Source organism: Dreissena polymorpha, chromosome 1 (genome assembly GCF_020536995.1).
Source record: "Dreissena polymorpha isolate Duluth1 chromosome 1, UMN_Dpol_1.0, whole genome shotgun sequence".
Classification (NCBI taxonomy): Eukaryota; Metazoa; Mollusca; class Bivalvia; order Myida; family Dreissenidae; genus Dreissena; species Dreissena polymorpha.
In genome coordinates this window covers 41474358-41729565 of record NC_068355.1, presented here as the reverse complement: position 1 = coordinate 41729565, position 255208 = coordinate 41474358, and the positions used below count along the sequence as shown (strand labels likewise).

The 255208-nt window shown below is 34.8% G+C and overlaps 4 protein-coding genes and 2 long non-coding RNA genes across 15 annotated transcripts; 2 read left to right on the top strand and 4 right to left on the bottom strand.

Annotated features, from left to right (window-relative positions):
- Nucleotides 1-8822: 8822 nt before the first annotated feature.
- On the top strand, nucleotides 8823-12380 carry LOC127831542 (E3 ubiquitin-protein ligase RNF135-like). 2 transcript variants are annotated; one of them, XM_052356882.1, is made up of 3 exons: nucleotides 8823-9111; nucleotides 10406-10589; nucleotides 11744-12380. In XM_052356882.1, exons 1-3 carry the CDS (start codon nucleotides 8972-8974, stop codon nucleotides 12362-12364), a joined length of 945 nt encoding a protein of 314 aa, XP_052212842.1. In that variant the 5' UTR covers nucleotides 8823-8971; the 3' UTR covers nucleotides 12365-12380. The 2 variants fall into 2 exon arrangements, with proteins under 2 accessions (XP_052212842.1, XP_052213547.1); XM_052357587.1 differs by having other exon boundaries at nucleotides 8895-9111; nucleotides 10398-10589.
- Nucleotides 12381-15581: 3201 nt separating this feature from the next.
- Nucleotides 15582-59070, bottom strand: LOC127877987 (regulator of MON1-CCZ1 complex-like). Of its 4 annotated transcripts, none has more exons than XM_052424337.1 (23): nucleotides 58922-59070; nucleotides 56750-56826; nucleotides 48848-48932; nucleotides 46833-46895; nucleotides 44797-44883; nucleotides 42353-42424; nucleotides 40575-40649; nucleotides 39890-39993; nucleotides 39173-39265; nucleotides 38199-38213; nucleotides 36606-36711; nucleotides 31960-32071; nucleotides 31032-31082; nucleotides 29880-29933; nucleotides 29015-29073; nucleotides 28341-28523; nucleotides 27236-27334; nucleotides 21483-21560; nucleotides 21061-21165; nucleotides 20097-20165; nucleotides 19911-19981; nucleotides 17149-17303; nucleotides 15582-16660 (listed from the first exon to the last, which is right to left on the bottom strand). In XM_052424337.1, exons 1-23 carry the CDS (start codon nucleotides 59027-59029, stop codon nucleotides 16578-16580), a joined length of 2004 nt encoding a protein of 667 aa, XP_052280297.1. In that variant the 5' UTR covers nucleotides 59030-59070; the 3' UTR covers nucleotides 15582-16577. The 4 variants fall into 4 exon arrangements, 3 of the variants coding, with proteins under 3 accessions (XP_052280297.1, XP_052280303.1, XP_052280308.1); XM_052424343.1 differs by having other exon boundaries at nucleotides 28350-28523; XM_052424348.1 differs by lacking the exon at nucleotides 38199-38213.
- Nucleotides 42762-43486, bottom strand: LOC127878004 (uncharacterized). The gene is made up of 2 exons (XR_008048709.1): nucleotides 43361-43486; nucleotides 42762-43204 (listed from the first exon to the last, which is right to left on the bottom strand). It is a non-coding gene; the product is annotated as an uncharacterized LOC127878004 (long non-coding RNA).
- A 7182-nt stretch (nucleotides 59071-66252) lies between the features above and the next one.
- Nucleotides 66253-247287, top strand: LOC127877608 (FERM domain-containing protein 4A-like). 6 transcript variants are annotated; one of them, XM_052423693.1, is made up of 25 exons: nucleotides 66253-66322; nucleotides 82414-82501; nucleotides 145203-145268; nucleotides 148580-148674; nucleotides 150393-150488; nucleotides 153147-153231; nucleotides 165991-166070; nucleotides 171572-171655; nucleotides 174837-174902; nucleotides 177244-177301; nucleotides 180090-180176; nucleotides 184581-184657; nucleotides 195639-195743; nucleotides 199026-199167; nucleotides 199886-200033; nucleotides 222328-222461; nucleotides 222838-222963; nucleotides 223579-223725; nucleotides 224336-224417; nucleotides 230320-230355; nucleotides 232129-232196; nucleotides 233596-233705; nucleotides 236481-238148; nucleotides 243768-243961; nucleotides 245429-247287. In XM_052423693.1, exons 2-24 carry the CDS (start codon nucleotides 82481-82483, stop codon nucleotides 243952-243954), a joined length of 3768 nt encoding a protein of 1255 aa, XP_052279653.1. In that variant the 5' UTR covers nucleotides 66253-66322; nucleotides 82414-82480; the 3' UTR covers nucleotides 243955-243961; nucleotides 245429-247287. The 6 variants fall into 6 exon arrangements, with proteins under 6 accessions (XP_052279653.1, XP_052279618.1, XP_052279609.1 ...); XM_052423658.1 differs by lacking the exons at nucleotides 66253-66322; nucleotides 82414-82501 and adding an exon at nucleotides 112196-112732 and having other exon boundaries at nucleotides 245422-247287; XM_052423649.1 differs by lacking the exons at nucleotides 66253-66322; nucleotides 82414-82501 and adding an exon at nucleotides 112197-112732.
- Nucleotides 141246-142794, bottom strand: LOC127877938 (uncharacterized). The gene is made up of 3 exons (XR_008048673.1): nucleotides 142559-142794; nucleotides 142062-142242; nucleotides 141246-141704 (listed from the first exon to the last, which is right to left on the bottom strand). It is a non-coding gene; the product is annotated as an uncharacterized LOC127877938 (long non-coding RNA).
- A 1711-nt stretch (nucleotides 247288-248998) lies between the features above and the next one.
- On the bottom strand, nucleotides 248999-254252 carry LOC127877903 (transmembrane reductase CYB561D2-like). Its single transcript, XM_052424223.1, has 3 exons — nucleotides 254087-254252; nucleotides 252246-252283; nucleotides 248999-249972 (listed from the first exon to the last, which is right to left on the bottom strand). The coding sequence occupies exons 1-3, from the start codon at nucleotides 254151-254153 to the stop codon at nucleotides 249403-249405; spliced, it is 675 nt and encodes a 224-aa protein (XP_052280183.1). The 5' UTR covers nucleotides 254154-254252; the 3' UTR covers nucleotides 248999-249402.
- Between the last annotated feature and the right edge of the window lie 956 nt (nucleotides 254253-255208).

The following is a 255208-nucleotide window of genomic DNA, read 5'->3' as shown; positions in this document are numbered from 1 at the left end:
GAATATGAAAGTCAGTACGAAAATGAGAACATAGCCTTTAAGTAAAAACGCTGTTGCCTCTGAAAATAAAAGGTGGACGCACAAACTGTATTGATGTCGAGATTGAGTGTAAAATCTATTAAGCCTTTTCATTAAAGATAAAATTGTTTCATGCTGAACACGCAGTAAAACAGTGTTACAAAGACGTGGACATGTTTCCAATGTTCTGATGGTATGCTCATATCAGCCTATGGGATAACTGAAGTGTATTCATTCTGAACTAGCCGCGGGAAATTTTATTTGAATTTTATTGGACAGTTACAAAGGTCAGGTAAGGTGAAAAGCTGGCGTATACAGCTAACGCCGAAAAATATCTATAGCATGTATCCAGATACACTAACTTTACCTTGATATCCAAGTGCAAAAAGGGCACGCTAAATTGAACGGCAGAGTTAAAGGGACCTTTTCACAGATTTTGGCATGTATAGAAGTTTGTCATTAAATGCTTTTTATTGGTAAATGTAAACACCGGATCTAAAAAGCTGCAGTAAAAAAAAGAAAGAAAGAAAAAAGTAACCCTCAACCGGACTCTTACCACTGACCCCTGGAGTAAAAGTCTGTCGCTTTGACCACTCGGCCATCCGTGATCATACATATATACATATAAAAGCAATCCTCGTAGTATCACAAAATATAACGACAACAACAGAACTCTCCAAATATTTCAATCGTTTCGCGTTGCAACGCTTTATAATTTTCAAGTTTTTAAAGATGAATGTTATGCCTATATTAAAGCATGGTAAATTTTCAGTATTACTGTTTCCTCACAAGTATAATAATTACAATACAAATTTGCGAATCTGAAACATTTTTTTATTTTGTCAATTTATCAAAACGTGAAAAGTCCCCTTTAAAGGTTAAGTCAGTGGCCTCACACAATTAGCGCGAACACGTGAGGGAAGTTTCAAATAAATACCCGTTTTAGAAACATTTATATGTATTTTTTATTATTAGTAAACCTTAATCACATAAAGTATTACGCCCTAGCCGATAAATGAGTGAGAAGATGTAATTAATCGATGAGCACTCGAGCTAAAAATCTATATCCCTACCACATAGAGTCATCGGTCTGATGGTTACCTGGAGCATCTTCATTACATCTTATTATGTTTTCATAAGCACAAATCGTGTGGGATTTTTTTATTAAAAGAGATAATGCAGCTCCATTCTTTTGATAATGAAAATTAAACTTTTTCATCGAAAATTCAAAACAATTATGGAAACAAAAGCATCAAGAAACACTTCTGAATCGTGTAAATATCGATCTAATTGGCATTTATATTGTGCATATTTAGTTTGGTATGAAACTCACCTTGTATAAATGGCGCTCTTGCAATTAAAAAGAATAAAATAAAACACGTTATTCTCCGAACAGTGTTATTTAAGATAGTTAAATCCTGCATCTTATTCCAGCACTATTAAAACTTTATCGGATAAATCACGAAGTAGAAAAAAAGATGTGTATTTAACACAATTGTTAAAAGAATTAAAAGCGTGTTACTTTCTTTACAAACACTCTGGCCATATAAATTGTTTGTCTCTAACAAATGTCCACTATTTTACAAAATTACGCAATTTATGTCCTTATCGCCCGATGCATAACTAATCTCCTTGCACATTTTAGCATATTGTTTGGTTTTAATACCCCCTTGTAATATTATAAGATCTGCTAAAAGATTATACAATTTGTGTATTTTTTATTGTCGAAAATATTTCATTTAAGGTAAAAGTACGGATTGTACATTCACGACATTGGTGTGATAATGTTCCCGAATACTTAATTGAAATTTTATAATAATTTTTAATTATGTTTACTTATTAAATTGATTTGTCCATGGTTTTCAGCGTTTCACAAAATTGTAATTTTTAATCTATTTATTTAGATTTAAATATTTATCGCAATTGTTAAATCAAAGAATATTTTAAAAGTTTCAATCACAACGTTCTTCTGAAGCCATTAACACTAAGTAAACTTCGTGTAACTTCATTAGATATTTAAGTTATTGTAAAACCTTTAAAGGGTAATGTTCAATATTTATTTCGCCAGCATTTTGGAATCCTTCAATATATAGTGATAGCGGTTCGTTATTGTAAAAAAAAAAAACATCAACGCGCACTTAACAACATGTGGATCTTTTTAAAGAACAACATGTAACTGTATGCCAAATTATTTAGAATAAACGCTAACCTCATTGCGTTTACCAATTTTACAACCGTTGTATTTTGTACATCTATATTTAAGCCGTTTGCGATACATTTTAAGTTTAGCTTTTATAAGCTGCATGGAAGATGGAAGCTGTCTTCATCAAATGCAGTCGTCTGTTTCGTGGTTTTCATCAATCACGTTAAAAAATGTACGTCATCTTAAGCAGAATGAGATATAAAGGGTTTCTTTTCAGTTTGTGAATCTCAGGTTTAGTTTGATTCTAATATATATGTCACTTTTAACTGGCTGTAATAATTTCATTTAATTGAAACAAATTAACATATTTGAAACTATTTAACTTGTACTATTTTATACGGCTAGCAATAGAGATACAAAACCATGGTTTGCAACTGGGTTTTTACAACATTTTTATCCGGCTCCTCCCTGAATTTCATGACGAAGATCTGAATATTTTATAAAGCTTTATCTTGAAATCCTTTCAATAAAGACCAGGTGTAGTTGATACTAGTTTTGATTTCATTTTACCATGTCTTTGAAATTTAAGGTTCTCGTGTTCTGGTCTGTATACAACCATTGAGAAGCTAAAAGATAATTCCATTTAAATATATTATCTTTTAGTACTGTTTGATGATCAGATGTTATTTTTAAATGTACACTTAAATGTTTAATAAATAATTATGTGCGAATTGTTGGCTTGGATCTCCTTGAAACCGGTTTAAATCCGAGCGCCTCTAATCGATAGACTTTTACTCCAGAGGTCAGTGGTTCGAGCCCAGTTTAGGGTTACTTTCTTTAATCTTTTTACTGGAGAGTTTTAGATCCAATGTACAGTTATCAATAAAGCATTTAATGGAATTTAATGTCAAACTTCAATACATAAAAAATATGTGAAAAGGTTCCTTTAAAAAATGTCTGCAGTAATACTTCTATATATCAAACCTTGTAAATGTTTGAACTATTAATGCGTGTAACAGAATTCAGATTTGGATTTTTACATTTGAGGCTTGCTCTTTGAAAAGGGGGTTTAATGCATGTGCGTAAAGTGTCGTCCCAGATTAGCCTGTGCAGTCGGAACAGGCTTATCAGGGACGCCACTTTCCGCCTTAACTGGATTTTTGCTAAGAAGAGACTTTTTGCAAATAAACTATACCATAAAAGTCGAAAGTACCGTCCCTGATTAGCTTGTGCTAACTGCACAGGCTAATCTAGGACGGCACTTTACGCGCATGCCTTAAACCCCCTTTTCACAGACCACATCCCATTTGTATTCTACATGTATATCCTTTATTGGAAATGACGTCTCTCTGATAGTATAAAAGTATGTAATGTCGATGCTAAAAAATATTTTACAAAGTAAATTGGATGACTGTATTTTGTTTTGTTCTTCACGTCGACATGGTATTCCATGTAATCGTCGTTTGGTATACCACGAAGACATGACATGTCGTTTATTTATTTTACATTTTTTAAATCAAGCTCATTTGATTTGTATTGCTTCCGATTCAAACTACATTATTAGCACTTATCATTAATGCCCCAAGGTTTTGATTGCACATTAAAGTAATATCACCGCGCTCTAATTGACAGAAGCGAAAGACATTAAAAGCAAATATTTGTTATAAATCAGTGAATAACAGATATAATTAAGTACATACTCCCATATTTGATGTAAATTAGAAATCAAACACAGCTATTAGTTACACTCGATTAGTAAATAGTTTAAATACACGATGGTCTTCTTGTTTTCCGTATGTGCCTATTGTAAAAACTTTTTAAAAAATCCTTTTATGTAATCTAATAGCCGCATGATAACTAGTGTAGTTATCGAGTAATATAGCAATCACATTTTGTTTAATCATCTTCTCTGAAACCACACGTGAATTAGATAGCGATGCTCTACAAAGAAAATGCCCTTGGGGTCAAAACTTGCAAGACCCGTTTGGTCAAATGATTTATGCAGACTAACCTTTATATATAGTAAAGTGGTATGTAATATCATATAGTGACCTTGTTTTGTTCAAATCTTACCTATAGAATAAAATAGCCACGACCCCAAGTTCACAATTTTCATATAGATGTTATTAACTTACAAAATCTTTCATATTTGGCATTAAACATAAGATAGTAGTCCTGTTCAAAATGTGTCTATACCAAGTTCCTCCCTACGGCCAATACCGGCCGACCCCCAGGGAGAACACTTTTCATACACAGTTTAATAGTTAAGTACTCTAACCATAGTCTTTCTCCGAAACAGCAATACCAAGAGGAGTAGTATTTGGATTGTAACATCAGATAGCGGTCCTCTACTACGTGTGTTGTAATTGTTTCAGTGGGTTAAAATAATCCCTGCCATGGCTTAGCATCGTTTAATATTGAATTAAATAGTATAGTATAGGAGAAAACCACTATGTGAAACATAAAGCACACACATTTTATAGTTGTTATGAAACATCACAGTGTGATCCTTTGCAAAGATTATGAAATCATAAATCTCGGTTCGAAACTGGATCTAAACTGGTCACGACATTGCACGGGTGATTGATTTACGGTCATCGTGTTCTTCATGTGTAAGTAAATTAAAAAAGCGCGCTATTTAAACTTTACTATCTTTAATTTCGTGAAATAATATTTATTTTACGACATAAACGATAGTTTAGTTAAAATAATAATGCAGTTTCAATTGAATGAAATATACTTCAGTTCGTAAATGGGCGGTATACACTACATATACAAGATCGACAGTGTTTACGTTGGATACTAATCCCAATGCACACAAAATGTCTGAACCATGGTTCGGACACGTATCCGAAATGAATTGTCAATCAATCTTAATCAAGATATGTACGCCACTAAGCACTGATTGTCCGTGTGATATAGGTCTATGGTTTGATAACAATCTTGGACGATAACAAATTAAACAATTACTTAGGTTTATCAAGATATCACTGCCAATTTATTGAAATGTCACACTGTGTATATTAATACAACACTTGTTTTAAATTGATTTCTATGTTTTTGCATTTGACATTCATATTTGCTCACGCGATATCAGCACTACCAAATGCATTAACAAATATTTGCAAAGAAACAATAAGCAACTAAAGTAGATTGTATTACATGATGTAGTATATTCTGATTACACAAATAAGCTCGTTCCATTAAGAGGAATTCGTCATTGAAGAGGTCCCTTAGTTTCTTAAAATCGCTTTGTTGCATATGGGTTGTTAAAACGGCTTGTACAATACAAAATTATGGTTCGTTCGGGAATCGTTGTTTATCGGAATATAAACAAACGATTTGGAATGTTTATGAGTAGAATAAAACCACGAGGGCGGTAGCCACACGCAAGAACGTCAAACAAATTGTTGTTAATTGAACGATTATTAATGATAATTCGAAAATAACTTCCATTCTAATACGCTTTTAATAAAAGTTGTTCTATTGAAAATATAGACTAGATTGTATGATTCTTGACTACTGTCCAATGTCATGAGCTTACTTTCCTATGCCCTGTGCAATTTCGGGACTACTCTCCTATGTCCTGCGTAGGTTCTGAACTACTTGACTATTCCCTTTGCAATTTCGGGACTACTTTCTTATGACCTGCGCAGGTTCAGAACTACTTGACAATGCCTTGCGTAGGTTCGGGACTACTTTCCTATGCCATGCGCAGGTTCAGAACTACTTGACTATGCCATGCGTAGGTTTGGGACTACTTCCCTAGGCCATGCGCAGGTTCAGGCTTACTTTAATATGCCCTGTGCAATTTCGGGACTTCTTTCCTATGCCCTGCGCAGGTTCAGACCTACTTGACTATGCCCTTCGAATGTTCGGGACTACTTTCTTAGGTCATGCGTAGGTTCACAACTACTTGACTATGCCCTGCGTAGGTTCGGGACTACTTCCCTAGGCTATGCGCAGGTTCAGACTTACTTTACGATGCCCTGTGCAATTTCGGGACTACTTACTATGCCACGCACAGGTTCAGAACTACATAACTATGCCCAGCGCAGGCTCGGGCATACTTTCCTAGGCCATGCGCAGGTTCAGACTTACTTTACTATGCACTGTGCAATGTCGAGACTACTTTCCTACGCCATGCGCAGGTTCAGACTTACTTTACTATGCCCTGTGCAATTTCGGGACTACTTTCCTAGGCCATGCGTAGGTTCATAACTACTTGACTATGTCCTGTGCAGGTTTGGGACTACTTTTCTAGGCCATGCGCAGGGTAAGAACTACTTGACTATGCCCTGCGTAGGTTTGGGACAACGTGTGTTCTTTTCCTACATGAAGATCATGTTTCCTGTATCATGCTATAATTAAAAATCGACTATGATTTGTTCCTATATCAAAAACAGCGATGTTAACCTCTCTCGAGTTGTTCACATCGATTCAAACCAAATCTGACAAAAAAAGTGCTATTTCTGAATGCAGCAATGCAAATGTTCAGTTTTGGAAATAAAACATCTAGTTCTCAATTTAACGATTTTGCGCGGCGCTTACCGTTACATTATATTTAATGATTTTTAATGTTTGGATTTGGAAAGCATGATTTGTTTTAATACTGAGTAGGAGGATTTTGGAGACCATGTTTCGCCTTTTTTCGATAAATGTACTGATTTTTCATGTATTAGTAATATGTATTTTAGGTTGAATATACATTTTTGACAACAATTTGTGGGTTTTAAATTCTTATATTAATCTTAAGCAATGCATGTTTTCTGCATCACACGCAAAACATACATCATACAAACTAAATGTTAAAAGTCAGGTAAGAAAACGTTATTCGATTCCAATAACATCGTCAATACAATAAGAGTACTTAGTTCAACTTATACTTGCGTCGTTGACTTACGTTTTAGTTATTGTGTTACTTGACATTTATTTTAGCAAATACGATCAAAATTAACCAAAAAATATCGAAATCTTCATACACAAGTTATTGACTATGACTGATTTTAGCAAAACTGGTATGAAACTCAAACTTTAATACAAGGCTTAAGATTGGAACAAAAATATGTTCGGTCGGGTTTGTGAAAATAAACAACGTTTGTATGATTTAATAACGACATTCATATACACGTCGATGCACGATGAACGCGAGCAAACGCTTGCATGCAAAATACTTTTTAGGATCGGACACTTGGACACATTAACGCGCATCTTTTGCCATGATCCTGTGAATGCGTTGACGCGTGTACTTTGGTGTTCATTCGGAGTAGTAAAACACATGTATAATTACGATTTAATAATGCTAACCACAACCGTAAACTATCAGGCCAATCGGCGTAAGGCCGTTTCCACAACGCTTACGGAGAAATATTCAACCAAAGACAAACTTAACATTGGTTACATGACATACTTAAATTTAGGTTTGCACGATATAAGATAATGTTTTAAACTTCATATTTGGCACTCAAAAAACATCCATTCTTGACCCGAGTCAATTCACACATAGACTGACACACTTTTTAAATTCATTGGCCACATTTTTCTTGTAAGAATTTTGCCTCAAATAGTCACGAATAAGATGTCGTAAATGAAGCAATCTCGGTTCTCACGATATCAAATACATGCACAATTAAATGACTTGACTATGGCTGCATGGGAATGTAATGGTAATCCATTAACAAAAAACGCGGTGAAAGAACGTAACTCTGTGGGAAAAATGCAAAGCTCGACTTTAACAGAGCCGTTGATCCTGTACACCTATTTACCCTCGTTTTTAATTGAATTTAATAAATTGGAATTATGAAACTTTTTATAACACTTTGTTGTTACAAGTTATGGCGCAAATCAATGCACCTATTCACAAGGTTAATACGTTCGAATGTTAACGTTAAGTATAAATGCTTGTCGTTGAATGACGTATAATATTTAAAAACATCTGATCGAAAAACTAATCGACATCTAAATCTACCGAATACCGTTCAATAAAATGAATATGTTTGTCTGTTATAGTTTCATAATTTTATCAATGTATCTTTTTGCATTTGTATTGACTCCTAATTTAAATGCACCATTCATGATATCTGTCTTTATCAACCGAAGTCCTACCCTTTTGGACACAATGATGAGAGTTCATAAGGGCGTTGATTAAACGGATGAATAACCAGTCGGTGTGATCTCATTATCGTGCAGAACATTGTAATCACGTTTTGTTGAACTCTGCAAAATGGTAAAATTAAAATTGAGTAAAAGGCCACTCACATTTAATAATTTAAATAGTTTTTTTAAGGTGATATCGTCGTGACATAAATTGCTTTATTTTAGTGTTAGTAATTACATGTGCAGTTTCGGTTGAAAGGCATTCATTATAACCGCACTATTATTAGGTATAATTCTATAGACCATAACCTTATTCGGAATTTCCATGAGTATGCCATGAAACTTAATTATCGATATCTATAATTCGATATATATTGCGTATTTGCGTAATAAAACGTAATGGACATGGCAATCCTACATTTTATTCCTATTGGTTGCTACTCTTAAAATATGACATCTGTGCAGTGGCATTGTTAGTGTTTAAAATTAAATTATAATAAGTTTTGCTTCAACGAATAACGTGTGAGATATACAATTAAAAACATGACGTCAGTGACGACGACGTCATTAACGTCTAGTTTCCAGAAGCAACGACGACACGTTAATATCTTTACTTTTCTCAGCAAACACAACTTGTATCCTTTTTTTCGATTTCATTATCCATATATTTCCATATCAAAGTTTAGATTAGAACAATCCATTTCGGGTGTGCGGATGTTGCAGCCGGCCCGTAAGGAGAGCGAATGGCAGCCGGTTAAGCCCCAGACGCTCATTCAGGGCCTCAAATGCCCCGTGTGCTGGGACTACTTCGTGAGGCCCCACACTCTGCCGTGTGGACATACGTTCTGCCTGAGGTAGCGACTTTCTTTTCGCAGCAATACATGTATCCGTAGCTTGGGATAAGAAATGGCAATCGGGTATAGGTTAGGGTGGAGGGGTGGTGTGTAATTCAACAGGGCACATGTTTATGTCCCTGAATATAGACATTTAGAAAGTATGTAGACCGCCAATCAGTTCGCACTTGCATTGTATGGAGACTAACTATTGAACGGCCTCAAATTGAACTATTGTTTAGTTTGCATTGTTTATGCTACACTTTTGTATTTCGTTTAATCTAAATGAAATACAGGCGACTCATAATAACCAATTGAAAATCGTATTTTATCTACATTTTAATACGCAACCGATTAATGGTGATACGAAAATCAGTACTGCACTGAATTAACCCTAAAAATCAGTTTTTAACTGCACTAGTATGTAAGAATGTCAAGTAGATGAAGTGATGGAGTTTGTCTATTTACATCTGAGCTTTGAAAATTAAAGCAAACGTATGTATCGTTCATCTCTTAAAGTTCAAGTAGTAAATGTAAATATATATACACAGAAACATACGTCAACTTAAACGTTTCTTTTGTTCCAACTTCAGCTAAGCTTATATCTGACATCTGAACTTTTACGTGAATCGTTATTCAAAAGGCTCAGACCACCAATTATCTATCGAGTAGCCAATTAAATGGCGATTTTCAAATAATCTATAAAAGTACTTTTCAATTAAAAAAGTATCTGGATGAAAGCGAGTTTGGCAAATATTGTTGGCAGGGATTTATCTTGATCAAATAATCAGACGCCACGGCCGACAATAACCCGCACGTCATCGTAATGTTAGTCTGACACTAAAACGTATATGATTGATTGGTAGATTCCATTAGCACTTTTTAAATTGAACCCAAATAGAAAAATATATATGAATTTTTGAATGAGATATTTAGAATTTAATTTGAACGAGTCTGTAGTCCAGGTGGACATATTGTAAAGTTACACACGAGGTGTCAAAATAAATATAATGTATTTTTTATCTTAACCATAAGTTATCTTATCGAAAATAATGCATTTCTTAAAATATATTTAAGATTATGTTTCTTAATTTCACAAGAAAGAAAACGCAAATCACAAGCATTTAAATTTCATGGGCAAGTCCAGTTATAATTGTCAATAGAACAATTCAATTTTGGGGACTAGAAACACTATAGTTCTACTTAATATTTTACTACCTAAAGTTTTTTGTTGAGAACGTCACCGAATATATTTTTCCTTTTCGCCTAAAATGTACCTTCCGGTAATATGAAATAAAACCAGATAGCTCTTCAGATGCCTGCAGCAGTTGGCGCGGCTGACGCGGTCCTCGAAAACGCGCATGCCACTAGACCGACTGCGGATCCGCTGCCCCTCGTGTCGGAAGAACGCGCTGGCGCGGCCGATACTGCGGCGGAGGGCGCCGGTTAACTACGCCATCAAAGAGCTGGTAGAAGAGTGGTTCAACTCCGCCTACTCGGTAAGAGTGATGTTAAAGATCTTATTGGGTCACGTTTTGGGAAAACTGGACTTAATGCATGTGCGTAAAGTGTCGTCCCAGATTAGCCTTTGCTGTCCGCTTATAAGGGACGACACTTTTTCGCTTTTAGGGATTTTTGTGTGTAAAAGAATTCGATTTTTCTCGAAAATCTAGTTTAGGCGGAAAGTGTCGACCCTGATGAGCCTGTATAGATTGCACAAGCTTATCTGGGACGACACTTGTTTGTAGCCCGGTTTTCCCATACCGTTGCTTCATTATATGCCCACTCATTATTTACGGGTTTGTGTATCCAAGTTTGAACACATATTTATGAACTCTTTAATGGTTGTTGTATTTGTTCATACAGTAGTAGAGTAAATATCAATATGCATCAAAGGAGAAGGGTGGGTCGAATAACTGAGCACTAGTTATTGGATCAAACTAGAATTTACTTCGTGCCGGACAAACACTTGCATGGCCTTGCGTTCATAACACGGGAACGAACATCATGTTCATGTCTTAAAGGGGCCTTTTCACAGATTTTTGCATGTTTTGAAGCTAGTCATTAAATGCTTTATTTTGATAAATGTAAACTTTGGATCTTAAAATCTTCAGTGAAAAATCAAGAATACAATTAAAAAAAGGGAAAAAATGTAGCTCGAACCGGGGCTCGAACCAGTGACCCCCGGAGTCTTGGAGTAAAAATGCATTAGCCCTCTCGGCTATTCTGCCGAGTTTTAATTTATCACGTATTTTATACGTTATATAATATGATAAATCAAACAAGTGTCGTCCAAGATTTTTTATACGTTATATAAGCAATCTTCGTAGTTTCGTAAATTTAAACGACAACAGAACTCTCCATATTATTCAATCGTTTCTCGTTGCAACGCTTCATAATTTTTAGGTTTTTAAATCGTCAAAAGATGCATATAATGTACATATTAGACTATGGTAAATGTTCAAAATTACTATTTCCTCACAAGTATCATAACTAAAACGAAAATTTGCGAATCTGAAACAACTTTTTTCAATTTGTTCAATTTACCAAACCGTGAAAAGATCCCTTTAAAGAGGTAACTGTATACTGACAATCATTAAACTGTTACACATTAGAGTATAGTTAAGTGCAAACAACTTTTCCCTCATTTTAGTCCGGAAGTGTCGACGTCATAACTTTACGATCGGTTAGCACCCAGACAGACACAAACGAACCCGACAGTAGCACCGGAAGTTGGTCATCTACAACTGAGAGCGGCTCGTTACTGGATAGTTTCAATGAGTCTTCCATATCCGACACTGAGTTTCGAGAGGTTCTCTTTCATCGCATCGACTGCAGAAACACCTTCAAGACGGCGTATAAAGAACACACCGACAACGACGAACCAGTAGCAACTGAAAACGCTGAGCATTTAGCAACAGACGACACCCCAGCTACATCCAGCGAGGAGTCCGAATCGGAAAATGAAATTGGCGCGCTTTTTGGAGACATTCAAGTTGTCAATGATAACGGTCCGGTTCCACGCATGCGCTTTACAAGGTTTCGCATTGCCACCCTTACGAGCGTACTTACGATATTGTTTGCAGAGATGCGATACGTATTTGAGGCGATACGAAGTTCTAGAAGTAGAACGATTTTGACTATTTTCTGGTTTTTGTACGGTGTTGCCATTGTTTGTATTTCACAAGCTTTTTTACCATGGATGCTTTTCTACACGATCATTTACTTCGTAATTATCTACGCCGAGCTTGCACCGCGCATTGTTTTGCATTAAATTTCTGAAAAAAATATCGGACATGCTTTTGTTTGTTGCATCACATCTTATCGTATTAAACGAACCAAGCGTTTTATTATTATTATTAAGCGTATACTTCGAATATTGTCATTCAATGACCAAAACATCATCCGCATCTTTCGTCTCAAAGCATGGCGCTGGTCCAATAGTATCTCATAAGAACGAAGTAAGCAGATACATTTCGCAATAAAGTTATATATAGCAACTCACACGCTCCAAATCCCCTATGTCCGCAAATATAGCCTGAGGAACATCACGGATAGGTCGAATTAGTATGTGGTAATGTACGCTAACATTGGAAAACACGTATAATTCTTATATATCAAATAAGGTTAGGGTATCGATTTAAAAGCCCACATCTTGATGTTAAAATAAAGCATCAACTCGCGTGCATAGAATGCATTCATCTATGGCGAGTGGTCACCTATGGGGGAAAATGCTGATACATCCTTTCATCTTGCCCATGGAGTAAGCGGTTCGTTGATCTTTTGCCTTGTACTTAGTATTCCATTCCCTGGACAGAAACATAAAAAAAAACATGGAAACGGCATATTTGTATACTTTTGGCTCTGAATTTGAGTAAAAAGACCGAATTGTCCAAAAAAGGTAACAGCCTTCGCCTTCTGTAATTGTACACGAGCCAATTCATAACGTTCTGCGCGTGTATGACGGCAGATCACAAGATCGGTAACCACAGCGTGCTTTGACGTCAACAGGTCCCGGCTTCATCTCGACAATTCTTACATCTGTTTTAAGATGAACTGATGCTCACTTTTTCATAAGGCAATAAAACGTACAGGATTTAAGTTTTACAGACAACTTACATTTTTACTGAGTAATGAGTCAGAGTATTGTCTTATTAATATTTTTGCTTACTGTAATTGTTAAATGAATTTAAAATGCTGGTTCCTACTGGTGAAATCAGAATTTGCGAGCCATCCTCAATTAAGTAGCTATGAACATGTGAAAGTTAATATTATTTACAACCGAGCATCAGAGCGAAAAGTTGGCCTTTGAGAAATCACTTCCGGCAACCCTGCATAACCTTGTTCGGGAATGGATTAACGTTCCATACGCATTAAACAGGAACTAAGCTCTCTCAGAGCCATTCATTGGCATGTACATGTTTAGTTCAAACGCTCAATTTCTTAAAATAATATTTCTTGTTAGATGCTGACCTGTTTTATCATAGTGTTGATTAGTGGAAAAAAAATTGCACGACAACCGTTAATAAATAATACAGTATCGTGGCTATATTAGCGTCAGAAAAAAGATAAAAATGAGAGTAGCGTTAGAAACGCGAATAATTTAAGACGGTAAAGCAGCCGCTTTTAAATGTTACCACTGTTCAATGCAATATCATAAGCTATGATATGCATTTGCTACGCTTCAATGAACGTTAAGTTTATTTAGTATTAACCCATTTATGCCTAGCGTCCTGAAAAAGGACATTGCAAACAGCGTAGACCCAGATGAGACGCCGCATCATGCGGCGTCTCATCTGGGTCTACGCTGTTTGCTTAAAGGAATTTCTGTAAGAAATGTTCTAAATATAGAAATAAATATACTAGACATTCCTAATTTTGGAAATAAATTGATCCAACTTAGAAGGATGGGAGAGTACACTCGGCATAAAGGGTTAAACGCCCACGACATATCTGTACCTGTTAATGTAGGGTAACTCGCAGGATTAGAATCGCTTATTTATGTTTATGAAACAATTTGAAAGTGTCACTATAAAAATCATTAAATTTTTCAACAGCTCATTTCTCTCGAGGAAACGACTATAAATGGGACATAACCTTATAGAACTAAAGCCTGCTACACCGATACTGAAAAGCGACGCTAATCCAGCCATCAATAAATGAATTAAGGCACTATATCTAGTCTGAATGCAAAACGAACATCATCTTAACCTTAATTGATGAATGAACAGTTACACTCATCTGACATGCTTCAATGTCAATGAGTCTCGGTGAAAAGCATAACTAAATTAAATCAGTTCAGTGCATTTACATGTTTAGATCATGGGTGCATGTCAAAGATGTAAGTTTTCGTAAATTGATTCACTTAGTTTTAGTCTCTAAAGTATAAACAACTTAAGGTCGACAAAAGAATCTCACAAACTCGCGTTCGGAGAGTTGGTTATAATTGCGCGATGTCATTCAGCGTCAGAAAATTGCACCATCGTAGATGCGCCACTGAGGCTCGTGCCAATAAAAGGCTGCAGAACAAAAAAAAACTTTGTCAATATGTGTCACGAGCAAGGACAATTCGTGAACTGATTTTGATAGAACACATGAGCGGCGATCTCCCTGCATTATCCGCGGTCATTCGCAGCATCGCGTTCAGATCTCGCGTTCACGTGTGCGTCATTAACGCAAGTCAGGAGCGCACCGCGTTTAATGTATCTTTCTAACAAGCTCCTCTTATAATATGTCGAATTAGCCTTTCAGTAGCCTCCATTCGGTCCTTTGGCGCCCTTGGATACAGGTATCATGTTAATGCCGGCGTAAATCAATCACTATTGCTAATATACCAAATACGCGCGTTTTTTTAAGTATTGGTAGTCTTGAAAAAGAATCAATGCGGAATTAAAACTTGCACTGTGGCATTACTAAAAGAACATGTGAAAAGAAGACGCGACACACGCTCGTCTACCGCAATGTCCTTGTGGTAACCGCTCCAGACGAACAACTAACAGAAATCAGTAGCACGTGACCGCAAAAGCGTCGTACGTCGTCCGCATAGACACTATTCGTCTATAGGTTGGCAAAGTCCGAATAATTCAGTGAAACAAAACGAGTTAGACGTTGTTTCGACGCACTGCGACTTAACGACTGAACTCACGACCAACGATGCAACTTCTTCGCTTGCGCAGGGACGCCAATGCACGTTTTCTACAAATATCTTGATACATCCCGGTTGTGACCGCGGCCCTATGTAAGCGTAGCGTTTAATCTAGCGTTATTTTTTGAGGACGTCGATCATGAAACTATGCGAATGTAAGCAGATTAAAACGAAAACATCAGACTACTGTAGTATTATGAAAACATAATTTGGCTCGGAGTAAAAAAAGTGTTCATTACTTAAGGTCCGTCTCAGTATTGAAAGCACATGATATAATTCTGAATCAGATATCTTTACCAAAACATGTGTTTGCTTACATGAACTTGTCGATTAAACGAAGCAAACATCCGATTTATAATATATTTCATGTAATATACATTAATTTAATGTTTCAGATTTCAAATAAATACTGCCTTACAATTAACGGTAATACAAATAAGTCTCATAATTAACAACATGCAACAATAAAAAACCATTTGCATACTGGACTTTTAAACCACTAGTACGTTTCTTAATTTTTATCCGATAAAATATACCTTTTTATGCAGACTTAATACGCAAACCTCTTAAATTGCATAATTATACCTTCTATCCAATACTGTGCATGAGCAGGAAAGTCTTTTTGACATATCGAAAAACGTTACATTCTTATCGTTTTTTCTAAGATTATACGAATAGCATGTGGCAGGTCGCCAGAGCAAAATAACAAAATAATAGCATAATAAATTAACGGTTACATATGACGATCCAGGGACCTATACAAACAAAGTCCCTGGACGATCATATAAATATTTATGTCACTCAGCTGTAAAAAATCGAGTGAAATCGGATCTTCAACCCAGCAGATACAGAAAAATTGAGAATACAACATTTCCAGATAATCCTACGGACGTGCAGACGATTGCACTGATTTGTGCTTCCCACTTTGCGAAATAACACATTAATTTAATCCATTCATATAGAATTTGACATTTTAAATCCATTCATACAGAATTTGACATTAAATCTAAATACTAAAATTTATTAATGACAACATACATTTAAGAAATTACTTCATTCCAACAAATTGTCAAGAACTGACCATCTGAAAGCTTATGAGCATTGTTGAGAAAGAGATGGAAAACAAGCCCCATTCACTCACATGTGCGTTGCATCTGTGAGCAAAGCCCCAGCCAGATTTGCATTACCTGACAGTCATGATCATTATTGCACAAAACCCACATTGTTACTCCAATCTACAGAGAACGAGTCACACAACCTCATTACATCAAACTCAAAACAGAAATGTAATAACTGTCACAGCAGAATGTACATTGATTTGAGCAGCGGCAGTGGACTCTTCTTAAGAAACAGCCACCGACTGTGGGATGGCATCCGTTCCAAAGAGCTCCTCAAAGTGTTTTACATAAATCTCACAGTGCTCACCTGAAACAAATAAACAACTATTTTATTTCAAGGTATCCCTTTGTTTTCTGTGTACAACAGTATTTATGAATCTGATCAATTTGAAATGTTTCTATGTTTTTTATCAAGTCTGTTGTTAAAATAGTTTTACACCTTGAGGTATAAAGTATGCTGCATTTTCACCTTGTTGAAAACATCGAACCCCTAATAAAGTGACTGCATTTTGTTTATTTAAATTACATCATTTGATGTTTCTCCGTCGTTTTCTTTCGTTCATATTAAAAATAAAGACAGAAACATATGAAAATGATGGGATAAATAGAATACCATGTTAGAGTTAAATACGTTTATAAGTTTTTTCATTTGCTTGACACAAAAACTGAACCACTAAACAAGGCTAGTGGTTAAGATTACTTCACAACTGAGGTAGCAAGCCCACTATAGTTAACATAAAAGAGTGTGGTAAGAAATCTCATATACCAACAGTATAAAGTTCTGGTAGTGGTTACCTGGGTGAAAGACTGGGCTGCCACGGAGACGAATGTTTCTCTGCTGGAAGAACTTGAAGACGGTGAAAAAGAGCTGCTTGTCCAGGGTGTTCATGGCGGCCTCCAGAAACTTCCTGGATGATACTGTGTCCGTAATACCAGCCTTACGTATAAACCTGGCCAACATAACAGTGGTACACAATGTATTCAAAGACTTTCCCTAACCTCTAGACATGATTTCATAATGTATTTGGGCCATGCTCTGTGAAAAGGGGGTTTAATGCATGTGTGTAAAGTGTAGTCCCTGATTAGCCTGTGCAGTCCAAAACTGCTAAGAAGAGACTTTCTTTAACCAGAAAATACCATAAAAGCGGAAAGTGTCGTCCCTTATTAGCCTGCAGACTGCACAGGCTTATCTGGGACGACACTTTACGCGCATGCATTAAACCCCCTTTCCACAGAGCACGGCCCATTTCCATTACTTTGACTATGATATTAGACTTTAGAACATGGGTAAACAAGGATATCAGTGAAACCCATGATGCGCTTTGTCAATATATGTGTTCCTTGTGTGGAAACTAATTATTTTTCAAGGGGCCATAACTCTTTAAAAACTCACTGGAGTGGAACAATATGACAGATATGCCCTCCATGAAGGATTCTGCATGGTTTCATAAACTTCGGATAAAAAATTCCTGTGATCACAAAAACATCAATTCTTTAGATTGTCATATTACTTATCGAAGGGCACTTACCACCTTAATAAAATCTATTACTTTGTGACCTTAACATTGACCCCATTGAACTCAAACCTCATGAAAAGGTAGAGGTCCATGCAAGGTACCTACATGCCAAATATGTAAGAGATGGGTAAAATATTGAAGGCGCTTTGAGAAACTGTAACAAAAGTGTGACGGAAAAATCAATTATTAGCCTCGGTGACCTTGACCCCAGTGACCCCAAACCTCATCAAAAGGTAGAGGTCCATGCAAGGTACCTACATGCCAAATATGTAAGAGATCAGTAAAATATTGAAGGCGCTATGAGAAACTGTAACAAAAGTGCATGTGACGGAAGGAAGGAGGTATGGAAGGAAGGAAGGAAGGAAGGAAGGAAGGAAGGAAGGAAGGAAGGAAGGAAGGAAGGAAGGAAGGAAGGAAGGAAGGAAGGAAGGAAGGAAGGAAGGAAGGAAGGAAGGAAGGAAGGAAGGAAGGAAGGAAGGAAGGAAGGAAGGACAAACCGGCAACTATATGCTCCCTGAAAATTTTTGGGGAGCATAAAAACAATCGTACACTATTAATATAGATTACAGAGATATATTTTATTCTCTAAAAGCCAATAACAAATAACTGTGAAACAAGTATTACACATCTGACACTAATTTTTGTGGATCAAATTGAATATATGCAGGGCTCGCACTGTCGTTCGCCACTTGAGCCATTTGCGAAAATATTGAGAATTTGGCTCAAGAAAAATCGGATTTGCTTAAATGCTAAAATCTCGTAAAATTTCATTAAAAACAGCCGCCATTTTAACCCGAAACTGGTTTTCTATATTTTTCTCTTTGTTTCAATGAAAGTATTCGCAATTTTGACAATGAACGAAAACCGGTCTGCACCTGTATCGAGACATCGCTTGACCTTATTGTTATTGAAGTGCACATGGTAGCTGGCCATCAAAACTGAGCTCGCTTACACATGAAATGACGTTGTTGAATGAAACGTAAAAATGGGTGGAGCTTTGAATACACAGTTAATATTGTTGTCTGCAAACAAAATAGCGGCCGGTCGCAAATGTCGTATTATAAGATTAAAAATGAAAATAAGCGTGACAATAAATTAATTATTTCCAAGCTGACTATCGATCTAAATTAAAGAGTGATAATTAAATAATTAGTTCTATGTCAGTGATGTTACAACTTTCTGCCAATTTTCGATTGAAATGAAAGGTGATAATTAATTAATTTGATCATTTTACTCATACACTATGCTAACTAACAGCGGCGTATTTTAATCAAAGGAAAACGTGAAAAACACGCGCGGTTAAATTGCAATAATTAAAGTTTAATTAAAGTTACGAATTTGTAACACATTGGAAGAGTAATTCATATCGTCTACAATATAAATGGAAGTAACCACTTTGTCCGTGCAGTCGCTAACATGTCTTCTTTAACCTTAAGGCGTCCTTTGGACGAAAATGAGTCTGAACAAAAAAATAAATAAAAATAAAATAGAGCATTCCAAGATTCATGGAAAGTTGATAATAATTGGTTTTGCTTTGAGAATGAATCAAAATCAATGTACTGTGACCTATGCATTAAGATGCAGAATTCCAACACGTTCACTGTAGGTTGCAATATCCTGAAAAAAGACTCGGTGATGAAACATGCAAAGTCTAAAGGTAAGATTTTGAAGATGAGAGGAATTTTAATTTGAAATTACTTTGAAATGCTAAAGTCTAACTATATGTATATATGCAGATGAAACAAACGAAAACTGGTTGGCAATAGGCCCAAAACGCAGCACAGACAATCTAATTTCCAAATTTTTTTTCGGGGGGGGGGGGGGGGGGGGGGGGGGGGGTGGCTCAAAGATATTTTGGGCCAGCGCTTGTCTTTAAACTGGTAAAAGATATAATCAATTAAATTGTATAGCCAATAAAACTGGCTTAAGGTTATGTCAATTAAAATGTATGGGCCATAAAACTACTATTTCAAAACTAAACAAACCCTCAATAGACAATTAACACAAACACTCAACAGATAAATTACACAAACTATTCACCTTACAGCTGGCAGTAACTGGTTTTTGGACAGCAGCACTTCAATTATTTCTTCATTAGCAGTTGCTAATCTCTGGAAAAAGATCAGGACAACAATTGAACTGGCGTATTTTTGCTGTACTTTGATATTGATTTAAATATGGAGAAGAGTGGAGATGATCATATAGGTTCCATGTGTTGTTTTTTACCGTTAGCATGTCCAAGGCCAGCTGGTGGGCAGGAGGGTATTCAGTCTCCAGGGAGAGCATCAAGCAGGCCTGAAACATGAAAATTAATTTTATTTTACGACCTTACTGCAATTAAAACAAGCAAATATGTTGAATTGATATCCCCGCCAAATAAATTTTGTTTATAGATTGGTGCAAATAACTTGATACACAGTATAATCCTAACAAAATAATTAAGTGTAAGGTAATTGTTAAAAACATTTAAATTCTCCTATTTCTATACACCCATGAAGTTTCATGATGATATTTTGTATTGAATCTGAGATAGAGCAATGAAAAGTAACATCATACAAGAACAACAAAGGACAATAACTCTTATTTAGGGAAGTGTAGGGTTTAGGTTCTTGTGCAAGGTAATTCTCCTCAGTGACACTTCCCCATATTGATATCAATACACCCATGAAGTTTCATGTTAAAATCTTGTATGGTATCTGAGATATAGCCCTGTAAATTAACATCATACAAAAAACAAAGGGAAAAAACTCAAATTTAAGAAATTGAAGGGTTATGATTCTTGAGCATGACACTTCTCCTCATTGATAAATATACACCCATGAAGTGTCATGTTGATTTCTTATTTTATCTCTGAGATGTAGCCATGAAAAAGTTTGTGACAGATAGATGGACATACTAACTGACGGACAAACTGACAGAAGGACAACACCAATTCTATTGTCCTCTGTCTTTGGCGGGGGATAACAATACACTAATACTTGCAGAATGTTTTGGAAATGTAGTTTTTGTTGACATTGATTTAAATACTCACTTTATGTATATAGATAAGCAAACATTCTAGCAACAAACTCAAGACACAAAAATATCTCAAAATCTAAGAATTGTATGTAAGTTCATAAATCTGTATAAGGCAGTAAGAGAGAAATTCTAGGGACCAGTTTCCCATAACCCTCCCCCAGTGTCCACGTACCAGGGGCTTGGAGTCACTGAGGACATGGTACTGTAGGAACTGATGCAGCTGGTAGAAGCAGTTGTTATGCACCAGGGTGTTGATGAGCAGCTCATACACATAGTGCTGAAACACAGAGAAACTGACTTCAGACATTGCTTGTTGATGAGCAGCTCATACACATAGTGCTGGAACACGGAGAAACTGACTTCAGACATTGCTTTGTCTTTGGAGCTTAGAGGATACAGCATGGATTCAGACAGAGGCTTATTTCAATAAACCAAGGGCCATAACTATTCACTTTGGTTGATCATAAATCTTGGCTAAACAGTGATAATTTAGTTTTAACATCAGCATTTCTATCAAGTTTAATGAAAAAAAGATAAAACTTTGACGTTTAAAACAAAACTCATAGTTAGGAAGGTATAAACTGGAGTGCCCACCTGTACGGGAATGTCGCGTTGACTCAGAGAACGGATGTACTCAATCAGAACTGCCACCTTGAACTTGTATGGGATTTTCTAATTTTAAACAAAAAATCACATTATCACAAGTTACCAATGAACAATTTCATTTACTAGCTTAAGTCCTTCAAATGTATGGACGGTGTCACATTTTAGTTATTTCTGCTACCACAATTTTTGTCATATGAGAAAACTATAATACATGTAATCAGAATATTTCCTAATAGGCCCTTTAGCCACATACCCTGTTTAATCAACCTAGGTACTTTTTGGACATGCAAACTGACACAGTGATGTACCAGGTGTAAACCTATGGTCACCTCTAGTTCCACCATATTGACCATTTTTCTATATTAAACCTTTCCCCATTCGAAGCACAGTGGAAATGGCTATGTGCAAACAGCATAAAACCACAACAGCCTGCGAGTAACTCGCAGTCTGTTCAGGTTTTATGCGGTTTGCTGCTCATCAGTATCTAAGGTTTGGAGTTGGAGCCTTAAAAACTTGAATCTAGTAAGAAAGGTCTAAAATTCAATTTAACTTTCTGAGGGACTACAAATGCGTGAAAATAGGTATCTAAGTGGTAAAGGCTTAAATACTGTTGACATAAAACTTACACTCCCCATACGCAATCTAAACTTGTATATAAATGTATGAAGTAGAATACTATAAGCTCACTTTGTTATCAAGCACAAAACCTTTGCCTATATTTAGTACTAATAACAATGGCCAGATCTATGAAATCCCTAAAACCATATCTAAGAAACTAGCTTACCACAAAATTAACCTGCCAATAACATATTTGTGCAAAATTACAAGTGAAAAAATGCCCAAGATTTTTTCAAGAGAGTAATAAACAGTCATGGTCCATTGCTTGTTTTTCATATGGGGAATAAATGTTTTCAGCTGGAAACATATTCTGCAAGAAAAAAATCTGAAAAACTTAAACCTTGACTGGGCAACCAAATTGTCAAGTTTCAAATGGCATTTAAACATACTTCAAACCTAAGAAGTGACCCTGAGCAATTTTCATCCGTAAATTAGCAGACAAATCTATCAATATAAGCCACACAATGCCTAACTCTTTAATGCCATACTGCTGCCAAATTGCCAAAGCAATCAGTTTTTACCACCCTGTAACCATTTTTCCACTTGTATGAAATCATGACCTATGAAAAGTGTTCAATATAATTATATATGGCAAACTACCTTACTAGTTACTAGGTATGTTTTTATAAATATGAAGTGCAACTCCATATTTTTTTTTACAAATAATATTTTATATCATAGTGTTTTGTAAATTTTAACACATGCCAAATTTCATATAAACAAGGAAGAAAATCGTCTATGGGTTATTCAGCAATAATTATGGGCGGAGCTTATACACTGAAAGCACACGCTGTAACTAAACAAAACATGCCGATACATTTTCCACCAGCATACCGGTAATAATCCGGTATTTTATGAATGAAAGTCGGAGATCTGATCAACAGAACAGTCGAAAGTTATTTTTATAGGCGGAACTTCACATAAAATAGTACACAAGAAAAATAAGATACACTGTATAAATCTTGAGTAAAAACCGTGTTAGAATCAAAATTATTCGTGTACGTTATAGTTTGTTATAGAATAACCCAGAGCCGGAAGTTTAGATGCCTGGTTTCAAATCACTCGTGCTTCGCACTCATATTTAATCCCTATGCATCTAAACTTCCGGCCATGGGTTATTCGACAACAAACTATTACGTACACAAATTATTTCTTAAATAACCAACAGTTAGGAGTATAGATCAGAAGGAATAAAATCAAGCAAGCCCAAAATTATAGCATGCCTGTGTAGTTACAAGATCGCCTTCCATTTATCTTTATGAATCAATGCAATTCCATATTTAATTACGCAAAATATAATTCTTTCATAGTTCATTGTCAAATAACCCACGGTCAAGAGTATAGATCAACAGTGTGTCTCTTTGCAAAAATTAATACACACAACCAGGGCTTTTTTTTCCTTCTTTTAGACTAGCCGTGGACGGACATTTTGACATGGACAATTCACAGACACGGACAATTCAATCTAATACGGCCGCGATTTTTAACAAAAAACGGACATTTTGTGCTCAAAACTGTCAAAAACAGACATTTAACAATTAAAAATTAAGTTTCGTTTCACTGTTTTTCATTTCGATTTCGCAATTTTTGTTTACTTATCATTAAATGACGTCGTTGTTTCGATCGATTACACACGTAAATAGATTCAAAATTTTGAAACCGGTGCATATTAGTTAACGCCCGGCCGATCAACCTCACCATTATCCAAACAAAATAGCGTCGTAGTAGATATTGTCCAGACAAACATCATGGTCAAGTTTCATCATTATTGAAATAAAACTCTGGCGTATGGAGTGTTTTTGTTTTTGTAAGATTTGACATGGTTACCTATATTTTGAGTTGACCACACTTACCAAACATTAAAACTTGCTACAAAAATAAATATTATGACCAAGATTCATAAAATCTGAAACAAAATTGTGACCTCTAGAGTGTTAACAAGGATTTTGTATAATATAAAGAAAATTTGAACAATCTAAGGGCAATAATTATGGCATTAATTATGTGATTTTGCTCATTATCAAACTTGACGGAGATCTTTCAGCAACTTTGATAAAGAATGCTTGAGAAATGTGAATGCTAGAGTGTTTGCAAACCAAATGTGGACGGACAGACGGCTGACAAAGACCATTCCTAAAACCACACTTGAGCATCAGGTGAGCTAAAAAGTGTGTTACACCAATCTGAGCCATTTTCCAACTTGTCCAAGAAATCAATAAAACCAATGTATTGACTAAGTTTCATGATGATTAGGCAAAAAATGTAACTTCTAAAGTGTTCGATCACAAGGTTTCTCTCGAGTCACATAAGGAAAACTGCCCCTTCCCCTGGCAGCCATGTTTTTTGACCGATCGGGACCATTTGCGAACTCATCTGAGATATATATAAAACCAATCATTTCACCAAGATTCATGATGATTTGGCAAATAATGTGACTTCTAGAAATCTCACAAGCTTTTTTTACTATATAAATATACTTCCCCCCCCCGGCAGCCGTGTTATTCAACTGACCGGAACCATTTTCAAACTCAACTCTCGTATCAAGGAAACAAATGTTCTGACCAAATTTCATTTACATTGATCCCAAAATGTGACTTCTAGAGTGTTCGCATGTTTTCACAATATACATATAGAGAAAAATACCCCGCCCACTGGCGGCCATGTTTTTTCACTGATCTGGACCATTTTCAAACTCGTCCGAGATATCAATAAAACCAATGTTTTGACCTAATTTTATGATGATTGGGCAAAAATTGTGACTTCTAGTGTGTTTAAAGGGTTTCTCTATAGCCAAATAAGGAAAACTGCCCCACCCACTGGCGGCCATGTTTTTCAACCGACTGAAACCACTTTTGAACTCAACCAACATATCATTAAGGCAAATATTTTGACTAAATTTAATAAAAATTGGGCCAAAACGGTGACTTCTAGAGCTCTCACATGTTTTCAATATATACATATAGAGAAAAATGCCCCGCCCACTGGCAGCCATGTTTTTCACCAATCTGGACCATTTTCGAACTCGTCGAGATATCAATAAAACCAATTCTTTGACCAACTTTCATGATGATTGGGCAACAATTGTGACATCTAGAGTGTTTACAAGGTTTCTCTATAGCCATATAAGGAAAACTGCCCCACCCACTGGCGGCCATGTTTCTCAACAGACTGAAACCACTTTTTAACTTAACCAACATATCATTAAGGCAAACATTTTGACCAAATTTCATGAAAATTGGGCAAAAAAAGGTGACTTCTAGAGCGTTCACATGTTTTCACTAGATATATATATATAGAAAAATGCCCCGCCCACTGGCCGCCATGTTTTTTCACCGATCTGGACCATTTCCGAACTCGTCCGACATATTAATAAAACCAATGTGTTGACCAACTTTCATGATGATTGGGCAAAAATTGTGACTTCTAAAGTGTTTACAACGTTTCTCTATAGCCAAATAAGAAAAACTGCCCCGCCCACTGGCGGCCATGTTTTTCAACTGAGCGGAACCACTTTTGAACTCAACCAACATATCAATAAGGCAAACACTTTGACAAAGTTACATGAATATTGTGCATAAAATGTGACTTCTACAGTGTTTACAAGTTTTTTTTTACCTAGTGACCTTGTTTTAGACCCTGCATGACCCAGTTTCGAACTCGATCGAGATATCATTGGGACAAATCTTTTGACCAAGTTTCATGAAGATCGGACAATAATGTGGCCTCTAGAGTGTTTACGAACAAATGTGGACGGATGACGGACAAATACCGGTCACAAAAGCTCACCTGAGTAATCAAGTGAGCTAAAAAGCCGAATCTTCTACAGAAGGGTAAGTGTTTTTACAATGCACAATTAAAACAGAAATGGATTCAATTATGAGGAAAGTAATCTGATTTTTTTATGCAAATGAAAGCATTGGTAACCGAGAACGAGACTTGTTATTCTATATCTTATCCGTTTGCAATTATTGTAAATACTGGTTCAAATGAAGTATAACTGTGATCCATTCACATGAACATGTTTAACAGTTTCAGTATTGTAATGTTCTGGGAACGATATATATTAATTAAGATACCAACTATTTCTGACATCAAAAGTAGTTCTTTCACTTGTTGTACTTTATTTCGGATATGTTAAAATTCGGACATCTAAAAATAGTGATATTTATGTGTTGATTTGTTTTTGATAGTTTGTAAAAATATGTTTTTGTGTTATTTCAGACAACAAGAATGAATGGTTGCAATTATCCTGTGCCTTTTAGTCAAGAAATAGATGTGAAAAATGTTCATTTAATTGGACCTGGAAATAAACCACCACAGATAACAGAACCCTTTAAACAACAGGTGTTGTTTTAGAATTTGTAAAATTTCATAATAAACAGAAGTTGATTTATAACATGTCCAAATGACCAAATGTAACTGTTTAACAATTTAAATTAAGATACTTTATTTTCTGATTTTTGATTCATTTTTCCTTTCAGATGATATACATTTGTGTGATTCTAGGTTTCAATAAATAATTCTGATACATTTATGCAGGATACTGTTACATTATTGTTAACATTATTATATTTTGTTGGTTATCTGGTTTATTAAGTGAAAAAGTGATTTATATAAAAATAAAGCTTATTAAGACTTATTAAGGTACTTGTTGTTATTTATGTATTAACTAATATACATACTTCTAAAAGTAATAAAAAAATACAGTCAATGCCATCTTTCATTAATGTAGTAAGGTTCTTTAAATGATTGTTCTTATCAATAAAGTCGGAATAACTGGTGGTTTTCACACTGCGATAAAGTTGCACAACTTTTTTGGGGCCAGTAAAACCCCTGAATAAACTATTCATACATGGAAGATATGCTTTTATTACATTATTTTCATAATATTTAAGTGTTAAACATGCTTTTACTATACTTATGCATTGATTTCTGAATTTCACAATATGTACAAGTTCGCGACTCGTTTTTCACAATTTTCAGTAGTTCGCGACTCATTTTTTCACAATTTCAAAAAGTTCGCGACTCATTTTTCACAAAATGAGGGGCCAGGGCCACTTCACAAAATCAGGAAAAAAAGCCCTGACATAACACTCTTTGTTGTTATATGACTGCCAACATACCGAGTTATCCTCAAACACTGCAAACACATTGGTGTACATGTCAGATTGGTCTATGATCACCCTGTCTCTCGGGTCCTGTTGGGAGGATGGCTCAATCGCCTACAAGTCAGATAAAGACACACTATAGCTAATGTAACTGCATTTCTATGGGCTGTTTTGCTGTTTAAATACTCAACATATGGAATTTTCATTACCTTTTTGTAGCTAAACAACAATTTGTCAAACTTGTGATGAAGAAATCCAGCCAATGAATCATGTGATAGGTAGCATGATGTTATAGAAAGGAGATTTTTAAATTATATCTATAATTTTACTTGTATTGTCTTGCACTTTAAAGGTGTTTATCAGGAAAATGTGACTGAAAAAAGCAAATAGATGACAGTGCTTTAATCACTATTTACATCCCATTCATTACATCAGCTTTGATTCACTGACCCCTAGAAACGAACAAAATTAACAGCAGTAAATAAAAAATTTTGTTTATATACTGATATTTCCATGAAACTTAACCGCAAGCAATACCAGAATTAACAAGCAAAGTCGTTGAATTGATATCCCCCGCCAATATGCTTCTTGACAATTTTTTTTTTATATTTGACACTCAAAAAAGAAGTTTTTCAAGATACAAAGGGCCATAACTTCGTTATTTACAGATGGTGTACAATGCCATTTAGTGTGCAACATCCCCTTATCCATATATATATACTCATGCCAAGTTTCAATGAAATCTGCCAAAGCACTTCCAAGACATGGCTCCGGACGAACGGAAAGATGGACGGAAAGTCGAAAGGAAAGACGAAAAGACGGAAGGACGGACAACGATAAAACAATATCCCTCCGCCGATGACGGGGGATACAAAAGTATAGAATGAGCCTAATTCTGGGAAAACAGGGCTTAATGCATGTGTTTAAAGTGGCATCCCAGATTAGACTGTGCAGTCCCCACAAGCTAATCTGGGACAACACTTTTGGCCTAAGTGGATTTTTGCTAAGAAGAAACTTCCTTTAAGCAGACATTAACATAAAAGCGAATAGTGTCATTGATAATTAGTGTCTCAAGTAATATTCAGTTTCTTAATTAAGCTCCCCAGCCAAGCCCAGTTACCACGGTTACCAAGGCCTGTATCTCCTGGTCAAGGTACTGCATATAGCCGTCATTGAGCATGTCCAGTATACGGGAAATCACCGGCAGACCGACCTGCATCCCCGGCATCAGCATCTGGCGGAACACGTCCAAGATCACCACCTTGCTCTTCTGTCTCTGCAGCAGGAACTTGACCAGGCGGCACTGACATACCAGAAGGAATTATTACACTTAACTTCATTCTTTAAGTTTAAGTTGTATTTAATTGAAGACCTTTCTGACTGGATTCAAGTTTTAAAAGCTTCATTTCCAACCCTTAGAAACTGATGAGCAGGAAGCATCATAAAACCTAAACAGACTGCAAGTTACTTGCAGGCTGTCCTGGTTTTATGGTGTTTGCACATAGACATTTTCACTTTGCTTCTGAGTGAGACAGGCTTAAAGAAACCAAAGGTTTTCAAGTTTTAAGCATAGATGAGTATGATAACTTTTAGACCTAGTATTGGAGCTTTGGAGTCATTTAATAGCCACCAGCCTTATACCAATTGGGTGCGTTATTGATTATTATATCTGTCTGATCATTATTCTGATATGAATACATTTTTAGAGTTTGAGCAATGGAAATGAACATTTATACAATCACCATTTTACTGCATTCTTTAATCAGTACCACAATATCAATGAACATGCATAACCTTGTCTGGAATCATAGTGACTAGGGGCTCTAACTTCAGTTCCACACTCCACAGGCAACCTGAAATTGTCACGTAACTATCTCAAATCATCTGAACAGACGGTGTGTCTGAAATAATCAACACAATTCAGTCTATGGATACTTTAACGCTGTTCTAAATGGATGCAGAAACATAAATGAAATATCTTTTAACAAAAGGGTCATAATGGTACAATGCACTCATCGGTGTGTGAATTAAGCATAATTATGTTCTTTTCAAGTTAATACAGTATTAAGACTATTTCTGAAGGTAAAATTCGTCCTTTACCCAAAATTGTAAAGTTTTGTCTAACACCAATACCGCTTGCTACAAAGCTTTGATACTTGGATGGTTGATGCCTTTGAACACTATAAACACACCTGACCTCATTTTGAACTTGAAACTGACCTACTTTTTTGAATCAGAAGGTCATAATCCAAAATGACACGTTTCATCTTACATCAACAACACTTCTACAAACTTGACACTTAAAAAGAGGTTATCTATAAACACTCTTAACACCCTGCCCCCATCATTTTGACCTTGTAATTTTCCTACTTTAAGACTTTAATGTATTCAAATGGGCCAAATTAATTGATTCTGGCAAGGCATCCATTGTGAAAATATGCGTTTATTGAACACATCATCTTCTCCATCTTAAATCTGAACATGATGCTGTATATAAACCTGTAAATAGCTGTTTCGGACAGGCAGGCTTACTGACAGACAGAGACTTACCCTACTACGCACTTATAAATTATTTCGTGAAAATGAAAAGTAGTCGCTTTTTAAATCGTATAAATTTCAAATACACATTTAACCATGGTGGCTATTGTCTATTACTGACCAAGCTTTGCATCTATTACAATGTTGGGCTGGAACACAATCCAATTGGCTGAATCTATCATGGTGTCAAAGATTTTTTTTTCTAATTGAACACTTTTAAACTATAATATGTGTTAACTTCTAGAATTAACGGTACTATGCAATAACACGAGACGTAATCTGTAATACAACACATCAGTCTATGCTATAACACGAGACGTAATCTGTAATACAACACATCAGTCTATGCAATAACACGAGACGTAATCTGTAATACAACACATCAGTTTATGCTATAATCAAGTTCATCTCCGCCAAGTAACAGATACAGTATTGACGCTTCTGTGGGTGTGAATGTCAGAGTTTATTTACAGGTCATCGCTGCGTCTGCACGACTACCTTATGTGCTGACCTGCATATCGACGCTTCCACATATGGATCATGTTTATATAAAATCAGCAATATTGCCAAATCATCACATTTAGTTTATGCAAAAGACCATGGGCATTTTGTTTGTAATTTGGGGAAGAGCAAGTGGAAATGTAAATCATTGTGCAAATAACAAGTGGTAAGTTTTGTAATCAAGCAAAGCACATGTGGCAACGTCTGTGATTTTGCAAAGAAAATGTGACAATGTTTGCTATTTTGCAAAGAAAATGTGACAATGTTTGTTATTTTGCCAAAAAAATGTGAAAATGTTTGTTATTTTTCAAAGATAATGTGGCGATGTTTGTGATTTTGCAAACAAAATGTAGTAATGTTTGGGAGTTTGCAAAGAGCATATGGCGATGTTTGAAATTTTGCAAAAAGCATGTGTCAATGTTTGTGATTTTGTTAAGAGCATACGGCAATGTTTGGTATTTGTAAAAGCATGTGGCAATTTTCATACTTTTGCAAAGATCATGTGACAATGCTTGTTATTTGTTTGAGCAAGTGCCAATATTTATGATTTGTAAAGAGCTTAAGGGAATATTTGTGATTTTGCAAAGAGCAAGTGGACATGTTTGTGATTTGCGAAGAGCATGTGTCAATTTTTGAGATTTTAGGAAATGATGGTTATTAATAATGAAACAAAAGAAGCAGAGAAGTTTAACCATTTTATGGTAAAAGACTGAATTCATCTATAATGGCCAAGTTCATGTAGATATTTTTTTCTAACTTTTCTCAAGGATACATAATTCACAGTTGTATTCCATCTTGTCTTGACCTTGCTGTATGTTCAGTGCTGAAATAAGAAGTTACAAATTGTAAACCGTGTTGATACAAGAAACAAAAGAGAAAACTGCATAAAAGCCCTTTACAGGAGCAGCAGGAAGAAACAAGAAACCATCGGAGACGGATGATGCTCCCCAAAGATTTTTTTTGCCACAATATTGCACTATATATTCAGATAAAAGGAAACGTCTTGAGGGCACAGAAGTTGGGGGGACAGTAAATGGAAAATTTCAAAGGGCCATAACTCTGTGAAAAATCATCCGACCAGAACCCGCTGATAATATGCACATCTCCTCTTGGTAGTGAAGCTTCCCATAAAGTTTCATTGAATTCCGGTCATAAGTTGATGAGAAATAGCCCGGACAAGATTTGCACTATATGTACAGTTACAGGAAAATTTCAAAGGGCCATAACTCTGTAAAAAATCATCCGACCAGAACCCGCTGATTATATGCACATTTCCTCTTGGTAGTAAAGCTTCCCATGAAGTTTCATTGAATTCCAGACAGACGAAGTGGCGACTATATGCTCCCCTCAACATTTTTGGGGGCAGCATAAAAATATTAGATACATTAGAAAGGTCTGTTTTTAGCTCTGATAGCCATCTTATGTTGGGGAGCAGTACCATGTTCACATGTTTGGTAAAAGACTTTCCAAGTAACTTAATTTTATAATCCAACAAGATCAACTAAGTACTTTTGAAAATATTACCTGAATAAACAATTCAAATTGTAAACCACAGCAGAGTGCCCACCTAAAAAACAAGCAGTTTCTTGCTTACCTATAAACCAAGATTTTCGTTTAAAAATACTAACTAATAAAGGAATACAATTATATCAAATTTCAATTAATGTAAAGTCATTAATTAGAGTGAGCCCTAGACTTACTAGGCAGGTACATTTTGAAGGGTTTGATAGGCAGGGGAGACACCACAGGGAAGTGATTGGTCACGAACCCATCTGAGTCGCCGTCCAGTTGAATGTCAAATATCACAGATGTCTGAAACACCAACATACAAACAGTAAGAGCCCCTTTCTGAGAAAAGTGGGCTTAATGCACATGCATAACGTGTCATCCCAGATAGCCAGTGCAATCCGCACAGGATTTGTGGTTAGAACAAACTTCCTTTAAATAAATAATTACTTCAGAGCTGAAAATGTTATCCCTGATAAGCCTGTGCAGACCTCACAGGCTAACCTGGGATGAGATTTAAAGCCCATGCAATAAGCCCAGTTTTCTCCGAACAACTTATATGCATCTTCACATGGCAGGAATGCCCTTGAGGAAACCTGGCTCTAGGAAGTTAAAAAATGTTTGTTTCCACAATCATAATCACTTATATCATTTCCCACATTATTTAAATATATATATTTATTTATTTTATGCTTTCCGGTGGTATATAAATTGTAGAGAAATATCAGTGAAGTAAAACTGGTATTCCACTGTTTTAAACAGTGATAAATAACAGTAAAAAATATCGATATTTTTCACTGTTTTACTGTGAAATGAAGTCATGTTTTCGATGAAATGACATCATAAATCCAGCAATATTATCAAGTTAAACTCTTTTACAATGCAAATAAACAGTAACAAAATGCATAAAATAACAAGAGGGCCAAGATGGCCCTAGTTCGCTCACCTGAGAGGAGTCGGTTCATTCAATCAATACCAATGTTAAATTTGACCTAGATATTGTCCAGACAAACATCCTGGTCAAGTTTTATCATTATTTCATCTTCGAGTCATGATCAATATACCTATGAAGTTTCATGATCCTAGGCATAAGCATTCTTGAGTTATCATCCAGAAACCATTTTTCTAAGTTGAGTCACCGTGACATTGACATCCATTGTGTCAATACGTTATTTGGCACTGTGACCTTGACCTTTGACCTAGTGACCTGATAATCAATATGGGTAATATGCGAGTCATGGTCATATACCTATGAAGTTTCATGAACCTAGGCATAAGCATTCTCGAGTTATCATCCAGAAACCATTTTACTATTTCAGGTCACCGTGACCTTGACCTTTGACCTAGTGACCTGAAAATCAATAGGGGTCATCTGCGAGTCATGATCATTGTACCTATGAATTTTCATGATCCTAGACATTAGCGTTTTTGAGTTATCATCCAGAAACCATTTTACTTTTTCAGGTCATCCCAACCTTGACCTTTAACCTAGTGACTTGAAAATCAATAGGGGTCATCTTCGAGTCATGATCAATGTACCTATGAAGTTTCATGATCCTAGGCATAAGCGCTCTTGAGTTATCATCTGGAAACCATTTTACTATTTTTTTTCAGGTCACCGTGACCTTGACCTTTGACCTAGTGACCTGAAAATCAATAGGAGTCATCTACAAGTCATGATCAATGTACCTATGAAGTTTCATGATCCTAGGCCTAAGCATTCTTGAGTTATCATCCGGAAACCATTCTACTATTTTGGGTCATCGTGACCTTGACCTTTGACCTATGGACCTGAAAATCAATAGGGGTCATCCGCTAGTCATGATCAATGTAGCTATGATGTTTCATGATCCTTAGCATAAGCGTTCTTGAGGTATCATCCGGAAACCATTTTACTGCTTTGGGTCTCCGTGACCTTGACCTTTGACCTAGAGACCTGAAAATCAATAGGGGTCATCTGCGAGTCATGATCAATGTATCTATGAAGTTTCATGATCCTAGGCATAAGTGTTCTTGAGTTATCATCCGGAAATCGTTTTACTATTTCGGGTCATCATGACCTTGACCTTTGACCTAGTGACCTAAAAATCAATATGAGTCATCTGCAAGTCATGATCAATGAACCTATGAAGTTTCATGATCCTTGGCAAAAGCACTCTTGAGTTATCATCCGGAAACCATCTGGTGGACGGACGGACCAACATGAGCAAAACAATATACCCCTCGTCTTCGAAGGGGGGGGGGGCATAATGAGAAAAATGCCCCCCTCCCAGCAGCCATGTTATTCAACTGACAGGAACCATTTTTGAACTCAACTCTCGTATCAAGGAAAAAAATGTTCTGATCAAATTTCATGAAAATTGGGCCAAAAATGATACTTCTACTGTGTTCACATGTCTTCACAATGTACATATAGAGAAAAACGCCCTGCCCACTGGCAGCCATGTTTTTTCACCAATCCCGACCATCTTCGAACTCATTCGAGATATCAATAAAACCAATGTTTTGACCAACTTTCATGATGATTGGGCAAAAATTGTGACTTCTAGAGTGTTTACAAGGTTTCTCTATAGCCAAATAGGGAAAACTGCCACTAAATAAATATAGAAAAAAATGCCCCGCCCACTGGCGGCAATGTTTTTTCACCGATCTCTACCATTTTCGAACTTGTCCGATACATCAATTTAACCAATGTTTTGACCATTTTTCATGATGATTGGGCAAAAATTGTGACTTCTAGAGTGTTTACAAGGTTTCTCTATAGCCAAATAAGGAAAACTGCCCCGCCCACTGGCGGCCATGTTTTTCAACAGATTGGAACCACTTTTCAACTCAACCAAGATATCATTAAGACAAACATTTTGACAAAGTTACATGAAGATTGAACATAAAATGTGACTTTTACAGTGATTACAAGGGTTTTCTTTTTTTTTACCTAGAGACCCTGTTTTTGACCCGGCACAACCCAGTTTCGAACTCGGCCGAGATTTTATTGGGGCAAAGCTTTTGAACAAGTTTCATGAAGATGGGACATGAAATGTGGCCTCTAGAATGTTTACGAGCAAATGTTAACGGACGGACGGACAGACAGACGGACATACGACGGACAAAGACCGGTCAGAAAAGCTCACCTGAGCAATCAGGTGAGCTAAAAAGAAAATTTGTTGGAATCGATGATAAATCGATTTGAATTCACTCGTGATCATAAAAAATACATACATTATATGATCACTCCTGAAATAAAATCAATATTCCATCGATTCCAACAAATATCCTCTCTCTCTCTCTCTCTCTCTCTATATATATATATATAAACATAAAAAATTAAAAGAAATTATACCAGCTGATACAAGTCAGGTATAAACTTAACATTATGCCCTTCCCAGTCTTATTATAGTTTTTTTTCTCTTCATTTCATTCTGAACTGTTAAGGTTATGATGAGAAATAAATAATTAAATGCCAACATTTAGGAGTTATATTCTGAAACATTTCTACACTGATGATATGACAAAAATTGCTGTTCAACTCTTTCGTTTAAACAATACACTTCACTACCATGAAATATGTTTGCATTTAAAGGGGCCTTTTCACAGATTTTGGCATTTTTTTAACTTATTCATTAAATGCTTTATTTTGATAAATGTAAACATTGGATCGTAAAAGCTCCAGTACAAAATCAAGAAAAAAATTAAAAAAGGAAAAGAACATTGCCCGGAGCAGGTTTCGAACCAATGACCCCTGGAGTCCTGCCAGAGTCCTGAAGTAAAAAAGCTTTAGCCTACTGAGCTATTCCGCCGAGTACACATTCTTGACGTATTTTATACCTTATATAAGCAATCTTCGTAGTTGCACAAAATTTAACGACAAAAACAGAACTCTCCAAATTATTCAATCGTTTCGCGTTGCAACGCTTTATAATTTTTAGGTTTTAAACTCGTCAAAAGATGCATATAATGGCTATATTAGAGCATGGTTAATGTTCAGTATTACTGTTTCCTCACAAATATCATAACTAAAACGAAAACTTACGAATCTGAAACAACTTTTTTCAATTTTGTCAATTTACCAAAGCGTGAAAAGATCCCTTTAATATCTTATTCATTGTAATTTCCTATCACTGTAAGTACATTATAGTCAGTCCATACACAATGAATCCATTATCATTCTGACACAATATGAGTTTAAAATAAAGATTATCAAGATTTCCATAGACTATGTTAGTGTTTCTGAACGTCAAAATCACCCACTACGATGGAATCTTTCAGCTGGCGATTTTCATTCAAAATGTACACGAATTTGGCAATGGTCAAGAATATCAATATGAGTGAATCAAGACATTTTAGAAAACCTCTAGGACTAATTAAAAAGATGACAATTACCTCAATCGTAATCTAACCGGATAAGATGAGCAGCACCAAATTACTTTGAGATAATGATGAAAACAAGAGATGTGCTTGTCAGAAACACAATGCCCCCTATTGCGCCGCTTTTAAATAAAATTTCAATATATCATTTGGCAGGTTTAGAAATTATCTCCCTTTTAAAGCTTATTACTTCCCTTGGATTGTTTATTTTAACTTTTGACCTTGAAGGATGACTTTGACATTTCACCACTCCCAATGTGCAGCTTCATGAGATACACATGCATGCCAAATATCAAGTTGCTATATTAAATATGCAAAAGATATGGCCTATATTTAAGTTTTCAGACAAACAGACAGACCAGACCAGACCAGACGGACGGACAGACAGACAGACAGACAGACAGAGGAGTGCATTCAATCCCATTATTCAAGATTCTGGCTGATATCATTTCCATTACCAGTAGTCTTGTTTTACCTTGGAAGCCTGATGATGCACCACCACTAGACTGTCCACCACATTGATGGCAAATCTCCCGCTCATCTCCAGCTTCAACACATTGGTCTTCTTAGCAGGGCTCTCCCTAACAAAACACTGTGCCTTTGTTCAAAAGTTTACACAGAACTAACCAAATTACAACAGGGTACAGGAATATCGAGCAAAAATGAAAATGGAGGCTCAAAATGTATAGCCTTGTGTGACCTTGACCTTGAGCCTGCATGACTGATTCATGCCTTCCGCAATAATTCTGATCTTTTACATGGACATAACTAAAATGTTTTAGGAGACATGGAGTGCATACAAAAATGTAGGCTTTGACTATATACCCTTAAGTATGACCTTGAACTTGAGTAGCCATTACCAACTCCTGCCATCTAGAGTGTACGTCTTAGTGATCTTAGCATTTGAGTAAAGTTTCTATAAAAGCCACAAAGGGAACAGGAAATATGTAACAGATGTGAAAGTGTTGCAGACATTATGACTTCCAGACTGTCGGACAAAGACAAAAGGGAATCTAATATTCCCCTTTCCACTTCACATTAGAATAATAACATTAATATTTTAATAACAATCATGACCATTAATGGATTGCTGTGAAGTGTATTAATGGATTGCTGTGAAGTGTTATATGCATCCATATGCAGTGTATTGCAATTTTTATCTAAGTCAGATAAATAAAATAAAGGAGGTAAATCCATTTGGCAGTATTATATCAGAAATTAATAAGACGGGAAAATAACTTTGGTGTTCCTATTCCTATCTGGCCCATAATCAAAAGGGTGAACAAAATTAAAATCATACACAAACAGTCATAGTTTTGTCAAGAAGACAAGAAAAGTGAATCTCTATAGCCTCATCTCTATCAAATGTTTATGTTAGACAGATCTGATTAGAAATTGAAGTTCAGAGTAATAATACTTTTAGCTCTTGGTTTGGGGCTAATTTTGACTACTGGGGCATAACCACTATACGATGTTACCAACTAATATCGACACCTCAGGACCATGTCATAATAAAAATATATTTTAAAGTTATTTTGCAGAACCAGTCTATATAAAGCATTTAAATCCTGGGGCGTGGCCAATTTTTACCCTATAAGAGGCATAATTTAAAGCTTGTAGAGGACCACAATCTGATGCCACATATTAAATCAATATAAAAAGTCTGAGCCTTGAATTTTCCGAGATTATAACATTTCTTTTGCCATGGGGTGCAGTCATGATTTAAATCAACTGTAGTGACCCCAGGGGTTCAACTGGCCCCGCCGCCCAAAAGGTTTCCGCATTCTTTTTTAGACATAACAAAAATTGAATATACCAGTTTATCCACTCCTTATCATTCAAATAATAATAATTTATTTAACTGTATCATTCATGTCATTGACTCTATTATTTATGTATACAAGTCTTAATTATATAATGTATAATTTATTTGTATATCATAAATTACATTTTTGAACATGAAAAACAACACAAAGAACAATAATAAAGAAATTTCATGCAAATATGAAAACTGCTTGCATGAAACAATATGGTTTTTAAATGTTTCAAAACTAATGAAACATTATACCACACAAATGAACATCTGAAAAAGAAATATCAAGCATCTGAATAACAATTACTTCAATTCCAATTAAAACTATCATATTTGAACAGTGTCGATTGTCATACCGTAGTCTTATTTTGGACTTTCAATACCTTAAAAATCTTCTGTTTTCATGGGCTGTAATAATTGTATTTGTATGTGGTCTTTGCGAATGTTTGTCCAATTACTTTGTTATTTATTGTTCAACATAATTGATGGTGAACGTTAATCTGATAAATACTTCCAACAGACTTTGTTTGAAGTAAATGAAGTACAAAAATCTCTATAAAGTTTCACACTAACGGGGTTTCTATTTTGCAATCTAACCTGTTGGTCACTTACGTTCATAAGTCAACATTTATTACTGACAGAATTTTTTAATTTTCAATTTGTGTTTGGCCTTTATGTATAACATGCAAAAGTTTTTTTATAGGATTTAGGAGACAATTATTAGTTTGATTGCCATTCTTCAAACTTGTAACAACGTTCGTTAAATTGTCACTGGCAACAATGGAAATTAACAGCAAAACCTGAAACCTCTAGATGATACTACATTAAAAATATGATTAGTAGATTAAGTCAATATATAAATCAATGAAAAAACTGGTGATCATACTTTGTAGATGAACTCTAAATATGACAAAACATGACAAACATGAAAGTCATGGGGTTTGTGATTTCAAATAAGACATTTTTGAAGGAAAAACCATTATTAGTCTATGTAAAACTGATAAAGCCAGGACAAAAACCAATTTTGATCCCAGAATCATACTTTGAACAACTGTATAGAGGATTTCTAGATGATGCTATAAAACAAATATGAAAGACTTAGGTTTTGCCATTTCAGACGAGAAGATTCTGTAAGGTTTTTATCTCAGGTGAGCTAAAAATCCAATGTATATCCTGCTAAAACATATCATGATTATGTAAACTTTACTGCATTCTGGAGTTTGCCATACTTCTGTTGTGGCACCATGTACAGTACAACTTCAGCTCCTACTGCCCCAGGTCTGGGCTGATGTCGCAATACAATGATGTATAGCTGGCCATAGCTGAAACACACATGGGAGATCAGTGTACATGATTTAGCACAGAACAAAAGTCATAAATTAGTACACTTTTCAGATAATAATCGGCATGCAAATGGATTCATACATGAACCACGGTAAATTAGAACACCTGCTTAAGATAGACAGTCGCAGAATAAAAGAGGTCATAAATTTAAGACATTTGTTTAGAAATTGCATTTGGAGGAATTGAATATGGTAGTTTTACTATGGGTGTCTCTTAATGCAGGTTGTTGAGACCACAGCTTAGACTGTTACCTAACAAAATACAGGTACTGACAATCTATGTCGCCATTTTGTTTTGATTATGTTCCCATATTGAGGTAAAACTTTTCATAGGTTTACATTATTTGTTCATCAAAAATTGCTCACCAATATCCCATAAATAATCTTTGAAGTGAAATAACTTGTCCAAAGAGTTCACCATTCTACAATTTTAAACATATTGAAAAATATAACAGCTTCTTCATAACCTGAATGTATGACATGGCAACATTTCTCTCCAGTTATGACTGCAAACAATATTTCGGTCTTTATACCTATAATACTGTGCCAGAACATACAAAAAAGTACACATATGAACCAAATACCAGCCCTGTCAATACCTACATGTATGCCATGGTAACATCTCTCTCCAGTAACGACTGCTTTGGTTGCTTGGGTAATGCTGGGAGATCCACCTCAAACTTGGGCAACTTAAGCATGGACCCTTGCTGCAAACATGTACATTATACTTCATCTACTGCATTTAACCCTTTACCACTTAGATACATATTTTTAGGCATTTGTAGTCGCTTTGAAGGTTTTATTTAATTTAAGACCTTTCTTACTAGTTTCACAGTTTAAAGGCTTTATTGCCACCCTTACATACTGATGAGCAGTGAACAGCATAAAACCTGAACAGACTGCAAGTTACACGCCAGCTGTTCTGGTTTTATGCTGTTTGCACATAGCCATTTTCACTTTGCTTTTGAGTGAGAAAGGGTGAAACCTTTGGCTAAAGCATTAACATGTGGAAAGAAAATTATTAATTATGTTCTTTAGGAGGCAAAAATTATGTTACACTTTATGTAAGATGTCTTATTTATTAAACAAAAACTTTTTAAGAATAGTACAACATGTTGTTTTCAATCAAATGACGCAATACACACAAATGTATTTATTTAATTATATAAACAATATATTAATTGTCATATAGGTTACTCCTATCCTAGGATACTCCTATGATTTGTGTAGTTTTTATTTTTAATAATACAAAGAGTTAGGAAAGAAGTTCACATCCATTTACTCTTACAATAAAATACACGGGTTGTAAGGCATTTGCCAGCTGGCCAGAGGACAACAGCAGCATACCTCCATCTGGGCGACTCTGAAAAACAATTCAGATTGTAGTATTTTACATTTAATTGTTTATATTGGCAAACTACTGAAAAAGAGACGTGCGAAAAATTTCTCATGCCACAATTTACTAACATACTGCATCAATCAGCAGAATCATTAATGTTTTTGTTTCTTATGAAATGTCTATCTTTAATAGAATAATACACTCAAAAGCAGGGTCACAATATATAAGGAATCAATTTATTAGATGTCATTAAAATACCTCTGTTTGCTATCAACTTATGAAACCTTTTTTTTCTGAACATTTTTCTCGATTCCCACGAACATAATTATAGTATCAGTGAACTTTGCTTCAACCATACTGCATGCAATATTTTGGTGTAAGGTATAAACATTTGAGGTTGTGTCCCAATAACACATTTTATTCTTCAGATAATTGAGCATAAAAAAAATAAGTTAACAAGTTCCATCACCTTACAAGTGACACACAAGCCAATCTAAGGTTCTTTAATAAAATGCAAAATTATCGCAAAACTTAATCTTTGTAAATAATGGGAACAAAAATGTCATGTGATGCTTTGTTTGTCTGAATTATAGAAGGGGAAAACAAGATCTGTGTTATTGTAACACAATGCCCCATACTGGGCTTTGAAAAGCACAGCAGCTATTTTAGTAAAATAGTCCAAGGCCCATTACATAGACAACAAGAGCACCACATAACGGATGCCAGGCTCAGCTACTGGTGCAGGTTTGAATGAATGAAAGCTTGTCTGATTTTTTATTTTTTTTAAAGGTCACAGTGACCTTGACCTTTGATCTAGTGACCCAAAAATGGGTGTGGCGTGTAGAACTCATCAAGGTGGATCTACATATGAAGTTTCAAAGTTGTAGGTGGAAGCAATTTGATTTTAGAGCCTATGTTCAAAGCCTTAACAAAATGTTGAGGTTTTGAGCACGATGCGGATAGCATCGATGAGCTGGCTATGACAATACCTCGGGTTTTCTCAAAAACGTCTTTCTCAAAATCTATGGACTGCAACTCAGACTTCATCTGTAAGTCGTGTAGGTAGACTAACACACCAAAAATCAGCTGAATATCTTAAAGCATTTCATAATATTTTTAGAAAACAGTTCTAGATCCTAGGCCAATAACTTGGCCAAAAAACAATGGAACCAAATAAAAAGTTACACTTCATCTGTAAGTCATGTAGATAGACTTGCATAACAAACATCAGCTGACTATCTGAAAGCATTTCGTAAGAAATCTAAAAAAAAAACGGTTATGATCGAGAAAATTTCTGATGGACCTACAGTGCTACATGCCACCCTACCAGGGGCATACAAATCAAGTAAATATCTGAAAGCATTTTGCCAACAACAAAATAGACAAATAGATGCCGGATGGAAAAGAAACAGACTGCTATATGCAACCCTACTGGGGGCATTAACCCTTTCAGTGCGGGACCCTAATTTTAAAGGCCTTTGCAAACAGTTTAGATCCAGATGAGACGCCACAGAACGTGGCGTCTCATCAGGATCCAAACTGTTTGCTCTTCTGATAGTATTCTTTGAAAAAAAATTCGAAGAAAATGCTAATTTATGAAATTCAGCAGAAGACATTTTAGCAGACAACAAATTTCCCAGCATGCAAAGTTTAACAGATGGATGCATGGACAGACTATAAACCATGGTATTTTCTTAAATATAAACTGCAAAAGCTAAAACACATACCATCCAAACATACCAAACCACACTGAGGTTCAGGGACTTCAGGTTCTTAAGTGATCTTTTGTCAGGATTTATCTGTAATGCACATAAACGCATGACCACAATGTTGTACTCAACCATCTATAAAGTTCTGATAGGCATGTTTTCAGAAATGATATGTATTATATAACAAAACAAGAGTGCCAAACTGTCACAAGATACGCCCGTTTTAAGGCTTTGGACAACTTGATAACTTTAAAATGACCCATTTTTGAACTTGACCTACATATCATCTAGACACAACTTCTGACCAAAGTTGATGAAGATCTGATGAAAACTACTTCAATTAGAGAGCGGACACCATGCTAAATGATTGAAATGCACTAAGTGACCTCGTGACCTAGTTTTTAACCTTGCATGACCCATATTTGAACTTGACCTACATGTAGATATTGTCTAGACACAACTTCTGACCAAATTTGGTGAAGATCGGATGATAACTACTTCAATTAGAGAGCGGACACCATGCTAAATGCTTGAAATGGTTTAAGTGACCCTGTGACCTAGTTTTTGACCCGGCATGACCCATATTTGAACTTGACCTAAACATTGTCTAGATACAACTTCTGACCAAGTTTGGTGAAGATCGGATGAAAACTACTTCAATTAGAGAGCGGACACCATGCTAAATGCTTGAAATACACTAAGTGACCCTGTGACCTAGTTTTTGACCCGGCATGACCCATATTCGAACTTGACCTAGATATTGTCTAGATACAACTTCTGACCAAGTTTGGTGAAGATCGGATGAATACAATTTGAATTAGAGTCCGGACAAAGTGGCGCCATTGAAAATGCACTAATTGACCCTATGACCTAGTTTTTGACCCGGCATGACCCATATTCGAACTTGGCCTATATATCAACTAGATGCAACTGCTGACCAAGTTTGGTGAAGATCGGATGAATACAATTTGAAATAGAGTCCGGACAAAGTGGCCCCTTTGAAAATGCACTTATTGACCCTATGACCTAGTTTTTGACCCGGCATGACCCATATTCGAACTTGGCCTAGATATCAACTAGATGCAACTGCTGACCAAGTTTGGTGAAGATCGGATGAATACAATTTGAATTAGAGTCCGGACAAAGTGATGCCTTCCGCCCGCCGCCCGCCGCCCGCCGCCCGCCGCCAAGGGGTTTCACATAATACGTCCCGTATTTTATACGGGCGTATAAAAACAAACAAAAAAACAACTAATTATTTAAGCTCAAATGTTTTAGGTAAAGCAATGAGAGCTTTGTCACAGACATGACGAATACCCCCACATGCCGCATTGACACATAATATTTTGCATGTCGTCTTCACAAAAGACAGCAGACACCATGCTCAATTTTTAAAACGCACTAAGTGACCCCTTGACCTAGTTTTTGACCCAGAAAGGCTTATGTTCTAACTTGGCATTAAGATCATCTCCATAAAACTTCTGACCAAGTTTGGTGAAGATCGGATGTAAACTACTTGAATTAGAGAGCGGACACCATGCTGAATGTTACAAAACGCACTAAGTGACCCCGTGACCTAGTTTTAGGCCTGGAATGGCCCATGTTCAAACTTGTTCTATAGATCATTTAGATAAAACTTGTGACCAAGTTTGGTGAGGATTGGATGAAAACTACTTGAATAAGAGAGTGGACAACATGGTGAGCTTTAAAACGCACTAAGATACCCCGTGACCTAGTTTTTGACCCAGCATGACCCATATTCAAACTTGACCTAGACATCATCTAGATACAACTTCTGACCCATTTTATTGAAGATTGGATAAAAACTACTTGAATTAGAGAGCAGACAACATGGTGAGGTTTAAAACACACAAAGTGACCCCGTGAGCTAGTTTTTGACCCGGCAAGGCCCATGTTCGAACTTGGCCTTAAGATCATCTAGATACAACTTCTGACCAAGTTTGGTGAAGATTGTATGAAAACTTCTTGAATTAGAGAGCGGACACTTAATACGGACCGACAGACAGACCGACAGACAAGTTCACTCCTATATACCCCCCTAAACTTTGTTTGTGGGGGTATAATATTAATAATACGTTTATATACAAATGCTACTATTTGTGTTTGCTTAATAAACTTGATTTAGCTTACTTTTACCATTCATTTTTTGCACACTTATACCAATTGTTGTACCTTGAATCTCCAAAATTTGGAAAAATACATTTGACCTTAGGTATTTACCTTAGATAGAAACAGGGCTGACTGTGTTTATGTATCAAAAGTAAAATCATTCAGATCAATCAAGTACAATTAGTATTGACTTTGGAAAGATTAGAAAAAGTTATATTGCTTTGAATACCCCATGATTAGCATGCTTTTTCCTACAAATATAGAAATAAACTGGGTGAGTTAATCAATTGCAAGTAGCTATGAAATGCACTGCATAGGACACGCCAATCAACCTGATAGAATTCTGCACCGTTCCCTGTTATGAAGACTATTTCATTCACGTTTGTCCACACAAAGCCCTTGATTTCAGTCGATCGACCCTGGAATAAGTTATTTGATTTATCGCACATGCTGTATGAATATCAACTTGCAACATCAGCAGTGTTGTTCAGTTTGTTTGAACAAAATCTTTTTTAATTGTGATCCAATAAATGATTATAAGAAAGAAATACAGAAAACTGTAAGAGTAAATCTGTAATTTTGGCGAGAATTAATAGTGTAACTATGTAACACATAACAATGTGTAACAAACTATGTAACAAATGCATGTCACAAATACTATTAGACATTGGACATTGTTGGTACAAAATGGTGATACATTTGTACGAGAAAACACCATATTAAAAAACCCATGGGCGAGTCAAATGAGAGTTTGCCAGATGCTTACAACAGCATGTAGATTCCATCAATTTTTCACTAAAGAAATTTTCAGAGAGGATCCATTGAACTCAATTTTGGACATTAAGTATTGGATAGTAATTTGGTATCAATGACAACAGCTGATTTGGATCAGGGACTACCCTACGGGCTACTATGGGCGATAATTTCGCTCTAACGCCCGTGATATCGCCCTACGAGCCCAGAAAAGCGAAGATCATGTCGCCCGATTTTTTTAGTAAACAAGACCGGAAAAGCGAAAATCAAGCCGCCCGATTATTATTGCCAATGCGTGCTACCGCCCGCAGGCGATTAGCAAGTTTATTGTTTGTTGTTTATCTAACGGTTACACAATTTACCCCCCGCACGGATCGTTAATTGACCGTGACAAAGCAGTCCCTTAATATTGGTTCCTATAACAACACACTCGTGCCTCTTCGCGCGTGCCGCAAGTTGTCTAATAATAACGTGATAATTGTTTGACCATCCGATAATTGCATTTTTTTCGCAGACGGCATGGTTAAAAAAAGTCGGCAAAAATAATTAAAGAAAAACAAAATTGATCAAAGGTCTATTAATTACGTAGATCCACGATTAAGTCCAGCGAGTTTTGTCAGTTTGTTAATCCACCGATAATTAAGAGTATTAAACACCCGTCTGATATAAACTGCAATCACATTCATTTTTTATATTAACAAGTCATAATACTACACATAAACATTGAGAGAAAAATTCCTCCATTAGATATAAATTTTCCGAGTATGAATAAAATTGCTACGTTATGACCTTCGACATTGCAAATGGCGGACATTGTAACATTCAACCCGCGTTCAATTCATAGCTGGCAATTCAAATTACAAGTAATGGTGATTAAGTAATGGATGAAGCATTAACTGGTTTTAACAAACATTTGATAAGGTTTGTTAAACCAGATAACAACAAGGAAAAATTGGATTATTAAAGTTAAACAGGTAAGGCATTCTTAAGTGTACATATTTCGGACGTGTATAGTATTCAGATAAACAGTAATAGATATACTAGATGTTCTATGCATTATGATTGTGTTTTGTTACAAAAGCAGTCATAGGAATGATGGTAATATAATGACGATAAATGTGATGAAAAGGGGCTACCGGTACATATCTTAAATTACTTAAATAGATAGTAGATTTCAATGAGAATTTATTGTTTTTTACAAATACGCATAGTATAATGATAGAAATAATAAAAGTTGTGAAATGAACATGTTTTGTTTTTGATATTGTTCGCACAAACGTCTCCCTGATTTCCCAAACTTCTCCCTGTTTCGGAAAAAAGGAGAAGTCACTTCTCCCTATTTTTAAGGCCTAGGGTAGTCCCTGTGGATGATGTAAATAGGCATATAATAATTAAAAATAAAGAGAAAATGTGCAAGCATGCATGTTTGCAATAGAAATGTTGAGGCTCTTAACAAAAATTTGTTGAAATGCATTTCATGGACATGCACTTTTTAAGGTCCCACATATTCCCAAACTGACAGATTCCGTGTTCCAGACATTGTGTTTATAGCACAGGCACTAAACTTATGTCAATCTGTTTCCAAATTAAATATGAATTGTACCCATTACCCTACCTTACAAGTCTGTGAGTATTCACTGGTATCTGTAGTCTGGTCCTCATGAAAATTGATGAATTCCTGTAAAAAAAATCTGAATATGGCGAGAAGTTCAAACTCAGTATGTAAATCAAGATTAATGTGGCAAAATATGGATGCAATAAAATATTTATCATGATGTCTGTCCGTCTGAACATCTGCCCAACAGAAAAAGCTGGATCCTTTAATAACTAAAAATTTACTTGACGAAAGCTTGTTTGCTGAAATAGAGTATGTGGATAGAGGGTCATATGTGGACTATGCTGTTTACAGTAAAAACTCTAAACAGCCACCTCATCATTTCAACCAACTCGCTACGACAACCACTATTTTTTCAGACCCAAATGTTTCCTTCTATATTTCAATGGTTGTTACACTCACTCATTTGACTAACCAGCTAACAGCTATTACGACCACTTTAATCAGTACTAATCAATAAAATGTCTCTAATTTTACACCCACCAAACGACTAGTAACGTTCACACCTTATTTGATTGGAGGTTGTGGTTCAATCGGGGTTGTGTAGGAAGTAACTGTGACCCAATTAATGACAACGGTATTTGCATAAACTGCACAGTTTTAGATGTCCAGCGTGTTTTCTTTTTCAACCCTTTAATTTTGATTGAAAATTAGCTAATATGATTGAGTTTTTGATGGGTAAATTGGTTATGGCTTGGTACATTTGTTTACTCACTTTAAAGGTTAATAAAGCAAGATTTAATATTTATTAAGAATAAAATTAATTAACCTAACTAGATAAGCTTTCTGTGCTTTATATCTTTCATAATTTTTGTTTATACAAAGAATAATTATTTTTTTTACATAGTGTTATATTTACAGGAATAGCAACCTCATTTTTTTGTCTCCTAAAAATGAAATAATGTGCATATTCCACACATGGTTCTCAATCTAAGATTTTCTAGATGATATCAAATATCACAAAATTTGGGTGATCTACAACGTTTTTCTTAGTTTTAAAGAAAATGGCATTTTTCTCTAATCACTGCAAAAGGCTTTTAAGCTATTTATAACTTGTTGGTTATTGTTTCGAAATTACCAGGTGAGTAAATCTTACCTCAGTCACTTGGGGAGTCCAATTGTTAATGAATAGCAAATTCAAAATCAAATACTGTTTGATCTTTGTCTTAATTATAAAAAGCATCTTTCCCTCACAAAAAGATCCAGGTAAGGTTCAGTTCCTATCAGCCCCCATATTTTTTCAATGATATAGTCATATACAATAATTTTTCTGTCAAAACAGGTACCAAAATGCTATAGTCAAAATTGAAAGCTTTAAAAAAGACTTTGAGTCAGATATTATTTGTATGAATATTAAAATATAATAAATTGACTTGGCGGAGTATTTCATCCTTACATTGAAAACAAGCTGTTCAGCTTCATTTATATTTAGCTCACAATCTATAATGTAGCGGCTTTGATAAACAAAACGTTATAAATATGTTAAACAAATATAACAAATAAACCAAAAAGAATCAATTAAATAAAAAAAAAAAAATTCTGATCTTGACCCATGGCATGGGTGGAGAAACAAACAAGAGATGTGTTTGTCAGAAACACAATGCCCCCTATTGCGCCGCTTTGAAATAAAATTTTAAAATATCATTTGGCAGGTTTAGAATCTCCTTTTAAAGCTTATTATTACCCTTGGATTGTATTTTTTGACTTTTGACCTTGAAGGATGACCTTGACCTTTCACCACTTAAAATGTGAAGCTTCATGAGATACACATGCATGCCAAATATCAAGTTGCTATCTTCAATATTGCAAAGTTATGGCCAATGTTAAAGTGTTCGGACAGACTGACTGACGGACAGTTCAACTGCTATATGCCACCCTACCGGAGGCATAAAAATACTTTAATTTCAGCCCTATCTTATTATAATCTAAATGATTAAGTTAATGTAAATTGCATACTTACATTTAAATAGGCTGGTGGCAATATAAATAAAGGTAAACATGAAAACTTTACATACAACTGATTTTGGGGATCTCTGAATTGCCAGTATCCTTCTGTCAGGTGAAAATTTCATTGAATTGACATTCCCCCTGTCCTCCATTCTGTAAAATATTTGGCAGGCATAATACACGTTTGTGACTCAAAGTATTAATAATTTTTTATAGATGAAACATTTATCTACATGCAAGCTGCAAATTCAAAATATGTGTTGAGCTTAAAAATTGATTCCTCTTGTTATGGGTCTAAATTTACTGAAATGTTTGCTTGCACATCATAGTTTGATGGAGGTACAACAATCCAGATGACACTGGTTTTATTTAAAAATGATACAAAATATCAAAAATTGAACCTTAGACAAATAGAGATATATTCTACATTGTGAAATAACAGAATTATAAGTAAATTGACGCTTGCGGTACATTCCAAATGTCAAGGATACAGGTCATATTCCAACAAGAGCTGTCAGAGGACACAGCACTCGACTATTTGAGTGCTTGACAGTATAACGTAAGCCATCATGGAGGGGGGGGGGGGGTATAATGTGGGTGTGTGATCATTTAATATATGATCTTTCAAAAATAAGAATTTTTTATTTTATTTTGGGGGGTGGGGGTGGGGGGTTATGGGGGTGAGGGCGTGGGGGATGGCTTGGGTGGAGTGCATTGTGGTATGTCAGGTAAGTGTTGTTTTGTCAAACTTTAACATAGATTTATAAATAATATGCATATTCTAAGTATAAAAGGGGCCATAAATCTGTCAAAATGCTTGATACAGTTGTCTGCTTTTGTTTATAGGTTGGGGTCATGTTTGTTAACAAGTATGCAAAATATGAAAGCAATATGTCAAGGGACACAGGAAATATTTGGGGCAGTACGCAAACTTTAACATAGATTTATCAATAATATGCATATTCTATGCAGGGACTACCCTACAGGCGACTAAAGCGATAATTTCGCTCTAACGCCCGTGATGTTGCCCTACGAGCCCAGAAAAGCGAAGATCAAGTCGCCCGATTTTTTTTTTAGTAAATAAGACCGGAAAAGCAAAAATTAAGTAGCCCGATTATTTTTACTAAAGCGTGCTACCTCCCGCAGGCGATTAGCAAGTTCATTGTTTGTTGTTTATTTAACGGTTACACAATTTACCACCCGCACAGATCGTTTATTGACCGTGACAAAGCAGTCCCTTAATATTGGTTGCTATAACAACACACTTGTGCCTCTTCGCGCGTTCCGTAAGTTGTATAATGATAGCGTGATAATTGATTGCCCATCCGATAATTGCAAGTTTTTTGGCAGACGGCACGGTTAAAGAAAGTCTGAAAAATAATTAAAGAAAAAAAAAATGATCAAAGGTCTGTTAATTACGTAGATCCACTATTAAGTCCAGATAGTTTTGTCAGTTTGTTAATCGGACGATAATTACGAGTATTAAACACCGATCTTATATAAACTTGAATAACATTTTATTCTAACAAGTCATAATACTACTTATAAACATTGAGAAAACACATTTCCTGGATTAGATATAATTCTCCGAGTAGAATTAAATTGCTACGTCATTACCTTCGACATTGCAAATGGCGGACATATTGTAACATTCAACCCGCGTTCAATTCAAAGCTGGCGATTCAAATTACAAGTAATGGTGATTCAATAATCGAGAAAGCATTAATTGGATTTAACAAACATTTGATGTTTGTTAAACCAGATAACAACAAGGTAAAATTGGATTATTAAAGTTAAACAGGTAAGGCATTCTTAAGTGTACATATTTCGGACATGTATAGTATTCGGATAAACAGTAATAGATATACTAGATGTTCTATGCATTAAGTAATGAAAAGGTGCTCAGGTACATATCTTAAATTACTTAAATGTGTTAAATGACTTAAATGTGTTATGATGAAAAAGATTTTAATGAGAATTGATTGTTTTTACAAATAAACATAGTATAATGATAGAAATAATAAAAGTTGTGAAATGAACATGTTATGTTTTTGATATTGTTCGCACAAACATCTCCCTGATTTTCCAAACTTCTCCCGATAAAGAAAAAGGGAGAAGTCACTTCTCCCTATTTTTAAGGCCTAGGGTAGTCCCTGCTAAGTATAAAAGGAGCAATAATTCTGTCAAAATGCTTGATACAGTTGTCTGCTCTTGTTTATAGGTTGGGGTCATGATGCAGGGCTCGCGCTGTCGTTCGCCACTTGAGCCATTTGCGAAAATATTGAGAATTTGGCTCAAGAAAAATCCGATTTGCGAAAATGCTTAAATCTCGTAAAATTTCATTGAAAACAGCCGCCATTTTAACCCGAAACTGGTTTTCTATATTTTTCTCTTTGTTTCAATGAAAGTATTCGCAATTTGAACAGTGAACGAATACCGGTCTGCACCTGTATCGAGACATCGCTTGACCTTATTATAATTGAAGTGCACATGGTAGCTGGCCAATCAAAACTGAGCGCGCTTACACATGAAATGACGTTGAATGAAACGTAAAAATGGGTGGAGCTTTGAATACACAGTTAATATTGTCGTCTGCAAACAAAATAGCGGCCGGTCGCAATTGTCGTATAATAAGATTAAAAATGAAAATAAGCGTGACAATAAATTAATTATTTCCAAGCTGACTATCGATCTAAATTGAAGAGTGATAATTAAATAATTAGTTCTATGTCCTTGATGTTACAACTTTCTGCCGAGTTTCGATTGAAATGAATAGGTGATAATTAATTTATTTGAGCGTTTTATTCACACACTACTGTATGCAAACTAACAGCGGCGTATTTTAATCAAATGAAAACGTGAAAAACACGTGCGGTTTAATTGCAATTAAAGTTTAATTAAAGGTTGTTAGTATCCCCAGTGTCTACAGTTGATTGTGAACGAGGGTTCAGTAGGCAGAATGTAATCAAAACTGATCTAAAAAATTGTTTGACTGTAAAAAAAATTGGAACATCTCATGAAAATCTCAATTGAAGGAAAAGACTGCAAAGATGTTGACTTTAAAGTGATCTACAAACTGTGGGCTGGTAAAAAACAGCGCAGAATAATAATGAAATAATAATGATACATGTCATGACTTTGTTCTCTGTATATAGCAGGATTGGTTTGCAATGCATTTTGTGAATGAAATGTATGCTTATATTTTACATGCCATTCATCATGTTGTTAAAAAATGTGTTGTATGAAAATATCTCTATTACTATAAAAATTGTGATGTGAAGTATATTATGATATGTGACATGTGCTTGTTGTCATAAAAAGAAATATGAACAATCTATAGTATACTGTATATATTGTTATTTGAAACAAACGAAAACTGGTTGGCAATAGGCCCAAAAAGCACCACAGACAATCTAGGATCCAAATTTTTTTCGGGGGGGGGGGGGGGGGGGGGGGGGGAGGGGGGCATGCCCCCGGTCTCCCTTAGATCTGGGTGGCTCAAAGATATTTTGGGCCAGCGCTAGCCCTGTGATGGTTAACAAGTATTCAAAATATGAAAGCAATATGTCAAGGGACACAGGAAATATTTGGGGTAGTATGCAAAATTTAACATAGATTTATCAATAATATGCATATTCAAAGTATAAAAGGGGCCATAATTCTGTCAAAATGCTTGATACAGTTGTCTGCTCTTGTTTATAGGTTGGGGTCATGATGGTAAACAAGTATGCAAAATATGAAAACAATATGTCAAGGGACATTGATGAAAATATTTGGGTGGTATGCAAACTTTAACATTTGCACGCAAACGCCGACGGAACAGAAGGCAACTCCGACGCCGGGGTGAGTAGGATAGCTCTTCTATATATATTTCATATAAAAATGAAGGGAAAAAGACCTAATGTGTAAATGATGAAAAATAAATTGACAACTGAATGAAAACAGATATCACAGCTTATGCACACAAAGTATAGTCAAACTTGTTTGAAGAGACCACAAAAAGGAGTAACCAAAACCGGTCTCTTAAAAAAAATGGTCTGAAAATAAACAAGAGGGCCACGATGGCCCTGAATCCCTCACCTGACTAACCTTGCTACATCAACTAAAAATCAGACCCATATACAATCCCAAGCCAGATTGCAACAATTAATACATTCTGACAAAATTTACATTAATACATTCTGACAAGATGTGATGAAAACTGTGACCTCTTTCATCTACACAAGGTTTTACTAGAATTGGCCCGTTGACCTAATTTTTGACCCCAGATGACCCATATACAATCCAAAATCAGATATTATCAAGATATAAATTCTGACCATATTTCATTAAGATGAGATGAAAATGATGACCTCTATTGTCTACACAAGTTTTTTCTATTATTTGACCTAGTGACCTAGGTTTTGACCCCAGATGACCCAAATACAATCCCAACCCAGATTTCATCAAGATTAACATTCTGGCCAAATTTTATTAAGTTAAGTTGAAAACTGTGAGATCTACTGTCTACACAAGTTTTTTAAACTTTGACCTAGTTTTTGACCCTAGATGACTGAAATTCAATCCCAACCCAGATCTTAACAAGACAAACATTCTGACCATATTTCATTAAGATCAGATGAAAACTGTGACCTTTATTGTCTACACAAGGTTTTTCTATGATTTGACCTAGTGACCTAGTTTCTGACCCCAGATGACCCAAATACAATCCCAATCCAGATTTTATCAAGATACACATTCTGACCAAATTTCATAAAGATTGGATGAACACTGTGACCTCTATTGTCTACACAAGGTTTTTCTATTATTTGACCAAGTGACCTAGTTTTTTTACCTCACATGACCCAAATACAATCCCAACCCAGATTTTATCAAGATAAACATTCTGACCAAATTTCATAAAGATTGGATGAAAACTGTGACCTCTATTGTCTACACAAGGTTTTTCTATTATTTGACCAAGTGACCTAGTTTTTTTACCTCACATGACCCAAATACAATCCCAACCCATATTTCATCAAGATAAACATTCTGACCAAATTTCATAAAGATTGGATGAAAACTGTGACATCTACTGTCTACACAAACAAATTGTTGACGGACACACGAACGCACAGCGGATGCCGGACATCACACGGTCACATAAGCTCACCATTTCACTTCGTGACAGGTGAGCTAAAAAGACCATTCTGTTAAAAAAGTAAAATCATTGTCAGTATCAAATTCATAGACCAATTCTGTACACAACCATAGTGTTCAATGTTTTAATTATATAAAATAGTCAAGATATTAGTTATATACCATTATCTCGCTCTTATATCAATGTCAATAATCCAACAAAAAAACCTGTTGCACTTTTTGACGATAAATGTGTTTAAAGAATTTCATAAACACAAACATCGGCCATTTTTTGTACGGGAAGTTGGTATATCTGAACTTCTAGACCTTTCGCGGATTGCCAATACAAATGTGTTAATTGTTTCAAAGCTCAGATCTAATAATTACGATTGCAAATGATTGGAACTGATCATGCATGAATCATGTGTTCAAAATCTGAATCCTGTGTTTAATATCAATGCATCGTTTAGAGCTCTTAACCCTTAACTCCACCTTCGTTCTCAGTAAACGATTCAAAAGGCGGAGCTATGCACATGCTATTACACGGTTGGTTTATCATGTAGAGTAAGACAAAGATAGCCAATTTTATCAATGAGAAAGTGTTGCTTTATGGCTTCTTGACAGGAAGCGGCTTTCCTTTGATTATGTTACACCGACAATAAATCGGCAATCAAGTTGGTCCCTTAATGATCAACAGGTTTTCAAATTGTATCAGCACATGGTCGCTTAATAAAATATTAAGACATTAAAATACTCCAAAATCAGCGGTCGCAGGTCGTGCAAGAGGGGGGGGGGGGTTGATATTGACTGTATGATAAACAGTGGACTTAGCAAATGTACCAATTTCTAATCATTTAAAAGTGGTATATAATTGTAACAAAGCAAATCCAAAATGATATTTATATCATGTGAAAGGTAACTTCATAAACTACCGTACATCTTCGCTTATAAGACGTTTTTTTTTCTTGAAATTTTAAGGGATAAAGTGAGGGGGTCGTCTTATAAGAGCGTCCTCAGCTAAAACTGATTCTTTTTTTACCAATTTTTGCGACTTGATAACCGTATTTCTGGTGACGATAAGAAACTACTATCATTTTGACAGCAGATACGCCGCTTAAATCATTATGTTTTAATCTATCTGTTTGGAATACTCGCGAGTTTATTATCGAATACAAATTAAAAATATAGATTACTTTAAACATATGTGTATAAATAAGTAAAAACTGTTATCAGTGTTCTATTATTTTTTCTATTTGCAGCAATGTACTGCGGATCGTGTTTACTGTGGCGGTGAAGAATAAGTGTAAGGTCGCTTATGTCATTAATTTGATTAGTTTGGAAGCGTTTGTTGTAAAAATCCAAAATAAACGTTTATTTATTTAAATGTATCACTTTCATTTTGATGAATAATGTTTTGCAAATTTTGTTCTATTTTCAGGGAATGCAGGGTAACCGAACGTCATTCTTCAAAATTTGTACCTGTTATTTAAAAAAAATAAAGCACCTATTTGTTTCAGTGTTTACAGAAAACAGGGCATCTAATTACCAGTTTACCACAATAATAACACCACCGTAATAATTGTGGCAAAAAAACACTTGTCAAATTCCCGTAAAACTCCAATTGTTGTGCAAACACTATTGTCAAAGATGACAGTTTGTTTATTGCCAACTGACTATCAACATGAGTACCCGTTATCTAGCCGTTAAATCGCGATTTTATTGATACATCGTACAGATAGTACTGACCCCTTACTAGCTTACACATGGCTTGGTGCTGTAAATAGCCAACGACTAACTGACAGACAAAACTTGTGTTTATTAAGCCGTTAATTGGGAGATAAATTGACGCAGATGGCATTATACCTCCAACACTAATTAACATAAAGTGACTTACCTTGTATTTGAAAGGTCAATATGATGCATACATTAATTGTTTAGTAATTTGATTGGTTGCAAATTTACAGAACGCAATCATACAATCTGAGATATATAATGCACCGATGTTCATAATCATAATTTCCAAACTATTATATTGCACTCGATTGATCATTACGATAAAAGATGTCCATGAAGAGAAAGAGAGCGTATTTAATACGTAAACAAATAATAATAAAATAGAATCATTAAACAAATGAAGAATTTAATTATTTGTCATACTACAATTAATGAAGATCCCATTGCATACAATGTATTTATATCATGGATAAAATTGAAAATCTTATTGCGCGCAAAATTATAGGAAAACAAATGACAGATGCATTGTCAGCGTGCGACACTGAATAATACAATGATTATATTGTAAGTATAAATAAATAAGTGTTATATATAGCCATATACGTCGAGTACCGGTACCTGAAAAACAAAAATAAAAAATATTCATATACATATAAACTCGGCATTAAAATAGGACGACGTAAATCAGGGAACGAATCCGATAACGAGCTTACTTGGTGTATTGTACTTACTAACAAAATGGCCGACCATCAAATTTTGACTCTTGAAATTTTACCGATTTTCGTCCTTAAAAAATTGCCCCGTCTTATTAGCGAGGCCAAGCAAAATACAGCCGATCTGGGACCTAAAGTAGGGGTCTCGTATTATAGTCAAACCGTCTTATAAGCGAAGATGTACGGTAGATTAATAATATTACTGATAAAATATCTTTACAAACACATTTGTGCAATCCCATTAAATCCAAGTTGAGTATCAAAGAATTTGTTTGTGTTTTTTTATCAGCGGGTAAGCCACCAATTTGCTACTCATAAAATATACATGACAGAAATATATCTTGATCCAAGGTTGTTATATGCTTATACAAGTTCAAGAGTGAAATCAATGTGTTCTTTCCATACCTGAATGTAATGCTGCCTCTGTCATTTGGTCCCTTGACAACAACGCCCATTGATCCACCTGATCGCACTGTGAACACCTACAAGTAAAAAAGTCACAATCTGGTATAATGCAACACCAATGATAAGATCATGTTATAGAAGGTATACAAATGGTAAAAGGGTCCACACAAAAAAGACTACTGTTCTTCTTGAATGCTCTGAGCTTTTATGGGTACATACGTACAGCTCATCGTTCTTCCTGATTAAACCAAATTCAATGTCAAAATAATAAGTCTCAAGTTTGTCTATGAATTCTAATTCAATCAACCTAAAACAGCGTAACAAACACAATACCTGTTACCATCGATATCAATTTGCATGTTGTTTGTGGATAAATAATAAAAACAAAAAGTTAAATAAACCGTTATCAAACCCAAAGTCGACGTTTTAAATTGATGATTTGATCTTTCTTACATCGGTGAATTACGATTGGTTGATTAGACACGAGATCTATCTCATAGGTGATTCTGGAGATAATCCATAATTTCAAATTTGGAATTTAGGGAATACTGGGCTTTTACCATTGCAAAAACTTACACATTTTAATGAACTGTTGACGTGTTTAAAATTTTGGATTAACATCATTATTATGCAAGCACACCACATCATGTAAGCTGTTTTTAAGTAAGTTGTTTTAAAGGGGCCTTTTCACAGACTTTGGCATGTATTAAAGTTTGTCATTAAATGCTTTATATTAATTAATGTAAATGGATCTAAAAAGATCGAGTAAAAAAAACAAACAAGAATACAATTAAAAAAGATAAAAAAGTAACCCTCAACAGTGCTCGGACCACTGACCCCTGGAGTCTTGGAGTAAAAGTTTACCATTTAGACCACTTGGCCAACCGTGCTCATACGATGACGGATGTATTTTATAGTTTATTTAAACAATACTTGTAGTTTCACAAAATATAACAACAACAACAACAACAGAACTCTCCAAATTATTAAATCGTTTCGCGTTGCAACGTCTTATAATTTCAGGCTTTTAAATCGTCAAAAGATGCATATCAGGGGACAAAAATATTTCTAAACTGCACTTGTCCTGCAGGATGAGTGCCTTAAACTTTTCACTTGTCCTGCAAACACATGCACTCGTCCTTAAAAAATGTGTGAAATAAAGATTGCAAAGGGCTGATATGACTAATAAAGTTTCCTATATCACTGCTAAAATGCTGCTTACTCAGTTATTCATGCCAGCTCATCACAAAAAAAATGTGTAAATTCTGCAAGCTTAGTGAATGCAGTCAGATGGTTCCCTGTCAACATGGACGAGCAAAGTTTACACCAAAAAGCCAATGTTTACTCGTGACACAGTCTCACATAACAATGCACACCTGCTGTATGAAATTTACAATTACGGTTTCCGGTTCATAAACGTTCTACTTTCCTAATAGATATGCTTTAAGAAAATGATTTTATTTAATGAAAGAGTCTTACTGGTCAGAAAAAAACATATGTTTACATCAGCTTTTTTTCACTTGTCCTGTAGGACAAGAGCTTTAAGGAAATTCACTTGTCCTTTCAAGATTTCACTATTCAATACGAGCGGACGAGTGAAATTTTTGTCCCCTGTATATAATAGCTATTTTAGAGCATGGTAAATGTCCAGTATTACTGTTTTCTCACAAATATCATAACTAAAACGACCATTTGCGAATCTGAAACAACTTTTGTCAATTTACTAAACAGTGAAAAGGCTTCTTTAATTGCGCAATAGTGATATAAAGAAACCCTGATATATATATATATATATATATATATATATATATATATATATATATATATATATATATGCAGGGGACTTGACAGAGGATATGCTGTAACCATTGCAACTATTAATGCAACTAACAGAAAGACATTATTTGTTTTAAAATTGTCATGCAATACTGTTATTCAAATACATGCATTTAAAAAAAGGTGACGGTCCTAAAAATATCATTTAAGAGTAATAACATGATATGTTTTTCACGAAGTAGACATAGACGTGATTTGACATTGTTTTAATATGTCGTTAAATTGTTTCATTTTCGGATGAAATTCATATCCGAATCACACTTCTATAATAAATATTTAACATTTGCAATGATTGTTGCGACAACACAAAATACATACAATGACTATAAAACATACTTGCTGATTAGCATCATCATAGAATACATTGTTTTGTTTACTAATTGGTTCGAATTTTATAGGAGAATTACAAAGTTCAATATAGTGCGACCCTTCGTCAGAAGCCATTTTGACAGGCTATGACTAAACTGTCAAACAGGCTAAAAACCACCTTTTTTCAAACTAAAAGTTAAGACACAGTGTCGAACTCTCCCAACATTTTTATAGGTTGTTCACGATTATGTATTTTCAAAAGCATATATTAAGTCTGAGGTAATATTTAGAAAACTATAATTAAAAACAGATAATCTTTGCATATATTTTGATAGGAAGAAAAAATCATGTTTTTTTCTTTTCTTTTTTTTTATTTTGCTCGTTTTCCAAATCAAGAGGGTTAAATAAAATAATCAAAGCGCTGAAGGCACTGAAGTTGTTCGCTATTGCATAATTTAAGACGCAATTTATTTTTCAAAATTAATCGCAAGTTTGAAATGAACACAAGCCATTCAAAATTATAAAGAGTGTATCAAAACGAACGGGTCGAGCTTTGTGTGCACTTTATATCATCCCATTTATTTCATAGAGATAACTTAGACAAAATAACAACAACATGGCCCTTTTTGGACGTTCTGAAAGCATACAAAGTATGATGTAAATGGTAATGAGAACTGAATATAAAGACAATTTACATAACGCCAGCAGACATGCATGAATATTTTTGAATATTTCATAGGCTGATTAGAGATAAAGCCTCCGAACATTGGCTACATCACTGTGTCTGTGCTCAGCGGAAAGGATGTAGCACTGTTCAGTGTAAGGAATTCCGGACTACTCTCTGTATGTTCAAACGGAACAAATTGTGGCCAAGTTACAATTACGCGTTAAAATCTATCTTGCAGAATTTAAATTTTGCTTTCAAGATGAAGCAATCATTACCGAAATAGTATAGTGTCACAATAAGAGGGAAATCGTTTAATTATCCAACCACAATGTTTGCCGTACTGGGTCAGCACGTCTGGAAATAGTTCCTGAACGCCTGGATAGGCTGCCCTTATTTACAAATTTGCTATTTCGAATTCAATTTCGTATCGAAAAGCATTGTGCTAAAATTTGCCATTTACAATTCGCAGTGAGACTTCAATGACCCTCGTTATGCGAAAATGGGTCTTATTTCATATGCAACCATCATATATACAGCCCACTCAGCCTGCGCATCTCTCAGTCTGGTCAGGAGATACATAATGAGATCATACCATATTGAGTGATGTTAAAGCAAACAGCATTGCATCTGACCTGACTTCGCAAATGCACATGTTGGATTTAAGAAACGCTGGCTGAAATGCATAAGATCCATTTTCGCATGACGCGGCTATGAAAGTGTGAGTTAAATGTTTCGAAAGAAAACTGCATTGAAATCAAATATTAACATACGATATATTTCGATAGTGAAGAAATATACTCATAATAAGGCATGTGAGGACACATGATGTGCACTCCCGTAGTATATTTTTTTATCTACTTACACTAATGTGTGGTTTGACAATGATAACACACATTTCATGCTGTTAATTTGCAACTTACAAGTAAAAAAAATCCCACAATAGTTAACCTTTGCTTTCATTTTATTTATTTATTTACAAAGGTTTATTGCAAACTTTATTTCGTTTACGCGGACTACATTTAAAAAAGATATTGCTTGTTATATATAGTGGTTTTTTCGGTTTTAGCGATTATAAAGCATTTTTGAGGTTGTCTCTAGTATATCTGTAGACATTGGTGAACTCATGTCCAACGTTTTATAAATTGACAACTGTGAACAATCAAAGCACTGAAAGTACTGGTGGATTATTGACATGAAATCTCACAACGTGGCCCTGATTCAAAAGGAAACTAAGTTCATTTAGAAAAACATTCAAGTTTCTGAACCCTGTCTTCGCCACTGCGATGTTTAGTGTGTTACTAGTCTCGGACCAGCTGGTGAAAAATTCGCGGGAAAGATTCATGCGCATTCGTTGCATTTATCCCTAGAGAGGAACAAATGTTAGATAGACTGAACGTTAAAAAATAATTGGGTTTGTCATTTTGTTACTACATATCCTGAAAAAGAAAAGCTTAGCAATACATTGTGTACATGTTAACCCCGCACTATTTGACAACCTATTCACCGTTAAATAACGGAAATAGCCGATATGATCGGCTATTTCCGTGCATTTTCATATCGGCTATTTCCGTGCATTTTCAATGCGCATGTACTAACATTTTCACAACACCCAATCAAATTGCGTTAACAGAGAGTTAAGTTCTGCGGCGTAGACAGAAGTGCTCCGAAGTTTGCAGTAATATGCAAATTAGGCTGAAGATTGGCTACTGTGTATTATTGCCGCTTTGCGTCAATAATCCAAAAACAAGCTTAAGTTTCTACTACTGCGTTGTTAGCACCCGTAAATACAAAAGATCGCCGCTATCTGTTGAGAACAAAAGAACGTTTCCCAGAAATCCCCGCTGTAGAAGCATGAACGAGGTTACAAAACAGATCATTTGTGTTATATATATAATAGTTTATATATTCGGTCTTAGCGAGTATGAAGCAATTTTTGATGTTGTCTATTGTATCCCTGTAGTATTTGTTGAACTCATGTTGAACGTTTTATAAATTGATAACTGTGAATGTAAACAGGCGAAACCTTATACTATTGCGTTGTAATCACCCGTGCAATTGGACTCTCCCTTGTTTATCGGCAGCCAAATCTATTAATAGCCTCAGATTACGAATGAGCTGAGCTAAAATACTACGTCACGAAGATGCAGCAGAAAGTGGACTATTTTAATCATTCATAAATAATCTCTTCCGCGACAGGTATAATACAATCATTGTTTATTGATTCTTTTCTATATAAGCTCCGTTCGAAACTATTACATTTAGCACGATATTCATACAATATTTCCATTTGTGAATGAATATGGTTGGAGAACTCAAACCTCTTGCATAAATTATACAATCTTGGATACGGCATGTGTGTCGGGTAGTAGGCTTTCCGTAGATAAGCCGAACCGACTTGAAATTTCCAGTAACAACATTAGTGAACGACTAAAAACACCCGGTTTGGTATAAAACACTCTCGGTTTACTGTGAACATGTATTAAACTAAACATGTTAATTTTAAATATCTAAAATCCTCTGGAATACCAGGGATTGTCAGTCGTCAGACCTTGAACCAGCATCCGTATTGATCAGTCTGTTTTTGCTGGAGGCAAGGAGGTTAGGGACGACGACACATAGAATCTCCGCCAGCCAGGTCTGCTGTGGGCTACTTTAAGTAATTTGTCCATGGGGAGGAAGTCCATTTATTCACATTTTACATGTTGATTTTCTTCTGACAGCCTCGGCCCTGATGACGTGTCAAGGCCAAGTAAGGTTTGTCGTTTGACAGCTGCCAGGAGTCGGTCAACAAGTATGGCAGTCATGGTGCGGACGAACTCTTTGGTCTATGTAGAAAATGCTAAGCAGTTTTCAGAGAACCCTTTGTTTAAAGCCCTGTATTTTGCGTTATGTGACTTTGAGGGACTTGAAGCGCCTTACTTGGTGGGGAAGCTGATGGAGCTGCTTGTCAACAACCTGATTAGTCCAGCCATCACTGCGGTTCCCACGGCAATAATGCTACCATTTGTTGACTGGGTTGCTCCCAAGCACTTAAAGAAGGTCACCTCTTCCAGCTTTTAGCCATTCATGGTTGTATCTGTACTGGTGTTGGTCGTGCTGTTCACAATGATTTTCGACTTCAACTTGCGGAACTTCATTCCGTAAGCTCCTGCTCTTTCATGGAGTCTGTTGGTGAGGTCTTGAAGTTCACTGCTGGGGAAAGCTATGAGGTAAATCAGGGCCCTCGTTTGGCCGTTTTTGGGGCCGAAATTGAGGTCAATCAGGGCCCTCGTTTGGCCGTTTTTGGGGCCGAAATTCGGACCCTAAAATAGTATACTTTTTTCCCCTATTTCAACTAAAAATTCCCCCCTCCAATTTTTTATATATTTTTTAAAAACTTTTATACCTATTTTGCCAGCTGGTATCGTGCTATGAACCTTTGATTACATGTAAAACTATATTTATGTAAATTACATTAAAATATAGCAATTTAAAGTGTTGAATGGTTGGTGATAAGATCTTCTAAAATTCCCCATTTTTGCCCAAAATGAAGCGAAATTCCCCCCTCTAAGGGCCCCAGCCCCAATCCCCCAAAGTGTAGCAAGGGCCCTGTAAATGTCATCAGTGAATTCCAACTTGAGTTTTCCACCGATGGAGATAGAGGTGTCTTTGAGAGTCTCCTGTATATCTTCTAATGGAAAAGATTAAACAGGACGGAGAAGAGCAGATATCCCTGACAGACGCCCACAGATGTCCCGAAGAAGCCACCTTTCTGTCCATTGTGAAACATGTTAAATACCGGTAATTCTCTGCTGAGGTTTCCATGGAGTTATTGTTTGATTTGCCAATACTGAATCCTCCAATTTTTTTAATGATGACTCTGTCATTGAAGATCTGTTCCACTGTACGCAGCCCTGCTCTGAAATAAGCCTGCTCTTGAGCAAGTACCCTATCAGCCTTACTTTTCTATCGATTGAGGAGTATGACTTTGCTGGGTTGATAGCTGAGGCTGATTGTGCGTTACTTCTTGCACAGTTTGAGGTTGTTCTTTTTTAGGTAGGATGATTAACAGAGAATGGGCCCACTTTTTGAGCCACTAAGTCTCCTCCTTTTGGCATAGTGCTGTAATTGCTACTATCACTGCCTCTTCTCCGTGCTTAATCAGCTCGGATGGGAGGTTTTCCACTCCTGGAGATTCTCAGAGAACCCTTAGTGCACAGCTTAAGGTTGTTCTTTTTAGGTAGGATGATAACAGAGAATGGGTCCACTTCTTGAGCCACTTAAGTCTCCTCCTTTTGGCATAGTGCTGTAATTGCTGCTATCATTGCCTCACCATCATCATCATCATCATCATCATCATCATCATCATCATCATCATCATCATCATCATCATCATCATCATCATCATCGTCATCATCATCATCATCGTCATCATCATCATAATCATCATCACCACCATCATAATCATCACCACCACCATCATCATCATCATCATCATCATCATCATCATCATCAGGGCCGTACCCAGGATTTTTTTACTGGGGGGGCCCAACAGGGGAAGGGTCCCCCCTCCCTATATATATACTTTTTTTAATTTGGCACTTTGCAAGGTGAATTTTAATGCTTATAAAAAAACGTATTTTGTGATATGAATTAATGGAATATAACAAGTAAATCAGCACATTTCGGAAGTCTTAAGCTTTAAACATTGGTGTGAATTCACAACAATATTAAAAGCTTTAGATTTCCGAAACTTACAGGTTTAAAATGACGATTATCCACATCAACTCTCGTATTGCTTCCACCATTTTTTTCACAAATCAATAACGTCACAGGTTTTTTTTAAATCTGATATTTCGGGAAAGACCTTGCCATTTTTGAGGAAAAAAAAAGCGCGAAACGCCTAATTTTTTGGGGAAATAATGAAAGTCTTAAATCATCAATTTAACATATTTTACTGTTTTCAAACAAATTCAAGGAAAGATATTATTTAATAATACAATATTTTCCTACACTGGATCAGATTAATTTATATAATGAGATTGATTTGTTGTTTCAATTTTCATTTTTTTACCAATGAGCCATTAATAGGTTGATATTACTCAATTCTCGGTACTCAATTATTTTAAATACTGAATTCTGCCAAATTCTTATCTGTTGCTCGGCATATTTATGAATCTGTTTTTCTTTTAAACAAACATGTTAATTATCTCATCGTAGTCTTTTTCAGTGATTTCCTTTCAAAAATTATAATTACTCAGTTTTAATAATTTTGTCAGTGTTTTTGTTCCGGTTCAAATTTAGGGCCCTATTCTCAATGTAAAAAGTATATATTGGGACCTAAAAATTCCCAATAAAAGGTTTCAAAAAAAAAAAAAAACTTTTAGAAGGGAAAATTATGTCTAGGGCCTTCTCAAAGAAGGAAAAAAACTTGTGTAGGCAATAATCAGACCATAGTCTACGAACTCCTGTAGCAGTTGCTTCCATTCGCTGCACGTATCAAAATACATGTTACATCAACCATTGATAGATTAAGCATTCATGATCACAATGGGGGACTGATCGGGGATGTGTGTACAAGGCGATAACAAAACATTGCCTAGAGGCTTATCTCGATTGGCGAGCGTTAATCCCCTTGTTTATCAGGGACAATAAAACATAGCTGCTCTTTTGTTTTGAGCAAACGTGTACTGTGGGCCCTTGCACGAGAAAAAAAATGCAGTGGACTGATTATTAAAAAAAATCATAGTTTGACAGCCAGCTGGGGGGGGGGGGGGCCCGGGCCCCTGGCCTGGGTACGGGCCTGATCATCATCATCATCATCATCATCACATAATCATCAGCATCATCAAAATCATCATCATAGTTGCAGGAAATTTCAAAGCAAATATGCATAGGATGTTTATTAATTGAACGCAGAATAAAAGCCTGAACCCCAAAAGGCACATTTGCATAGGGGAAATGACTGTGTAAATGTGGTGTGGTCATATTATGGAGAAAATCGCATTCTATACATAGATGGTGACGTCACTACTGTAGTAAAAAGTAAGGTCACTTCCAACAGCCTTGCTATTGGGCTAGCTCTTTAGCGACGTGGTTAAAGTGTCTGACTACTTCTCTGGAGGTCGTGGGTTCAATCCCCGGCCTGAGTTCAGTATTTGCACATTAATGGCGACGCGGTTAAAAGGTACTGTGAATGCGGGAGTCGGTCTGGGCTGTTTAATGGTTTCTGGTAGGCCCATGCGGTAGCAAGACATGCTGTAGCGGGCGTGTCTGGGCCTTGAATCATTAAAAAGGGGAGGAGTGTAGTAAAAAGTAAGGTCACTTCCAACAGCCTTGCTGTTGGGCTAGCTCTTTAGCGACGTGGTTAAAGTGTCTGACTACTTCTCTGGGTGTAGTGGGTTAATTCCCCGGCCTGAGCTCAGTATTTGCACATTACTACGTTATTATCACTAAGACCGGTGTGTACACAATGGAGAAAATCGAATATGATGTCCGCATATTTTGTCCGCTTTAAGGTCATCTCAACCTGATTGTGATGGAGTCTTAGTTTGCATATGAAATAGAAAATCTGCATTATTTGAAGACCATTAATGCAATCATGCAACTAATTATTGGGTTCAGAAATACGACATTTGCCAATATATGTCTATGATAATATCGTCTGCTCCCCTTTCTCTTCTTTTCTCTTTGGGTTCCATGTTTGCATCCGGGCTATTAAAACCGGAAGTTTTGAATTGTTTTTGAAGAGCAAACAACGCTATTATTCACTCACGATTGTGGTAAGATTGATAATCATTTACTCACTCCATGATGTCAACTAATGGAAGAACAGATATATTTATATCCTTGTTATCGAACATGATCGATAAGAAACACTGTCATTTAAAGAGAACCGTTTTAACAACCTCCAAAATGCATAACTCTAAACTCTATTTCTCAAAATTAGATTGACAACTATTTCACAGTTGTGAAATTATATGACAACTCAAAATGATACTACAAATGTCAATAAACTGGTCACAAAAATATATAAGTCAACGAAAATGCACTATTTAGCGAAAATTTGATCTGGAACAAACTGTTAATACCATGAGTACAACGATTTGAGTTGCAGAATGTGTTTTTGTTTACCTATAAAAGCTAATGACATATTTACTCGGAAGTGTTCCATACACATGCAAATGAACTTTTTATGAATGTTAACAAGAATAAAGGGTAAATTTTACTGCTCATTTTTCTTTTAAGATCACTTTTATTTTTCAGATTTTAATTCTAGGAAATAAATAAACTTGTACTCTTTTATTATTTGCCAGACATTCAGACCGGCAACACAGCATTTTCAAGCAGGCATGTCATAAAAATGTCGGTCAGGTCTGATAGTCCTGTATTTTGGGAATGTCTGACTGTTGTAATGTTTCCAACTAAAAGTGTAGCTATTGGTAACGTCCCAGTACACCAGTCTTTTGCACATCGTGAAATTTGATGTAACCTAAGTCAATAAAGATGTCGAACAGATTTCAAATATTTACACTGTCCCAAATTTCAAAATGAACATGTTAGCCAGTATAGTGTGTTGAATCATGGTCGTGTTTGTATAAGGTGGCATGCAAATGATAATGTCCATAGGCTGCCATTTAGGTAAATTTAATGTCGTGTTGAAGCCTATTCATCGCTTTTTTTAATTGGTAACGAACGACGTCTGTTTGGTGATGCGCACAAAATCTGTGGATAGAACTGCAATTTTGTTTATGAGGGGGAACATATTTTCTTCCAGAGCCGCCATAGCAAAAATTATCAAAGGCTCCGGGAATATGTTTTTATTGACTACCCAAATTCTCTATAATCTGAAATGACCAATAGTAGCTGTGGTGCTACTGCTGCTACCAGACACCTTAGTCACATCTGGTTTGTAACTTTTTTTCTGCATTTGTCTGAGTCTGCTTTACAATGCACAGTTGACTTTCTTGTTAGGGTTTGTTCCTTAACAGATAAACAATACTTGAAAATTAGTACATGATACATAATGTGCAATAAACTTATACCAGCCAATCAGCAATCGGATGTTCAGGATCCAGGCCTTTTCCTTTCATAAAACTTTCCCATCCTTAGAGCGAATTAGTAAAAAAAATGCATTTGATTTTTATCCTCAATTTCCAAGAAAAGAAGATTGCATCTAACAAAGTATATAACTATTATTCATATGATTGAGTTCTTCTAATTTGAATTATTATAAAGAGTAATTGTAAATTAGTTTTTTTAAAAATCAGTGCACATTCGCTAGAAAAATGCCTTATTCCAAAATTGCCAAGAAAAGGCTTTGGCTCAAATTCATCATAACTTGGAGACATCAAAACGAAGCCAATGTCCATTATTTTTCGATGATGGTTGGATCTTTCAATTCATTTACTGTTCATATTTTTTGTTGCTACAGTAATCCTTCCTTTGGCGGTTTATGTACAGTACAGGCAACGTGTACTTTGACAAAAACGCGTGTCCGCGGTGTTCAATTTTCCCGATGGGTGACATTTCGCGGGGGCGGACACGCTACTGACCGCAGTGTTCGGCGAACACCCGAAATCGCCGCGATTGCACGTCATCATTAACTGGAACACCCGTGATCACCGCAATGCCGCGCGGCCATTGATACATGTAATACCTGTCTGCGATGGTCATTCAAGAGTTTTAAATTTACATGTACATGTACAATGAACAAATGAACATAATAAACTACATGTATGTGCAAATGTATGCGTACTTAAAGTGATATTATGGGCAACTAATAGTATTTACAATATACAATGTAGGTGTATATCGTAACCGTTGTTTATTTTTTGTGTTTTCGCTCGATATACACTTGCATTTGTTAATGCAGCATCAACATAATTAAACAATATCCCGAAAAGAAAAATAATCCATTTGAATATCAACCGAACTTTCGTTTTGACAACTTACGACAGAAATGAATCGATGTACGATGCGAGTCTAAATGTAGTTTTCATGCAGATTCTTTCATACGACACAATGACACAATTTGGTTTTACGGATCATTTCAGCTTAGAGGGATGGGTGAGTCATGTAACATATCGAAAATAATAAATATTTTTTATAAACAACCGGTAACAAGATGAGTTGTAGATAATTTCAGATACCACATTCATTATAACTTATTGTTTTCACCCGTTTCTTTTCAGCTCAATTCAACAGTAACACAATGCCCATCACTTTAAATTCGGACAGCACGTAAAGTCGGAAACGTAATTAAAGCGCTTAGATCATCAAGTCTATTAACTGGTATGGTGTTAAGAAATTCAATCGCCGTTTTTTAACAACACATATCGAGTTATAAAGAAAGTGAGTATTAAATAATTTATTTGCGTCCGCCTGTACTGTCTGAAATAACGTAATGCATCAGTATGCTACGAAATTTAGAAATTGTCAACTGTCGATTGCAACGACTGCAATCGTAAACTGTTGGGTTTTTCTATTCATATACATGTATTTTAACAGATTATATTTTGTGTCTTTCAGGTTTCTTCCATTTCAGCACTGGACTCGTTTGTTGAAATAAAGTTCTTTAAGATCTTTGAAAGAAGTTCAAAATTAGTAAATATAGCATGTATATAGAGAATGATATTCCGGATCATTCTCTTTCATGCGGTATTTTTGTTAGAGTTTGTTTTGTTCGTTTGTAACTTTTTGTGCTTCTTCCCGACTTTTTCTGCTGACATTTCCGCTTGTTCTCAATGCTTTGCATGGCGAGTTGTGAACAATATCTGATGTAAGATATTTTATATTGATCTAATCAATATTTACTTTCTAACGTAGCCCATGTCATCCTTCGTTTTCAAGTTAGTTATTATTTATAAAGATTTGTTACCGGTTATAAATTTACATATCAGGTTATGAATATTTGATAACAACTCGTGATATTCGTTCATGTTGAATTAATTGTTTGTTTTTGTTTTTCCTGCGTCTTCCCCTTAGCATATAACATTGCATTATTTAATAGATAGAATCCTGTATATAACAACAACATTATAAAGTCGGTATTTATTCGAAAATAAACAGTAAATATCAAATTTATACAGTATTTACATAATTTACATTCAGTAGAAGTATTCACATGTTGTTGTTCAGAAGCGACAGAAAAATATATACAGTATTTACATAATTTACATTCAGTAGAAGTATTCACATGCTGTTGTTCAGAAGCGACAGAAGCGAAGTGTCGCATGAGGTGTTTATCTCGGGAAGCATGCCGTGCAGGTCCTCCATGTACCCGTTGATGTCGGCAGATGTGCCCGCATCTCTCCTCATTCGTCTCTCCTCTCTACCCTGGCGGCGAAGAAGTTCATTAACCTTAGGCACAACACTGTCACGCCATACATTTTCCGCCAGGGCTTCTGGATAGAACACACCGCATTTTGTTGTCGCCAATATGTTTTAGATTGATATTATGCGCATTTTCGACTGTTGAATTGAGCTGAAAAAGGGAAACTGGTCAAAATATTTAGTTAAAATATGGTAACTGACCAATTATCTACAACTCGTCTTGCTTCCAGTGGTTAATAAAAAAAAATATAATATTCGATATTTTTCATGACAGTTCAGTCCTCTAAGCCGAAATGATCCGTAAAACAAATTTGTGTCTTTGTGTCGTATGAATGAATCTGCACTAAAATGAAATTTAGGTTCACATCGTACCCCGAATCATAACGCAAGTACAATTGATATTCAAATGATTTTTTGATTTTTCCGGGATATCGTTTTAGAATGTTGATGCTGCATTCATAGATATAAGTTTATGTAAAGTGACAACACCAAAAAATAACCGACGGTTGCGATAGACACCTATAAACATTGCATATATTGTTAGATGCGCATAATATTACGTTAAATACTTAAAATATCCTTCGACCATCATGTACATAAAAATAGACTATATTTACTTGTATTCATTATCGCTTTAAAGCGGGTATATATGATTTTTATATGTGTTTAATTGTAATTGTAATACATTGATACAATATGTTACAATAACACAAAATAGGCAAGAAAAATTACACATTAAAGCCGAATTTCATAAAATGCAGCAAAGAAAATTAGCGCCCCGAGTCGATTGTGACGTACATATATTCCTACAATAACCGAAGCATTCGTCTTTGCATTAGGATCGGAGTTAGTGTTCGTGTGTCGTATGAATAGATATCGTTGCAGGAATTCAAATAAACCGTTAAACTAAGTTTAGATTCACATCGTACATGTATGGTTTACATGCTAGCGAATTCGGCTGTACAGCCGTTTTAAATTTCAGAATTAAATATCTGGCTTATTTCGCATTTTTCGACACGTTCTTCTTAACTTTTATTTTAATTTATATTTAAATATATATATAATAAGTTTATTACACATTTTATATAAATTCATAAATATTTGACAACAACGTTTATACCCGCTTTAAATGAAAGGGATCAATAATTTACGTTTATATTTAATTATTTTATTTTTAGCGAACACGATGAACACCGCGGTAGATATAATGGGTCCGCGGTGATTCGCGGTGTCCACCTTATTGAAAACAGCCCCCGCGAATATTTGATCTGAACACACATCGCGGGGGTCGTTTGGTAAGCGAACACCGTAAAATGAACACCGCGACGAGTGGCGTTTGTCAAAGTACACGTTGCCTGTACTGTATAGACACAAGTTCTCCAGCCAGTAATCATAATAAGCATCTGTCAAGATCCACCTGCATTACTGTTCGATAACTGTTAACTCCATGAGTGTTAATAGAAGATGAGTCTTTACAGCTTTGATAAAGCATCTATGTATAGCTATTTTGGACACATGGATTAGTTCAGAAACGAAAAAACACTCAACGGATCGGGCAACCAGCTTCCAATGTTCACTTAACCAACACAAACATAAATGGAATCTGTTGAAGGTCAAGTGGTTTATGTCCAAGACTGCCATGCCTGCTACCACCATGATAAAAATATGTGTCTTTTGTGGAGAACAGCTCAAAACAAAAACTTGATTAAAATCTGTTTTCAAACCAGAAGCAGAAGTTTTGAAATGACAATTGTAGCCAAAAGTTACACTGCGCTATTTTATTCACCAGAGTTTGTGATCGTCTAGTCTGTTGCAGGCTTTTGAAAGTTTGTAGTGTATAACACATTTATTATGCTCCCCCAAATTTTTTTCATGGCCAGAATTATAGTACACGGCAGCTGTGTCGAGTTTTCACGCGGCGTATCGCCGAGGCACTCGTAATCGATCTGCGCAACGACGCTGAGTCTGTTTTAACGTCGCGTACTTTCGTGGAGTAAATCCGCCGCAAACGTACGCGGTGGGTTGAGTGAAAAGATATATACCTACATGTACATTTGCGTAGCATAGAAACCTAGATTTACGCTACTTTCATATTTATTATTTTCAGGTTTTAATAAGTGATATGGCACGTAATGGGCGTTAACAAATTATCGTTGAATAAATTAAACACAATGTTAATGTTTCGTTCGATTCTGAAATGAGCTTTATAAAATTTATAATCCGAAACACGCTTCCGAATTTTAATGCCAGTGCGACATTAACAAATTCTAGCGTCAAATAAACAGTGCTAAAATATCCTTTGTCTCCATAAAAGCGCTCGTTATATGCACATGAACAATGTCGCATGGAAAGTTTGGGTGTATTTTGTGTTGTATAAAAACATGTACATCACGTCAGGCGATTATTGCGTGTTCAGTGGAGAAAAAAAGCGCCCCGATTGGACATTATTTCATCACATCTTTAAATAGTAACAAATGCCAAAATGTATTTGATACTTAAGAATAATTGCGAATGTGTGTGTGTCTTGAGCACTTTTAACGTAAATATTTACCTGAATTTGCTTTAAAACTGGAATATACGGGATTATCGGGTAATGATTAGCGATATCAACTGTATAATATAAACAAAATGATACTACTTTATATTCGTATAGTCAAACAATAGTGATAATAAGCTGATAATTAACAAAACAACAATTAAGTGTTGGTTATTGATGTGGCTTCGAACTGCTAATTGTCTCAGCTAAAATATAATAGCAAAAACAACAAGCAATTATAAATCCACCACCTGCTGGAGCCTTGACCACTTGTATGTGCCAAAACATTATTACGCGACATTGTTTTTATGCTAATACATGTTGTCGTAAAAATTAAACCCAAAACGAATATGTTTGTTGATCATTTAATATAAAGACAATAATCATACGGCGCAATAATGCACACAAAGTAACTAAAAATACTTTAGCCGATTCTAAAAATGACAATGGCAAATGATTATTGGAATTTAATTAATACATGCCCGTGATAAGCGTATTTTGATTTTATAAATTCGATTTTTTTATTCGCATTCATTTAAAAAAATAATTGTTTCTATCTGGATGACAGCAATTTCTTTAGAAACAGGAATGCAATCACTAACTAGAAATGGCGCGGCAGAGGCCGACGCGTATCCCCACGCCGAATGTTTGACCTAGGTGTGCCCCAGGGTTGGTAATGGGGCCATGCATAGCTGAGATTGACCGTATTGTCATAAGAGAAGTTCATCATCAATTAGAAGTGAATTGGTGTAGAAATGAAGAAATTATAGTAAAAGGCAATTTTGGGTGGGTGTGGTCTATGTGGGCGGGGCACCCCAGGGTTGGTAATGGGGCCATGCATAGTTGAGATTGACTGTATTGTCATAAGAGAAGTTCAATATCAATTTGAAGTGAATCGGTGTAGAAATGAAGAAATTATAGTAAAGGCAATTTTGGGTGGGTGTGGTCTATGTGGGCGGGGCCCCAGGGTTGGTTATGGGGCCATGCATAGTTGAGATTGACCCTAATGTCATAAGAGAAGTTCAGTATCAATTTGAAGTGAATCCGTGTAGAAATGAAAAAAGTATAGTAAATGGAATTTTTTGGTGGGTGTGGCCTATGTGGGCGGGCGCCCCAGGGTTGGGATTGGGGCCATGCATAGTTGAGATTGACCCTAATGTCATAATAAAAGTTCAGTATCAATTTGAAGTGAATCCGTGTAGAAATGAAAAAATTATAGTAAATGGAAATTTTTGGTGGGTGTGGCCTATGTGGGCGGGGCGCCCCAGGGTTGGGAATGGGGCCATGCATGGTTGAGATTGACCGTATTGTCATAAGAGAGGTCCAGTATCAATTTGAAGTGAATCGGTGTAGAAATAAAGAAGTAAATGTAAAATAACCTAAAAAAATGAGTGATAATTTCTGACGCGGCCCCACCCCAGCCGCTATAACTTTTGACCCAGGGGTCAGATCAAAATTCCAAATAGTGCAGGGTCGCACATATGCTCATAGCTACCATGTGTGTAAGTTTCAAGGTTCTAGTGCTTTTAGTGTAGGAGGAGATAGTGGCCAGGACGGACGGACAGACGGACGGACGGACGGCGGAGATAACCACAATATCCCCACCTTTTTTTCAAAAAGCGTGGGGATAAAAACAAAACAACAGCATGCTTTTTTATTAGCTCACCTGAGCACAACGTGCTCATGGGTTGTGCTCATGGTGAGCTATTATGATCGCCTTTTGTCCGTCGTGCGTCGTCAACATTTACCTTGTTAACACTCTAGAGACCACATTTATTGTCCAATCTTCATGAAACTTACTCAGAACATGTGTCCCAATAATATCTTGGACAAGTTCGAAAATGGTTCCGGTTGATTGAAAAACATGGCCGCCAGGGGGCGTGGCAGTTTTATATATAGCAAACCTTGTTAACACTCTAGAAGTCACATTTATTGTCAGATATTCATGAAACTTTGTCAGAACATGTGTCCCAATAATATCCTTGACGAGTTCGAAAATGGTTCCGGGTGGTTGAAAAACATGGCCGCCAGGGGGCGTGGCAGTTTTCCTTATATGGCTATAGTAAAACCTTGTTAACACTCTAGAAGTCACATTTTTAGTCCAATCTTCATGAAATATTGTCAGAACATGTGTGCCAATAATATCTTGGACGAGTTCGAAAATGGTTCTGGTTGATTGAAAAACATGGCCGCCAGGGGGCGTGGCAGTTTTCCTTATATGGCTATAGTAAAACCTTGTTAACACTCTAGAAGTCACATTTTTAGTCCAATCTTTATGAAACTTGGTCAAAACATTTGTCCCAATAATATCTTGGACGAGTTCGAAAATGTTTCCAGTTGAATGAAAAACATGGCCGACATGGGGCGGGGCAGTTTTCCTAATATGGCTTTACTGTATGGTAAAACCTTGTTAACACTCTAGAAGTCACATTTGTGGTCCAATGCTCATGAAACTTGGTCGGAATATTTGAACTAATAATATCTGGGCTAAGTTCAAAAATGGTTGAGATCAGTAAAAAAGCAAGGCGTTTTTCCTTAAATGGCTATTTACTACAAAACCTTGTTAACACTCTAGAAGTCACATTTATTATCCAATCTTTATGAAACTTGATCTGAACATTTGTTCTAACAATAGCTTGAGTGAGTTTAAAAATGGTTATGGTTTGTTGAAAAACATGGCCGCCAGGGGGGGGGGCAGTTGTCCTTATATGGCTTTAGTGAAAACTTGTTGACACTATATTAGCCACATTTATTGGCCAATCTTCATGAAACTTGGTCAGAACATTTGTTCCAATAAAATTTTGCCAGAGATTGAAGCTGGGTCATATGAGCTCAAAAACTAGGTCACAAGGTGAAATATAAAAAAAACATGTTAAAAGTCACTTTTTGGTCCAAAATAATCTTCATGAATCAGCTTGCATTTTTTTCAGAATAGTCTAGTTCCTTTGGCTTTCAGGTGAGCGCCTTAGGGCCTGATGGCCTTCTTGTTAACTAGTTTATCTATTTTGAATCAGCGCACATTAAATTGATTATGATTTCAAATATTATTGTTATTGTTCTTTTAAATTTCTTTTACTAACTTATCATTTTAAAAAGATTTTTGAAGATGCGCATCGATTCGGCGTCATGTCGCGGAGCGCGGCTTGCTTCGGCATGTTTCGGCGGACAGATGCGAAGCTTCGCGGCGAAATGCAACTTGCCGCCGCATACTGACGCGGCTTCAACGGCCATCTCGGTATCGATTCGTTGCGCCTTGCCGCCACGGATCGCGAAATATGCTTGTTCCGCGTTGGCTGTACTGTAGTAGCCACTTTGTCTGTCCGTCCGTCTTTCCGTGTGTCCGTCTGTGCACAATTTTTGTCCAGGCTATTTCTCAGCAACTAATGACCGGAATTCAATGAAACTTTATGAGAAGCTTCACTACCAAGAGGAGATGTGCATTTTATCAGCGGGTTCTGGTCGGATGATTTTTTACAGAGTTATGGCCCTTTGAAATTTTCCATTAACTGTACATATAGTGCAATTCTTGTCCAGGCCATTTCTCAGCAACTAATGACCGGAATTCAATAAAAATTTATGGGAAGCATCACTACCAAAAGGAGATGTGCATATTATCAGCGGGTTCTGGTCGGATGATTTTTCACAGAGTTATGGCCCTTTGAAATTTTCCATTAACTGTACATATAGTGCAATTCATGTCCGGGCTATTTCTCAGCAACTAATGACCGGAATTCAATGAAACTTTATGGGAAGCTTCACTACCAAGAGGGGATGTGCATGTTATCAGCCAATTCTCGTCGGATGATTTTTCACAGAGTTATGGCCCTTTGAAATTTTCCATTGTACATATAGTGCAATTCGTGTCCAAGCTATTTCTCAGCAACTTATTACGGGAATTCAATGAAACTTTATGGGAAGCTTCACTACCAAGAGGAGATGTGCATATTATCAGCCGGTTCTGGTCGGATGATTTGTCACAGATACGGCCCTTTGAAATTTTTTATAAACTGTACATATAGTGCAATTCTTGTCCCGGCTATTTCTCCCCAACTACTGAGTCCAAAAAAAAAAAGGTCCGTTTCCGGTCTCCTCGGAAAAAAAAAATATATATATATATGAAATTATTCTCGGTTTGAGAAATACGGTATAGTATGGTTTAATACGTGTTATTTAGAAGAGAGATTATGGTAATGGTTTAGCGCGTATAATGCACGGGTTTTGTGTGCATGTTTTAGCGCGAAAGCGCACGAGTTTTTCGTTTTGGGGTATATATGATTTGCACATCTAGTGAGACGCCATTCGAGGGTTGTTTTTGACAGGCAAAGTTATGGAGCAAGAAAACGAAAGGGTGATAACCCCGCCCGCCCGCCCTTAATGAACATATGTATGGTTAAATAATTGGTTACATTGCTTTTATGTTTATAATTTTGCTAATAAAGTCTATATTTAGTATATTTTCAGTTCGGTTTTTAGTCCATGTGAGATGGGATCTTAACACGACCCGATTTCTTTATTAGGAAAGACGATGGGTGTATTTTCATTTAAGTCTGAAGTTTTCTTGATTATTTTGACTCATTTGTTACTTAATATTGTGTCTGAATGAGGTCTTTTAAGTTATGGGTGTCGTGTTTTTCGAGACTCTCACTTCCTGGAGATAGTACCGCCAGCATACTTATTGAAATATTGGTATGTTTAAATGTCAAGTGTTATTATTTTTTGTTGTCGTTCGTAATGAACGTTTAATTTTAAAGACATTTTTATTGTACGATTACTTAATATTTTCATTTTGGTGTGACTGGTTAGATGTTGAAGTCTGTTTAATATAGCTGTTAAATTCGTCATATGCATTTATATATTTCTCGGAATATTTATGATTTATCAACATTCTTTATAGATGCTTTATGGATTTTATGGTTTGAGTGATTTGTTTGTTTCTTGCTGATGTCCGGGGTGTGTGCAGGATGCTTTTGATGTTTGTTTGTTATGTTAACTTGCGCAATGAATTGATAATGTTTTAATTACATTTTTTACTATAAAATACTTAATGTTACAGTATCTTAATAGCTGCTTATTTGTAGATTTCTCTAAATTAGAGGTTTCGGGAGGTGATGAAGGCACCTAGACACCGGTCTCGAGCCATGGGTCCTCATACGTCCCCCTGCCATTAAAAGAAAAAATAAGAAAACAAAAATGGCAGTAGGGTTGCGTATCCCGCTCGCGGTTTTACCTGAATCGTTTATTACTACTGAGTATTGTATGGGGTGTACGTGAAGTCATGTACACTTCTCTTGATTGGTGGTGGTAGATGAATCTTGCAGATATTAGCAGCTTCTTTGAACAAATTAATGTTTCACATTTGTTAATTTATAATATTTAAGCAAGTTAGCGTGATTGATGGGCATTGGGGGCGTCCTGTGTGCACTGTGGGCATCGGCGGGGATCAGTTTATTCAAACAGTAACTCTTTTTTGAGATATATACTTGACGTCTAATTGTTATGAATACATTTGCACTTTTTCACATGACACACATGTGTATGTGAAGTATTCATAATTACATGCCCTACAGCATTTAAATAGTATCGTTTCAGTTCTTTATACACCTGAGCAAAGATGTTACACCGTTTCCAGTCGTCTCGAGATTCCACAACTGAGCGGTGCCGTTGAGGTCTATATCCATTGCGCATACAACATATACGGGCTTCAGAAGAATTGTTTTTTGCATTTATTTGTTGAAAGTCCTGTCAAATACAAGCACTCACTCCTATTTTGTCTTTTGTTTATTATTTGTTTGATAATGATAATGATGATGATATGGGTTATAAAGATGATGAGATTTTAATAGTATTTTGAGAATAGAGAATAATAAATTTACTCATAACTATGAGTAAGTGTTGTTTGCTTGATATTTCATCTTATATTGATAAATATATGTATAATATTTGCTTTGTTTGCTTTTTTCCATTTTTATTGCAGAATGTTTTAATAAAATGTTTAAAACAAGTACAAAATTTTATTTTTTTTCGGCACCCCATTAAAAAGTTAAGGGTCGGCGCCGATTCGGGAGACACGGTCGGGCGACTGAAAACTGACCTTTTTTTTTTTGGGCCTGATTGGAATACAATGAAGCTTTATGGGAAGCTTAACTATCTTGAGGAGATGCGCTGGTCATTTGTGGGTTCTGGTTAGATGATTTATTTAGAGAGTTATGGCCCTTTGAAATTGTTAAGTTGCTAAACCATCCATCGTATTATTTTGTCCAAAGTTATGCCCCTCAAGACGTTTCCTTTTATCTGAATATATAGTGCAATATTGTGAATTTTTTTTGGGGGGAGCATCACCCGTCCCAGACGGTTTCTTGTTTAAATTAGGACAAGTTTTTATGCCAGTGTTATCATTGCTGTAGGTAGTGTTTTTCGCAGGCCCTCGTTAAGTTGCACTGTGCCATTTTGCGGTACTTAAGCGCCACTTCGACCTTTTCAAAGGCAATCTGCCACACGCCCTTATTAATAACAAATTAATTGCCTGTTGACCAAATTTGTTAGCCTTGATATCTTCAAAGTCAGCGTCCATAATTGTCTGTGATGTTCCGACTGTGCTTGATTGACTCCATTATATATATATAGATGTGCATGTCTAATCTTGTATTTTAACGAACTAAATCCAGTTTTGTCAAGATTTTCTGTTTGTACGGTGCTATAATAACTTGTTTATTAATGACTGAAAGACCATGACCAAGTTAAAAGACAAACACTTTTAATCTTTAACAGCAAACAGTAAAAACTGTTATTATTAATTTTGACCATTTTTGGAATGGGCAGGGTCCCTTTGAATCAGGAATATTTGCCGCTTTTTAGCTCCACTGGCCAAAGGCCAGCAGGGCTAATGTCATGGTCCTGTGTCCGTTGTGCGTGCGTGCGTCCGTCCGTCCGTGCGCTTACTTTTCCTTTAAATATCTTCTTCTCCTAAACTACTGGTCCAATTCTGATGAAATTTCTCAGGAATGTTCCTGGGGTGAACCTCATTCAAAGTTGTTCAAATTATGCCCCTGGCGTCAAATTTGACCCTGCCCCGGGGGTCACAAAATTGAAAATTTGCTTATATAAGGCCTATTTTGTGAAAACTTTACAAAAATTCTCATCCATAACCATTGGGCCTAGGGCTACCAAATTTGGTATGTAGTGACATCTTATAGTCCACTACCAAGTTTCTTTAAATGTTGCCCCTAAATTTGACCCTGCCCTGGGGGTCAGAAAATTGAAAAATTGCTTAAATAAGGCCTATTTTGTGCAAACTTTAAAAATCTCATCAGTAACCATTGGGCCTAGGGCTACCAAATGTGGTATGTAGTGACATCATATAGTCCTCTACCAATTTTCTTCAAATTATGCCCCTGGGGTCAAATTTGACCCTGCCCGGGGTGGTCAAAAAATTGAAAATATGCTTATATAAGGCCTATTTTGTGCAAACTTTAAAAATCTTCTTGTCCATAACCGTATGGCATAGGGCTTCCAAATTTGGTTTGTAATGACTTCTAATAGTCCTCTACAAAGTTTGTTCAAATTAAGCCCCTAAGATCAAATTTCACCGTTCCCCAGGGGTCACAAAATTGAACATATTCTTATATTGGGCCCATTTTGTGCAAACTTAAAAAATCTTCATGTCCATAACCATAGGGCCTATTTCTACCAAATTCTGTTTTTAGTGACATCTAATAGTTCTCTACTAAGTTTGTTCAAATTATGCCCCTGGGGACAAATTTGACCCTGCCCTGGGGGTCACAAAAATGAACATATGCTTTAATAAGGCCTACTTTGTGCAAACTTAAAAATCTTCTTGTTCATTATTATAGAGCCTAGGGCTACTAAATTTGGTGTGTAGTGATATCTAATAGGCCTCTACCTAAAATTATTCCCCTGGGCTCAAATTTGACCCTGCCCTGAGGGTCACAAAACTGAACATATGACGTTTACCAGGGGAGATTACTGCGGCCATGTGGCTGTGACCAACAACAACATCTTGTAAACATGAGATAAAACCCTGTCATTTAGTGCCATTTTAGATCAGATGGTGACTGCTTACAAAGGAATTGAAGTAAGAAAAAGTGTTATGATTATTTCAAGAAAAGTCAATATATGATACTGCATGGTAAACTCAAACTTTGTATCCAAGAGAAGGTGTTTGAATTAATGAAGTGCAATGTTCTTAACTATCGTATATGCTGCCTTTTAATAACTAATGATTCATTGTTCCATTTGTGAATAGTAACTCATGAATTGTGGATATGATTGTTAATTGCTCAATGATCCATATATATTTCTGACCATTTTATAATTTTCTTATGAATTGATCTTGGAAGTCAAATGTATTACTTAATTAAATACATTTATAAATATAAAGAAATAATCTTTAGATTATCATAATATTAGTGTTTTTTCCAGGAGGGCAAAGGGGCATGGCGTATTATTTTCAAAAAGGGCATTTTAGCGCGCAGTTTAGGCAAAAAGGGCAAAAACATTTTGTGAATACCTTAATTAGGGAGAAACATGTAATCGCATCAGAGACAGTTGTGGAAAAAACATTAAATGGTAATAGATGTATTTAACTTACTATGATTCATATTAATATATTACCTTGCTATGTACATTTAAGTTCCATGCTGTATCAATAAACTGTACAGCACGACAAGCATAATAAAGCAATATATGCATATGAATCTGATTATACACAGATCCACTAACATATAAATAAAACCATGTTTGTCTTATCCCATTTTCTAACAATAATCTTGACAGATGTTTAAAATAACATTGCGAGTAAATTGATCGCTAACACACTCGTTTCCGTGACATACATCCACCGATTACAAATAAATAAATAATGTTGTTGCTATCTAAAACATTTTAATGCTTCGTTGATTATCACAGACATTTCATTAATTCCTTCTTAATGTATAATCTCCATCGTTAATTCGATTGTTTACGACGTTATTTGCCATTTTTGCCGAGTCACAATTTAATTCTGTAAAGTCCGCCATGTTGATAAAATGACAAATAATGTTAGCGACAGGTGCGCATAGCAACGTTAAATCGTATACGCGATTCGCATTTTGTTAAAGTAGTATACGTCTCAGTAATTATTTCAATAATAAGTTCTAATTATCTTAAAAACGAAAACGATAAAGAATAAATTTGTTTGTGATTTTAAATGTAATTATGCGTAAAAAATATTTGTTTTGATATAATTGAATAATGCATGCAATGCACAATCATCTTGAGCAATTTCTCCTTTTATCACAATTATTTCTACCCTACTGATCATTTCCTTCATATTCCATTACAATTTAATTATCGTCTGCAACCTCTTTCAAATTGAGAAAGTCCAAAATGTGTCGTTTGGTAAAGGGTTAAGGCACTTTGATTCCTATGGGTCTTGTGAATCAAATGCGTATATTTGATCTTCAGCATCTCAAAATATGTGAAATAGAAAGAACGACAATATCTTTTTGAGTGATAAATGATCCTACGTTATAAGCAAAGGACCTGTGCAACAATTCCCGGGCTTTTTAGTCTGTTTAGTTAACACGGTAGTAACTTTTTCCATACATAAAAAAGGTCACCCTTTCAACTTTTAAGCGCCCAGTGGGACGAGGGATAGAAAGAGAAAGTCACATGCTTAAAGTACATTTCAACCCATGCGCATTGCACGTTTTTTTCGCATAAAAAAAAACAGTGGAGCGATACAGGGCCATCATGGCCCTATTGTTTTTACAAAGGATGAACTTATAAGGCTTGATGGGAGATGAACAAAATGTTGAAATCTAAAACAATAAAATAAAAAATATTTCATTTATATTCACAATTTAAAAAAAAGTCACCCAATTTGCCAATTTTAGTCCACTAAAAAATATTTTTTCCCAATCCAAAGTGGTTTGCCCCAATTCCAAAATGGGAAAAAATATATTTTCTTAATCATTGTTCAGATCTGTTTTATATCTGTTTCAGATCTGTTGCGATGGAATCAGTTGAGACTTAAGTTTGACTACCAGCAGTTACAGAGATTTTTTTCCAAATGTATCAGGAAGCTGAAACTGTAAGTATTTATATTACAATTATATGTGGTAGATACTTAATTTAAATTGTTTTTGTCCGTGTTGTGCTCATCATGAAAGTGACAGAAGTTTTGTTGTTTATGAATACAGACTTCAGTGATTTGTTTTGCTGAAAATTACAGCCGATATTCGGCTGCTTCCCAATTGCAAAAAATGACGTTTTTTCCCAAAAAAAGACAAAATTTTCCCAATAAAGCCAATATGATTACAATGTAATTTAGCAATAATTTCGAACGAGTGCCGATCGAGCTTGTCGAGACGTCGCCGAACGACAACTGACTTACGTATTGTTCGCGAATTTAGCCGAATACGATTTTACGTTGCTATCCACAATTCTCTCTGTATTGCGGAGGATACTGACGATAGTCGATGAAACCCGATTGTAAACGCCTGTTTTTACACACGTCTAAGATGGCGGCAAGCAGACGAGAAATTTGCAATGAGCGGCGAAAATGATAAATAACATTCAAATTAACAACGGATATCATATGGTTATTACGGAATAATTTAATGCGTGTGTCAATTAACGCAAAATACAACGTTTGAGATAAAAACAACAAATATTTATAAGAAATCTTGACAGTGAATGTGCATCACGGAAATCAGTGTTGGGAAATTGGAGTTAGTCTACCGGTACTCACAAAGATAATGCATTTAAGATGAGTATCGTTCGAAAATGGAAAGAGACAAACATGATATGATTTAATATGTTAGTGGATCTGTGTATAATCAGATTCATATGCATATTCTGCTTTATTATGTTTGTCACGATTTACAGTTTACTGAAATAGCATTGAACGGAGGATGTCAAGTGCAAGATGTTGAAAGGTAAAGAAATGAAATCAATTATTTTAACTCCATTTAATACATCATTGACATAGCAAGACCACTAAAGCGTTTTTTTTTTATATATTTGTTAATGTTTTCACCATATGACATTTAATTAAAAAAAAATACTGAATTAAATTCTTACTGTTAAACAGGTTATGATTAAATGGTATATTTAAGAATCTATATAGATTATTGCAAGTTCAATATGCATGTGGAAGGATATTAACTTAACATTGTCTCCATTGTAAGAACACATTAAATTAGCACTTTATAATATAAAAATGCTGTAAAACATACTTTAATAATTTTAATTCTGTTGTTATAATCATATTTATAATGTTTCCCAATTTCATGGTTTATCGCGCTATTTTTCCCAATTTCATGGTTTATCGCGCTAATTTTCCCAATCCAAATGGCACAGGCTGTAACAAAAAAAAGCAAACAAAATCACTGGACTTATCTTGAAACTGGTTGATTCAAGGGACTGAACTCTTTTGGCCTTGACTGAATATTTGTCTACCATTTATCTTTTATAGAAGGATCAGAGGATGAATATTGATAGTTAATATAGAAGAATGTTTTTTGTTAGCTCCACTGGCCAGAGGCTAGCGGGGCTTATGTCATGGTCCTGTGTCTGTCGTGTGTGCGTCCGTGCGTGGGTGCGTGCGTTAACTTTTCCTTAAAACATCTTCTCCTAAACTACTGGTCCAATTCTGATGAAATTTCTCAGGAATGGTCCTGGGGTAAACCTCTTTCAAATTTGTTCAAATTATGCCCCTGGGGTCAAATTTGACCCTGCCCCGGGGGTCACAAAATTGAAAATTTGCTTATAAAAGGCCTATTTTGTGAAAACTTTCAAAACTTCTCGTCCATAACCATTGGGCCTAGGGCTATCAAATTTGGTATGTGGAGACATCTAATAGTTCTCTACCAAATGTCTTCAAATTATGCCCCTGGGGTCAAATTTGACCCTGCCCCGGGGATCACAAAATTGAACATTATTATGCTTATGGCCTATTTTGTGAAAACTTTAAAATTCTTCTTGTCCTAAACCATCGGGCCTAGGGCTATCAATATTAGTATGTAGTGACATCTAATAGTCCTCTACCAAATTGATTCAAATTTTATCCCTGGGGTCAAATTTGACCCTGCCCCGGGGGGGTCACAAAATTGAACATATGCTTATATAAGGTCTATTTTGTGAAACTTCAAAAATCTTTCTGTCCATAAACATCCGGCCTAGGGCTATCAAATTTGGTATGTAGTGATATCTAATAGTTCCCTACCAAATTTTTTCAAATTTTATCCCTGGGATCAAATTTGACCCTGCTCCGGGGGTCACAAAATTGAAAATATGCTTATATATTGCCTATTTTGTAGGGATGGCAACGAATACCGATATTGGTATTCGGATATTCGGTCATCCTTCCGAACGAATATTCGGATATTCGGTCAACATCTGTTAGAAAAAAATCAACTATGTTTACCGTACCTTTACTCCATGAATTCTACTTTCGTTTTTTCCAGAAGTTCCCCGGAAGTGACTAAATATTGACACAGCATTGCCGTCGCTTATTGTTAAAATTGAATGACGAAAACTGTTTTTAAACTTTTAATATTGTAAATCAACAATAGAACGAGAAACATAATATTTACATGACGACAAAACAATTACATAACAAAACAGTTAGATCTATAAATAATTTAAGCTGAACTTAAACGTAGTATTTACATAGCAAACACGTGCTTTAATATTGTACATCAACAATAGAACGAGAAACATAATATTTAAATGACGACAAAATTATTAAATGACAAAACAGTTAGATCTATAAATAATTTGAACTGAACCTAAACGTATTATTTACATAGCGAACACATGCAAACAAAACACCGTTGCCACATTTAAAAGTCACTCGGATCGGCGTCACTGGGCACATGAACATTGTTCTTATTTAAAAACACGATTGCGTCGACCAGATCACTTGCGAGTCTATTTCTTAGTTTATTGATGAGCAATCCAGTGGTTGAGAATATGCGCTCAGATGGCACAGAAGTTGCAGGTACAGATAGAAAACTCCTAGCGACAGACACGACTTTCGGAATTTCGCTCTCGTCACGTTTCCACCAGTCAAGAGGTTTAGCGTTTGGCTCTATTTTCACAAGCAAATATCTCTGAAGTTCGTAAGAATTCTCTTGCTCGGTTAGAGGTTGAGTAAATTATTTTCTAAAAGCTTTTTTGATTTGACAACGTGATTATAACCATACGATCTTTTTGTTTTTCACACCAAGTCGGCACTTCCTTTACTTATTTAATCTTTGATCATGTTAAATGTAATTCGAGTTATTAGATCAAGACGGGTCGGTGTTTTAATTGCCATACGGTCTTATTTGTTTTTTACACCAAGTCGGTTTTTCCTTTACTCATTTAATCTTTGATAATTTTAAATGTAATTCGAGTCATTGGATCAAGTGCAGGTCGGTGTTTTGATTGCCGATGCGATTTGAACCTATCATAATTTTGACACAAAGTGACTGTCTTTGTTAGGCAATTAGCGGGATTTATGACCGGTATACTGTCATCACCATAGCGACGAATTACCCGGACTAAACATTATGACACGAGAAACAACTTTTTTTACAATGTTTGAAGCAAATTTCACGAATACAAAGTCTTTGAAATTACTCGATTTTTTTTATTTTTTTTCTTCCGAATATTCGATTCGGAAAATAGTATCCGAATATTCGGTCCGGGACCGAATATTCGGATATTCGGTGACATCCCTACTATTTTGTGAAAACTTTAAAATTCTTCTTGTCCATAATCATGAGGCCTAGGGCTACACAATTTGGTATGTAGTGACATTGTATAGTCCAGTGCCCCAGATAAGCTGCGTATCGGCGTTTTTCACCCTATTAAAATGTTTAAAAAACGCAAAGAAATTCAATATAATGCGTATTGAAAATGCAATCAATTTGACTTTTACGCTTATTCTTAAGATTTGATGCGTATGATCAAGTCTCGATCGAAAATTCTTTGCTAAATTTTGGTAATTTTTCATTGGAATTATTATCGTACCGCGGCGAAGACTTTATTCATTCGAAAGTTAGTAAGCTCCTGGATGACAGAGAACCAGAGCAGTCGAAGTTATTTTAACACTATACGGACTTAATTTCATAGCAAATTAAGCGTCTGACTAAAATAGTTACAACATGAATGTATTTGTAAAGCGTCTGTACTTTCAGTTTCTATAATGGTGCGTAATAAAAATGTCTAAGCGAGGTCGAAAGACGTCCGCGATTGTTAGCTAAATATATGTCGATCGCAAACTTTTTCCAACCAAGTACAAACAACCGAATCATTTGTGTTATTAATTTGTTAGAAACTGTGTATGCAGCAATTGAAAGTACAGAGTTGACATCCAAAAACATGACAGAAAGTCTGTCATTAGAAAAAAAAAGTCAAAAGTGGAAAAAGTCATATCCCTGGCCTGGTTAGAAATTGTTGACATTGATGGGACAGAAAAAAAAGTTGAAATGTGCATTCTGCACATAGTCTGTATAACAGCAGCATAGATTTGATGTATAAATATTAATAACTTATTTCACCCTATTGAAAAAATTGAAATCACCGTATTTTTCAAAATCAATGGGTGAAAACCCTATTACCCAAATAATTATCTGGGGCACTGTATAGTCCTCTGCTTAGTTTGTTCAAATTATGCCCCAGGAGTCAAATTTGACTCTGCCCTGGGGGCCACAAAAGCGATTATATGCTTATATAGTGCCTATTTTGTGAAAACTTTTAAAATCTTCCTTAACCATAAATTAAGGCATAGGGCTACCAAATTTGGTATGTAGTGACATCTTATAGTTCTCTACCAAGTTTGTTCAAATTATGCCACTTGGGTCAAATTTGACCCTGACCCACGGGTCACAAAATTGAACATTATATACGCTTATATCTTATTTTGTGAAAACTTTTTAAATATTCTTGTCCTTAACTCTAGGACCCAGAGCTTCCATATTTTGTATGAACATGTAGTTAGATATAGTAGTCCTCTACAAAGTTTGCTCAAATTATGCCCCTGGGGTTAAATTTGACCCAGCCCAGGGGGTCACAAAAGTGTACATGTGCTCAAATAGGGCCTATATTTAAGTATTTGCACATGCAGAGAATATTTGTTTCAGCCTTTTTTCAGCAGTGGAGCGATACAGGGCCATCATGGCCCTCTCGTTTGATACAGCATGCCAATGTTTTTTTGTTTGTTTTTTAACAATAATCATTTGCAGTTGTTTTAAAACTCAAATAGTTATGAACATGCAATTGTTCAACACAAAAAAGAGACATGTATCTGACACTTTAATATCTAGAAATTAACTTCCGTACTTGATAAGTTATATTTTTGCAGTTGTGTGCATATGGACACTTTAATATTTAGAAACTAACTTCAGTACTTTAGAAATTATATTTTTGCAGTTGTGTGCATATGGACACTTTAATATTTAGAAATTAACTTCAGTACTTTATAAATTATATTTTTGCAGTTGTGTGCATGTTGTAAAGTTCATTTTGAAAAGCGCTTTTGTCCAGCTGAGTTAATAGTATACTAGACTGTCATTTTGGAGTAGTCAGTTTAAATCCCCAGCTCTGGAGCTGGTCTGATAATGTGATAGTGAAATTATTTCTTCAGCCTTTCTATCATGCGTATGATTCAAAAAGGAAAGTTGTCAATTATTGCCATTAGTATGTGAACTAGTCAACGCCATAGATTGGCTAAGCTTTCCCAGGCAAAGTTTGAGAAAGTTTATTGAAATATGTTCAAAACAGTAAAACAGCCAAAGCAAACAAAGTCTCTCTGTGACCTACATGTAGTATGCTGATAATAATTTACAATGTATTAGACATATTTCTTCAAAGAATTCAAAGGATCTCACTTGGCACACATCAATGTGTGAGAGCTATGAAATAGTTGCCTAGATTGATCACCTAACAGCGTTGATTGAATAGGGGTGTTGATTGTTAGGTTGCTGTAAAGCATAAAACAAATTGCTCTCCCATAATGTTTTGCATTTCTTCTAACAGTAGGTATGAAATTTGGGATATTGTTGTAACTTACTGGATCAGCTAAGTACAAGTACAGCGTTTTTACTTTTGCAAAGATGGTACTGGAAAATGGTACCATTCTCAATGTTTTTTGTTTTCCCAGTTTGAAGTAAACATTTATCAAATTAGAGGAGATTGCAGAGAAAATAATGATGACAGAAAACTCAGAATTTCAACTAGATTTTACTCAACATAGTCAACAAACATGCATTAATGCGAATTAATTGTGAATGAGGAAATTTGCGACAAAGAGTCAATAACAGTTCATTACCTATACAAATTTGCATAGGATAAAAATTGCAGTAAAAATGAGCAAGTCCTAAACTTTACTGCCATCCAGAACAGAACTGTTCTGTAGCATGTCAACTGCATCCAATTGTGTTGGACTTTCAACTAAGTGTATGGAATCAAGCAGGCAATGTGTAAAATCTGGTTAGTTATAATGTCCTTTTTCTAAAAAAAGCTATGTTTGCATGATGACATCCATGAGTTTGTCTTTTAAAAAAGGGTGATTTCGGTTTTCCACAAACATTCACCAATTTGCATATAGTACCCTCCACGCCTTATGAATATAATCAATTTGAAAAGATATTTTTTTGGAATGTTACTTTCTTGTCAATATCATCGTAAAAAATTGGTCCGGACATGTATCAACATAAATCAACCATCACAGTGATTGTGGTTATGGAGTGGGTGGGAGCAGGGGTGGGGGGCGGGGGGGGGGGGGGGGAATAGGATCCCAAGGGGGGAGGGGCCAAAATAATTTCTTAAGTAATGATGCTGCTGCCTGTGTTGGTGATATCACTAAATTACTGTTGAAAATGGCAACAATTTCAACAAAACAAACAACTATTTCAGTTTTCCGAAACTTTTCTGCATTAATGTAATATCCTTGTTGTCCATCATGTGAAGGATTTGAACCTGTCATGTAATTATAAATTATATCTTTATGACATTAATATTATTTTAGTATATCATTATATATTCATCTTATCACACCAACAGTATTTGACATCAAATCGTAGGCAACAAAGTGTCATTCATATGCACTGTGGTGGACAATTTATGGGAGAAAAAAACTAATTTGTCGCCCACTGAGTCTGGGTGATATTCAGTCTGTCACACAGAAATTGTTCAACTTTGAAGTTGAAATTTGTTGTTCAGTGTGACAGTCCCAAATTTGTGTGAATTAGTTATGTTGGAATTTTAAATATTTGCTGATCTTTAGTACAGAGAAAGAAAAGTGGTGATTAAAATGGAATATTAAACATTTTAAGCATCAGTAGTGGATTGTTTATTTGGCATTGGAATTATTTTTTATCAAAAGGAATCTTTTTTAACTTTGTTCATTTGCAAAAAGGCAGTATGATGTTTCTTTTAATTGTTAAACATTTCTCGACTACATGTTGATCTGAAGCTGAATTCCTAAAAACATCAGATTGATTTTCCTCGGCCATGTTGACCGCATTATGATTTCTTCTTTGGTTGCCTGAAGGTTTACCTGCCTTCGAACTGTGAACTAATAAAAAAAAATACAAAAATTTAAACTCTTCAAATGATTCGTGTTTTGTAGAAACAAAGAAGGCCTTCAAGTATATGTAATTCTGCATCTTAAATCACAAAAACTATTAGGAGACAGCTGGTTTATTCAAATTAAACAAACAATTTCATTGATTTAATGAAATTTCTCTTCTCAAATTCTCAAAGAAGTATACTAAATTCTCATTAAACGCAGCGATATAGATACCCAAAATTTTATATATTTAATTCGCCTTTAATACACTTGAAAATTCAGAAAATGGGATATGACCAAGATCTGGAAAATCTATACCTTTAATTACAATTAAAGCAGTTATTGAATTGGAATTCTTGTACACAATATAAACTATTTGCCTGTATATACTGTAAATGCCTAATTAATTTGTTTAGTAAGCAAGACCACAATCTGCAAAGGTCTGGAAACATATGTTAATTCACATTGCTTGAGATTTAAAAAAAAAGTTGTAGCAGCTGTCATTATAGGGACATGGTTTAAGAATGAGTAATCTGAAATCTGTTGTATTGATCAGTTGTTTCTTTAGTAGAATTGCGTTTGCTGTAATATGTTGTTGGTTAATGTGCATGGTTCATTACTGATGTGTCATTGACCATAATTCTTAACAATCTTATCTTATTCTCATCTCTTAATCAGAATATTTTTAATCTCTTTCTGCTCTGCAATTAATATTTGTGGTTGATTTCATGTTGGCTGTTGAAATATGTACTTGTAAAAATCAGTGTATTTTGATTGCGGTCACAAAGTAACAAATTAAAACATAGATCTGAAAGTTTTGCCTGAAGGAATAAGCTTATTTTCATGAATCACAAGAACTGCAGACATAAAAGTATCACCAATTTTTCACTGGCAGTACTTGTATGGTGGCCTTATCTGCTTGACCGCTGATCTGATGAACAGCCTTGACAAATGAGGCCATGTCAGTGACGCTGAAATTGTTTCCACATCAATTCTTATGCAAATTTTTATGTCTTTATCAGCAAAAGAGGGTATCTAGAGATTATTATAATGTGATTTGCCTTATTTTGCCGCTAATTGCTTTGTTGGGAATTTTTCATTAATTCCCTGGGAGCGCATTTGGGTTCAGCTCTTAGCTTCGATGCATTTTGTTGAGCTGGTGGTTGAAAAAGCTTTTAAAGTGCTTTTGTCATTGACATTGGTACAAGTATTAAAGTGTAACTTTTACTTGCCTATGCTACTATTTGCAGGTAGACCTACTAGTTGATTACTAATGTAATGAATATATTAATACATTTAAATATCTTAAAGTTATTATAATTGATGGTTACTTTTCTTAGAAATATTTTTTTCAATATTAAGGTATTTAATTGGGAAATAGCAATACAAAAAACTGCCATAAGGTTTCACAATTTCATTTTCAACCAACAATGATGTTCTATCAGTGTGTTGATTTAATTAAAACACTTAAGATTGTTGTCTTCAAAGTCATATTGAAATGCTAAAATTACTACTGATATTTTCACAATCCAAGTATTTTTCCTGATGGAGTTTCCCTAGTCAGCTTGAGCCATGATTTGTGATCACATTGACAGCCAGATCCCCTTGTGGTGGCAGCAGTGTTTGGGACCAGGGTCAGAGAGTTAAGTGGATTGGGATGTCTTTACACTAAGGGTGCCCGATGATTCAGAGGATTCTGTCCCAATGGAAGATATTTGGCAAGAAATTGAGGTTCTTAATGGTTGATTAGCATGCAAAATGCCATGGTTAGTCCTTTGTTTATGTTTACAAGAAGAAACTGTCACCACACAAATCTTAATCACACATTCTCAGGATATGATCGTTAACAATAATTGGTATTTTGCTTGATATTGGCCTACACGATTAGGGGTACATGCAACAACATAATTATATTATTTTGTCGTATCATGACCATTCTTTTTTTGCCATGGTGTGCTTCTTAAATATTTTCAACAAAAAAATTGTTTGCTTAAAACAGTTATATCTCAGCTTATCTCAGAGTTGACCATGGTCTATGTGGCAATATTAATTGCCTTGCAATTAATGTATCAAGGAATCATTGTGAATTCATCTGTGGATTTAATTTGAAGGTATGTTGGGAAATAGATAATTAGATTGTGCCTTTTTATGTGGACAATTTAGTATAATAACAGTAGGCAGCATTTCAAATTACATCCTTCAGGATATGGAAAATTATAATGGTAGTCAATATCATATTGATATTGTTTTGTGATATGGAAAATCTGATATTACTATCGGCATAACAGAAAATTATGTTTTCTCCATAGCTGATGTTTACAAACCACTGGTTACAAACCACTAAGATAAATATGGCCCTTTTATCTTTTGGGTATTTTTCTAAGCAATAATTGCCATAGTTCTGTTACAAGGCCATGATCAAACTACATTTGTAACTCTTGTGACAATTCTAGTTACATTTAATCTGCTGTTTTTTGCAATGGCATGTTTAACGCCTCTTGTGGTACACTTGTTATGGCATTGTTTATATTATTTGGATGCTTTCAAACAAGCTTCAGTCCAACATTGATATCAGCATTTCTCTCAGGATCTGCAAAATTAATGAAGAGATACAATACTGTGGACATGGGCTATAAAATAGACATATCAATAATTGTTGATGGAAATATGGCACCACCCATCAGGTCTAATGAGATGTCCATCTTGATTAAGGCATCAAAGGGAAACTCATCTTCAGTTTATGTATCTATCTGTTCTTCTGGAAATGCTTGCTGTAGATGATGGTTTTGTAACTATTTACTTTAATTTAATTTTGAATTGTAAGAATAAATTGAATGTGTAGGTCTTTTAAATAATTATTGAATATATATATATATACACTTCTTTTTCGCCGTAGCTGTGTAACCCAGCTATTCACCTTAACTGACCTTTTTAAGCAACCAAGCAATTTGAATATAAAATTTACCGCCATTAGGCCTGAAACTTTTAATAAAAGTAAAAATGTGCAATCTACAAACAGTTTTCACAATTACATTAATATGTTATTCAATTGACTTTCTATTATTGGAAAGTAGGATATGAAAAGGGATACCACAGTGCGTTTAGCAACGATGTTAACTGCATGTTGAGCATGAAACAATTTTATCTCTTATGATAAGCCTTGAGAGATAGAGCAGTTTCACACTCAACTCCTGACATCAATACAGTTAAAAAGTCAGTTTGTGTGTGCCTCTTTATATTTAGAAGATTGTCAGCGCAAGAGCGTTTGTACTTAAAGGCTGTGTTCTAATATTGAGTAATTATGACCCGCTTCGAAGAAGAGGGGGTATATTGTTTTGCTGGATGTCGGTCGGTCTGTCTGTCGGTCGGTTGTCAGCATTGACCGATTGGCTTGATATTTCACATGTTCAGTGGCCTTGGACAGTAGCTGACCCCTTCTGAAATTGGAGTCACTAGGTCAAAGGTCAATGTCACAATATGCGTGAAAATCGTTTCCAATCAATAACTTATCAACGAATTGACCGATTGGCTTGATACTTCCCATATGCATTGGCCTTGGACATGAGATGACCCCAATACAAATTGGGGTAACTAGGTCAAATGTCAATGTCACTGTCACAATAAGTGTGAAAACCTTTTCTGATTAATAACTAAAAAACGAATTGACCGATTGGCTTGATACTTCACAATCATGTGCAATGGTCTTGGACAGTAGATGACCCCTATTGAAATTGAGGTCATTTTGTCAAAGGTCAAGGTCACTGTCACAATAAGTGTGAAACTCGTTTCCGAGCAATAACTCATCAATAAATTGACCGAATGGCTTGATGCTCCACATGTGCATTGGCCTTGGACATTAGATGGCCCCTATTGAATTTGGATTCACTTGGTCAAAGGTCAAGGTCATTGTCATAATAAATGTGAAACTTTTTTCCAATCAATAACTCATCAACGATTGGACCGATTGGCTTTATGCTTCACATGTGCATTGGCCTTGGACAGTAGATGTTCCCTATTGAAATAGGGGTCACTAGGTCAAAGGTCAAGGTTGCTGTCACAATAAGAATAAAAATCGTTTCTGATCAATTACTCATCAACATATTGACCGATTGGCTTGATACTTCCCATGTGCATTGGAATTGGACTGTAGATTATTCCTTTTGAAATTGTGGTCACTAGGTCAAAGGTCATGGTCACTGTCACAATAAGTGTGAAAATCGTTTCCAATCAATAACTTGTCAACCAATTGAACGATTGGCTTGATACTTCCTATGTGCATTGGAATTGGACAGTAGATTACTCCTTTAGAAATTGTGGTCACTAGGTCAAAGGTCATGGTCACTCTCACAATAAGTGTGAAAATCGTTTCCAATCAATAACTTGTCAACCAATTGAACATTTGGCTTGATACTTCACATGTTCATTGGCCTTGGACAGTAGATGACCTCTATTGAAATTGGGGTCACTAGTTCAAAGCCCTGTTTGGGGGGCATAATTGATTTGTGTGTGATGCAGCTAAGAACTGCGCAGAAAAAAGGCATTTGCTATCTGATCTCATAAATATAACTTTTATCGTTCAACACCTACCACAATCAACGTTTTATATTTGTTTTAAAGATATTTCTTGTTTCACTCTTTAACAATTAACATGAGTAAAAAAACATACTTATACTCAATAAATGTACGTTTGATTTATATAAACTCATAGTTTATGTAATAGAATGTGACTCTATGAGTCTGTAATATCATATAGGTTTAATGTATCATCTTTAAGAATAATGGAAATCATAACAATATTAATTTGGGGGTTTCAGGTACCGTAAGTGTTTTAACAAATACTTTTCAGTCATGCTAAGAAAAAGCCAAATTTCTAATATTGTTTGCAAGTATAAATGATAACCTCAAATGAATGTGCCTTTTAGACAATTATGTTGTTATGACCAGGATTGTGGTCAGATTTCTGCACATTATGTGCATGATTGATGTTAATTATAGTGGTGACTGTCCATTTGTCTACATTGCTCAGTTTTACATTTTTATGCCCCTGAAGGAGGGCACATAGTGATCGGACTGTCCGTCTGTCTGTCTGTCCGTCACACTTTGAGTTTAGGTTTCGAAAATGCTCATAACTTCTATGTCGCTTCAGATAGCAATTTCATATTTGGCATGCATATGTATATGGACAAGGCCTTTGACCCCTGTGACCTTGACCTTGAACTTAGGGTCCGCATTTAGGTTTCGAAATCTGCGTTTAGGTTTTGAAAAAGCTCATAACTTCTATCAAGCGTTTATAGAGGGCATAAGTCATCATATGGTGACAGCTCTTGTTTTATGGTTAAATTGTTGTGAAGTTATTATATTTTTAGCTGGATGTTATCATTCATACGCAATTGTATCAATTATTCAGTTTACATTTAGCGTTGTACTTAAAATCAGGATGGACTCTGTTGAACAATTGCAATATTAGATCAATAAATTGATTGAAGCAACATGATTATGAACTTTTAAGTGTCTCTGCCAGGTTAAGTGTTTAAGTTAAGTATGTTACTGAAATAAGAATCAGACAACTTCATCGAAACTCTTTCTAATGCTGTTGTAATTATATAACTTGAATGCATAGAATGCCAACAGTATCTGCATAATCACTTGTTCACAAGACAAAAAAAGAAACAACAATTCATGCTCTGGATATTATTATTTTTGTCAGAATATCTATCTTGGAGTGCTGATCTTATAGCATCTTAGAATCTAAGCATCTGCTTTGTCAGCTTTTGGTCTATAACAGGATCCCAGACAAAAGGCAGGTATCTTCAAGAGTTCAATAGATAGGCTGATCCTGATCGATTTATTTAGTACCTAAGTGATTTTCAAGCTATGTGAATGTTTCTTCTGTTGAAGTCAAGTGACTTCTAGGGTGTTCTATTTGTATACATTATGTGAAGATTTATTCTTACTGTCTGTGAATGGAGTGGCTTGTTTTGTTAAAAGTTGTTTTTATGAACTTGATTATGAGAGTTATGTGGATAAGTAATGGTTGGTTTGCTGATGAGAATTACAGAGGGAATGGATATAATTGGCCTCAAAATTTTGCTTTTGGAAAACTCAACTTCATTGATAAAGAGCACATTTTAAAGTACTCAAAAGAATTGTTACAACACCTATAAATTTATTATTGCTTTTCAAATGTGCATCTCCTAGCCAGTATCAATAATAATTTATTACTGCTATTTACTTTTGGTTTAAACAGTTACACATTCAATATAATTCCATCGTGCACATATTTAAAATAATGCCATAAAAACCCAACACTAATGTATGTTAATGAGAGATTTCTATTTCAAACATGATACCAAAATCATGCATTTAATACAAGGTATTCTTATATGTTTGGGGGATGCTTAGTGCAGTGGTGTTGTTATACTGATTTTTCACTGCATTCCAAGTACTTATATAGTATGAAACGATTAAACTAATTGATTGTAACAATTTGTGTTCTACAAGTGGGGCGGTTACTGTTCACTATCACAGGAACAGCAAGTGGATTGCCATAATTAGAGAACTAATGAATGTTGGGGGTACACCCTATTGGGATAAGATACAGGCATAACTTAGGCAATGTTTCAATAATGCATTTTGCAGTTGGAAGCAGTGGTTAAACAATTCATGGCAATATTTTATTTCTCGGATTACAACAGTGATTTTCTAGAGTGTTGAATTGTTGATTTGATGAAGATTTTTTTGTTTTGTGTGGAATGTATTTATATGGGTTTTATATCTATTGTTTTGGTAATATTGCACAAGTCGGGTAACTATATTGCTTCCTGAAGTTCTGAGTAATTCAATTTGTAAGTAATTTAATCTGTATGGTTAGAATGACTTTTGAATGGAAAGAAATGTGATGATTTAAATTTTAATATGATAGCTTTACAAAACCGAAAAGTTAAAAAAAATATTGTTGTTGATTTCTTTAAGTATTTACATCTCAAAAGATAGTGTTTTATTTACAGATTATTTAATAACCATGAGAACTATGGCAAACAGGTTAATGTGTGCTCATGTTTTCTCTCTTGAGAGACTGTTGGTGTTCATCCGTTTTCTCTGCAGACACTCAAAGTTTTTCGAGAGATAAGGTTTATTTATACTAAGTAATTTTTCATGTTAGTTTTTATGATTCACAGTCAAACATAAAATGGTTTTGAAAAGTTCCTATTCATAAAATAAAACAAACAAAATGATCTCGAAATAAAAATATATTTTGTAGTATTAATGTATATGAGTGTTGTTGGTTTTTATTTATTGTTTAAGACATTGGTAATTTGAAAAATGTCAGATAAAATTAAATGTTTGCAAAAAAATGAGTATTTAAACACTTTAAAAAAATCTGTTAGCTGTTTTAAATATTCATGTTAAACAATATATAACACATTTTTATATTGTACATGTCATGGACTAGACAATAAACTTTGAAACTCTTGAAACTCTTCTAATTATAGTTTTTACAGGAAGGTCGTATATTAAGATTTAATGGAAATAAAACTAATCTAAATTGTCAGTGATCTATGTGAACACCCACATTTTATGCCTCGGTCTTCAAAGACTATAAGGTCTCTTTGTTTCCTGTGATCTATCAGTTGTTATTGTAATGGCTGTCTATTGTTTACATTATTAGATCCTTCCTTCAGGGGTCTGGTTTGCATTCTGAAAAGCTATTGAACCAATGTTTGTATTCCTTTTCAAACAAAGATCATGTTTTCTGGGGCTTTCCCATCCATTGTCTGATTAACTTCAAGTAGCCCATGTAATGATGGCCATAAATTTATGGTGTTGTCTACTTAGGTATTATTTTACTTGTTATTCCCCGCCATAGGCAGAGGGATATTGTTTTGGCGTTGTCCGTCCGTCTTTCCGTCCGTCCGTCCGGCTGGCACTTTTGTGTCCGGAGCCATATCTTGGAAGTGCTTTGGCAGATTTCATTGAAACTTGGTATGAGTATATATATGGATAAGAGGATGATGCAAGCCAAATAGCATTGTACACCATCTGTTAATAACGGAGATATGGCCCTTTGTATCTTGAAAAAATGCTTTTTTGAGTGTCAAATATAACACTTTTGTGTCCAGAAGCATATTGGCGGGGGATATCAGATTCAACGAATTTGCTTGTTGGCTTTCTGTTCATTTTTCGGCGTAAGCTGCATAAGCTAGCTTTTCACCTTAGCCTGACCTTTGTAAGTGTCCAATAAAATTCCAATAAAATTTCCCTCGGCTAGGTACGAATGAATACACTTCATTTATTCCATTGGCTGATTTGAGTATACCACCAGAACATTGGAAACATATCCGCGTCTTTGTAACACTGTTTTACTGTATGAAACAATTTTATCTCGAATGAAAAGGCTTAATAGATAGAACAGTTTTACACTCAATTCTCGACATCAATACAGTTTGTGCGTACACCTTTTATTTTCAGAGTATTACCAGCGCAAGAGCGTTTATACTTAAAAGGCTATGTTCTCATATTTAGTACTTACTTCCTTATTCCTGTCAACATGTTAACATGTAAAAGTATAAAGAGCAATGGAAGCGAGGCCTCACTTTAAAGCATTGCATTTCAACCCGCGAGGTATATCGGGTCAATTCGCGGACATTCAGAGTTTATATACAGGTCATCACCGGAGTTGGCGGCCAGTAAAATAATCGTTATATAATAAAGACGCTATCCGTGAACTAGGTGACCTGGAATTTTCTTTAGACCAGAAATATGTTAAATGAAGATATTCAGCAATATAATTATGGTATGTAAATAATAGATTCTTAATGTGTTTTCAACAATACAATGATAAATATTATTGTTGATAAATTTAACAATAATTATTCGTCCATATTGCCTAATGTACTAAAGTGATATTATGAGCATGTAACAGTTTATAGGTGTCTATCGCAACCGTTGATTATTTTTGATGTTTCTACTTCATATACACTTATATTAATTAATGCAGCATCATCATACTAAAACAATATACCAGAAAGAGAAAAATAATGCATTTGAATATCAACCGTACTTTCGTTTGACAACTGATCATGCGTTTACGAGTTGAACCTAAATTTAGTTTTAGTGCAGATTTGTTCATACGACACAAAGACACGAAATTGTTTTACGGATCATTTCAGCTTACAGGACTGGGTGGGTCACGTAAGAATATCGAATATAAAATATATTTTTATAAACAACTGGTAGCATAGTGAGTTGCAGATAATTAATCAGTAACCACATTTTAACTAACTATTTTGACCTGTTAATTCTTTTCAGCTCAATTCAACAGTGCAAAATGCCCATAATATCACTTTAAGCATTAACACGATGATAATTGATACTGTTAATAATCGAATCAAATAGCAATGCCCGACAAACCACTAAAACAGGTTTGTTCGAAGAACGCGCCTATAAATACGGATACTTCTCGTGTGGCCGGTTGACTCATATGTTTAAATTTCACTTCCATTCTTCTTTTGGTTTTCTGTTTTGTATCTATAGGTTTATGACCAGCAATATGTTATAATGTAAAATAAGCCGCGAAAACTCCCCGTAACATCCCGTACTGCGTGTGATGCAGCTAAGAACTGCACAGAAAAAGACATTCGCTATACTTGATCTCATTCATTAAACTATTTACGCCGTATATCTTTTTTAAAGATATTTCTTGTTCAATATAAGAACAGTAACTTTTCACTTCAAGAACTGTTTAAGTTCTTAACAATTCAACTGTAATTGTGAGTTCTAAATGAAGTTTCATTTAAAACTTTTGAAGTGTTCTTGACTTGTTCTTTTACATTTTCAGAAAAAGCAGGTTATTTGGCTTTACTGCATTGTGCACTACACAATCATGAAACTGATTTTGATTTATTCTTGCACACTTTCATAGCTGTTAAGTGTTATGTTACACTAGGTCTAAGTTGAGCGCCTTATTGTCCCTGGCCCTCTTGATGTAATTGGCAAATGTGATGCATAATTATCCCATACTCATTTGAAATTGAACTTTACAAAAATGACAAAATTATATTTTATTAGACAATGAATTTTAGGGAAAACAAAGCTTCACATGGATTTGTTCTTAACTGTTTTGGCAAGGTGGTCTTATTTTATTATTCCTACAGAGACTTTCTGCTTGCTGATGAAAGGTTGTCAGCCATTACTGGCTCTATATCAACTGCCTAAGAGATTTCTCTAACACCTGATACCTGTTGATTGTTGCTTCTTTCTCCTTTGATTGCTTCATGAGTGGCGCTTTGTGTTTCACCTGCTGTCTTGCCAACTAGGAAGCTTAATGGTGCATTTATCATCTGGACTCTCCTCATAAAACTATCAGTCCTTCATGATAAATTTTAGATTTTCATGCTGGTTTTGTTTGATGAAAGTCAATCAATGCAAACGCCTGCTATCAAATTGCTCATTGACCAAAACACAGTCACTGTAGAGCACTGTAGAGCATTGCAAGGGCCAATTAAAGGGGCTCAGCCAGAGCTGTGGCAAATTATTATTATTTACGGTACATATATTTAAAACAATTCATATCCATAAGACAATTATTGCGTCCAGTATTTTATACAACCGTTTAAAAAAAACAGCTATATCATATGCAGATGTATCTTTAGAATATTTGTAGAAATTTGGATTGATGGATTTTGATAAATTAACTATCAGATTGACACAAAATGAGTGGAATGTAGAAAGTAGAAAAATCGGCCTCACTATCAGGCATGAACGTCCAAATGTCAAGGTCACTCACTATTTAATGTAAAATATGAAAAATGAATCCTGAATATTTTATTCTGTGAGTAAGTTTGTCCAGTGTAGATGTAATTTTAACAGACATTGCAGTCTTCGTTTGATTGAGCGTTTTTGCATAACACCAAATACCCTGCACATTTAAAGGTCATAAGTCAGAACATAGTCTCAAGCCTAATATAAAATATCAGTTAGCAGAAATTACAAGCATATTGAGGCGGAGTTGCACACAATTTTTTTTATCAAGTCTCTACATTGAAGGCCAAGGTCACAATTATAAAATATTAGAAATCAATTAAGACTTCATCCATATATAGCTCTGAAACAAGACTTTGTTGACATATGAGACATACTTCTGTGACAATGACTTTCATGTGTTTTTAATGTGACTTACCATGTTTTCAGTGAAGATGTCAATTGTTGTGATTGCTGCTGCAAGATAATATTTATGCCCCCCTTCGAAGAAGAGGGGGTATATTGTTTTGCTCATGTTGGTCATTCCGTCGGTCCGTCCACCAGATGGTTTCCGGATGATAACTCAAGAATGCAGGCCTAGGATCATGAAACTTCATAGGTACGTTGATCATGACTGGCAGATGACCCCTATAGATTTTCAGGTTACTAGGTCAAAGGTCAAGGTCACAGTGACTCGAAATAGTAAAGTGGTTTCCGGATGATAACTCAAGAATGCTTTTACCTAGGATCATGAAACTTCATAGGTACATTGATCATGACTGGCAGATGACCCTTAGTGATTTTTAGGTCACTAGGTCAAAGGTCAAGGTCACAGTGACTCGAAACAGTAAAATGGTTTCCGGATGATAACTCAAGAATGCTTACGCCTAGGATCATGAAACTCCATAGGAACATTGATCATGACTGGCAGATGACCCCTATTGATTTTCAGGTCACTAGGTCAAAGGTCAAGGTCATAGTGACTCAAAACAGTAAAATAGTTTCCGGATGATAACTCAAGAATGCTTACGCCTAGGATCATGAAACTTAATAGGTACATTGATCATGACTGGCAGATGACCCGTGTCAATTTTCAGGTCGCTAGGTCAAAAGTCAAGGTCACAGTGACTCGAAACAGTTAAATGGTTTCCGGATGATAACTCAAGAATAATTAGGCCTAGGATCATGAAACTTCATAGGTACATTGATCATGACTGGCAGATGACCCCTATTGATTTTCAGGTCACTAGGTCAAAGGTCAAGGTAACAGTGACAAAAAACGTATTCACACAATGGATTCCACTACAACTGACAGCCCATATGGGGGGCATGCATGTTATACAAACAGCCCTTGTTTCTTATATTATCAAAACAATTACACGTATATGTTCAAGTAGTATTATTTTTATGCCCCCCGGTAGGGTGGCATTTAGCAGTTGAACTGTCAGTCCGTCTGTCAGTCCGTGATTCCGTCCAAAAACTTTAACATTTGCCATAACATTTGCAATATTGAAGATAGCAACTTGATATTTGGCATGCATGTGTATCTCATGGAAATGCACATTTTGAGTGGTGAAAGGTCAAGGTCAATCTCATCCTTCAAGGTCAAAGGTCAAACAAACAAATCCAAGGGAAGTTATAAGCATAAAAGGGAGATAATTATCTGTACCTGCCAAATGATAAAAAAAAACTAAACTAAATAAAAGTGGCGCAGAGGGGAGCATTGTGTTTCTGACAAACACATCTCTTGTAGCTTATTGGATGTGCTTAGTGGCATGTAGGCCATGTCAATTTGTTGCAGTATGTATGGTATGCAGTTTTAAGTTAATGTTCATAGCTTGAAATTAAATAAACAAATTTAACTTCTACTCATGAAAGTTAAGTTTTGGATTATAAGGCACAAGTGTCTTCCTTCTGATATGTCTTCACTGTCAGTCATTGCCATTGTCTCCCAGGGATATCCCATTATTGCAGTCAAGTAGGTATCCTTTACACTTGGTACTCACTCAATATGGCACCTCAATTGTCTCTTGGGAAAGAGATATCTTCTTATCGTTTTCTACTTTGTTTGTCTCTTAATGAAAGAGGACAGTCGAGGGATTTATTAACCCCACAAAGAGTGTCACATGTTTGTTTACATTTGTCTTTTTTGTTTGCTTATTGTTACATTTTATTGTTTCTCTTCACTGTCCATTGTGTGCAATGTCTTTTCTGATAGGTTATGTTATAAACTCCTGTGTAAGCTTAGAAGCCAATTTCTAGTAGGTTACTTGAAAATGAGAAATGATATTGTAATATTATGCGGGGACATTGTACTTTCATGCTGGATTGTTTAATATGTTTTTAATAAAATAAACAGCTTATATCTACTTTCTTACCATAACTTGTTCATAGCAGCGAGAAGTGAGTTTAAATTAAAAAATTTTGTTTCATAATTCACAGATTTGCAGTTATTATATGCAAAAATATATTAAGGTTTTTTTTGACACGAATAATAAAACTCTTGTGAAAAAACACATATTTGTTATGGATATTTATTTAAATTCAGTACAGCTCTTTTGAAATAGTCATTGTCTACTGAAATGGAATATAACTTTGTATTTTGTTGGCAAGACAGCTGAGAATAAGGTTAAGGGATATTAATGGTTTGTGCAAGATGTATGCAAAATTAACATGAACTCAATACTTCTTTGGTGGATAATTCTGCATGAGCGCATTAATTATTGACAATTTTCTGTTCCTATTCCTCAATGCTCAATTAGTATTAACCTGAAGACCAATATGTGTTACAGTCAGTGAAACAAATGCCTTGTGAAGCATCTTGGTGACAGTGATCAGGACACTATTGATGTTTATTGATCATATTGAGAACATCTGGGTGATATTGATGGATAATCTGAAGCCTGTATTTGTTTAAACCCTGGATTGCTGGCAGTGGTATTAGTGTTTTCCAATCTGTTGTGTATGGTGTTATTCAGAGCAGAAAAGCCTGTGTACTTTGGATACATAAAAAAATGGACATAATATGTTCCTTTGTTGTGTTTTAATTCCTTCTACTGTTTGGAATATTTCAATTCATGTTTGTGTCCTAAGTTTGTGATGAAATGAACTTTATTTTGAAGTTGGTATTTTGATCAACATTTACATTAATTGTTTGAAATACAAGCATTTGTGTATATCAGAATATGTATCAGTTTTGTTTTGGTCCATATTCATTCAAGGCTCTTTTTGAGATGCAGATCACAAAGACTATTGTGTAGTAATTTGTTCTTGTTGCTGATTAAATGCTCAAACTCAGTAATGTCTGGACTTAAATGTCATTGTGAGAACATTTGCAGCTGATTGTTTATTGCAAAGCTGCAGCAGCTATTGCCAATAAAAGTTCCCAGTGTTTGATTTTCTGGCAGAATACAATTGCTCTGTAAATTGTCATTACCATTTAAGCGCAATTTTGAAATTGATTTTAGTCTTTATTTGGCTTTTATGGTTATTTCTATTTATATAGGAGTTTTTAAGACTTAATATATATCGTCTGAATGGCCTTAATAAGAGTTCCAGTTTTATTACAAAATGATTTAAAGATAACAGCTTTTTGCTAACTTTTAAAGATGTGCAAGATTTTTATTTTGAATACAGTTTTTCAGATCCATTTTTGCCTTTATACAGCTGCTGTTACAGCAACTGCTGTTACTTGTACCATTAACATTAAAATCTGCACACATTTTTTATACCCAGGAATTAGCAAGCTATATATGGCCAAATTTGACCTTTGCCCTCTAAGTGTAACCTTGCCCTTTGAGGTAGGGAAATGGGATTTTTATATGACACATTATTATATGATGGAATACATGTGTGCCAAGTTACCTTAACATCCATCAATATATGGCAGAGTTATGACTGGGACATGAATTTTTATACAGATATCCACAGATATCCAGATGGACTTACAGTGCAACAGCTAAATGCTGCCATCTACAAAGTGGGGGGGGGGCATTAAAAAACAAAAATGAATGAGGTAGAAACAGCACTTAGAGCAATGTTTGCTTTTAATTTACATTTAGTACATGGTTATACATAATTCAATTTCCCAGGGAGTTTCTTTAATGTTAAGTATGGTTTATCTTGCAGCAGGTGAAATTGAATTCAGAAATTGTAGCACAATTTGTAAGATTAGACTCACACTTATGAAGGCTTTACATTCTGTAGGTATGATATTAAAATTCCTTTGACAAGATAGGTAAATTGTGCGTTTTGTAGGTATTCACTTTTGAATTGTTTGAAGTTTTTACAAGTTGGATTATAGTGTGAGGAATTCTTATGGGTATTTGCTTAGCGGGTTTTGCTGAGTTTTCGTGTATTTTGATTCTAACTGGAGAGTACATTCAACATTATTTATTGATACAACATTGAAGTAAGCAGTATTAAATCACCAATTCGTAAAATTAATAAAAAAGATTTCTTTACCTTAAATTGTAAAAATTGCCATTATGTATCCTTACAAAGATACAGTGTTGTTACTGTTTGGATTTAGAAATGCAATTGTATTTTACCTTTCACAATATTTTCCGCTGTTGAGGCAAACATTCAATTAGTCAGATTGTTACAATTTAGTTAAATGCAGTGTCCTCATTTGAAGTAGTTTATATTGGAGATTAGTGCTTTTAGAGGTCTTATAGGGCAAATATTTATTAGATATTGCGTAACAGTCAATTGGTCAAAAGTTTAACCTCATGGTTAAATTATGGTATTGGCAACTATTTACTCTTCTCTGTTAATGCTTGGGGAGAATGACATATGTTGCGTTGGGATCTATTTTATGACATTGTTGCAGCCGGTCTGAGTGTGGATATAGATTGTGTTTGGAATGTAATGATAGCCAATATATGAAAGGAGCTGCCATTTGTTGGATACATTCTCTGAATCTGCATGTGGTTTAGCTTTGTTTCAAGCATCATAAGGGTATCTGTAAATATTTTATGGAATACATATTTGAAACTAAGTTTTTGTTCATGATAATACTCTAAAATATGCATATATAACTAATATATTTAAATTTCTATGGGAACTGTGCATTATTATCCCGGCAGAAAAAAAATTCGGAGGGGATATAGTAATAAGTTCTGTCTGTCCATTTGTCCGTCCCTCTGTGCATCTGTCCGAAACTTTGTCCAGAGCATAACTCCAAATCTATTCAATGGATTTACTTTAAACTTAAAATATAAACAGATGGCAACTAGGAGAAGTGCAGTGACCAAGAACCATAACTCTATCTACCTTAGTTTTTGAATTATCTCCCCTTTTATATAATTTTAAAGTAAATTTTTGTCCAGGGCATAACTCTAAATCTACTGAAAGAATTTACTTGAAACTTGAAATATAAACAGATGGCAACTAGAAGAAGTGCAGTGACTAAGAACCATAACTCTATCTACCTTAGTTTTTGAATTATCTCCCTTTATTTAATTTCAAAGTAAACTTTTGTCCGGAGCATAACTCTAAATCTACTGAAGGGATTTACTTGAAACTTAAAATATAAACAGATGGCAAGTAGGAAAAGTGCAGTGACTAAGAACCATAACTCTATCTACCTTAGTTTTTGAATTATCTCCCTTTATTTAATTTCAAAGTAAACTTTTGTATGGAGCTTAACTCTAAATCTACTGAAAGGATTTTCTTGAAACTTTAAATATAATCAGATGGCAAGTAGGAGAAGTGCAGTGACTAAGAACCATAACACTATCTACCTTAGTTTTTGAATAAACTCCCTTTTTTTAATTACAAAGTAAATTTTTGTCCGGAGCATAACTTTAAATCTACTGAAGGGATTTACTTGAAACTAGAAATATAAACAGATGGCAACTAGGAGAAGTGCAGTGAACATGAACCATAACTCTTTCAGCCATAGTTTTTGAATTATCTCCCTTTATTTGTTTTACAAATATTATTCTACTCTCTAAAACAAATGTTGTCATACAAGCAAACACATGTCGGCGGGATTTGGCACTACTGTGACAAGCTCTTGTTATAATATATTTAATATGTATTACAATTTTTGATTATTATACGCCCATTGACTACGGGACATATTATAAGATCTTCCTTTGGCGGATGGCAGGTGGGCGGCGTCCACAGCAGCTTCTGCTCTCTAATTCAAATAGTTTTCATCCAATCTTCACCAAACTTGGTCAGAAGTTGTATCTAGACAATATCTAAGCCAAGTGCGAAAATGGGTCATGTCAGGTCAAAAACCAGGTCACGGGGTCACTTAGTGTATTTCAAGGATTAATAGCATGGTGTCCGCTCTCTAATTAAAGTATTTTTTATACAATCTTCACCAAATTTGGTCAGAAATTGTGTTTAGATGATATCTAGGTCAAATTCAAATATGGGTCATGCTGGGTCAAAAACTAGGTCACAGGGTCACTTAGTGCATTTCAAGGATTCAGCATGGTGTCCGCTCTCTAATGGAAGTAGTTTTCATCCGATCCTCAACAATTTTGGGCAGAAGTTGTGTCTATTAGTATCTAGGTCAAGTTGAAATATGGGTCATACTGGGTCAAAAACTAGGTCACGAGGTCACTTAGTGCATTTCAAGCATTTAGCTTGGTGTCTGCTCTCTAATTGAAGTAGTTTTCATCCAATCTTCACCTAATTAGGTCAGAACTCAGAAGTTGTGTCTAAATGATATCTAGGTCAAGATCAAGTATTGGTCATGCCAGGTCAAAAACTAGGTCATGGGGTCACTTAGTGCATTTTAAGGATTTAGCATGGTGTCACTCAAAGGGTAAAGTTATGTGTTGCTTAATTTTCAAAAATATATCATTTTGCCACTCAAATGGTAGAGTTATCAAGTTGTCCAAAACCTTCAAACGGGCGTATCTTGTGACAGCTAGATTGGCACTCTTGTTAACCTTGACTTGATGTTTATGATAAAAAATTGTATCTTCACTAACATAAAGCTTGTAAAAACAGAAAAACAAATTAGTGCACGGAAGAATTATGGAATTTAAAAGAAATTTAACTATTGGGGAAACATTCCAGTTGGAGTCTGAGAAACATTAGGGAGTCATCAGGAACTTGATTTTGGAATTGTAAGGGCCACCTTTTTAGCTTGACTATTATACATTTATATGAAATATATATAGTGGAGCTATCCTACTCTACCTGGCGTCGGCATTGCAGTTCCCGTGTCCGTTTGCGTGCAAATGTTAAAGTTTGCGTACTACCCCAAATATTTTCAATGTCCTTTGACATTTTGCTTTCTTATTTTGCATACTTGTTTACCATCATGACCCCAACCTATAAACAAGAGCAGACAACTGTATCAAGCATTTTGACAGAATTATGGCCCCTTTTATGCTTAGAATATGCATATTATTGATAAATCTATGTTAAAGTTTGCGTACTTCCCCAAATATTTCCTGTGTCCCTTGACATATTGCTTTCATATTTTGCATACTTGTTAACAATCATGACCCCAACCTATAAACAAGAGCAGACAACTGTATCAAGCATTTTAACATAATTATTGCCCCTTTTATACTTAGAATATGCATATTATTATCCCCTGCCATAGGCGGAGGGAAATTGTTTTGGCGTTGTCCGTCCGTCTTTCCGTCCGTCCGGAGCCATATCTTAGAAGTGCTTTGGCGGATTTCATTGAAACTTGGTATGAGTATATATATGGATAAGAGAATGATGCACGCCAAATGGCATTGTACACCATCTGTTAATAACGGAGTTATGGCCCTTTGTTTACCAACATGACCCCAGCCTATAAACAAGAGCAGACAACTGTATCAAGCATTTTGACAGAATTATGGCCCCTTTTATACTAGAATATGCATATTATTGATAAATCTACGTTAAAGTTTGACAAAACAACACTTACCTTACATACCTTACATACCACAATGCACTCCAACCAAACCATCCCCAACGCCCCCCCCCCCCCCCCCCCAGAACCCCCCCCACACCCCCCCCCTCCCTAAATTTTTTTTTCTTCCTATTATTGAAAGATCATCTATTTAATGATCACACACCCACAATATATCCCCCTGTCCCCCCCCCCCCCCAAAAAAAAAAAGTTTTTGGTTTCTTATTTTTAAAAGATCATCTATTAAATGATCACACACCCACATTATACCCTCCCCCTCTCCATGATGGCTTATGTTATACTGTCAAGCACTCGAATAGTCGAGCGCGCTGTCCTCTGACAGCTCTTGTTTTCATTCTTGTAATAAGCACATTATTCCACAATGTTAGTTGTATCATGCTAGTCTTATATTGATAGCTGTAAGGTTAAGATTTTTGTTGAAGGATGTAAGGGGTGGACACTTAGGGACAATGGAACATTCTTTTAGTATGTTATTTAAACTGTAATTGGGAGGTTCATGTTTTTGTTTTGAATTAAATATTGGCAGATGAGTGTCAAAGATAAAATTTGGCATCATTATTGCCTTTGAATAGCTGTAAATTGTGTACTTATTTAATAGAATTATGATCCCAATATTAATGTATACATGTAAAATAATCAATGAATGTAAAACCATAATTATTTATGCCATTCTAATATGCTGGATCATAGTTCAAGGGTAGGGCTGTTTTGGGGTTAATAAGAAGCACAGCATTGGATCAATTGTGGAATACCTAATTAAGTAGTCATTGAGCATGGCATGTTTTCCATGCTCTCACATGTATAATAGATGTTGACCAACGCTCCTAGCCCAGTCCATAATAGCGCAGTTGGAATGTAGATTGGAGTATGTTATTGTAAAATTGCTATGTTTTGCATGAAATTGGGCGTGAATTAAATTAATGCTTTTTCAAAAGTTATTTCTCTGTGGGTAATTGAAATTGGTTGCTTTATGATTTTTGTTGATGACTAAAGTGTAGTTTTTTATGAGGAATGGATTAAAATTCAGAAAATGCTGTGTTGGGACATTTAATAAATTTCTTTTGTGAAGAATTTGATGTTTCAAGAATTTATTCATTTAATTTTTGGTATATTAATAATTGTTTTAATACTGCTTTTAAACTGGCCTACTGAAATTAGCCACAATATGCTTCAAATCTATAATTATTAAAATTAAATTGAGGCACTCAGTGAACAGTATTAATTGGTTTGTTTTATTAGCCAGATTTTCAGCTTAGTTGCAAATCTGGTTATTAGATTGGAATATGACATGCAGGCTTTCTTGCATCATCAAAAAGGTAGTTTCTTGAGTTATAGCAAGCCTACATGGAGATCTAGCTGATGGGATTGCTTTTGGAACATGTGGGGTCAAGGTCATGGTCACTGTCACTGATAAAATTAAACAAAAACAGTTTCCGCTGAAATACCTGAGTTCGCTGGAGATGAGATTGCACTGAAATGTTCTTTACATGTGGCTGTCATGAAGACCTAGGTTGGAAGTTCTTTTGAGTTCAATCGGGTCAAGGTTAATGTCACTGTAAAAAAACAAACAGCCAACAGGTTGTTTTGAATCAATAAGTTAAGTTCTGGGCCAGTAAGCTAAAGTTCAAGGTACTGGTAACTGTAACTAAAAATAAAAAAATGGATAGGCATCTGTTTCTAAAAATAGAAAAACTGTTTTCTATCAATATCTTGAGTTTTAAAGTGGGTGTTATTCTAAAATTGTGCATGTTTGTAGCTTACATGCAGACCTATCTTGCAATGGCATTTGGGACCAGTTGGATCAAGGTCAAGGCCATTGTTACTTTAAAAAAGAAAACTGTTCTTCATTCAATAACTTCTGTTTGAATGGAGGTTCTAGCTGAAATTTTGTGTTGGTAGCGTATAACCAGACCTAGCTTTGGATTGCAGAATAATTAAAATCAATATGTTGAAATGTTGAAAATCTGGTTTTGTGGCGTTGCCATGTTTCTTGCATTATTTTATCTGTAGATAGAATGTTATAATGCAGCACATCAAACATTGAAGTATTGTTCTCTTTGTTTAATTTGGAAGTGAATGAATACTCAAGAAAGACGTTCTAATTTACATAATGTTAATAATAACTTCTAAATATGAATAAGATTGCTTTGTTCAGATTTTAACAAAAGCCTGGTTATGTTGTTTCTGCATTGTATGCCATGTCATGTTATTGTATTACATCTGGTTATCAAATTTCCTATCCACTGAATAGTAACGAGGCAATTATTAGATAACCCATTGAACAATCATTGGCATATTTAGTATTCTGCATCTGGGAATTGCAAGTTGCTGTAATTATTATTGAGCGGTTAAAATTCTATTAGACAATGGGATATTATGAGTTTAAAGTATCCTATAGCCATGATTTATATTTATTTGGGCCATGGATTCTCTTGTTCCATGACAACGTTTGAGTAATTTGAGACAATAATAGTGAACATACCGGTAGCTCAAATATTAATGGCCCACTTGGTGACTTTGGATCTGGAACACATGTTCATGATGTATATTCCCAGATATATTACAACCTTAAGATGGCCAATGGCTCTCGGTAAACCTTTTGATCCAGCATCATGAAGTCTGGCAATTAAATGAATGGTGGTTTTATAATTGTTTGGTCATAAACCGGCAGAATTCCTGGTATAAAGTGATGGACTTATAGTGGTTTCAATGTTCTCCAGGGGTCTAAGTGATTCGAGGATGATGGGTCAGGATTCTTGAAAGGCGAAAGTTAATTACATGTAGGCTAGTACTCACTATATCAAATTATGTCTTGCTTAGTTGAATTTCTTTTGGTGTTCGCTGTTGGTGATTTTGTTGTTTCCAATGTTTGTGCGAAAAGAATGAGTTTCAATGATAATTATAAAGACAAACAACAATGAAATATGCTAGAAAGTGTTTTGTTGTTGTGTTTGTTCTTTAAATTAGGAGATCTTTGCAATAATTGTAGGGTTGAATTGTTGAAAGGTAATGTATATTGTAATGGATCAGCCATATTTGACTTGTGGCCAGGTGTTTCAGTTATCTTATTCTGCTGATGGATCTTTGCCTTCATTTCTTTGATCTCTGATTGTCTTGTAATTAAGGTTTGTTTAAATCTGTTTAGCTTTGCAAAATGTTTTAGTGCTTTGCTGTAGAAAAAACCTATAGATGAGGTTCACTCTGGAAATATGGGGTTAAGTGCATGTGCGTTATGTTTAGTCCCAGATTAGACTGTGCAGTCAGCACAGGGAAGATACTTTCTGCTTTTTATGGAATTTTTAGTTTAAAGGAAGTCTCCTCAAAATGAAGATCCAGTTAAGGCGGAAAGTGTTAGCCTGTACATACTGCAGAAGCTAATATGGGGTGACACTTACCATACATGCATTGAACGTGATATTTTCCCAGAGCTAGGCTAAAATAATAACAAGGTTTAAAAAAATCTGCCGACAAATTTGATGCAAGTGTTGATAGATGCCGTTACTTGATCACTAACTTTTGCAATTGTTTACTTCTCAAGTGCCAGGAAAATATCTGTGTTTCTTTGTATTTATTAGTGAGTGATTTTCTGATAATAAGGATGGGTTTAGATACATTCTGAAGAACAGAGCTTGCTTATCCAATGGCGGATCTTCATATTTGAAAATAATTTTAATATTTGAAACTATACCAAATGATGCTAGTGTATAGACAGATGGCAGATATAAGTTAATAAAATGGATTCAGTTCTGAATTGTGAAGGAAGGAAATCATGAATTTGTGATATCTACTGATCCGCATCTTTATCTAAGTGATTCACTGGTCATCAGTGCGTGAGCGTGTACATCAATGCAATGTCTGCATCTGAAAAAATTCAAAGGAATAAAAAGGCTGTGGGATTTGAGGATGGAAGCAAGGTTTCACCCCGTGAGGCTCGTAGTAGATCAAGGGCCGCGGCCCGAGACCGTAGGGCCAAGTCTATGGATGTACGATCTGGGGGCAAGGATAAACATAAGGATGAAGTGCCAAGAAAACGGGACCGCAGTTTAATAGGCCTAGTTCGGCAAGGATCTCGAAAATCTGTGACAAGCCTTGTAAAATTGTTTGAAGCTGGCAAAAGTTTTTATGTAAGTATTAGTTTTGAATAGAACTTAATTATTTATTTACATTTTAATGTTTCTACAGTCATGAGCAATAACTGTTCATTTCGAAGTTGCCCAGTGTTATTATATACGCCCGTTTTTCAAAACAGGACGTATTATAGTTTCACCCTTGGCGGGCGGGTGGTCGGCATCCACAGCAGTTTCCTCTCTCTATTTCAAATAGTTTTCATCTGATCTTCAACAAACTTGGTCCAAAGTTGTATCTAGACAATATCTAGGTAAAGTTCGTATATGGGTCATGCCGTGTCAAAAAGTAGGTCATGTGGTCGCTTGGTGCATTTAAAGTATTTAGTATGGTGTCCGCTCTCTTATTGAAGTAGTTTTCGTCCCATCTTCACCAAATTTGATCAGAAGTTGAATCTAGACAATATCTAGGTCATGTTCGAATATGGGTCATGCAGGGTCAAAAACTAGGCCACGAGCTCACTTAGTGCATTTCTTGCATTTAGCATGGTGTCAGCTCTCTAATTGAAGTAGTTTTCGTCCGATCGTCACCAAATTTGGTCAGAAGTTGTATCTAGACAATATCTAGGTCAAGTTCGAATATGGGTCATGCCAGGTCAAAAACTATCTACAGGGTCACTAAGTGCATTTGAAGGATTAAGCATGGTGTCCGCTCTCTAATTGGAGTAGTTTTCATCCGATCTTCACCAAATTTGGTCAGAAGTTGTGTCTAAATGATATCAAGGTCAAGTTCAAATATGGGTTATGCGGGGTCAAAAACTAGGTCACAAGGTCACTTAATGCATTTCAAGCATTTAGCATGGTGTCCTCTCTCTAATTGAAGTAGTTTTCATCCGATCTTCACCAAATTTGGGCAGAAGTTGTGTCTACATGATATATAGGTCAAGTTGAAATATGGGTCATGCCGGGTCAAAAACTAGGTCACGAGGTCACTTAGTGCATTTCAAGCATTAAAATAGCATGGTGTCCTCTCTCTAATTGAAGTAGTTTTCATCCGATCTGCACCAAATTTGGTCAGAAGTTGTGTCTAGTCTGATGTCCAAAATCTTCAAACGGGCGTATCATGTGACAGTTTGGCACTCTTGTATTGTTTCTGCTTTAACCTACAGTATAACTTCTTTAATTTGAGCATAACTCATTTAAGAACTGTAATTACACAAATAAGTCTTATTGTCTTGGCTAAATAATTTATAATACTACAATAACACATGACTGCCCTTAATTAAAGCATGGATAGCTAGAGAGCTTAAGCACATGTGTCAGTCCCTAATCTTGCGCAGTATTTAAATTTACCAACCATAATTAATTGTGAGTAGCAAAATTGACATCACCTCATTTATTGTTAGATATGTTATCTTAAAATTTGTCATGCACAATAAAGAAAATAATGACGTTTGTTTTACATATATATATATATATATATATATGAGGAGCGTCGTGAGAAAACCGGGCATAATGACAAAATTTTCGATTTTGGGATTTTTATAGTTTCTTAAAGTGCAGACCTTTCTGAGCATAACGGTATGTTTGTTTTAAGTATCCGATGCAAAACGGCGGAATAATGGGTATTTAATGACGTCACATAATCCGTTTTTTTATTATTCGCTTATGTTATGACGTTATATTTATGACGTCGTGTAATTTTCTTGTCTCACATTTATTTCAATATTTATCACTACTTTTTAATCACTTAACCGGTAACAACTAAAAACAATATGATCAAAATAAGTATATTTTATATTTTCATTATTCGTAACTAGATTTTGTTTCCTAGCAATAATAGAAATTCGTCAAAAAGAAAAGCGTGACGTGTCGCGATTTGAGACGGCTTGTGGCCAATTTTGATCTGAAACCAGTCATAATTTGTAAAATCGTACCGAATTATAAATACATGTATCAATTTGATGCAATGTTTAAGGAAAACATGATTCTCTAAATCGCTATCCTTCATTTTAGGACAAAACCAAATATAGAGCTACCTAAAAAAAACTTTAATTTGCGATTTCTACTTGACGTCGAAGGCAGATTGTCGGGTTTGTTTCGTTTTATTTTCATTGTTCCTCTAATTCATAATTATTCAAAGGGCTTATATATAATTATATAGAATAATTATTATAATTATTATATTATAAAACAACCAATTCTATAGTTTACGAATGCATTGATGTGTAAAGTATCAGATACAGAGATAATTGAAAACAATGAAATAGCATTTGTATCATAATAGTACTCAATATTCAGGACAGTAAGTCATATCTGTTTCTGGCACGTACAGTTGTGTGATGTTCAATAAATACATTAACAATATGCACATCGTCACAAGAGTCAATTTCCAAAGAAATAATCCTTTGACGCTGGTCGGACATATCAGCTCACGGATCGACGCAAGTTTTGCCCGCGGTCTGCACTCAATCCAGCAGAGGGAACTGGGTGTGGACGCTCCACATTCTGGAACCGAAATGTCGGGTTTTTCAGGATCTGCAATTCCGTCTCTTCTTTGTCATGTTGGATTTTGCAGTCACAATACCTGGCTTACTTTGGTCAAATCAGAAGTACTGGTACTGCCTGAAAGGGTTAACAAATGCATAAATTTAAGTTTTTTCCCCTTCAACGTCTTTCAACAAGGACATAACGTTCCTTCTCCTCTTTGGCCAGCGCCCTCATATCTAACAAGTGTTTAATAACAGTCTCAAAATTAAAACGTTTATCACACTGATGTTTACAGCCGCATCCGTCCGACAGAAACTTATGCACGTTAAGAAATGCATCATCGTGAGCGTCGCCGGTTTCTTTTACATCCTCACCTTGGTCGCTTTCCTTATCTTCTGCATCTTTGTTGCGGACTAGTTAATCCCGACTCTGGTAGCAATGAATAATTCGGGCTCTACAGGATCAACTAAGGGCGTTTTATCACACAGTACTTCCTGTGAGTTTACCGGTGTCCGACCAAAATGCTCCGCCAATACAGATTCTAGTTCTTGGAAATACAGAAACGTGTATATTATAGGCCTAATATCACACGTGTTGAAAATAACGTCATATGCATCTCAGTAGATTAAATATTAATTTTACTAACTTTCACTATACTGTATGCATAGCATATTAACTACAGTCTTGAATTAAAATAACAGCGAATAAGCGATAATATAACGAACTTATTATTCCTAACAAATGTCATTGTACATGTACATGTATGTCATTTAAATAAAAAAAATGTAGTCACAGCTGTTAATCTAGATCAAAATTACAGCTTGATTTATACTGCGTACATAATAGCTAACTTTAAATGGACATCGCACGGTATTCAGTCGCTTAAAAATCATTTAAAATTTAAAAAATAATCATTTTAGAATGTTGCACTTTGCTTATAGGTGATATTGAAGCGCTTAAATTTTTATTACATCACATTAAATCTAGGTAAGGTAACGTTATTAAAATTAAAAAATATTTAAATTATAAATAATTTGCAGGCAACTATGAGTTACTAATTTTAAGCGTTACGGTGCTGGGAACCGAACTACTGAACATCAATTTCACAGCGCTTCCATGTATCCATTACACCACAGGCACAGCTGATAAGTGTGAGAAGAAAATAAGGTACATATATAAACAATTTTTATTAAATGAAAACAAAAACTATAATTATTAAATGAAAACAAAGAAACTACCATTTTGAAATGTCAAAACTAATGATAATCATATTTTTTCTCATTACACCGTACACCACTATTCGTTGCTTGTTTACGCAATATTAGTATTTATTTAACTATCTATCATAACACCACTATTCGTTGGTGTTGCTCGTTTTAGCAATGTTAGTATTTATATAACTATCATAAATACATGCTTGCAAACTACAAATGTACATAAAGAATACAGTTTTATAACGCATTTCATAACTATCATGGCTTTCGATTTGGATAGAGCAGTTTACTAGATTTCTAAACGCTATTGAGCAAAACTGCAACATTTTGTTTTACTTTCACTTCAGACGGTTCATGTTATTAAAGCAATAGAAATGAACATATTTCAAAAAGAAACATTCATAACACTACAATCATTAACAACCAAATACTTACCTCCATTTTTTCAACCATCATGTTACTCCTAATATAAAAACAATGCCGCATATAACTATTTTTACTCCAAACACTAAAATATTTCTGGGGTAAAACAATGACGTCGGTTAAAGCGGGTTTTCCCAATAACGTCATCAATGTCATTTAGCCTGGTTTTTTCACGACGCTCCTCATATGTATTTTTGTTCTAGATTAACAAGGTATAGTTTGTGTTGAACATTCTAAATATTTAAGAAGATGACCGCTTACAGTATCTGATATCTTGGTGATTTTTTTTTCAACTTCTCTATATTGAAACCTAGCTAGCACGAGACCTTTGATACTTCCTCCGCTATTTTTTGTTGTCGCGGTGAGACCTTGATTTGAAGAATTTTTACTGTTTTTTATTTTTTAAAGCTATTAAATTTACCTAGATCTCCATTATAAAAAGAGTTCCATATTATTAAACCATTGCAAACTGTTTAACAGTTGACAATTTATATTATGTGGCACATTTCTTGATATTATCTTAATAGAAGGTTGGTTTAATTTGATCTGTGCAGTTTCCATTATTGACTGGAATCTGCCCTTAGTGCATGCATTTTGAAATGTAACTGTCAAGTAATACTCTTGTTTGTTTGTTTTTAAATTTAATTCTAGAATTTTAAAAATTCTTTCATTGAATTGTATTGTCAGAAGACATGTGATTGGGAGCCACACAACTGGTACTTGCTTTACTAAATAGTAATTATGATTCTATAATGATACAATGTTGTATTTTAATCAACCTTTTTTGGAAAGGGAAACAACTGAAAAGTATGTTCGGTCAGAGGATTTAAATGAGTTTTCTCCCTTAGTAGTTGTTAAATAAAGTCTGCTGTATCTGATAATAAATTGCAATTCATCAAGAATCTTTTGAAGAATATATATTAAATAAAATGGTGTATATGTTCTAAAATATTGTGTGTTTTTTGCTTTATAGTATGTTTAAAAGAAATGAGAAATGAATGTAATTGCAGAGAGTAATGTCATAATGGATTGGGACATTCCAAAACAATTTTAATTCTTCATGTTTAAGTTTATAAAAAATTATGAATTTAGTAGACAGAAGTACTGAACAATTAAATATAAAATAGGAAGTATTTATTTATTTTATGTGTCTCCATGCACAATATTTTTTGTGAATCTAGCATACCTGTGTAGCTGTAATTCTGAAGAAGTATTTTTTAGCAAAAACAACAATAGAATGATTGATATGCCAGACTTTGCTGAGGCATTGAAATGCATAATTACTGGGATGTGTCATGTATGTTTTCCCCTTCATTTCTTGGGCACCAAAGTTTCTGAAACAAGAGCTTGATTAATTGAATATATTTATGAATCCTTAGGCATCACTTGGATGTAGTACCCATGTTTTCTACCTTGCATTGTAGCTCTATGATAGCAGAGTCTGTTTTCTTAAATCCTGAAGATATTATAACAGAAAATAATAATTAGAATCTACAGTTAAGCTGTCTATTTGGCTGATAGAATAGTATGTTGGCTGAAATCCTGTCTTGAAGCTGTTTAATTCAGTTGATTATTAACACCTTCAATTAATGTGTCTGAACTGATGTGGGTACTCTCTGTTTGCCTTTTCATCATCAGCAGTTCGATTAATTCAAGGTTTGCAACTAGAATATCATATTGCACCCAGTTTGGTGTGTCAGAACACATTCCACAGATTGTATGTGCATTTTGCATGTGAAGGCCTACTGTTTCCAAAAGTTGTTAAATGCTGCGCATTTCTGGCGGGTTTTAGGATACAAAAACAGCCATATGGTGTACGTACAAAACTGGCTGAAAGAGTTTCAAAATGTTTTAGGGAATATTTACTGTATGTGTGGTGAAATAGGTTTTGTAAGGTATTGAACCTTTTATAACCTGGATTTGAACTTATTATTCTGTTCCATGCCGCATGAAAAGGTTACATGTAACTAAATCATAGAATCAGTTAGAACTTTCTGTAAATAACATAGTTTGCCAGAGTGTTTGCTGGTTATTCCATTATGAAAATATGTCAAAATGTCAGGCATAATATCCCATAAGGATGATATAAAAATTAGATGTGCTTAATGTCACTAAATAGGAAACATCATATGGTTCATGGAAAATTACCAGACGTTCAGTGCCATGAAAATGTTGATCATAATCTGTTGATTGTATTTGAGATTCTTTCAAGAGTCTGTCATAAAATCTGAGGGACTGAGTGAAAATTTCCGAAACCTGGGAAACATGTTGTGAAAGGAGTGATGTAATATTCTGATATGTATGGAAGATATAAGTACTTATCACCTTATCATTACAGAAAATGAGTCAACTTACGTCAACTGAAGCTGGGCTCAGAACGAGTTCCTTTGTTCTACTGTATTGGATGATTCGAATGTCTGAACAATAACACAATTCTGTGTTACTGAGAATTTGTAGAATATTGCCTTATTTTGGGAAGCATGTGTAGTGTAATATTACATGATTACAGTACTATTTTCTATATTGGTGTTTGTTAATTGGATTTGAGGTGCCATCACTTTTTACAAAGTAGAAGAATTTTGAAGAATTACACACTATGAAAAGTGAATTTCAGTGAATGTTAGTTTATGACTGTATGTATGTGTAAATATGACCCCTTCAAGTTTGGCATTTTGGATTTAGATATTGTGTTCTACATTTCTTATGATATTGAATGGTGACTTATTGTGAAGAGTGTAATAATTTTACAAATATTTTGATGATAGCCTTTGGGTCTATTAGTACATTGTAGAAATTGTGGCTCAAAGCATTCTAATACTGAAAGTAACAAAACTGTCACGAAGGGCTCTGTTGAATTGACAGATATCATTATGTATAGGTAAAATTCAGAGCTTTCTTACATAATGCTAGTTCTGTTGAAGGAGTATACAAGCCTTATGAAAGTAAGTACTCATATATTGTTTTTGAATAAGTACACTTTTGTATAATATGTCTAATAACATGAGTTTGACAAATTTAAGAGTTTGCAACTGAATTTTTACCAAAGTGAAAGGTTAATTGAAAAATGCTTGATTTTCAGGACAATAGACTGTTTCCTCCTCCACAAGTTATGGTGTGTGCATTTAATGATTAATTTAATGTTTTTATATATAAAAACATCCAAACTTATTTTGTTCTTTCTATATAATTATGTAGAATTGAATGAGTACACTGAATTTCTTGACAACTATGATCTACCAGGCAAGAATAATTGCAGAAAAATGCTTAAAGTAAGTATATAGATACAGAAAGTTGTAGATTGATAAACTGGATGACAAAGAGTTCTGCTGAGCTGTATGCATGAATTGCAAATGACATTTATGACATGGGATTCTGAGTGTGAAGGCAGCAATGGCCACATCAGCACTTCGACTTGTCAGAACGATTTGTGCATTTGTCAGAACTGTAGGGCATCTTCCTCTGTTCAACCATATTCTAGAGGTCAAAAAAGCAAGTTCCTAAAGAAAGTGTTGAATTTGTAGAAGATATTTAATTTAGCTGATTGTCTTTTTATTGATCTCATATTGTATCTTTTGTATCTTTGCCTCAAAGAATATGTTGTTTAGTTAACATGTATGTTTTTGTAGCATTTAATATTGTTGCAGCTGATGCTGGATGACTCTCTGTTACTGAGTCATTCTGTTGCTAAATAACTATGTTGTTGATTAGTAACTCTGTATCTGATGCAGGGTGACACTCTGTTGCTGAGTCATTCTGTTGCTAAATAACTCTGTTGCCAAGTAATTATTGCTTAGTAACTCTGTATCTGATGCTGAATGACACTCTGTTGCCAAATCATTCTGTTGCTAAATAACTCTGTTGTTGAGAAACTTTGTTGCTTAGTAACTCTGTATCTGATGCTGGATGACACTCTATTGCCAAGTCATTCTTATGCTAAATAACTCTGTTGTCAAGTTGCTTAATAACTCTGTATCTGATGCCGGGTGACACTCTGTTGCTGAGTCATTGTGTTGCTAAATAACTCTGTTTTCGAGTAACTCTGTTGATTAGTAAATCTGTATGTGATGCTGGTTGCACTCTGTTGCTGAGTCATTCTGTTGCTAAATAACTCTGTTGATGAGTAACTTTGTTGCTTAGTAACTCTGTATCTGATGCTGGATGACACTATGTTGCCAAGTCATACTTATGCTAAATAACTCTGTTTTCAAGTAACTTTGTTGTTTAGTAACTCTGTATCTGATGCTGGATGACACTCTGTTGCTAAGTCATTCTGTTGCTAAATAACTATGTTGTCAAGTAACTCTGTATCTGATGCTGGATGACACTCTGTTGCTGAGTCATTATGTTGCTAAATAAGTCTGTTTTTGAGTAATCTTTGTTGCTTAGAAACTCTGTATCTGATGCTGGATGACACCCTGTTGCTAAGTCAATCTTTTGCTAAATAACTCTGTTGTTGAGTAACTGGTTTGCTTAGTAACTCTGTATCTGATACAGGGTGACACTCTGTTGCTGAGTCATTATGTTGCTAAATAACTCTGTTTTCAAGTAACTCTGTTGATTAGTAAATCTGTATTTGATGCTGGATGAAACTCTGTTGCTGAGTCATTCTGTTGCTAAATAACTCTGTTGTTGAGTAACTTTGTTGCTTAGTAACTCTGTATCTGATGCTTGATGACACTCCGTTGCCTAGTCATTCTTTTGCTTAATAACTCTGTTGTTGAGTAACTTTTTTGCTTAGTAACTCTGTATCTGATGCAGGGTGACACTCTGTTGCTGAGTCATTATGCTGCTAAATAACTCTGTTTTCAAGTAACTCTGTTGATTAGTAAATCTGTATTTGATGCTGGATGACACTCTGTTGCTAAGTCGTTCTTTTGCGAAATAACTGACTGTTGTTGAGTAAAATTGTTGCTTAGTAACTCTGTACCTTTTGCAGGGTGACACTTCGTTGCTGAGTCATTATGCTGCTGAATTACTCTGTTGTTGAGTAACTCTGTTGCTTAGTAACTATGTATCTGATGCAGTGTGACACTCTTGTGCTGAATCATTCTGTTGCTGAGTAACTCTATTTCTGAGTTTTATAGTATCTGTTTTGGGGTTTCTATATATGTTGAATCTGATGAGTCTGTAACAGTTGCTAAGTTTCATAGATATTGATTAGTTATTAGGTTTCTTAGTGTTGAAAGCCGTTGTTATGTCACAGTATTGCTTGAGTTTCAATATCTGTTGCTTAATAATTGTGTTTTTGAGTGTCTAGAGTTGTTGTTTTTCTCACGATATTGCTGAGTCTTGATAGCTATTGCTATGGCATTCTGTTTCTGAGTCTATAGAGCTTTTGCTTGTCACAATATTGTTTTGCAGTTATGTGGCATTATGTGTCTGAGTCTCTAGAGCTTTGTCACGATAATCCCTAGTCGTGTTAGCTGTTGCTACAGCATTATGTTTCCAATTCCCTAGAGCACTTTCTATATCACCATATTGCTGAGTCTTTTTAACTGTTGCTTTGTGAATTCTGATTCTGAGTCTTGAGAGATGTTGCTATGTCATCATATTGCTAAGTCTGGATTGCTGTTGCTGAATCACTCTTGTTAAGTGTCTGTGGCTGTTGCTGAGCCTTATGGTCTCAGTTTGTTTTCTGCCTTGTTTCTATATTGTTATGTAACTTTAGTTGATGTACAATGTGTTCCTGTATGTTCCATGCTGTTTAATGGAAAGCCTGCTGTTAAATTGGAGAAAGTCATGACATATCAACCTTGGAAAGGTGTGTGTAAGGTTTAGTTAATTGCCTTATTGATTGAAATAGAGCAAGGAATCTGCATCCTGTATCATACTTTACCTGGATTAGTTATGCAATGCAACATGCCTGCGGACTGACTGTGGGAAAATGGCTCTGATCCTGAAATTAAAGGTGGTTGCTATAGCTTTGCTAAAAAGGAATGCAAGGTATGCAGCAACATTCGGAAGAGCAAATGCAATTACTGAAAGCATGATCATGAACATGTCTGAGCTGATGTAAAATAGATGTTGAGATCGCTACTTGTTTGTTGTGCATGTACTTGCAAGAAGTATATGGCAGCCATAGTGGTCCATATATCAGTGTACTAGGAGAGTGGTTGTACTGTGTCATCAGTTTGATGTGAGAGTATTAAAGCAATGGAAGATTGCTGAGATTTAATGCTATTATCTATCTTTGGATCAAATCTTGAAGTGTGCTGCCTAAAAAAACTTTTGCTGACCATTGTGAACCGAATTTCAATTTTATTTTATGTTTAATTGGACTTGAAAATTCTCTTTTTATCTGCAATAAACAGTTCCACCTCACTTCAGTCAGTTTGTGATTATATTCTCTAATAGTAGTGATTACCATTCAGAAATTCTTGCTTTGTCCGCTAAATTAATTCAAGTATAAACTTCAGGAAAAGTGTTGCTTCTGTAATTTATTTCCTAGTTCCTAGTGCTCCTAATTAAATCTTAAGCTTTGAAGGAAGTTAAAGTAAAAGAAGTAAAGTGCATATTATGGTCCTCTAATTTGTTTATGAGTTAATGTTGATGACACCACCAATAGATGAATCCCATTGTTGCAAGCATGCAGTACCTTTGGCTATTCCTGCTTATCAGCAATATGATACTACAATTTAGTCTCAATTTGAAACACTAAGTTGGTAGCTTACTAGATTCACACTAATGGAACAATATTATGTGTCTGTATGTTTAGACTGGAACATTGACAAGAAGTTTAAGCCAATGAAATTCAAATGTACAATTTATTGCATTGGTCACTTGCTGAGGCCAACTTTTTATCCTCCGCCATAGGCGGAGGGATATTGTTTTGGCGTTGTCCGTCCTTCTGTCCGTCTGTCCGTCAAGCACTTTTGTGTCCGGAGCCATGTCTTGGAAGTGCTTTGGTGGATTTCATTGAAACTTGGTATGAGTATATATATATATGGATAAGAGCATGATGCATGCCAAATGGCATTGTACACCATCAGATAATAACGGAGTTATGGCCCTTTGTATCTTGAAAAAATGCTTTTTTTGTGTGTCCGGAGCCATATCTTGGAAGTGCTTTGACGGATTTTATTGAAACTTGGTATGAGTATATATATGGATAAGAGGATGATGCACGCCAAATGGCATTGTACACCATTGGATAATAACGGAATTATGGCCCTTTTTATATTGAAAAAATGCTTTTTTTGTGTGTCCGAAGTCATATATTGGAAGTGCTTTGACGGATTTCATTGAAACTTGGTATGAGTATACAATGTTATGAATAAGAGGATGATGCTCATTGGCCTTGTCCATCCGTCCAGAATACTTTTGTGTCCAGAAGTATAATGGCAGGGGATATCAATTCAACGAATTTGCTTGTTAAATTATTATTAGCCAACATGATTAAAAGGTGCTATGAAACAACAGATTTCATTGGTCTGTATAGTAATATTAAATGCGACCCGGGTTCATTTTCCGGCAGCATGTGAGTTTGGTTGGTGGTCACCATACCGGCCAGGTGGGGTTTCCTCCAGATACTCCGACATTGCCCACATTAGGCCAAAATAAAAAATAGATCTGTTTCTGGTCGCCTGACCGTTTCTCCCGAATCGACGCAGTCGCCCTCAACTTTTTCATTTTCATTTTCGTTCATATAAGATGAAATATCAAGCAAACAAAGCATATATATATATATATATATATATATATATATATATATATATATATATATATATATATATACACATGTATTTCTTATTATAAGCTTTATTAGCCTTCCATTCCAGTACCCAAGAATTATACAAAAAATCCCAACCTACCGACCCTGTTTTTTTTCCCTAGGCGACCAGAAATGGACCTTTTTTTTTGGCCTTACAAGACAACACCAAATTTGAAAAATTTACAGTAACAACAAAATAGCTGGAAATTGCAACCTATAATAATTAAAATTTCGTCTGAACTTTTGTGAGTCTAGAACGTTAATTAGATAGAAGTCCACACATATTGAAGCATAAGGGTCGAAGAGGACCTAATATATTTCGGAAAAAAACACTCTTTGTGGTGGTGTTTAATAAATTTAATTGTTTAATAAGTTATTCTATGGTATCAACGTGAATATTCCTTATAAATAATTGCTGTATATGTAAGGTCTATTTTGGAGTGGAAGTCATACTAGGGTTGGGCTCCAGCCTTTAAGCCATATGATCAGGAATGTGCCAAGATATTCACTTTGACAAAACTGGTGTGATTGCTAGATGATAGCATGATTCTAGTGGAGTACAGTAGGCAGGATTGTGTATATCTGTGAATCACTGGATCTTGTGTGTTATATATTAGAAATATATGTCAGTTTGAACCAGTACTTTGCATTGTTGATTATAGTAGAAGTAAAGTTGAATACTAGTGTTTCAATGAGTTACAAAATATTGTCCTGATTGAATTGGAATAATTATATTGGAAATAATTGATAAATGATTGTGATCATCATGGCGATGAAGATCATGTTTATATTGATGAGTGTGATGGTGATTAAGATGATCATCTGATGATGATGGTGTTGATAATTTTTAATCAAAATTTATAAGGATGTTTAAGAAATTTGGATTCTGTGTTTAGAAATAATTCAGGTTTTAAAAATGAACATGCCCCAGAGTAATACAATAAATTAATCAATATTTCAGCTACAAGCAAATTTCACCAACATTTATTTATTCACTTCCTTGAAGCAATATATGTTCATGTGTTATCTTTATTAATATTTTGATATTTAATTGCTGTTAACATGGAAGCTGATACTTGTCCTTTACTTGAATAATAATAAAATGGAAGCTTATTATTGCACTTTAATTGAATTATAATTTATAATAAATGTTATATCAGTTATGTGTTATCTTGTGAGATAGTATTGGGACCCAGGTTTTCTATTTACAAAATGCATTTAATGGATTACAGATTTCATGCACAGATTAGCAGGGCTAAGTAACAAGTTTCATAAATTAAATCACCATTCAAAACTAACAAATATTTGGTTTAATGTTGATTCTGGAAATTAACGGGAGGTTACATGAAATAATATTTATAAACATTGCTTCTTTTCTCACAGTAGAAAGGTTATTGTTCAGAAGAAGAGACTTCTTATTTTTAATTAAATAGATTTTTGAATTGTTTTGTTACGTGGATTTATTGTGGAATCCAAGTATTTGTGTTTCACTGACATACTTTAGCATGTTACGTTACAAGTTTCTTTGGTGATTTGATAGTTTAAACTAGTATCCAAGTATAATGAAATAAACAATAGATAGTATTTAAAAATGTTGTTAAACAAGTGAGCACAGTTTAACAAACTAGCATATCTTCATGAAAACAGTGTATTTCAAAGATACCAAAATAATACAAACATAAAATTGTAGCTTTTATAATGATCAATGCATGAAAAGATATGTAGTCACAAAATAAAAAATAAACACGTCTGTAGAAAGTGTTGTGTGTATTATGTTAATGCTTATAATTGCACAGCTGTGGAGATTCCCCAGATTAATAGAATAATGACTTGATTTCTGTTGATATTGGCCACACATTCAAGGTATGGAGAAAAAGAAGCATAACCAATATGAAATGATATGATAGTGTCATAATATATAAAATGGACGACTGTTATTTGAGAAAGTGTGATTGTGACTAGACACACCCTAGTTAAAATTTGATTTAGTGTGCACACATATTTTTTTCTTAAATATTTATGGTATGCAGAAGAACAGATTATTCTGCTAAAAGATGATATACAAGTGTTTGGAATATGATCATAGATTGAATCAATAGATTGCTATCATTAAATTATGATATACTCAGTACTTAGATAAACATAGAATTTTAGTGGGTGAAATCTGATATATGAAGAATGTAATATCAGTTTTAATATGTGTTAAAACGGAAGTGATTAAGATAAGATTTTTAAAAAGCTGTCTCTTTAAATTTTTAGCTCACCTGATTGCTCAGGTGAGCTTTTGTGACCAGTCTTTGTCCGTTGTATGTCGGTCTGTCCGTCCGTCCGTTAACATTTGCTCGTAAACACTCTAGAGGCCACATTTCTTGTCCCATCTTCATGAAACTTGGTCAGAAGCTTTGTACCAATGAAATCTCGGCCAAGTTCGAAACTGGATTATGCCGGGTCAAAAACTAGGTAACTAGGTCAAAAAAAAGAAAAACCTTGTAAACACTGTACAAGTCACATTTCATGCCCAATGTTCATGTAACTTTGTCAAAATGTTTGTCTTAATGATATCTTGGTTGAGTTCAAAAGTGGTTCAGATCTGTAGAAAAACATGGCCGCCAGTGGGCGGGGCAGTTTTCCTTGTTTGGCTATAGAGAAACCTTGTAAACACTCTAGAAGTCACAATTTTTGCCCAATAATCATGAAAGTTGGTCAATACATTGGTTCAATTAATGTCTCGGACGAGTCGAAAATGATCGAGATCGGTGAAAAAACATGGCCGCCAGTGGGAGGGGCATTTTTCTCTATATGGCTACAGAGAAACCTTGTTAACACTCTAGAAGTCACAATTTTTTGCCAATCATCATGAAAGTTGGTCAAAACATTTGTTTTATTGATATCTCGGACGAGTTTGAAAATGGTCGGGATCGGTGAAAAAGCATGGCCGCCAGTGGGTGGAGCATTTTTCTCTATATGTATATAGTGATAACATGTGAACACAATAGAAGTCACATTTTTGGCCAAATTTTCATGAAATTTGCTCAGAACATTTGTTTCCTTGATACAAGAGTTGAGTTCAAAAATGGTTCCGGTCAGTTGAATAACATGGCTGCTGGGAGTGGGGCAGTTTTCTCATTATGCCCCCCACCCCCCCTCCCTTTTGAAGAAGAGGGGGTATATTGTTTTGCTCATGTCGGTCCGTCTGTACACCAGATGGTTTCCAGATGATAACTCAAGAGGGCTTATGCCAAGGATCATGACATTTCATAGGTACATTGATCATGACTCGCAGATGACCCCTATTGATTTTCAGGTCACTAGGTCCAGCGCCTTCACACTACTTTGGGGGAAGGAGTCCACAGTCCTTAGGAGGGGGAATTTTCGCGTTGTTTCCCTTTTTGGGGGATTTTTAACCAGGTTTTCCGAAGGAAAAAACTGGTTATTAGATTGGCGAATGCGGGCTTGCTGGCGGGCTGGCTGGCGGATTTTAAATGATTTTAAAATCATTTGGCACATTTGTTCACCATCATGGGACGGTGTGTCGCACGAAAGAATCACGTAAATATCTCCAATGTCAAGGTCGCCACGACTAAAAATAGATTTTTTTTTAAAACAAACTTACAAAGGGGGTTAATTTTGTTTGTTCATTTCAAAAGTTCAGTTTGAGTTTTCTCCCTTTATCAGATTTTTTTTTCACAATGAAAACCTGGTTTTGTGACAATTTTGTCCCTTGTTTTACTTACTCTCTCATTATTACATTTATACATGTTTGCACTATATTCATTGCATTTTTCATAATTTAGTATGTTTGCAAAGATTAAATTGAAATAGAATTGAGTTATAATAATCAGGAGACACATCTTTCTATTGAAAAAAAAAAAAAATTTATATTTTTTTTTTTTTTAGGGGGAATTTTTCCCTCCAAAAGGGGAAAAAAAGTATACTTTTCAGGTGATGGACTGTCGCCGAATTTCGGCGGCAGATTTAATAGATTGAGGGCCTTGAGGTCAAAGGTCAAGGTCACAATGACCCGAAATAGTAAAATGGTTTCCGGATGACAACTCAAGAACGCTTATGCCTAGGATCATGAAACATCATAGATACATTGACCATGACTCACAGATTACCCCTATTGATTTTCAGGTCACTAGGTTAAAGGTCAAGGTCACAGTGACCCAAAGCAGTAAAATGGTTTCTGGATGATAACTCAAGAACGCGTATGCCTAGGATCATGAAACTTCATAGATACATTGATCATGACTTGCAGATAACCCCTATTGATTTTCATGTCACTAGGTCAAAGGTCAAGGTCACCATGACCCGAAATAGTAAAATGGTTTCCGGATGATAACTCAAGAACGCTTAGGCCTAGAATCATGAAACTTCATAGGTACATTGATCATGACTCGTAGATGACCCCTATTGATTTACGGGTCACTAAGTCAAAGGTCAAGATCATGGTGACCCGAAATAGTAAAATGGTTTTCTAGATGATAACTCAAAAACGCTTATGCCTAGGATTCTGAAACTTCATAGGTACATTGATCATAATTCAAAGCTGACCCCTATTGATTTTCAGGTCACTTGGTCAAAGGTTAAGGTCACGGTGACCTGAAATAGTAAAATGGTTTCTGAATGATAACTCAAAAACGCTTATGCCTAGCTAGGATCATGAAACTTCATAGGTACAATGATAATAACTTGCAGATGATCCCTATTGATTTTGAGGTCACTAGGTCAAAGGTCAAGGTCACAGTGACCTGAAATAGTAAAATGGTTTCTGGATGATTACTCAAGAACGCTTATGCCTAGGTTCATGAAACTTCATAGGTATATTGATCATGACTCGCAGATGACCCCTATTGATTATCAGGTCACTTGTTTAAAGGTCAAGGTCACAGTGCCAAAAAACGTATTCACACAATGGCTGTCAATGTCACGGTTACTCAACTTAGAAAAATGGTTTCCGGATGATAACTCAAGAATGCTTACGCCTAGGATCATGAAACTTCATAGGTACATTGATCATGACTCGCAGATGAAATAATGATGAAACTTGACCAGGATGTTTGTCTGGACAATATCTAGGTCAAGTTTGACATTTGGTAAAGATTAAATGAACCGACTCCTCTCACGTGAGCGAACTAGGGCCATCTTGGCCCTCTTGTTTATAGTTGTTAGCATTAGTTTTTGTGGTTAAATACGCTATGTGGTAAGGCATAAAGAAACTGCGTCGTTTTTGTTGGTCATATATACATGTGGTGTTATAGCCCTAAGTCATGTAAGTTATATGCTAGCTGTTATAACATCCCTGTGTTTAATTATGGGAGTTATTTACAAATGAAATGTGATGTTGCAACATGGAGAAGTGTGTCTGTGTCATGTGTCGAAAGTTTTTCAAGATAATGGATATTTGAGATGGGAACGCGTCCTAAAGTTCTTAGACGTCTAAGCCTAATATGGGTAAGATTTTGTAAGTTTGAGGTAGAACTTTCATGTAATGTGAGCTTTTAAATATTTCAAATGGTGTGTTATGGAAAACTATGTATACAAGTTTGTTGACAGTTTTCATGTGAACTGTATTGTAGGTCAAAACGTTGTTTATTGATTCTGTATGAAAATAATATGCTATGCTTCGTAACTTATTAAATGTTTATCCTATATAAATGTTACTTGATTAGTTATTTGATAATTTGTGTAAATTTGCTTTTTATTTTCATTGAACCAAGAAAAATACTTTAACTTATTTAATCCCCCTTACATCCATTACCCAGATAGTGGGCTATGTAGAATTCAATAATAATTATTGTTCTTATTGATTGGTGATAAGAATTGGTTGGTTTGTGGGGAAAGTTTTCCAGACTATAAACTTTTCCATTCTTTGAAATAACTGCACACATTTTTTGCTTGGCTGTTTTCGGAGAAAACCCGAGGAATTGTCATAGCCAGCTAGTTGTTCGCCGTCCACGACATGCTAAAACCTTAAAATAGGCTCTAAAATCAGAGTGCTTCCATATACAACTTTGAAACTTCATATGTAGATGCACCTTGACACCCGCTATGCGGTACTCTGTTTATCTTTATCATATAAGACAATTTGTTGTTTGCAAGAACCATATTGGTGTAACAAAGGTCAAGGTCATTATTGTCTCCCCCAACCCCCCCCCCCCTTTGTAGAAGCGGCGATATATTACTTTGTATGAGTGTTCGTTTGTTGGTTGGTTGGCAGGCGGGTATGTTGGTCTGTGGACCATTTATTTTTGCTCGATATTTTGAGATTAATTGAACCTACAACCATGCAAATTGGTTGGATGGTTGCTTATAAGGGGGAAAGGAAGCTGCCTATCAATTTCAATCACATTGTCAAGGTCATAGGGAATTGCAACAGTAAATTAGGTCCTGCTTCCTCTTTAGTTGTGTTAAAACGATATTCTGGGATCCAATTATCATTATTAGTCCTAGCTTGAGATACCACAGCTAATTAACAAAATGTTGATGGGTTTATTCTAATACATTGAGAACAAGAAATATCTTTAAAAAAGATATACGGCGTAAATAGTTTAATGAATGAGATCAAGGATAGCGAATGTCTTTTTCTGTGCAGTTCTTAGCTGCATCACACGCAGTACGGGATGTTACGGGGAGTTTTCGCGGCTTATTTTACATTATAACATATTGCTGGTCATAAACCTATAGATACAAAACAGAAAACCAAAAGAAGAATGGAAGTGAAATTTAAACATATGAGTCAACCGGCCACACGAGAAGTATCCGTATTTATAGGCGCGTTCTTCGAACAAACCTGTTTTAGTGGTTTGTCGGGCATTGCTATTTGATTCGATTATTAACAGCATCAATTATCATCGTGCTAATGCTTAAAGTGATATTATGGGCATTTTGCACTGTTGAATTGAGCTGAAAAGAATTAACAGGTCAAAATAGTTAGTTAAAATGTGGTTACTGATTAATTATCTGCAACTCACCTTGCTACCAGTTGTTTATAAAAATATATTTTATATTCGATATTCTTACGTGACCCACCCAGTCCTGTAAGCTGAAATGATCCTTAAAACAATTTCGTGTCTTTGTGTCGTATGAACAAATCTGCACTTAAACTAAATTTAGGTTCAACTCGTAAACGCATGATCAGTTGTCAAACGAAAGTACGGTTGATATTCAAATGCATTATTTTTAGCTCATCTATTTTTTGAAAAAAAATTATGAGCTATTGTCATCACCTTGGCGTCGGCGTTGGCGTCGGCGTCCGGTTAAGTTTTGCGTTTAGGTTCACTTTTCTCAGAAAGTATCAATGCTATTGCATTCAAACTTGGTACACTTACTTACTATCATGAGGGGACTGGGCAGGCAAAGTTAGATAACTCTGGCGTGCATTTTGACTGAATTATGTGCCCTTTTTATACTTAAAAAATTGAAAATTTTGGTTAAGTTTTGCGTTTAGTTCCACTTTTCTCAGTAAGTATCAATGCTATTGCATTCAAACTTGGTACACTTACTTACTATCATGAGGGGACTGGGCAGGCAAAGTTAGATAACTCTGGCATGCATTTTGACAGAATTATGTGCCCTTTTTATACTTAGAAAATTGACAATTTTGGTTAAGTTTTGTGTTTAGGTCCATTTTATTCCTTAAGCATCAAAGCTATTGCTTTCATACTTGCAACACTTACTAACTATCATAAGGGGACTGTGCAGGCAAAGTAATGTAACTCTGACTGGCATTTTGACAGAATTATGTGCCCTTTTTATACTTAGAAAATTGAAAATTTGATTAAGTTTTGTGTTTAGGTCCACTTTATTCCTACAGTATCAAAGCTATTGCTTTCATACTTGCAAGATTTATGAACTATCATAAGGGGACGGTGCAGGCAAAGTTATGTAACTCTGACTGGCATTTGGACGGAATTATGGGCCCTTTATACTTAGAAAATTGAAAATTTGGTTAAGATTTATGTTTTGGTCCACTTTACCCCTAAAGTATCATAGATATTGCTTTCATACTTGGAACACTCACAAACTATCATAAGGGTACAGTAAAAGGACAAGTTGCATAACTCTGGTTGTCATTGTTACGGAATTATGGCCCTTTTTTGACTTAGTAACTTTTAATATATGGTTAAATTTTGTGTTTCGATCCACTCGAAGTATCAAGGCTATTGCTTTCAAACTTCAAATACTTACATGCTATCATGAGGTTACTGTACCTGGCAACTTGAATTTTACTTTGACCTTTGAATGACCTTGACTCTCAAGGTCAAATTATTAAATTTTGCTAAAATTGCCATAACTTCTTTATTTATGATTAGATTTGATTGATACTTTGATGAAACTACTCTTACCTGACATACCACAATAGACTTCACCCAAACCATCCCCCGTGCCCTCCCCCCCCTCCCCCCCTCCCCCCCTCCCCCCCCCCCTAATTTTTTTTTTTTTTTTTTTTTTTTTTTTTAAGATCATCTCACAAATGACCACCACACCCTCACACTATACCCCCACCCCACCCCCCCCCCCCAATTTTTTTTTTTGATTTTTTTTTTTTTTTTTTTTTAAGATCATCTCACAAATTATCACCACACCCTCACACTATACCCCCCCCCCCATTTTTTTTTTAAAACGGTTATGTTTGAAATACCGTCGCACCCAGAACCACCCCACCCCCCCCCACCCCCCCCCACCCCCCCCCCCCCACCCCCCCCCACCCCCCCGAATTTTTTTTTTTTTTTTTTCGCTTTTTTGGAAGATAATGTAATAAATGTCCACAACCCCACACTATACACCCCTCTTCACTCCACTCCTCCCTCCTTTGTGATTGAAAATGAGAGTCCCTTCACCTTTAAAAAGAAAATAGATGAGCGGTCTGCACCCGCAAGGCGGTGCTCTTGTTCTCTTTCTGGTATATTGTTTTAGTATGATGATGCTGCATTAATTAATATAAGTGTATATGAAGTAGAAACATCAAAAATAATCAACGGTTGCGATAGACACCTATAAACTGTTACATGCTCATAATATCACTTTAGTACATTAGGCAATATGGACGAATAATTATTATTAAATTTATCAACAATAATATTTATCATTGTATTGTTGAAAACACATTAAGAATCTATTATTTACATACCATAATTATATTGCTGAATATCTTCATTTAACATATTTCTGGTCTAAAGAAAATTCCAGGTCACCTAGTTCACGGATAGCGTCTTTATTATATAACGATTATTTTACTGGCCGCCAACTCCGGTGATGACCTGTATATAAACTCTGAATGTCCGCGAATTGACCCGATATACCTCGCGGGTTGAAATGCAATGCTTTAAAGTGAGGCCTCGCTTCCATTGCTCTTTATACTTTTACATGTTAACATGTTGACAGGAATAAGGAAGTAAGTACTAAATATGAGAACATAGCCTTTTAAGTATAAACGCTCTTGCGCTGGTAATACTCTGAAAATAAAAGGTGTACGCACAAACTGTATTGATGTCGAGAATTGAGTGTAAAACTGTTCTATCTATTAAGCCTTTTCATTCGAGATAAAATTGTTTCATACAGTAAAACAGTGTTACAAAGACGCGGATATGTTTCCAATGTTCTGGTGGTATACTCAAATCAGCCAATGGAATAAATGAAGTGTATTCATTCGTACCTAGCCGCGGGAAATTTTATTGGAATTTTATTGGACACTTACAAAGGTCAGGCTAAGGTGAAAAGCTGGCTTATGCAGCTTACGCCGAAAAAAACAGTCGGTTATGTAGTTCATAAAAAAATTTGCGGAAGCCAGTCATATGTTTCTAAGTTTGCATGCAGCATTTTGTCATGAATATGGGATTTATTGGGAGAAGTGTGACAAGTCTGCCAGTGTTTTTACTTAGCAAAATGGGGCAGAGAAAAATTTCCAGCAGAAAAAGGCTTGTCTTTAAAATACACTTAACTGCCAAATAATTATGTCTGAGGTCAGAGGTTTTTATGGTGGTTAGGTTTTCCTCAGTCCACTTACATTGTTCACATTAATAATGAGAAAAATGAAATCCATGTAAATGTACAATATGGGAAAATATATAATAATATGTGTATGCATTCACTGTCACTTAACTGACTCTGTTGCGGTTTTTGGAGACAACTTTGAGCTATTATCCTTGTGGTGTCTTATTCTATATGAACAAATGCGACATCTGTAATGAATATTTACTATTGTAAAATTATATTTTTACAAATTACACCTCAATATATTGTGGCATGTATTTTCCTATTTAAAAAGATTGAAATAAATGCACCTGATCTGATTTGCATCATCCAATGATGTGTTCATTGGAATGAAGATGGTAATTCTAGAACCTAATATTATATTTATCAGAAGTTTTGCTTTGACAAATCCATCCCCTGCAGCAATCTCATATTGCAATATATGTTATACCCCTTATCTCTGTAAGATGAAAGTGTACATTTCTTAGACACCAGCATTGTACCAACTGTGCCTTGCTAATTGATGTCTGCTCAGCAATTGGTCTGGAAAGTTGTGTTTAAAAAGAAAAGTTATGATTTATAAGCAAATAGCTAGCACATTTCATTGTGAGGGTAAGGGGCAACAAAGAATCTTAACACTTTCAAGGTACTTTTCTTTTACGTGGATTCTTAATTTGTTCAGTGTCATTTTTTTTTATGCCCCCCCTTCGAAGAAGAGGGGGTATATTGTTTTGCTCATGTCGGTCAGTCCGTCCGTCTGTCCACCTGATGGTTTCCTGATGATAACTCAAGAACGCTTAGGCCTAGGATCACGAAACTTCATAGGTACATTGATCATGACTGGCAGATGACTCCTATTGATTTTCAGGTCACTAGGTCAAAGGTCAAGGTAACAGTGACTCGAAATAGTAAAATGGTTTCCGGATGATAACTCAAGAATGATTCGGCCTAGGATCATGAAACTTCATAGGTACATTGATCATGACTGGCAGATTACCCCCCTATTGATTTTCAGGTCACTAGGTCAAAGGTCAAGGTCACAGTGACTTGAAACAGTAAAATGGTTTCCGGATGATAACTCAAGAATGCTTACGCCTAGGATCATGAAACTTCACAGGTATATTGATAATGACTGGCAGATGACCCCTATTGATTTTCAGGTCACTAGGTCAAAGGTCAAGGTCACAGTGACTCGAAATAGTAAAATGGTTTCCGGATGATAACCCAACAATGCTTACGACTAGGATCATGAAACTTCATAGGTACATTGATCATGACTGGCAGATGACCCCTATTGATTTTCAGGTCACTAGGTCAAAGGTCACAGTGACTCAAAACTGTAAAATGGTTTCCTAATGATAACTCAAGAATAATTAGGCCTAGGATCATGAAACTTCATAGGTACATTGATAAACACTGGCAGATGACCCCTATTGATTTTCAGGTCACTAGGTCAAAGGTCAAGGTCACCGTGACAAAAACTGTATTCACACAATGGCTGCCACTACAACTGACAGCCAATATGGGGGGCATGCATGCTTTACAAACAGCCCTTGTTTTACTTCTGATTTATTTTTAAAAGCGAAGGTATCAACAAATGTGAGCACTTGACGAGATATAATTGAAAATGTGTTTAGCCATTTAGAAATTTAATAAAATATTTAACATATATAAATCCAAATATTGTTACTCAAAATACCTCAAGTCAGATCATTAGCATTACACAAAAGCACTGACATAATATTAATTGAACTGCTGCAAATTAAAATACTTAACAACTATTCAGCTATGAATCTTCTTTGCCATTTCTTGTATTTTGAAATAATTTATGATTGTCTTTTATTTTATTTGTGGATATCAAGTGGTTGTTACCATGGATATTGTGTCATTATAACCTGGCTAACGATGCTCAGTGTATGGTTGAACAAAAAAATAACTGATACACCTTTACAAATGAGTCACTCGAGATCTATATTTTGTTATCATTCCCAAATGGTACATATTTTAACGTTAAATCAGTGAACCTTGTCAATGGCATTCTACTATCATGATGTTTTGACTAAGTATGCAAGATCAATCTTTTGTTTGAAATACCTATAGTGGAGAAGAATGTAAACTTGAAATACTTTGGTTAACTGTATAACTTATGTTTCGCGTGGTACAAAGAATGCGAACTCATTTGTACTTAAACTGGAATGTGTTACTATGAATTTGTCATGAAACTGTGTAAATTAATGAATCAAAAGGCTTTAATATGGAATCTGGTTTTAAAGCAACTATGGTTTTTGAATTGAGTGAAAATGGACTGGATTTTGTGGAGGTCAGACTTTTGTTGTTGTTGTTGCAGATGTTGTTTTGTTTCATACTTAGTGCTTCTACATCAATATGCTTCTGCTTTAGTCTTGCATTATGTTTTAATATTCTTTCCTGTGTTAAGAGTTTAATTGGTATGTGTTGAAGACCATAATTTTGTTTCGTCTTTCTGAAGATTTGTTGTTAACTCTGTTCGTATTCAATTTGGAATTAATTATGTTGTTAAAATGTTGGGGATATAATATTAGTTAGAAGCTCTTATCCCCACCACTCAACATCATCATCATCATCAGCATCATAATCTCATAATCATCATCATCATCATCTTTATCAATTTAAAGAGCTAGAACAATGCTATTGACTCATTGTCAAACAACAAAACTGTTTTTGGATAATTTTGTGTAAAAATAACATAATTTATTTGTATGACAAATCTGTGCACTGTATAAGATTGTTAATAATTGCTATGTTTGTATAAGTTCATGAGTGTTACACTCCTATATTAACCAACCAATCAAATTGTCTCGCACAATTATATTTTTCGGTCTGGATACAAAATTTCTTACCAAGTTCGTGAGAAATACATTCTTGCGTTAGGACTCATGTTCTGTGTAAATTTTGCCAATACACTATTTTATAGATAGTTGCTCTTCAAACAGCTGTCGTAAAAAAAATGTTTTCGTTCTTATTGTAATCGCTTCAGTAATTATAAGGGTGAGTGTTTTATGAATCGGTTTCATTTTGCACAGTCTTTTATTAACATCATAGAAAACAATCAATAGATCTACATGTAACCAAAATAATCACATAGATGTCTCAGCAATTTTTTTTACCCAATTGGGAAAAGTACCAGTACCAGTCCAATTTGGAAAATTGTGTGCGAAAAACCCTGAAATTAGGAGAACAGCAGCGTGAAGTCTTCATATTAGGAAATTGGTGTATTTGATTTTTTGCTCCCAAATACTTTAAAATTGATAACTAAATATTGTCAAGTGTTAATATAAATATGTACTTAGGTTCAAGCCATAGAGCTGCATAGGGAAACTAACTAATTGCTGCATTTTATTTATAAAAAAAAAAAAAATTTTTTTTAGAAACCTTCAATGGGGATTTTTTTGTGACAGCAATTAGGAAATTTGTAGTTTTATCCTTATTGGGAAAGTGCTGTTTTCCGGTACTTACTAATGACGGAAAAAAATCGCTGTGTCTACCTACATACCCATGCACTTGGCTTCCTATGTGTTGCATTATCACAACCTTGCATTTTTTAAAGGATGGCCATAGGAGGTATTATTGTGTTGCTGCTGTCACTTGATAATGCATTCTGGTCACACCCACCTATTTATTTACCTTTACCAGAGGTAAACAAAAGAGATGTTTAAAGTGAATACATATACCACCTATTGTGTGACAAGGCCAGTAAATATGCACAACTTGGTTATGTTTGGCGGCTACATGATATTGTTCATGGTCAGAAATGCTATTTTATTGTGTGATGGGTGTACAGAATCATATGCAAAAGGTAGTTTGTAAATTAAATGTGCAACAGAATTGCATCAGCAATACAACAGTGTAATTTGATAAATGCGAATATGTAATAGTTGTAACATATCTTGTCATATTAGGCCAATTTTTTTTATTGAAATGATTTTCAGATTATTTTTTTTAAAGTGTCGGGTACGAGGACGGAAAAAAAAAAGATGGGTTACCAAATATGCACTCATTTAAAAAATGTTATGGTATGAAGTTCTTTTACTAAGCAACCACAGTGATTTTTTTTCAAACATGTTGATGTGCAAAGTGATCATAATCAGACTGTTGGCCTTGATGTGCAGTTTTTAAATTAGTTTGAATTTGTCCAGTAAAATCAATACCGCAGACAATTACAAATAGCATAATAAAACGCTTTTCAGGGGTTTCACTGGCCCAAAAAAAGTTGTCGCATTTATCGCGATGTGAAAACCGCCCGTAATTCAAACTTAATCAATAAAAATAATCATTTAAGGAACCTTACTACATAAATGAATAATGACATTTACTATATTTTTATTACTCTGAGAAGTATGTTAATACATAAATAACAACGAGTACCTTCATAAGTCTTAACATTAAAAGCTTTATTTTTATATAAATAACATTTTTTCCACTTGATAAACAAGATAACCAACATAATATAATAACGTTAACAATAATGTAACAGTATGCTGCATAAATGTTTCAGAATTATTTATTAAAACCTAGAATCATACAAATATACATGTATATCATCGGAAATATAAATTAAACATCAGAAAATAAAGCATCTCAATTCAAATTGTTTATACATTTGGTCATTTGGACATGATATACATCAACTTCTGTTCATTATCAAATTTCACAAATTCTAAAACAACACCTTTTGTTAAAAGGTTTTCTGTTAGTTGTGGTGGTTGATTTCCAGGTTCAATTAAATGAATATTTTTTCACATCTATTTCTTGACAGAAAGGCCCAGGATAATTGCCGCCATCCATTCTTGTTGTCTGAAATAACACAAAACATATTTGTACAAACTATATACAACAAATCAACACATAAATATCACTACCTTATATATGTCCGAATTTTAACATATCCGAAATATAGTACATCGAGTGAAGGACCTACTTTTTATTTCAGAAATAGTTGGTATCTTAATTAAAATATATCGTTCCCAGAACATTTTAATAATGGAACTGTTAAACACAATTGCCTGTTGAAACAAGTTAAAACATGTGTTTTTGTCATGGTATTGATTAAAGAAATAGCGTCCCTACCCTTCTCGAAAAAGTGCACTAAATGCGCATTTAATGCGCATTAAATGCGCTTTTAATGCGCATTAAAGCGCATGTTATTGGCACCGTATTTTTTGCTGAAAAAAATATGGTGCCAATAACATGCGCTTTAAAGCGCATTTAACTAAACAAGTGCATTTTTCTGTTCAAATAATACACTTTTTGAGTGTATAAATGCACTTTTGTGTGTATTTTAAAGTGTACTTTAGTGTTTTTAAGTGAATTAATACGCTTAAGTGTATTTAAGTGTATTAATTCGCTTACCGTTTTTTTTTGTTCCCCAAAAAGTACACTTGAAGCGTATTTTAAGCGTTTTAATTTACTTAGGAAAACATGAAAAAATACACTTAAATACGCTCTTGTGTATTTTTTGAAAAAAATACGCTCTAGTGTATTTTTTGAAAAATTTGGGGAAAAAAATACGCTCAAGTGTATTTTTTTTAAATACGCTCTAGTGTATTTTTTGAAGAAAAAAAAACGCTCAAGTGTATTTTTAGTGTATAAAGTGCACTTAAGTGTATCTTTGAAAATGTCTATTAAAAAAACATTCATTTGGATATGAAAAGTGGCCAGTTTAAATATGATCTGAGAGAACAACAGCAAATAAACTTTGAAATAAACACATTTATTCACATAAATCATTTTAAAATAAACAAGTAGTTTAGGCCATTCTATGGGTGCTTAAAAGCTTTTCCGCTTTCCTCTGCAACTGCTTCCCCCTGTCCCTATACTTTTTGGTTTACATTGTTCCATACAAAGAATGCATTGAAAAAAAACATGTCAATATACAATTTTTTCAAACAATATCACAATAAATAACAATGGCAAATAAAATATGTTGAAAGACAAAGACATACATGTAGGCTTACCAAATTGTCAAATAGCAAAATAGTTTTTTTTAAATCTTTCTCAATCCTCACATGGTTTTTAATATTGTTAAAGATTTTTTCTTGCCAAACTTGTAATGTGGCGCACAAATTATGTAAGTTTTTCGAGTTTATATGAAAAAACCTAAAATGACATCAAAGATAATTCGTTCTTATTATTAAATATATAAGCACTATGGACATGAAAGCACATTTGAGATCTACATAACTTTCCAAACTTGGAAATATATACAACCATTTACAACTATTTACTCACAAGTTATCTCAGTTTTAACTATTAAGGGGACATATCAACAGCTAGAACAGTATTTTATAGTCTGAAATAGATTTATTTATTAAAAATAACGTTATAAATAATTTCTAAACACAAACACTTTCAGAGGGTAAGAGAGACATTCGGAGGCCGTGGGAAAATCTTAGGAGTGACACAAATTCAAATAAACTTGTAATGTGGCGCAAAAATTATGTAAGTTTCTTGAGTTTATATATCTAAAAAAAATACATTAAAGATAATTCATTCTAATTATTAAATTTATAAGCATATGGACAATGAAACGCACACTCGCTAGGTTTTGGCACACAATAACCTGCTCAGTAAGTTTTTGTGGGTTTTTGGCAAGGTGGTTTCCTGTGGGTTTAAACACTTTTTTGTATTAAAGTATGTTAAAGTCTTTTACAATTTTGTGCTGATATGTTTCAGTAAAAAAAGTAATAGCCCCATGCAGTTTTAAGGGAAAAAAAACACAATGTGCAGGAAAATCATCTTTATAACACAAACAAATATGAACATAAGAATTGTACACTTCATTATAAAATGAGGCATTTGTGGAAGATTGTATGGAAAAAACGATTAACCGCAGTGTTCCGCAGTGGGTCAATATATTTAGATCGCAGCTGCTGCAGAGAACTAGGTCACAGCTGTTGGGGGTACCTGAACCGCAGTGGCCGGAGGAACCTGGACTTCAGCATTTGGAGAGACCTTGACCGAATATGGTGGTGGAACCAGTAGTCCAGTACAGCAGCCATTTGAGAACACGACCGCAACCGCCAGGGGGACCTGGATGGCAGCCAGTGCCTAGACCTGATCTTGGCAGCTGGAGGGACCTGGAAAGCAGCAGGCGAGACCGGAAAAGCAGGGGCTGGAGTGACATCTACCACTGATGTTGCTTGTGTCCTTCTCTTCTTAAGGATCTTGAATGCGTATTGATCTGCAAAAGATAAACATGATATCACACACTATAAAAAGGGCGAGGCATTCTTCATACTTGTTAAATTGTAAGGTTTTTGTTTCACTTAACTATGAAATATTGCTGTAATGGTAATCTTGTTGCGATTATAATTAGAAATTTAAATCAATGCAAGTTTGTTTGCTTGTTGTTTTTGTTTGTTTATTTTTGCAATTTTTTAATCCTGTGATCACATGTGACTAAACTCTTATCATCAAAGAAATAGCGTTTTGTAGACAATACAGTTTGAAAATGAACTAAGATGCGTGGTCTCATTTGGCTGTCTGGACTGGCTGGAAGTGTGATGCATTTTAAATGCAATAACCTGTATAGTTTTACCTCTCAACAAATCCAGCTTTTCTTAGTCAAGCACAGCCCACTCTCCTGCTTCACTCTAGTTGGCCAACTCTTGAAGGGTAAAAACCTGGTGTTAAAGTCCATACATCAGTCAGTATCCCCCTGTTTCTTCCTTTTTTAGCAGGTGATAATGCACATTCTTTCCTTGGGGCAAGAGTTTTACCTTTAAAATCAAAATATAAAAGTTCTCATTGAAATATGAGGGAAAGAAGTCCATTCAATAATGACCAGACTTAGCTATCAATAAAGTTTAAGATGACAATAACCATAAAACACAGCCATAATAATTCACTGTACACAACATTAACACTTTTTAATTTGTATATTTATCTATTTTTGTTTCAATTGGTGTTAGTTTTCCTTAAAATTACAATGCATTTACTTATCCTTATACCAGAGACAATACATAAACATGATAATGATCATAATTAATTCAATGAACTTAATTAAAAAAGGGATGCAGAAATAAAAATACAAACCTGTTACAACTGTTCTTCAGTATCCAGCCACTTTGGACCTCCTTTGATTTACTACATTGTAGTAAATACACTTTGTTTTCATCACACAATACTTCATGCTGACAGTATTTCAAGACATTTGACACTACAAGTACAATTTAAAATCTTAATTTGCTAAATCATGTCTAAAAATGTAGCTCATTATCAGTTGCTGACACCTGCTTGTTTAAACAAATTTACTTCCTGTGCCCTTAACCAATCAAAAGTGGCTTCTTTTCAAAACAAAAACTATCAACCAATCAAAAGTATGCAGATGATATGCACCCCTTTGTTAGGCATTGCTGCATCACTGATAAGAGATTAGTGTTTATGATGCATATTTGATTTAATTGGGGGAGAGCTGATCTTTTATCTGTTGTGTCAGCTTGAGATATATCTACTGATAAAGGCAAATTTCAGCACCAAAATATTTATGGAATAATACACATCACTGATAACAATTCTTCTATTTGTGACCTTAAATTGAATATCATTACTGAGAAATGACAATCTGTTTATTGTTTATGAAATCACAAATTACAATACATGCACATAACCCTTAGCATATTATATTTATTTGTGAATATTTCAATTTGACATACTGAAAGGTGTTAGAAAATTATAATTCTATTATAAATATTATTTTAATTGCCTTTAAAAAATGTGTTTAGTAGACAATGTGGTAGATATTAATTTTATTTGGGTTAAATATCAGTATAAGAAATTTGAGAAAATATAATTTAAATATTAAAAATATTGAAAGTGTCAAAAATATTATGTGGGCTTGCCAGAAGCCCACATAATATTTTTGACACGTTCAATATTTTTAATAAGTGACCCACAGCCTGATTTAGTTGAACTTGTGCTTTTTAAAGCTGTTAAGCATTGTTGTTAAAAATTTATTATGAATAGTATTATTTTCTTGATGTTTTCAAATAATCAATAAACATTTGATAATGTCATACATAACACTTGTATTTGTGTTGTTTTTGTAAATACTACAAAATTTTTACTACTAATATATAATGTATGAAAAGTATAAAATATGTTAAGACCCAGAAAAGATACACTTATTAATACACTTAAATACGCTTAAATTGAAAAGACACACTGTCTTGGAAAAGATATAGTTAAAAATACACTTCCATTGAAAAGACGCACTCAATCATATAAAAGTACAGAAAAAATACACTTGGCAATTCAAAAGATTATGAAAAAACGCGCTCTAATTTCGAAAAATACACTTTAATGCACTTAAGTGTACTTTTAAAACGAAAGACGCAGAAAAAATACACTTTTTTGGAGAAAGCGCAGAATAAATGCACTTCTTAAAGTGTATTTTGTTAAAAAGTGTATTTTATTTCGAGAAGGGTAATAATCGTTATAATTATTGATCTTCATGACAGTTTATCCCAGGATATCATACTTGATAGTTCAAGGAGCCGTTAATCCGATAATAACCACAATAAACTTGACTATTTTATTTGGACATTCATGTCGTTTTAAATCGTTTTAAAATTGTTGAGTTTGCGATTTTTAAACTTTTGGTACGAACCAGTTTGGAACAAAACCGAAGTTTCGTACCCATTGAAAATAACGAAAAAACACATTATATGCACAAATTCGTCACAACAACTACATTAAACAACACATAAAATTTTAATCTCTAAAATATGACCGTATTTGTGCGTAAAATATGGAATGTTTAAAGTTGATAGGCGTAAATGGGTTTTGCATTGCGAGCACCTGTTAAATTAAAACCGTTCTTTTCTTATTGCTTTCATAATATTTTTTAGTCATTTTAATACTATCAATTTTATAAAATTGTAAAGAAATAATAAAATATTTACTTACAAATCGATTCCATTCAGGATTTCGTTTGACGGTTGCATAATTATTGGGAAATTAGCAGACTTTGCATATGAAAGCGTTGTAGCGTTCTTCAACTTCTTGCACAAACAATGATGGCGTATCTGTTGGTAAATTCCAGCACATGTACACGATGAAGGAGGTTCACATGTTAATGTGGGTAATTAAAACTGGGTTTATTATGATGATTTTTAACTCATTTGAACTTTTTCGAAAACCCGGCAAGCGTTTCGTGTTTAAAAGCCACCTTTTGGCATCCGAAAAAAAAAAGATTTTTAATTTTCTTTTTTTTGGTTTCGTCAAAAATTGGAGTCGGCGGGTCCGAAAATCATTTTATTAAAAAATTCTGGCCTTATGTTCTTTTATTAAATGAGCCTGCACAAATTTAGCATTGACTTCAATAAACATGCTGCTTATTGCATGGTTTATTGCTCTGTCCACATCACCAATATTGAACATCGCTTAATTAAGAAACAGTTACTATGAGGCACATATATGGCAAAAATTACCTTCTCTGTCCAATGTTCCTATAATTCATGAAGTATTAAATAGACTTGAATTTAAACATGATTTATAAGTGAAAATTGTAACCTTAGGTGGCAAAATGTTGTCTTTAAGATGGCTTAAGCTGCATAAGGATAAGTGAAGAAGTTGTGGCAATTAAGCATCCGTGTGTTAGAACATTTGTTTGTCTTTCCAATTCTGTCAGTGGATTCTTGAACTGATGTTTTATAACCAAAATCTTGTATAATTTCAGATGACAGAAGGCAGAAAATGTCAAATACTGTTACCAGATGATCGTGCTTTAGAATTCCTTATACAGGTAACACTTCACTATTTATGATCAATAAATTAATTAATTAATTAATAAGTCAATCAATTAACATTAATAAATAATAATAATGATAAATATGTAGAACATGAACCTGCTTTGAAGGATAATGGAAACACATGCATTCAAATCATGCATGCCATACATCCCAATCTTGGTGGGACAGTCCCGCTTTTGAGCTGTTTTTCCCAGCATCCCAATATGAGACAATTTGTCCCGACATTCAAAAAAAAAAAAATTAAGTTCTATTAGTTCACAATGAAATCCTCTATTCACGATTTGTCTAGCTTAATCTTAACGTGGCTTATCCCTTTATTGTTCCTTATTAACAACTGGTTTCTACTACCTACTGGCTTTCAATCAAATTCTCCTTGTTGCTTTTAAGTATCAGTCAATCAGTTCCCAGGCAGCCGAATACAAGCAGACCTCATATAGGTATATACAATAACTGTACATGTACCAGATCAGTATTGACCTAACTCAACGATAGCAGTGCAGAAACAGCAGAAACAATTATGTTTTTAACTTTAAGAAAGGTTTCAATATTTTTTTTAAAAGCACTACCTGTACACATTTTTCAACTAAAAGTAAAGATCAAATGGTTCTAAGTTTTTATTTAGAAATCAAATATTTTTGCCCACGCCTTCCATGAGGATGAATAAGTTTACTTTGTACAAGAGGTCTAATTTTGGCCAGCTTTTAATCAGGACAAAGGATTTACACAAAATACATGAGAACTGTTTATTTGTAGCTAACATTTTTTACTTTTACATGAAAAATAAAAGTCTGAATTATATTCGATAAAGCAATATAATATTATAGTATATGGAAATAATTTATCATGCAACAACAAAAAGATAGGTAAATAACATGTTTTGCGATTGTCAAAGAATGCATATAAAATTATATGCATGAATGAACTGACAAGTTATATCCCAGTCCTGATTTATCGTGATGTGATCGGTAGATCCTGCAAGCAGCAATATAATGTTATCTTATTCAGCAGCCACACATAATAAATTTCTTAATTATCAAAAGCATGCTTTTTAATAGTGTTAGCTATAGAGAGGTTGTTAATAAGTATACGGTAATAGACTCTTAATATTAAGTGTCTTAAAATTAACATTTGATTGGTATATTTAAAATTGACATTTGATTGGTATAGTCATAAGTGGTACATATATATATAATAATCTTGCTGAGACTTCCTTTTTAAAAGAAGACTTCTAACATCCTGGTATAAAGATCCTGTTATGAAATTATGTTTCGGGTGTTATTTTGTTGGCAAAATTTTATTTTGTTGTCATTTGTGCTATCATTTTCACATATTTCTGATGTTTAACTATTATTCAGCATTATACTGAACATATATTAGTACAGTAGATTCCACTTAATTGAATATCGGATAATCAAATAATGCGGTTAATTGAATAGAAATTGAAAACACCAAACCATTTGCATCTCTTCCCGTTTTAAAAACTCCACATATTCTGATAGGAAATATAGCCTATTTTGGTTAATTGAATAGCCAATTTTCTATAATGCACACTATAATCCACACTATAATCCAGCAAAGAATGCCATAAATCTCGAGGGATACGCATCGTATCAGCGATTTTGACAGACGTGCTCAATTGACTGCCTTTGTTTTCATTTCACACCATGCATGTATGCAGCGTATGTCAAGCATCACGTGACTAACAGGTGTAGTATGCGAGCAAGGTACAAGGCAAACACTGAGGTCTCCAGTGTGCAGTCAGGCGCAAACTTTCAAATGCAAACTGTCGAGTAAAAAGAGTGTGTTGCCGATTATAAAAAAACTGTTGACGTGTCTTGCTCGACAGTTTGCTAAAGGTGATGGAATGTGACTCTATATATATTCTCAGTTCGTGTATAGAAACCTGCACTACTGTGTCACAGTAAATCATATCTAAACATTATGTCGAACAAACGAAAACGCAACGATCTCAGCCTTGCTGACAAATATGAAGCCATCAAACTGCTAGACCAGAAAATGCCCCAGACACAAATAGCCCAGAAGATGGGATGCTCCCAAGGTCAAGTGTCTCGTATATCCTCCAATCGAGCCAACATAATATGCTGTATGGTTATGTTTATATGCTGAATGATTATAATGTGCATGTATCCATTTATAAATAAGAACAACAAAATATGTTTTAAATCGTAAGGTACGTGTTTTTCGTCAGTATACTCGTCAGTGCCAATGTACACAATGTAGAATGTAATGTAACCGGTGAGTGAATATTACGAGTGGATTATTTTCAATGCACCGTATAATGAATAACAAACGACTATCTGCGCTTTTCTATGCGTTAATGGAATAAAACAAGTTTATTTCTCAATGTATTGAACAATATAGCTTTGAAATAGGTTAAAAACACGATAACATACACACATGTTTATGATAAACAGTGATAACATTGGAAATATAACACATTGAGTTGTTTGCCACCTAATACCGTCCCTAATACAGCGGTGCGATCAGGGAATCATCAGCCAGCAGTTGGTAAAGAAAATATAACTGATTCCGTATAATTGAATACTCCGGATAATTGAATATTCGGACGTGAAAATGGGCTATTCAATTAAGCGAAATCTACTGTATCATATGAGGATAATAACGTTACATAGTCTGTTTTATGGAATGAAAGACATTTTTAAAATAAACTTTCCAAGATAATTTTAAGCACCATTGTTCCCCTTTTTTTGCTGAAAGAAGCAAACAATAATAAATAAAAACAATAAATAAATAAACAAAAATTATTTATTTGATCATTTTTCATGTATATCTGTACACATACTAAACAAGTTTGAGTTTAATGTGGACACACAGTGCATCTGCTTTTGTCTAAAGATTTAGTCAAACCTAGTTACCACTTTGTGTTTTGATTGATGTTCCTGCCTTGCTAATTGTTCCAGCCATAAATTGCAGTTCTAGCCTTTTGTTTCATAACAACAGATACATCCAGGCAGCACTTTGTTAGGGCGTTTACCTGTTGCACTGGCAATTGTCTGACATCACACTGATAGAAATATTGTCCTGGAGCAGAGAATGTTATGTTGCTACACATAATGCCTTCTGTTCTTACAATAAAATAGCTGATGAACATAATTGTGGTGAGCACTGCTAATTCGGTGTTTATTCTGCACAATTATCTCAAATTAATCTGATTATATGCAAGAAAGATAACTCTGTTAGAACTTTGGCTTACTCAGTAAAATATGTGTTGGAGTTGCCTCTCTTGTAACAAAATGTTTGAGATTGATTTGTTTTGTTTCAGCCAAAACTGTTCACTCACGAACTTCTAGATATTGTTGCCTCGCACTTCAAACTTAAAGAGAAAGACTACTTTGGCTTGGCATTCCAAGATGAGACGTAAGTATTGAACGTAACCTAACTTTTATTGGTGTTATACAGAGTTTTATTGCAGTTTATTAAACTTTCTGAACATGTCTGGTGCCTCTATGTTAAAAAGGGTGACATAGAAAATTTTAAGACCTCATTATAGTGGGTTCACACAATATTTCTTTATTAACCTTAAAATAGCTATGGCTAAAAATAAAATGTTTATGTTGTTTTCAGTTGCGTCTATCATGTTACTCCTTGTATACATTGCCAAACAAATGTGGATACAAATTGCTTATTCGGATGCTCTCAATAGATAATCTTTAAAATATCTAGGTAGTCAGTAAATCAAAAAGCATGTTAACCTTTCTGAATTTTATATTTTATGTAAAACTGATAAGCCTGTGCTGAAATTGGGTGGAAGATGTGATTTTAACTGTGATATGAAATCTTTTTATAGTAATCACCTTGTGGGAAACGGTGAAGCTTTCCTGTAATTTGTTTTGATAAACATTTATGATAAAGAGTTATCATTTGTACCTAGTGCTTGTGAGTCCATTGGCCTGATAGGATCTGGTCCAGAGTCTTGTTTCTTTCTCAGCTGAGTCAGATCATTCCAGGATGAATGGAGGTTTTATAAGTGTGTATATCACAATACCTGGAATTGATGTTTTTTATCCACTGTATCTCTACAAGATATTTTTCTGGCTCAATAAATAGATGATAAAATGATTTTGTATGGGGTGATTAAATGTATGCAGTAGTTGATAAATGGATATTCTGTGTATTTGTCTAGAATGTGTCATAAGTTGTTTGTTTTTAAATTCCTGATGATCTTTATAATCAGTTGGGCTTACAGAACACGATATAGCTTAATTTTAACATACAAATTACAGTTTTGTAAACATACAAATTACAGTTTTATAATAATTAGTGTAAACAAAAGCTTTTACATAATGTTGAAACCCACATACATTTTTTTTTCTGGTAACCATGATTGTTTAAACGCAAAAAGGTATACTATTGCTAACACTAATATTATTATTGTTAAATTCAAGCTTTTGTTAAATCCTTTAATTTCTTAAATTATTGAAAATCCAGATTTGCCCCAATCTTCAAAGGTCATTTGTTCTTCATCATAAAAAAATAATAGTATGTAAAAAATAGGCAGACCGGATAATTATCTGACAGAAGCCATGTGTAGAATTTGTTACTGCCAGTTGCATGTATCATATTAAACCAAGTGAAAAATAAACATAAGTGATAAAACATGTATCTGTATCCAATTAATTTATGAGGGATGGGATATGTGAAGCATAAACTAGTTCACTTTTGTATACAATGTTTATCCTAGGTATGTTTTATTCCCATTCTTATCTGCAGCATTTCAGGCATGGTGTGTACTTTCATCAGTAAATAAAATAAGTTTAAAGCTGGAAACAATATAGTACACTTGGATGCAGCTATTTATCACTTGTCTTGCAACGGGTACTGCACTGAATTCCTTTAGCCTTGCATACTTTAAAGTGGCATTCCGCCAGTATTTTCCCTATATATAAACATTTATTAAAACAATTTATTAACCATTGTATTTTAAACAAGCTTAATATATTTCATGCCACAATCATATTTCATGCCACAATCTTATAGCATTTAACATTTTGAAGACTTTCTTCTTAATATAATATTTGTAATGTTGCTCCGCCACACATGTGACATATTGACCTTTTATCACTCTTTTTTTTCAGAGGCCACTGGAACTGGCTGCAGCAGGACAAGAAAGTGCTGGACCATGACCTACCTCGCAAACAGAGCTCCAACTTAGTCATAGCATTCCTAGTCAAGTAAGTGCATGTCATGGCTGTTCAAGAAAGTTGCATAGCAATACTGGTCAAGTATGTTCATAGCATTGCTGGTCAAGTAAGTCCATAGCATTGCTGGTCAAGTAAGTTCATATAATTGCTGGTCAAGTAAGCTCATAGCATAGCTGGTTCAAGTAAGTTGCATAGCATTGCTGGTTCAAGTAAGTTGCATAGAATTGCTGGTCAAGTAAGTTCATAGCATTGCTGTTCAAGTAAGTTGCTTAGTATTGCTGGTCAAGTATGTGTCATAGAATTGTTGTTCAAGTATGTTCATAGCATTGCTGGTCCAGCAAGTTCATAGCAATACTGGTCAGGTTTGTTCATAGCATTGCTGGTCAGGTTTGTTCATAGCATTGCTGGTCAAGTATGTTTATAGCATTGCTGGTCAAGTAGGTTCATAGGATTGCTGGTCAAGTATGTTCATAGCATTCCTAGTCAAGTATGTTCATAGCAATACTGATAAAGTATGTTCATAGCATTGCTGGTCAAGTAAGTTCATAGCCTTGCTGGTCAAGTATGTTCATAGCATTCCTTGTCAAGTAAGTTCATAGCAAAGCTGGTTCAAGTAAGTTGCATAGCATTGCTGGTTCAAGTAAATTGCATAGAATTGCTGGTCAAGTAAGTTCAAAGCATTGCTGTTCAAGTAAGTTGCTTAGTATTGCTGGTCAAGTATGTGTCATAGAATTTTTGTTCAAATATGTTCATAGCATTGCTGGTCCAGCAAGTTCATAGCAATACTGGTCAGGTTTGTTCAAAGCATTGCTGGTCAGGTTTGTTCATAGCATTGCTGGTCAAGTATGTTTATAGCATTGCTGGTCAAGTAGGTTCATAGGATTGCTGGTCAAGTATGTTCATAGCATTCCTAGTCAAGTATGTTCATAGCAATACTGATAAAGTATGTTCATAGCATTGCTGGTCAAGTAAGTTCATAGCCTTGCTGGTCAAGTATGTTCATAGCATTTCTCGTCAAGTAAGTTCATAGCAAAGCTGGTTCAAGTAAGTTGCATAGCATTGCTGGTCAAGTATGTTCATAGCATTGCTGGTCAAGTAAGTTGGTAAAATTGCTGGGCAAGTATGTTCATAGTATTGCTGGTCAAGTAAGTTCATGGTATTACTGGCCAAGTAAGTTCATAGAATTGCTTGTCAATTAAAGCCATACAATTGCTGGTCAAGAATATTCATGGCATTCATTGTCAAGTATTTTCATAGCATTGCTTGACAAGTTTGTTCATAGCAATGCTGGTCAAGTATGTTCATAGCAATGCTGGTCAAGTATGTTCATAGCATTGCTGGCCAAGTAAGTTCATAGCATTCCTTGTCAACTATGTTCATAGCCTTTTCTGGTAAAGTATGGTCATCTCATTGCTGGTCAAGTATGGTCATAGCATTTCTAGTCAAGTAAGTCTAAAAAAAAGCTCAAACTTAGTCATATGATTCCTAGTCAAATAAGTTGGAAATAAGGTTTATAGCTATCCTACTTTTGCCAGACTAAGTGAAGTTCATTCCTAGTCAATTTATTGGGAAACTGTGATTTCAATTAGTCAAAGTGTTCCAAGTCAAGTACTCCAATATAATGTTTCATCAAGAAAGTTAATAGCATTTCTAGTGATTAACTGGCAAACAAATCTCTGGGACTTGTAATATTATTCCAAGAAAGGTAATTCACCAACAGAGTAATTTAAGTCATAGCATTCTTGTAAATGAATTTTCAAATGGGACTCAGACTTTTTCAAAGAATTCTCAGTCAACTATTGGTCAAATAAGTCATAAACAAAGCTCAAGCTATGTCATAGAATTTCTAGTCAAGCTAGTTTATGGCAATGCAAGTCTAGTACATGGGTAATCATAGCTGTCTCAGTCAAGTTTGTTTATAATAAAAGCAGTAAGTTCATAATTGCAACATTCCATATATGAGAACATGAGTTCATAACAATATGATTCCTTGTAAAACAAGTTCAAAATCATATGTTTGTGTACCAATTTTGATAGAAATCAATTTGATCCATCAGGTCTGATAGTTAACTGTAGTCTATTGGTTGTATCCCAAAAGTCCATCAAGTAATGTAGGTTATTATTGACTGCCAGTTAATAATGATTGTTGAGACTTGTCTGCAGACTAGTCTCTATATATGGACTCCAAGAATTCTTAATATTGTCTCAGCTACTTGATACAGGTTTGACTTCTTTTAAAAGTTACGGATTAAAAAATTTAACAAATGTCACTACTGTGTGTATTATTTTGTGCCCTTTGCTATGTCCATCCTTCATGTATCAATGATTTAAAATAACCTATGAAATTGAAGTTTTCTCGCGTGCTAGGCTTGAAGGTACTTTGCAGAGACATTTTACAAATAACGTTTTAGATAATATAAATATATAATTATTTACTGTTTTAATCTTATCATTTCTCCACCTAGTATTTCTACAATCGTGTTAATGCTTTCTATGCTAAGCTGTTGAACATCAAACTACAGCAGGGTAATTTCTTGCCAGATCAGAATTCAAATTACAAATGGAACAAAATATTTAATTTAAAAAAAATTAACAGTTGTTGGCAAGAACAAAATACGAATATATATGAATCCATTAAATGAAACCTAATATTGACAGTGTATTGGACTGTTAATTCTTCACTTGCAGGTACTATGTGGAGACAATCACTCAACTTAGAGACACTGCCACCGTGGAACTGTTCTACCTCTGTGCAAAACAATCTGTATTCAAGGTCAGTCGCACAGCCTCATGCTAAATATCAAAACATAAATGCTTTCAGTTTCAACCAGCCCCTGGCATTTATTTTATATTATATGCATTGAATACCAGGGGCTTATTGCAACACATGAGTCAGTTGCTGGTTGGATATCAACAGTTCTTGGATAATTGATAATTATCATTCTGGGTCTCCGTAGATTTGATTGAACATGAGTGACATTACAGATTCATGAAAATATTAAAATCTGGTTTTTGAAATACTTAGTTAATACTTGTGTGACTATTCGCGAGAAGCGATGTGTTCTTACATATTTTGTTAAACTATTTTAGTTTAAACATATGTAGAAATTATCACAGATGGTGATAACACAATCTTACTAAATGATGGGTGCTTCCTATAACGCCCAGGACAAATCCCAAAGGATGGGTGCAGGCTGAGATATCTTTAAACAGTCCGCTGGCAGTTTCATTGCTGCTACTGATTGCTATATCAAAGAACACTGTGGTGAATCAAATGTGAAAGATTTTGTCAGAGTCTGTCATCAATTAAGTGATTTAAGATATTAATTAGCTGAATTTGATCATTAATTAAATTGAAATTTGCCAATAAATTTGTCATGTTTGATTTGTTAAATTTAATTGGATTATTGCTAACAAGTGCAAGCTAAATTACATTTGATTAATTGCATGCATCTTACAGCATCCCATTCCCAGGCTTAAGAGCTTCATATCAGAAGGGATGATTCAGAAATTAATTATTTTCTAATGAACTAAAATGCCATCAATTTGTTCAGCAGAACTGTCTAATTGCAGACAGAACAGATATTTATGCCATATTGTTTCCTACAAAAGCTCACATTAGGGTGTTAAAAAAATAAATCCTTTTTTATAACCACTATTAACAATTAATTTTAGTTGTCATAATTATATTTGTGTGACCTGTAGCTACAAATATTGACCAATGAAGTTACCTAGTACAAACTTCCTTTCAACAAATATTGTCTACAATGTAATCAAAATGTCAGGATGCTCATTTAAATTGTTTTATTTAGACATACCATAATAATTAAAACAGAAAAAAAGAGATTTATTTTCATTTGATACATAATTTGAATGTCAAATATTTAAATTTTGTTTTACAAGAACAATGTTTGGTTAATTATTGAAGCACAGAAATAAATGAAACAGCGGACAGAAAAATATAGCAAAACTAGAAATGGCGCGGCAGAGGCCGACGCGTATCCCCACGCCGAATGTTTGACCTAGGTGTGCCCCAGGGTTGGTAATGGGGCCATGCATAGCTGAGATTGACCGTATTGTCATAAGAGAAGTTCATCATCAATTAGAAGTGAATTGGTGTAGAAATGAAGAAGTTATAGTAAAAGGCAATTTTGGGTGGGTGTGACATATGTGGGCAGGGCGCCCCAGGGTTGGTAATTGTGCCATGCATAGTTGAGATTGACCGTATTGTCATAAGAGAGGTTCAGTATCAATTTGAAGTGAATCGGTGTAGAAATGAAGAAATTATAGTAAAAGGCAATTTTGGGTGGGTGTGGTCTATGTGGGCGGGGCGCCCCAGGGTTGCTATACATCATATAGGGGGACATTGTGTTTCACAAACACATCTTGTTTAAACATAGAACTAGTGATGGAGTTTATTGGGAACCAGTTTTCAAATTTAATTGTAATGTTTTTTTAAGTGCTGGAATAATGAAAATTATTGAGGGAGCATAAAGTAACTAAGTTATGTGTTTACCATAAAATTTGACATGATTTATTAGTCCCCTACCGGTTTCACCGGAGGGAACTTATGGTTTTGTATCCGTCCGTCCGTCAGTCCATCACACTTTTCTGGATCCTACTCTAAAAGTTCTAAATATTTTTTCATGAAACTTGGGATATGGATGGATGACAATGTGGAAATTATGCACGCCATTTCATTTTGTTCCTACGTCAAAAATTGTGGTTGCTATGGCAACAAATAGACTAGAAATACTGCTGAAAATGGTGTTTTTTTTCTGGATCCTGCGATAACTGTAAAAGTTCTTAAAATTTATCCCCATGTTTTTTGGAGAAAAAGTGGGGATATTGTGGTGATGTGCGTCTGTCTGTCCGTCCGTTCGTCCGTTCTGGCCACATGCTCCCCCTACACTATTAGCACTAGAACCATGAAACTTACATACATGGTAGCTATGAGCATATGTGCGACAGTGACAGTGACAGAATTTTGATCTGACCCCTGGGTCAAAAGTTATGGGGGTTGGGGCGGGGCTGGGTCAGAGATTTTCACTCATTTTTATGCCCCCCTTCGAAGAAGAGGGGGTATATTGCTTTTCTCATGTCGGTCTGTCGGTCGGTCTGTCGGTCGGTCTGTCCGTCCACCAGGTGGTTGTCAGACGATAACTCAAGAACGCTTGTGCCTAGGATCATGAAACTTCATAGGTACATTGATCATGACTAGCAGATGACTCCTTTTGATTTTGAGGTCACTAGGTCAAAGGTCAAGGTCACGGTGACTCGAAATAGTAAAATGGTTTTTTGAATGATAATTTTAGAATGCATACGTGGCCAACAGGGCACACTCTGAACAATATTACTGAAGCAACTGGTCTGTAATCCTAAATCTATAATTATCAGTCCAATGAAACATCATCCTTTTAGTAAAATACAGTGGATCAGTAAAAATATTATCAGAATATGAGATTTTTTGTATATTTTGTATATAAAATATTGTGTTTATGTTTAATTTTGTTGGTTAATATAAATATAAGTAGGACAGGGGAGGTAATACACTACAGGGGAAACAAATGCAATAAGTTTAAATTTATTGTTACAGATTTGCCTCCCTTGTAATATATTTAAATTTTACCACATGTAAGGCTAACTGCATTTTTGTAATGCATACTACTACTACTTCTACTACTACTACTACTTCTACTATTACTACTACTGCTTCTACTGCTGCTGCTGCTGCTGCTGCTGCTGCTGCTACTACTACTACTACTACTACTACTACTACTTCTACTACTACTACTACTACTACTACTACTACTACTACTACTACTACTACTACTACTACTACTACTACTACTTCTACTGCTACTACTACTACTACTACTACTACTACTACTACTACTACTACTACTACTCTACTACTACTACTACTACTACTACTACTACTACTACAACTACTACTACTACTACTACTACTACTACTACTACTACTACTACTACTTCTACTGCTGCTCTACTACTACTACTACTACTACTACTACTACTACTACTACTACTACTACTACTACTACTACTACTACTACTACTACTACTACTACTACTACTACTACTACTACTACTACTACTACTACTTCTACTACTACTACTACTACTACTACTACTACTACTATTTCTTTTGCTACCACCACCACCACGTACTACTACTACTACTCTATTACTACTACTACTACTGCTACTACTACTACTACTACTACTACTACTGCTACTACTACTACTACTACTACTACTACTACTACTACTACTACTACTACTACTACTACTACTACTACTACTACTACTACTACTACTACTACTTCTACTACTACTACTACAACTACTACTACTTCTACTACTACTCTACTACTACTACTACTACTACTACTACTACTACTACTACTACTACTACTACTACTACTTCTACTACTACTACTACTACTACTACTACTTTTATGCCGCGAAGGCGTACGCTGTTTTAGGAGGTGCTGTGCGAGTGATACACTGGAGAGAAAACAATGGAATAAAGTCAGAGTTTTATTCAGCAATATATATGATTTCTATATATAACAAGTACACAAAATCAACATAAATCAATATGTATTCTATTTCTAGCAATTTAACATTTTCTCATAATAATTATACATTTTAGGGAAAATTAGCTTTTATGGTGAGAACTCACTTTGCTGTGAGAAGCAACTTTATGAAAACAATATCTGATATGTAAAATTTATTACTAATTATTAATCATTACAGATACAATAATTGCAGTCACCAACATTAATATATTTTGAAAATAGTATAGTTGCTGTATATTCTATTTGTAATCTAAATATGAACTTTAAATAACATGAACAAGTATTCATAAAAAGAGTAACACAAATGAACAGTGAAAATGTTATATGTCCAATTGTTAATTTTGTTAATTAACTTACAAATAAATATGCACTGAAATTTCTTTGCATAAGTATAACACTGTCAAATAGAAGAACAAGCATTTAACATTTAAACAATAATGATAGAAATGTTATTATATTTTAAACAACAATAATACAAAATGTCTTACCTGGAGAGAAAACAATGGAATAAAGTCAGAGTTTTATTCAGCAATATATATGATTGCCTCTTGTACTTTGCGCTGCCTTTTATACTAAATTTTCTCCCAGATGTCAAAATGACACTATGACATGAAGTGACAATTGTACCTTTTTAAGAACATAAATCTACACATAAATATTTGCCAAAGGGAATTTTTGCAGAAGATAATTTTTATGTTCTATTGTGAAAAACATATTGTAGTAATAAAAATGACAATTCAAAGATTTGATCAGTTTTCAACTGGCCTAAGGTGAATACTTATGGTACAATTTAAACAAAGGCCTCTATTTGTAAATTACCCTACTAGTCTGGGAATGACAATTATGCAACAATCCAAAATTACCCAACAAAATAAAATTAGTTGTAACAATCTTTAATTATAAAACAATGTAAGATATGCAAGTAAATTGCATTGTTTTATTAGTAAATAATATTTCCAATTTTATAATAATTTCATAAAATCATATTTTATGTGGGGTGCATAATACTACTACTACTACTACTACTACTACTACTACTACTACTACTACTATTTTTTCTGCTACCACCACCACCACCACCACCACCATTCATAGTGACAGAAAACGTATTCAGTGACAAAAAACGTATTCACACAATGGCTGCTACTACAACTTATAGCCCATATAGGGGGGCATGCATGTTTTACAAACAGCCCTTGTTTTATGTTATTTTACATTAACTTCTTCATTTCTGCACCGATTTACTTCAAATTGATACTGAGCCTCTCTTATGACAATACGATCAATCTCAACTATGCATTGCCCCATTACCAGCCCTGGGGCGCCCCGGCCACATAGGCCACACCCACCCAAAATTGCCTTTTACTATAATTTCTTCATTTCTACACCGATTCACTTCAAATTGATTCTGAACCTCTCTTATGACAATACTGTCAATCTCAGCTATGCATGGCCCCATTACCAACCCAAGGGCACCCCGCCCACATAGGCCACACCCACATAGGCCACGCCCACCCAAAATTGCCTTTTACTATAATTTCTTCATTTCTACACCGATTCACTTCAAATTGATACTGAACCTCTTTTATGACAATACAGTCAATCACAACTATGCATGGCCCCATTACCAATCCTGGGGCGTCTGGCCCACATAGGCGACGCCCACCCAATATTGCCTTTTACTACAATTTCTTCATTTGTACACCGATTTACTTCAAATTGATACTGAACATCTCTTATGACAATACGGTCAATCTCAACTATGTATGGCCCCATAACCAACCCTGGGGCGCCCCGCCCATAATAGGCTGCACCCACCCAAAATTTGTTTTTTACTATAATTTCTTCATTTCTACACCGATTTACTTGTAATTGATACTGAACTTCTCTTATGACAATAGGGTAAATCTCAACTACGCATGGCCCCATTACCAACCCTGGGGCGCCCCTGGGTCAAACATGCGGCGTGGGGATACGCGTCGGCCTCTGCCGCGCCATTTCTAGTTTTTCATGAAACTTGGAATATGGATAGATGGCAATAGGGACATTATGCATGTCATTTCATTTTGTTTCTACGTCAAAAATTGTGGTTGCTATGGCAACAAATAGACTAGAAATACTGCTGAAATGGTGTTTTTTGCTGGATCCTGCGATAACTCTAAAAGTTCTAAATATTTTTTCATGAAACTTGGAATATGGATAGATGGCAATATGGACATTATGCACATCATTTCATTTTGTTCCTACGTCAAAAATTCTGGTTGCTATGGAAACAAATAAAAAAATATTCTTACAATGGTGAAATTTCTGACAATAATGGAGCCGGTAGGGGACTTTTATTGCTTGGCAATACTCATGCTAATTTCATTTCAATAAAGAAAAATGTGTAATGTACACTACAGATTCATACAAAAAAAACAGTACACAATTAATATATGTTACATATAATATACATGTAATTTAATACAGATTATTGTTACTTGTTATAGTTCTGTGTACTTTAAATGTTAAGTAAGAACTTACATGTCTAAACCTAAATATTTAGATACATTTACATTGCACATGAAAACACAAAAATGTGCTTCACGATTTTAGGTAGTTTGTTTAGTTTTGCAAAGTATATTTATAGGTAAAATGTATTGTAAAATATTTGCATATGCATGCTTAATGAAGTTGACCTAGTATCTTACAGCAATTAAAATGTTTTCCAATTGATGCATATAAACCCCATATTAAATATCACTTTTCTGATCAGCATTTTAAGTACCGGTTATTCAAAACTGCATGATCAGAAATAGTGTATTGTTATTTTTTGACTGGAAATTTAAACAGTGATTGCTCAGAAAGTACAGCTTTCAAGATTGCTATGTACTTTGTATTTTCGGATTTTCATTTCTCATCTACACCCTTGAACACCATTATGTTATTTGCATCCCTCTGCCCCACAATAAGTGCATTTGTAGATTTGCTAAAGTAGGCTGAACTTGGTTTTATAACACCATCATCGTCTGTGACCACCTCTGCCTCGCACCGATGTCCATCTCTGTCAACTTGAATGATTGTATTGGACATTCCTCCACATATTAGTACTTGGCCCAGGTCTGTAACATGGATACCAGAAATGCCAAATCCGCATTGGAAAGCAGGATGGGAGAGTTTGGAGATCATCCTGCCGTTACCAGATAGAGTGACCAGCTTGTTACTGGCTGGGTCGGCCAAATATATCCGGGCTCCATCTGGACTCACTGCACATGTTGTTATAGTGTCTGAAACAAAGCAGTTTTTACTCTGAGATTATTGAGAAAAAAAGTATGAGTTGCTCATGAGCATTTATATGGCAGTGTTAAGGAGTTGATAAGTCTTCTTAAGAAATAAAATCTGAATATTACAGTTATATTATAAGTCTTATGTATTATGAAGGTTATTCATAATCTGCTGCAAATCACAAGTAAACATTGTAACAGTAATAAAGAAGCATGCATGAAGACAGGCTTTTTCCGCCCCATGCCAAGGGTCCGAAATTCGGCCCCATTCCCAATGCAAATCTGGTAGTTTTTTTCCCAATTGAAAAAAAAATTCCCAATTCCCAAAAAAAAAAAAAAAAAAAAAAAAAATTTTTTTTTTTTTTTTTACCTTAAAATATATAAGTTAACCTGATCCGGTGTAGAAAATAGAAAGTGTTGCATAATTTAAGAATCTGTTGCCTTGAATTTGTTTTAAAGACTGTAAAATATGTTATTATTATTTAAGACTTTCCTTATTTTCCTCAAAATCCGGCGCTTCGCACGATTTTTTTCACCTCAAAAAAGGCCAGGCCTTTTCCCCAAATTCAGATTAAAAAACCTGCAGTTATCTCACATGTTCATAATACTTTGTAAAATTTTAATAATAAGTTATCAAAATAGTCGTTATTTACCAGTTAACGGCTTCTTCGAAATATAAGAAACACTATTTACATGTGATAATTTTTCCCAATTGAGCCAATTTTGCGAATATTTTTTTTCCCAAAATGGGGGTTTTCACGACGCGAAATTCCCAAAATTCCAGTGTGGCGTATTCCCAAAATGGAGCGGAAAAAGCCTGGAAGATGATACTTACCAACTAAGTCTTCAGCGAAGTGTTCGTGCAATTTTCCAATCTGTTTTCCATTTACAGTGTACAGGTACAGGGCTGTACCTGATGCGATGTACAGATTCCCGTTGTGATGGGCAATGCCCGTACACTTGTGGTTGAGCTCCCATGTTTTGTCCAGTAGTAACTGACCATTGATCACTTTGATGGAGTGAATCTGATATCGGGAACTTTTGTGCTGAAAATCCTGGATTGTGCTGAACCCATCTACTGCAACAGCCACCATATTTGGAGCAAGGCTGCACATTGTGATGGGACAAGCAGCCAGGTCACATTGGGCCACTATTCTAAAGGCCTTGTCCAGTAATTTAACATTTCTGTTTCTTCGATCTGCAATGATCAGTTCAGAATTTGCTGTCTCACATATACCTGAAATAAAACAGGTGCTTGAATCTTTTTCTGTGTACACTGAAAACCATGTCTTCAAGTTGATTCTGACTATTGGGTTCATTCCAGGGGGTTTCAGTTCAGTTGCTTTCTCTTTTAAGAGGTTTACATTACTGACTGTCTTTCCCAATTCTTTAAAATTTGACAGCATTGCTTCTATGGCATTATTTGGATTGAAGGCTAATTTAATGTCACCTTTTGTTACCATTCTCTGAAGCAAAGCTTTTGATTCACCAACTTGATCAAGGAATGTCTTGTATATAATAAACACATCCGTTGGATCATCATCAGCCCTCTGTTGTTCTATATTTCTCATGATATCATGTAGAGATTCCAATTTCTTGTCAAGCATGGTGGATGATCTCATGTCAGACTGGACAAAAGTTTTAGAGGCGGCTGTCAAAATCTCCAATTCCTTTACAGTGTTGTTTTTGAGCTTCACCAAATCTTCTGCAGCTTTCTTGTGAGCTGCATCAATCAGTTTCAGTATCTCCTCATATGTTTTCTGCAGTGATTGCAGATTTTCTTCCAAATTGTGTTTCTTTTCATGTACTTGCTTTTTTAGAAGAGAAACATCTTCCATCAACTGTGTGAAACATGCCATCTGTTTTGGATCTTTTACTTTGTCAGCAGTTAGTACAACTTTGGTGCATTTCCTTAGTAAGAAAAAAATAACAATTAAAAATTTAATTGATAATATATGAAAAAGATATTTTCATTCTTTGACTTAAAAATAGACTAAAAATCAAATGTAAGGATTGATTAATTTGAGGAAACAATGTTCATAAAATATTTCAATGCACTAAAAGTATCAATTGCTCTCTACATATTTATTTAAGGTAAAATAACTATCTCATAAAATTGTTATGTGGTAACTAATCTCAGAAAAGAAATGTCTGTTAAATTTTTGGATGGTCATATTTAAGAGATATTTAAGTCACGCTAAATCCTCAACTCAGCAGTTGGGTATAGCTATATTCTAAATTAACAGTATAATATTGTCTACTAACTGGTGTTCATACAAGTGACACTTTTGGCAGAGCAGGTCGCCATGCTCCTCACAGAAGGCGGTCAGCCTCTCGGAGACGTGCACCTTGCATCGACCCAGCTCCGCTGCTGTCGCCTTGACAACAGGCCATTTCCTCAGCTCCTTTCTTCCAATCACCAGATGCTTCTTGTATAGCTGCTTGTGATGCCATAAACAGTTGTCGCAGTAACACTTTGAACACTTTTCACAGTAAAATGTAGCATTCTTCTTAAGGCCATTTTCCTTGCACATGGAGCAAGAGAACTCAAATATTGGATTTGACCTTGGTTCTTTCTGGATTCCAGAGGATTTCAAACTTGGTTCTTTCTGGATTCCAGAGGATTTCAAACTTGCCTCTTTCTGCATTTCAAAAGATTTCAAACTTTCCTCTTTCTGGATTGGTGAGGATTTCAAACTTGCCTCTTTCTGGATTTCTGAAGATTTCAAACTTGCCTCTTTCTGCATTTCTGAAGATTTCAAACTTGCCTCTTTCTGGATTTCTGAGGATTTAGAACTTGCCACTTTCTGGATTGGTGAGGATTTCAAACTTGCCTCTTTCTGGATTTCTGAGGAGACCAAATGAGTAGCCATTGTTCCTGAATATAAACACACACCTTAATACTTAGGTATTTCTTAAGCAGAATGAAGAATATGTATTGAAACAGTATTGAAAGAACAGTGTGTTTGGCAGTAGGCGTTTAATTCATTTCATAATAGTTTTCTTCTCGTGTCTTTTTGTGGTCAGCTGTGTTTATGATTTGTCTTGAAAAGATATTATTGAAACAAGGATTGTAAAGAGTTCAATTTATTGATTTTGCTTTGTAAAAATGGTATTAATTGCTTTGTTTGCCATGTATTGACTATTGATTTCCATTTTATTTTCAAAAGAAATTGATGTTTGAGATAAGATGTTAAAATTGGATTTGTCTATATCTGATAATCATACTATTGTGCAATTCTATTTATTGTGGAATAAATCTAGTAACAACGATATTCAGAGATTTAATTTGATTTTATTCAAACATAGACTTAAGTCTTTGTCTTTCAAGCCTATGTAATATGAAGTTTTGTTAAACACTTGAAAAATAATTAAATAAAATTTATTAAAATAAGACGATAATGAAATATCATGTTAGATCACAATTGAAACGGGTTGTTGACAATGTAAATGACCTGGTCTCTGGATAAACTGTGTTTATGCTTGTGCATAAAGTATCAGCCCAGATTTGCCTATGCACTTTGCACTGGCCAATCAGGGACGACACTTTCCAGACTTGACATTGGTCTACAAGAAACTTCCTTCAAAAGAAGACTTCCATAAAATTGAAAAGTGTTGTCCCTAATTAGCTTGTGTGGACTGCACAGACTTATCTGGGCCAATACATCACGCATAATTTTATGCATTTAACCCCATTTTACCAGAACATGGCTTAAATATATGGATATCTTAGTAAGTAGGACATCAAATACTTTTTATGCCTCCGAAGGAGGGCATATATTGGTTGGACTGTCCGTCCGTCTGTCCGTCACGCTTTGTGTTTTGGTTTTGAAAAATGCTCATAACTTGTATGTCGCTTCAGATAGCAATTTCATATTTGGCATGCATGTGTATATGGACAAGGCCTTTCCATACACACACACATTTTGACCCCTGTGACCTTGAACTTAGGGTCCGCGTTTAGGTTTCGAAATCTGCATTTAGGTTTGGAAAAAAACTCATAACTTCTATCAAGCGTTTATAGGGGGCATATTTCATCCTATGGTGACAGTTCTTGTTGTTTTTTTTTAATCTGAAAAGTTATGGTAGTCATATATTTTTTTTTGTGCACTTATGAATTTGATAATCAGTTTAATATGATTTCACATATCTGTCCCTAAGGAAATGTCATACAAACCAATAATCTAATAATGAGTTGCAAGCTTGTCAGTTGATGGAAATGTTTCTCTGGATAATCTACTTTAAGAGTGTAATTTTCAGATTTGCCTGTATTTCTGTCATCCAGGTTTCAGAATTTAAATTAATTTTGTTTTATTTTAAAGCTTTTTTTTTGAAGAACACAGTCATATACAGTTGTTGTTTAAGAGTTTGTATTCAAAAAATAAAATTTTTCGATATAAACTCTGTACCTTATTTTGTCAAATTGTGTTTAGTTTGCTTATTGTTTTTAAAACTATGGTTATATTAATACATTAGCTTTTAAATGTCAAAATGTATAACATACACTTATATCTAGCTATTTGCTCAATTAATATAAACATATTTACACATTTTTAGTTACCATTAATATTCTAATGCTGCATATACAATTATTTGTATTCATTTAACAAAAGTCAAACGAAGTAAAATGAAATTAATAACATAAAATGAGTTAAGAGCACTCATTCTGTGAAATTCAATGCATACATTTCTCATTACAATTTGTTTATTGTATCTAGACGTATTCTCCATTGTTGAATGTTGCACACCTTTTATTAATCCATATTAATTTTATGATGTCCGTCGTTTATTTGATTGTTAAATGCTTGTGCCTTCTATCAGGTCCAGTTTTCAACAATTGGTGGCCGTGAACTCAGGTGATTTCTTTAGGGACCATTATGTCCTTATTAAGTATGGTACACATAACTTTAAACACACATAGGCATTTTCTATAAATGAAGGAATAGATATACAAAATTGCATAATTTTTTTAAGCGAGGGTTTGTCTATCAGGCCCTTGAGTACTTTAAGAAGTTACTTGCATTCCAGTGGTTGTAATGCATTGTATAGCATCTGGCTAAAACTTGTATACAATGTAGTGGATTTAATGTAGTAAGAATATTGGTGGAGTTTGCGAACTTACCAGGAAAGCATTCGAGGGTCAGTTTTGAGATGGTGTGGTTTCCTGGAAATATATGTGCCAATTAATTGTGCCAATATTTTTCTTCAAAATCTTGTTGTAATGCGTTGAAGTAGGATATAATAGCAAGTATCTGTGTTGTTTGACCAGCCATTTTATTGAGGAAATTTATTAATTGTTCATGTAGTTATTTAAAAAAATTTTTATCAAATTATGAATGCAAAGTTCTTGAAGGAGGAACCATGTAGGTAATGATAATTCCAACATCTTTAAAGTGCCTGTCTGTTGTTGTTCTTGTTTGCACATGCACTTAGCTAAAACTTGTGTAATATTAAAAAGGCTCACATTGGCACTATTAAAACCTGTTGTTGAAAAGTGAAACGTAAGATAACAGTTGTAATCCCTAATGTCCAATGTCATAACGGCAATATTAGAACATAGCCTGTTTTTGTAGAACCTGTTAGTGTAGTTTCATAGAATATATATATATGACATTATATGTGCCATGGTTTCGTTGGGTAACCAGTATGATGTTATATTTTCAGGGCCAGATAGAATGTGATAGTGAGACTGTATTTGAGCTGGCGGCCCATGTCCTACAGGCATCACTGGGAGACTATGTGGAGTAAGTAGACATGGAACATCAAATGGTAGCTTTGAAGCAACTATGGGAGACTTACTATTCGGTCACTCCTTCGGTCGGTCTTTTGAATAGTCTGCATGTAATGTTATGAGTTTGTGGAGTGAACTCATAACACAATTTAAAGCAATTAAATTTCAAAAAGTAATCACCATTGAAGGGGTCCACACATTCCTGAGTAATTTGCCTAAGAACTTATCAGACAAAGGGTGTTGGGATTACTAGGTGTGTTTGTGACAAAGCTGTTGTGAGAAAAAATGTGCTGTAAGCTGAAACACTAAATGCTATATAATATCTTGTAGTCTGAAATAACTTCCATTGATCTTCAGACATGCATATTACAAGACTGTACTATAATATAGTGTATTTTGTATGTTATAATGGAACGGGTTTTAATGATTGCACTTTATGTGAATCAGTTAAGTAAGATCTTTTGTGGAAGTGTCATGCTTTTACAAATATACTTGATTGACTGAAGTATTTGGTTACACCACCAATATGTTTATTTGGGAAGATACTATTGGTCCACAGTGCGTCCTTACTTATCATAGTTAACATGCCCCGGTTCAATTATTGGCAATTAAAGCAAAATTGTGACAGAGTGCATGACCATGGCTTGATATCGAGGTAACTGAAACACCTTTCAATCTTTCTGAATTAAGAACGAGTAAATTTGTTTCTCGCAACGGAGAAATTATGTTATCGCGTCTAAAGCAGATATCAAACTTTGTAGATCAAACTCTTGTAGGAATCAAACTCAGGGATCAAACTCAAGTAGGGATCAAACTCAAGTAGGGATCAAACTCAAGTAGGGATCAAACTCAAGTAAGGATCAAACTCTATTAAATGAACTCAAATAGGGATCAAATTCACAACAATTGCAAAGCTGCATTACTACAATATGACCATGTGTCAAGTTATAAAAGTTTCTGGCAGAATCCTTTCAGAGAATGAATCTTATTTTAGAGGCTTAAGAAGATCTGTTAGAGTTGATCATTCTTAATTGACGGGTTGGATCAGATGATGCCAAGATATTGAATGTTGAGGAATACCAGCATAATGTTCCACAAAAATAAATAATTATACAACTCAAAACCTCTAACATCTTTGATGAGATAAGGATTAAATGATTAAGGAATACCTGGTAAAACCTGAAAATTAAGTATGTCGAGATAATTGTACTGGTTATAGTTTAAGTTTATCTGAGCACAATGTAATCCTCTTTTGTCCAGACTGTATTGTGCATTGTCCCTGGTCAACATTTACCTTGTTAACACTATAGAGGTCTCATTTATTGTCCAAGCTGTATGATAATTTGTCCAAATAATACTTTGGTTGAAATCTGAGCATGCTTGTATATTTTCTATATTGTTTAAGAAACCAAAAACAGGAAACATACTATAATAATTACTTTCAATTTGATTCCTGCACATAATTCCTGCAATCTTAAATGAGCATCAACTTTGTAGCAGCAACTGATGTTGTGTGGCCCGAAATGTTTATCAGTTGTAAGGTATTTAATTTAGTAACAGGGAGTTAATGGGTCTAATTTGTATTTTTGGAAATCACAGAGGGTGGTACCTGTTATCGGTCATTAACTGAGGATCATTTAGTTCAGTGTAGCCTCACCAGAGGTACTTGGTGAATTACAGTTAATTTATGCTCCTGCTGCTGGCAAAACTGTTAGTTCACAACTTTCTTGTTGTAGTCCAAAACTTGGAAAGGCAGGCTACTGATTGTTCACATGGGCCATTAAACTATCATAGAAAAGATCTTTGATGTAAAAAAATTAAACCTGAAAATTGAAAAGCATACAAAGGGACAGGTTTTCTATTTTTGAAAATGCACCTCCAATGGTTTAAAAAAAATCATATTCTCAAAAATAATTATACAATCAAAGAATCTTTCAGGGGCAAAGGAAACAACTTGTTCTAGGTTATTAAGCATTTTGAATTAAACTGCTTTTATTAAGCCTACCATTATCTCTACACATACTTAACAAATTACAATCATTTAACTGAAGGTGCCAAATCTGTGGGCATAGATTTTTTCATTAATTCTGAAATATTTATTCTCTTCATTATCATATAAAAAAATACTTTATTTTATATTGGCTATTTATAGCACATTGGTCACCATAATGAATTTGACCGATTTTCAGGTACAATATCACTTTGTTTTCAAAATACATTTATATTTCTATTTATTGCTTGGGGCGGTGCCGCCAAGTGAATGGCTTAATTAACTGCAACTAATAAATTATATCTCTTTAACCATAATGTGAGGTGTCTTCACAGTTAATGTCTGAAGTGAACCATTAGTGGGCATATGACAGAAATGTCTTCTTTGGCCAAAGAATGTCAAAAGGGAATATGTGGGGGAAAGTGCATTTGTCTGGTTCACCAAATTGATGCTCAAATCCATACAAGCACATCTTATTGTAGCCTCTACACTGCATCTATGTAATTAGTCTGTATCCATGGCAACAGATTATCTAGTATGCATATATAAATAAATATATTTATATCAGTAGATAAAATAAAGTCCATGAAAAAAATCCAAGTACTCCAAACTGCAAGTATATAGGAAATATTAAGGTAGACAAATCATTTTCACTTTACCTACTGTAAATATTTAGTCATATGTCGAGATTTGTTTTTTCATTTTTTTTTCAAATTATAGTCTTGACTTATGAGGCGGTTTATTGCCGCAGTCCATAAATGTGATATAAAACTGGGTCACCAGGTAAAGTGTACCTTGAACTCGATTACGGGCCATCATGACTTTCTTGTTTTCGAAAATAGTCATTTTGCCTAACATGTGACTGTTTGCTCCCACTTAAGCTTGCCTGAGCCAGTGGTATAGAAGACCTCCTGTGCTGTCCTTCATCAAGGTCAAGGTCACCTTAGTTTAGGGTCATAGACGGGTTTTCATCATCTTTAGTACTAACTGCTGTTTCTTTGTTGTAATTAAGGCATTCCAAATAATGCTTTAATTTGAACTAAGAATGATGTATTGATATGTAATTACTAACATAGGAAAACATTATAATATTTGAAGAAAAAGACTAATAGATTGTAGCCTCAATTTTAGATGTATTCAATCGTATTGTCAGTGTAAGTATTGAGTATGTCATGGGGGTGGTTAAGTGTTATATTTCATTACAATACACACGAAGTGGGCCATAAAACAGCAACCCTATCACATGTATGTCAATAGAAAATCACAAGGCACTTCAAGTACTTTTTCTTTCATTTTCCTGGTGTTTTATACATGTTAAAAATCTCAAGCGGAATTTTTTAGAAAGAATTCATTTGAAAAAGGTACTGTATCATTTTGGTAAAAGTTAGGTTGATTATTTAAATGAATCTAATATTCGGTTCATGGTTACAGATGTAGTGGTGCTGGTGTGGTTTAAAAAATAACCATTATGGAAAATAGAATGTCAGTTGAGTTCTATCTCACTGTTCATCAATAATTCAAAATTATTGTTTCATTCTATAAAAATGGGGAGTCCATTTTGAATTATGGCAATTTATATCTGTAAAAATTCTAAGTATTGCTTGTGACAGTGAAATATAAGTATATATATTTTCACAGTAATGTTTTGTGTGTGTCCTGTATCAAGTGGAATCTATTGTCTGATAAATTGAATATATTTATTCATTTTCTATCAAATTTGTTCTGATTGTCATCAGGATTAGAGGAATAAATCACATCTTATCCGATTTAAAATGAAATGTATCCCGTTCAGACATATTGATCAAATCTAGTTCAGTTTTCAGAAAATATATTTTGTAAGATTTCTATTCCATTATCAGCAAAATTCAGAGCCTGATGCTGCAATGTTTTCTCTAATTCATTTTGCTGGTTGTTGGGAAATTGGATTGTAATTCAATTCCGCTTTTGACACAGCCATGAATGTGTTCTGTCTTAGAAAAGCCAGGGTTGATAGATTTACAAAATCTTCAATTCATTTGATTGCAAAAACATTTCAAATAATGGGCCTGTACTATAGTGTAATTGTACTGGAAGAATTAAAATAATTATCATATTGTTAAACATTGGTAATAATTGGTATAGGGCTTAAAAATTGACAACAAATTCTCAGCTTGTAATGAACTGGCGATTATTTTTACATTTTGTCCTTTGTATACTTTTTTTGGACAAGTTTGCATTTTCGCTGCTTAAACATTGTCCGTTAATATTTTACTTTGTATCTTCCAACTACAAAGCTCAATGTGACAAATCTTGAAACAACTGCTGGGAAATAAAGCTGAATATTAACTTTGTACCTGTGGAGTATTGCCTGTGGAGTATTGGTGCATTGATACAAGCTTTTCGAATCTAAATTTTTAATTCAGAAAAGGACATACATGTAATTATGTCATGGAACATTTAATGTACATAATCCCTGCGTAGATAAATTTATGTGCAGTCCATTCAATTTTTATGTCCCCCACTATAGTAGTGGGGGACATATTGTTTTTGCCCTGTCTGTTGGTCTGTACGTTGGTCTGTTTGCGCCAACTTTTACATTTTGCAATAACTTTTGCTATATTGAAGATAGCAACTTCATATTTGGCATGCATGTGTATCTCATGAAGCTGCACATTTTGAGTGGTGAAAGGTCAAGGTCAAGGTCATCCTTCAAGGTCAGAGGTCAAATATATGTGGCCAAAATCGCTCATTTTATGAATACTTTTGCAATATTGAAGATAGCAACTTGATATTTGGCATGCATGTGTATCTCATGGAGCTGCACATTTTGAGTTGTGAAAGGTCAAGGTCATCCTTCAAGGTCAGAGGTCAAATATATGTGGCCCAAATCGCTTATTTTATAAATACTTTTGAAATATTGAAGATAGCAACTTGATATTTGGCATGCATGTGCATCTCATGGAGGTGCACATTTTGAGTGGTGAAAGGTCAAGGTCAAGGTCATACTTCAAGGTCAGAGGTCAAATATATGTGGCCCAAATCGCTTATTTTATGAATACTTTTGCAATATTGAAGATAGCAACTTGATATTTTCAAATGTGGTCCTGAATCAGTTTGATAAAAAATAATTTACAAATTGTTATTGTTTCAAAGATGTCTCTTAGTGTTTTGGTATTTTGAACATAAACATTTCACATAAAGTAATGTACCAAAAAATTAGAAATGGCAATTGTATTTCTGTTTGCAATTGTTACATACAATTTTTGCAAATTATTCAGCCAACCTATAATAACATTGTAATTAACAAAAACTAATTATACGCTATTTCAGTGTTTGTTGAAATACAATGTTGATTAACACAAAATCTAATACCAATTGCATTGATTATATTTGTGACTATACACATTAAGGCTGAGAGATTGTTTGAATATAATTATTTGACAGATTTTTGGTGTTAGCTACTGCACTTTCACAGTGGCTTGATCCAGAAATTTAGGAATATAATTACATTTATAAGTATACCATTAACTGCTGCATTTTTTCAGTGACGAAACAACAAAGTCGGATTTGAAGAAACTGCCTTTGCTGACAACAAGTGCCTTGAAGGAGCATCTTTCTATACAATACTGGTAGGCATTTCATATTTGTCAATAATTTATCAAGTTTAATACAAATTATTATTATATAATGCAATAGGGATCTGAATCATGGCTTGATCAGGGTCTTAAATTCTTATTAATCATTTTTGTATGTGTATTTTTTAGTATTGTATACCATCTTTATCCTAACAAAGTTCAGTTGTACAAAGCTTTGGGTGACACATGGCTTGATGGTAGGTACTTTAAAAGTATAAATATTGGCTGTTAAAGCCTTCCATTGGTCTCACTTAACATCTTTTCATAGGTCTTCCTTAACAGCTTTCCATCTGTCTCACTTATTCATTTATATATTATTATAGAATATCATACTGTATATCAGTAGATGTAAACAAATTGCTGTCGATCAATTTGAAATCAAATTTAGTGTGAATAAACTTTTGTTTTTGACATGAATGCATAGTAATGCAAAATTGAACTTGTTTTTAATGTTATGTATGATACTCGCTTCAATGTTGCAAGGGTCAAGCATAGAAAGTGAAGCAATGATTCTGGCTTTACAATAATTAAACTGATGTTCTTATTGTCTTAAAATAGGTATATTGAACTTCTGACATGATAATAAATCCAGGAGTCAGTTTTGTTTCTCTAGAATACACTGATATTTTGACTGATGTTTCCTTACAAGAGAATGCTACAATCCATTAATTTCTATGAAGAACAGTGTATCTTCACAATCCCGAGACATTCTAGGTGATAATGCCAGTGTGAAATCTGTGTCTTGTACCAATCCCCCAAAGGCAGTGCTCAGAACTCGGACATTTCATAACCTTTCTTATTATTGCTACAATACTTTCTTATCATCCAATAAAAGACAACAGAAATTATAATGATATTGCTTTAGAAGCTGATTCACCATTTGTTGTAATAAGAATCTAATGCCATGTATTCATGTGTATCAGTTAATATATGTATGCTTTAAATGTAGCATTCAGCATCCTTAATGCTGTAAGATAAGGTCCCACACAGGCATTGAGGAGAATGATAACAGAGCAACAGCTGCACCTGGCTCAGTTATCATAATTAGGCACTGTCTAGCATAGTCATAATGTTTCATTGTTCATAATTATGAGCTTAACTCTGGTATTGTTCATAGATTTCTAAAGGGCTATTTATTGGTTTATCGGAAAACATCACAGACTTAAAAATGAGTATTCACTGTTTCAAACTGAAAAATAACAGTGAAAATAATGGAAAATGTTCACAAATTGTCTTTGACCTGTCTTACTACATTGAAGTCAAGGTTGTGCTTGAAGGTCAAATGTCAATTTTTGTCTTAAAACAGCTTTTCAGGACTGTTACTGTGTCATTTATCATTCTATGTAAATACCTTAACACAAATGTCCACCATGAAAAGATGCAGTTACATGAACACCTGTACAGGTCAAGGTCAAACTTAAAGGTCACAGGCTTGACATGAGAAAAAAAAACACTACTTGTCTGGACTGTTATATATCATTGATCAAAGAATATTTAAATTTGTAACAAATACCCTCTATGTGGAGAGGGTGTGTCACTCCTTGCGCCAAGATGAAGGTCACACGATAGATCAAAGGTCAAACATGTGCATGGTACAGCTTGTTAAATAATTACAAATACTATTGACAATTGGTTTGGCATGTTGCATACAGGCATTTAGTTTTACATAGATGTTATTATTTCAGTGAAAATCTACAGTTTAACTCTATGACTACATTTTACAAAAGTTGAAAAGCTGTTCATGAAAAGAAAAAGAAAATATGTGGGATTAGATAGATTATGGACTTAACTTATTCGTGATCATAGAAAATAAACAGCCCAGTAACTCATGAAATTATTAATTTCTCTGATAACTCATGATTTAAAATTGATAAATCAACTGACAGCAAGGAATGACAATATTAATAGAGGATTAAACTCAATTCTTTAATCATAAACACAATAAATAAATAAAAGAATCACTTTTTCTTAAGTGGCATTCAAAGGATTTCAGATAATATCATTTCATAAGTGGCAAATATTGGTGTGGAGTATTCTAGACAAAGGCCTCACATGATGGCTGGCTCTAGGAGACCAAATATTGGTGTTGTCACGGAAATCTAGGGAAATCTAGGGAAATGCTTGGTAACAATGGCCTTGGGACTTGGCTAGGCTGCTGCTGCTGTCTCACAACTTTTACTGTGCACCCAAATTGCATAATCTTGCCATTTTGGATTGATTTGTCACTTGCGAGAAAATCTGGAGTTTTTTTTTGTTACGTCAGCTTTAATTGTGCAGTGGATTTTGGAAATCATTGTCTGGAAATGGAAATGTTGCAAGTGAGACTAAATGCAATTGATTGGAACATGAAAGTTTAACCTATTTTAGGCATCTTGATTGTTGCATTGTGTGGCATTCTTGTATTGAGCTATTGTCTTTTGTGAGGAATGTTATTTGTTTAAATAATAGTTTGCTAGCTGTGTACAGACATTTGATTTCTACATGTCAGACTAATGTCTTTTGTGATTGACAGTGGAGTAATTCAAGAAGTCGGTATGTACCTAATGTTATTGCCCAACCAGACAGTACTTTATTATATATCTTATCACTTATTTATCAGACTGTCAGATTACCAGCAGACAAATCTTATTCGACCCCACTCATTGTGAAATAAAGTGCCTAGCAGTGCTATTAGTCTACTGTACATGGCTGACTTTGACATTATGCATGGACAGTTTGTGTAATCAAATAGAATTTCACTCTGAGTGACATTATTTCAATGACTACAAAAAAGAAGTTAAACATTAATTCACATGTGTGTACGACTATAGCATACTGGATGATTTGAGGAAATTGTGGTTGGTAATTCTTGCAGGTTAGGTTGTCTGTTCTGTGTTGAGATGTGTGGGGCATACATCAGGTGTGGTCACAGGTGTAGACGTTAATGCATGGTCAATTTAGGCTGTCGTCTTGCCCATTTGTTGTGGCGAAAACATGCACTTGCCTAAGAAATGCTTAGCTAATGTTAATGTACGCTATGAATTATAGTCATCAGGCCATATAACAATTTTTCATTAGGGCTGTATAGTCGTATGTTTTAGTTATTTATATACTAATATTTAGGTGTCTTTACTATCCATATGTAGATTTGGCTAAAAAGATGTATACAATCCAGTTGTACTCATTGGTGTTTCAGTGAAGAACGTGTGATACACTACTACAAGAAGATATCTGGCACTGCCAGAGGACTAGCGATCGTCAAGTAAGTATATCTTTATAGTGGGGACATATTGTTTTTGCCCTGTCTGTTGGTTTGTGGCTTTGTTGCTTTGTTTGTTTGTGCAAACTTTAACATTTGCCATAACTTTTGCAATATTGAAACTTCATATTTGGCATGCATGTGTATCTCATGGAGCTGCACATTTTGAGTGGTGAAAGGTCAAGGTCATCCTTCAAGGTCAAAGGTCAAACATATGGCTTCAAAGCGGCGCAGTAGGGGACATTGTGCTTGTGACAAACACATCTCTTGTTGCAAATGTATTTAAGTGCAAATAGGAAACATTTGTCGAGAAACTGCGTAGGTTGATAATGTGTAATTTTTCAATTTTGAGATTTCATGTTTAACTCTAGGAAAGTAAATGGCTGATATTCAACGTGAAATCCTAGAGGACATTTTCAAATGAGTTGAGTTGTGTACCATATGACCAAATATGAGCACAATCCTAGATCTTGGGTGACTGTTACTTTGTTCCACACATAAAACTGTGATCTCATTTTCAAAAAAGAAATAACTCAATATCTGTGTGAGATGCGAACATAATTTTGTATGTCTTAATTATACCTTGATGGAGTATAAAACTGTGTCACATGGGATCATAAACTAGGTCATAGAAAAGCTTTTGAGCTCTCTTGAGGATTGCTTAAAATTCATCAAAACTTGTTTAAACATTTGTTCTAATGATTTCTCTTCAGAGTGAGGTATGATTCCAGTCCATTGTAAAATATGGCTACTTTTAGGCGCGGTAGTTTTCCATATCTGGCCAAAGTAAAACCATTTGAACACTCTAGAAATCACATTTATAACCCACACATCATGAAATTTGCAAAGAATATTTGAAAAAAATGTGTTTTTATGATAGGGTATATAGGAGTGAGCTTGTCTGTCTATCGGTTGGTCGGTCAGTTTGTCGGTCTGTATTAAGTGTCTGCTCTCTAATTCAAGTTGTTTTCATCCAATCTTCACCAAACTTGGTCAGATGTTGTATCTAGATGATGTCTAGGTCAAGTTCGAATATTGGTCATGCGGGGTCAAAAACTAGGTCACAGGGTCACTTAGTGCGTTTTGAACATTCAGTATGGTGTCCGCTCTCTAATTCAAGTAGTTTTCATCCGAGCTTCACCAAACTTGGTCAGAAGTTGTATCTAGATGATGTGAAGGCCAAGTTAGAACATGGGTCATGGCAGGTAAAAAACTGGGTCACGGGGTCACTTAGTTTGTTTTAAACATTGAGCATGATGTCCGCTCTCTAATTCAAGTAGTTTTCATCCCATCTTCACCAAACTTGGTCAGAAGTTGTATCTAGATGATGTCTAGGTCAAGTTTGAATATGGGTCATGCCGGGTCAAAAACTAGGTCACGGGGTCACTTAGTGCGTTTTAAACATTCAGCATGTTTTCCGCTCTCTAATTCAAGTAGTTTTCATCCAATATCTTCACCAAACTTGGTCAGAAGTTTAATCTAAATGATCTCTATGCCAAGTTTGAACATGGGCCATGCCAGATCAAAAGCTAGGTCACAGGGTCACTAAGTGCATTTTTAAACATTCAGCATGGTGTCCGCTCTCTAATTCAAGTAGTTTTCATCCGATCTTCACCAAACTTGGTCAGAAGTTTTATCTAGATGATCTTAAGGCCAAGTTTGAACATGGGCCATGCCAGATCAAAAGCTAGGTCACAGGGTCACTTAGTATGTTTTACACATTCAGCATGGTGTCTGCTCTCTAATTCAAGTAGTTTTTTTTCCGATCTTCACCACACTTGGTCAGAAGTATCTAGATGATGTGTATGTCAAGTTCGAACATGGGACATGTCGGGTTAAAAACTAGGTCACGGGTTCACTTAGTGCATTTTAAACATTCTGTGTCATTGCGGCATGTGGGGGTTTTCGTCATGTCTGTGACAAAGCTCTAGTTTTGATTTGTAAAAAAAAATATTGCTGCCTTGTGTTGGGGCAGTTTCATTGTGAAACCTAGAGAACACCACCTGCTCAGAACAGTTTAGTACCTAGGAGTCTCAGCAGAGCGCCTTAGGACCTATGGCCTTCTTGTTGATGCTTTAAAACAGATGGTTGATGCAGAATATAAAAAGTAGAACCTAGAGAAGCAACTTTAAATGATTGCATATGACCATTAAAACTTGACTGTGGTTATAAATTAGTGAAATATGGAAAAGTGTTCTGTTGTTGCTTATGAAGCTGCTTTCAATCAAACAAAACAAGAAATCAATGCAGCACATATTGAATATGACACATTGTGCATCAACTTAATGTCTTGTATCTATTCCTTTGGATGATTAGATCTATAGGCATGATTGTTCTGTTCCAGTTACATGACAATCGTTGAAAGCCTTCCTACATACGGTATCCATTACTTCGAAGTTAAGGTAAGAGTTTATTAGTGCAATAGTATGAGTTCATCAGACCCAGTGTACAATGGCAGTTAATTGACATGATGCCTTATCTATGATCGCTCCGCCCACTTAATCACGTGGCTCAGCGGTTAGCAAACCTAGACAAGCTAACACCAAAATGGCTTCATTGCCTATATACTGCATGTAGATTAATGCGATATTCGGGATTATTTTTATGGACTTTTTGACACCAAATGACAATTGTAAAAGTGGTTTGTGTCATTTAGTTATTCTGTGAATGCAAAAAATATACGTTTATAGAGAACATCAGCTAATTATAACGAGTTTTTCGGTACATGAATAACGCTCTCAAACGCTTGCGCGCTGACCGAAATCGAACCTGTTATTACGTGTGATGTTGGTATTAGCAATAAATTAACACTTCTTCAACGGCATTTACCCATGTTATTTACGAAACATTTCCACTCGTGTATTTGACACGAAATAGCGCATTAAACTGGGATTTCGGTGAAGTTTTACACGCTTTCTGACACCTAGTGTACTAAAATCCCACATGTTATTACATATAAAAGTGATATTAATAAAATTAAACATTGCTTATGGTACATTTATCAATCACTATAATTGAAAGTGCAAGACAGCACAATAAGTTTTGTCATTTTCACATATAAAGTAGCGCTGTATGAAGGGGAATTCAGTAAAGCAACCTGTATCAGACGCTGGGGCAGGTACCGACTTCTTCCAAGTTCGGCATTTATTGGTTATATCAGTAATAATAAATCGTATTATGTGGCATTTATCGATTCGATTCTATTAAAATAGAAACATATAATTGTTTTCACTTGTTTCTGGCACACACAAAACTCGATTTATACGGGGATTTCGTTAAGTTACGCAAAGTTGGTACCAATCTTTTCTATTATTCTACAAGCACACGTGATATAATTCATACTTAAAAATGCGTAGTTATTTCTAACCTAACATTTCCAGTTTTTTTAAATAAATAAATGCTCCGTAAGGGTGATCTCGGTAATTCTACACATTGAAGCTTCCACTTGCTCTTGTCTTTTCCGCGTTTGAAATGGTATATATTTAATTAATCTAACTTATGGATACCGAATGTCAGAGTTACATAAAACCTACTCACACCATTTTTGCCTTATTTCATTTCCGCTTTTTTTTCGAACAAATCAAACGAAACTTGTTGAAAAAAATGAGAACTAGGCATTCGATCTCAAAGGTGGATTAAAAGCGTTCATTGGTGACATCACATGTCTGCACATGTGTAGATACCGTTATTTATATAATATATCATGTGTCACCTTCTAATAACATGTATAATGGCAATAAAGTGCATTACTATCAGAGTAATAAAACACAACACGAATTAGGCTTCATGCTGGGTTTTATTTCTCTTTAAGTAATGCAGATGAACCTCGCTTCTGTATATTAATGACCTAGTAACTGATAAAACTATTTTTAAAAAACGTAAAATATTATGTGATAATCAGATCGATAACATAAACTATTTAAATCTGCTAGTATATCCGATAAAAATATATTATAATTGTCTTTGACAGTGTTGACGTTTAGTTGTTCGTGGTGAAGACCGCATGCATTTATACATCTCTTACACTTCCCAAGATATCTTTTCGGCTTTGGAAAAGATATAAATTAAATGTCACCAACTAATCTTTCAGGATATCGATTGTCCGAGTTACATAGTCCCCATCGACACTGTTTAACCATTTTTTAATCTACTTTTTTTTAAGAGGAAAACAAAAGAAACTCGCTAAAGTAAAAGTGAACCTATAGCTTGTCTAGAAAATGGCGGAAAGTGCGTTGCTAACTTACGCGCCCAATTAATCGATCGCCTCATTGGTAGATCAGTTCTTAGATAAGAACTTGATTGACAGGCGGCGTCATGTCAATTAAAATGCACATTAATTTTTGATAAGCATGATTATGATGCAAGTCTCAATCTTTTGTACTGCTGTAGGGAAACAACCAAAACTGTTTGTTCATTTATTAAGGTTGACATGAAATTTCGTGGAATAATAAAATATATCATTTTGGTTTTATTTGAAATTTTTGAATTTTTATTTACCGGTAATGTCTTTTTGAAGACTTTGAATTTGAACATTTTTGGGACATTTGATTCAGTGGTTAGAAGGACCCTCAAAATTCATGAAAATTAATGTCCAATGAATAATATTGGTTTCTCTGTATGTGGGGAAATTTGTTGGAATTCATAAAATCTGGCATTTTTGATCAATCTTAAATTTGTTGATTTTTATGCTCCCCCAAAATTTATTTTGGGGGGAGCATAACGTCGCCACTTCGTCTGTCCGTGCGTGTGTATGTCCGTCCGTCCGTCTGTGCACAATTTTTATCCGGGCTATTTCTCAGCAACTAATGACTGGAATTCAATGAAACTGTATGGGAAGCTTCACTACCAAGAGGAGATGTGCATATTATCAGGGGGTTTTGGTCGAATGATTCTTCACAGAGTTATGGCCCTATGAAATTTTCTATAAAAAAATTATAATTACTGTCCCCCCAACTAATGTGCCCTCAAGACGTTTCCTTTTATCTGAATATATAGTGCAATATTGTGACAAAAAAAACCTTTGGGAGCATCACCTGTCTACAACGGTTTCTTGTTTATTCTGTCTGACGTAAGACTTTGTTTGTGTGACATTTTATTTCGTAATTTAAAAGACCCGTGAAAATTCCACAAAAATAATCCAAAGATTAATTATGGTTTCTCTGTACCATTCATACATGTTTGTGTGAACAGGACAAGAAGGACATTCCATGGTGGCTGGGAATTAGCAACAAGGGCATCGGAGTGTACGACAAACAGGACAAGAATGTGCCCCGCAGGGTATGTGATGGAGTATTTGGATAGAGCTCTGAGAAAAAGGGTTTAAAAGCTTGTGCATAAAGTGTCATGCCAGAGTAGACTGTACAGTACCCACAGGCCAATCAGGGACGACACTTTCCGCTGAAACTGGATTTTTGTCTGGAAGTGTCTTCTTTTAAATGAAAAATGCAATTAAAGCGGAAAGCGTTGTCCCTGATTGGCCTTTGCTGACTGCACAGTCTAATCGGGGACCACATTCATGCTCACCCATTAAAACCCCTTTTCATAGAGCGAGGCTCATTTATGTTGTTGTAATTTCAGTATGGTTATATGTGATTGGAATAATAAATACCCCGCAGACTTAAAGCGCTGTAAAGTTCGCATACCATATGTCATCTGTGGCATATGGCACACACTGGTGTTATCAAAATATTTTGGTATGAATAAATCATTTGTACTTTACAATTTAATCTTTTTTTTATCTATAAAGAAAATTGTTTTTTTCATCTAATTTAATTATTTTAAGTTGAGTTACATACTTCATGTAGTCAGCCAGTTAAGCTTTTGTTGTAAACAAAGAAGTGTAATCTATGAAACACATGACATTTCAGAAGTAATGCAAGTGATTGAAAAGTAAAACAGCTTGGTAATGAAATTTCTTTGTTTTATTGTTTGTTTGAATATTTTTATTTTTAGGTGTATTTTTAAGTAAAACTTTCTATTGTTTATGAAATATTGATTTAAATAAAACCTTACACTCTATTGATTGATCTGTACTTACAGTATTCAGGCTTATACTCATATAGAGCCCAAGTAATTATACTTATTCTAATAATTAGAAATAATTGTAATAATTATGGATAATAACTATTTTTAACATAACAAACGCATGCTATGCTTTATGTTATTTGCTTAGTGAGAACTTAAATATCTGGTATATAATTAGTGAGGAGTTTATTTCTGGAAAAGGCTCGCTGTGGACTTAACTTCTGATATTCTATAAGTTTGGACTTAATGTCCCCAGTTTATTCAGTGTTTTTTGCATATTCTTTGTATGCGTTTAACATTCATATATTTACTGATTTAGGACTTTGGAATTTGTATTAACTGTGTGAGGTATTTGATTCTTGTATTCACTAATTTATGATTTAGCAATAGTTATTTACTAAGTGAGGAATTTATTATACCCCCATTACCATTGGTAATGGACCCCCATTACCATTGGTAATGGGGGCTCCATTACCATTGGTAATGGGGGCTATATAGGAGTCACTTTGTCGGTCGGTCCGTTGGTCGGTCTGCCTGTCTGTCCCAAAATTTCATTCGATCTTCACCAAACTTGGTCACAAGTTCTATCTAGATGATGTATAGGTCAAGTTTAAATATGGGTCATGCTGTGTCAAAAACTAGGTCACAGGGTCACTTAGTGTGTTTTAAACCGAAAGGTTGTCCGGACCATAACTATGTCATTTATCATTAGATTTTAAAATAACTTGGTACATTTGTTCACCATCATGGGACGGTGTGTCGTGTGGAAAAAGTACGTAAACATCTCAAAGATCACACTTGGAGTTCAAAGGTCAAATGCATGTCCGGGCCATAACTTTATCATTTATTGTGAGATTTAAAAATCATCTGGCAAATTTGTTCACCATCATTGGACGGTGTGTCGCGCTAAAGAATTTGTCGATATCTCCAAGGTCAAGGTCACACTTTCAGTTCAAAGAAAGGTCAAATGCATGTCCGGGCCATAACTTTATCATTTATTGTGAGATTTTAAAATCATGTGGACAATTTGTTCACCATCATTGGACGGTATGTCACGCGAAAGAATTACGTCGATATCTCCAAGGTCAAGGTCACACTTTGAGTTCAAAGATAAAAAATGGCCATAAATGAGCTTGTCCGGGAAATAACTATGTCATTAATTGTGAGATTTTAAAATCATCTGGCACATTTGCTCACCATCATTGGACAGGGTGTCGCGCGAAAGAATTACGTTGACATCTCCAAGGTCAAGGTCACACTTTAAGTTCAAAGGTCAAAAATGGCCATAAATGAGCTTGTCCAGGCCATAACTATGTTGTTCATTGTGAGATTTTAAAATTATTGGGCACATTTGTTCAGCATCATTGGCCCGTGTGTCGCGCGAAAGAATTACGTAGATATCTCCAAGGTCAAGGTCAAACTTTGAGTTCAAAGGTCAGAAATGGCCATAAATGAGCTTGTCCGGGCCATAACTATGTCATTCAATGTGAGATTTTTAAATCATTTGGCACATTTGTTCACCATTATTGGATGGTGTGTCGCGTGAGAGAATTACGTCGATATCTCCAAGGTCAAGGTCACACTTTGAGTTCAAAGGTCAAAAATGGCCGTAAATGATCTCGTCCGGGCCATTACTATGTCAATCATTGTGAGAATTTAAAAATACTTGGTACATTTGTTCACAATCATTGGATAATGTGTCATGTGAAAGAATTACGTCAATATCTTCAAGGTCAAGGTCGCACTTGGAGTTCAAAAGTGAAAAATGGCCATAAATGATCCTGTCCGGGTCATAACTATGTCATTCATTGTGAGATTTTAAAATGACTCTGTACATTAATTTTGTTCACAGTCATTGGACAGCGTGTCATGCGAAACAATTCAAGAGTTCAAAGGTCAAAATGGCCATAAATTATAATGGCATAATAATTCTTAAAAATCACCATTTAGATTCTCTTGTTTTGTGAAGACAGCTTGCAAAATAGTCTGTGTCAATGCGGCATGTAGGGGTATACGTCACGTCTGTGACAAAGCTCTAGTTTTTTCTAGTTACCCAACTTATTTAGCAGATCTGTGCACAATGTGTTCATGTTAAGCTTTTGTTATCGCCGTTTGTTATCCCCCGCCATAGGCGATATTGTTTTGGCGTTGTCCTTCCGTTCGTCCTTCCGTCTTTCCGTCAGTCTTTCCGTCCGTCCGGAGCCATATCTTGGAAGTGCTTTGGCGGATTTCATTGAAACTTGGTATGAGTATATATGAATAAGAGGATGATGCACGCCAAATGGCATTGTACACCATCTGTAAATTACGGAGTTATGGCCCTTTGTATCTTGAAAAAATGCTTTTTGTGTGTGTCCGGAGCCATATCTTGGAAGTGCTTTGGCGAATTTGATTGAAACTAGGTTTGAGTATATATATGGATAAGAGGATGATTCACACCAAATGGAATTGTACACCGTCTGTAAATAACGGAGTTAAGGCCCTTTGTATCTTGAAAAAATGCTTTTTTGTGTGTCCGGAGCCATATCTTGGAAGTGCTTTGGCGGATTTCCTTGAAACTTGGTATGAGTATATATATAGATACGAGGATGATTCACACCAAATGGCATTGTACACATAATGTTAATAATGGAGTTATGGCCCTTTGTATCTTGAAAAAATGCTTTTTTGAGTGTCAAATATAACCCTTTTGTGTCCAGAAGCATATTGGCAGGGGATATCAATTCAACGAATTTGCTTGTTTCTGCTTTTTATTCCATGCGCCATACACATACATACATACATTTGCCTTGAAAACACTCAGATGCTGCATTTATTGTCCAAACTTAAATAAACTTCTTCAAAACATTTGTCTCAATAATATCTTGGCCAAGTTGGAAACTGGGTCACATGGGGTCAAAAAATGGGTCACATTGTCAAATTTAAGAAAATTGTTTGTGTACACTGAGACCACATTTATTACCCAGTCTTCATAAAACTAAGAACAATCTCAGCCAAGTACAAAACTGGATCATGTTGGGTCATAAACTAGGTCAGTAGATAGAATTAAAGAAAACACTTGTGAACATAGGAGGCCACATTTCTGTGCAATCATGAAATTTGCTCAGAACTTTACCTTATGCAACCTTGCTTAGTTCAAAACTGGGTCACATGGGATAAAAAAAGCTAGGCCGCTAGGTCAATTTATTGAAAGCTTTTAAACGCTCTAGAGGAAAACTAAATTGCCCAATCTTTATGAAACTTGTTCAGAACATTTTGTCCCCATGATATCTCTGCCAAGCTCGAAACTGGGTCATGTGGGATCAAAAACTAGATTGAGAGGTGGTATCCTTTCATTTGCAACTTTTTATATCCCAGTAGAGAGGGGGGCACTCTGTTGGTCTGTTAGAATGTATCTCAGTCTGTTCTCAAAAATATTAAGTTTGTGGACAAAAATAGATCAACATTTCTCAAACAATTTAGTTAAAACTTAGAATATGTCATAATTGTGACGCGCAGATTTGCAACACATTTTTCATCCTCAGTGAACCACCCATTCTTGAGTTATTTTCCCGTGAACATAGCTTACAAAGAATGTGGGATATAAGTCGAGTTAGTTACAAAGCTCTGTTTACTTGTGGTATTCACACACCAATGACTATTGTTGTGTGTTTTCAGTTGTTGGTGTGGAAGTCACTAGAAAACCTGTACTATCGGGACCGCAAGTTCTCTATCGAGGTTCACGACCCCAAACGGTAAGGAACAAGGGGCACCTGCTTGTGATGCTGCAAGCTCGAGTTTATTAGTTCCGCTTTGTTCAGAAAGCAGTAGAATGGTCATTGATGATGCTTGACAGGTGTTTGGCTTAAATTTGGTATTCTGTACATGAATGAAAATAAGTTAAATTAAGATTCTCTTTTGTCTAGTATCTATTTTCCCCAAAGAAGGGTGTTATAAGTCATTTCATTTGTATGCCCCCCTTGGAAGAAGAGGGGGTGTATAATTTTGCACGTCGGTCTGTCCGTCGGTCCAGATGGTCCCGGATGATTACTCAAGAATGTTTAGGCCTAGGATCATGAAACTTCATAGGTACATTGATCATGACTCGCAGATGACCCCTATTGATTTTTAGGTCACTAGGTCAAAGGTCAAGATCACAGTGACTCGAAATAGTAAAATGGTTTACGGATGATAACTCAAGAATGCTTACGCCTAGGATCATGAAACTTCATAAGAACATTGATCATGACTGGCAGATGACCCCTATTGGTTTTCAGGTCACTAGGTCAAAGGTCAAGGTCACAGTGACTCGAAACAGTTAAATGGTTTCCTGATGATAACTCAAGAATAATTAGGCCTAGGATCATGAAACTTCATAGGTACATTGATCATGACTGGCAGATGACCCCTTTTGATTTTCAGGTCACTAGGTCAAAGGTCAAGGTCACAGTGACAAAAAACGTATTCACACAATAGCTGCATCATCAACTGACAGCCCATATGGGGGGCATGCATGTTTTATTATAATGGTTCTATAAAGGAAAGTATGATCAGATTTTTAATTGCACTTTGAGTGTAAATTTAAAAATTGATTTGTTTTTATACATTTTTTGTCCATGCATCATCAAACCAATGTTGTTGTTGTAAATAAGTTATCAGACATTTATTTATTTCAATGTATTCAGTTTGAGAGTGCATTTTGTAATTCTTTTGTTAATTTTATACTTATGTTGGTTGATATTTGGAAAAAGCACACAGTCCATAAAATAATCAAGTCTTCTATCAGAAAACTGTGAATAATTAATTATTTGATGTATTATGATATCCCTATTCTTGAGAATTGATTTGTATTATTTAAATAAGTTCTGTTTATTATATATGGAAAGTATACTTTTTCCAACAGATACTGGGATGAAGGTTGCACCAATATGTATAATAAGACAAGCCCAACAATAACATTTACTAAAATAATTATTATCATTGTATGATCTAGAAATAATAAAAAAGTTGTACTCTACCCAATGGCTATATTCCACTTAAATTTTAACCGCATTATATTTTATGTAAATTCACTTGTATGTACATGTACTAATGTAATTAAATACAAATTTGTTATGTAACTGTGGCAATAATTTTATTCAATTTTATAACAGGTATATTACTGAAAGCATGATACATTTAAAAACACACAAAGTAATGTTATTATTTATTTGATCTTTGTCTGTTGTAGTCATTAAAGATAACGATGAAATCTTTAAGATTATTGCATCTCAAAATAAGCTTTAATTGTAATCATTTACAAGATTCTTTTATTCTTCATACTCAAATTGTTTGACCATGAAAGTTTTGAATGGTGCCTCTGGAGCAGATTTTCTTAATAAATTAACAACATCTCACAGATTGTTTCCCTTTTGTACTAACGTATAGTGTGCTGTTCAACCTTTCACTGTGCCTTGTAATGGATGATGTGGCTGCTTTCTGGATATCCATGTTGTGGTTCCCAGCCTATTTTAGATCTCTATATGCATGAATATGAATTGAGCATTCATTATTTAAGTTTGTTTTTTTGGTCATATTTGGGGCTAAAATTCAGCCCCATACTCAATCTCAAAAAGCAGATATTTCTTCCAAATAACTGCTTTCATTTCCCCAATCGGAAGTTTCAATTTTTTTTTTTTTATTTCAACTCAGCTTAAGTTCATCTAAGTGTTCAGATATGTGAGTTGAACATTTGTAAATATTATATTGAAAACATTTCTATTCTCAATTGTACAGTATTTGGTAGCAGAAAACAAAACTTATAATAACACCAATTTTAGTAACAAAAAAGATATTCAATTTTTCCCAATCCAAAAGGCCCCTGTCCATTCCCAAAGTGGTGTAAAAAAGCTGTATTTTATCTGAAAGCTCTAAATAATTCTTTCAAACAGTTGTGTTTTTTTTAAATCTGAGAAGTCTATGTTATCAATAAAATTGGGTCAGAAAAAGAATAATTGCTGAATGGAATGAACGCATGTAAAACGATGCATCAAAAGAATGAAAATCAAAACACCCCCTGGGCAGATCCTCAAAGTGTCAGACATGCACTTTTCTAAAGACACTGTAGGGGAAAATGAAACGAAACATGCTACATTTTAATAGGTTGCAGAACTTTATTCAGCATAAGTAGAACAGAAGCAGAATTTCAGTGTACTTCTTTCATAAATAAATACTAATGTACTTATAATCAGAGGCCTGTACTCGATCACTGGTTATAACGGCATGGGATTATCACAAAGGCTAATATAGGCCCATTTTCTCAATTATGATTTGCTTGGTGGTAATGAGTTTTTATGAAAAGGGTCGTCCATTTAAGTTTTAAAACATTTTTCAGTTTTAGCTTAATGGTCCAATATTGTTATCCATACAAAAGCATGGAGTTTGAGAACCTTAATAGTTTGTATGTCAAAATGTGTTTATTTGATGTTCTTTGAAAAACCCTTATAGTTTATTTGTAAAAAATTCTTTTATTTTTTTTGTTCATTAAAAACTGCACAAGTCAATTTTGGCGTGAAAATGTCAATGGTTTTATTGGAACAGCAGATTCATTGCTCGTTTTCTGCGGGATATGATATCCAAATGGATAACATGGTTATTGCAGTTGGAGAAAGTACTGAACAACCATTTGGGAAAAAAGTGTACTTTGAAAACTGCATTTACCTTAGACAACCATCAGGTGAATAGAGAAATTTGTGAAAGCATTTGGTATTTTACTGAAAATATTACAAAGGTAGGGGTTACATTTTATACTTGTCAAAAGGCAAGTTTTTCATGACATGCACTCAATTACAATCAGTTCATTCACCCCATATACCGTAGGTTTCCACGTATAGCGCGTTCCCCTGTATAGCGCGCAGGCTGTATTTTAAATGCAAAATTGGAGAAAAAAATATTTAAAGACAATAAAACCACCAAATCGGACCGAAAATGGCCGCCATTTTACTATTGCACAATCCAATAATCCGGGACATTGGAAAGCTTAATTAAGCATTCAAAATAGGAAGCGTCATTATGATTAGGAGCATGGGTTGCATAGCACTATACTTTTCTGACAATTTTGTAATTTTCTAGCAAAAGATTAACAGTCCACGTGCATTTCGTGAAAACCTTGAGAAAATAAGAATTAGTGTACATAGTGTGATTTTTCCTCGGGGGAATAAATGGGCATTACCGTTAAATTTGAATGTCGCATGGGAGACAGGGATACAGTTGTTGAGGTACACCACTGTTTAACGTTCAATATTTATACACACAAAATGCAATTGCATATCTTCACGTTCTCGAGTGTCAATTAGTGTCTCAAATGTCAATAAGCGTCTTAACAAGTCGTGGCACATATTACTCAATAACATCTGCCAATTATGAAGTGCAAAGTGACCCCCTTTCACACCTACCGTTACCCGCATAAAAGACCTCGTTCGCACCTACCCTTGCCTGCTCTCCGGAATGTCGATAACAATCCCCATCGGAATTCATCAATAAAGAAGTGTAAAAACACTTGACAATGGCCCCTCAGTCTGTACGATTATAGGGTGGTAGTTTTCTGGAAAAAAACATGGCGGCCATTTTGATTATTTACGATTACACAACATATTTTTTACCAATTTAGCAGCCAGGATAGCGTTGTATCAATGTATAGCGCGCACCAGCTTTTTAATTTGAATTTTGGAGGTAAAACACTGCGCGCTATACGTGGAAACTTACCGTATAATGATTGTTGGTAAAACATAACTTCAATTTTTCCTGGATAACACATATAACAATAAATATTATGAATTATGAGAGTGAAGTGATTATTCATTATCTTTATGAAAAGTCCCCTGCTTATATGTTTCAATGGACTGTGAAATATGCCAAATTTAAGACATTTTATCCAAAACAATATATGTCCCTGTTTGTTTGTTTTTAGCAAAAATTGTGTTGTTTGTCGCCAAAAAATGACTTACGCATCTTTAGAAGAAAATTTACGATATTTTCTATGCTAATTTTATTGATGAACTTTATAAAATAGATCAACAAAACAAATTGATGAAAAGGAAATTATTGTTAATCAGTGTTCTTGAACTGAAAGTGCAGTATATTAATTGTTTGGTTTTGCTTAATTGTTTGAAGTGGTTTTCTTCTGAACACTATATAGTAACTCATTATCTTTCAATATGTAACAAGTATTTATAAGTGTATAGCTACTCATTTTTGTATGTGAATGTACTAATTGTAATAGCATGAAGCATGAGATATGAAAACATCTTCACGATTCACATCTTGTATGGTATTATAATGAACATGTACAATGTACCCCATTAGTCATCTGTTTTAAGAAGTTCTTAAGCGTTCTCAACTATTCACCTCTCACCCTGGATGAACTGGTAAGCATTAGTGCTATTGATGCTTACATTGAGTTTTGAGACCTTGCTTGTGGTTGAATCCATCTGAACTTGAGAGATTTTTAACTAGCAATCCGTCTGGTACCCTTTTAAGTGGGATTGTTGCCTTGCTTAATTAAACATACATATGGTATAATAACACACACACTAGTCTTAAGACTGCATTACTTTATGCAGCATTTCAAAATTACAAAAAAACATACATGCGCTTTTGTGTAAAATATTTTAATCTAGCAACATATATGATGATTGGCTTATATTGTATGTTAATTATCCCCCGCCATAGGCGGAGGGATATTGTTTTGGCGTTGTTCGTCTGTCTTTCCGTCCTTCCGTCGGTCTTTCCGTCCGTCCGGAGCCATATCTTGGAAGTGCATTGGCGGATTTCATTGAAACTTGGTATGTGTATATATATGGATAAGAGGATGATGCACGCTAAATGGCATTGTACACAATCTGTTTATAACTGAGTTATGGCCCTTTGTATCTTGTAAAAATGCTTTTTTGTGTGTCTGGAGCCATATCTTTGAAGTGCTAATTGGCCGATTTCATTGAAATTTGGTATGAGTATATATATGGATTAGAGGATGATGCATGCCAAATTGCATTGTACACCATCTGTTAATGAAGGAGTTATTGCCCTTTGTATCTTGTTTAAATATGATTGACAGATGTTAAGGGTCAACTCACCATCTTCTTTGTTGTTAATTGATTCCTCAATAAAACACATTATTACTTTGACATTTATCTGCAAGATGTCCATTGTGGTATATTTTTATCATATATATGTGTTGATTGAGTAGAAGACGCACAGTTCTTTAAAAGTAGGGTGTGACAATGGTCTAGATACAGAGAAAAAAGGTTATAGCTCATTATTGCTTATAAAGAATGATATGTTGTTAATGTTTCTTACATCTTTCTGCCATTGTCCATATCTTTATCAAATCTCCCCATCACTATGTCATTGTGTTTGTGTGTGTTTTGTATTTTCTCTCACTTCTTAATGTTCCCCTTTTTGTCATGATTCATATCTTGATCCAATCTCTTCCTCACTATGTCATTGTGTGTGTGTTTTGTGTTTTCTCTCGTGTTTTCTCTCACTTCTTACAGCGTTGTCTTTTGATTTATAATGTTAAATCTCTTTATTTCTTCAGAGGCACCTTCTACAATTTTTGGTTTTCATTTACCACAAAATTAATTGAGCACTTCTTTCCTTAATGACTTGATACACCGATTTAAGTTAATTGTTTTAAGAAATAAATAAAAGGTAATGTTTTCAAATATAATCAGACTTCAGTTTGTTCAAGGTCTTTTTAGATAACACTGCAAGCTGTGTGTTTAAGGTCATGTGTTTAAAATAATGTGCTGAAGGTTGTAAGTTTACACCAATATGTTGAGAGCAGTGGGTTTAAGGTTGTGAGTCTACAATAATATGTTGAGAGCAGTGTGCTTAAGGTTGTGTGTCTACATGAATATGTTGAGAGCAGTGTGCTAAAGGTTGTGAGTCTACAAGAATATGTTGAGAGCAGTGGGCTTTAGGTTGTGTGTCTACAAGAATATGTTGAGAGCAGTGGGCTTAAGGTTGTGAGTCTACAATAATATGTTGAGAGCAGTGTGCTTTAAATTGTGAGTCTCAAGAATATGTTGAGAGCAGTGTGCTTTAAGTTGTGAGTTTACAAGAATATGTTGAGAGCAGTGTGCTTTAGGTTGTGAGTCTACAAGATTACGCTGAGAGCAGCGTGCCTAAGGTTGTGAGTCTACAAGAATATGTTGAGAGCAGTGTGCTTAAGGTTGTGAGTCTACAAGAATATGTTGAGAGCAGTGTGCTTAAGGTTGTGAGTCTACAAGAATATGTTGAGAGCAGTGGGCTTAAGGTTGTGAGTCTACAATAATATGTTGAGAGCAGTGTGCTTTAAGTTGTGAGTCTCAAGAATATGTTGAGAGCAGTGTGCTTTAAGTTGTGAGTTTACAAGAATATGTTGAGAGCAGTGTGCTTTAGGTTGTGAGTCTACAAGATTACGCTGAGAGCAGCGTGCCTAAGGTTGTGAGTCTACAAGAATATGTTGAGAGCAGTGTGCATAAGGTTGTGAGTCTACAATAATATGTTGAGAGCAGTGGGCTTAAGGTTGTGAGTCTACAAGAATATGTTGAAAGCAGTGTGCTTTAGGTTGTGAGTCCACAAGATCACGCTGAGAGCAGACTGCCTAAGGTTGTGAGTCTACAAGAATATGTTGAGAGCAGTGTACTTAAGGTTGTGAGTCTACAATAATATGTTGAGAGCAGTGTGCTTTAAGTTGTGAGTCTACAAGAATATGTTGAGAGCAGTGTGCTTAAGGTTGTGAGTCTACAAGAATATGTTGAGAGCAGTGGGCTTTAGGTTGTGAGTCTACAAGAATATGTTGAGAGCAGTGGGCTTAAGGTTGTGAGTCTACAAGAATATGTTGAGAGCAGTGTGCTTATGGTTGTGAGTCTACAAGAATATGTTGAGAGCAGTGTGCTTTAAGTTGTGAGTCTACAAGAATATGTTGAGAGCAGAGTGCTTTAGGTTGTGAGTCTACAAGATCACGCTGAGAGCAGACTGCCTAAGGTTGTGAGTCTACAAGAATCTGTTGAGAGCAGTGTGCTTTAAGTTGTGAGTCTCAAGAATATGTTGAGAGCAGTGTGCTTTAAGTTGTGAGTTTACAAGAATATGTTGAGAGCAGTGTGCTTTAGGTTGTGAGTCTACAAGATTACGCTGAGAGCAGCGTGCCTAAGGTTGTGAGTCTACAAGAATATGTTGAGAGCAGTGTGCATAAGGTTGTGAGTCTACAATAATATGTTGAGAGCAGTGGGCTTAAGGTTGTGAGTCTACAAGAATATGTTGAGAGCAGTGTGCTTTAGGTTGTGAGTCTACAAGATCACGCTGAGAGCAGACTGCCTAAGGTTGTGAGTCTACAAGAATATGTTGAGAGCAGTGTGCTTTAGGTTGTGAGTCTACAAGAATATGTTGAGAACAGTGTGCTTAAGGTTGTGAGTCTACAAGAATATGTTGAGAGCAGTGTGCTTAAGGTTGTGAGTCTACAAGAATATGTTGAGAGCAGTGTGCTTAAGGTTGTGAGTCTACAATTATATGTTGAGAGCAGTGTGCTTAAGGTTGTGAGTCTACAAGAATATGTTGAGAGCAGTGTGCTTAAGGTTGTGAGTCTACAAGAATATGTTGAGAGCAGTGTGCTTAAGGTTGTGAGTCTACAAGAATATGTTGAGAGCAGTGTTCTTAAGGTTGTGAGTCTACAATAATATGTTGAGAGCAGTGTGCTTAAGGTTGTGAGTCTACAAGAATATGTTGAGAGCAGTTTGCTTTAGGTTGTGAGTCAACAAGATTATGCTGAGAGCAGCGTGCCTAAGGTTGTGAGTCTACAAGAATATGTTGAGAGCAGTGTGCTTAAGGTTGTGAGTCTACAATAATATGTTGAGAGCAGTGTGCTTTAAGTTGTGAGTCTCAAGAATATGTTGAAAGCAGTGTGATTAAGGTTGTGAGTCTACAAGAATATGTTGAGAGCAGTGTGCTTAAGGTTGTGAGTCTACAAGATTACGCTGAGAGCAGCGTGCCTAAGGTTGTGAGTCTACAAGAATATGTTGAGAGCAGTGTGCTTTAGGTTGTGAGTCTACAAGAATATGTTGAGAGCAGTGTGCTTTAAGTTGTGAGTCTACAATAATATGTTGAGAGCAGTGTGCTTAAGGTTGTGAGTCTACATTAATATGTTGAGAGCAGTGTGTTTAAGGTTGTGAGTCTACAAGATTATGCTGAGAGCAGTGTGCCTAAGGTTGTGAGTCTACAAGAATATGTTGAGTGCAGTGTGCTTTAGGTTGTGAGTCTACAAGATTACGCTGAGAGCAGCGTGCCTAAGGTTGTGAGTCTACAAGAATATGTTGCGAGCAGTGTGCTTAAGGTTGTGAGTCTACAAGAATATGTTGAGAGCAGTGTGCTTTAAGTTGTGAGTCTACAAGAATATGTTGAGAGCAGTGTGCTTAAGGTTGTAAGTCTACAATAATATGTTGAGAGCAGTGTGTTTAAGGTTGTGAGTCTACAAGAATATGTTGAGAGCAGTGTGCTTAAGGTTGTGAGTCTACAAGAATATGTTGAGAGCAGAGTGATTAAGGTTGTGAGTCTACAAGAATATGTTGAGAGCAGTGTGCTTTAGGTTGTGAGTCTACAAGATTACGCTGAGAGCAGCGTGCCTAAGGTTGTGAGTCTACAATAATATGTTGAGAGCAGTGTGCTTAAGGTTGTAGACACCGGTCTACAAGAATATGTTGAGAGCAGAGTGATTAAGGTTGTGAGTCTACAATAATATGTTTAGAGCAGTGTGCTTTAGGTTGTGAGTCTACAAGATTACGCTGAGAGCAGCGTGCCTAAGGTTGTGAGTCTACAAGAATATGTTGAGAGCAGTGTGCTTTAGGTTGTGAGTCTACAAGAATATGTTGAGAGCAGTGTGCTTTAAGTTGTGAGTCTACAAGAATATGTTGAGAGCAGTGTGCTTAAGGTTGTGAGTCTACAAGAATATGTTGAGAGCAGTGTGCTTATGGTTGTGAGTCTACAATAATATGTTGAGAGCAGTGTGCTTAAGGTTGTGAGTCTACAATAATATGTTGAGAGCAGTGTGCTTAAGGTTGTAGACACCTGTCTACAAGAATATGTTGAGACCAGTGTGCTTTAGGTTGTGAGTCTACAATGCTATGTTGAGAGCAGTGTGCTTAAGGTTGTGAGTCTACAATAATATGTTGAGAGCAGTGTGCTTTAGGTTGTGAGTTTACAAGAATATGTTGAGAGCAGTGTGCTTTAAGTTGTGAGTCTACAAGAATATGTTGAGAGCAGCATGTAGAAGGTCTGGTGTTTGCTAGAATATGCTGAGATCAGTTTACTGTGGCCTAAGGTTGTGAGATTACAAGAATATATTGAGAGCAATGTGCTTTAGGTCATGTGTTAACAAGAATATGCTGAGAGCAGTGTGCTTAAGGTCATGTGTTTACAAGAATATGCTGCAAACAGTGTGTAGAAGGTCTGGTTTTTGCTAGAGTATGCTGAGATCAGTGTGCTTAAGGTCATTCAAGGTCACTGATCAAGGCCCATTACTCTGAGCTGCAAATTAGCAGAATTATGTCCCTTACATTACTGTTTGTTCTTATGAAATTGGGTTAAGTTGGGTTAAGGTCAAGGTTACTGATGCTGAAAATTTGCACTGAATAATTTCAGATAGATTTTAGATAAAGTGCAGAAATGTATTGTGTAGGAAGGTTACAGGCTGATCTAATGAATTTTGAGTGATTGCTTTTTGGGCTTGATGGATCAATGTTACTGTTTCTAAAAATGGAAAAATGTTTCCAGTCATTGACTTAGTTTTGATGAAGTTTCTGTGCTGTAATTTTGTGTGTAGGTTTACGTCCTAGGGTGGAATTGCATTTGGGGCCAGTTTGGTCAAGGTCATTATTACTGACAATATAGAAGTAGTTTTAGCTCAATGACTTAAGTTGATGGAAGAATTGTGCTGGTATTGTGTGTTAAGGCAGCAGACATGCAGACCTTTGCTTAAAACTAAATTAAATTCAACGACATTAATTTGTTAATAGCTTTAAAAAAAAATTATCTTAGCATGGTCACATTTTTTTTTTTAATGTATTCATCTTCAGCTTTATGGTTACATATACCATATAACATCTATTGTTATTCAACTTCAAATATGTCTTTGAGGTTATTGTATCAAGTGAAAAAGAAAATATACATTATACTATCAAATCGGAAGAAAAGTAGTGCAAGCTGTCTAGGAACAGTTATTGTTTTATTCATTCTAAATTCACTTAGATCAGATATGTATATGATTTGGTTGCAGGGATATCTTTTTATTTGAAGAATATTTTATTTATTTCATCCTGAATTGTTTATGTGTCTGGAGATATGTAGTCATGTACTTTAAAGAGAAACTGATTTAAACTTTCAATCTATGCATTTATAACTTGCAACATTGATATTTTAATCACTGAAAGTGTTAAAAAAACATATCTTCTGTACAATAACACAAATATAAAATAATTCTTAATAATTCTTAGAGAATCTACCTTGTTTTCTATTTCATGCTTTAAACAACACATCCAATCCAAAAAAGAGCACCAAAAAAACAGCATTTAAGATTGAAAACAGAAAAAATAAATATTGAAATTTCCCAAGATTATGCGACCTGTCCCTGAGTATCCAACCAATGTTTGTTCAGTTTTAAATTTCTAAAGCCACTGGAAGGTGCCTTTCCTAAGTCACATGTTGCGCTCTGTTCTTGTGCAGTGTTATTCACGCGTTGAGCAGTTTCAACTTGTACGAAGACGCCATTCGTGAAACCCCGGATGAGTCAGATGAACTTTCTGCTGCCATATCTGACCCCACCACTCAGTAAGTTCCCAGCGTCCCCTTAATCGCGTACCGATGGGTAAGGTTGCCCAAATGTTTTGGGTTACGTTTGTAGTTCATGACAGTTTACTTAGTTTGGATTGGTGGTCATATTAATTATGAACAATTGGACATTATCATATCACTTCTTTGGAGAGGTTAGTATTGTAACTCTGCATGGGTGATAGTTTATAATATGCTCACATAGGTCTTCAACAATTTAGAATGATGTTATGTTTTCAATTCTTTCGTCCAATCGCATTTATTCTCATGTTGGTTCTATGCAACAATTTTAGTTAAATTGTGTGAGCACCAGAAGATTCTCATTTCCATACATAATTGCATCCATTTTTATGCCCCCCTTCGAAGAAGAGGGGGTATATTGTTTTGCACATGTTGGCCGGTCAGTCCGTCCATCCGTCCACCAGATTGTTTCTGGATGATAACTCAAGAACGCTTAGGCCTAGGATCATGAAACTTCATAGGTACATTGATCATGACTCGCAGATGACCCCTTGATTTTCAGGTCACTAGGTCAAAGGTCAAGGTCACAATGACTGGAAACAGAAAAATGGTTTCCCGATGATAACTGAAGAATGCTTACGCCAAGGATCATGAAACTTCATAGGTACATTGATCATGACTGGCAAATGACCCCTATTGATTTTCAGGTCACTAGGTCAAAGGTCAAGGTCACGGTGATTCCAAACAGTAAAATGGTTTCCAGATGATAACTCAAGAACGCTTACGCCTAGGATCATCAAACTTCATAGGTTCATCGATCATGACTGGCAGATGACCCCTATTGATGTTCAGGTCACTAGGTCAAAGGTCAAGGTCACGGTGACTTGACACAGTAAAATGGTTTCCGGATGATAACTCAAGAATGCTTATGCCTAGGACCATGAAACTTCATAGGTACATTGATAATGACTGGCAGATGACCCCTAATAATTTTCAGGTCACTTATTCAAAGGTTAAGGTCATAGTGACTCAAAACAGTTAAATGGTTTCCTGATGATAACTCAAGAATAATTAGGCCTATGATCAAGAAACTTCATAGGTACATTGATCATGACTGGCAGAAGACCCCTATTGATTTTCAAATCACTAGGTCAAAGGTCAATTCACAGTAACAAAAAAAACGTATTCATACAATGGCTGCCACTAAAACTGAAAGCCCATATGGGGGGCATGCATGTTTTACAAACAGCCCTTGTTAATAATGACCTCAAGAATAAGAAATGTGTTAAGTCTGACCTTTAATATTATTTTCAGTTCATTTCCACTGTATATGTGTATCTTGTTGTGAATTTTATCACTTGCTCTCCAGTGCCCCTTTCTGCTGTATGGTATGCTTGCATGATGACCATTACCCCTTACGCTGTTATGATATTAGTTCTAGTGTATTTAGTCTTTTTTTCTAAAAATGTGTAGACAAATATAAGTCATTTGTTTTGTGCCAATCATTTTATGTTTCTACTTTTACATAATCTTTCCTTGTCTTTCTTTTTACGTGTTTGACTCATTTCTTCTTCTGTAAATTGAATGTGACATTTTAAAATGTAAATATTTACAAAAATATCAAATATTTAAGTAAGCATAGGACTAAGAATGCTAACTTAGAATTGTTTTCAAAGAAGAAAAATTACATTTTGTATAAAAAATAGAAATAATTGAATCTAATTAATAATCACCCATAAAACAAGTACGCTTGAAATGGTTAAATAGTGTCACACATGTAACAAAGAAGCATACATGAAATAATGTTTAATTTAGTGCTTTAATGTTGGTAATATACATTCTGTTTTCTTTTTAATTTATTGAAATTCTATTACATGCCTATCCATTACTAAAATATACATGATGTTTGTGTGGGAACGCTCATTAATTTAGCCAGTGATTATTTTGATGTAGTGTATGTTAACATCTGGGAGTGTTGGTGTGACATTCTTGAGAAATGAATGTGTACAGTATTATGAACATACAAGAATTATCATTAACACTTTACAACATATTAAAACGAATTATTTGCATTGTATTTGGAATATTATTCTCATGATATCAGGTATTGTAAATTGTTAATATATCAGGTATTGTAAATTGTTGATAACATTTATTTGAACTGTGTTGTTGTGTTTGTTTGCAACCAAAAACTAATAAGCTGAAATTATATCATTGGTGTTGAAAAAACATATCTCGAATACAGCTTCATTTTGTTAAATTTCAATAAATAATAACAATGGTGCAAATTTTTATGTCCCCCCACTATAGTAGTGGGGGACATATTGTTTTTGCCCTGTCTGTTGGTCTGTTGGTCTGTCTGTTGGTCTGTCTGTTGGCCTGTCTGTTTGCGCCAACTTTAACATTTTGCAATATCTTTTGCTATATTGAAGATAGCAACTTGATATTTGGCATGCATGTGTATCTCATGAAGCTGCACATTTTGAGTGGTGAAAGGTCAAGGTCATCCTTCAAGGTCAGAGGTCAAATATATGTGGCCAAAATCGCTCATTTTATGAATACTTTTGCAATATTGAAGATAGCAACTTGATATTTGGCATGCATGTGTATCTCATGGAGCTGCACATTTTGAGTGGTGAAAGGTCAAGGTCATCCTTCAAGGTCAGAGGTCAAATATATGTGGCCCAAATCGCTTATTTTATGAATACTTTTGCAATATTGAAGATAGCATCTTGATATTTGGCATGCATGTGCATCTCATTGAGCTGCACATTTTTGAGTGGTGAAAGGTCAAGGTCAGTGTCATCCTTCAAGGTCAGAGGTCAAATATATGTGGCCCAAATCACTTATTTTATGAATACTTTTGCAATATTGAAGATAGCAACTTGATATTTGGCATGCATGTGTATCTCATGGAGCTGCACATTTTGAGTGGTGAAATGTCAAGGTCAAGGTCATCCTACAAGGTCAAACATCATATAGGGGGACATTGTGTTTCACATTCACAAACACATCTTGTTTATTAAAGATTGGAATTAAAGAGTATTAATTACTAGTAAAAAACTAAACAACTAAAATCTTTTTAAAAAAGGTTTAGTTAACCAATTAATTGTCATTTCTTGAGTCTGAGGGAAAATGCAATGATTATGGCAAAAAATATTGACTGCACAAGCCAAGCTGGCTTTAAGTGACAACATTTTCATGAGTATATAACTATAAGTTAAATATTTCAGTATCTTGAGAAAAAATCAATAACATTGTGTTATATAAGCTAATTAAAAAAATAACTCATTAAACTGTGACATTCCTCTCTGTTTTCAGGGTGTCAGTAAGTCGGCGTACATTTGGTCCCGGTAACGTTAATGTTCATGCATGGTTTGGCGCGACCCCCCAGCTCACAAAATGCGTCTGGTCCATGGCCGTGGCTCAGCACCAGTTCTACCATGAGCGCAAGACAAGCAAGGTCAGATTAGATACACCCGGCTCCGACATTACTTTTTACATGTATAGATGCTTTCAGTTCACACCAAAAACAACTTCTAATTATTACTTTTTACTCTGTTAACTTAAAAGACAAAATGTCTAGATGATTGTTAAATAATTTAGACTTAAGTTACTTGCTATTTGAAAGTATTGTGAAAAGAAATAAATGGAGCCTGTTAGATATTAAAACCTCAAAATAGCTTGAACAAACACTCTACTAGAAAGATTTTTAAATTAGATTTATTCAGTTGATTTTACTGTTCATGTTTCACAATCAAAAATTTGCACACACCAAAGGTATTTTGAGGTTATTTGTTATCGTATACTTTTGATGTGCGATATGATTTGCAAAGAATTTCAGGAAATTATTGCAAACAAATTGTTATATTATTATGCATTAGCATTTATAGTATTTTTCATTAGAATTGTCTATTGATTGTGTGATGAGTTATGACCCTTGGTTGACAGAATTACATTTCTTCCTCTTGAGTTGCCTTCTTCCTTTATGTATGTTATGTCACATCAAATGTATCCCCATGTAACTGGGTTGAGCAAGTCTCAAAGCAGATCGTTAATGATAAATGCACCTGCAAAAAAGGAAAGAAACGATTCACAAGTCCATAGGCCCTTCCATGACCTCTGAGAGGGGGTGAATGTGTCGGGGGCATGGAAGGTTTATCACGAGCAGTGGTTTACAGGCGACACTACCGACAGTAAGGAGTGCTAGCGAGCTAGCGACCGCTCTCTCCACAAGCACGTCATCATTGACCGGATCCCTGGGCTCAGATATCAGCCGCAGTGGCAGCTCAGCCAGTCTCCCCAGTCTTGGGGCTTCCACATTCAATTGTGAGTATATATATGAGAAACTTTATGTGAAAAATGCTCTAAATGCATGTGCGTAAAGTGTCATCCCAGATTAGCCTGTGCAATCCACACAGGCTTATCAGGGACCGCACTTTCCGTCTAAACAGGATTTTTACCAAAAAGAGACTTCCTTTAAACAAATAAAACCACTAAAGCAGAAAGTGTCATCCCTGATCAGCCTATGCAGACTGCGGAGGCTAATCTTGAAAAACACTTTACACACTTGAATTAGGCCCATTTTCCCAAAACAAAGCTGATATGATGAAGAGATTATCTTCTTTCAATACCTAAGACTGTTGATCTAAAAAAAAAGGTTATTTCTACATGCCATAACAAAAAAAAAGCTGTTTGTTCATCCATTGATTTTTAAGCTTTTTAAATGCTTTCGGACAAGTGCTTCAATAAATCTTTCTCTCTTGTTCAGAATTATTAACTGCATAGTACATTAGTAGCCAAATGCAAAATGATAACGTTCAAATCTGTTTATTGTTTGCAGTCTATTTATGTAGTTAATTGAAACATTTAAGAGTCTATTGCCTAGGAAAAACCATTACTTTACTGGTCGTGAACGTAATACCGGCCTGTACGTGAAAAATTGGCCACCTGTGTTTAATCATTTTCATGATCTAAACACACATGTTTTGATTATTTTTAGAACAATCAACTTGAAAACCAACTCTAATCTCAATATTTTGCAAATTAAAGAAGCATATCACTGTAAACGTTTGCATTAAAATGTCTCAAACATAACACAAAATATTTCTCTCATGGGAAAAGTGACGTCATTAGCCATTGCAAAAATTATATTTATATAAGAAACAAATATATTTGATAAAATTATTATTATTTCTCTCTGATAAACTTAAATTAAGGTATTTTTAATTAATTGTATAAAAACATACATTTAAAACAAAAAAATCAGGACCTAAATATAAACTTTAAATATATGAATTACCTCCCTTAATTTGAATATTAATAGTTTACATGTTGTAAAATTAAATATAAGCGTTTACTAAAAATCGACACTAAAGTCAACTTTTTAAACAAAATGTTTTGACTTTCTTAGCTATGTTAGTAAAAATTGATTAAAACTATTGAAAATAAATATTTTTTATGAATTTGCAGTTCCCCATTAACCGTGCAGGCTTGTTAATATTTATTAAAATAGGTAGGGGGAGTAACTGGTATAATAATGTCGCATTTTTTTAAAGTTTTAAGTCAAAAATTGTGTTTGTGTAAACCTTTATTAATACTCTTAATATGAGGACATTCGTCTAAAGATATTTCTTTGTAATTGTACTTGCAGATTAAACTGAAAAGTGGCCGATTTTTTAGGTACAATTGCCCTACGAAAATTGATAGTTTATATGTCATTAATTTCTGTTCATAAAAGTAACATACACTGATCTAATCTTATTGAAATTTTAATGCTAGGTGAGTTTTGAACCCAGGATTATATATGTGAAGTTTAGTTTAAACCAGTTGCCTAAAACAAAAGATTTTGTTTAAATAGTCCCAAAAGTGGCTGGAATTACGTTCACGACCAGTATGGTGTTTTAGCTCAACTATTCATCAAATTGTCCGAGCTATATTACTCACTGTAATGTCATCATCTGGGTAATTGTCTGAATTATGCTTTAATGTAAGTATACATGCAACATCTCCATATCACTCTCTCTGTTACATGCATTCAATTGAAACTTCACGCATGTATTAAGGGTCATTATGTGAGGTCATCTAATTAGTTCCGTAACTCTGATATGCAATTGAAGAGAATTGTGCCCCTTTTGTACGGTTAAAATGTGCATGCAACAACTCCTATCTGACTTGCTGTTATGAAGACCTAGGAGAAGGGCACATTTAGGGCCACTGGGGTCTAGGTCAAGGTCACTGTTGCTAAAAATATCTACAAAGATTGCTGTCAGTTAGGATGAAGATGGATATTTAAGATAGGATTGCGCTGAAATTTGTCTTAAGGTAAAATACATGCTGATCTGATGTGGGGTTGGATTTGTGACTATTTGGGTCAGGGAAACTGTTATTTAAACTTACAACAAAAATGTTTGCTCATTAACTTTAATCTGAAGGCAGGTATTTTGCTGCTATTTCTGTCTAGGTAGCTTAAATGCAGACCTATCTTGCAAAGTTAATTTAAATTACCTACATTTATTAATTAATATTTGATCATTCACAACTCTTGATTGCATAATTCCTACAAGTTTGTCTGATAGTTTACATATACCATATTAATACTACAGATACTAAACTTCTAATATGCATTTGTTTTCAGTATTTTAGGCGATAGACATACATTGTACTATAAAAGTGTAGGCAATATTAAAGCCCCTGTCTTTTGACAGCTCATATTCAACATATTATTGGAATGTACATGTGATTTAGCTCAAACATACTCAGACATCACCATTATATAAGAATACAGACAGGGAACTACTATGTAACTTAAATATGTATAATAGAAATTTCATTATTAAACCGTTCATAACTTAAGGCTCTGTTCTTATTGCTGCATTGCTGCAGGTGTTTGTACATGGATTCATTATTTAATATTCTATTACCTACTCTGGTTGTATTCGACCAAAAGTTGTGTTTCTATATAACAAATGCTATCATGGAGGGTCATAGATTACCTGTGTAATGGGTGGACACTTGGACATGGATTTAATATCTGTTGTTAATGGATACTGATGTAGATTTGATGAAGATGTTGAACTATGTAAAACAATTAGCCTGAGCATGCAGCAATAGTCACATTTTGTGTATATTCTGCCTTAAGGTATATTAAGACAGTCAATGACTGTATGTAACACCGTACTATGGCGGAATATGATTTTTGCACAATCTGTTGGTATTCGTTGCTATTCCATATATTTTCGTTTTGGCTCTCTAACTCAACTAGTTGACTGATCTATATCAAACTTTCTGAAAATATTATTAAGATAACGCTTAGTTTGGTTTATTCGGCTAACACAAGAAAATTGTGATTTGGTTTGCTGACCACCACAGTTAAAGACAAACATAACAAAAATAGCTTCATATCCATTCTGCCTTACAACACATGGCTGTAATAAAAAAATATGAACAATTTTTGTTCCAGGTAAAAGAAATTGATAATTTCTATCATTTTGTTTGGAGATAAGAACACCGCAACTGGTTCATGAAAATTCTCAGGGCTGATTTTAATTCATTTAGTTGATTTTATTATTGTAACCCAAAGTTTTATGACAGTGAGATCGTAATGTGGTACGTAATGTGGTACGGTATGAAACGTAAGACAGCTGGGAGACGAGTATGTAATTGTAAAGGTGGAATCTTGAAGGGGGACACTGGTTACTTTTAAGCCTTTCAGTTGATTAAAAGGGCAGGTGAAATGTCAGTGGTCTAATGACTTCATTTTTAAACAGGGAGCGTACAAGCATTAACGTGGCATGGTTACTGCAGGGAAACAATGGGTGACAAGATAGTAACAAGACTTTTACAGTCAAAAAATTGATGGGTTTCTTTTTAAGAGTCATCAGTATGGCTATTTAGTTGAGGGGTATGGCGACTTTAATAGAAATTAATCGAATCTGGGCTGGATCTTTGAAACTTTAAAGATTTGGACACACGCTATTGGAGTGGAAGAGAACCATGAAAACAAAGAACAAGTCTTCATTTTTATGACTAATTTCCTCTACCCTTTGTTTGTAAAACAATTTTCCGTTTGATTTGAAACATAGAAGTTACCTTGGGAAAAAAGGCTATTTTAAAGACAAAATGCACTTAAGTACGTACTCAAGCATTTGGAAATCGTAAATTTTCTTGCAATGAAAAGTATTGATAACCAGTGCCCCATGAAATTCAGAAGCAATTGTTTGTGTAATTTAAATGGTTAAATCTGTTGTCTGAGACGTTATTGTGGTGTTTATTTCCCTTGTTTTGGGTTGCTGACTTCAAATTTATGGGACACACTCATGAATTAGTTTATAGATTGAAAACATTTAAATGCAAAATGAAAGGATTGTAAAATTAATGTCAAATTGATGGGGTCTATAGTGTAAAAAGAAGATCCTTTTTTGAAAATAAATATGCCCTTGATGTTATCAACGGATTAAACTCTTGGACAATTAATAACTGTTGGCTTTTCAATCAGATGTTGGAAATTTGATTCAAGCCCATATGGATTTTGACAGGGATAGAAATTTAAGGGTGTCCACTTGCCCCAGGTGACTTTTTAAGTGGGAGAGTTTTTCTAAAAAGCTGGTAGTCTGCTTTGGCTATAAGATAATTTCAGAAAAATGAATTTACACCGCTGACTAAAACAATAACTCACAGACTTCTCATTACTACCATCCCTTTGCACAGGAATGTTTGTTAGGGAATATGGGTTCTGCCTGAGCACTTGCGCTTAATATTTGTAAAATATGTTTTTGTTTGTGTTGCTTTTTATTCCCCACCATAGGCGGAGGGATATTGTTTTGGCGTTGTCTGTCTTTCCGTCCGTCCGGCACTTTTGTGTCCGGAGCCATATCTTGGAAGTGCTATGGCGATTTCATTGAAACTTGGTATGAATATATATATGGATAAGAGGATGATGCACGCAAAATGGCATTGTACGCCATTGGATAATAATGGAATTATTGCCCTTTGTATCTTGAAAAAATGCTTTTTTTGCGTGTCCGGAGCCATATTTTGGGAGTGCTTTGACGGATTTCATTGAAACTTGGTATGAGTATATATATGGATAAGAGGATGATGCACATTGGCGTTGTCCATCCGTCCAGACAACTTTTTATACCCCCTCTAAACGAAGTTTAGGGGGGATATATAGGAGTGAGCTTGTCTGTCGGTCGGTCGGTCGGTCCATGTCCGCTCTCTGTTTCAAGTATTTTTCATCCGATCTTCACCAAACTTGGTCAGAAGTTGTATCTAGATGATGTCTAGGCTAAGATCGAACATGGGCCTTGCTGGGTCAAAAACTAGGTCACGGGTCACTTAGTGCGTTTTAAACATTTAGCATGTTGTCCGCTCTCTAATTCAAGTTGTTTTCATCAGAGCTTCACCAAACTTGGTCAGAAGTTGTATCTAGACAATGTCTAGGCCAAGTTCGAACATGGATCATGGCAGGTCAAAAAATAGGTCACGGGGTCACTTAGTGTGTTTTAAACATTGAGCATGGTGTCCGCTCTCTAATTCAAGTAGTTTTCATCCGATCTTCACCATACTTGGTCAGAAGTTGTATCTAGATGATGTGTAGGTCGATTTCGAGCATGGGCCATGCAGGGTAAAAAACCAGGCCTGTATTCACAAAACGATTTTGCAATCGATTTTAACTTACCGGTACATCGATTTCATTTTTGCCTATCAACTACAATGGAAATCCATTTTCAATGACAAGCAAAATCGATTTTTGATTGCAAAAAATACTTTATGAACACGGGGCCTGGTCACGGGGTCACTTAGTGCGTTTTAAACATTGAGCATGGTGTCCGCTATTTTTTGTGAATACAACATGCAAAATATTCTGTGTCAATGCGGCATGTGGGGTTATTCGTCACGTTTGTGACAAAGCTCTAGTTGTGTCCAGAAGTATATTGGCGGGGATATCAATTCAACGAATTTGCTTGTTATCCCCCGCCATAGGCGGAGGGATATTGTTTTAGCGTTGCCCGTCCATCCTTCCGTCTGTCCGTCTTTCTGTCCGGAGCCATATCTTGGAAGTGCTTTGGCGGATTTCATTTAATCTTGGTATGAGTATAAATATGGATAAGGGGATGATGCACGCCAAATGGCATTGTACACCATCCGTTAATAACGGAGTTATGGCCCTTTTTATCTTGAAAAAATGCTTTTTGTGTGTGTCCGGAGCCATATCTTGGAAGTGCTTTGGCCAATTTCATTGAAACTTGGTATGAGTATGTATATGAATAAGAGGATGATGCACGCCAAATGGCATTGTACATGATCTGTTAATAACGGAGTTATGGCCCTTTGTATCTTGAAAAAATGCTTTTTTGAGTGTCAAATATAACACTTTTGTGTCCAGATGCATATTGGCGGGGGATATCAATTGAACGAATTTGCTTGCTGATTTTAAAATATCCTAGATCTTGGTTACAAAACAAATGTATTGTTTGTGATTCATTTCTACAGCAATTCAAATGTCCGAGAAATATGTCGCACCTACAGACATTGACTGATATAAACACCAATTTACCTGATACAAAAATATCAGGCACCTTTACATCAGGCAGATATCAGCCTAGCCATATGATATATGCTATTATTGTTTCCTGTACTAATTCACCAATAATTTGTTTCGTTATCAGTTAGGCCAGAGTTTTTTGATAAAAAGATTTTCGGATTTTTTTTCTAAAAGTGTCGGGTAGGAGGACGGCAAAAAAAAAAAAAAAAAAAAAAGATGGGTGACCAAATATGCACTCACTTAAAAGATGTTATGGTATGAAGTTCTTTTTAGTAAGCAACCGCAGTGATTTGTTTCAAACATGTTGATTTGCTAAATGATTTGAAGTTTTTAAATCAGTTTGAATTGTAAAAATATCTTAATTGGTTCAAATGTTATGCAGTTTTTTCACTTGTCCAAAATTAACTTTTTGGTGATTTTTGCTGAGCATTTTAACCATAGTACCTGTGCGTTTGTCGTGCGTGGAACAAAATAACTTTTTTTGCTTTCATTTGAATTTATTTTTTTGTTTTAATTGTCTCATTTTGTTGAAACTTGCCATCTCAATGTATTTTTTTCAGAAGGAATCCATTTTGGCATTAAAAATACCTTATCTCAACAAACAACAAATAAGATATTGAGGTTTAAAAGAAACATTTAATAGTGTATTGTCCAGTAAAAATCAATACCGCAGACAAATACAAACAACATAATAAAACCCTTTTGCTCTTAAATGAATTAAACAACAGTAATGTTACTTGCAATACAAGTGTTGTTTAAAAGGACAATTTCTTCCAGAGATTGAACAATATGTCATAATGTTCATAATTTGGAAAAAACACAATGGAGTCCTGAGGTAATGCACTCTGGCAGGTCGAAAACATCAAGAATGAACTTTCTCTCTACAGTCTGTGTATCCTCTCTGATAGGCCATACAAACACTGTCACTCAGTGTTCATTCTGGGCCAGATTGCTGGTTGGGTAATGACCCATCAGCCATAAATTTAGTGGGCCATTTAAAGATTGTGTAGGATGCAGGATTTATGATCACTACCAGCTGCATGTCAGAGAACTTGTCCGAAAATCCGTTAACAAATGTGTTACTTTGACTATGCTTTTACAAATGTCACAAAACATGAAATTATTTTTGTCATCGTTTGACAACCACGTAAATTTTCTCTACCCAACCTTTCTCGAATTTATGATCATCTATCTTTTCCGAAGGTTTCAACAATTGTTCGCTTGAACCAGCAGACGATGAAGGCCTACCCGCTTTGGCCGAAGCATCTGCTGTTTTGCCACCTTCCTGATCAGAAGTTCTTTCACTTTCCCTTGGAATTTTTGTTACAAAAATGTAGGAGAGTTCGTCCCTCGCTTCTCTCCGTTCTGCTTTGACATGTTTAAACACTTTTCTTCTTAAAACATTGGAAAATCGCAACAACAAAAAATGCTTACAAACGTTTTCAACACTTTCTGATATGTTAGACACAGTTTGCAGACCGTTGACATCTATCAACCAATGAAAGTGCAGGATTCAACACAGTGCGCCCGCGGTAGCCAAGCAACGGTTATTTTCCACCTACTCAGCAGACCTGTGTTTAGAATTCGCAGTACGATTCCATCGCTTTGTTTTTGAAAATTAAATCTCCCATTGATCTTATTTTTTAATGCGCCAATTTTATTATGTATTCGCCCAACTGGCCCACTGATATTATTAAGATTGCGACCATTAATATTTCGATGCGGGAATCCCGCAATGGCGTTGCCCAGAATGAACACTGAACACCCCTGCTTTTCTTTCTTGCAAAATTAGTTTATTTCCATCACCAACCCATTGTTCAAAGAGTCAAGTTTTTGCAATTTTCACAGCGGATGCCACAGTGCCTTGTTGGACCAGGGAATTTCATTTTAGATACAACTGCTCATTTTTAGCCTGAAAAATAAAAATAAACGATTTCAAATAATTAATTTATTTTATTTGGACATTCATGGTTTGAAATCGTTTTAAAAAATGTTGATTTTGCGATTTTTGAACTTTTGGTACGAACTAGTCCGTTACAAAACCGAAGTTTCGTACCCATTAAAAATAACGAAAATACACGTATTATATGCACAAATTCTTCTCTACAATTGCATTAAACAACACATACAATTTTATTCTTTAAAATATGACCGTATTTGTGCGTCAAATATTGAAGATTTAAAGTTGATAGGCGTAAATGGGTTTCGCATTTCGGGCACCTGTTCACGGCTGTTGAATTTAAATCGTTCTTTTCGTATTGCTTTCATAATAATATTTAGTCATTTTAATACTATTAATTTGATAAAATTGTAAAGAAATAATAAAATATTTACTTACAAATCGATTCTATTCAGGATTTTATTTGACGGTTGCATAATTATTGAGTTAGCAGCATTGTGTACACATCTGTCTTATTGACAATAATGTAGTGACGTCACCATCTATGTATAGAATGGAGTTAGCAGACTTTGCTGTTGAAAGCGTTGTAGCGTTCTTGAACAAACAATTATGGCATAGCTTTTGGTAAATTCCAGCACAATTTAACTTTTTCTTAAACTCGGCACCCATTTAATGTTTAAAAGCCACCTTTTGGCATCCGAAAAAATATCGAGATTCAATTTTTTTTTTTTTTGGTTTCGTCAAAAATAAGAGTCGGCGGGTCCGAAAATCATTTTATTAAAAAACTCTGGCCTTATGATGAAGTTAAGTTGAATATCCTTCGGTCTTAAGTTATAAACCATTATCCAAGCACACCATTTAACATTAAATTTCAACAATTTGCTTTGTGTGAGTCTTGGTTCTCGGTTTCTCGGTTATATAAAAGGAGTCTTATGCTGCAATCCTATGTCTAATATCTTTGCTAGAATTGGCTGTTCATATATTTAAAGGTTAAAGATATACGTGATATAAAGATCTACTGATTAAGTAGGGTTATTATTTACAAAATATTTTTTCAGATACCCATGAGGTGAACCTTGCACTAAGAGGCTAGAAATAAAGATAAAGGGTGGTGATGTTGTTTGTGTTGGTAAAAGATAATCAGTGATATCAATAAAATTGCAGATGTTTCTTTGAATCTGCGCAGTTGTTGCGCCAGTTTTGGGGAATCATTTCTTATCATTAGATATGCTTGACTATGGACCTATAGATGAAACAAAAACATAATTGGTAACATGAACATAATCATCTGTACATAGTTCTAATATTTATATGCGCGTTCTTCGGAAAGACTAAGGTTAAAGTGATTTGTTGTAAACAGCTGCTTAACTCGTTATTTTTAGTATCGTGAATCATTGTGATCATGCTCAATATATATATATATATATAAATCATCTCAAGATTTTATTGGACAATTTCAAAGGTTGAGTAAGGATAAAACCTGGGTTAGACACCTTATTCTTTCAGATGCTGGGTACCTTTGTGGTGAACATTGACCTTAGTGAAATAAACATGAAACTGTCAGAAAGGGCAAAGTAATCCATGTTATATGATGGAACATAATGTATTTAAGTGAAAGTTTTTCCTAACTAGTAAATCATAAGTTCAGTAATATTTCCAAACTGAAAGAAAATATTGCAGTTGAGTATAAAGAATGATAAATATTCCTATTCACACATGAAGAAGTAATACAGCAAGAAATTATTTTTAAAAAGGTAGGGATGCTTTTGAATTAGCAAGGAGCAATGGTAGTGTATTTAACAATGTAACATAGACATACAATAGTATGTAATATTATGATGAGTATGTATTTTGACAAATGTTCACTCTTGCAGGCAGCTATTTTTTCAAGTTCCATTTATAACACAATAGGCGTTATCATGATTATATACCTTTATTAATGGCTCAGTAATCTGGCAGGTTATTATGGGCTGGGCTGAACATGATCGAAGGTATGAGGTCTGTATTCAGTCATATAGTCAATTGTAACATCCATGTAGTTTCTCATGAGAACAATGTTATATTAATATCACTATCAGCATTTTTCCTGTTAAAGGGACTTGTTCACTAATAGGGTCAATGTTTGAAGGGTGCCAGTAGATGACTTAAATTGCTTGATTTTTATCATGGAACTGTAGAGCTCCAGTGTAATGACGAGAATGGAATTTAGGAAAGAAAAAAGGTTTGTGCCCAGCGGGGCTCGAATTATTGTCTTTTGAATTTTAAGACAATAACATATACCACTTGACCATCCGGACTGAAAGGTCAGTTATTGGATACCTGAAATAAGTGGTCCTCATGTTGTAACAAAATTTAACGAAGACAACAAAATAATTTCAAACTATTCAATCTTTTCGTGTGTTTAATGCTTTATAGTTTAATCAATTTCAAGTGATGCTAATTCATAAACAAGGGTGTATTTTCAAAACAAGTCAATGTCATTAGTGGTAGTTTGCTCCCTTATTAAAAGTGTTCTTTTATTTTTTATCTGTTACAACAGATTTGAAATTGTCATATGCCGGTAATATGTTATCAATCCCCTTTAACATAGGTTTTTGCATTAGTCTGAAAATTGTGTTAATTAAAGGGATCTTTTCACGGTTTGGTAATTTGCCAAATTAGAGGTTTTTATCTCCGAAGTAACTATCAACGATTTTATCGTGGACGAGTACATATTACGGACCGATTAGTGTGCTAGGTATAAGCCTGTGAAATTATCGATTGATATTGAAAAGTGGTTATTCACGCATGACTAATACACAACCGCGCGAATCTTCGCTGCTTGGGGTCATACTCTGATACTAGATGGCTGACGTGCAATAAACTGGTCCTGACCGGTTAAGAGACTGCAGCGAATGGTTTATCATACCTAATCGAGATAAGAATGTAATTAGTGTGTGTGTTAGCATGTGCACCGTGTAATCGATTTCATGACATGGGAATTTTAGCAAACAGAATCGGACCGACTGTTTGGGTTTTTCAATCGGTCTTTCATAACCCCAATCGGTCTAGGACCGACAAAACCGAAAAAGTATGATCCCTGATTATATGTATCTTTTGATGATTTGAAAACCTAAAAATTATAAAGCGTTGCAACGCGAAACGATTGAATAATTTGGAAAGTTCTGTTGTTGTCATTTAAATTTACGAAACTACGGAGATTGCTTATATAAGGTATAAAATACTTAAACTGTGTATAACCGGCGGAATAGTCGAGAGGGCTAATGCGTTTTTACTTCAGACTAATTCCAGGACTCCGGGGGTCACTGGTTCGAGCCCTGGTACCGGCTACTTTTTTCCTTTTTTTAAATTTTATTCTTGATTTTTTACTGGAGCTTTTAAGATCCAGTGTTTACATTTATCAATATAAAGCATTTAATGACAAACTTTAAAATCTGCCAAAATCTGTGAAAAGGCCCCTTTAATAGTAAGTCTAGATTGTTTAAGATGTACATTATCCATTGCAGTTCTCAAAAAATGATAAAATCAAGGTATATTGAAACAAAATGCTTATCTATTTCAAAAAAGTGAATGCAAGTCTTAAAACAATCTTTACATAAAATAATATAATGTTCAAAATGAGTTATTATTATTATTATTTTTTGTATTTAAAAAAACTCATATGGTAACAACATCATCAATATTAAAAATGAAATTTTAGATAAAAAACAGCCCAAATGTTATTATTTTGACATGCGCAAAACTGCATATGATTGTACATTTAAATTCACCTAGTGATTCTGCAACAATCTTATCTCCAAATATTGACAATGTTCATGACAGCTTTGAAAATATTACGGCAATGAATCGCTGTTTTCAATTTATGAACAATACAAATTTTATTTAAGAACAATCAACAAGAATTTTTGTTGACAGATACATTAAAAACATTCCACATAAATTTTCAATCATTTTAAATCAGTGTTTAATTAACAATGAACATGCAATTATTGGTCGTTATGCATGCTTTATGCATGTTATTTCATTTAATTACAATGTTCATGATGAAAGATAATGATAAAAACATGACAGAATTTGTTGTCCCTGTCAATTAAAATTTGATTGATGTCTCTTCATGCCTTCATTTTTTTTCTCTACACTTCCTTACTGTGCCTTCATTGTTCTTGTTAGATGATAGTAGTAAATCATTTGAATTGTCAGCTTAGATGTAAAGCAACTTTTTCTTTCATTTTAACAGCTAGAATTTTCTCCTCTGCATTACAAAATATACAAATTATGTTATTTGGCTAATTATAAAAACTGACGGATATCATGAAATCTTCTATTTAACATGTGAACAAAAGTCATGTTGTTTGAATAGAGGATTTTAAAATGGTTCTGCACAATTTCAATAAAACAGTATAGTCAAGTGGAATCTGAACAAAATTTAAGATATAATAATTATTATATATATATATATATATATATATAAATAATCTGTTAAAATGCATTTATTAAGTCAAAGGCAACTTTTTCAGCAGATAGGAATCATTAAATTACAAGTCTGAAAATTAGAGTGGTCAAATAGCTTAATAATTGCAAGTTTAAGAATGATTAATGGGTACCAGTAGTTACCGTTTTGCTGCATGTACAATAGGGACATTCTCTTTCACAATTCAGTGGGGCAAAATGCATCAGTGTTAAATGATGCAACATCTGAATTCTTTGATCTATGCAAATTGCTGACAAAAATGGCCTCTGGACATTGTTTATTCTAGTCAAAATTTTATTTTCCCACACATCAAATGTTTTCTGACTGGAACTTAAGAAATAAACATTGTGATATCCATTAGCAATGCTTTGTAAAATGATTTTATTGCAAAATTACATTAATTATGCAAATGATTTGAATGAATAATTATTTTTGTACATTATTAATAACCTTGGTATACTTATGTTGTATAAATAGTATTTTTGTGTGTTTGTGTTTTAAAATTTAATTGAATAATGTATTTTACTTGTCAATATTAAAAAACTTATTTTATTTTTTCAATGAAAAAGATGGTTTATTGCAATTAATAAAATACATTTTTACCCATGTATTTTGCATATAGCTCATACTGTTTTGTAATTTATTATTTTGCACAAACATTAAAGTTGAACGTTTCATGTTTTATGTTTGAAAAATAATGACTAGATAAAAGAGAAGATAATGATTACTTATTAGGGATTATCTATCAGTTTGTCTTTAGGCCCTTTTATGTCTACTTGATTGTCCACCAACTTACTATTGTTCAGCAGTTAAGTTTGTAAGATTGCTAATTATGACTATTGATTACACCAATTAAGTGGATAAGCTGTGAACTTAAGTGAAGCTTTTGATCTCCTGCTGATTATTTGATTGGCCAGACACTTTTTGCATCTATATATAATATTTTTTATTTATTAACATTGACTTGAGTGCATTTGTAAGAACATATTCAAAAAAAAAGTGTAAACAAAGTTATGATTTTGTTTACATAAACAAACGGTTAAAACTTAAGTGAGTGTTTATGTGGAAGATGATTATGGTTGCTATGGATAACCCAGCATTCTGTGTGCAAGGTAGGAATTAATATACCACATGTTTAGTCATCAGTATTTTTCAGAATCCAAGGCAAACAATGTCATGTTGATTAGGATAAGTAATCATTTTTTGTCATGGTTTATTTTATTTATTTATTAGAAAAAAATATTTATACTGTCAACATTAAACCTCCTGTGAAAATAATTTTTCACACAAGGTTAAAAGTTGACAGTGTAAATAAAATCACTCTTGCATGTGTGAAAGTGCATCTTTGTAAATAAAAGGTCCCACTTGGCTACATATTGCTAAGTGCTTTTAGCAAGCAACAGGAAATATTCAAGTTATTTCATTAAATGTCACCTGCATTTAACACAAGTTGAAACATCCTGTGTCAATTTCTCTTTAAAAAGGTGTAAAAATTGCCCTACTGGTATTCTATGTGGTCCAATTGTGTACAGCCCTGGGGCACATCTTGCCTAGTTCCAGGGGAAAAATCCTGCTAGACTAAAATTGTTGCCAATTCAAAATAAGCACTGGCTCATTATTGCTAATTATTTTCCAATTAATAACTAATTGATTGCCAATAATAAATGTATAAGGTCTGGTCAGAAATTGGTCAGTAGCATTGTGCTTGGGTCTTATCTGTATTATATCTTTAGAAGAAGTGTTTGTTATATAATACCTTCATAACAACGGGGCAGTTTATTGGGAAATCACAAGGGATCATGTTTCTTACTGATGCTCTCATTGGATGTTAGATAAGGGGTCATGAATCAAGAGCTGGTGACCATAACTTGTTTTCAATAGCAAAGGGCAATAAAATTGTGCAATTCTTGGAGATTAAGTGGGAAAATTGGCACCTAGATTACCAGATTCTGGAACTGAACTGCTTATTTGTGTAAAACAAAAAGTGGAAATATGGACAAGGCTGTGTTAACTAAAGAAAAATTGGATCGTAACATGAATTTTTCAGGTAAATTTCAAAGACATTTATTTCATTATTTATTTTAATTTAGTGCATTAATTTACTTTAAATACAAATACAACTTTCAATAAATTACAGGATTTGCATTTTGATGCAAACAATTTGCAATTTTGTCACTTTTGACTCTTCCAAATTATCTTTTTTTTTGCATAATTTTGATGCAAAGGTTACCCTGAAACTAACATTAAATGTATGTTTTATTATAGAACAATGTAAAAAGTTGTTTTTAGTTAAGCAAGATATACTAAAAGCTATACAAAGCTATATCCAGTTTTTAGTATTTTGACTCCTATTCGGAAAAGTTCATTTGACCCCTAAAAATTTCAAGCACATGGTCATTTGCCTCCTGGTTTTCAAGACTCTAAAAATCCCTGAAATTAGTTTTAACATATGGTGCTGACAGTGTGTTATAATCTGATGAAGGCCAGTGGTCTGTATGTGTGAAACTTGTTAAGTTTTATAGCCATTTACTCCATGGGAAGCATTATATGTTAATAATACTGACTGTCAACGTTGTCTCAATGTTTACACAACAATTTTAGCTAGGGTGGTAATGGTTGAAACCACTGGGTGTTTGGGGTTAATTTGTTTATTGTTGGTCCCATTAGGGGGAGCTTTAAGGAGCAAATGAGGTGACGAATGAGAAGACCTGCACATAAAGCTTGCAGTGTCAGCATAACGTAATAATGTAATTATTTGCAAGGGTGGACTATTACCCACAGTTGGGCTTGACACTTCATTTGGAGGCATATTGTGGACAGTTTAATGGTGTGAAGTTATGCATAATTAATTTGATAAATTTATGAACGAGCCAGGCAATATGTTATTATGTTAAATACAAAATGTCTCTTGTTTTAAAATCAAACACAAAACATAATATTGTAAATTGTAAACAAAAATACTTTGCAATGAGATTTTCCTGATAAATGTGCAGACATTATTGTGCAATATTTGCCCTGCCCCACAGCATGTCTGGCTCTATAGTTATCATATATATGGAAAATTGGAAATCGTTGGCACCTAGGGTCCAGCCAGATGGAGTAGATCTTAATCCCTCAGCCTCTCTGTGTATTGCCTGAGTAGACAGCTGGGATGAACAAAAATATCATATAAATGTGAATTATATTACTATCTGAGGTCCCTTATCTGCTTTGATACTCATAATATTATATTGTTATGTCTGTTCAGGTGTGGAATATGAAATGATGGTAAAGGGTTCTAGCACAGTTTGGAGATTTTGTGCTTATCTGGGAATGTTATCTGTGTTTGCTGATTGTTAATATTTTGGGTGGTTGATGCGCCTACAAATTACCTGCAGTTTAGCATAGAAGTGTAAACATTTGGGTGGGAATTGGATAATAAATTGATTATAAGATTTCCAAACTAGGCAATATACTTGTCTGTGTGTTGTTAACAAATAGTTAAGTTTGGAAATTTTGTCTACATTCCCCATATCCTGGACATTGTAATTGCATGTTAGTAACAAATTGTATTTTAGCAGTAACTTAATGCTTCCGTTTCACTTTACATGTATGCGTTAAAAAAAATCCACAGCTATGTAAATATAAATAAATTTGCTAACCTAATGTGAATTTAATTGAATAAACATTAGGCTGAGAAATGTTAATTGATCCAACATTTGGTCAATTAAGACCGTTTTCAGTGTTGATTATAGGTTTCAGGTTGAGCTATAAATTTACTGACAGTCTCTGGTAGCCCTAGGAGAAGTGCCCCCCCGGCGAACTGCCCCCCCAAAGATTTTTCACTGGGCGGAGAACTGCCCCCTCACTGTTTTTGTATAGGGCGGAGAACTGCCCCCCTGCTGATTAATAAGGGGCGGAGAACTGCCCCCCTGTCAGAATTGATGACCCGGAGAAGTGCCCCCTAATTAAAGAAATAGCGGTGATATATAAAGCGAGTATTATAATGACAATAACGCCAGTAACTTTCTTGCTATTATGTATGGAAATTGAGTGAAATGTCAAAAGTAATATAAAGTTGTACAAGTAATAAAAGTTTTAAAACGGCATAAAATACCTACCTCGGCATGGACGTCGTCACGTCGCCAACTTTATAATCACGTGATTTTCGTCAATGTGAACAAAGAAAAACAAATAACTTTTTGCTAATAAAAAGTTTTCGCGGCTGAATTATTTGATATTTTCCTTGTAATAAAAACAAACAATTAGCATGCAATTTAATCCATCCTTATGCCAGCTGAAAACAATAATTTATTTGTTTGTTTTCGCCAATTACGGATTTGGACGGTTCAATATAATAAACCCGTATGCGGCTTTATTCAAAGCTAACAAGTTCTTAACAATTAAGGTCGGTCCGGTCTACCAATTAAAAGATTAAAAGATCGCGGTACTTATCGTTAACGGTAACATGTTCTCTGCCTGCCTTATTAGCTGCTAATTAAAGCAACTGTTACCGATTTTGTTTGTTTGGCATGTCGACATGATCTGCTCAAAATGCAAACTGCGGACGACTCGACGGTCTGGCGATGCTACCGACGGATAAGGTGCTAGAAGACATGAATTAACTAAACAACATAAATAAACTTTTCCTCCATAAGTACCGAGTTGCATGTCTATATTTAGTTGCAACACATTGCCAGTATTAACACGCACGCGTTTCCTGTGTGGATCTCGACTATGTTTCGCGCTCTTATTAAAACACGACTTTTACAAGGCATTCATGTATAGTGAGTGGTGCAGATGCGTACCAAGGGCCTTAAACAGTATTATCACATACCTCTAGACAATTTGTGTTATTCAGTTCGATAAATGGTAATATACTTGTACTGAAATTAAATTGTTACCGGATAAAATGTGTACGGCGATAACGTAAAATTACCCGTAAGTATTGTTTTCACTACGTAACTAATAACTAATATGACACCGGGGGGCAGTTCTCCGCCCCTACAGATTTGATGGGGGGGGGGGCAGATATCCGCCTACTAAATTCTGACAGGGGGGCAGTTCTCCGCCCCTACCGATTTGATGGGGGGGCACCTCTCCACCACCTTTAAAATAAGGGGGCAGTTCTCCGGGGGGCAGTTCTCCGGGGGGGCACTTCTCCGGATACCGGTGTTTTGTCAGATTTCTTGTATGAGCCCAGTTCTGTTTCTTACTCTGGGTTAAGTGTTTGATATGTGTCTTGTTCTGTGAAAGCTGGTCATAATGCATGTGCGTAAAGTGACGTCCCAGATTAGCCTGTGCAGTCTGCACAGGCTAATCTGTGACGACACTTTCGGCTTTTATGGTATTTTTAGTTTCAAGGAAGTCCATCCGTACCGAAAATCAAGTTTAGGCAGAAATTGTTGTCCCTGATTAGCCTGTGCGGACTGCACAGGCTAATCTGGGACGACACTTTACGCACATGTATTATGCCCAATTTTATCAGAACAAGACACATACCATCTCCTCCGAGGCTGGCATAATTACAGGGGCATAATACTGTAACCATGTAATGAACAAGCTGTTAGCTGTAATGAACAGGCCTGTGGTATGTGGGACCTGATGTTTGCTACCTGAAATTTGCTTTAGGCTCATTTTGCTGTAACACTGTTGTCAGATGTGTTTAGCGTAAGGTAGATTGTGGTTGTGGCATATGTAAACATCAATAGAGGAGTGCACTGTTAGTGGGAAAGCCAACGTTTTTCTGTTGTACTCACTAGTGTATGTCTCAGTCAGGAATATGCTTAATATCTTATTTAAATCAAAGTTGGGAAATCCACGTATCCTGTAAGATTGAGTGATTAAAACAAATCCATGGATCAGAGACTGTAAGGGAAGTTTGAACAGCAGGCAGTTCCTATGAATCACTGGCATTTAAAATACACCTGAAAACATTCAGGTTATGTGGGTGTCAGTTTATGTTTGCATTTGGTTGAATAACATTGCTTTTATTATGGTTTATGACGCCTATGAAAAGTGGACCATTAAAGCAAATTTTGGAAATTAAGGCAGATTAAAGAAAGTCATTACTATTAAAGAAGGAAATAAAAGTCAGTGTTGACAAAAGAAGTGCATGGTCTATACTTATGAACCATATTGAATTTCAAAACTGGGTGTGACTGTCAGTGGATTATCTGTGGATTATTTGCCTAATATCGTGGATATTAATAATTTCATTATTGATACACTATGGATTCGGAATGGGTGTCTTTGAACAAGCACCTCTGAAAAAAAGATTAAATTTTGCCATGTATACATTTTCTTTTGAACATTATAAAAAGCAGGATATTGAAGGGAAGTGGTCAGAAGTTGAACTGATTTGTATATGAAAGTTTGTTTCTCAGCTGTTAATGTAGATTAGACTTGTTATTCTTAAATCAAGCAGTCATTGAAGTGTGTTGTTTGGACTGACATTGTAACATTTTTTTTTAGAAAACCACTAGTGCATAATTGTTACTTGTTGCCAATAGTATTTTGCATGACAAATATTGAAAGTGAACCATTGTTTGAAACTAAGCATTGGAATGGAAATTAGTACTCTTAGGTGATTTTGCACAATTAAGGCTTTGTTTATGTTAAGATTTATCAAGTGGATCATCTTGAATAACACATGTTAAAACTGGACACCAATTGTTCATTCTTCATTGAAGACATGCTTGAGAAATTGAAGACAATGAAATGTCTTTTATGTTTCCATATTTAATAACCGCCTATAGATCAATTTCAACTGTTCAAAGATTACAGCAATCAGTACATAAGCATTGACAGATCATATTTGATTGGTGGTATCAAAGAGACACTTCCCATAAGGCAATGCTCCCCACAACTTGACTGGTTCACAATACTGTGAGACTGACTGGTTAACTTCTGGCTACTGAAGAGCTGCTCGTGCCAAATTGCCAATAGTCACTGGAGTTATGAGCTGTGAATAAATTTGTGACAAACTGTGAGATCAGACGATTGGTGTGAAATATTTTTGGAAGAACCAGAAACTTTCTTATTTGACTAGAATTGTTATTGGAATTTTGAAGTGATAATATAGATAGCACTGAGGACTTGTTATTTTAATAAATGTCAACACTTATGGTGTATTGAAAGAAATAAAGGTGTGAAATAAGACTTAGGCATAAGTGCAAAATTATTGTACATTACTTAGACAACTTTAAGCAACATATTAAAGAAGGACAAGCTATTATAGTGATGGTAAATAAGTAAAATGAGCATTGCAGACCAAATTCAAATGTGACATGGAATTAAGTTGTGTATATGAGAACTTGCATAGATTAACAATACAAACAAAGCATGCCTTCGGACATAATTTGTTCTCCAAGTGTCAGATTAAGAGATTGTAATTTGGATGCGTCAGGAGACATGGATTCTATGGGAGAGGTTATGGAAACATTGAATGAGCTTTCAGAGTCAAGCAAAACACCTGTTAAAACAATGCAGTACAAGAAAGGTATGCATTACATAGGGTCATTAAACTAATTGGTATTTAATTAAGACAACATAGACTATATTGAAACCTGAATTGTGTTATGAATATTACAAATAAGATGTAATAAGAATATGCAAATTTATATTCTCTGTGTATGCATTTTTTTAGTTATCTAAAAACTAATATTAATATGACAAAATAAAAACAAAAATTCAAACAAATTTAAAGTTAAATTACAAGTTACAAGTTTGTGTGGAAGCTACAATTTGATTCTTATCTTATAACATGGCTGACTTTGATCTTTTCTTGTTAATGTTTATATTGAAGTGGATAAAATAATTTACATATAGATAAAGATCTTTATCCAATTAAGATTAAAATCTTAACACAAAATTGAAACATTGATATTCATAATCTTATCATGATGCGCAAGTATGGTCTATGGAATGTACATCAAAGAAGAAAAACAAAAACAAACAACTTTATCTAAATCTTATGTTGATAATTTTCCACTGAAGTCAACTGGGACTGAATTATTTGCTTATTTTGCCTTATAAATTACAAGTAATAATAATTTAATCTATAATTACTAAATTACTAATTTGTTATTTCAAAATTAAATACAATTGGGACTGAATATACTATATAATTAAGTACTAATGGGCTAAAGTAGTATATTATTTCAGCCTGGTTAATTCTTGACTTTGCAATATTACAGGACCTTGTAATTTTGAAATAATTTGACATGACGTAAAAAACAACACTTAGTCAATGGTTGTTTCACTGCATCATAGTTCAAGTAACCACTAGTGTTTGCTGAGTACTTCCTTGTTTTACAATGGTGCTTGTGGGCGTAAGCAACTTGAAAACCATTTCTAATGAATATATACAAAACCATACATAAATGTGTTTTAAGGGAATTATTTTTTCACATGGATACATTTTTATGCTAGATTTGTTTATAAATTGGTTATTTATATAAGCTTCAAAATATGCATTATAGTAATAAAAGAGAAATTTACATGAAATAGCAAGGAGTATTTATTGTTAAATAAAAATACTTAAAATAAAGTTTTTTGGTTGAATGTTCACTTACATTTTAACAACGGGCACCCTAGTGTTCAAAGCACTCATTCTTACAAAGAGGACAGGTATTTAAACCATTTTTATCGCGTCATCAGAAATAGGTTTATTGTTAACGGGTCTCAGATGTACTGGATAAGGTCTCGTATGCAAGTGTCCCTGTGTCAGGTCAAGATGGGGAGATTATGAGGGGTCTTAGCTTATCATTCATTGAGCAGGAAATTGCCTGTGTGCGCCTTTAAGTTTGGCAAACAAAGAGCTTAAGGTTTAGATTAAATTTTACCTCATTTTTTTATGAAAGATTTTATTTGTCAATCCACTTGACACTCCTTACCTGATCTCAATAAGATTTGAATAAGAAACTCTTGACAGTTAATGAAAGGTTTTCTTTTTTTGTGTGTCCCTTGACTTTTTTGTAATGTCTTGAACCATTTTTTTATTTTTCACAATTGAATGTTAAAATAATATACACAGTGTTCAAGTCTGGAAGGCGACTAAGTGCTGTTTTAAGTACACTTCTTTTCTTTATGACAAATTATGATCATTACATACTTAAGATGACAGCCCTAATTTGAAAATAATTTGCCTTGTCAACAAAGCCATAAATCGGTCATTTGTATTTGCATTTGACAAATTGACAAAAGGTTATGCAGTTTATATATATGACGACTGACAAAGAAAAGAAAGAAAAAACAGTTACTGAAAATATAAACTGAGAAATAATGAATAATAGACTCAAACCTTTTTTTATCCTATAGAAAACTTCTGTACTTGGTTATAAAGAAATACAAATTTTTAAAGTGATTTAACCCGCTACCACTTCGATACGTATTTTGACATGTTTGTAGTCTACTTGAAAAGTAGACTTGAAGAGTTACTTGAAGAGTTACTCGCAGGCTGTTCTGGTTTAATGATGTTTGCACGTACTGAACCATTTTCACTTTGCTTATGAGTGGGAAAGGGTTAAACATTGTTTTGATGGGAATAAAGTCCTGGTTTTGGTTAGTTTTAATTGTCAATGTTCATCATTTATAAAAAAAATCTGCAGCCAAGAATACATGTATATGTGATCAGTACTTGAGTTAAAATTACTTAATAGAATTACCAACCATCATTAGCTCAAAGAACTCCTTTTTCAAACTCATATTCTTGTATATTCAGTGAACTTTGACCCAGCGGACACAGCAAAGGTCCAGCGTGAAATGTACCTCGCGCTGAAGGCTCGTAGAGAGCAGTTGGAGGAGGCGCTCAAGAAGAGAACTGAGGAGCTCAAGATGCTCTGTATAAAGGAAGGGGTAAGGGAGTTTAGGGTCCTAATTCATAAAGCTCCAAAGAGAAACATTAAAGGAAGTTTTTGAAGAAATATATTCTGCAAGCTTTTGACTATTTCATGTATTGTTCTTTTTTACATTTATTTGGTTTAAACAAGTAAAAATTGCTTAAGTGATCAATTATTTATCATTTTGAACAAAAATTAGAAAATATTAAATGACATTTACTCTGAATTACATTAAATTGAGATTCACCTTAGTTAATTGTTAGTGGTTCAAATTGCCAAAACACCATTTAAAAGTATGAAAGAGGGTTTGTCACTATTTGATTTAAAATTGTAAAAAAATATTTTGTATATATTGCATGGGCACTAAGTTAATATTGCTGTTGTATTTTCAGGAGTTGACTGGTGTGTTACCAGCAGAGACACCGCTAGGGCCGGGGGAGGTGCCCCCTCAGATACGGCGCCGTGTGGGCACAGCCTTCTCCCTAAGTACCTATATGGTTCCAGATCAGAATGATCAGGTAATGACACAGTGGATATCACATACATGTTTTCAGTTTGATGTCTGAACCTTGTCATTTTTAGCTTGATTGCATGAAAATCCATAGGCTTTAACACAGTCTGTTGACCCTTTCTCCAATAACAAGTAATGTGAAAAAGGCAATGTGCAAACAGCATAAAACCAGAACAGCCTGCGAGTAATTTGCAGCTTGTTCAGGTTTTATGCTTTTTGCTGCTCATAAGTTGGAAATGAAGCCTTTAAAACTTAAATTAAGTAAGACATGTATTTTTAAAATGTAACCTTTTAAAGGACTACACATGTGTTAAAAAACGTATCCATGTGGTAAAGGGTTATGTGAAAATCCTGTTCTTGGTGTTTTGGGTAATATGACAGTACTCATAGGGATTGAGCCCAGGGACAACCTGACTTCATCCATATATGCTTTATTCAAAAGGAATATCCGAATAAGGTTTTTAAGGCTTACTCCCTATACTACAATAAAACATAAGAAGATTATAGGTAAAAAAAACTGAAAGATATTATAAAAATTGCTAATTCTTAATGCAATTAGTTAATGTAGTGTGTTATCTGTGTTGGAATGTATACTTAGACCATGATCTTCCACGTATTCCAGTCAGAGGACGAGACCAAGAAGCTGCAGCTTGAGCTGGAGTTACAGAAGCAGATCACCAATGCAGCCCACAAGCTGGCCTCGGACAAGTCTGTGAGTCGCTTTGTGAGGAAGCAGCGCAGACACTCCTTCATGAAGGCCCAGAATAAGGTATGTACTAATTATCAATCATTGATACTTAGTGTTTCCCCAAGTCATTTTTGAGCCTATAAATGCAAAAAATGTGACTTTTGCATTTGGGTCTGTTTTTCAAGTTATTAATCGTGTTGTGCCTGTGAACATGTCAAAATCTGACAAATGCTTGGAAATTTGTTCAACTTAATTTTTGTTTGGCTTCATAATGTTATCTTGTCTTGAATGTCAGTTTGTTAAAGAATGTTGTGTCTGAAAATAACATTAATTCAACATTGAAAAGGTTAATTTTATTCACTTCAATCTGGAATAAACCGCTGAGATTTAAAGTGCTTTGATTAAATTTCCTGTTATGTTTCATTCCTAGAAATTGTGCCATTGGCTGTTGCCCAAGCAAGTGTTTTGAAAGTAGATAGGATCATTCATTGGTTCTGCTTTGAATCTTGTGAATAAAGGCTAGGTGGAAACTAATCACCTGTAGATAACCTGTGAATGTATTGGCACACAAACATAGAGATCTATTTCACATTAAACATTTACCTGGTTGGCATCAAAGAACACATTTTAACATTGTATATTTTTGTATTTTTAGTCATGCCTCTTAATTATTTGTTTTCTGTTTTTGCAGTTGAAAGATATGGAGAGGAAACTGAGTGAGCATCGTAAAGGCAGCATTCCAGAGTCCCCTGCGTCGTCAGGAAAGTTTGATGGTACGTACTGTGCTGCTGTGGCTGACACAGACGATTCCTTGTATGAGGACTCGGTCATTCACCGTCATCCTAAGTCCCGACACAGTACCTCAGTAGCTCACAGATTGTCGCGATCGTTCCGCGAGAAAAATCTGCTCAAGTATCATCGCTTTATTGACTCTGGTAAGAGCCCTGTGAAAAGTGAAGCCAGGAACTCGTCTGTGATATTTGAGACAAGCTTCGAGAATTCTCACTCGATGGCAACGGAGTCGCAGACGGACGAGTCGCGGTTAGCTGACACAAGTATTGACACAATCGCAACATCTAGTTCAGAAGAGTCCTACAAGATCTCCAACGATTCCCTCTACCCATCTTCCTTCAAGCACCCCCACTCTGACAACTCTCAGCTAGATCTGGCCTTCCTCACGCCTCCATCAGTTCACAAGAAGCGAGAGCTCGCGTGCATGTCACCCAACACCAGGAGAAGCAAGAGGGCCTCCTGGCATCATACCATGTTCCAGAAGCTCTCTCCTCAGGTGCCCAGGGCTAACAAGGAGACTGCGGTGTAACCTCAGTAGCGTATATTTTCAAAGGGAGATCACTGAAAGAAATGTTCAGGGGAAGTCACTCCTAAACAAACCCCAATGCTTGCAAGGAATAGACTTGAAAGTTATAGGGATCCAAAAAAAGTGCAATACTCAATATGGTGCTATGTGTATTTTAGATCATTTTATATATATAACATGACTTATTATTTATTTCCATGCTGATATTTTCTTATTGATGTACCACTTTCATACATGTAGCATTAACATAGTTAAATATGGAATGGGTTTTTATAGGGTACTCATTTAGTGGTGTATGATGGTATTTATATATTTTAAAACATCTGTAGTTTAACATTTAACACATTTAACCTGACCACAATGAAATTAACTCTACCTCATTCTGTTTTCTTAGAAATGGAAAATGGCAATAAATATTTTGTGTACAGTTAATGATGTTTTTTGGGCTTCAAGTTGAAGCCGAACAGTTTATTTATTGACCAAATTCTTACAAGATGACTCACTCATTTTAAAACTGTCTCATTTAATGTTTGCCGATCTTTATTTTGTTTGTTTCTGAAATCCATTTTTTTTCCTAAAACTTTTGTTCTAATTTTTTTTCTAAAGTATTGCATTTTAACATCTTTTTATCTCTCTACATGCTATTAATCCTTTAATTTATATTTATATATTAAATATCATTTTTTGTCTTTTGTAAATAGTTTCCTTCTGTGTCTTTCTGTGTTTTCATCTTTCTATCTTTCTTCCATTTGTCTTTCTTTGACCCTCTAAATTTTGTCTCTATTCTCAGTTTTAAAAAAATCATTGAAAAGAAAATCATCATTAAAACTATGTTTTTTTTTAATATATTTTCAGTATTACTTTTTAACACTGCGAAATGTACACAACTGCATTGAGATTTTATTTTGATATAATAAAACATGCCAAAACCATGTTCTTTGTGTATTTTGCTTGGATCAGTACAGTGGAGATGGGTCTAATATATTATATGGATTATATCTATATTTGCATGGCCGTCTTTTCATATAAGTATAGATCGTATGTTCATCTTGGGACTTGGGCTCTTTCTATTCAGTTAACAGCAAAATACTCAATTCCATGTAACAATTGCCATAACATTGCTTTTGCTTATGTTTTATACATATATATACTCAAAAATATTAGCTAGGTGATGCATTGTGGCTTTAATCTAAATGATTCCACATTTGGAAAATTTCAACTTCAGAAATTGTAAACACATGGTGTTTAACTTCAGACATTATGAAAGCTTAAGAATAATTATCATAAACAAAGGCAGAAAACATAATGGTTGTAATAAACTGTAGGATATAGCAGGTTCAATAAACAAATGGTGTACATAAAAACATAAGCAAGTAAAAAATGTAATCATTTGCTGAAGGATATAGAAGCAAACTTGGGGTTGGCATATTAGGGATAACATAATGCATATACAAGTAGGCCTTTTTCCAGGAATTGTGTGACAATATGGGCTTAGACTCTTTGTAGACAATGGGTTATATTATTTCAATTTAATGTGTCCTATTGTATCTCTTCATTACCTAAGAGGTAAAACAAGCACACACAGATAATAATATTTTGAAATTAACGCTTACTTATACCTTTTTGGAGATTCAGCCACAGGTACTTGTAATAGTCCAAGGGGCAAAGCTTGGCTAGGTTTATAGAACTATATGTTGGCAGAAACATAAATTTCTGTAGTTAAACATTAGGCTTACTTGTCAATTTTTTATTGTAATTGGGAAGGGTCCCTTTGCATAAGGGATAAAGCAATCCATATACCAGCCAACTTCCAGCTAATGTAAGATTCAACCAGTTCAAAAGAAGCAGGTTAACTGCTGATGTTTAGATTAGACAAGCAACTAAGATATGCTAGTCTCTGTATATTTCGTTTGGAGCCCCTTGAAGTCGTCTTGTCTGATTTTCATGCTGTTCATATGCCCAAAGTAATTGGGTTGGTTTCTTCACATCAATCTGTAATGGGTTTTTTATCACAGAGATTTTTGAATTTCTCAGATACGGTCTAGTTGCTACAGTAACCACCAATATTTTCTGAAAGTATGGTTGTCTTCGAATTATAAGTTACAAAAGTATAAATTAATATAGCAATCATTTTTCATAAATTGTTAAAATTTCAATTAACCAGCTATAGGAGTGCTGCAAGGTAATCAACCAACAAATATGTAGAGTTTTTCTTTTTGACCACAAAATGATATGTAGGAGGCAATAAAGATTACATTATTCTTGAATACAAATGATCTCATCAACAAACCATTTTGATATCTGTGTGAGTTTTCCCATAAATTACAGCAAGCCACATGTATGAAACTGTTATGAATAGGCAATGTTCTACAGGGAGTACTCATAGATATTTCAAGGATTAAATTTAGCTCAATTTGTGTCTAAAAACAATAATACTGTATTAATTTAATGTTTTCAGAACCTTGAAGTAAGTTTTCAAACAATCTCAAAATCAGCGTATGTAATTGTAAACATCCTGATTTTTTCTGACACTCTTAGAAGAGAAATAAACTGGGATCTATTTTTTGGGACAGATGCTAATATGCCATTCCAATAAAGCTAAATAACCATAAAAGTGTCAGCTGGATTAGGTGGACCATGCATGCCAATTAGCAACTTGTATATTGGTTTCAATATAGAGTAATATGTCATAAATCACCCTATCCTTTCCCTGCCAATTTAATGGATGAAAACAATACATATTTAGAAGATTATTTTTTTATTAGACTAAATCTTTGGACATTTAAAATGAAATTGAAGTGTATGAAACATAGACTAAATATGGTTATATCAGATTTGATATAGGTTATTTGCACAGACAAAATTAAGTATAAGGTAACTTAATAAATATTAAAATTTCATTTCCAAGTGGTTATATTGAAGAAATTATTGGTATATTATTATGAACACAAAAATCATTCGCTATATTAATATTTATTTTTAATTTAGATTTTAGAGAATAAAGGTTGTTCTAAAAACTAAGTCACAATAATGAACATTGGATAACAAATTTATGTACCAATATTTTAGTTACTCCGATGTGGGCATGGGTTATATTTATTTGTTGTTATTAAAGCTTTAATCAATGTGTTGTCTTTCAACAGTTTTAACTTTTTCTGGTAAAAATCTTTTATCTGTATTTTCTTAGTACTTAAATGTATAAAACACTTACTAATTAAAAAATAAATATTTGGTGCTGGTTGCGAGACTGCAAGCTTTTAGAAATTTCTATATGGCAAGCATCATATTGCAAACAAAAGTTTATATTATATGGATCATTTTTAAGACTTCAATATGCTGGTTTTACAACTACCCCAAATACTCCTATAAAAGCCACCATTGTGTATTAAATTTACATAAAAAATGAAATTTTAATAGGTGAAAAAAACAGTAAAAAAAAAGTTTAAACTTTTCAGCTTGGTTGATGGCAAATAGCTATGTATATAGACAGTTCAAGATATTATTTCCGAGAATATTTTAGTCCTAAAAAGGACTTGTTATGCTTAATATGATCTTTATTAGAATTGGCAATTTATAGACATTCTTTCTTTCAAAAGATAAAAGATAGCTGCCAGTTGAATTTTTGACAGATAGAAAATAGCTGCCAGTTGAATGTTAAACAGATCGATCTTCACTAATTTATTCAGTGAACCCAGTTGATATTTGCATAGCAATATTTGAGCCAATTAACGTGTAGGTGCGAACAAATCTATGACTCGTTATGACATTGGATCTAATTTTTTTATTAAGTAGTCCATTTCATTTTGTTTGATTAAAAGAAAGAAATGGAATAAATCACGTCTCATGAATAATTTAAATAACATACCTTTTTGTGATGCAAATGCCCTGTCAAAACATCGTGGGAGCGACTGTCCGCCCTGTCAAAACATCGTAGGAGCGACTGTCCGCCCTGTCAAATTTAGCGTCCGTAGGAGCGATTGTCTGGATACCGCCAGACTATGTCACTTTAATGTTAAGTTGAAAAGAACAGCTTTTTCTTGTATAGTATATAAGGTGTCAGTGCTCCAGCTAGGATTTGAAAAGGGCAGGGGGGCCTTTTTTTGTCAAAAGGGCACTTTGGACACGCAGTAGATTGTCAAAAGGGCATTTTTGAACGCGCTGTCGTTTCAGGAATGCTTCCTGTTGCATGTTAATTTAATACTTGTTAGAATATATTGTTCCCATTATTTTTAAACCATTATTAAACAATTCAAATATAATGTATACAATGAGGAATAAATTAAATACAATGTAATAAGAGATTTATAAATTATCATATGTAAAAAAAATAAAATTAAAGGGCAGAGGGGGCCCTAGGAAGGGCAGGGCGGAGGTTCGGGAGGGCAGGGCGGGGCGCCCTTCAATTTAGGTCTAGAAGGAGAACTGAGGCGTGGTAAAAAAAAATAATTTGGAGATACAAATGTGCGGCTTATTTTTAGTAACACAGTAAAAGTAGCATGTTATGATGTTGAACGGACGGGGTTATTTGGTTTGTATGCTAAACAAAGAAGTTTGAGTGTTGAATTTGAAAGTGAAGACACGTTTGGGCAACATTGTGTAAAATGGAATATGGAAACAAAACTTAGATAGACGCTTAGGGCAGTGGTGATAAAAATCAGCAGATAAAAATTTTGTCATGGAAATAATGCATGAATGCAGATGTCAAAGAAACTGGCGAAGAGGAAGTTAAACTGCAAAGCAACAGGACTGGGAGGTACATGAAGATGAACATAAATATATTTTGAGACCTCAACAAAGATAAGAAAAAATACTTTCAGGAATTGAAATTTACAAATGTTGATGGATGAAATCACATTGACTGGAAGAAGACTGAACTGGCTTGAATATAAGAAAAAATACCACAAGGAATTGAAATATGAAATTTTCAAATGTTGATGGATAAAATCACATTGATTGGAAGAAGACTGAACTGGATTGAATTCAACATTGTTTTTGTTTCTAATAAATATATTATGATGAAGTTTTCAAGGTTTAAAACAAAATCACATGTGTGAGATAATAAAAGTATATATGTAGTTATGTATTTTTCAAAGTGATGTATTTCTATGCAGAATGCAAGAATATGTTGGCATAAAAGAAAGAAAGTTTTCTTTTCTTTTGAATATTTATAAAACATCTAAATAAGGTGATAATACATTCACATTTGATGGTATGTATCCAAGCCCATAGACATTCTGTTATTATTTATAAGTTTCTTATTTCCAATTGTTACCAAATCTGTTTTTCAAAAACAATCCATGACATAATTACAGTAATAAGAAATTTCATTAATATTGTATTTATTGATTTGTTTCTAGCTAAAAGTATCAGGAGTGTAGAAATGACAGACAGTGGTCAGTAGATTTGTTTCTAATGTGCACTATTTTGCTGATACATGTGGCTGGAGCATGCTTCTGTTTCCTTGGTGATCATTTAAACCTGTACCACCTGAATACACATTTTGATGTGTATGTAGAATTCGAAAATCAAATTAAATTAAAGACCTTACTAGATTCATGTTTATAAGGCTTCATTTCCAACTCCAAGATACTGATGAGCAGCAAACAGCATAAAACCTGAACAGACCGTGAGTTATACTCTCAGGCTGTTCTGGTTTCTTGCTGGTTGCATATAGCCGTTTTCAATTTGCTTTTGAGCGGAAAAGGGTTACCTAACCAGTGACCGAAACTGCAGAAAAAGATGGTCTTCAAACTTAAGCATCCAATAAGAAAATTATTTTGTAACCAAATAAAGCTACCTGATTAGCTTAGTCATTTGGTATTTTTATTCTGGTTATAAAACATATTCATCCAATATAAATAAACAAACCAAAACACTATCAGCAGCTCTTTTATTACATAAAAATGGGTACATTATAAAAATAGTTCACCTCCGTCATGTTTCAGCCAAATTGTGCCTGCAAATTCAAATTTTGATCTGTGGTTGTAATTTTTATAAATATTCAGTGTTGTGTGCATAGTGGGTTTTCTGAGTGTCGTGTACATCATCACATGTAATGCAATTTAATGCATATTTCAAATCTCGCAAATAAGTTAATGAAAAACTTGCTGCTCAGTTTGCACTTCATTTTGCAATTGACTTAAATGCTTAATAGATTATTTCAGTTGGAAGTAAAAAAATATACATGTATTCAACAACAATTCTCAAAAAGGTAAATACTGTACAGGCATGTTAGATTCATTACAGTTTGTCAATTTAACAGCACTTGCTTAATGTTTAGTGCTCACTTATAAATAATTTTACATTATTTGCAGTCAATAGTATTCATCATTTGTAATTTGATATTTAGATGTAGCAATAGTATGTACAATTTATTATAAAAACAATATAGGCATAGAACTGACATTATGAATTGCCACTAATAAAATTAGCTGCCGTATTTGAAAAAAAGTTTGCCATTGACCTTTGCTTTGCTTTTAGGTCCTGTTTTGTATTTCCCTAAAATTTAATTTCTACCAAGTACAAGATCTAGTGATCCTACAGAAGTACTGGATTTAGACGCATAGTACTAAATTTACATGATGAGTGAAGTTCTTCTTATTTTGAATACATACCATAAAGATGTTTATGACAGGCACAATTATAAATAATACTTACAATACTTATAAAATGGTTGATTTATAAGAATGTGTAGAACATGAAATGGTGGAAAGAATGATGCACCAAGTTTAGTTCAGACTAATATAAAGACATAAAAATACATTTGCAAACTGCATGGATGTTGAAATGGTATGCCATGTTGTCTTCCTTCCTGTTATGTCATCATGCATGAGACTGTTGTTGTTTTGTTTGTGTTGTTATTTTTGAATAAAATCAAATGGAAAAAAATAAATAGTCCAATGATAACTCTAAAATGCCCACCATACTCGTGTACAATTGGTTTGTGCACTTGGTACAGAGATAGAATTGTGATTTAATATTATACATTTTGTTAATAATTTGAGAACTAAGTGTGTTTTTCACTGTATAATAACTAAATACACATCTTGAGTTTTGTAATTGAGCGTTGAAAATATAATTAAAACAACATTTGTATTAATATACACATACAATTATTGTAAGAAATGGACAAGGGAGGCAACTCTAAGATTGACTGTATGTTTCAGATTCTGATGTTATCTCCCCGTCACAATCACCTCTGGTGCCACGAGGTCCTCGTAGTAATTTCAAACAGGTAACAAACATTGCTGGTTTATAAACGAAATAATGTATGCTCTATAGTTGTTTATTTGTAGGTAAACAGCAATGAGGAATTATTATGATAAACAATTTAACTATGAGGACAGTGTTTCTTTATAGTAACCATAAAACAAAATTTATGCTTTATTCTAGCATGACTTGACATTCATTCTGCAACATATATCAAAAAGGTTTTTGTCTGTAATAGTTTGTTTCATAACCATTCTTTGTGTGTAGTTTATTTGCAATTGAGAAAAAGGTTTTTGTCTTTTGTCTATAGAAAACAGTGTATGTCAATATGCAAATTCTTCTAAGAGTAAAATGCTTTATGATCATTTGACACAACTGTGTGTGATCTATGCATTAATTTTTATAAATAGTACAATTGCAAGCAATCTTTCAGCATAAAAAAATGTAATTGAATAAACCATAGGTTAGGTGTTGCTTCAAGTATTTACAAAACTTTCCTAAAGACTGGACTCCATGTTCAAGGTCATTGACATATAAGTGTTAAAGTTCAAATTGTCATTATTAGTATAGTACAGAGGCATATAAGTATTGTTGAAGTTATTTGACAAATCATTATGGTTTAAGTGCATTGGCATATAAGTTTTGTTGAAGTTAATTGATGTATCAGTATTGTTAAAGTGTATTGTTCATTGACATTTCAAAATTGTTTAAGTTCATTAACAGATCAGTATTGTTGAAGTTCATTGACATACTTGTGTTTAAGTTCATTGAAAAAAATATGGACATAGTAGTATTGATTAAGTTTATTGACATCAGTATTGAAGAAGTTCATTGACATATCAGTTTTGATGAAGTTCATTGACACTATTATTGATGAAGTTCATTGACATCAGTATTGATGAAGTTCATTGACATCAGTATTGATGAAGTTCATTGGCATCAGAATTAATTGACAAATCAGTATTGTTGAAGTTCATTGATAAATGTGTATTGTTTAAGTTCATTGACAAATCAGTATTGTTGAAGTTAATTGACATATCAGTATTGTTAAAGTTCATTGACAAATCAGTATTAAATATTGTTGAAGTTCATTGATATATCCATATTGTTAAAGTTCATTGACAAATCAGTATTGAAGAAGTTCATTGACATATATCAGTATTGTTGAAGTTCATTGACATTAGTATTGATTAAGTTCATTTACATCAGTATTGATGAAGTTCATTGACATATCAGTACATGTATTGTTGAAGTTCATTGACATATCAGTTTTGTTAAAGTTCATTGACAAATTAGTATTAATGAAGTTCAGTGTAGTTAAATTGATGAAGCTCATTAGCTATCAGTGTTTAAGTTAATGTTCGTTTCTTTGTTTGAGTTCATTGCCATATAAATGTTAAAGTTCTTGTTATGTTTCCTTTTAGCACGAAGACCGGCCTGGTGTGTCAGAATCTTCCACACATCGTTCCAGTCCGGTGTCAAAGCATGTAGAGAGGGAGATAGTATCAGTGACACTGCCAGTCCCTCAGCCTAGGTGCCATATTTGTGACTTGTTTCTCAATGAAGTCTTTTTGTATGAATTTTTGGTCATTTTTTATGCTCCCCCAAACAATTTTTGGGAAGGCATATAGTCGCCGTTTCGTCCGTCCGTCCGTCCATCCCTGTGTCCGTCCGTGCACAATTTTTGTCCTGGCTATTTCTCAGCAACTAATGACCGGAATTCAATTAAACTTTATGGGAAGCTTCACTACCAAGAGGAGATGTGCATATTATCAGCAGGTTCTGGTTGGATGATTTTTCACAGAGTTATGGCCCTTTAAAATTTTCCATTAACTGTACATATAGTGCAATTCATATCCAGGCTATTTCTCAGCAACTAATGACCCGAATTCAATGAAAATTTATGGGAAGCCTCACTACCAAGAGGAGATGTGCATATTATCAGCAGGTTCTGTTTGGATGATTTTTCACAGAGTTATGGCCCTTTGAAATTTTCCATTAACTGTACATATAGTGCATTTCTTGTCCGGGATATTTCTCAGCAACTAATGACCGGAATTCAATGAAACTTTATGGGAAGCTTCACTACCTAGAGGAGATGTGCATATCATCAGCGGGTTCTGATCGGATGATTTTTAGCTCATCTATTTTTTGAAAAAAAATTATGAGCTATTGTCATCACCTAGGCGTCGGCGTCCGGTTAAGTTTTGCGTTTAGGTCCACTTTTCTCAGAAAGTATCAATGCTTTTGCATTCAAACTTGGTACACTTACTTACTATCATGAGGGGACTGGGCAGGCAGAGTAAGATAACTCTGGCGTGCATTTTGACTGAATTATGTGCCCTTTTTATACTTAGAAAATTGAAAATTTTGGTTAAGTTTTGCGTTTAGGTCCACTTTTTTCAGAAAGTATCAATGCTATTGCATTCAAACTTGGTACACTTACTTACTATCATGAGGGGACTGGGCAGGCAAAGTTAGATAACTCTGGCGTGCAATTTGACAGAATTATGTGCCCTTTTTATACTTAGAAAATTGAAAATTTTGGTTAAGTTTTGTGTTTAGGTCCATTTTATTCCTTAAGTATCAAAGCTATTGCTTTCATACTTGAAACACTTACTAACTATCATAAGGGGACTGTGCAGGCAAAGTAATGTAACTCTGACTGGCATTTTGACAGAATTATGTGCCCTTTTTATACTTAGAAAATTGAAAATTTGGTTATGTTTTGTGTTTAGGTCCACTTTATTCCTACAGTATCAAAGCTATTGCTTTCATACTTGCAACACTTATTAACTATCGTAAGGGGACTGTGCAGGCAAAGTTATGTAACTCTGACTGGCATTTGGACGGAATTATGGGCCCTTTATACTTAGAAAATCGAAAGTTTGGTTAAGTTTTGTGTTTTGGTCCACTTTACCCCTAAAGTATCATAGATATTGCTTTCATACTTGGAACACTCGCAAACTATCATAAAGGTACAGTAAAAGGACAAGTTGCATAACTCTGGATGTCATTTTTACGGAATTATGGCCCTTTTTTGACTTAGTAACTTTGAATATATGGTTAAATTTTGTGTTTCGATCCACTTTACTTCTTAAGTATCAAGGTTATTGCTTTCAAACTTCAAATACTTTCATGCTATCATGAGGTTACTGTACCTGGCAAGTTGAATTTTACCTTGACCTTTGAATGACCTTGACTCTCAAGGTCAAATTATTAAATTTTGCTAAAATTGCCATAACTTCTTTATTTATGATTAGATTTGATTGATACTTTGACAAAACTACTCTTACCTGACATATTTTAAAGATCATCTCACAAATGACCACCGCACCCTCACACTATACTATATATATATTTGTTTGAAACGGTTAAACAACACAAATATTTATTTTTATTATTTTATGTTTGAAATACCGTCCAACCATCGCACCCAAGAATCCCCCCCCCCCCCACCTTTAAAGAGTCCCTTCACCTTTAAAAAGAAAATAGATGAGCGGTATGCACCCGCAAGGCGGTGCTCTTGTTCACAGAGTTATGGCCCTTTGAAATTTTATATAAAAAATTCTTGTCCCCCAAACTTTGTCAGTAGTGCGATGTCAACATTAACCTTGTTAATACACTAGAGGCCACATTTGTTTTCCAATCTTAATGAAACTTGGTCTGAAAATTTGTCTTGATACTATGTGCATCTAAAAACTAGGTCACCATATTGATTTTAAGACAAAATATTATTTCCACTTTATAGGCCACATTTATGACGCAATCTACTTGAAAAACTTGATCAGAATGCTTTTCTGACATTATCAAGGCTGAGTTTAATTTTGGGTAACATGTCCAAATACAATGTCTCCAGGTCAAATCTTGAAAAAGAACTTTTTACCACTCAAAAAGCGACATTCATGATTTATTTATGATTTATGATTTAGTCTGGATGAAATTTTATTTATCTTGTCAATATGAAGACCATGGTTGAATTTGGGCCAAGTGGAGTCAAAACTAGATCTAAAAGTCATGAGGTTATTTATTTAACAACTAGTGTCTGTGCGTAACTCGCTGGCTGTTCAGGTTTTATGCTGTTAGCTGCTCATCAGTATCTATGGGTTGGAAATGAAGCCTTTAAAACTGTTCTTTAGTAAGAAAGGTATTTAATGAAATGTAACTTTCTAAGGGACTACAAATGCGTCAAAATATGTATCCAAGTGGTAAAGGACCTCAGATTCATATCTTAATAAAAAAACACATGAAAACCTCTGAAAAGGCTATACATAAGGAAAGTTGTAAGTATCTTGTCAATGTGTTTCAGTTCTAACTCAGATGATCTGTACAAGGCCAATGCTGTGTACAGCAACCAATACAGGAACCACACCTACCCAACCATATCTGGAAGGTCTACTGCAGCTGGGAACCAAAGTGATCATGTATCGAAGGGAACCAGACCAGGCCAACCTATGGGCAGTCAGGAACAACTGGAAATGGGGCTTGAAGGGTCACGGGACAGTGGGTTTAGCTCAACAAATAACATGTACAATGTAAACTCAAGGAGGACCTCACGCTATGAGAGTAATCAGGATCTGATATCACCTGGAGACGGACATAGTGAGCCTGCGGACAGTGTGTTTGATAGTAAGCTGCTATATCAAGCCAGGCATGGCAGTTTGGACAACGCCTATCAACAGTCACAGACTAATTATGGTAGCTTAGAGAGGCATGGTAAGAAGAAGTCAAATCGTGAATATGAACGAAAACTGAGTGATACTGATGCCATAAGTGAGGCATCAGCAGGGACTACTTCAGAGTCCCCATTTGTGAAAAGAACTTCCAAATCTGAGTTTGACCTCTCCTCCAAAGGTCGGGAACGGGATCATCCTAGTTCAAGTAGTTCAAAAGACACAGAATTTCCAATGGCCAGTCAATCTAATTATTCTGTCAATTCCATAGGTAGTTCTAGGCCTGGAAGGTATAATTCTAGGGATTCTCACTCCAGTCGGGCAGATTCAACCTCTGCTCGGACTGAATCCACCTCCAGTAGATTAAATTCCTCTTCAGGACAACGGTTGATAGAACTGCCCGTTAAACATGAAGCGGGGTCAGCCAATCACCGGCCAGTTAGAAATGCGGACTATTATTCCTCACAGTCGGGTTGGAGAGACACATCTAGGCCCGAACCATCTCCAATAGTGCAAAGTCCCACAAGACCGACAATAAATGAGCAACCAGAGGCTGGTGATTCACAGCCAGAAGGCCAGTGCTATAGTCCTAGAAGTTTTGAAGGTCATAGGGTACCTCAACAAAGTGGGAACCCTCAAGTTGAACATTTTTTAAATATCCGCCTACCAGATTCAGCGCATGGGGTGCAAGCAATATCTAGTAAAATTGTGAAAATATCACCTCATGTGGAAGTGTCAAAGCCTTTTGAAATGAAAGACTTCTATAAGTATAGTGAAAAGTTGCGGCGTCAGCGGCTTGTTGAACAGTATCACCAAGCTCTGGTAGGGTCGCGACCTTCGTCACCCTCACAACTTTTGTCTGAAGGTGAAAATCATTCCTTATCTCATCATTTCCATCACGGCCATCAGCACCCACCTGGGAACTCTCATCCCGCCTATCGAGGTCACCATGGCAACTCAGTATCCAACTCCCCATTCGGGTCCCCCCTTTCATCCCGTCACATGGTCAGTAACTACCCATACCCCACCCACTCACACTCATACGACTCACTAGGCCAGCCAAATAGCCACGGAGATTCCGTATTGTCGTCATCGGTATCCACGACGACGTATGGCGTCAGCACCACCACATCGCGTGTCCAGTACACTGTACAGACTCAGGGAGGCCGTGTTCTATACAAAGCCCAGCACCAGTCCAGCAAGCAGACGCACTATCAGCCGCCATCGACGTACAAATGTGAACCAGTCCGATCAAAGGAGATGCACAAAGGAAGCCATGAGGCACCCGCTGCTACGGGTCAAAGGTGAGAGGTCAAAGAGGATGACACGCGTGCAGCAGACGTGACCTTGTGCTTGTGACTTTTGATGTCTTACAGAGATATGACCATGTGATATATTGATGTGATATGGTTGGTTGTTGTGAAATGATGTGAATGGAAAAAATATTGTGGGACTAATGAAGAGGGTTTTTTTATTAAGAGAATGCTTTCCAATCTCCTTGTGTTACATGAGCATTGTGTTTAATCTTGATACACGTAATTTGAAAATGTTAAGTCACTGAATTTAATGATTTAGTATTTGTGCTGAAAATGTTCATATTTTAATTGCTTTTATTTTGTATGCTTTTTAGTTTGCTTAATGCATATATATAATCTCTCTACACTGTTTGAAGCTTTCGTTTGATTCTTATACATAAACTAGGTATGCTTGCACCTGCATTAAGTAACAAAATGTGCATTCTTAATGCTTGCACTGCATCTACTGCATAGTGATTTGCTGTGCTGTGTTATTTGTTTGCCAGAATTCAAGATGCTGAGGTGCGCGGCTATGCACTGGGCTTTTTCTTGATGTTTATTATAAATTTAAAGCAGTGTCCTTTTGTTTTATTAAATAATTCTTACATTTTGAGTAACATTTATTATGAAAAAGAAACACTAATATCATAACGTAAACAAACAGTTTATGATTCTACAGGTATTTATAAGTTTTAAAAAACAACAACATATAACACCTATCATGTGGTGTATATAAACATATACATGTTTGAATAATATCCTAGAAATGCTTGCATCCCATTACATTTAAAACACATTGTTTGTGTATCATCATTGTACAAGAAATGTAGATTTGAACCCAGCATGTTAGGTCTGCAGTTGACCAAGTACATGTAGATGTGATTGGCTGAAGAACATTAGTCTAGTTGCATGAAATCGATCGTTCAGTACAGAGAAAGAAAATAAAAAGTTTGGCTTCAAGCATGTTGCAGGCATTATATTTTAGCAGAAACAAAGTCGAAGAAGTTAATGAGATAGCACTGTGTAGAATGGAAAGCATGCGTAAGCCTAGTAAATTAAACTGAAAATTAACCAGGTTTCCTATTGGCTGATAGCACAGGCATTAACTAACCTCACATCATTTCAACCAATCAAAACATCTGTCTCATGGTGTTGTAGCACTGATGCAAGCACTTGTCACACCTGCTGCATGGAGTTCTCATGTTGCGGTGTAGCCTACTTTGTTTAAATTTTGCTGTTGATATATTTATAAGCTGTTCATTTGGATACTCTCTATTATACTTTAAGGCATCAAACACAATGGACTTTATATTCTCTTTTCTAAAGCTGTTCATGTATTTATTAAATTCATACAAGACCAATATTGTAATGAGTAATTTTCTTTATCCTTTTAAACTAATGGCTTTATAATTGTTTTCAATTCATTATTTAAAAAAACCCTGACCATGTATGCATTCACCTGGCAATTTTGAAAAATTACGAAATACTCAGAGGAATGGACCTTTGTTCTATGCAGATGAACTCTATCATAGTTGCTCTCTGAGACTTTTGTTAAATAAAAATTTTAAGGAAAATTCAATGATATATATGATTTATATGGTTCATATTCGAAATTAAGGCTTATAAGGCTGATAAATTATCAAGAAATGCTGAAGAGTTGCTTTAGAAATTAATTTCAGTGTAAATCACATTATGTTTGGTGTCTTATTCTAACTACACATAACAGTATACTGGTAGTTATAGTTAGCTCATAATATTTTTATTTCCTAATGGTACATTACTTTTACTCTTTTCTACAACAAGACTGTGTCATTTTTATCTACGCAGAAGCAAATCACTTAAATCCAGATAAGCTGTGTTTCAGATACATTTGGTATTAATGAATGATTTCATAATAAAGATCATAATACTATTTTGTGGATTACATTTTGATTTTGGTGCTACTGCTGTTGACTTCAAATATAAGAGTGTTTTTGTTTTTTTTATATAAATGTGAATAAGTTATTACCATTATTTATTGTATAACATTATATGATTATATTTCTGAATTTGTCAGCTTATATGATTACCTTTTAGGCATACATGTCAATATTTATGCCCCCCTTCAAAGAAGAGGGGGTATATTGTTTTGCTCATGTCGGTCTGTCCGTCCGTATGTCCGTTTGTCCGTCCAACAGATGGTTTCCGGATGATAACTCAAGAACGCTTAGGCCTAGGATCATGAAACTTCATAGGTACATTGATCATGACTCGCAGATGACCCCTATTGATTTTCAGGTCACTAGGTCAAGGTCACAGTGACCTGAAATAGTAAAATGGTTTCTGGATGATAACTCAAGAACGCTTAGGCCTAGGATCATGAAACTTCATAGATACATTGATCATGACTCGCAGATGACCCCTATTGATTTTGAGGTCACTAGGTCAAAGGTCAAGGTCACGGTGACCCGAAATAGTAAAATGGTTTCTGGATGATAACTCAAGAACACTTATGCCTAGGATCATGAAACTTCATAGGTACATTGATCATGACTCGCAGATGACCCCTATTGATTTTCAGGTCACTAGGTCAAAGGTCAAGGTCACGGTGACTCGAAATAGTAAAATGGTTCCCGGATAACTCAAGAACGCTTATGCCTAGGATCATGAAACTTCATAGATACATTGATCATGACTCGCACATGACCCCTATTGGTTTTCAGGTCACTAGGTCAAAGGTCAATGTCACGGTGACCCGAAATAGTAAAATGGTTTCCGGATGATAACTCAGAAACGCTTATGCCTAGGATCATGAAACTTCATAGGTATATTGATCATGACTCGCAGATGACCCCTATTGATTTTCAGGTCACTAGGTCAAAGGTCAAGGTCACGGTGACCTGAAATAGCAAAATGGTTTCCGGATGATAACTCAAGAATGCTTATGCCTAGGATCATGAAACTTCATAGATACATTGATCATGACTCGCAGATGACCCCTATTGATTTTCAAGTCACATGGTCAAAGGTCAAGGTCACGGTGACTCAATTTAGAAAAATGGTTTCCGGATGATAACTCAAGAACGCTTACGCCAAGGATCATGAAACTTCATAGGTACATTGATCATGACTCACAGAAGAGCCCTATTTACTTTCACGTCACTAGGTCAAAGGTCAAGGTCATGGTGACTTGACACAGTAAAATGGTTTTTGGATGATATCACAAGAAAGCTAACGCCTAGGATCATGAAACTTCATAGGTACATTGATCATGACTCGCAGTTGACCCCTATAGATTTTCAGGTCACTAGGTCAAAGGTCAAGGTCACAGTGCCAAAAAACGTATTCACACAATGGCTGCCACTACAACTGACAGCCCATATGGGGGGCATGCATGTTTTACAAACAGCCCTTGTTTTCATTGCTGTTAGTTTATTTGTGCAAATATTGATTTACATTTAATTGAACATGTGTTTCAAGTGTAAATTGATAATTAATTTTAGCAAATCTGTGTTAATAAGCTAAAAATGTGTTTCTGTTGTTTCTTTTATAGAACAGTCATGTTTATACTTGCAAATTATTTGTTTTATTCTTTTGATTTCATAAATTTCTATCTCTTATTAAGGCTCGATTGCTCATTGTCGCCTTGGGTACTTCTTAAATGTACCCTGGGTACCCTTAAGTATACTTAAATGTACCCCAGGTAAGGAAAATATACTTACACATACCTGGCCAATTGAGACTGTACCTGAGTATAATCCCGCCCAAAATATGATGTTGTAAAACGCACTACATAATACAATACAAAGTTTTGTTTGAATTAAACCTGCCTCAACTTGCTTTTTTAGCAGGAGTTTCGTTAATATTGAGGCCATTTTACAGAATATTGACATAAATATAAACATAAATGATTTGAAAAAAATTACAGAAAAAGATGACCAATTTAGCGTAACATACCCGGGTATGTTTCAGTATATTTTCTGCACCCGGGTTACATTCGAGTATACTTAAATGTACCCGGGGTAACTTAAATATACCCGGGGTACATTTAAGTAGTACCCAAGCTGACCAATCAAGCCTTATTAAACCAAAGCATTTTTTAATTTATATAAACTTTCATGATTTTAATTTTTAAACTTAATAATTTTAATTGTTACTGTTGATAATTTATCTTAATTTTTGTGTTTCAATTTGTTGATTTTGTTACTGTATATACTTGAAGCAAAAACATTGATGCCAAATTGTGTGTTACCTGTTGTCAAAATCATGTCAAATTTTTATTTTGAATACAATGTTGTTGTTTTTTAAATATTTTTCTTGATTTAATTTTGTATTTCATTATATTTAGTAAATAACAGACAAATATCAAATATTAGTGATTCGGTATTTTTAGGTCCGAACATTGTTTACATCTTATTGACCGACTTGAAAAGTGCTTCTAAGGCAAAATCTTGGATATATTTTTCAATTCCAGACATTTGCTTAAATGCCCAGTCCATCAAATATAATTCCTTTCAAAAATGAAGCAAACATTTCTTATACAATTATTCAAAGCAATAATGCATTGAAATGAAATTAAAACAATTTGCTAGCTCTTTATTGAGTTGTATTGAATACAATTTTGTTCCTTCTTTGAATGCAGCCTGGAGGAGTTGTGTGATGGGTAAGTTTGTGTAGTGTCCATGTGGTTTTAAATGGTTTATTTTGTGCATTCATTATCTTTCCGATAAATATCATAGTTTTAATTGAATAGAGTTATTGTACTGTGTACTATGGGTTGAATATTTGGTGTAATCTTCCAAAGCATGCAGCTACAAACAACATTTATTGAATGTGAAACAAAATCTGTACCATCAAATTATGTGCTACATACATAGATCATCGGTGCAATATGCAAATGCATTTAATGTTTTAATTCAAAGGCTATTGCATGCTAGAAAAGTTTTTGCCTATAAAATATTTCAATTTCAAAATGTGGAGAGCTATTTTGGCTTATTTTTGCTATAAATGTATGTATATTGTTAGCAGTAACTAGAAACAAAATTAAATGCTTTTTTATGTCCCCAACCACTATAGTGGGGGACATATTGTTTTTGCCCTGTCTGTTGGTTTGTTGGTTGGTTTGGGCAAACTTCAACATTTGCCATAACTTTTGCAATATTGAAGATAGCAACTTCATATTTGGCATGCATGTGTATCTCATGGAGCTGCACATTTTGAGTGGTGAAAGGTAAAGGTCATCCTCAAGGTCAAAGGTAAAGAAAATAAAAATCAAAGCGGCGCAGAAGGGGACATATTGTTTCCGACAAACACATTTCTTGTTGATATTGAAACTGTCAAATTCTATATATCAATTAGGTTGTGACCAATAAAATGTTCCACTTTTAAGTCATTTTTTTTTGTTTATTTGAGGCAAAAGTAAGTTAAGAAACTCTTTGTTTTCCTACAATATAAATTTAAGAAGTGGAAGAAATAATACAAGGGCAAGATATTCATCAGAGAACTAAATCAATGAAGCTATTTACCAAAATGAATATATAATTGCGTTCCTGTTTAAGATTCGTCTTAGGTATTTGCACCAATAAGACACAGATTTTATTCAGATATTTGAAATATAGCTGTTGACTACATAATTCCTGCTCGTTATAGAACCCCCCAGCGTCAGGTGCATCATCAGCGCCAGTACTCGACACCTGAGCGCTCAGTTGTCTCTCCTCTCAACATGACGATGAGCAGTTTCCACCTGTCGCCCGCGGGCAGTCTCTCCAAGGCCTTCAGCAATGAGATGTTGGAGTGGTACGACGGAGAGGGCAACCAGAGCCCCACCTCCGTGTAGTTGTTAGGTAGCCAAGATTTATGTAGGCCTATTTCTGCTGTTTAGGTGAAAATTTCTGATTTTTCAAATAAAGATTAAAGATATTGAATAAATACTTCAATATTGATTAAATACAAGGACTGTTTTTCTAGAATGTAATGCTTTGAAATTAAATAAATTTATACATTGTGGGATACAAATTGACTATATCAATTTATCTACCCAAAATTACAAAATTCCTGACATAAATTGAAGCTAGGTACTCCACCCCACACCAACACTTGCATACCTTTTTAGAATAACATCTGGAAATATCATCAGGCTTTCTATTATGGGGGCATCATTGACTTTAATTATTTTTATACGTCTGTTGAAACGGGAAGTATTATAAGATCACCCTTGGCAGGCGGGCTGCGTCAACAGCAGTGTCCGCGCTCTAATTCAAATAGTTTTCATCCTATCTTCACCCTAGGTTAAGTTCGAATATGGGTCATGCCGGGTCAAAAACTAGGTCACGGGGTCACTTAGTGCATTTCAAGGATTTAGCATGGTGTCCGCTCTCTAATTGAAGTAGTTTTCATCCAATCTTCACCAAATTTGGTCAGAAGTTGTGTCTAAATGATATCTAGGTCAAATTCAAATATGGGTCATGCCGAGTCAAAAACTAGGTCACAAGGTCACTTAGTGCATTTTAAGGATTTAGCATGGTATCCGCTCTCTAATTGAAGTAATTTTCATCCGAACTTCACCAAATTTGGTCAGAAGTTGTGTCTAGATGATATCTAGGTCAAGTTCAAATATGGGTCATGTCGGGTCAAAAATAGGTCACAGGGTCACTTAGTACGTATTATAAGATCACCCTTGGCGGGCAGGCTGAGTCCACAGCAGTGTCCGCTCTCTAATTCTAATAGTTTTCATCCAATCTTCACCAAACTTGGTCAGAAGTTGTATCTAGACAATAGCTAGGTCAAGTTCGAATATGGGTCATGCCAGGTCACTTAGTGCATTTCAAGGATTTAGCATGGTGTCTGCTCTCTAATTGAAGTAGTTTTCATTCGATCTTCACCAAATTTGGTCAGAAGTTGTGTTTAAATGATATCTAGGTCAAGTTCACATATGGGTCATGCCGGTAAAGTTATGTGTTGCTTAATTTTCACAAATATATCATTTTGCCACTCAATTGGTAAAGTTATCAAGTTGTCCAAAACCTTCAAACGGGCGTATCTTGTGACTGTTTGGCACTCTTGTTCATTTTTTTTTCCAAACATATTATTGTTATAAGTGATAGATTTGCTTATCTTTTTTTTAACATACCCTGTGTTTTTGTTGATATCCAAATTATTTTAGCCTACTTAATTTACCTGTAGTTGAAAATATTGATAATAATTTTCCTACTATAAAGCATCTTTGTATTTTAAGTTGCCTTTATAACAGTTGATTATCATTCTTGAAGGTTATAATAATTCTATAATTCATCGTCTATTGTAGGCAAGAGTCTTCAGTAAGGCATCATCGTTTGTCCTGCCACTTTGCGCCGAGTATCCACAAATCTGACTTACCGGTACCCATCAAAGATCTGCTCCACACTTCAATCATGAAATGTGATGAACATGGTTTTCACTTCATCTTTCACCAAGGACATTTTTTGTGCAATTTTGACACACAACATATTTCATTACATTCTTGATATGTCTGATACACAACATATTTCATTACATAGTTGTTATGTTTGATTCAATGACAGTTTCTATATTAATTCTGCTGTAAAAAATGTACACATTAAATTGTTGAGAGTTAAGGACATTTCTCTCAATTGCAAGAGAACTTTTATGCATTGCCCTACATGTTGCTCATTTATTCATGAAGATTCAATACTAGTAAATGTTATATGTAATGGATATAGTTTTATTATAAGCAAATACTTTATTTTATTTCTCATGTAGCTCCCCAGTATTATACATTTTAATTCCCACAATATATTTTTATATTTAGGTTTGACTTGACAAGGACAAAATCTGTGATATTTGAGGAATATTTTATCAAGGTTTTACTTCTGTATATTGCGTTACATATACCATAATGTATAATCTTTTATTAGAACAACTAATCATAAAGCATTAGAAGTCTCAAATGTCAAGCATCAGGAAATGCTTTCATGTGAGAGCTATTCTCCATAAAAGAATATGTGCATTATGAAATGTTGATAAGGATGCACATTTTATTTATTTATAACAACGACATGGGCAGATATTGCTTAAACTGCCACTATTACGAGTTAAAGCTTTTCACCAATGTTGTTGTGAATTAGTTACAGGAAAACATGGTTGATCATATAAACTGTATACAGATACATAATATTTCAAACATCATTGTATTTTACATTGCCCATTTGATCACCATTTTATTTTCGTAAAGGTGATGAAATGTACAATACTGATCCTTTATGCATGGAACAGAAGTCATAACATGTCAAAAGTAAACTGCATTTCTTTTATTTATAATTTACACTGAAATTCTGTTTTCGATTGTTTTTATAAGCTTCAAATGCTGACCATTATTCTTTGAATTAGGCAATTGATGCAGAATCCTAGTATATGACAAAATGTTAGAGAATTTGAACATGTTCTTAGGTATTGTTGAAGAAGTAAAACATACACATTAGTGACATTACTGATTACACAGTAAATTTTCTCTGAGGGGTGTTGCAATTTTTGGGTAGTGTTGGTTAAGTTAGCCCATACAATAGAGATGAAACAGATTAAACATTGTTCAAAATGTGCTAAGCATTAGTAATACATGTATTTGTATTTGGCAAGTTTTTTATCAGTAAAATGTTTCCATATTGATTTATGTATGTTTCTTAACATTTGACGAAACAGTTAACTCTGAAAGCGTTTGCATTCTTTGATCAAAGCCTTCATCCTTATTATTTCGTTTTCTTGGATGAATGTGAAACTTGAATGCAAACACAATGACTACATATGATTTTCTCTAATGGATGTTTTTTCAATGATACATGGAAAATAATCCATAATTGTTACCCCAAAATATATGTTATTAAACCTAAAATAGTGAACATTTTTAACAGTATATATTTTTTCATAAATTAAACTAAACTGTCTTATCTGTTTATGGTTTTCAAGTAATTAGTTACAAAATAATAATATACAATCATGTCTTAAAAAGCATTCGTTCTATCATTATTTTCATGTTATTGTTTGTTGCAAGGTGGGTGACAACATCAATTTATGTTGTTGATTTTACCACTTAATATTAAATTCTGTAATTTGTACATTATGTTCAAATTGATATTACTGCTTTGACAATTAAATGAATAAAAATTTAGAAATATTTCAGTGCAGTTTTCTTTCTTCAGTATGACATTTCAATTCACATGTGTTTATCCAAAATATTCCTCTGCATACATACCGAAAAAATATTCAAAGTTGTTTAGCCAATTTAGCAAGAAACCGTCGGAGACGGGTGATGCTCCCCAAAGTTTTTTTTGTCACAATCTTGCACTATATATTCAGATAAAAGGAAACGTCTTTAGGACACAGTAGTTGGGGAGACAATAAAAAAAATTATAGAAAATTTCAAAGAGCCATAACTCTGTGAAAAATCATCGGACCAGAACCCGCTGATAATATGCACATCTCCTCTTGGTAGTGAAGCTTCCCATAAAGTTTCATTGAATTCCGGTCATTAGTTGCTGAGAAATAGCCTGGACAAAAATTGTGCGTGAACGGACAGACAGACGCACACACGCACGGACAGATGAAGCGGCGACTATATGCTCCCCCCAACATAAATTTTGGGGGAGCATAATAAATTAATTTATTTATTTATTTACTTTGTTAATCCTACCTTTAGAATAATTCAGGAGTCAGTTCATGATATTATTATAATGTTCACTGGTATAGTTAACAAATTATACCTTATTAAAAAAAATTGTTTTAATCTAGAAGTCATTTGGATAATTTGAGCTAAACATGAGGACACATGGCGGAATCTTAGTTAAATCAGTCATTGTGTACTTAGTTTATAATACATGATACTAATGTCTATGGTTACTTTTAAGATACATTTGTATTTTCTGAGGGAACAAAAAGACTTTGATCCTATAATTAATTCATGCAATAATGACTGTTAAAAATCATTATTAACCAGGTGTTTGTAAATCAGGTTTGCTTACCAACTTGAAGCAGTCAACCTTGACCTTAGATTCCTAGATATAACCAATAAATAATTCAGGGTAAGCTATCACTCAGATTACTTATGTATATGATCTTTAGATATTGTGGGGAAGCAAAACTCATGTTTGAAGCACATTTGGATAGGTCTTTGACCTGTTGACCTCAGAAAAAGTCCTCTGTATCCCCCAAGTAACCAGCAGAGCAATTTAGATAATGTCTTGAAGGCACAAATGTGACTGCTTTTTGAGTAGGCTTGCAACAGTAGAATATGTTTTTAACTACAGTAGCAAACACATGCATTAATAAACTACCTGTAATTGACACCGCTATTTTCCCAATGCATAATTTCTATATAAAAAACATGCAATTAACGGCCACCTATATTGGAGACTAATGACCACAAACCGTCCTTATTTACCTTGGATTAGGTATAAAGGGACAGAGTCTTAGAACAGCAGAAACTTTGCCAAGCAACTTCCCATTCACTGACGCAATACAAAGAAACAAAATTGTGACCTGATAATTGTAGTACATGTAATTGACTGTGAAAGACTTTGGACTGTGGTTAATCAACAGGACTGTGGTTTTGATAGCTTAATATATCTAGGTGCAGAAATTCAGCCCAATTTGTGTCTCTGAGTGATATTCATCATGATTATTTCTTTGGTAAATTATGCCAATAATTCCCTGCTTTATTGCTGAGTTTATTATGGGACAGAAGGGCTTCATATTTACCGTAATAGCACCCTCTGTCATGTTAATTAAATGTGTATAAATGTTTAAGATGGTTAAATACGTGATAACTGATAAGAAGATATTTAATTTTAAATATACTGAATATTGGAGAAAAATATATTCAACTTATCACAACATATTAATTCCTTCTTTATTAAATTTTCTAAAAAATATGAATTCAAGCAAAATGGAATAAAAGAACACCTTTAATTAAGTAACAACCATAGAAGTACAACAAGAGACCAGTTTGTTGACTTTACAAAGTCACTGCATTAAAACATGGGAGTTAAAAAAGGCGCTATCAGATTAAATAACTGCCGCTCTATAGACAGGTTAGTCTGGATTTAATTAAAAAAACTTGAACAAAATATAAACAACACATTGATGTTGTACACAGTACCTTATGCATTAAGATCAACATTACAAGAGACTTGTACAGTTGATCTTACACAAAGCATACTCTCATTAAGAACAATATAAGGCCTCATTATTTTGATTAAAAAGGAAATCTGCATCAGTGATAAGTGGTCACATCGGTCTACTTCTTCTTTTTTGATTCCTTATTGCCTTGTGACCCAGACTTCTGAGGTGAGACAGACTGTCTGCGCGTTTTTGGCAGATACTCCTGAGTGACTTGATTCATTACAACCACTGCCATGAAGGAGACACACATTGCACAGGCATACCATAATATACCAGACACATTGCCTGTAAACCAGTTAGAATACAGTGACAGCATGAGGGTGATCATCACCATGGTAAAAACGATGAGGCCTCCAGTGGCATGATAGATTTTCAATTGAGCAAGTGTGATTTTGATTCTGAGCATGTCACGAAGAAACTGGTACTTTACTACATTTCCACCCACCGCAGCCAGCGGAAGGGAGCAAATGGTGATCACTCCAAATAATCCATGCCAAGTCGTGAAGTGTGGTTTGTCATTAAGCATTTTGTTGTAAAAGATTACACCAAATCCACTAAGGGCACACACAATTGCGAAAACTTGCAGAACATGATGCACTAGTACTTTGGTGGGTCGAGATGCGTTAAGGAACAAGGAACTTTCGCGATTAAACACCATTAAAGCTTCGAACATCCCAGCTACAAACTGAAAATACAATTTTAATAATGATTTAAATCTCTTCTGTCGCAGTTGAAACAAGATAAACAGCAAATATTAATCCATGTTAATTATCTGTCGCATGATCAGTTAACATGACTTAGTTTATTTAAGATGCAAAAAGGTTTTTACTTGCTAGTACAAAATGAACAAGATGGCCTGAAGGTCCAAAGTTGCTCACCTGAGAAACAAAGGAACTGACCTGTTTTTTTTCAGCCCAACTTGCCCAAGATATCATAAGAACAAATGTTTTGACCAAGCTTCATGAAGATTGGACAATAAATGTGTTTTGTAGAATGTTAACAAGGATTTACTATAGCCATACATGGAAAAATGCCCCGCCCCCTGGTGGCCATGTTTTTCAACCAACTTGAACCATTTTCAAACTCGTCTACGATATCATTGGGAAAATCTTCTGACCAAGTTGAATGATGATCAGACAATAAATGTGGACTTTATAGATTGTTAACAAGGTCTTACTATCGCCGTATAAGGAAAAATTCCCCGCACCCTGGTGGCCATGTTTTTCAACAGAACAGAACCATTTTCGAACTCATCCAAGATATCATAAGAAAAAATGTTCTGACAAAGTTTCATGAAGAATAGATTGGACTATAAATGTGACTTTAAGTTTTTACTATAGATATATTTGGAAAAATGCCCAGCTCCCTGGTGGTGAGCTTTTGTGATCGCTTTTTGTTAGCTGTGTCTTCCGTTGTGCGTGGCTCGTTGTCAACATTTACCTTGTTATCACTCTTCAGTTCACATTTACTGTCAAATCACATAAAACTTGGTCTGAACAATGATAAACTGAAAGACAGTTTTCCTTATATGGCTAAAGTACAACCTTGTTAACACTCAAGAAGTCACATTTATTGCCAAATCTTCATGAAACTTAGACAGAAAATAAGTGCTCATGATATTTAGGATGAGTTTGAAAATGTTTTAGGTCTGTTGAAAACATGGCCACCAGGGCGCAGAGCATATTTCCTTATATGGTGTAAGTAAAACCTTGTTAACACTCTAGAAGTAAAATTTGTATTCCAATCTTCATAAAACTTGGTAGGAAAATGAGTCCCAATGATATCTTTGACGAGTTCGAAAATGGTTCCTGTTGTTTGAAAAACATGGCCACCAGGAGGCAGGGACGTTTTCCTTATATGGCTTAGGTAAAACATTGTTAAAACTCTAGAAGACATTTATTATCCAATTTCCATGAAACTTAGTCAGAACATTTGTTCTAATGATATCTGGGCTGAGTTTGAAAATGTTTCTGTTCCTTGGATAAACATGGCCACCACCTAATATGGGTATAGTGAAACGTTGTTAACTCTCTTAAAGTGACATTTTTAGTGCATTTTTAAATGAACCTTAATCGGAACGCTTGTTCTTATGACTTCTCGGGCGAATGCGAAAAATTTTCCAGCATGTTGAAAAACATGGCCACCAGGGAAATGAAATGAGATTGAAACTGGGTCAAGTTAGCTTTACAACTAGCTAGGTCACTTTGTAAATACAAAAACAACCTTTTAATACTCTAGAAGTCACTTTTTGGGTCCAATCTTCATGAATCAGCTCTCACTTTTTCAGAATACATGTAGTCTAGTTTGTTTGGGTCTCAGGTGAGCTCCTTAGGGCCCATGGCCCTCATGTATGTAAAATCCGTGAAGGTTTACATTGATATGTCTAATAGAAACAAGACTATTGCCAAGCAATATAAGTCCCCTACCGGCTCCACCATTGTCAGAATTTCACCATTTTCAGATTTTTTATATATATTTGTTGCCATAGCAACTAGAATTTTTGACATAGGAACAAAATGAAATGACATGCATAATGTCCATATTGCCATCTATCCATGTTTCAAGTTTCATGAAAAAATAATAAGAACTTTAAAAGTTATCGCAGGATCCAGAAAACCACCATTTTTAGCAGTATTTCTAGTCTATTTGTTGCCATAGCAACCAGAATTTTTGACGTAAGAACGAAATGAAATGACGTGCATAATGTCCATATTGCAATCTATCCATGTTTCAAGTTGCATAAAAAAATATTAAGAACTTTTAAAGTTATCGCAGGATCCAGAAAAGTGTGCCAGACTGACTGACTGACAGACCGAGCAAAAACCATAAGTCCCCTCCGGTGAAACCGGTAGGGGACTAATAAAAAGCATTTTGTGTGTGTAGAAGATCATGCAATTAAATTCCATAATTTTGGGTGAACTTATTGAATTGACCATTAAATAAAATACATGTACTTACTGCTAGAGTCATCAATGTTGGATGCCATGGAAAAAGACCTGCAGTAAAAAAATAACTTATATTGTGTTATGGTGTTATATTTCATCAACCTGTGCTGTTACCACTGGATATGACTCCGTCTGACATATTTAAGAAACAAATACTGAAACACACCTGTTATATGTATATTGTTACACTGGCCATGTCATTGAAAATTAAAATTAAATACAATTTTCTTTTTAATGAGTACTAGTTATCCATTTCACACATGTAAGTTTTCTACACATTTTAAAGGAGAATTACTTCAAAAACACTCTTATCAAAGCTTGATCCAAAATAATGCTGATTTTTCTAGTTGCAATAATTCACCTTCATGCTATTGACCCTCAAGGTTGCTTGGAGTTGCAAATGGTATGAACAAGATTTTTCATGGAAACTCTGCTGCCCAGATTCAAGGCGGCACTTAAGTTGGTAAATGAGCAATATAAACTATTTTCTGGCATAAATAAAGAATCCGAGTTGTTTTGCCTTAATTTCCGTTTACCCCAGAGTTGTTTCGCCCTAATTCCCGTTCCCCCTGGGTCGTTTCGCCCTAAATCCAGAGTCGTTTCACCCTAGTTTGTATAGATACAGCGATTTAAAAGGACTTATCTTTAGCTTGTCACAAGCTGAATGGGAAATGCAGTTGAAGCTGTGATTTACTTGCCTGGTGATACTCCCTGAATGATATACCTAAAAAGAAGACCCTGATAAACACTATGATTATTGTAATGATGGGGCAAATTCTGTAAAAACTGAATGTATGATGTTAAACAAATACTATTGAGATTGAAACAAACATTTACAAAACCATAATATTATATTAGAATTAAATAAGGGCGAAACAACCCACTTGCAAGGGCAAAACGACCAAGGGCAAAACGACCAAGGGCGAACAGGTTTAAGGGCGAAATGACCTGAGACCATAAATAAACAGATAATTAACTTATTGTTAATACTCAAATTAAAACAACTGACTTGATGCGTGTGCTCTCAGAAAAATGATATTGATCCAAGTTTTTAACATGTTAACAGTTCACAAAAATTCTTAAGTTTTTGCAATGGAAATCCGGAATCCTCAGCAAGATAGATCATCAGGCCTTTTTCTGTCTATTTTGGGAAAAAGTACCTAGCAAAATTGGGATTTTTCGAGTCGCGAAATCTTCCAAATGGGGAATAATTTTCATTGACAAAAGCATTATTTGGGCAGGGAGTCTTCCAGTCATTTTGGATAAAATTCATATAAATTATGGTTATATATTTTGTAGGTTGTTTACAAAGTAAAATTGAGATATAGAGTCTAATAATCATATGTCATAAGACACTTCTTTCTTAAAAAATTTGGGATTTTTTTTTTGAGAATTGGGAAAAAATATGCACATAAGGCATTGGACTATCGGACCCGTGAGATAGGCAGAAAAAGGCATGATCATAGATATTGCGTCTTATCAACCCATCATGCTACACCAACTTTCTCCCAAACCTCTGTAAGATAGATTGATTCTTAATTCAAAAGTTCAATTTGATTATGGTTTTTATCAACTTTTGTTTTTAGCATTTATCCACAAAAACATGCAAATTGATGATGTGAATAGGTATTGTGTTTAGTACAATGTATAAGGCTGATTACAATTAATGACAAACTTAAACTTAATTTTTTTACATGGAATTTGGTATTATAAGGTAGAACTCTAGGCTGTATGTATGTACTCATAAAAGCTCAGGGCATTCAAGAAGAAATACCAATGTATCCGAAATGCAATATATCCGATTACGAATGCAAGTTAGCTGATATTATTATTGTTAGTTTATTTCATTCTTACTTGATCCAGGCCAGGCAGTGTATATCATAAATGCAGAAAATAAAACTGTGATAATGTGAGCAACCATTATGATGCACTTGTTATTAAATCTTGGGTCGCCGCAGATTTGATGGACTTGTTGGACTTTGTTTCTAGCGCGGACGCTTGACGGTTAGACAACACTATATGTGGTTGCCTCTATTGAATGATAATCTATCATAACATATACCCAATGCAACTTTTTATGACTATGTTTGTACATTTAAGATTTCGGTAGATTTATGCAGATTGCGGTATTGTCAGTAACCGCTTACTTGTCACTTTGGGCACTCACGATTCCACGAACCCCATAATATCCTCATATAAATTGCCTGATCACATCCTTGAAAAGAGAGGCCCATGAGGGCCTGAATCGCTCTACTGGCTGGAATCAATAGGGCTCAAGCCCTTGATAGTATGAACAATCTGAGTAAGTTATAAATAAACAGATCCAAAATGGGAAATTTATCGCATAAAAAAGAAGAAACGTAAAATTTAAACTTCAAAAGGCTCCTTTTCAACAATAAGTTGGACAAATTCTCTTCACTCTCAATGGGGTTCTGGCCCTTGATGATATAAAACATCCGTCGAAGTTTCAAAAGGATAGAACTTTATATGTAAACAAACAAGAAATGTGTTTGTCGGAAACACTATGTCCCCTTCTGCGCCGCTTTGATTTTTTTTACCTTTGACCTTGAAGGATGACCCTGACCTTGACCTTTCACCACTCAAAATGTGCAGCTGCATGAGATACACGTGCATGCCAAATATGAAGTTGCTATCTTCAATATTGCAAAAGTTATGGCAAAATGCTAAAGATTTTCATTTTTTCTCAAATTCAAGGGAGATAATTCTGGACTTGTAACTCCGATATTGCTCATTTTCAATAGGGTTTGACTCAGAATTCAGATAAAGATACTGTGCAAGTTGGGAAATGATTGGATGAAAACTGTGGACTTTATTGCGTAAACAAGCCTTATTTCACAATTTTCTCAAATTCAAGGGGAGATAATTCTGGACTTTTTACTCTGATGTAGCCCTTTTTCAATAGGGTTCGAGTCCTCATTAATATAAAGACACTGAACAAGTTTGAAAAGAATCGGA

Coding starts and splice junctions, on each gene's coding strand:
- LOC127831542 (XM_052356882.1), top strand. CDS start 8,972: ATGTTGCAGCCGGCCCGTAAGGAGAGCGAATGGCAGCCGGTTAAGCCC. Junction 9,112..10,405: donor GGACATACGTTCTGCCTGAG/GTAGCGACTTTC, acceptor ATAGCTCTTCAG/ATGCCTGCAGCAGTTGGCGC. Junction 10,590..11,743: donor GGTTCAACTCCGCCTACTCG/GTAAGAGTGATG, acceptor CCCTCATTTTAG/TCCGGAAGTGTCGACGTCAT.
- LOC127877987 (XM_052424337.1), bottom strand. CDS start 59,029: ATGGCTTCTGACGAAGGGTCGCACTATATTGAACTTTGTAATTCTCCT. Junction 29,934..31,031: donor GGAATACAACTGTGAATTAT/GTATCCTTGAGA, acceptor ACACCATGATAG/ATTCAGCCAATTGGATTGTG. Junction 27,335..28,340: donor TACAGGCCTTGGTAACCGTG/GTAACTGGGCTT, acceptor TCTGACTTGTAG/GCGATTGAGCCATCCTCCCA.
- LOC127877608 (XM_052423658.1), top strand. CDS start 112,460: ATGTCTGCATCTGAAAAAATTCAAAGGAATAAAAAGGCTGTGGGATTT. Junction 184,658..195,638: donor GAGGTTCACGACCCCAAACG/GTAAGGAACAAG, acceptor GTTCTTGTGCAG/TGTTATTCACGCGTTGAGCA. Junction 195,744..199,025: donor ATATCTGACCCCACCACTCA/GTAAGTTCCCAG, acceptor CTCTGTTTTCAG/GGTGTCAGTAAGTCGGCGTA.
- LOC127877903 (XM_052424223.1), bottom strand. CDS start 254,153: ATGGTTGCTCACATTATCACAGTTTTATTTTCTGCATTTATGATATAC. Junction 252,284..254,086: donor CACTGCCTGGCCTGGATCAA/GTAAGAATGAAA, acceptor TTTTTACTGCAG/GTCTTTTTCCATGGCATCCA. Junction 249,973..252,245: donor CAACATTGATGACTCTAGCA/GTAAGTACATGT, acceptor TTGTATTTTCAG/TTTGTAGCTGGGATGTTCGA.